Source organism: Oryza sativa, chromosome 11, assembly GCF_034140825.1.
Source record: "Oryza sativa Japonica Group chromosome 11, ASM3414082v1".
Taxonomy (NCBI): domain Eukaryota; kingdom Viridiplantae; phylum Streptophyta; class Magnoliopsida; order Poales; family Poaceae; genus Oryza; species Oryza sativa.
In genome coordinates this window covers 1640433-1885884 of record NC_089045.1, presented here as the reverse complement: position 1 = coordinate 1885884, position 245452 = coordinate 1640433, and the positions used below count along the sequence as shown (strand labels likewise).

The following is a 245452-nucleotide window of genomic DNA, read 5'->3' as shown; positions in this document are numbered from 1 at the left end:
CTCTATTTTCTTTGATGCACTACAGTCTGATTTAGTATTGATATACTTAATAGTAATAAAGACTTAACAGGGTGATGGATATGGAATTAAATTAAATATAGTACACATAGTTCTGACTCTATATAGCTAAAAATATTTTTGGCTTATCCATTCAAATGCAGTTTAATATAATCTTTAAGAGGATGATGCACATGTAATTACATTAAATATTATTAATATGATGACTTGTTCTTATAATGCTCTTTTGTGTGGGGGGCTATACCTTCTGTTTGGGAATCTAATCCGAGCATTTATTTTACAATATGTAACGTCGCCATGATTAATCTAAATTTTGTTGCTTTGCATATTACACTAATATAATTGAGTCGTTGGGTATTAACCATGTCGAATATTCTAAATTATGTGTTGGGAGTATTAACCATGTTGAATGTCCTAAATTCTGAAAACGCACTTGTGCTGAATTTGTATTTCATGTATATCCTGCAAAGAAAATACGGAGGATGATTTCAGTTGTGTTGTGTGATATAGTTTAGCATGAGCCTTTTGCCGATTGTCTTTGTCATGTTACGGTATGGAGTTCCACTTGCTGATGTTTAGAATTTAAGAAGATCGGTTAATCGATGATGATAAGATGATTCCATTCCCAAAAATTGTTTTTTGCTAAATTTATTGGCATGATTAATTTTGTTACTAGTTGCTCTTCACCTAAAAGAATGTTCCAGTTATCCTGAGGTGTTGAACTTAGTTATTTACCTGTTTGGCAAACTAGCATACTAGTGATAGAATTACCTGAACCTAGTGGTAGTTAGCCTATTTTCCTATGCGCATTTGCATTGATAGTCTATTTTAGTGTGATAGTTACAACTGCATTTGCATGTTTATTTTCGTTGGTATAGTCAGCTCCTTCTGCATAGGTTGCTTCTAGCGAATTACTGGTATTTGATTTATGAAGATAGTTGTTTCCTTAACGTTTTGCTTTCCTTGATGTGTTAGATGCTTAGATGGGCTATGGATAGCTAACTCGATCTATTATTGCTCACTAACTTCATAATGCAATCATGGGTGCTCCTACTTTTTTTATTTCACTCGACGTGTTGGGGTGTTATATTTGGGGATAGGGGTGCCTGCCAGTGCCGGTCCCAAGCCCGGATAAAAGTGGAGGGGGCACTAATTTCTTCAAGTTTTTGAGTTGTTTTGTGTGTGTTGGGTGATCTCGGAGATAAGTATCTTATGTTGTGTTGGCTGGTCATTAATATTGGCACAGCGATAATCTTTCGCCCACTGAAAGCTTTAGAAAGAGCAAAATTGCAGAAGCCTTATTGAAGATACTTACTTACCAAAGAGTATAAGGGCGGAAATATGGGCAGTGCCTATAAGTTGAAGAAAGAAAGGCTGTAACAGCAATTGTGGAAAGTTGCTGTGGGATCAGGCACTGGAGTTCACTTGGGAGAATAAATATTGCTCCTAGTTCCCAACCCCTCTTCTTCGTTTTCCGCGCGCACGCTTTTTAAAGGGTTTTTTACAAAAAGTTTATATACGAAAGTTGCTTAAAAAAATCATATTGGTCTTTTTTTTAAAAAAAAAGCAAATACTTAATTAATCACGTGCTAATAGCCTACACCGTTTTCTATGCGCACTGTGCGGGCTGGTAACACAGGTGACAGGCTAATGAACGCAGCCTAAGTTGGTGCAGTTGAAGGCAAAAATCTAATGTGATATTAAATCGACAAAAATCAAGCACTTCGGCACATGAGCTGCAACCTTCGAGGACTCTGAACTTAAGTTAGTGGTTATGTGGTCTGGCCTGTGGTTTTCCACTTATGAAATTGAAAGTTGACTGTATCACATTGCTCCACTGAAGGGGTATATTTCTGTTCCTTCAAACATCAAAGATCCTTTGATTCCTTTTCTTTTAAGTAAGAAGGCAGAGACGTCTATATTCCTACCTATTTGCAATCCTTCCATTTTTCTTTTTGCAGAGATTTGGATCCGCAGTTACAAGTTGCACTAAAAGGATATCTGGTGGCAAGAGGCGTTAACTCCAAACTGGCAAGCTCACTTCACCACCATTTGGTTGAGAAGGAGCGGTGGCAATATATGAACTGGCTGAAAACTTTGGAAGACATGTTCAGCCACCATTTGGTTGAGAAGGAGCGGTGGCAATACATGAACTGGCTGAAAACTTTGGAAGACATGTTCAGCAAAGATCATTGACAAAAATATTTCCAGCACTGAAGACCATTGAAATGTTTCCCGTCAAGGCGTCAAATACGCACAGTTTTTGTTGTGGAAATGCATAGATGCTAGCTTTGTGGAATGCTATTGTGGTGCTTAATTTAGTTCCGTGGAATGGACCACGAAATCACCATATACTTTGGTCGAATCTAATTTTTAAATTTCGGCTCATTCGGTTCACAGGATTTTCAAAACGTAGGAATAGAAAAAACGTAGGAATACTATAGGAATACATGTGCAAACCTATGGATTGAAAAACACAGGAATTTTTCCTATGTTGTTGAGCAAGCCAACCAAAGAAATGCAAACATTAGGTTGGAGTGGATTATTTTTTTCTATTCTTTTCCTTCAGAAATGGAGGAATGGAAAACTTTTCTATAATTTTTCTATGGTACATTCCTATGAAGCGAATGATAGTTTAGAACCTATTCCTATTCCTATGTTTTTTCTTTGCAATTCCTTTGAAGCGAATAAGCCCTCCCTCAAGCTATGGTTGGAACTTGGAACCTTCGGGAACCAGCAACCATCCAAATGTCCATGGTTGATCACGTGTGAACACGGTTTGTTTACAAACTTACAATGGGGGTAATTGGCCAATAATTTATTTTTACTGTGCTCCATGGAAGCATGGAACATGGAGTAAATCACAGTTGCACGACTGGTTGCGGCTAACGACGAATCATCGAGGATTAGGACGGTGGGTGAAGCGTGTCCGCTTCGGCTAAGCGATAAGAACATCCTCTGAAAATAAAAAAAAAAAAAGAAAAAAGCGATAAGAACGTCCCGACCATGACACCGAAAAAAGCGCAAGATAACTCAAAGCCGCACACGGACTCGGCATCCCCGGGCCCACCAACACCGCCTCCGTATCCCGTATCCGTCTCCGACTGCGACCAGAATAGTCGGGCGCCCACCGACTCGGTTTCCTCCTCGGTGCCTCTCCTCTTCGTTCCCTTCCTCTATAAATGCAAGCCCGTTCCTCCCCTCAGACCCTCATCGCTGTGAATTGCGCGATCGATGGCTTCCTTCCTCTTCTCGCGCGGGTTATTTCTTCCTTCCCCTTTCCCCCTCCGCCGCGGGTGGGCTGGGCTGGTAAGTCGGTAGGTAAGGGATCCATCGGTTTCGATCTCACCTGGTTCGCTGCCCTTTTGTTGATTTGATCATCAGGTGGTGCTTTGATCGGTTCGGTCCGGTTTCTAGTTTCGGTGACTGCTTGATCCGTTCGGTTTTGGGGGTCTAGTTTCGGCGATTCGTCTCTTGCTGTTGCGTTAGTTCTCTCAACGGCCCTTCTTTCGATTGGTTTATGGCTAATCGTGATTTGTTGTTCTGGCAATACTGATTGCGAGGTCGGTTGGTTTGCTTCACTTTCTGTTCGGTGAGATGGATTGTCAGCTTAATTAAGCTGTACCGTGGATATTTTGGGTATGATAGATAAAATGAAGTTTGTGCTCTGAAATGGTCAATGGTTAGGATTGCTCACTGGCCTAAGATTATTGTTGATTATTGTTCTGTTCCTTTCAAGTTTGTGCATTTGTGATGCTTGGTAGTTCGAGACAATTCGGCAGCTTACAATTATATACAATTTTTCCTTCAGATCTGGTATTTTTTATGATATAAGGTCAAGTCATATCAGAACATTTAAACATGATCGTGGTGGCTTTCTTAGGTTTGCTCAGAGCTTTCAAATCACCGCTGTTAATTTGTTAAATTCCAGCAAGAAAGAGTGCTAAAGTTTGAGTTAAACTAGGGTGTTGGAAGATTCTTCAGTATTGTTCTTCTGTGTCAGTTCTTAGTTAAAGTTTAACTTCTGGATTTCTTTCACGAGGATTTAAGGAGCTCTTTTTGACTGCCTTCCCTGTGGATTATTTTTATCGTAGTACAGGAACTACAGATTACTTGCTGCTTGACCTGTTCAGTTTGAGGTACAAATCCCGTTATTTTCATGTTCACTGGTGTTAGTTTGTAGGAACCTTAATGCTTTGGTTTAGGGTTATGACTAATTGCAATTAATTGAATTTTCAATATGTTAATATTGTGTAGTTGGTTTGCTTCCATTAGAAGCGATTGTCCGACCACTTAATCTGCATTATGAACATTTTTTGGCATATTGAAACCAGAGAAACTGAAGCCTGTGGTATGAATTGGTCATGGCTAGGATTAGACATTGGTGTATAAGATGGTTTCTCCATTCCATTCAAGACTGGTGCTACTTCTTTTCTCATCAAAACTAACAAGTGAATGATGTTATTTGGAGGAAATTTATCTGCTTGTTACTTTGCTGTTAAGTCAAATCCTGCTATGGTTCATGGATCAGTCAATCTTGTCAGAACATTTAAACATGGTCATAGTTCTCACAGAATTTTGATGTTAACTTGTTTACTTCCGGAAAGCTAATTTATCAGTTAAGATGGAGATGGTTATGTAGTAGCTAAAAGGCCCATCCTAAAGTTTCTATGGTAGATGATTCTTTTGGCAGTTACTTCCTTTGAACAATATACAAGGTTATGAAGGTGATGCTGGAATCTTTTGACTAATGGTGAAAATAATTTGAAGATTTGTTTCAAGAAAATTGATGGAACTGAATTTGCTTTCCTGCTCTGAGAAGTAAATTCGATGGTTGTGTAAAGTGTGCCATTATAAAACCATCTATTAAATGTTCTTGTGAGTAGAAATCTATGCTTTATGAACTGTGGAAGAGTTATCAGTAGCACTATCTGATCTCTAATTAGTTGGCCCAACTTGTTTCTCTAGTAGTATCTTTAACATCTGGGCATGTAATGTTCTATAACTAGCTAGATGGTGGGTTCAGTCCAGTATAGTTTGGCCCTTTGTCTGTTCGTTTGGTGTGTTGTCTTCAATGTGCTCTTTAAGCATCCTAAAGATGTTGGACATTGTAATTATCAAATGATTCGGACTTTCATGTCCTGATTTGGTCTGTAAGGTTGTTGTAATATGATAATTTATTTTGACAATTATGTATTTTATTAACTTATATATTACCATGATCTGTACGGAAAATAAGTTGATGGCATTGTTTTCTCCTGATTTAATTTTGCATATTGAATGTACCACCTCATTCAGGAACTAGGATATTTCAAGTAAATGGCAGGGTCCACTGTTTTGAAAGTTGCTCATCTTCTAACTAAGTTTGTAGATAACTGAAGTTTACAGTCTCAACATTGTTTGCCTAGGCTAAGATAGAAATGTGGATGTTTTCTAAATATTATGCTTTTTATAGGAATTGATAGCGCTTTTGAAATTGACGTAAATCTCTTGAACTTTGTTGCTAATCACCCACAATATTTTTCGAAATATATCATACATACATTTTCACTATGTACACTAAAAATATAATTCTGCTAACTTGTCTGTAGATTATCTCCCCTGACATTAATTATCTTTTATATTTTCTTCTTACAGTTCGTCTGGCACATGCCTTTTTTTAGTGCCCCCACTTTAAGATTTACCGAGAAAGGACCTTAATTAAGGCTAGTATCTCATTCATTGTCGCTTACCAAAGAGATTGTTTGAATGTTGTGTATGTTGTGTAGATAGTTCCATACTCAAAGAGCAACTAATATATACTATCTTTTTTTGCCTGTATGGATGCGCTATATAATGGGTGCCCTCCTCTTCGTATAATATTACGCAGTTCATAAAAATGTCTCACTTGATTAACACTTTCATTTATTTGTTTGACTGTTTGTATGTTGTGTAGGTAGTGCCATACTAACAGAGCTACTAATATATACTATCTTTTTGCCTGTATGGATGAGCTATAATGGGTGCCCTCTTCGTATAATATTATGACATTTATTCAAAATGTATCACTTGATTAACACAGTTTCATTTATTTTATTTATGATGAATATGTACTCCGTATGCATGCTTATTAGTTTTTTCAGGGTAGTGCTTGTTTATTTCAATATCTTCATGCTTTGAAGATAAATTAATTAGTTCAACCTAACCTTGTTTTCTGTAGAATTCTTTCTTTGTATCATATACCTTCATGTGTGGAACTTCCATTTCATTTTAGTATGGTCCTTGCATGTTCTCGTTAGATGGCTAGCACTCTTTTCTTTATTTGATTTGAATTTGGTCCTTAGGTTTGTTTTGTTGCATCATTTTTCTTATGTGAAATGAGCTAGGGCAATCATCAGCTGTTATTTGCCTTCGATTGAAGTGTCATAGGTCGCCGTTTTATTTGTCTTGGGTAGTGGTTCATTCTTGTTTGTACGTTCAGAATTTTAGTTTCAAGAACATTGTTCACCATTCTATTATTATGTCATTTAAGGTGAATTTTCTAAAGCGAACTTGAAGAATACTAATCCTTTATAGTTCAGCTAAACAGCAATATGGTGGTTTTATTTATGCATCAAACTTTGTGTGCATGGTTTCAATTTTTTTTTTAATCTGAACCAGTCTTAATCGCTCCATATTATCTGGTGGTTTTAAATCTATTTTTATTTAATGCTTAAGTGCTTTTAGTTATTTTTTTTATTTTATTGTCTAAAGCTTGATGCTCTCTGTGAGCTAAATATATCCTATGTCCTATATATCCTTAACATTTCATTTCTTCTTGCTAATTATTAATTTCAGCTTTGCTTATTTTCCATCTACATTTTGTTACAAAGGCTATATAATATCAATGTTCTAGGTTGCTTTCCTAATGTTTGTTCGTTTGATGTCAAAATAGGAAGGGATTACTGTGTGAAAACTTGTGTTTTTGTATGTGTTTGTGTCTAGTAATGTATGAGATACTAAGTTCAAATAAATATAGTGTTTTTTTCTGGACATTGTTGAGTTAGTAACTGCCATTTTGTAATGCTATCAAAAGCTCCGATGCCTTTTGAGTTCTAAAGAGAATAATTTGGGTTGAATTGAGCCTTTTATTTTCTTTTACTCTGGCAATAATTTGTTTAATCATAGTTCATGCTGCTCCTTTCTTTTTGGCTACCCGTTGATTCCTTTTAGAGTGCAGAGACTTAAATTTTCTCTGAATTTTTAATCTTCTGTACAACATATTGGCCGTGCATATCAGAAAATTTTTTTAATCAGCATATTTAAAATGTTTTTACTTTTTAGCAACGTGATTTACACCTAAAAATGTTAACATTAATGTCATCTTGAATTCTTGATTATGACTTGATCACTGACCTGGCTTATGCTGATTTCTGTTTTGTGTTTTCTTCATCAGCTGTTATTCTAATTTAGTATTGATATATGTGATCAGCGATGCACCTACAGTTCTGATTTAGTATTGATATGTGATCAGCGATGCACCTACAGTTCTGATTTAGTATTGATATATGTGATAGTAAATACTAGTTTTTATAGTTTACTGAACAGGATGATGAATATGGAATAAAATCACTATAGTGCGCATAGTCCTGAATGTATAATAACTGAAATATTTCGGATTTATACTTTCCACCGTGGTTCAATATGATCTTTAACAAGATGATTAATGTGCAACTAAATTAAACATTGCTTCAAGGATAACTTGTTATTATAATTGTCCTGGCCTATAACCTTCTGTCAGTTTGTGTACATCATTTTATTTAGGAAATGCAATCCTAACATTTTGACTGTGTCAATTAAATTCGGTATGCTCAATCCAAATTATGTGGCTTCATTTCTGTGTGTAGTCTGCACTAATGCTTGAGGCGTACGTGTTGGAGTAGTATTAACCATGTTGGATGTCCTTAGTTCTGAATGCACTTGCGCTGACTTTGTATTTCATGTACATCCTGTGAAGACAATAATCTAAGATCATTTCAGTTGGATGAGATCAATATTTTACATAAGCGTTCTACCAACCGTCCTTTTCATGTTGTTCTAATATTGATTGTTACTGGTTGTCGTTCCTTGAAAGAATGAATGGGATCTTCCATTTATCATGAGGTGTGTTGTACTAGGTGTATTGTTATCTGCCTGCTTTGTAAGCAAGAATGTCTATTTCCTATGCGCATTTGCATTGCCAGTATATTTTACTGTGATTGTTACATTTGCATTTGAATTTTGTCTTTTCGTTGGTATAGCTCCCTCTGATATAGGTTGCTTGTAGAGCTCTGTGAATTACTGATGACTGATTTGTGATTATAGTTGTTTTGTGTTAAACCTTTTGGTTTCCTTGATGTTTGATGGGCTATGGGTAGCTTAACTTGATTCTTTTGCCTTTGAATTAAATTTTTTTTTCACTTGCTTCATATCTGTAGACGGAATGTTGGGGTGTTCTGTTTGGGGTAGGGGGTGCCTAACACTGCCAATGCCGGTCCCAAGCCCGGATAAAAGTGGAGGGGGCACTGTGTCGGGGTGTTTTCGGTGAGAACTGAGAATTGCTAACAGTTATATGCAAAAGTATCTTCTTGCATTTCTGAACGTCAACAGTTGTTCTCTCGTGTGATCTGCATCGAACTTTTGCGCTTGCAGTTCATTAGTCGATGCAGTGGAAGGCAGAGCTCGACAAATATTCTGCACATGAGCTGCAATGACACTGAATTAATAAGCTATCTATGTTTCTGAGCTAGCCTTCATACATGATACATCCCGGTATGACATTAGTGGACAATGAACGCTCGTCCCGAGCTGAAAGGATCATTGCCACTAAACTTGTTTACTCTTGTGAGTTGTGAGCTCTCCAAGTCTCCAACGCTAGTTGCTCCAGGGAAGAAACGCTCCATAGCTTCACTGATCAACGTTACAGAAGCAAACACGCATTCCCATCCCAGAACACACACGAACACCACCACCGGCGCCTGCTGCCTAGTGCGCACCATCCTCTGCCACGACCCACGCCGAGTGAGCGTACAGGATGCGCCCCTTCCACCCCTGCAGCAACCACCCTGCATCCTCCTCGATCACGAACTCCTCGTGATGCCTCCTCCTCACCCTTCTCCTCACCGCCTCCACCACGTCGCCCTCCACCGCCGCCTGCCTCAGCCCCGCCCGCCGATTCCTCGCCTGCCACCGCCTGTACGTCTCCGGCCGCTCCACCCGCTCCGCCCCTTCCCCCGCGATCACCCCCACCGCCGCCCGCCTCAGCACGTCCCTCTCCAGCACCACCCGCAGGTGGCTCCCCTCCTCCGGCGTCGTCGCGCCCAGCATGTCGAACAGCGCCGAGAAGAAGAAGAGCGCCTCCCGGAACCTCGTCGGGAAGAAGGGCGCGCCGTGGGCGCCGTTCACCACGGCCTGGACGAACACCGCCGGGCGCATGTCGCGGATGCTGCCCAGGACCGTGTCCCGCGGGCTCGGGTCGTCGAACACGCCGCTCTCGTCCATCAGGGTGCCCAGGCTGAGCACGTCGTTCACGACGACCGCCGCCTCGTCGTCGGGGTCGACGCCGACGACGTCCTCGGCGGTGACCGTCTCCCACCTCGCCGCCGCCACGGCGCGGAACTTGAACGGGGAGCCCGAACGCGCGCGCGCAGTTGCTGAGCCGGCGCCCCGTCCTCTCGAGCCGTCGGGCTGGCCGGAACCCTGGCTGGGGATGGCCTACGAGCGTCATCCTCACCTCCGGCGGCCCGCCTTCCCTCTCCGCCAGCCGCTGCAGCAAGGATGGCCACTGGAGGCCGTGGTACTGACCACCGTAGTCCACGATGTGCAGCCTGTTCCTCCCTTCCGCCGCGCGGAGGATGGCCATGTTGGCGAACGTGAACGCCACCCACTTGAAGCAGCACGCCGCCATGAACACCTGGTACGCCTCCAGCAACTCCATGGCCGACGCGCGCTCCTCCGCGGACGCGACCAGCCGGCGCTCCAGGCTCGCCGCGCCGGCCAGACGCGCCTCCAGGCCATCGGCGAAGTAATGCGCCAGCCGCTCGGTGGCGTCCCCTGTCGGCGACGAGTGCCGCTTGATCTGCTCCAGGAGTTCGCCGGCGCTCCGGCGGTTGCCCGATGCCACCGCCTGCGCGCACGACATGAGCAGCTCGCGCAGGTCCACCACCTCCCCTTTGGCCTGCCTCCTCCTCCGCCGCGCCGCCTTCCCGCACTTCTTCTCCGCGGGGACGCGCGGCGCGTTCGTCTCCCCGTGGAATGCCTCGTCCTCGTCCCCGTTGAGCATCATCTTCTCCAACATCTCGCCGACGCCATCGTCGTCGTCCTCCTCCTCCTCCGGCGTGGCCATCAGTTTGCTCGCCCTGCCCACCTCGGCCTCCAGCTCGTCCCCGCCATGCTTACTACCCTTCCGTCCCCTACCATTGCCGCTCCCCTGCATCATCAAGGCAGCAGAATCCTCCATGGGTGCACTGTTCACCTCACCGGCGATGCTGGAGGAGGAGGAGAGGATCTGGGCGAACGGCTGCTGCGCCTCGAGGAGAGCGGGGTGGTCGGGGTACAGGCAGAAGAACATGTCGTCGTCGATGTCCTCCTCCATGAGAATACGCGAGATGTACGGGAGCACCACATCGTCGGCCGCCGCGGCGGCTTCGGACGGCGGCGCGGCTGGCCCCATGAACTCCAGCAACGCAGCGCCGCAAGACGAACTCCTCTCATCACTGGAGTGGCATATGATGTATTACTTAGGTGTTTTCCATGCTTACATTGGAGTCATCGATTAGCTCCATGTACGATGTATCGACATGGCTGTGGCTGCTGGCATTAGGCATCAGCTGAACATAGGTATCATCTAAGCTCGTTGTTAAATGCATGCAATGCGACCAACACACACAAGAACTATCCACAAGAACTGACGTTGTCGATCAGATCATCAGTTTTGTTCTCTGAAAAGGAAATTTTGTTACGTTTGTTGTATGGATAGTGAAAGTTACAACTGACAAGTGACAAAAAGGAAGGAACACTAGCATCAGGAACAAAGCCAGCACCTCATCTGCTTGTTGAATTTTTCAGAAGAGTATGCAGCAACAAACCAGCCGTCCAGATCAAACCCAATTCGGACACGATCTCTTGGCGTTGGGAAAGCTCAGGGTCTCGTTTGGCGTATCGTCTTCTCTTCGCGGGAAGAACCAGCCTCGAGCACAAGCCAATTTGGAAGTCTCTAGCGCCCCCGCGCTGTCGGTACTTTCTGTGGCTGGTCGCACTGAATCGTTGTTGGATAGTGGATCGTCTTCGGAGTCGAGGGCTGTCACACCCGGTTCGCTGCACTCTTTGTGATCAATGCGATGAGACGATTGATCACTTATTGGTTGCTTGCTCGGAGTCTCGCCAGCTATGGTGGATTGCTCCTTCAGCTATTGGTCATTCTGAGTGTCTACCTCTCAATGAGCACTCTTTTCACTCTTGGCTGTGTAACAGTCACAAAAGGATGGCCAAGGAACATCGTCGAGGGTTCGACACCATTGCAACTTTGGTGGCGTAGACGATTTGGAAAGAAAGAAACAATCGGGTCTTCAACCAAAAGAGTAGGACATGGGCGGAAATTGCTAGGGCCATGACGGGCGAAGCGGACCTTTGGCAGTTGGCTAGAGCCGCGATACCGGCCATGGAGACCCCTATGTCGGGTGGAAGGTCGCCACATTCGTTGGGAGATTAGGCTTTTATTTTCTTCCTCCTCCCCCCTCCTGTATCTTGTCCCCTTCGTGTTTTTGATTTTTTGGCCCGCTCTGTAAATACTTTTATTCCTTCTTAATACAAAGATGCGCCCCTCGCGTATTTAAAAAAAAAAAAGATCAAACCCAATTCATCCTGGCGAGCAGAACACGATCGAGAGAAATGGACAAACTTGTATTATGCATCTGTGTACTATGTTTACCATGTCAATATGTCATAGAAAATTCCATGAAGCAATTCTATATATATCCTGTCATTTTGAGCGAAATGCTCTAGTGTATCGTCTCAGCTCTGAGATCTGAACTCTGAACAGGTAAGCGAAAGCAGAAAAGATGGAGCACTCTTTTCCCAAGTTGGTCATTGCGCTCGTGCTATTGCTGCCGCTGTGCTCGCCATCGCAGCGTTTGTCTGGAACTGAAACATTGACCTCAGCTGGTTGAGCTCTCTGTTGCTTCTTTCTTTTCGTATAACTAATGAGTGAATCATCTTGGTGATCTCCTTTGCTCTGGATATTTTTGTCAGGGCAGATGTATCTTATATTTTTATGATGTTCTTGTTTGCCTGAGATTTATGAGTTTTTTATGTGTATGCGATGTGAATCGAGTACTTGGTCTTGCATGCCTATGAGTAAAGGTGTGTCGTGTACCTGTTTTTTTGGGTACATGTCTGAAATGAAGTCCGAGTTGCTTGTGTACTTCTGCTGTCAAAGAAATTTGTTCTTGTTGTATTTGAACAGTTTCAGGACCGGTTTGTGCTGCTCATCAGGGATCTCCAGCTGACTGTTGCAGATTTGTGTCCTGATCCAGTTAATGAGTTGGAAAATCATGGGATTTGGCAGGCAGAAAATATTATACAGCCATCGGATTCATGAGTTATGCAGCTCCTAAATATTTTTCCAAAAACAGAACAATCATCTCTACAAAAGAAGTACAAGTGCATAGTTAACAACTCCTAGAGAATATCCCCACACCCAACCACCCATAAAATTGGACAGAGTATCTGCAAAAGAAGGAAATGCTCAGAATTAACAGCTCCTAATAAAACACAAATTCCTAAAACTGAACATTATCTCTGGAAAATAGGGGGGAAATGTGTATTTTACACTGCATAGAAACCAAAGATATTTTACACTAGAAACCAAAAATTTGTATTTGATAACGAACCTGAAAACTAATTACTAACTTCCACTAGATTCCAGGGGTAAAATGCCACCTAAGAAACAACGCATCAACCCTCCAGGCTCCACGGCACTGTAATACTACTGTCTTATCTTCTGATAAAAAGGCTAGAAACAAAATAAACAATATCTACTCATCCTTTGAGGTAGATGAGACCATGAAGCTTCCGATAACATCGCTAGGAATCCGGGCTGATATGGCAATTCATTACAGAAGGTGTACAAATCCGTCTCTCACCCAACTCCGGCTTTCCAGCAAAGCACTGAGCCATTCCATCACAACCCAAAACATTATTAACTCCACATTGTGCTTGGAACGGGTAACTACCCAATGCACCATTGATCCTTGATCGCACATCCACCAGTAACGACCTCAACCATACCACCTCCGCCTCAAGTGCAGCCTGCCCTTGCAGCCTCTTCACCAGCTGCTGGTTAATGGCACGAAGCCTCTTCACTTCCTCTTCCAAGTGTGCTGTATGAGCCTTCTTCTTCTGCCGGTATTTGCGGACAGCCTCACGGTTGCCCAATGGCTTGCGGCCCTTCTTTGGCTTGGCTTTGTCACCTCCACAACTATCATCATCTGAGCTGAAGACATGGGTGTGGGTGTGGTAGCATGTATGCGTGTGCGCTGTTGCCGATGGACCAGGCGGGTTGCAAGTATGAGTGTGTGTGCGTGTTGTCCTGATGCTTGGCAGGAAATCATCAAGGCTGGTTGGAGTCTCTGGATTTGGAAACATCATTTGGCTGGAAAGTTCTATCTCCCCGTCATCCATATTTTTTCAACAACTTAGAAGATGCAGATGACTAAATGATTGGTCAGGTATATAAATTCTTACACCAAATAGGACCTGATAAAGTTCAGAAAATTCACAGAATCAGATAACATTACCAGGTTGGACTGTTCAAAGAATAGAGAACTAAATTCCAAAAAAAAAATGTTTCCTCAAGTAAATGAAATAATCTAGGTTAAACATTGGCATAACTACTGGACAGAGACATGGCAGTTTATGCTGCAAATCAGCAAATGTATATTTGAAGCTAACCTAACAATTGCAACCTTTTGACATTGCCCTGTTCTTCAAAAACCTAAATTTGTACTAGAATTCTTCAGAACAAAAGGATGTATCAACTATCAAGCATGACTTGACCAGATAAAGCATACATAACAGTTCGTATATAAATAAAGATCAGCATCATGAACCTAACATGTTTCATGGAAATCAGACACCTAGCATCATTGATGATCATGTTAACTGTAGCACTTCGCGTACAATATTGGGCAGGCAAAATATCAATGAATATAGAACGGTACAGCATAGCCGGATAGCCCAATCCTGAGTAACTATGACCCTATGAGCAACCTAAAGATAATTAACTAGGAGTTATTTTATTAGAATGAAGTACATGGATAAATATGATCTGTCATTTTTGTCATGCGCGAAAGCATCAGAAATTTAGAAGTTGGCAAATCCGGCGCCTAGAAGTCCAATACAACATGTACAATCACCATATGGCCGGAAATTTTGATGCACAAATTAGAAAAAGAATTGGCAATTTAATCGCAAAGGGAACTAACCAATCATTCTCAGGCGGAGAAAGCACGCACCTTTCACCTGCTGCCAGGACCCAGGAACGCCGGATTGCAGTGTCGTCGCCGTGCGTCCGATGCTTCGTGGACTCGCGGTCGACCGGAATCTGGAGCGGTGGCCCGGCGCCGCCCTGTACGAGGTTCCCCGGAGGCGGCGGCTCGTCGAGAAGCAGCACAGGTCGGAGGCGGCGGCCGCGGCTTAGATTAGAAGCCTAGAAATGGTTGGCGTCGCGGCATGTACCCGTCCGCCTCTCGAGAGAGTCACAAGGCAACACGACGTGTTCAGCTTGGGCAGCGGCAACCGTGTCTCCAGTCTTGAGCACACACGTCGCTGCGCCACCCAGCCAAGCCACACCTCACTGTCTACCTCAGATTCTTGCCCAGAAATCTCATACTCCATGTGGCTTACAGAGGTGAATTGACGGTACTGCAAAAGCGAAAGATAATGTAAAACAAGCTTACAAATAGACCTGAAACTGGCTTATACTGTACCAGTGCCTCTTCAGATTCAGCAATCTGCGATATTGGAAAATACTGGTAAATACGCATGTACAGTCTTGTTTCAGAAACGAATTCTTCTAATAAATCGATGAGTACAAACAGTATAAATTATTTCTACCAGATTTTCTGGTAATTTTCTGCGACGGCACTACATCTTCTAAGTGGTAGCTACAGCTATGCTGATCAGATCAGTACGGGCGGCGCCGGCCTTTGTGGCGGCTACTGCTGTTGTCATCTCCTCTCTGCCGTTTTGCACCGGGCCTGCTACTGCCGGAGCTGCCACCACCACCGCCATAGCGGCTGCCACTGCCGCCATGACGTCCTCCACTGCCGCTACGATGTCCAGCTTGCTGCGGCGGCGGCGAAGCCAGCGGCAACTGTCCACCAGGCTGTTGTCTGCAAAGAAGCAATGAAGATATCATCAGCAATGGAAATGCCAAAATGACGTGTAACTGAACAGAAGTCACTTCATCTCATCTCATGCTGATAAGTGATACTCCTTCAATCCACAAAAGTTACACCTATTTCACATTTGAGTTTTTCCAAATAAGTTGTTCCTATTTGTAGTCTTTATGCATTCAAAACTTAAATGAATAGATAAATTAAATGTTTTATTAGAACCCAAGGAGTCATCTAAATACTCATTGGTTGCATGCTTGCATTCACTCCTTGATTTTGTAACATCCAAGATGATTTAATTTCTCTTTGGTCTTGGTGTCAAAAGTAATATGTGTAACTTTTGTGGATGGAGGGAGTAACATGTTATTAGCTTTTCTTTAGAAAAGATGGTTGGTAGCGCTTACACAACATATACGAGACGACCATCCGGTAACATCATTGGAACCATTGCTGCCCCTGGAGGAGCTCTTGGAGCATACAGCATAGGCTGCAAAAAGCAGAGCATACAATGGTTAGAAGGGCATCAATCATCCTTTTCTACATGTATTTCCTCATTGATCGGACATAGGGGTCTATGATGATGATGTACTCATGTACCTGTGCAGTACTAGCAGGAGCAGCACCATAGGCACCTGGTACTGACATGATACCATATCCAAGTGGAGGATAACTCGGGAGCAATGGAGCTCCATTTGAACTAGGTAGTGGTACTCTATCATCCTTCTTATCAGCAGCAGGAGGTTTCGCAAGTGAGCAATCCAGGACCTGACCTGTTAAGAGAAATATGTGAGACCTTGAATGCACCAGACAAACCAGACTAAGCATAGTGGGTCATTACAGGGCAAGAGGAAAGCTCACCATCAAGCTCATATCTCTCTGTGTTCTGCAGAGCCCTCATGGCCATGGACCTGTCCTTAAAGTGAACAAAACCATACCTATTATCATGACCTCCTCTTGAAGGAGGAAGAACAACCTTTTCAATTTCTCCATGGTGCTCAAACAGTCTTTTCAGCTGTGCTTGAGTAACATTCTTGGGCAGATTTTTCACATATACAGATTTAACCTGAAAACACACGTAAAATAATCAAGTTCATATAAAACATCATGGTATAAGAATTATACACGAAAAGTAAAATTGTTCATGTTATGCTTGAACGAACCTGAGAAGTAGAGACCGAGTCGTTATTCTTAGGATCTGCCCAGCTGACTGTAGGAGCATTTGAATCTAGTTTGAATGTTGGGGAAGACATCTCCTGCCTTGCATACTCTGCACATGCATGGTTGTAGTATTCAACAAAACCATAACCCCGATTGCGATTTGCACTTGAGACCTACAAGTACAAAGAAATTTTTAGGAGAAAGAAGATCGAGAGTGCATAACAAAGTTGTTGAACTACCCGGATACATACCTTCATGAGATCAGCTTTTAATACTCCTGGACCAACTTCCTCCACAGCCTTTCTGAAATCATCATCTGTCCAACTATGGGGTACATTTCCAATAAAAAGCTTGTTCTTAGCCTGCGAGGAAGAAACCCTTATCCGCTTTCCCTGTAACGAGAAGCATAATGAAAAAATTCAGTTGGTATAAAAGATCAAGATAGATCAGTTGTCAGCTATAACAGGGAACCAGGAAATATTCTGCACATGTGTGTCCAGGGCAGCAAAGCTATGTTTTCCAAAACTATTGGTAAGAGAACATAAGCTACCACCACTCCCAATCATGAACAAGTGCTTCCTGTTAATGGCATAATCCAGTAGTTTTAACCAAATATTAGAAGTTACAAAACCATGATATTACTAGAGATCATGTATAGTAGATATGTGTGCCCCTCCCTCTTTCTTCCTACATATCCAGGGAAACAGGGAGAACAGCTGATGTGTGAGATTACTGTGCTATGTCAAAATCAACAGAAGTTAACTGCAGATATAAGTGCAATAAGACTGAAAAAAAAAGGAAAGCTTATTGCATGATAATATCCAAGTGAAATCACTATTTTGTTCTCTACCAGTTCACATTTGGAAACTGAAAAAAGTGTAGTAAAAATGTCCAGAACTTGCTTGATCAATTACCAATCTTAGGATAAAATCTCAATGGCACTGATGGAGCGACAGTATAGACATTGCATATCAGATGGCATGATAATCAACTTTCAAGTTCAACAGAAAACAAACCTTCAGTTTTGCATTGTTCAATTCTTTGACAACCTTTAATGCCAAACCTTTAGTTCTAAAATTAACAAAAGCATATCCCCTGCTATCGTCCTTTCCTCTCATCATTCTTACCTGCATAAAACGGGAGAATATGTAATTCAGAACAAAACAGGCCACATGGAAACATAAAACGAACAATGTAAGCAGTACTTACTTCCACAACTTCTCCAACTGGTTCACATAGTCTCTTCAGATCTTCAGAAGATACATCACTGGAGATGCCTCCAACATATACTTCAGAACCATGGGGAGGAAGAGCAAGAAGCTCAGCATGCTTTCCCTTTTCAGTAACATCCTTCTGGTGAACACCTTTAGTTTTACTTACACCTTCAGTTTCATCAGATTCCTCATCTTCCTCCTCATCTTCCTCCTCATCTACCTCCTCAACTTCCTCCACGACATCTTCATCCTCCTCTACCTCCTCCTCCTCTTCTATCTCCTCCTCGATTTCTTCATATTCAATTTCCTCCTCTTCTACCTCCTCCTCTTCATCATCAAACTCCAAACATTCTTCTGATTTGTCTGGTTCAACTGAATTGGCAGAAGCAGCATTATCTGTCCTTGGCATCTTGAAAAGCTCAAAGTTCCGAGGCAACTTTGGAAAGAGCAAAGGAGCCAACAATATTGGGAGAGCAAAGTGATGATACAAGGATAGGAAGAAAAACAACCGAATAAACAAGAGTACTTGTTATGCAATAATCTCAAACAGGATGCAGCCATGGGTATCCAACTGGATAGAAAGAGAATGTATAAGGAACAAATGAGGAAACAGTGGTACGGTTACAAAGGATTCTATGGGGAGGTTCTCAAGATACAATCCCCGATAAGCATGGACATGAAAAAGAGCAAAGAGCAAAGATGATGCAATGTGAAGTATAATGAACAAGCTGATGATGTGCAATAGAATGATGCCAATATTCCATGAAATGGATGGGAAGGAAAGAAAAAAGGCACAGAAATAAAAAAAAACACGATGAGAACCATAATATATTGTATGTATTATGCTATAAATTAAAATCTAATTCCGGTTAAATAACATGACAGTAGCTGAGAATCTGACTAATGACTCCCGCAAAAAAAAAAAAAGAGAATCTGACTAATGACAAGAAATGGAGAAAACACTAATTGGCACCATTTCGATACCACAAGCAAATCAAATTGGGCCCAACACAGGAAACGTTCCATTGCTTAATTTGTAGGATATTAAAAGATATGGAAACTTTTAAGGTGCGCCTAACTTATTTTGGGCCATCCATTCTATCTAATGGTTAATATGACTATTACTCCGTACCATGTAATTGGTCATCCCTTGGTCGTTGCAAGGGTAATAAAGGCTTTTGGCTACATGATAAGCAAGGAAAAACGCGATAACTAGCTGGAGCAGGTGCAATCACTTAAATAATAGGGTAGTTTAATGTTGGTTTACTTTTACCCTATATTAGGTTAGAGGTAAGTGTGGAGCACCGCAAAAGAGTTTGATATGGGTTACAGAGGATAACACGCCGGCTCCATTTTAATTAAGAAAGAAAAATCGCTGGCACGGTTCAGGACATTACATTTTTCGCACACACTAGAAGAGCTATAATTTGGAACTTAGGGCCTCGATTTGACTGACAAGATGTCTTCAAATCAACATTTATAAATTCTGGTTACAGTTTGGTCATCTACATACAAGGGCCTGCACAAACAAACCAGATCGATGAAATAGCTAAGTCCTCTCGCTCCCGACTAGCACAATAGAGGTATTTAAAAAAAAAAACTTAACGACCTAAATGCCAATCCAGCAATTGCAAAGGTGAAGGAAAATTCTGATAACCAACGCAATCCAACATTTGGAAACGAGAAAATCTTGACGAGCGCCACACTGCTACCGCTCCCAAATAGAACAACAAAGCGCGATCAATAGCGAGGGATAGGACGAACGCAGGGCATCTAAATTCGAATCTGGGATCTGGTTCCTCACCTTGGGGAGCTGAGGCAGGGTGGTCGTCCCGATGGCGGAAATGGGGAACAGCCGAGTCGCCTCGCCACCCGCCAACCCTAGGCTCGAGCTGGAAGAAGACGGCGATCGAATGAGGGAGTTTGCACAGTCTCATCACCGACAAAGTGACGGGGAATACGGTTTAGCCCATCCGCGTCCAGCCCAAATACTTCTGGTTTGTTGGGCCTGGATGGGCCTCCTAAGTGCGGTGAATGAACGATATGGCCCGCCAGGTTCAGCCCATATACAGCCCACGAGACGTAGAGGCACATTTCGGCCCATTTTTACCGGTTTGATTTCAGCAGTGAGAGAAATGGAAAAAAAAGAAAAAAAAAAGAAAAAACCTGGTTGGATACTTGGATAAACGGACTCAAGTGATGGCGATGCAATGTGATTGGACAGGACTTCATATATTGGATTATTTCCTGTGTTAACTTTGAGTGAACATGAAGAAAAGCCTGGATCCTCCGGGCTATTAAATAGCCCTCCGAAATCTTGTTATTTTAGATTATTAAACGTAGATTATTGATAAAACTGATTCCATAACCCCTAGGCTATTTTGCGAGACGAATCTAATGATGTATATTAATCCATAATAAGCAGCTGATTACTGTAGCATCACTGTAGCAAATCATGAATTAATATATCTCGTTAGATTTATCTCGCAAAATAATTTAGGGGTTATGGAATGGGTTTTATCAGTAATCTACATTTAATACTTTTAAATAATGAGATTCGGCTAAAGATTTGAGTGACCAGTGCATGCATTGGATTTAGAAACGTAGTACGAGTAGGAATTAGGATCGAAGTTAGCAGATTCCTGTCTCTAACTAATCAAACCTACTACAGCTAGTCATTCAATCTCAATGTAACCTCTTCACTCATTCACTGTAACACTTGTGTCCTTTTCCTTGCTGGACTTGCTCCTTTCTCGCGGGACTTTTCTTGCTGCACTTTGAGTGAAACTAAAGATATTTAGTAGCCAATGGATTAAGAAGTTTCGAGTTGTTCTCCCGTTACATCATGCATCTACATAACTTGCCCCTTTTGACGAAAAGGGATTGGATAAATCATTCCTGTGTTGCTATCTCCTGCTGAATCACATGCATTGTTCCTCAATCAAATGCATATCTAAAATGATCTGTATTCTCCATGATAATGAATGGTCACAAACTTAAATATGCAGCTTGAAGTTCATCAAGGGTCAATTAAACCACAGTTCAGGCATCCTAAAGATGACAAAGGAATGCCGTTGATTTATCAACCTTCATTAATGTACTATGCTTGGTGTTCGACTTTGATCAGTTCTTCTGCTCACCGGCATCTTTCTCCGGCAGCAGCCGCGCACCGGCTTCTGCGTCGCCGTCCTTCGCCGTCGCCATTGACGCGGCCCTCCTCTCTGCCTCCCTGGCCTTGAGCCCCTGCAGCTTGGCATGGTTGTAGTAGGCGACGCCGAGGAAGGCAATGCCATAGCCGACGAGGTTGACCGGCGTGACGGTGTCCTTGATCACTGTCCAGGAGAAGGCGATGAGCAGCCAGTCCTTGACGACGCCGGCCACGTTCATGGTCAGCGCCGACGTCTTCCCCACCAGCAGGAACACCGCCAGGTTGAGCGCGAACGCGCACAGCGAGTTCGTCCCGAACACGAACACGTCGGGCCGGGCGGCGGCGCCCGCGGCGGCGCGCAGCCGCGGCAGCTCGACGAAGTACCATGGCAGCGTCAAGAACACGAGGCAGCACGGCGCGATGTAGTAGAGCGAGGTGATGGGGTTCAGCGACATGCCCTTGGAGGTGAGCAGTATCTGGATGAGCACGAGCCGCGTGGCCTCGGCGGCGACGGCGGCGAGCTGCAGCATGACGCCGAACGCGTCGAACCGAGCCTCGCCGTAGGCCGCGACGGCGACGCCCGCGGAGATGCCGAGCATGTTGAGCATGGAGGCGCGGCGGAAGGAGTCGGTGCGGAACGCGACGGCGAGGGAGTAGACGGCGACGGGCATGAGCGCCTTGAGCATCTGGATGAAGGAGACGGAAAGGTAGATGTATGCGGAGTTGGAGAACCAGAGCGACAGCGCGTAGAGCGCGCCGATGGGCACGACGGAGGCGGCGTAGAGGCTGGGCGTCATGGGCGGCGACGCCGGCACGGCGACGACGCGGAGGACGCGAACGAGCACCACGGCGAGGGAGGCGCAGAACGCCATGTGGATCATGGTGAGGGAGATGGGGAATGGCCAGTTGTACATCTTGGGATCAAGGATGTACTTGTTGTACACGATCACCGAGAAGCTGAGTGTGATCCACACGCTCACGTACGCGTAGGAGAGCAGCACCGACTTGAGCACCGACGGCGCCGGCGCCGGAGAAGACGACGACGACGACGACACGACGTCCATGGAGGCGGCAGTGCCCTTCCCATTACTGCCGGCTGCGGCTGCAGGGGCCTTGGCTGCGTTGTCGCCGGCGGCGCCCATTTGGGCGAGGTAGGAGAGGAAGCTTTGATGTGGCTGGCGCCTGGCGAGGTGTGACGCCGGCGGTGGTGGGCGCGCGCGCGTAGAGGAAATGCGTCGATCAGTTGGTGGGTAATAAAGTTGGCGGTTGTTGCGGTGACGTGCGTTTCTCTATCGTCATGGACGCTTTACGTGCGGTGTGCTTCAGCGCTCGATCAGTTGCTGAACTGTACTAGCAAATGCTACTACAAATCTACAATTGCTTCATCAGTACTCAGTTACTCGGTTGGTCAACTGCTTGTGCGTGGGATCCGAGAATTAAGAAATTTAGACAGCTAGAAAGAGAATCAACTGCATAACACTTGACAAGAACGTGTGATAAGCTGGCTAGCAGCCTCATTAGCTGCACAGCTGACAATGAAACGGACCATTTCAAACCCGGAGAAACGTTGACAAACAAAAGGCAATTGAATAGGCACTCCAATGATTCGAGCTCACTTAACATGCCTCTTCGATTTCATCACGCATTTCATTCGAGAATGCCGAGCAGAAACTGTTACATTTTTTTTCCAATTTGAAAGATGGGAGATAACTATAGGATTTCACAAAGCCCACCATAAGCCCATAGCTTCACAAGGTCTATGGTCCATTACTCATTTCATCTTGGAATAAGTTCACCGGAGGTCCCTCAACTTAACAGCGAGATTTTTTTTGAGGTCCCTCAACCACAAAACCAGAAATATTCGCCCTTAAACTCATTCAAACCGTTCACCGGAGGTCCCTTAGCAGTATATATGGGTGTTTTTACTGACGTGGCATCCTAGTCAGCAATTTTTTTTAAAAAGTACATGGGCCCATATGTAAGTGGGAGAAAACGATGTGGGCCCCACATCCCTTCTTTCTTCCCCTTTATTCTCTTTTCTCCTTTATTTTCTTCTCTTCTCTCGTCTTCTTCGACGGGCCGAGACCGGCGGGGCGATGGCGGGCAAGAGCGGCGGCGGCAGCCGAAGCAGGTAGGAGCGGCAGGGGTAGGCGAGCGCGGTGGCGGGTGGGCGAAGCAGGCAGGGGCGGCTGTGGCGCTCGCCCCCTACTCCGCTTGGGCAACAGCAGCCGGAGAGACGCCGCCGTCGCCTCGGCCCTCCACCGCTGGCCGCTCCGCCCCTCTCTCGGTCATCCTCTCCCCCATCTAACACCGGCGCAGCTGGTCGCCTCTCCCCTCGTCGGCTGCTCCACGCGCCGCCGCGGCCTCGACCTTGCTAGCGGGACGACGGCGAGCGAGCGCGACAGCGGGCGGCGGGAGACGTGGAGAGGTGGTGGTCGGTACGACGGCGAGCTCGACGAGGGGAGAGCGCGCGGCGTGGTGGCAGAGAGAGGAGAGCAGTGGCGTGTGTGGTGCGTCGACGGGGAAGAGGAGCGGTGCGACGCCCGCCTCCTCCCTCTCCGAGCGCTCGCCGGCATCCCAATCACCTTCCTCTACGCCGGCGCTGACCTCCTCGCAGCCACCGCCGGCCACCACGACAGCTGTGCGTGGGCAAGAGAAATGGGCGGCACACCTCCACCAGCACACTAAGCTACGGCGGGGCGGGCTCGCGTGCAGGCCGGGCGAGCTCGGACGGGCTCGCCGGCCGCCTTCCCCTCCCTCCCAAACCGCTCATCCCGGCACCCGCCGACCACTGCCGCTCTCGCCTGACGCCGCCGCTCTGCTCCCGCGCTCCCGGCGCCTGTCGCCGCGCTCGACCGCCGCCACTCCACTCCCACGCTCGCCCACCGTCGCTCCACCCGCTGCCCACTGCTTCGCTCCCGTGCACTCGGCGCCCGCTCCCACACTCACCCGCCGTCGCGCTCAACCGCCGCTGTTCCGCTCCCACGCTCACCCGCCGTCGCTCCCGTGCTCCCCACGTGCTACCGCGCCCGCTCCATCCCGGCTGCCGCGCCCGCATCTGCCCGCCTGCTCCGCGCCACCCGCCTGCCGCGCTCTTTTGCCGCTCACCGCTGGCCTCCCCTCACCGAAGAAGAGAAGAGAGAAGAGAGAGAAGAGAAGAGGAGAGGAAACGGGGAGAGGGCGGCTGACATGTGGGCCCCACGTATTTTTTTTATTTTTGTTGCTGACTAGGATGCCACGTCAGCAAAACCACCAATGTATACTGCTAAAATGAGTTTAGGGATGAACTTTTGTGGTTGAGGGATCTGAAAAAAATCTCGCTGTTAAGCTGAGGAACCTCCGGGGAACTTATTCCTTTCATCTTTTGAAGTAAACGGCCCAGTTAAAATCCCGTACCATTCTTCTCGGCCCACTTTGATCTGTCACTCTTCCAGCATCTCGCTCGCCGCTCGCGCCGCCTCCCTCGCCGCCGCCGCCATCCCCATCTCCGCCGCAACCAAGGCTTGAGGCTACTGGCCGTGGAGGGGGAACCCAAGAGCGAGCCGCGGGCGGGGAAGAGAGGAGGGATCTAGGCGAGAGAGATGGGGTGGAAGGCTGCCGAGAAGCTCATCAGGCACTGGAAGATCCTCCGCGGTGACAACGTAAAATCTCTTTCCCTCAATCCCTCGTATTCCTCTTCGTCCTCTCCGTATCCTCGCGAAATCTCCAATCTCTCTTTGTTTGCTTCCATTCCAGGTGATGATTATAAGAGGCAAGGACAAGGGGGAGAGCGGGCTCATCAAGCGGGTCATCCGGTCGCAGAACCGTGTCATCGTCGAGGGAAAGAATTTGGTAGGTTATTGCTGTACTAATGCTGTAATGCATCCTCCTCCAGAAATTGTCTAATACTGCGTCAGTTTTGGCTTGATTGGTTGAAAGATTTCAAGGTTTTCCCTCGTCCTGGTTACCTATGACGGACGGCGGCGGCGCTTTTGGCGTCGTTTTCCTTCTTGGAGGCGTTGTTTAGAAGTCCTATTCCTTTGGGGTGTCGTGTGCTGCTTTGTTTTAAGCAGTAGGATCAGACGTAGACGCGTGGCGTGGTTGATTATGCTTGTATTTTATTCCTTCTTTATCAATAGAAACGTCGCACTATCTTGTGCGGGTTGTTTCAAAAAAAGATTTCAAGGTTTTCTGAAAATTTTCGCTTATTATTTAGCCTGATGCGAACGACTGCATTTTTTTTTTCTTTTGGGATAAAAGGTTGTAGCCCAAACCATTGAAAATTTAGAACAGAGGCACAAACGCTTCATTTAATGAGATAAATGAGTGTATAACGCTTTATCTGTCAGATGGACTTGCAGTATGTAACCGAGCATAGAGCACTCGGTTTATTGTCGAAACTCCCAAGTCCTGAGTTCAGACTTCAGATTAGTGGTAGGAGCTGCAAACATAGTTTATGACTGTTGTAAATACTCATAACATAATACTATTCCACAGACCATACATCCATCGTGGCACAAGGATAGCATAATATGAAGAGAGTTTTTATCAAGAAGAATTGGATACTTGTGCATTTTATCGTACCTAAGCTCATCAATTAGCTAAGCATGATCCAACAAAAGCAGTGGTCAAATAATTTGTCATCTACCAGAGCATAGAATAATCAGAATTTGTAGATGCCTGCTGGATCCTTGTGTTCTATGTACTGCATACTGCTAAACGCTCTATCTCTTTTGGATCATATCATGTGTGTATGTGTGATTTGTATGCCATAACAGAGGAGTAAATACTGAATTAGTGCTTCCAGTACCCAGATGGATCATGAGGAATTGATTTTAATGGATGCCATAGAAGAATGGTGAAACTGTAAAACTCTTGTCCTTCTAAAATCTTCACATGTTTGTTGTTACATGTTACTAGTACATTTTTCTTTTTGACCACTGGGCAGATGCAATCAGTAACAACTAACGACTAACAACATTGTCCTATTCTTATGTATGTGAGTGTTCTCTCTTGTACATAAGAGTTTGCATACTTTTAATTGTACCTTAATGTCATTTCAGGTTAAGAAACATATCAAGCAAGGAGAAGGACATACAGGTGGGATTTTCTCAATTGAAGCTCCACTTCATGTTTCAAATGTTCAAGTACTTGATCCAGTCACTGGGTATGATACTTAACCATCCATCTTGTCATCTAGACAGAATCTTATTCTCCCATTTCTACTGCATTTTACTGTTTAAAGGTAAATTTATCCACGGAATGTTGGCAACAGGAAACCATGTAAGATTGGATACAAGTATTTGGAAGATGGGACTAAAGTCAGGTTTGCTAGAGGAATGAATGCATCTGGTGCTGTGATACCCAGGCCAGAAATTTTGAAGGAGCGAAGAAAGCCAAGACCTACATCACGTATGTCTCTGTTCATTGCATGGTTCCCTTTCAAGTGCATATACTTTTTTGGTGTCTATGCTGTTCCTTTCCTGGATCATAAAATTAAGCTGTGCCAATTTGATATTCAACTGAGATCACAATAGTAATAAATTTTGCTCCCACCGTTTCATATTATAAATCGTTTTGACATTTTTTTTGTAGTCAAACTTTTTAAGTTTGACCAAATTTATAGAAAAATATGCATCATTTTCAACACAAAACAAACATATTATCAAAATATATTCAAAATTATATTTAATGAAACTAATTTGGTGTGGTAGACGTTGATACATTTTTCTATAAACTTAGTCAAACTTAAAGAAGTTTAACTAGAAAAAAAAGTCAAAGTGACTATGAAACGGAGGGAGTAATAAAGGAAAGCATCAATTGCTTATAATAATCTTTGGTACTGTAACTCATGCGTAATTACCAGTTTACTACAGTAGATGTTTCTTATGATGTTTGGCTTGTGGTACTATTGTTTGTTTTGTAATTGTTCTGCATTGGAACGATAATAGCAGTTGAGTAATAATACAAACTGAAAAAAAAAATCATGACTCTGATCTGTCCATGACCTTTACATACCTGGAGTCAAAATATTAAATATGTTTGCCTTTGTATTTTGGCTATCTATTATCGAATGACTAATATGTAATTGACATGCAAGCAATTGCGTTCTACTCCTGTCAATATATTAATCTGCATATGATGTAGTATATATTTTCCTTTTTTGTGGGGAAACTAAATTTGGCCATTTTGTTTCATACATGCAGCTGGCCCAAAGGATACACCAATTGAGCATGTGCTGGAGAAAACCTATGATGCCAAGGCTGGAATTGGGATGCCTGATCTATAGGCTAGTTCTGTCTGGGTTGCTACTCAGGGAGAGTTCATTGTATGTGTGACAACACCCCAGTTCAGATAGCAGGAAGTCTGTCCTCAACTTTGCACCTGTATTGCTCTCGAAATAATTTTGTAATGGTCACTGAAAAAGCATCACCCGCATGTTTTTAGTCTCTGTTTTGGTTAGATTCTTTATCCCACTGGAAATGCACATACATTTGGCAAAAAAAGTTCAAATCATATATTCTGTTCTGATGACGCCTAAGCTGCGGCAGGGGCTTCTTCTGCCACATCATCTCTCTTCTTCTTGTCGCACGGCGGCTCGGAAACCTGCGGCGCCGGCTGCTGCTGCACAAAAGCAGCGGATTCCTGGCGCGCCGCGGAATCCGGAGGCGCCCTCGGCGACACATACATCCGGCAGATGACGGGCTCCTCGTCGCCGGCGACGGCTTGCTGCCGGCAGCAGTGGTGCTCCTCCATCAGCCAGTCGGTGTAGCTCCCGTCCTTCTTGAAACGGAAGTTCTGCGTCTCGCCGACCTTGACCCCTGCCTTGTTCTTCACCCCCTTGCTGTTCTGCCTCACCCAGGTGCCATCCCCCGCGGTTCGCTCTTTCCTGGTGCTACTCCCCTTGTGCCGCTTGCAGCTAGTGAAGAAGAGCCTGCCACCTTTCTCGCACCTGGGCACCGGCGCGAACTTTCCGGCGAGGTCACTGGGCTCGCTGCCGTAAACATCGGCGCGGCAGATGAACTTCTCGGTGTCTTTCGTCGGCTTTGCCGGCGATCAGCCGTGGCAGGTAGAAGGTGATGAGATCCTCTGCAGACGGGTTGAAACGAAAGCCTAAAGTGAGCATCTTCTCGACGTATTGCTCCATCAAATCGAAATTTCGTAAGCGGATCGGAGAGACGAAGACACGTATTGGCGGGAAAGTTGTTTAAAAATACAGAGCCATTGTGATGTAGGAGTAGTACGTGACAGGTACAGGATTTCGACACAAATTTAGATGTACAAGCAGACACCGGTACAAACTTGGAATCGGTCGGGGAAAGAAGAGCATTGTTTCAGTGGCTATCGACGAAGCTCTTGACGGCGTCGACGAGCTCCCGCGCCCGCGCCGCCGCGACGGGGTCGGACTCCACGGCGAACCAGTTGAGGTAGAACACGTGGCCGATCCCGCGGCCGCGGCTGACCACCGTCTCCACCGCCTTGCCCGCGCGCGCCATGGCCTCGCCGTACTCCGTCTGCGCGTCCCGGAGCATGTCCTCCTCCGCGACCATCACCAGCATTGGCGGCAGCTGGGCGCCCTCCGCCGCCGTCACCGCCGCCGCCGGAGACGTGTACGGGTGGTGCCTACCGGCAACGCGAGCACGACGAACTTGTCCACCGTCTCCTGCGTCATGAACGGGGTGGGCGGGTTCTCCAGCTCCGACGGGCTCTTCTCCGGCAAGATGAAGCCCGGGTGGAGCTGGACACCACCGGCGAGGCGTATCGGGTCGAGCGCCTCGGCCCCAGCCTCGCCGGCGCGTGCCGCCACGTTGTGCACGAGGACGCCGCCCGCGCTGTCGCCGATGAGGAACACGCGTGAGAAGTCGGCGGCGCCGCAAAGGCGTTCGACCGCAGGATGTGCGATGGTGTCGCTGCCCCCGGACGCGACGTCACGGAGCCAGAGCAGCGCGGCGTGTCCGGCGTCGATGGCGGCGGGTAGGCGGTGCTCCGGCGCGAGCGGGAGGACGACGGAGACGATGCCCGCGACGTCGAGGTCCACGGTGAGGCGGGCGTAGAAGCGGTGGCAGAGCGACCACGCGGCGTGGGACAAGCAGAAGCCGCCGCCGTGGAAATGAACGAGAACAGGGCGGCGCCTGGCCGGCGCCGTCGTCGTCAGGTACAGGCGGACGTCGACGCCATGGTCCGTGGCGACGTCGTGGACGGTGACCCCGTCGCGTGGGTCGTCGTACGGCGGGACGAGGACCATGAACGCGGCGGCTTCCGGCGGGCCGAGGCGGTCGACGGAGCCGTCGGAGTAGACGCGGATCCAGTTGGTGACGGACTCGACCAGCGTCCTGGTCGTCGTGGTCGGGTTAGCCGCCTCTTGACGCTCCTTGGTCGCGGCCATTTGCGGCAATGTTGCCATGGCAGCAGCTGGCCAGATGATCGAGTACGTAGCAGTGAAAATGTGAAATGAACAGGCTATGCTGCGTTTGTGTTTTATAGACGAAGCACGGATTCACGGCGAGCATGGATGACCTGGCCTTGCAAACTCTGCGCGCATACGTACGTCGTGTGGACGCGCTGGCTTGACGCCATCGTTGATTGGCTCAAGTCGTCTTTAATTTGTTGTAGTATGTTAATTTGAGTCTTTCACTTAGTCTTGGTGAGTCGTTTCGTCTCGGTCTAGCTTTAATAAAGCTCGATCGACAGAAAATGGTGGCCTTCTTCGCACCTAACACTTCCGATAAAATGGTGTGTCCTATCAAATCTCTCTGGAATGGAGGATTACTATTTTGCTCCAATAACTTATATGTTGATATATAGTAATGTGGTTGGAATGTCCATGTCCAAAACCAACTAAAGGCCTACAGGCTGCTCAACTTATTAATTAAGTTAATTTGCTTCTTCGTTGGAGTTTCAGTTCGTATTTGCTAAAGTCAGTCAACTGCAATTCCCTAAATCCCATGCAGTTGACTAACAATAGCCGTTGGATAGATCAAATTGCCCTTCAAATATCACTAACACGGAGTCCTTTCCCGGCAAGCCGACGACGGAGCAGTGATGACCAAGCAGCGAAACCACATCGCCAATGCCGCAGTTTTTCAGTGAGTTAGCTGTCATTCGATCAAGGGATGTTCGGGATATGGCACGGTGTGAGAGGAGGAGATAGTTTTTCATAGAGAGAACTGCTCGAGCGGTTTCTAAAACTTATGCGGCCATGATGCAGGTGTGTCATCTAGGTCTCTTAAGATGCATTTTTGGATCTCAAACTTATCTTAGGTGTTATATAGTTCCAAACAAGCTTTAACTTGTTCCATGCGTTGATGTGGCATGTCACGGTAGTGCCTACATGTTAGTCGGACCCATGTGTCAGTCATATAGGAAAAAAAATAAAAAACATATTCTATCCTCTCTACCTTAGATTTTTTTAATCTTTTTTTCTATCTACTTAAGAGGAGAAAATATGGTTTTAAATTTTATTTTTTTATATATGCTTGATATGTGGATTCCATTGACACGTAGGTGCCACCATAGCAATGCCATATCAGCGCATGAAGCGGGTTAGAACTTGTTTGGACCTATATTACACCTATGACTAGTTCAGGGACCTAAAAATGCATTTTTGGAGTTTAGGGAGCTAATCACCTAAATGACCCACCCACACAAGTTTAGGAACCGGCCATGCACTTCATTCTTTTTTTCATACTTTGATGTGCGATTTCCCCTCGTTGATTCATGTCATATTTGTTCTTTCTTTTTCAGATTTTATAGGTCAAATGAATAATCATGCATATTTATGAAATGATATATATCGCATATGAATAATTTAATTATCTTATTATATTTTTTTGTAACTGTTTAGATGTTATGTAAAAATGAGAGGATATTCCCTTAAGAGATAAAAATATTTCTCTACAGGAGAGTTATCTAGTGTCATATTTTTTGTGAGGTAGGCCTGAGAGACAATACTTGTATTTATTTTTAGAACTAGAGAGACTTGTTGGGTTATGATTACTTCCTGGCTATATATTCGAACCTTAGAGTAGTATATGGATCATTCAAAAGTGATATATAGCGTTTGAAAATATCAAGCAACCAACAAATACTATAAGATATCTTAGGGTTTCTTTATTTCCACCCCGACGAAGTTTTTTTCATGTAAACACACAACTAGTACGTGTAGTTCGGTGCACACTAGCATGTAACTATACAAAGGGTTATCATATAAGGGTTTAAAAACCATCATAGTATATGAAAAAAAATGTTTTTGTGTGTCAGTAATATCAATATGTTACTATTGGAACCACATACTTAATGGCTTCCAAAAGAATGATAAGATATCTTTTGAACCATTAAGAACGATAAGAATGGTTTCTTTATTAGTAGAAAAAAACCTATATTGTTAAGCAATCATATTCTTGCGGTGAAATATGTGATTTACCAGTCGAATAAAATGTGCATCTAATCCTAGTGTCCACGAATATTACACACCCAACTATCCCAGTGTGTTGTCTATAGGAATTTATGGGGCCAAGGATATGGCATTGGTCTCATTCTCTAATTTGAATGTAAGTTGAGGGCCACACTTGTGAATATGGTGGTATATGTGCAGTCTTCGGTGTAATCGGGAAAAACGCTGCATGTAATTGGATGCCAATATGCTCATGCATACTGAGTATGCTCTATTTTATTCACGCAGGAAATTTAACAGGGAAGTTTGAACCCAACTAGAAAACATTCACCAAACCGATCAAACTAGGTGTAACAAACATGCAGAAACTGAACACAACATACATCCATGCACGGATGGAGATGGACCAGTGCATGGCTAAAAGATAGCTGCACTCTGCACATGCCAATTATCTCACAGGACATGCATGCATGATCTTCATTGCAAATTGCTATTAGGATTTAGGGAGAATCAGTATCTGTCGATAAATGTCTTGATGGTGTCGATGAGCTCCCTTGTCCGCTCCGCCGTGAGGGGATCGGACTCCACGGCGAAGAAGTTGAGATAGAAGACGTGCGCCACCGCGCCCCGGCTCACCACCGTCTCCACCGTCTTCCCGACGCGCGCCATGGCCTCGCCGTACTCCACCTGGGGGTCATGGAGCAAGTCCTTCTCCGCCACCACCAGCAACATCGGCGGCATATGCAAGCGCGCCACGGCCTCCGCCACCAGCGACGGCGACGTGTACGGGCTGTCCTTGTTCATCCCCAATGGTACACCGAGCGCCAGGAGCTTGTCCACCATGTCCTCCGTCAGGAACAAGCTCGGCGGGTTCTCGAGCTCCGACCGGCTCTTCTCCTCACGAGCGAAGCCCGGATTGAGAAGTACCCCGCCGGCGAGCCTCACCGCGTGGAGATCAGCCCCCGCGCCGTCATCCTTCGCCGCCGCGTGTGCCGCGACGAGGTGCACGAGGTTGCCGCCGGAGCTGTCGCCGATGAGGAACACGCGCGAGAAGTCGGCCTCGTCACGTAGGCGTTCCACCGCCGGATCAAGGTTTCCTTCATCGCCGCAAGCGACGTCCCGCAGCCAGAGAAGCGCGGCATGGCCAGCGTCAATGGCGGCAGGGAGGCGGTACTCCGGCGCGAGTGGGAGGAAGACGGAGACGATGCCGGCGACATCGAGCTTGGCAGCAAGCGGGGCGTAGAAGTTGTGGTAGAGCGCCCACGATGGACGCGATAGACAGAACCCACCACCATGGAGGTGAAGGAGGAGAGGACGACGCCGCCGTGGCCGGGGCGCGGCTGCCGGCGGCTCGGCCGGGAGGTAGAGGCGGACGTCTACACCCCTGGCCGTGGTGACGTCGTGCACGGTGACGCCATTGCGCGGCTCGGTGTAGGGCGGGACGATGACGGTGAAGGGCTCCGCGTCCGGTGGTGTCAGCCGCTCGACTGTGCCGTCGGAGTAGAGGCGGAGCCAGCCGGTGACCTCCTCGACGACGGTCTTGCTAGGATCGGTCTCCGGCGCCGTGGTTGTGGAGGGCATTTCGCTATTTCAGCCGTGGACTCTCTTGCTATCTTGGCTTTCTCTCGAAAGCCGGATCATATATATATTCGGCTTGACTGGGGAGGTTATAGCTGGTGCAGCTTCTTCTCTCAGAATTAAAAACTCTCTCAAACGGTCTGGTTTTTTATTTAAATTTGAAGAAGTTGTAGTTGTAAAATTAAAAAATAAACTAGAAAATAAAAGTTGGAAGATTTTTCATATTTTTAAAAGCTGGTTACCAACCAGTTGCGCTTTTTATAACTCTAAATAGACCCATTAATCTGTATCATTGTTTTTTTTTTTAAAAAAGAAGACCTCAACCGCCTATTTAAAGGTCAGCGAGCTACATCGTTGGTTGTTGGAACAGGGATATGATTAATATCGGCTAACGTGCTGGAGTAGTATAATACACAAAGTCCAGGAACTAATTAAATAATGCGATAGAATCAAAGAATGATTTTTCTAACATACTTTACTAGAAATGCTTACAGCATATAGATTAGCAGACTATAAATCAACTATAAACAGATTTTGAGTAGTAGCAGATTTATAGACAGTTATAGTACGAACTCTAAGATGCATGTGTGTATGACATGTGAGACTAGATATTAATTATATAGTATATGTTTATAAATACCTAATATATGAATTAGCTATTAAGTTTACTATTAGGCGTAACATATATAGCAATTCCGTTACTATAAACAATTTAGAGCCCGCCGTTGGCTATATTATTAAACTGTTCATAGGCCTTATCCGACTAATTAATGAATTAATTAGGTGCTTAAGGTCAACTTTCGGATTAAGCGTGTAGTGCAGTGTCGTTAGTTTAAGATTTGTTCGAAATAGGACCAGACCACGTTATTATCTCTGCCAACTGGCGTGCGGAAGTAAACTCCAAAATTTAAGAGAATTGGCTTTGAAAATTACAAAATTTCTAAGATAAATGTAACTATATAGCACACAGTTATATTTATTTTGAGACGGAGAAAATAAGAAGTTATTACATAAACGACAGCACGTAAAATGAAGCATGCGTTATTACATAATTAATTAAGTATTAGCTATTTTTTTAAAAAAATAGATTAATTTGATTTTTTTTAAGCAACTTTCATATAAAAACTTTTTGAAAAAACGCACCGTTTAGCAGTTTGAAAAACGTGCGCGTGAAAAACGAGGGAGAGGGGCTGGAAACTTGGAGATAATAACAGAGCCATAGACATGTCTTTTGTGTTATCGGTCAAACCGGTAGAAGAGATCTCTACTTAATAAAATCTGTAGAGCTGAGCTAGAAGCATGCAACTCACGTGCACTTGTACTTTTGTAGTTAAAGAGAATAATATACTCCCTCCGTTTTTTAATAGATGACGTCGTTGATTTTTTCTCACATGTTTGACCATTCGTCTTATTCAAAAATTTTATGCAAATATATAAGATATAAATCACACTTAAAGTACTATGAGTGATAAAACAACTCATAACAAAATAAATTATAATTACGTAAATTTTTTAAATAAAACGAATGGTCAAACATGTAATAATAAAAAGTAAATGTCATTATCTATTAAAAATGGAGGTAGTATAACACAAGTTGTTTCGCCAATAGTCACGTATACTTGCTCTCCTCTGCTTTTTTCTTAATATATCTTCTAGATCAGCAAAACGTATTAATATCACTTTATAAACACGTCTAATCACTAGTTCATTGTACTCCCTAATTAGTTTCTCCACCAATCAGACCGGCCGCTTTCGTCACACGTAAAATATCAGGAAAAAGTACACCGGATGTCCCTCAACTTATCATCGAGTTACAAATATCATCCCCAACCACAAAAACCAGATATATAACATCTCTCAACTTTTAAAACCGTTCACTTTAGGTTCTTCAGTGGTTTTGACCCTGTTTTTATACGACGTGGTGGCTGAATTACCATAGGACCCACGTGGGCCTCTCCTATCAGGATGCCACATATCACCCTCTCTCCTTTCCCTTCCTCCTCTCTCTCTCTCTCTCTCACTTTTCTCCTCTAGCAGGCCGGCCGATGGGTTGTGAGGAGGTTGCCGGGGCAAGGAGGGAGAGGAGAAGGTCCAGCGGCTAGCAACAGGCGATGCGGGAGCAGGCCGGTTGGGGAGGAGGCCGGTGGCGCAGAGGCCGTAGGCATGGAGGAGGGTGACGGCGGAGGAGCGAGGGCGGTAGGGATAGGGCCGACAGGCGGTGGCCGCGTGGAGAAAGAGGCCTCCCCGCCTCCTCCCTCCCCGTGCGCGCTCGCCGTTGGACTCCCCACTCCCCTCGCCGGCCGTCCCGCTCGCGACTGGGAGGGCAAGGTGGAGGAGGTCACCGTCGGTCCAAAGGGAGGAGACGGAATCGGTGTACCTCAACCTGCGCGTCGCCGCCGTCTCCAACTTCACCTCCTGGATCGTCGAGACGAAGATGCGGCCGCGCAAATCTGGCAGCTCAGCGACGTCTGCCGGTCTCCATCATGGGAGGAGGCAGGAGGAGGACCCAACGCCAACGAGGGCAGTGGTGGGAGATGGCGGGGCGGTGGCCGTCATCGGGCGACGTCACCTCGGCTTGTTGAGGAGGAGACGATCATGGTTCTTGACGACGAGGTCAGCAAGGGAGATCGGGAAGCCGGTCTGCACGGGGGAGGGCTGGTGCGGGAAGGTGGATAGATGGAGGAAGGTGAGGAGGCGGATGAGAGGATGCGGCGGAGGAGGGAGCGGAGGAAATCGGAGGCAAAGGCCTCGGCGAGGAGGGAGGAATGGACGGCGCCATTGTGGCAGTAGGAGGAGCCGTCGTCTCCCCTTCTTGCGCGTCGGCCATCGTCGGCCGCCGCCGCCCTAGCATCGGCCGCCACCGGCCACCCTCCCTCTCGCCTTCTCCCGCGTTGGCCATCGCCGGCCACCGCCGACCGCCCTCTCTCTCTCCCACCTTGCGCCCATGGGCCGGCCTATCCAAAGAAGAATGAGAGAGAGTAACCGAGTAAGGGAGAAGAGAGGATCAGGAGAGATGGGAAAAAGAGTGAGTGATGTCGTGGACACACTGACATGTGGGGCCCACGCTGACTCAGCTGTCACGTAGAACAAAACCAGAGCCAAAACCACCGAAGAAACTATTGTGACCAGTTTTGATTAGTTAAGATACGCCGGATATCAGTTTTGCGTTTGGGGGACGATTTTGTAACTCGATGACAAGTTGAGGGACCTTCGGTGTACTTTTTCCAAAATATCATGTCTAGGCCAGGCCCATGCACAGGCCCATGAATCGGTCGAGCCCACCTTGTGATAATGTGCAGTGTTGCCTGATGATAACTCCACATGCGTTGCAGCCAGGGTTCTACTTACCGTCGGGGGTACGGTAATATAAATACCGCCGGTAACCTCCTTAAATTCAAATAAATTTAAAAATTAATTTGAATTTTTGATAAATTTTGCACGGTTTTGTACGGTTTTTCACGGTTACCGTGCGGTAACCGTGCTTACCGCCGGGGCACGGTAACCCCGACCTTGGTGGTTTGGGAAACCTTGGTTGCAGCTAGGACGAGCAAGACTTAACGGGAAACTATTTTGATTTGTCGAGAGAATATTTCCTCATTTTCTTAAAAATCATGTTATGAAAAATTCTGGAAAAATTTAATGCTACTCATACAACATATCTATACAACTCCATAAAATCTCAGGTCTGAATTCATCTCACACGTCGAGATATAAAAAAACAAATTCAGCTTATGAATAGTAGCATACTATTCACATATGCATTTTTTCCTCGATATGTAGATTGAATTTGAATTTGATTTTTGGTGAATCGATAGATATCACCGTACAACTATTTGTATCAAATTTAGAAGAAAAATATACATAAGGGATATCCCTCAGTGATTAGAATCCACTCCCGAGTTAACGTGCACACATAATAAGATGCACGTATTGTATTGTCCGTTGCCTGATGAAAACGACCCCACGCTAGCTTTGCTTGTTCCGCAGACATCGTCCTGATGATCTGTGCTATGAAAAATGTAATACTCCATCTATCACTAATCACTTACCCTAATCTATTTCCCAAAGCTTCCAGTGTCAGAAAAGCTATATGGACTCTGGAGTAGTACTATGCGAGTGAGTGTATTGAAATGTATGGAGTACATCAATCACGCTTCGAATGAAGCAAAGAAAATTCGAGAGAGCAAAAATTGTCTACAGAGCAGTAACATATGTGACATGTGAACCTGTGTCATCGAGCGTGCGCGGCGAGGGGCACGGCCTCCGCGAGCGGCGTGGCCATCGGCGACGGCAGCGGCGAGTCGCGGCACACCGGGCAGGTGGCGCTCACCCGCAGCCACCGCTCCGCGCACTCCGCGTGGAACCGGTGCCCGCAGCCGTGCCCTCGCCGGAGCGCGTCGCCTGCTACGAACTCCCCGAGGCAGATGGCGCACTGCGCCCCCGCGCACGCGTCGTCGTCGTCACCGACGCCGACGTGTAGGAGCTTGGGGTAGAGCGCGTCGATGGCCGGGCCGTCGAGGCCTAGCACCACGACGGCGGACGCTGCCGGGGCGCCGCCGCCGTCGTCGTCGGCGAGGAGCACGGCAGCTGCTCCAGCCTTGGCCCGAACGCAGATGTAGGAGGCGAGCATGACGGTGGAGATGAAGACGAGGACGCCGACGGCGATGGCGATGCCGTAGCCGAGGCACACAGCGCCGCCGACGTCCGCTGCGGTGGGCGCGAAGGAGGCGGCGTCGGGCGAAGATGCGGGCGCGAGGGCGAAGGAGATGGACGCGTGCATTCGTAGCAGCAGCGTGGGCAAATCAAATGGGATAGATGGAGACTGCGGCTGCAGTGAAGTGGAGCTTGCAGCTGGATAGTGGCACGAACGAGCTGCGATGCGTGCGGCGTATGAGTTGAAAATGGCGTGACAAAATTTAAGGCGGAGCTGGTAGTAAATGGAGGACGCGCAGAAGAAGAAGCTGATCTGAATTGATTCTGAATTTCAATGGCCAGAGTGTGTACGCCCCCGTAGCAGTGTGAGTAAAGGATTGATGGTGAACTAGGAAGTCGACGAATCATACGAGTTTCAGAATTACTGTGTTACATTACAGTAGTAAGCACTAAACAGTCGATTTGTTCTTGCTCACCGTGCAATCACGTGGGAAAGAAAACTAGTGATCATCACGAATCATGCAGAGCACACAAGCAATTGAAAGAGGACCACATTGCAACATTGAACAATACTATAAATTTATCGCAAATGAATGTAAACACAAGTACTCGCGGGACACTAGTCGACAGTAGGTTGTTGGGCTTGGAATCGCACCAAACCACGGAGAAGTAGACAACAATAAAAATGTCTACTTCTCCGTGACCACAGTCAACAGTCCCCCACAGCCCCCGCGTGCTGATATCCTCTAGAAAAATGCTTCAGAAAATGAATTGCAATCGCTATCAATCGAACAATCACTCGTATACTAGTTTGCTTCTGATAATTTTCGCAAGAAATGTACTCGAATCGAATCCAACTGCGAAAATGCCTATGCTAAATAACAACTGGAGAAATTTTGTGGCAACCAATCAAGTTGCTGTTCAACAAACAATCCCACGATGGCGCCATGTTACTTGACATTGCACCAAGCTGTCCATCCACCAAATAGTACGAATCTCACTGAACTACGGGGACCACATCTACCAACATTCTCAGCACTCGACGCCGGCGCACGCGGCGCGGCGGAACCCGGGCGGCAGGTCCGGCGCGCGGCTCCACTTGCCGCCGGCGATGTCGTAAACCAGCACCATCCCTTCCAACGCGCCGCCGCCGGCATTGTGACCCCTCACGGCCGCGGCGCTCACCACGGCCGCCACCCTGTTGGTTCCTAGGCCAGCCATCGCCACGCGCACCGCCATGCCGAGCCCCACCGACCCCCTCGGCATCGGCGGCGCCTCGAGCGCCACCCACCCGCCCCAGCCTCTGCCGTCACCGCCACGGCCGGTGGCGCCGGACCACCTCCAGAAGGAGAGCTCCACCGCGTGGCTGGCTACTACGTACAGGTGGTCACCGACGCCGCACGCCCCCACGACACAGCCGCCGCCGGGGAGCGCACGGGGGCGCGCCCAGGTGCCGGACGCGACGTGCAGCGCGTCCACCGACCCGGCGCACACGTGCGCCTCGAGCGCCCGCGCGCCCTCGCCGGACACCGCGACGCCCCCGGCGACGTAGAACACGCCTCCCGCACTCGCGCCGGCGCACCCGTACCTCCGCCGCGGGGCCTCGCCGACCACGCGCCACGCGTCGACCTCCGGGTCGTACTCCTCGACCGCCGCGGTGCGCGCGGATCCGCCGGCGACGTAGATCCGATCACCCACGGCGGCCGCGGCGAACTTCTTCCGCGGGAAGAGCGTGGGTGCGCACGCGCGGGCGGCGCCGGTGAGCGCGTCGACGCGCAGCGTCGCCCCGCGGCCGATGAGGAAGACATCCCGTCCCAGCACGACCGCGCGGGCATGCGCGAACACAGAGCCGCCGCAATGCAGCAGGGTCGGGGGCAACGGCAGCGGGGCGACCTCGAGCACGGGCACGGAGGATTCAAACCGGAGCAGCGCCTGCGGGACGCAACCGTTGTCGGAGACGGAGAGGGCGAGGAGGGAGGGGCGGAGGTGGGCGTGGGCGCGGCGGAGGTGGAGGAAGGCGTCGGAGGCGAGGAGCGTGGCGAAGCGGCGGGAGACGGCGGGGAGCGGAGGGAGGGAGGCGCGGGGGACGCGGGCGAGGCACTCGAGGAGGAGGTCGTCGGGGAGGGTGGAGATTGGGGGTGCCGGCGGCGACGAGGGAGGCGGCGGTTGCGGGGTGGGGCAAAGAACGGGGACGGCGATGTGGCGGGCGGGGTCGGCGGGGATGCAGGACTTGACGAGCCACGAGAGGCTGCGGGAGTGGCAGCTCTCGGCGGCGGGCATGGCGGATTGCCGGATTGGGAGCTCAGCTCAGGCGGGCAGCTGCTGCTGCGTGCGGTGGGTTGTGATTGGGCATGGGGAATCGTGGGAGGTGGAGTGGAGGGGAAGTCGTTGGGCGGCTGGGCTCGTGCCCCCCACCTTGTGCGGGCCGCAGCAACGGCGACGGTGGTGGAGCCGTTGCTTTGCTTTGAAATTCGAAGGTTTGGGTTTAAAATTTGAGCGTTTTGAATTGGTTAGATCAGCGTTGGCCTGGAGGAATAACAGTGTACTTTACTTTACAGCCATCTGATTTCATCTAAAAATAGTTTTAATAGACCAAACTAATTTATCTGATCATATTTTAGTTCCCCATCTGAAATGTTTGGCTTGACCAACACGTGAAGAGCTCATACACAAGACTTTATAGGCAGATCAACCTGACCTACAGACGGTACAGTACAAACGATTCACCATCTAGCACACAAAGGTAGTAGCTTCCAAAGTTCCAATGTGAGCCATTCAGCAATTCGCACTCCGTTTTTTTCATGCCCTAAAGTTGAACATGCAAATACACAAGACAAGTTAGTGCTTTATGGTTTATGGAAAGGGAAGGGACATAGAGCGCACCAGTAAACGGTAAAGTGCATTGTCCTGAGCTGGTGGTTAATGGCCATCATCAAAGTTGATGGATGCAAATCACCAAAGTCAGACCAGATTGGCAGTCAATTGTGCCAAGGAAAAAAGGACAACGATTATGGTTAACACGAGTGCAAAGAATAGAAGAATGTAAGACCAAGTGGCATCAGAAAGCATCACATGATTCGTTCAAAAAAAGAAAGCATCACGTGTGTGGTTTCCGGGAAGCTGCAAATCACCTGCAAACTCAACTAGCTGCAGCCTCCTTCAGATACATATATTCTCCTCTCTGTAGTCCGTAGCAGCCTGGCAGATTGCAGATGCCAGTACCAACCACAATGACTCAATGAGCGAGCGGACGATTCCTCCTCCTGTGTCGTCGCATGGCGAGGACTTCGCCGAGGTTGTGGTGGTGCGCCATGGGGAGACATCGGCGAACGCCTTGTGCATCATTCAGGTCGGCGGTCTTGTCTTCCCTTTGTTCCTGTCACCAATAACTTGTCCTTTTCAATTTTTCTTGAGAATTATACTTGGTTGATGGCCTTCTTCAGTCAATAGCTCTTCAGTCCCCTCGTCGTCATTCCATCAATTTTCTCGAGTTGACAGATCATCAGAACAATTTTAACAGGGACAAACGGATATAGAGTTGAATGAGGCTGGCAGACAGCAAGCTGTTATGGTGAGCTTTACCAAAACATTTCAAATAATGAAACAGGATTGTAATTTGGGGTTTTGTCTGAACTTGGAATTCCATTATCGAAAAACCTGAACTTGGAATTGGTGCTAGCGTCTAAGGTTGCTCGTCGGTTGGCTAAAGAAGCTAAGCCAGTTGCCGTGTACTCCTCTGATCTGAAGCGTGCTGCCGAAACGGCTCAAACTATAGCTACAGCTTGCAATGTGTCCAACGTAAGTACATGCATTATATGCTGAAGCTTCCATTTTCCAGTGGTAAACTTGCTATGTTTCTCATTTGATTTGCTTTCAGCTGGTGTTGAGTCCTGCACTGAGAGAAAGGCACATGGGAGATCTCCATGGTTTGAAGTTTGAAGATGCCGTCAGAAGCAAGCCTGACGCTTACAAGGCTTTCTCATCTGAAGACAGAAGCCAAGAAATCCCTGTAACTTTCATCCTTAATTTTCTCACCAACTTCTTAGGCTTGATAATGATTGGCCTAACATTAGTAGATGTGTTTCGAACAATTTTCTGTTTTGACAGGGTGGCGGGGAGAGCCTTGACCAACTATCTGAGCGGTGTGTTTCGTACTTGAACACAATAGCTGGGAAGCACAAGGGTAGGCAGTATTGTAATATTCTCACTCTGAAGTTTTTGTATGGTTGACAGAATAGTGAAATTTGCTTGTTGAGTTAGCTATTTCAAATCTGGTAAGCATGCTATTAGTAAAGTGAAAGCTAGCGGTGCAAAGAAAATTCAGAATGCACCTGCACATTCTTATGCCGAGTCATTCAAGCAGTTGCTCATAATACACAGAAAATGAAGTTATTATGTATGCTGCATTGGCAGGGGAGCGAGTGATTGTGGTCTCCCATGGAGCGAGCATCGAGGAACTCTGCAGACACGCCGATCCAACCAGCTCAGTTCGCAGGAGAATCCCAAACACTTCGATCTGCGTCTTCAACATTTCTGGCTCCACCGGCCATTGGATTCTCGAGAGGTTTGGAGATGTCGCCCATCTCAACGAAGACGACTTCCCGTAGAATGCATTTGGTGGCGATGAGGCCTCTACGTAGTGCCTCCAACCAACCAACCAACCGGCTTCTTGGGCCATTTCATGAATCCGGGCATGAACTGTTATCTGTTTGTCTCTCTTTTCTCTCAATTTGACAATTGTAGAACTTTCGTGCTAACTGAGTCACATCGCATAACTCACGAATTCACAAATTGTAATTGCTTGATTGAAACTAGCTACTGGACTTTTCATATTTAGTACTAGTTAAATAGTCACACATTCGTGTGACTATAACCTCCTGCTCTGCTAGATGATAATCAACCAAACTTTTGGTTTCCAAAGTATGACAATAGAAACACGGTCCCTTGTATATGATTATTCGATTTGCTGGTGGCTTTGATCTGGGGATTAGTCAAGCACCTCAGTTAGTGGAAAAAAAATAATCACGTTCAGAATCCAACCCAGGCAAGGACCGAAGCATTAACTCCGATTGTGGAATCATTCATAAAACTAAAAGTCCTTGAAAAAATTTCAAGCTTAATTAGAACAGAACATGGGATATTTATTTACCAGAGAAGTAAGAGAAAGAAAATTGATAGGGGCTGAAGTAAAAAACAGCAGGAATGCAGACATGAGAAAGAATACTGATAAGGGCCGAAGTACCAAATGCTTTTATTGCTAATTTGGATGTCTTAATACCCTGAATATGTGATGTCACAGCCGCATATCGGCATGAGTTTCAAAAAACATTCTCCTGCATGTGTGCGCCTAAACAGAATTAGCTGCTTAATGAGCTGGGGTTCACCACCCAGGATAACCTTCACTAAGCTCCGCCACTAGACGGAGTTAGTACGAAATGAAGTGGCGGAGTTAGTACAAAATAAAAGGGTATCACTCCTTTGTTTTACTTTAATTTGGATCGAGTTAAGGCTGATGCAAGTATTTAAGTTTGGACTGAGGGTGCAAATAGGATGGAAATATATGAAGTATAGATAAAAAATATTTTGAACCGGGTTGTTAGGCACCCCCTCAGTTCCACTCTACGACCAAGCAACCGTCTGGTCTACTATTCTTGGGCCATTTCGTGAATTCAGACATGATCAAACCATCCGATTATCTTTCTCTTTTGCAGGACAAATATAAATTTGTCTGTACGGCAGCACAGTACTACTGTACTAGCAGAAAATAAAATCAATAGAGTTGCGATTTTGCTATATATTTGTCGACAAATTTTTCCCCCAAAATTTGACAGATGTAATTACAGTACAATCGTAGTGTAATTACACTGTAACTTGCATGTAATTACACTGTAACTATAGTGTAACTTGTATGTAACTTTCAAAAATCTCTCCGTTACATGTTATTTCGGTAAAATGGAGGTCGTGGGAACAAATTCTTTCATATATGTGTGTGCTATGATTTGTTTTCTTCCTCACCAAAACAAATCTTGTAATAGATCCAACGATTCAAAATTATGTGAAACTTACATATAAGTTACACTGTAGTTACATGCAAGTTACAGTGTAATTACATATAAGTTACAGTGTAATTACACTACGATTGTACTATAATTACATCTGTCAAATTTTTAGGGAAAAATTTGTCGACAAATGTATAGGTAGTCCCATAGAGTTGCTATAGACTATTGACCAAGGTCTCTCCCACTCCCCGCTCTATAGATACATGTCCATATCGTCCGAAGCTTCCTACTCAAACATTTCTCAATTAACCTCCATTGGATTAAATAATTGATCTTCGAGTTGGTCTCGTGAAGTCTGCAACGCAAGTCCCTATCTTGGGCAACAAGAACAAACAATTTGGCATACATGTGCCAATCCATGGCCTTACACACTCTTTAGTACAGTTCACAATATTTTAGCATTCATCTCAGAGTAGGACTTTCAATTAAACAATTCAACATCTCTGAACTCTGAAGCGCAGATAGGCAGATAGCTCAACATATAAAAGCAGTAGCAAATGCATGTCCATATATGTCAACCAACAGCGAAAGTAGCAATTAATTCAGTCAGTTGAAATGGAGTTCTACGCCTATTCCATGCTCCTCATCCTGCCTCTGATACTGTACATGTCCTACCACCTCACAAGAACCCTAGCCGAGAAGAAGCCCACCACCCATGGCCTCAAGGCACACCCGCTGCTCGGCCACCTCCCGGCCTTCGTCAGGAACAGCCACCGCTTCCTTGATTGGTCGACGGAGCTCATCGCCGGCAGCCCGGAGATGAGGATTGGATTGTGGATCCCCGGGATGCGGAGCGGCATCGTCACCGGCAACCCGGCCGACGTCGAGCACATCCTGCGCACCAACTTCGCAAACTATCCCAAGGGCCAGCACGCCATTGGCATGCTCGAGGATTTCCTCGGCCATGGCCTCTTCAACTCCGACGGCGAGCAGTGGCTCTGGCAGCGCAAGAACGCCAGCTACGAGTTCAGCAAGCGCTCCCTGCGCAAGTTCGTCGTCGACGTCGTGCAGGCCGAGGTCGCCAACCGCCTGCTCCCGCTGCTCCGCCGCGCTGCCGGTGATGGTGTCGGTGGTGATGCCGTCGTCCTCGACTTGCAGGACGTGCTCCAGCGATTCGGGTTCGACACCATCTGTATGGTGGCGTTCGGGCATGACCCGCGCTGCCTCGCCGACGGCGGGGTCCTGGAGGAGGCCAAGTCGGAGTTCATGCACAACTTCGGCGAGGCGCTGGACCTCGTCATCGGCCGCTTCATGGACCCCATCGAGGTCTCCTGGAAGATCAAGAAGTGGCTCAACATCGGCACCGAGCGCCGCCTGAAGAAAGCCATCGCCGACGTCCATGCCTTCGCCATGGACATTGTCCGCGCCCGGCGCCAGAGCGCGTCCGTGAAAGACAGAGACGACGTCTTGTCAAGGTTCGTGGCGAGCGACGAGTACAGAGACGAGGTCCTCCGCGACATCGTCCTCAGCTTCCTCGTCGCCGGCCGTGAGACGACGTCGTCGGGGCTGACGTGGTTCTTCTGGCTGTTGTCATCCCGGCCCGACGTCGTGGCGCGGATCGCCGACGAGGTCCGCGCGGTGAGGAAGGCGACCGGCACGCGCCCCGGCGAACCATTCGGGTTCGACACGCTCCGGGAGATGCACTACCTCCACGCCGCGCTCACGGAGTCGATGCGGCTGTACCCGCCGGTGCCGACCGACCCGCAGTCGTGCGCGGCGGACGACACACTCCCCGACGGCACGTTCGTCCGCGCCGGCTGGTTCGTGAACTACAGCGCGTACGCCATGGGGAGGCTCGCCGCCATATGGGGCGAGGACTGCATGGAGTACAGGCCGGAGCGATGGCTCGGCGACGACGGCGCGTTCCAGCCGGCGAGCCCGTTCCGGTTCACGGTGTTCCACGCGGGGCCGAGGATGTGCCTCGGGAAGGAGATGGCGTACGTGCAGATGAAGTCCATAGTTGCTAACGTGCTTGAGGAGTTGGTGGTCGACGTCGTCAAGGAGGTCGCCGGCGGGGGCGCGCCGGAGCATGTGTTCTCTATATCGCTGAGGATGAAGGGTGGCTTACCTGTGAAGATAAGGAGAAAGGGTGAATGTGTTTAGGGGATGGTGAATTGGTGATTCTAATTGCCACTGAATTAACAGGAGAACTATCTTATCGTTGTGTTTCTTACTTGAACACTGTTGTTGAAAGATGAACGCTTGTTTTGGTGGATGAAAACAGAAATAGTACTTGTGTACTTGTGTGTATTAATTGTTTTTTTAATACTCTTACAGTGCATCCCTTGAAAACTATTTTTAGGTTACAGCCCTAACAACTAATTTTAGTTTTAGCGTACTTGTAGAGACTTTTGCATTCTTGTCCCCTTGATGGGAACGTTTAAGGTGGTGTTTGGATCTCCTGAAGAAAAGATAAAGATAAAGATTAAGTGTTTTACGTAAAACGAGGTGGTAATAACGTGTGATTAAATGAGGCATATTCCTGTCTTTAGCCCTCCTTACTTGCTCTCATTGGGCCTTAGTGGGCTAGATGCGGGCCACTGGCTGGTTGGCTCCTAGATTTAGTGTCCACATTGTGCATCGTTGCACTTCACCGGACTTGTGATCGGCTTCGTTGTGCTTCGCCACACACCGTTCAGCTTTGCCATGTCGCACCTAGCTTTGCCTGGCTTCGTTGTTGTCAAAGTATGAAACTCCTCCAACGGGGAAGTAAGCACCCCACCCTCCCCCCCTCCTCCTCCTCCCTTGAGATATCTGGTAAGGAACGGAACGCCCTATGTGGAACCGAGCCAACGATTTGGATTAAGGTCCAAGTGAGAGATGAAGTGAGGAAGTGGAGGGAGAGATTTAGATAGTTTCGGGTCGCTTGGAGGCATAATACCCTACTCTTGTGTTCTTTGGTGAATGGTGATGGTGGAAATTATAGTGAGTTCTTCGAGTGTGTTCTAAGTAGGAGAAGATGAGCCATTGTTCCCTATCATGTGGCTAAAATCTAACTTAGCCCCCCTCCTCTTTGGTGGCATGGATCCTTCTTTTATATTTCAAGGGGAGTCCACAGGGACATACATGTAGGAGTGGGACCTACTCCACTATGTTTGGTGTACCTGGTCTTTGTCGATGTCCATCAGTCTAGTCGGAGTTAAGTGTTTCTCCTATTGTTGTTGGAAGGAGGGTGCCCATAGTCAAAAGGGCACCCCTGCCCCTACTATTTGTGGGTCCGTGGGGGGGGAGGTGATGTCCTGCACAGGCACCCCACACCCCCACACTTTTCACGTTCTCGAGGGGATGTGTATAAGACAAGTTGGTATATGTCACTGTAAGATCAAAGTGTGTTTTGATCCTCATTCTGTGATGAACAATTGGCATATGTGATTATTGGTTTTGATATTTGGAGATTATCGTCGAAGTGGTTTTGGAGATAATCAATTTTCAGGTGATGATCGGATTCTGTTATTTTATGTGTCCGGTCCGACCGGGCGGAGGTTGCCGGTCAGACCGGCTCTATGTGTGCGGTCAGACCGGCCAGGCCCGCGGTCTGACCGGTCGACGCTGTGTCGGTTTCGGTTTCGGGTTGTTTCTTTGGATATCCGTGATTGTTTCGTGGTTATGGCTTCTAGATGGATTCTATACGTATGTAATACTGTTGTTTGCTACTAATGAGTCAAATTGGGGATAGCTTGGTCTTGGAATATGATTTCTTTGTTTGTTTCATGTGTAGGTGACTCGATGCCTCGGGAGAGTATTTGCGGTGATGGACCGGGAGTCGGCTTGGTGGTAAGACGATGTCCGTGGTGGTCAGATATCATGCGGGATACTACGGCTAGAGTTGATGCACGTGGTTGGTGAAGATTCCCTATGGCATACGATGAAGGTATTGTGTGCGTATGGGATGCGGAGTCGAATTTGGAAGGAGTCCAAATTTGGTACGATTGGTTATGTAAAGTTTGTTTCTTGTACTAGAGGGTTTCCTAAGGTGTTTAGGACTCTTAGTATGAGTTTGGTTCGTGGCTTTAGGCTGCCTACCTCATGTATAAATAGAGGGGGAGCGTGAGGCTTCCCTGTATCGTTTTTGTATCGCTTTTGAGAGCAATTGAGTTGCTAGTTTAGCTAGGGTTTCGAGTTTAGTCGAGATTTTTGTAAGGAGTGCTGTTGGTGCACTTTGTAAACACAGAGAGAAGCAATAAAGTTGTAATCTACTTTGAGAGTTCTTCGATTTGTGTTTCACCGGGTTTCGGCGGTCTAACCGGCAACTCACCGGCGGTCAGACTGGTGGTATCGCGGCGGTCAGACCGGTGGGTACACGGCGGTCAGAACAGTGGCGACAGGAGTCGGCGGCAGGCAATCTCGGCGGTTCGACCGATCGATCTACATCGGTCAGACCGACGTTCATCAGGCGGTCAGACCAGCGCAACAATGCAACTTCGGTCAGACCGCGATCCATCGATTTCGAGGGTAACTTTTATTTCCGCTAAAAGTTTTCGGTTTTTGGGTATACCAACCATTCACCCCCCTCTGGTTGGCTTAGTTCTTGTGATTCGATCCAACAAGTGGTATCGGAGCCTTGTTTGCTTCTTTGGATTTTTATCGATCTAGAGTTTTTGCCATGGCTACTCCCGCTAGGTTTTCAACTAAGCCTCATGTTTTCGATGGAACGGATTTTTCTCATTGGTGTAGTAGGATGAAATCTTACATTATGGTTGAAGATTATGATATTTGGAGAAAAGTTTCTCATCCTTATGTAATTCCTGAAGCTATTAATACTGCTGCTGAAAAAACTGCTTTGGAACAAAATTGCAAAGCTCGCAATATTCTTTTGAGTGGGATTTCTCGTTCGGATTATGATCGTGTTGCTCATCTTCAAACTGCTCATGAGATTTGGATTGCTTTGAGTAATTTTCATCAAGGAACAAATAATATTAAAGAACTTCGTCGTGATCTTTTCAAAAAGGAGTACATTAAATTTGAGATGAAACCTGGAGAAGCTTTAGATGACTATCTTTCTCGGTTTAATAAAACTTTGAGTAATCTTAGATCTGTTGATTCTTTTTATGATGCTAATTATCCACAATCTGAGATTTCTCGTCACTTTTTGAATGGTCTTGACATGTCTATTTGGGATATGAAAGTTACATCTATTCAGGAGTCTGTTAACATGTCTACTTTGACTTTGGATTCGCTTTACACAAAATTGAAAACTCATGAGATGAATATTCTTGCTCGTAAAGTTGATTCTAAGTCTAGTGCTTTGATTTCTTCCTCGATTTCTTTGGATGTTGGCGCTTCTTCATCGAAGTCATCTGTTCTTGCTTTATTTAATGCCATGTCCGATGATCAACTCGAATAGTTCGAGGAGGAGGACTTGGTTTTGTTATCTAACAAATCTTCTCGAGCTATGAAAAATGTTAGGAACAAGAAAAGAGGAAAACCGAATCGTTGTTTTGAGTGTGGAGCACTTGATCATCTTCGCTCGCATTGTCCTAAGCTTGAGAGAGGAAAGAAGGAAGATGATGGTAGAGTCAAAGATGATGACGTGAACAAAAAGAAGAACATGAAGGAGAAGGAGAAGAAGAATCATTGTATGCAGTGGTTAATCCAAGAAATCATAAAAGCTTTTGATGAATCGGAAGATGAAGATGAGAGCAAAGGTAAGCAAGTTGTTGATACAGCTTTTATTGCTCGTAATGCAAGTTCTGATGTTGATGAATCTGATGATGATAATGAAGAAAAGCTTAGTTATGATCAATTAGAATATGCTGCTTACAAATTTGCTAAGAAACTTCAAACATGTTCTATTGTGCTTGATGAGAAGGATAACACTATTGAGATTCTTAATGCTGAAATTGCTAGATTAAAATCTTTGATTCCTAATGATGATAATTGTCAATCTTGTGAAGTTTTATTTTCTGAAATTAATGCTTTGCGAGATGTCTATTCTGTTAATTGCAAGAAATTGGAATTTGAGATTGAAAAATCTAAAAAGTTGGAATCTTCTTTTGCTCTTGGATTTGCTTTACATGCTCGTGTTGTTGATGAGTTGATTTTGACAAATAACGTTTTGAAAAAAATACAAAGTTGCTTTTTGTGCAAGTTCTTTGGTCAATGCTTCATGTGCAAATAAGGCAAAACAAAACAATGGTGTTTTGATTTCTCAAGATTGTTCAAAGTGTGTTTTGAATGAATTGAAGTTGAAAGATGCTTTAGGGCGTGTTAAACACATGGAAGAAATTGTTAAACAAGATGAGGTGTTTTCTTGCTCAACTTGTAGAAAACAAAATGGTCTTTTGGATGCTTGCAAAAATTGTGCTATTCTTACTCAGGAGGTTTCTTATTTGAAAAGTTCTTTGCAAAGGTTTTCTGAAGGTAAAAAGAATCTCAACATGATTCTTGATCAATCTAAGGTTAGCACACACAATCGTGGTTTAGGTTTTGATCCTTATGTTTATCATACTAGACATCCTCCTACTGTTTTGGGTGTTGCTAGGAGAGGTGAAATTTTGATTGAAACTGAACCTAAGAATATTGTGTTTAAATCTGTTGGCATCATGTCTTCTTTGAATGCATCTTCTTCGAAATCAAATGTTGTGAATGGAAAATCTTCTGTTGGTGCAAAACCATCTACTTCACAAACTTGTCGTGAGATGTACACTTGTTCTTTTTGTGGAAAAGATGGACGTTTGGTTGGTTTTTGTTTTAGACTTGCCCATAAACAGAAAAAGGAAAGAGAAATTACTTTTGCAAAACGACGTTGGCAGAAATCGGGTTTTAATTTGAGGACCACGGTTAGACCGGCACTGACCAGTCGGTCAGACCGGCCAGCCGTCAGACCGCAGTTGAACCGGCGGTCAGACCGGTTGCCAGGCCCGGTCAGACCGCAGGTACAGCAGTGGTCAGACCGGCCTCGGGGCAATTTTTCGCGAAATTCAAATCAGGCTTTTGTGAAGCGACAAGGTAAGTTTTCAGGTAAGTCTGGTTCTGATTTTGTAAGTGCATATGTACCTACTGGTTCTACAGGTCGTGTGACTCAGTGTTGGATTCCAAAATTACTTATTTCTAACCCCAACACGGAGGCCACGACATCTTCTCGTTTGTAGGTATTTTTGGCGGCATACTCCCCATGAGTGTTCAATTTTGAGATGACGATTGCTTTTCAAGGTAACATCAATTTACTTTTGGATTGACATATTTTTGGTTCTACTTTCTTAATTATTAGCTTTTCATATGCTAGTGTTTGAGGTAGTAGTTTTTGTTAATACAAGTGGATACATGTCAATTCATGAGGTCTTTGGTGATATCATTGGCAATTGGATGTCTTTTTCAAAATCTTTGATTTCTTCTTGATTTTTGTTCGGGGAGAATTGTAGGTTATTTTGAGGGGGAGTTAGTGCTTATTCGTGAATCTTTTTGGCATGTTTTGAGGGGGAGTTTGTACCTCATGGTTTTATCAAGCAATAATATGACAATGAAAAAACTGAGAAAAGAGAGCTTTGTTTTATACATATGGTATTTTCTTGTGCATGCTTGCAATACTTTGAAGGTTTATTTGTCTCTAGCATAGCTTGTATGTATTCTAGTTTTTTCATGAGATTTAGATTTTGTTTTTAAGGGAGATGATGCATGACACTAATTCTTTCACTTGAATTAAGAAAATATGCAATGTTGATGCTAGCATATGGTTTGATTTATAAATGCTTTATATATATATATATATATATATATATATATATATATATATATATGCTTTATTGACTTGTTAGTCCTCAAATAGCTTTAATTGCTCATTGTGAAAAAAAGAATAAAAAATATGAAAGAAATGAATACCGAATCCTTGGAAACAGTCTTGACGATAAGGACGTATTCGATGTGAGCAAAATAATGGGTGCCGAATCCCTGGAAATAGTCTTGACGACAGGGACGTACCTGGAATATAAGGGGAAAAAATATGAGCAAAAAGGCTCAAAAAAGGTTGAAAAAAAATTCTCTTGGTTATTTTGTGCTAAAGGTTATTTGAGAAAGAGTGATAAATGCAATAAGTATATGTGTTTAGTGTTTATTCTTCAACCTATGTGCTTGTTAAGATGTTGCATTATAAATCGTATGAAATCATGAATTTTGATTGTTGATTCAAGCTTAATTGTAAAATCTTTGGTTCATGGTTATACTTTAATACATGCTTGTTATATTATAGATGTGTTCATCTTCTTTTTATTGCAACACATGACTTGATATGCTATATGTGTGCTAAGCTCTTGAACATTAATGAACATAATTCCAATGCTCGATGAAATCATTGTCAAAAAGGGGAGAAGTAAGGTAAAAATTTTTGGTTTTTTGGATTTTTAGGACAAGCAAAGGGAGAAGAGAAGAGTTTTTAAGAAGAGCATGTTTTTGACTCAATTGGGAATTTCTTTCTTTTAAGTGTGCTTTTTGTTTTTATTTTTCTAAACACCAAAACATTTTTTGATGAGGTTTGCCAATGTATTCATAAGGGGGAGATTGTAAGATCAAAGTGTGTTTTGATCCTTATTCTGTGATGAACAATTGGCATCTGTGATTATTTGGTTTGATATTTGGAGATTATCGTCGAAGTGGTTTTGGAGATAATCAATTTTCAGGTGATGATCGGATTCTGTTATTTTATGTGTCCGGTCCGACCAGGCAGAGGTTGCCGGTCAGACCGGCGCTATGTGTGCGGTCAGACCGGCCAGGCCCGCGGTCTGACCGGCCGACACTGTGTCGGTTTCGGTTTCGGGTTGTTTCTTTGGATATCCGTGATTGTTTCATGGTTATGGCTTCTCGATGGATTCTATACGTATGTAATACTGTTGTTTGCTACTAATGAGTCAAGTTGGGATAGCTTGGACTCGAAATATGGTTTCTTTGTTTGTTTCATGTGTAGATGACTCGATGCCTCGGGAGAGTATTTGCGGTGATGGACCGGGAGTCGGCTTGGTGGTAAGACAATGTCCATGGTGGTCAGATATCATGTGGGATACTAAGGCTAGAGTTGATGCACGTGGTTGGTGAAGATTCCATATGACATACGATGGAGGTATTGTGTGCGTATGGGATGCAGAGTCGAATTTGGAAGGAGTCCAAATTTTGTACGATTGGTTATGCAAAGTTTGTTTCTTGTACTAGAGGGTTTCCTAAGGTGTTTAGAACTCTTAGTATGAGTTTGGTTCGTGGCTTTAGGCTGCCTACCTCATGTATAAATAGAGGGGGAGCGTGAGGCTTCCTTTGATTGTTTTTGTATCGCTTTTGAGAGCAATTGAGTTGCTAGTTTAGCTAGTGTTTCGAGTTTAGTCGAGATTTTTGTAAGGAGTGCTGTTGGTGCACTTTGTAAACACAGAGAGAAGCAATAAAGTTGTCATCTACTTTGAGAGTTCTTCGATTTGTGTTTCACCGGGTTTTGGCAGTCTAACCGGCAACTCACCGGTGGTCAGACCGGCGGTACCGCGGCGGTCAGACCGGCGGGTACACGGCGGTCAGACCGGCGGCGACAGGAGTCGGCGGCAGGCAATCTCGGCGGTTCGACCGATCGATCTACATCAGTCAGACCGACGTTCATCAAGCGGTCAGACCGGCGCAACAACTTTGGTCAGACCGCGATCTATCGATTTCGAGGGTAACTTTTATTTCCGCTAAAAGTTTTCGGTTTTTGGGTATAACAACCATTCAACCCCCTCTGATTGGCTTAGTTCTTGTGATTCGATCCCAAAGTTACTTTCATATTAAATGCAAAGTTTAGTGGACTTCATTCGTTACTACTTCCCCGAGCACTCGAAGGCCAAGCACGAGAGAGAGGTGCCCCGAGCACCGCTCAGGCTGAATGTGACCTGAGCACTTGCCACAGGGGGTCGCACCCGGGGGCGGATGTGCCTCGAGAACCTCCCATGGGGATCGTGCTCGGGCCTCGATGTGCCCCGAGCACCGCTCGCAGGAGGCTGCACCCAGGGATGGACATACCCCGAGCACCACCCGCGGTGGTTGCGCTCGGGGGCGAATGTGCTCAGGCACAACCTGCGGGAGAGGAGTAATTTTAACGCCGAGGTCTTTGCATGTACGTTAAGCGGGTGATTATGGTCTCCCATGGTGCGAGCATTGACTCATTGAGGAACTCTGTTTTTTTCAGGTAATGAAATAGAAATTCCGACCTTTGTTATTGAGGAACTCTGTTGGCATGCCGATCTAAGTATCCAACTAACTCAGTTTGCAGGATAATCCCTGACACTTCGATCCGCGTCTTCCACATTTCTAGCACCACCGGCCGTTGGATCCTCGAGAGGTTATGTATGCTCCATAATCGCAATAAGAATTTTGAACTTTGTTATATATAACTTTGTTATATATATGCATGCTTCTAATAGTTTGGGAATCATAATGCTTTCATCTCATGCATCACTTCTATCGGTGGCGATCGAACATGCGACGATCTTCTGTGTGGAGTTGGTTTCAGTGGGGCGTTGCGGCCCCTTAAGGTCTGACGGCAATCGGTCACGCTTAGCGACGACTGGTTCGGTGTCAGTTTATTTTCGGTTATATGAGGAGCTAATAGCAGGTAGTGGTGTTGGTTATAATCTCTTAGGGTTGTAACCATGTAATTTTTCGCTACTATATATCAATATAAAATCTTCACACTGTTTTGTGCCGGTACTTTCCAAAAAAAACTTCTATCGGTGGCGTGTTACCACTTTACTTGTACGGTTGTGTTCAGAAGTGGATTTTACCGGGTTTGTGCACGAGGAAAACGTGGTCTCTTGCTTTTCACTCATCAGATTTTGTTTATTCGTACTGCGTCGCCATCCTTGGATAGTGGTTAGTGGTTACAAATACTGAAATGACCCGATAACTGATGTTACGTGTGGTCCGGGAGGACATATGCGAGGCACAGTTCGTCCAAGAATTCAGGCCGCAGGACCTGCTGGTCGCCGGTGGCTGAGGTTAGCAGCCACCCTCCGCCCAATCTCGCCGGCTACGGCGGCTGTCAGGTATCCTCTGTTCCCTCTCGCCTGCGGCCGCGGCGGTCAGGTGCCAGCTGTCACCATGGCGAAGGAGGTCGATCGGTTCGTGGAGCTGGTGGTTGTCCGGCACGGCGAGACGTCGTGGAACGCCTCCCGCATCGTTCAGGTCGGTAGCCAACACCAAGCATCTGTTGCTTTGTCCTTCTGACGATTCTCGTAGTGTTGGAAAACTGAAAATACATACTCCTGATAGAACACTGTACTTCAGCAATAGGGGCAAATGGATCCAGAGCTGAACGAGATTGGAAAACAGCAGGCTGTTGTGGTACGATACACACTGGCTCAAAATTTACTGTTTTTATCAACAAACTTGCTCAAAATTTCAAACCAGAACCGACCAATATGTGGATTTATGATATTATACAGCATTGGTAGTTTAATTTGACATTTTCTGTCTGAATGAATCGATCTGATGCAAACTTATAAGGTGGCTCGTCGTCTGGCAAGAGAAGCTAGGCCAGCTGCTATATACTCGTCTGATCTGAAGCGTGCTGCTGAGACTGCAGAAATCATAGCGAAAGCCTGTGATGTATCAAACGTGAGTTCTTCTAGCCTGCTTTTTCCTGCCTGCTCCTCCATGAGTAACACCAATAATTTGTTTCAGTTAATGTTGACTGAAGCACTAAGAGAAAGGCACATGGGATATCTGCAAGGTTTGATGTGGGATGATGCTGTGAATAAAAGCCCAAGCGTTTTCAAAGGCTTCGCTAATTTTGAAGTCAAAAATGGTTTGGACTTTGATGACAGAAACCACGAATTGCCGGTAAGTTCCAAACTGTATTTTTTCTTTGGAACACTTATAACCCGAGAAATGTAACTTTGTCTAGGTCTGTCAAATCAGAAGTGGAATGAGTGTATACCATTTTGTAGCACTAGGAAGGTGGCCCACGCGATGCGCGGGCATCCGTACTATCATAACGTAATATTATAATTTCTTTAGAAATTATATCTTATAAGGGCAAATCATAGGTTGGATATATCTGAAAACCATATTCATTGACTTAGAAGATAGATCAAGGTCATATGACATTTGAATTTACTTTTGACTGAGTGAGTAAATATCATGTATATGCGTTTGCGAAAAGTAAATATCATGTATACGCGTTTGCGAAAAGTAAATATCATGTATACTATTTGAACACATACCATACAATATTGCTACAAGTAAAAATTGCGATAGCAAGTACTCAAAGTTATTGTGATCGAATCGTCTCATGAAGATGCGTGATTTAGTGACAACCAAATTAAGGATAGATTAACGGTTAGATTGTTTTTCCCTTCGTAGAAGTTCAAAATTTTCATATTCTTTTCTAAAGTTTTAAAGAATTTTTGTTAGGACACAAATCATTTGCAGAATTGCTTGGTTGGGTAGTGCAAAATATCAGCAATTGTTTGAAGCTTTTCTTTTTATTTCTTTTTCTCATGTTTGTTTGTTTTCTTTGGAAAAATATTTGTTTGAAATAAGAGAAAAATTATATAAATTTAATTGGTATGAATAGTGTTTATCGGATCACCTTAGCTGCCTTAGGTACGATGCTTCGTCATACGTGCAGAAAGCAAACATGCACATGTGCGAGGTCTTTAGAAGTTTCATTTTACTTTTATAAAAGATAGATATGGAATGGTTGTTAATAGGTCCTTAATAGGTCTAGTTAATAGGTCCATCAGTTTAACTGAAAACCGATGTCAAAATATTTTTATTAAAAATAATATAAAATAGTGGGCTCAGTAATTAATGTAAAATATTAGTTAATATAGATCATAAATTGGCAATTTACTGGTAGAGAATATTATTGCGTAACATTTATATTGAACAACATGTTTTTAAAATTTTGATATAAAATAATGATTTGATATAATAGATACATCGGTTTAAGTAAAAAATATATTATATTGTTAATATAAAGGGTAAAATAATATAGTTTTATAAAATTTATTTTCAAAAATTTGTGGAGCTAATTTAGACATATATAGATGATATATATAATCTATGTTTATGAAGTTATAATTTCTTCAAATTTATTACCACTCCTAATAATTACAATTTCGTCTATACATGTAGAAGAGAAGGAAGAAGAAGGAAGCAAATGCACGTTTTTAATGACATAATTATATTTTTATGTTTTTCCACTTTATATTTTTAAATGTATGTTACAATTGTATATGTATTTTCGGCTTTTTTACAAGTCGTACGTACGTACATTTCTCTCGTCAGTGCGCTGAGGGAGATTAGGAGAGAGATTATTAATAGGATTTAATCTAATGGTCGGAGATAACAGATCCATCAATTTAAATAAAAATTGATGGCTAGATATTTTAGGTTTTTTTTCTCACATTTTCTAGATGTTTTTCTAATTTATTAGAGTGTATTTTTACAACTTAAAATATATTTAATACGAATATTGATTTTCTATCTCATCTAACCTGAAGGGAAAAAAAGAGGAAAGAAAACAAAGAGGGTAGGTACATATGTACGTGCACGTCCATGGAGAGATAGAGGACTTTTTCTACACGTGATTCTTTTTTCCAGATGAGCGTAATTTCAAAATCTTAAGATAGATCTATGTTAGCTAAATAATAGAAAAAGTTAGCTAAAAATAAGAGAGAAGGGAAGAGTTGGAGGGTGGCTAGGAGGGAGTACGTGCTGGCTACCGGAATTTTGAATTTTAGAGAGATCTAATGGTTAAAATTAATGTGTTCACCGATTTAATGGAAAATCAATAAACTTTTCTAATTTATTATAACGCCATGTGACAACTTAGGAGCGTTTTTAGAGCATTTACATTGTACATGCTCTTAGGAGTCCCACGTGTCGGCTTGAGAGAGTTTGTAGGAAGTTTAGGGGTTAGGTGCCCTCTAATATAGGCCATTCATTTTCTTTGAAATCCATGCAATTTTTTTTAAGGAGGGTAACATATATACACAAGATATTCTTTTTGGCTTTTTTTCTTGTCAGTACTATGTATTCATATGTACAACATATGTACATATGAAATATTTTTAATAGATGTGATCTAATGCTATAAAATAACTGGTTCACCAATTTAAATAAAAATCGAAGGTCGGAATTTCTAGAATCTCCTATTATAATTACATAATTTTAATACGAAGATGAATGATCAAATATACACTCACTCAAACAATGTCAATAGCATAAAAAAGCAGGGTTTTAAATCTCCCGCTATAGTTGTTTGAAAAGGGTTTAGCTATTTGCTCTCATGTACAATTTAGCCACTATAGCTCTATTTAGCCCGCTATAGCTGCCGCTATATCTGTTTGAGAACTAACCGCTAAATGGCTTAGCCCACTATTTATGGCTTAGCCCACTATTTAAAACATCTAAAAAAGTAGAGGTTGTAGGGTAAAAAAGGGGTAAATGGGGGGAGGGAAAGAAATGAGGGCACATACCTTACCTGGGTACAAACGGGATGAAGCAGGTGTACGTACACGCGGGTGAGATGAGAGGGAGGGACTAACTCTTCTTTTAATTTAATCTAAATCTAAAATAATGGACTCACCAATTTATATCTCATATAATAAAAATATTTTTATTCGGTGAATAATATAATGGAGTAAGTATACGTACACAGGAAGATTCTTTTTGGCTTTTTTCACGTGAATAGTGCTATATATTTATACATACATAGGATATTCTTTTTGGTTTGGATGGTTTTTTTTTTATAGATCTAATCTAATGTATAAAATAACTTGTCCATCTGATTTAACATGAAAATCGAGGATCGAATGATTTATTTTGGGACTGTCTATGTAACAACCTGCTGAAATATTTTGTGGTTTCAGCAAATATACGCTCAAAAATACCAATGGCATAAAAATGAGGTGATATAAATATATTGTAAAAGTTTGGGGGGGAGTAAAAAAAAAGGTGGGGCACACTTTCACGTATGTTACATGCGTGCCATTGGGGCGTACATATGCGCTCGTGAGATGAGGGGAGGACTAATTGACTTTTTTTAATCTAAGCTAATCTAATGGTCTAAAATAATGGACCCACCTATTTAAGTGAAAATTAAAGGCTAGATATTTCTAATATATTAGAATGCCATGTGGCGATTTAGGAGCGTTTTTAGGAGTCCCACGTGGCGGTTTAAGAGCGTTTGTAGGAAGTTTAATGGACTTTTAGTATATAATAGATAGATAGATAGATAGACTAGTACTATATAACTTTTGAAAAGTTTATCATTGTTTCAAATGATGTTTAGGGTGGTGGAGAAAGTCTTAATCAGTTAAGTGAGCGGTGCATCTCCTACCTGAACAAAGTTGCTCAGAATCATATCGGTAAGTATCAAACTGTCATAAAAAAAAATCGAACTTTTACTCCATTTCATTTGTGTATGCCATTGTACACCTTATCCTGACAAGCTGCTATCCTGGAACCTTGAAGATGTTTTGCTAATGTTGCATTGACAGGGGAGCGGGTGATTGTTGTCGGCCATGGTGCTGCCATACTAGAACTCTGCCGGCACACTGATCCACCCAACAGGTCGATTCGCAGGAAAATTCCCAATACTTCACTGAACATTTTCCGCATTTCCGGCGTCACCGGCCGGTGGATCCTTGAGAGGTGTGGAGACGTCGGCCATCTCAGCGAAAATGGCTTTCTGGAGAACGTATTTGGCGGCGATGGAGCCTCTGCCTAACATTAGGCATTAGGCGGAAACATTTAACAGCGACTCATCTTGTCAGTGTATTCAGTGATTCAATTACCCATATGACTGGAAATCTGAAACATTTTTCCTTTTTTTTTATTTCTATTTTCTTCGGTTTAATAAGCATGATGAATTGATCATGAACTACTCGTTGTTCGTCGAGTTAGCTGTATATCAATCTGCAAATCAATCACAAAAAAGGGAGAAATGGCTAATTAGGATGTCCCTTAGACTGAGGAGCGGCTCCCTGCCGTTGGATGATCTTTTCGGTACTGTAGCATCGCAATTGAACGGTTGGGATTGCGTTCAGATCGTCAGGTGTCTCGGCTGTTTTAAGGCCGGCCCATCGGTTGCCGGCCGCCGCCGCTCGCCTCCGCTTTTCCTCCTCCTCCCGCCGCCGCCGCCGTCGCCGTCGCCGCCGCGTCGTCTGCGTTTCATGTCCAGGCTCCTGCCCCGCATCACCCCACTCCCGCGCCGCCGCCTCCGCCGCAGCCACAGCCCAAACCCACTAATCTCCCCCGCCGTCGCCGCTTCCCTCGCCGGGGTCCTCGCCACCCGCTCCACGAACCCCACCTGGGCACGGTCCCTCGCGGCGCTGCTCCCCTCCCCGCTCTCCGATGCCCACCTCGCCGCCGCCGTCTCCTCCCTGCCCGACCCCGACCTCGCCCTCGCGCTCCTCTCCTGGTCCCAGTCCCCCGACCACCATGAAGCTCTCCCCGGCCCCGCCACCCCTCTCGCTCACTCCGCCCTGCTCCGCCTCCTCGCCAGCTCCCGCCGCTTCGACGCCGTGGATGACACGCTCCAGTCCATGTCTCTCGCGGGCGCCGCGCCCACGCGCGCCTGCCTTGGCGCGCTCGTCGCCGCCTACGCCGACGCTGGCATGCTTGGAAAGGCCACAGATATGTGCGAGCGCTTAAGGGAGCAGTACGGCTCGCTCCCGGAGGTGACCCATTGCAACCGTCTGCTCAAGCTCCTGGTGGAGCAGCGGCGCTGGGATGACGCCCGTAAGCTGTATGATGAAATGCTTGGCGAGGATAGTGGTGCGGATAACTACAGTACTTGTGTGCTTGTTCGTGGGCTGTGTCTGGAAGGGCGCGTGGAAGAGGGGTTGAAATTGATTGAAGCAAGGTGGGGAGCTGGGTGCATTCCACATGTGGTGTTCTATAACGTCTTGATCGATGGGTATTGCCGGCGTGGGGATATGGGTAGAGGATTGTTGCTCTTGGGAGAGATGGAAGCGAAGGGATTCTTGCCAACCCTTGTGACATATGGTTCTCTTATAAATTGTCTTGGGAAGAAGGGTGATCTAGAGAAGATTGGGAGTTTATTTTTGGAGATGAGGAAAAGGGGATTGTCCCCCAATGTCCAGATTTATAACAGTGTCATAGATGCTTTGTGCAAATGCTGGTCTGCAACACAGGCTATGGTGATCTTGAAGCAGATGTTTGCAAGTGGATGTGACCCAGATATCATCACATTTAATACTTTGATAACTGGGCTTTGCCACGAAGGGCATGTTCGAAAGGCTGAGCATTTTTTGAGGGAGGCTATCAGGAGGGAGTTGAACCCAAATCAGCTTAGCTACACTCCATTGATCCATGGGTTCTGCATGAGAGGGGAGTTGATGGCTGCATCAGATTTGCTTATGGAAATGATGGGCAGAGGGCATACTCCTGATGTTGTCACATTTGGAGCACTAATTCATGGTCTTGTAGTTGCTGGCAAAGTCAGTGAGGCTTTGATTGTTCGTGAGAAGATGACAGAAAGACAGGTATTCCCAGATGTTAACATATACAATGTATTGATTAGTGGTTTGTGCAAGAAACACATGCTTCCTGCGGCTAAGAACATTCTTGAAGAGATGCTTGAGAAAAATGTCCAACCTGATGAGTTTGTTTATGCCACATTAATTGATGGGTTCATTAGGAGTGAGAATCTTGGTGATGCAAGGAAAATATTCGAATTCATGGAACACAAGGGTGTCCGCCCTGACATTGTTAGCTGCAATGCCATGATAAAAGGTTATTGTCAGTTTGGAATGATGAGCGAGGCAATTCTATGCATGAGCAACATGAGAAAGGTTGGGTGCATCCCGGACGAGTTTACATATACCACAGTTATTAGTGGCTATGCTAAACAAGGTAACCTTAATGGAGCTCTAAGGTGGTTATGTGATATGATCAAGCGGAAATGCAAGCCAAATGTTGTTACATACTCTTCATTAATAAATGGATACTGTAAGACAGGTGATACAGACTCTGCAGAAGGCTTGTTTGCAAATATGCAGGCTGAAGCTCTGTCTCCTAATGTGGTAACTTATACCATCCTAATTGGTAGTCTGTTTAAAAAAGACAAAGTACTCAGAGCTGGTTTGTACTTTGAAACCATGTTGCTTAACCATTGTTCTCCTAATGATGTTACCTTACATTATCTAGTCAATGGGCTCACTAGTTGTACCCCTTGTGTCATCAACTCTATTTGCTGCAACACTAGTGAGGTGCATGGCAAGGATGCCCTTTTAGTCGTATTCAAGAAATTGGTTTTTGACATAGGGGATCCAAGGAATTCAGCATACAATGCCATCATCTTCAGCCTGTGTAGACATAATATGCTCAGGGAAGCATTGGATTTTAAAAATAGGATGGCTAAAAAGGGCTATGTGCCGAATCCTATCACCTTCCTTTCACTTCTTTATGGCTTTTGTTCTGTTGGAAAATCAATGAATTGGAGGACCATCCTTCCTAATGAATTTCAGCAAGAGGAGTTCGAGATAATCTTTAGATACAAATTTTTGTTTGACCAATATGCAACTGAGTCAGTTTGCTGTGAAGTCTCCAGGGTTTTACAGCAATATCTCGCAGAGTGTAAATCCTTGCAACGAGTGGAGCAGAAATTTGCTAATTCTTGATGCCTGTCTACCTGGCTCTTGTAAATGAGGGAGATCATTTATTATTTTGTTTGGCCAGAGAAATCACCAGCCAAATTCATTATGAAAGAAAGGGGAGTGTAGGGTACAAAGTTACTCAACAAGGTTGTTGTTACAGCTTATTTGATTTTTTACTTCAGCAACTGGAGGTTGAAAGAGCAGGAACGTTCATAGTACCATCTAACTGGAGAAGTGGTATTAATGTGACCAAATCTCCCGCAGAGATCTCCACCCAAAGGTATTAATCTTGCTATGACTGGTCATATATGATTTTAGATTATGCTTGAATCTTTGATGGTTGAAGGCCTGAAGTTCTCCTGACAACTCAACTACAGTAACATTGAACGTTAGAAATTCTAAAATTCCATGTGCTAGTTCTTTAAATTGTTTACTCAATTGTAGATTTGCTAGAGGAAACAAAAAAACATACTACTGCTGTCCTTTTTCTGTAAACATAATTATCTTCTCATTCACAATTCATTGGCATCATTCGTTTGGAATTACATGTGAAAGGAAAATGTTGCATTAGTTTCTTGTCCATGTTGATGCGGTGTCTGCATTAATATTTTCTGTTGTTCTCTCAAGGTCGTTAGTAACTAAATTATAGTATGTTTTTATCTTGCAGTAATCATTAACATGTAACTGAAGTCATCTGTCGACATTGATTTTTTTTTTTCATCTTATGAATTCTGTTCAATTCTTCAGTAACATATCAATAAATGCAAGACTTATGAAACTTCGAATTGGTACTGGTATAGAGCTTTCGTGCTTGCACTTTAGTTGCCTGTCAGGCAGAAACAATGCTTATGAGATTCTTACTGAAAAATAAATAACTTCTTGCTGCTTTGCAGGTGAATTTATTTAACCCTATGACTTTTCCATGGTTAGTGTCTCCAATGGCCGCTCAACTACAGTTGGTGCTATTGTGACACTGCAAGCAAGATTATTTGGCAGGATGCGCAGGTGTAAATCAGACTGCAATGTCGCTTAAGCGCAGGACCGTTGTAGCAACTGCAGCTAGATCAGTACGTGATTTAGAATTTTCTTGTCCTTCTATCATTCAGTATAGGTGACGGTTGCAGACTTGCAGATCACAACACCCTCCGTCAGACCATCACTCAGTAAGTATGCAGGTAGTTTCTTTTAGCTTTAGGTGTAGGAGTGCAGGACTTTGTATAGCTTACACGTAATTTTACATGTACAAACTCTCGTGGGTACATAGTCATGACAAATCTGGAAATCTTGCCGTTTTGCTCATCTAGAAAAATGCCATGACAAACTTTTTTTTTTATGGCCATGACCGACATTTTGGGTGCTGCATCATCACTATCCACTATAGGAGTCCCATGTCTCAGTATTTTGTGTATTTTCTGCACAAATCTGCTCAAGTGTATCATTAGTTTTCTGCACAAATCTGCTCAAGTGTATCATTAGTTTTCCGCAGAAATCTGCTCAAATGTATCATTAGTTCATCGGTAATGCGCTTACAGTATTCATTTGGCAGTAAGAACAACACCTGAAAGTTGGTCAAATAGTTACTTAAATAGGTCTATTTGTGTCTTACATGGCTGACTTCAACTTGTTAAATTTGTACAATACAGTGATACGCCATCCTTTTATTGATTAACTGGCATCAATTCAACCCAGGGCAAATCATTTTTCTGCCGCTGTAGTCTAGTAGGAAATGGAAAATGGGCAAAACAACCAAATCACAAACGTTATTCTTAACCCATAAGCTCAAAACGAAAAGAGCAAAACTTGAAGCTTAACTAATTATACCATTCAGCGGCAAAGTTCCCTTGTGGCCTTCTCTAGTAAGCTTCAGTCTTTCTCCTAATCTTCACAGGTAGTCCACCCTTCATCCTCAGCGTCACCGAGAGCACGTGCTCCGGCACGCCGCCGCCGGCGACGTCCTTGACCACGTCGACCTCGAACTCCTCAAGCACGTTTGCAACTATGGACTTCATCTGCACGTACGCCATCTCCTTCCCGAGGCACATCCTCGGCCCCGCGTGGAACACCGTGAACCGGAACGGGCTCGCCGGCTGGAACGCGCCGTCGTCGCCGAGCCACCGCTCCGGCCTGTACTCCAAGCAGTCCTCGCCCCAGATGGCGGCGAGACGCCCCATGGCGTACGCGCTGTACGTCACGGACCAGCCGGCGCGGAGGAGCGTGCCGTCGGGGAGCGTGTCGTCCGCCGCGCACGACTGCGAGTCGATCGGCGCCGGCGGGTACAGCCGCATCGACTCGGTGAGCGCGGCGTGGAGGTAGTGCATCTCCCGGAGCGCGTCGAACCGGAACGGCTCGCCGGGGCGCGTGCCGGTCGCCTCCCTCACCGCGCGGACCTCGTCGGCGATGCGCGCCACGACGTCGGGCCGGGACGACAAGAACCAGAAGAACCAGCTCAGCCCCGACGCCGTCGTCTCGCGGCCGGCGATGAGGAAGCTGAGGACGATGTCGCGGAGGACCTCGTCGCTGTGCTCGTCGCTCGCCACGAACCTCGACAGGACGTCGTCTCTGTCGTTCACGGACGCGCTCTGGCGCCGGGCGCGGACGATGTCCATGGCAAAGGCGTGGACGTCGGCGATGGCCTTCCTGAGGCGGCGCTCGGTGTCGACGTTGAGCCACTTCTTGATCTTCCAGGAGACCTCGATGGGATCGAAGAAGCGGCCGACGACGAGGTCCTGCGCCTCGCCGAAGGTGTGCATGAACTCCGACCTGGCATCCTCCATGACCCCGCCGTCGGCGAGGCACCGCGGGTCGTGCCCGAACGCCACCATACAGATGGTATCAAACCCGAATCGCTGGAGCACCTCCTGCAAGTCGAGGACGACGACATCGCCATCGCCACCACCATCACCGGCGGCGCGGCGGAGCAGCGGGAGGAAGCGGTCGGCGATCTCGGCCTGCACGACGTCGACGACGAACCTGCGCAGGGAGCGGTTGCTGAACTCGTAGCTGGCGTTCTTGCGCTGCCAGAGCCACTGCTCGCCGTCGGAGTTGAAGAGGCCGTGGCCGAGGAAGTCCTCGAGCATGCCAATGGCGTGCTCGCCCTTGGGATAGTTGGCGAAGTTGGTGCGCAGGATGTGCTCGACGTCGGCCGGGTTGCCGGTGATGATGCCGGTGCGCATCCCGGGGATCCAGAAGCCCATCCTCATCTCCGGGCTGCCGACGATGAGCTCCGTCGTCCAGTCGAGGAAGCGGTGGCTGTTGTTGACGAACGCCGGGAGGTGGCCGAGCAGCGGGTGCGCCTTGAGGCCATGGGTGGTGGGCTTCTTCTTGTCGGCGAGGATTCTGGTGAGGTGGTAGGACATGTAGAGTATCGGAGGGAGGACGAAGAGCATGGAATAGTAGTAAGTGTCCATTGCCATTGATCGACTTGGTAGCAAGCTGGGTTGCCTGCAGGTTGACCTGTGGATGGAGGCAAGAGGAGTGTTCATCTGGCATTATATACTGGGACACTGGATCTCCAAAGCAATTTATAATTGCAATGTCAAGTCGATTGAACTTCTATCAATCCACTAATTAATTACTTTGAAGATCAAGGCAATTCTTAAATTATATATTGTGAAGAACCGTGTGCCTGGCCATGATAGGGATAGCTAGGCACATGAGTGGCAAGTTGTTTCGGCTTGTTAGCCAAGACAGGGCCTTGCGTTGCAGGCAATACTAGTTAAATCCAGTGGAGGATAAGAAATGTTTTAATTAGGAACCTTCTGATGATGAACTGCCCTGCTATACATCGATGAGAACATGATTCTACTTCTACATCGATGGCAATATGCTTACAAGTTACAAACGGATCTGTTGGTGAACCGAAACATAAATAGCATCATCAGCAGCTTTGAACCTGCTGCTGCTTGGGCAGCGCGTAGCGGCAGAGAGGGCAGAGGCAGCTATCCCTGAGCCAACGGAAGAGGCAGTTCTCGTGGAAGGAGTGGTTACACGGCATCGTCCTCAGCCTGTCTTTCTCCTCGAAGTCGCTGAGGCACACGGCGCACTCCTCCTGCCTCGCGTCGCACGCCTTCGTCAGCGCGAGGCCCAGGAGGACATCGCGCGACACGGCGTGTACTCGAGCGTACTTGCTCGGCGGCTGCATCGGGGCATCCCCGTCGGCGGCGCGGCGACGTCGTCCTATCACGGGCGTTGGCATGGACGAAGGACGAGGCCTGATGACTCGGCCAGCCCAGTACACCTCTCCATGGTACACCACTCGATAGAACTCTTGTAGCATGTCGCGGATGCTCCGGGCATCGCTATTGGGGTCGATTCCTAGGCGTTGGAGCGTGCGGTGGAATCTCACTGGAACTCGTGCTGCTGCCGCTGCCGGATCCATCCATCTCCCGGCGCTACGGACTATGGTGTGGATACTAGGGTCGACTCCCAATTCTCGGAGTAGGTCTTCAAATGTTTCTGCCGAGTATGGATCAGGAAGTGGCGCCGCCAACTGCGCCGCCCGAGAATCCATCAATCTGCGAGCCGGCGGATCCATCGCCTGCAGCAGTCAGACCAGCTTTTGCGTTGTTGCAACAACTGGATGAGTACCAGATTTTTATTATAGTCGACGATGTGAGGGACAACGAGATTGATTAGGACTCGGATTCGATCGGAGTCGGAGTAATCCACGCAATCTTGATCACTGTCTACGTATACCTGCTTCATCTGAACGTATATACGTCCGGTTCCTAGTACTCGTAGTAGGTATTTTTGTCTCCCGTACAACTAAGACCCATCGCACGTATGCACGGTTGAATTCCTGGCAGCCCAACAAATCAAGCATTGCATGCCTCAACGGATTGACACGTACACACTTCAAATGTTAATCGCAAGACAGCTGAGCCAGTGACATACGGGAAACTATCTCGATCCCTCGAGAGAATGTCCGCTCGTCTTTCTTCTATGAGATGTAGAAGTTGAATTTAAAAAAAATAAGAAGATGTGTTATTATGTGATGTATCAAGATAGTTTCCCTCGAGAGAATATTTGTAGAGTGATGTATCACATAATAACACATCTTCTTATTTTTTTAAAACTTTTTTATAACCATTTGAGTAATACGCAAATAACGAGGGCCCCTCGAGCAATCAAAATCCACTCCTAGTGACATACTCTATACAATACATGTACACAAGCGGCACCGGCCATGCTATATATACATGAACCATTGCCACCATCCATTCATCACTCAAGAGCATCGTTTATCTATCTGTCTAACCAGATTGATACAATGGAAGTGCAGGTCAAGAGGACTTTGGTCGTGCCGCCGCCGCCGACATGCGAGACGGAGGAGGTGCCGCTTACCGTGTTCGACCTCGTCGCGCCGACGTACCACGTCACCGTCCTCTTCGCCTTCTCGCCTCCCAACCCGACCACCCGCGCCCTCCTCGACGCTCTCTCCGCCATGCTCCCGCACTTCCCGCTCCTCACCGCGCGCCTCGAGCGCCGCGGCGCCCGTCGCCGCCCGTTCTTCGTCACGGGCAGAGGTGGCGCCGGCGCACTCGTCGTGGAGGCCGAGGTGTCGTCCGAGCTCGCTGACCACCTCCCGCTCGCGCCGTCGCCGGAGCTCGCGCGCCTCCACCCGCCGGTCAACACGGACGCGCCGACGCCGCATGTGCTGCTGGTGCAGATCAACCGGTTCGCGTGCGGCGGCCTCGTGGTCACCTTACATACCAATTAGATATGGTATCGCAATGAATTAACGGGCACATAATTTTCACTTAAAACTAATATTGCTCTTACATGCTCCCACCAAAAATGTTATTGCTAAGCCATTGTTTGATACTGTTGACCGAATACAGTCATATCAAATTTATCATGGCACTACAAAGGAAACTCAGTTTCACACTAGAGTCAATCGAAGTACAAAATACTTAATATTGCCAACCACTGTCAGTAGTATGTAGCCTTCAGGCACATTTGTGGAAAAGATTAGCTGAGGAGTGGAAGGTAACTTATCAGTGGCAGGTAAGAAACTTTTCATTAAATCTATTATTCAAGCCTTGTCTACCTACACGATGAGGATTTTCAAATTGCCAGCATCGTTACAAGAGGAGTTCATGCAAATGACACGATAATATTGGTGGGGAGCAGAACATGGTAAAGATAATATTGGTGGGGAGCAGAAAATGGTAAAATAAGAGCGCACTGGTGCTCTTGGGAGAATATGTTATTGTCCAACGGTGTGGGAGGCTTAAGTTTGAGAGATAGCAGCTTTTCAACCAAACTCTATCCTCTCGGCAAGCATGCCGAGTTTTCTGTCTAGATAGTTTACTGCAATGCTTCTGAAGTGAAATACTTTCCATCAGGTAACCTGTTGATACAGTTTTTGCTGGCAATGCATTCTCACCTAGAGAGCTACTCCCTCCGTTTCACAATGTAAGTCATTCTAGTATTTTCACTAGAAATATTGATGTTAATGAATCTAGATAGATATATATGTCTAGATTCATTAATATCAATATGAATGTGGGAAATACTAGAATGTCTTACATTGTGAAACGGAGGGAGTATTGAACAGTGCAATTGCTTAAAAAGGGCATTATTATGAGGATTGGTTCAGGAGAGATGGTTAGGGTGTGGCTGGATAACTGGATAACACAAGAACACTTCCTGAATTTGATTACTCGCCAGCGGTGTTCAACAGTAAGAATAGTTTCGAATCTTATAGACTCTACTAGTTGTGAATGGCTACCTAATGTAGTTTCGAATCTTATAGACCCTACTAGTTGTGAATGGTTACCTAATGTGATTAATTAGGAGTTCTTGCCAATTGATGCTGAAGAAATTCTTAAGATAAGGATCCACAAGAGGCCAGTCGATGATGTAGTGGCATGGCATTTTGAGAAAACAGGTATCTTTTCAGTCAAAAGTGCATACAGTTAGTAGTTTAAGAAGGGACAGACCTTCCTACAAATATAATTGGCAAGCTGAGGTACCACCGAAGGTTAAAATTTTGCATGGAGGTTGGCTTGTGATGAACACCGTGGCTACTAATACTTTCTCTGGCAGTGTTATGGAGGATGCTATGGAGGATAACTTATCATGCAGTGGTTAATTGTCCCCACTCTAGAACATTTACTACGTGGTATGCGGTAGCACTAGACTTTGCCAAAGGATGAAACCTCTGGTCCAGATTGGTTCTTATTATTAATGGATAGAATATCTGTCGATGAAAAAGCTAATTAATGTTTGTGTTTTGGAAGAATTGGAATGTAAGAAATGATTTTTTTTGCGGGAATGTAAGAAATGATATTACTCATGGAAAAGGGGAATTAATTTAGAGGGTGCTATAAGATTGTTGGAAGCAATGCATAACTTGCTAATGTAAATATGTGAACAAGAAGGGAAAGACAGGAAAGGAAAATTTTGATTTTGGGGAGAATTTAAAACTAAAGGCAAAGATACAGACTCCCAACCCTTCGGAAAGATGGGGACCCCCTGATCCTAGTTATTTGAAGTTAAATGTGAATGGCGGTTTCATGGCTGTCATTGGGCGAGCTGGTGAAGGATTTGTGATTAGAGATAGTGCAGGCAATACTCAGTTATCTTCCTGGCATGGCCAGTAAATTGCTCAATGCTGGAAGAAACCGGATTTGCAGCTTGTGTAGAAGGCACCTTAGCTTATCAGTCGTTGCAAACCAAGTATTTATTGGTCTTGTAATTCTGGCTGCATAAGTGATGCAAATGAGTTGTATTTATTGGTCTTGTAATTCTGGCTGCATAAGTGATGCAAATGAGTTGATGAGTTTACTGGGTGGGGTTTGTGTAGCAAAGGTTAAGAGAGACCAAAATAAGGTAGCACATGAGCTAGCTCAGCATGCTATTATACACTACGGCAGTAGTGCTGTTTGGTTAGCTGAGGCTCCAGACTGTGTCAAGCATCTCTTGCTTGAAGATTGTAATGCTTCTTATGTTTAATCAATAAGTCATGGCACTACAAAGGCAACTCATAGTTTCACACTGCAGTCAATCAAAGCACTAAATAGTTAATATTGCCAAGCACTGTCAGTGCCATGTAGTCTTTGTTTTCTTCTATATGCTTTTCTCCATTTTTGTCGCGAGAATAGATATAGAGGCAGTTGTGACTCTATAAACAGGGCGTAAGTATAAAACCAAATTGGATGATCCTTTGTGAATGGATAATTTCTATTTCAAGCAATCTGTGCATTACTTTTATCTGTCATTTTAACCATTATATGAACAACTGCTAGCCAGCTACTGCTAATTGAGTCATCTTAATGGAACATCCACAGGATCCATTGTGATCGTTCCATATTCTAAATCAACACCTCAGACACTACTTGACTCGACCAACACATCTTGCTGTGCACGACACATGACCCATCAGCCCAGTTCTGACAACTATTAAGTGGTTAACTACAAGGGGAACTAATCTATAAGCAACAAGTCCAAAATCCAAAATCACTTAGCACGGGAAAGGGTTCAAAACAATAAAATTTGAGACTGAGTGCCACTATCCAACCCCATATAGCCAAAAAGAAAAAAAAAAGAAAAAACAAGGAGAGAGTATACCTTTTCCTTTGTGCTTTAATAAGGTGAGTCTTTTAGTGGGTGGACTTCAATAATACAATCTTCTGAAGCACGAATGCAAGTTTTTATCTCTTCAAGTTGCTCCACCAGATCTTCCTCACTGTAGTTTTTGTGATGTGAGAGGACAAATTTAGCCAACCTGGAAGCATGTCTTAAGATCCCACGAGCAATGTCCATCTCAGCTGGCCCACCACGAAAACCTTCTAACTCAAAATACTGTATCCGTGTCTTGACACAAGAGACACTACCAAGACCCACAAAAGAGCTATCGAATAGTACATCAGATCCTTTATCATAGACAATACCATCCATCCTCTGCAAAAAAAAAGGGTAACAAAAACAACCATTAATCTACTACAGATATCCAAATAATTTGGATATACATTGAACAAAAGATTGAACATACCCAAATCACAAGCATTGATAATTCTGGAAAACATTCAAGTATATTGCGAAGACTAGCTCTGTGACTTCGTTCTGCAAAGTTCACACCCACTTGGAGTTGCCTGATAGATGAAACACATCGTATCTCCTGCAACAACAAACAAAATTATGTATGACTAACAATCTAAAGGACACACTGAAAGGCTGTTACAAGATGATTAGTTGAGTTATACCTTTGAGATCATTGTGTCATTTAGGGTGACTCGATGACGGCAGCAGAAGGTAATCAATCTCTCTCAAGGAAGGAGCCCCTTTTAATGTGATCGAGATGAAAGATTTTCCTTTCTTTGGTCTAAGGCCCGTGGTCAACAACTTGAGGTTTGGAGCATATTCCACGGAAAGAAAGCCCCCCCTGCTATTCCATATGTGCAGTTCTTGTAGACTCTGTGAATTAACTGTGAGATCTTCCATTGAATAGCCAATGTTGAGCTCAATTAGTGTATTGCTAGTACTGACAAGATAATTTAGATCAGCTCCTCGATATGAGCAACCAATGAGTTGAAGCACGCTTAACGACGAATACTCAAATGACAGAAGGTCAGAATCGAGAATCTTCATAAAACCAACACGAAGAGTTGTGAGGTTAGGAGACAAGAGCTCACTGATAGGAAGTATTGTGCTAACTGGACAACCAATGTTTAGCAATGTGATCTCTACAACAGACTTGTTGGATAGAGTTTCAAACCATTTGACTAGTTGATTGTCATCAGTCCATGTGGTGGAATCTACTCTGAAGTAAGAAACTGGTCCAGGATGATTATCTAGAACATCAGTTATAGCATCTGCCAAATCAGGAATCTCCCCACCTCTATGAACACCAAGAGAATCACTAGCCAGTAACAGTTTCTTATCATGCAAAACGAGGGGGCCACGCATCCAGACGCTATACCAGAAATCAGGAGCCGGTCGCCCAAATTTGTAGAGATCCACATATGGGTTATAGTCATCCTCATACCTGCCCTCAAACCGCGATGCCTCGTCTGTGGGTGTGGGGAGGCTTCCCACTCCAGCGAGATGGCCTTGGACTGCACCCGCGACGGTGCCCTCGCTGTGGGGCTCGTCGTCCGCAGTACCTCCGCCGTGGCCTCCAGCGATGCTGCTGCCTGCTGCGAGGCTTCCATCTCCACGGCGGCGTCCTGAGATGGCGGTGGCCGTGAGGCCTACATCTCCGCCACCGCGCTCCACCTCGCGCGCAGCGCCGCCTTCCCTGAGCCCGCCGGCAGACGAGGAGGCGCCTCGCTCCTGGTGTCCCCCCGTGCCCGTGGTGATGCTGATCTCGACACGGCTGTCGTTGTCGTAGCCGCCTCCCTCCCGTGCTCCTGCGGGAGGTAACAGGAACACGCTCCAGTCGGGCGGATTGGGAAGTACCCAAATGGCCGCCTCCACCGCATCGTCCGTGCGCTCCATCGGCGACGCCACGGATTAGGGCTGTGTTCGTTTGGACGTTTTCCCAGCGCGCTACAGTAACACGGAAAACGAAACGGTTCATTAACACGTGATTAATTAAGTATTAGCTAATTTTTTTTTCAAAAATGGATTAATTTGATTTTTTTAAGCAACTTTTGTATAGAAACTTTTTGCAAAAAAGTACACCGTGTAGTAGTTTGAAAAGCGTGCGCGGGGGCAAAACACTGTAGCGCGCTGGGAAAACGTCCAAACGAAGTCTCCTCAAGATTTCTTCGATGGATTTGGGGATTTGAGCCTTTGCACAGGCACTTTGCGAACGAAACACGAGTTGGGTTTTGCTGAGTTTTGGGGATTAGGGTTTTCAAGAGTGTTTGATTGCGGCTGTTTCTGGTTTTTTTTTCACTACTACAGTACTTTTGTGGTTATGGCTTGTCTATTACTCTATTGTACTGTACAAGCAGGGTTTACCTTACCAGCTGACCGCTAGAATTCGGGCACCTTTGAATCGCAGGATTGAGAAAACAGAGGAATAGGAAAAACGTAGGAATTAAATGCCACACTTATTGGATTCCTATGGGATTTTGAAACACAGAAAAGTCTTCAAACTATCGTTTGATTAGCATACAGGAAAAATACAGGAACCTTAGACACATAAAGAGAAAAACATGAGGTGAGACCTCATCACCTCATGCTTATTTTCCTCCAAAATTGCTCTAGTAAAGTTCATTCCATAGGAATTTCAAAGGAATTGATAGAAAACAATCCTTTGTTTCAAATGACTCTATAGGATTATTTCCCATAGGATAAAATCCTCTAGAATTCCTATGGTTTTTCATTTGATTCAAAGGGGGCCTTCAAGCTCTATCCGTATCATGATTTTCGACCGCTTTTCGATAAATTCCGCTGAATTTTGATCAATTTTAATGTTTGACATTTTGATTTATCGGAAAGCATTAGAAATTCCAATAAAAATAGCGCCACGTCAGAACGTAAAAAAAAAACACGAAAACCGATGGCTCCTCCCAATCCTAGAATTTTATGAACCTCGGTTACAATACCGTGCCCAACAGCACCTCCCAATCCTAGATTTTGGATTTCTTTTAGTTTTAAAATAAACTCCAACAAGTTCTCCATAAAGATACTCAAAAATTGAAAACCCATCTTCACTGATCTCGTTCTCCACAACTCAGAGCATGCCCAGTATAAATACAAAAATTGTTTCAAAATTTATGTTTTTGAAATTCCTAACTCAATTTTAAGGTGTACACTACTAGAAAAACACCTTTCCCAAGCGGCCCAAACATATATTCGTGCACTCTGTGCAAGTATCGACGGTCGCCTTCAAACTTAAAATCTGAGAAACAACTTGGGTAAAACTGGAGTTTTACAAAAGACTTGGAAAACCCGACACCTGGGTCGGTGCTTGCGAACTAAATGAATTTCCAAAACCGCGGACCGGGGAACGTACCGGGTGTACGGTTTCCCGCTCTCGCACTTAAGGACCGATTCCCTTGGAATTTCATCCAAACATAAGACAAGTACGACCACATGGGTGGAATGGGACACCCCTGGCTGAGTAACTAGCTTATCAGGGGAGTCTTGATGCCGAGAGACATGTGGATTCGCCGGGGTGGTGTCGGGGAGGACCCCTGGGCTTCCTGGCACAGTATGGTCTGGGACCTAACCTGTTGTTGGTCTGGGACCCCTCTCGTCGGCATATGGTAAACCTGTATCGGCTTTCGAAATGCCTTGTCATGAAAGCTTGGAGGTCTCCCGACATGGCTGATCCCCACGGGCTGGGTGATCCGGGTTAGTAATGTCGTGTGGGTAAAGTGTACCCCCTCTGCAGAGGTTAACAAACTGCTCGAACAGCCGTGCCCACGGTCATGGGCGGATGTGAGGTGATTCCTAGCGTAGTTTTGTCTGACTACTGCTTGTGAAATTGCTGTTGTGAAACTGGGTTCGATGTTTGAAAAATCAGCAGCTGACGGGATCAGCTAGGCCCGGGTGGCCGTTTGAAATGTTGTTGGCCCGGGTGGCCGTTTGAAAAGCTGTTGGCCGGGTGCCAACCCTGTTTCAAGATCTAAAGACTGATACATTGCACATACTCCGACCGGACGAGACGCACTGTCTCATCCGTGTCGTTTGAGAAGCACTCACTTAGACCTTTTAGAAAAGAGTTCAAACAAAATCAATTACGAAAACAACAGCCTTTCCTTGAAGCCTGCATTAAACACTTATTTCCCCTGGCTTGCTGAGTACTCCCGTACTCACCCTTGCTCTATATAAATAACCCCCCCCAGTTGCTGAAGAAGATGAAGTGGATCCTGCTGACGAGGAGTTCTTCCAGGAGCAAGTCGGCTACGATGAGTTTTAGGGTTTCGGCCTAGTTCCCAAGTCGCGCCTGTGATGATTGGTCTAAGTCCTGGCTTCCGCTTTCCTTTTGTAATGCAGTTGTGAGCTCGGGATCTGTCCGCAGCCCAACATGACTGTACTTCTACTCTATAATAAAGAGACCTCTGTTGCTGTGATACTCTGTCTCCCTGTGATACCAGCACTGTTTCCTGGGACTGGTATCGATTAACAGGTTAATTTGGAGCGTCACGGGCTAGTTCCGGTCGGGACTAGTTCGGGGCGTGACATCAACGCCTGCAAAAATCAACCATTTTCGCAGGCATACAACAGGTCCACTTGCGAAAATAGCTCCAAACGCTAAAAAAAAAGGCAGACACCGCCATTTCCGGCGGTAGCTTCCCGTTCCCACCCATTCCCCATCTAATCCATTCAATTCATCCAGTTCATCCAAAAATCACCGAATCAATTCATCCAGTTCATCCAAAATCACCGAATCAATTCTAGCAAAGAAAGCAAATAAAAACAATCAAAAAATCACGGCCGCCGCCCAGCCGTCGTCCACCGCTCGCGCCGTCGTCTGCCGCCGCATGGCCGCGGCCCTCCGTCGTCCGCGCCGCCGCCGCACGGCCGCGGCCCGCCCCCCTCCGGCTATATCTGGGAGGGAGGGGCGGCCGGGAGCCGCCGCCGCCGCCTCAACCCCTCCGCCGCCGTGGCCGCGCCGCCTCGACCCTCCTCGCCGCCATTGCTCGCCGCCATGCTCCCCCCGCCACCCTCTGGCCAGATCTGGGAGGGAGGGGCCGGGAGCCACCTGCCACCGCTCTCCCCCCGCCCCCCTTTGGCCAGACCTGGGAGGGAGGGGCCGGGAGCCACGCCACCTTGACCCTCCTCGGAGTAGGTCTTCAAATGTTTCTGCCGAGTATGGATCAGGAAGTGGCGCCGCCAACTGCGCCGCCCGAGAATCCATCAATCCGCAAGCTTTTGCGTTGTTACTGCGACCTTGGTTGGGAGAGATGGGAGGGGATAGATGCGCAACCAAACGATGCAATGAAACAACTTGATCATACCAGATTTATAGTCGACGATGTGGGACGCAACGAAATTGATTAGGACTCCGAATCGTAGTTGGAATCCGACTCTACCCGCAGATCCACCAAGATCCCGGAGGATTGACAGGCAGGACACTGGAGCGAAGCTGCGGAGGAGGGATTTTGACGACGCCAGGGCAAGGGCTTCCTCGTCGCAGTAGAAGCCTAGAAGGAAAGGGGAGTTTGGATCGAAACGCCATAGGCCACGTATATACGGCTTTTTTTTTCAAGAAAATATTCAATTAATTGGTTATCTACCCTACCAATTACCAATTAATTGATAGTGCCAAAATTACCAATTTTTTGGTACGATAAAATTAGCTAGCCTATGTTCGGTTTGATGCCCAATATAAAGCTAAATTTCAGTAAGACGGTGAAGAAAATTTTAAAATATAGCCAAATTAAGTATGGGCACAATTACTATTTAAGTTACTAAAATTTTGGTAGGGCATATTTTGATTTCAATCCAAAACAACCCTTTAATTACAAAATAAATAATTTGCATGCGAAAACGCCTGGCCCTCTATAAAAATTAATTATAATGAATACAATAGTGGAACGAGAAAAGAGAGAGGACAAGCTGGTGATCGTTCAAATAGGCGCGGCTCATGGATGGGGCTCTCCACAAAGGCGGGCGGCACGGCGACGATGTAGGTGGCGTTAGGGGTGAAAACGGTAACGGTAATTACCGGCCGACCGGCGTTCGTTTTTGACTTTCTACCGGCCGAGCCATATGGAAATGGTAATCGACCGAAACAAAAATGGAAATGGTAAAAAATATGGAAATGAAAACGGAAATGGTTTTGCTGTTATACCGATCGTTTCCGTATTTACCGTATTCTTGCGGAAATTACCGTTTCTTATAATATGGTAATTACCGTATTCTAAATATGTCGATATTATAGGACATGTCTATACTTTACCCACAGCTTATAGATTGAATGACTCTTCAATAAAATCTCTAACTTTTGTACATGGTTAAAATGAAGTTAATTTATAATTTATATAGTATAAGCTTGAATTTATGTATATATATAACATACTTATGTAAAGTTAAATATATATTTTTATAGTTTAATGTTTCCGTATTTGTTACCGGTTTCCGATCTGTACCGACATGTTTCCGTCCGTATTGTTCCGTTTCCGGTTTTCCGATATTTCCGATATCGTTTTCGTTTCCGACTTTACCGTTTTCGATTTTGTTTCCGAGAAAAATATGGTTACGGAAATGGTTTTGGCTGTTTTCCGATCGTTTCCGACCGTTTTCATCCTAGGTGGCGTCATGGGCGCGCAGGGCAGCGGTTGCAGGCGTAGGGAGTGGGCAGAGCGGCACGAGGAGTGCGCAGAGTGTGCGGCGACGCGAGCTGGGGATTTGGATCAGGTGCAGTTGGTACTGTGACTACAACTTATGCAGTCCACTGCCACCTGTTAGATCCGAATCTAACGGTCCACATGCACCCGGATACTGTAGATCACTGTAGCAAAAATATTCGGTATTTTGCGTTGACACTGTAGCTGATGATCTGGTCCATTCATCACCAAAATGAACGGCTGTAATCGCGTGCAGTAGTTAACTTGCAGTCGCTGTTCATACTGCAGGTGATCCCAATCCGCGAGCTGGACGTGGCCGGCGAGCCTCCGCTCGAGGCTGTTTGCCTCCTGTGCCTCCCAGGAGATCGGCACAGGAGTCTTTCCTCAGGCGTGAAAATATTCATCTTTCAAACACATGACCAAAAACTGAAAGGGTGGTTGCAATCACGATCTCCCCCATTATCGACGATCAGGGACGAAGCTAGGATAAATGGTCACCGGGGCCAAAGCTAGGATAAATGGTCACCGGGGCCAGTATTAACCAGGGTTTATGTTTTCGATCAAAACTGATCAAAAATCATGTAATTTTGATGTTTCGCCGTGGGACGAAAAGTATATTCTGAGTGAAATTTCGAATTTTTTTGAGACTTCACGGTAAAACTAGATCAAAACTTATTAAAATTAGGTAAAAAAATGTCATATCGCTACATTGGAATCCAATACTAGATCGAAAATATGTCATCTAGTTTGTAATTAATGATCTAAGATTATACATAATACAGGACAAAATTAATGACAATACATTATGATAAAATGAAATGTCTACAAATTTATTAAAAATTATACATTATTAATTTGTAAAAGACACCAAATGCACCAAAGATTATCAAAACCACTAATTTCTTGCCTTCTGTTCTGCTAGAAATAAGATGGTACTTCCTCCGTTTTAGGTTATAAGATGTTTTGACTTTGGTCAAAATTAAACTATTCTAAGTTTGATTAATTTTATAGACAAAAGTAGTAATATTTTTAACCCAAGACAAATATATTATGAAAATTTATTCATATTTTTAACCCAAGACAAATATATTATGAAAATTTATTCAATTATAGATTTAATGAAACTATGGTGATGTTGTAAATATTACTACTTTTTTTTCTACAGAATTAGTTAAACTTAGAGGAGTTTGACTTTGACCAAAGTCAAAACGTCTTGTAACCTGAAATGGAGGGAATATAAGATATCAAGATGCACAATGCCGGTGCAGGACAAAGTGCTCGAAGGAATACGATGACGCAAGAAGAGAAACTCGTGGAGTTGTGGGCTTCCAATGTTATTTTTGGATCCAAATCCCAATCGTATATATGTATATTCGGGTAATGTATAAATTATAAGTGCTAGCTAATTTGCTGTTTGTTAGTACCGTTCCTAGTCGCTAGTTGGATTTTGACGAAAGAATCAACGATATCACCGGGGTCTAGTTTTTCTCTTCACCGAGGTCATAGATGGTAAAATAAAGAGGGGTACCAGAGGTTCGCAAAAGATCGTTGGGGTCAACTGACCTCTATGAATGAGTGTAGCTTCGCCCCTGTCGATGATCCTACGTGCTCTCCCTCAAATTCACGGATTGAGAACCTGAGGATTCCTAAAAGCATTGCCAACAACACTAAAATTGAGATTTTTTTTAAAAAAAATGCTTCTTTAGTTCCCTATAGATGTATTAAAAATTGGAGTCCCTTTCTTCAATGGGGGATTCTAATAGGCGATCAATCGCCCTGGCATTAGGGGTAGCGATCAGATTCCCCCCTCCCTCCCTCCACATAGTTTCCTTTTTTGGCACCGTATTACTTTCCTATTTTAGTAAATTTATACGTCTAAAGTTTGTACACCTCAAGTTTACACATCTAAGTTTAGAGACCAAAAGTTTATATATCTAATTCAAATTTAAATTTGATATTTTTTATATATAGTATTTCTATGCATCTAAAGTTTATACACCTAAAGTTTATAGACCTAAAGTTTATAAGTCAAAAGTTTATATACCCGTTTCAAATTTGAATTTGAATTCAAATATTTTCTATATATAGTATTTCTATACATCTAAAGTTTATAGGCCTAAAGTTTATAAGTCAAAAGTTTACATACCCGATTCAAATTTGAATTTGAATTCAAATATTTTATATATATAGTATTTCTATACATCTAAAGTTTATACACCTAAAGTTTAAAGACCCAAAGTTTATAAGTCAAAAGTTTATATACCCGATTCAAATTTAAATTTTAATTCAAATTTTTTATATATAATATTTCTATACATAATTTTTTTTCTAACTTTTGTTTTTTTAAAAGAAGTTCGTGGTATACTGTAGTAGAAAGAGAAGAAGGGGAGGAGGAAGGGGGAGAAGAGAGAGGAGTATAGGGATCGATCTGATCGCGGTCCGATCCCGCAAGCGATCGATCGCTAATTATCCTTTCCGCCTTTCTTCTCCTTTCTCGCTCTCTATAAGCTGGGAGACGCTATCGCTCCCAATTTTCGCATGACAAGAGGAGAGAGCGACATGTGGGGAGAGATCACGTGTGGGAAGGGGATGGACGAAGTGATTTCTGTATCTGTTGGTAGTAAAGGGTGGATTTGATTTTTATTTCTGGGTGTTAATTTAAGATACTTCTGGGATAGAACAATCTATTTACCACTAGTAGAAAAAGCATTTTTCCCGACATGGGATCTTATTTTCGCAGGTGGACATGACCTTTAGAGCCAAATGACCGCCTACAAAAATATAAATCGGGGGCGGACCACTTAAGCGGCGCCTGCGAAAATAGACTTAATATAAATAGACTTGGGAGAGGAGTAGATTTTTTCTAAGTCCCGCACCTCACCCATCACCTCTCATCCCCTCCCCTCACCTCTCCTTCTCTCCCCTCCCCTCACCTCTCCTCCTCTCCCGGCGGCGGTGGCGGGCGGTGGCGGCGGCGCGGAGGGTCAAGGTGGCGTGGCTCCCGGCCCCTCCCTCCCAGGTCTGGCCAAAGGGGGGCGGGGGGAGAGCGGTGGCAGGCGGCTCCCGGCCCCTCCCTCCCAGATCTGGCCAGAGGGTGGCGGGGGGAGCATGGCGGCGGGCAATGGCGGCGAGGAGGGTCGAGGCGGCGCGGCCACGGCGGCGGAGGGGTTGAGGCGGTGGCGGCGGCTCCCGGCCGCCCCTCCCTCCCAGATCTAGCCGGAGGGGGGCGGGCCACGGCCGTGCGGCGGCGGCGCGGACGACGGAGGGCCGCGGCCATGCGGCGGCAGACGACGGCGCGAGCGGTGGACGACGGCTGGGCGGCGGCCGTGATTTTTTGATTGTTTTTATTTGCTTTCTTTGCTAGAATTGATTCGGTGATTTTGGATGAATTGATTCGGTGATTTTTGGATGAACTGGATGAATTGAATGGATTAGATGGGGAATGGGTGGGAACGGGAAGCTACCGCCGGAAATGGCGGTGTCTGTCTTTTTTTTTAGCGTTTGGAGCTATTTTCGCAAGTGGACCTGTTGTATGCCTGCGAAAATGGTTGATTTTTGCAGGCGTTGAGGTGCTGGCGGATGGCTTGTCCGCCTGCGAAAATATGTTTGGGCCGCTTGGGAAAGGTGTTTTTCTAGTAGTGTACACCTTAAAATTGAGTTAGGAATTTCAAAAACATAAATTTTGAAACAATTTTTGTATTTATACTGGGCATGCTCTGAGTTGTGGAGAACGAGATCAGTGAAGATGGGTTTTCAATTTTTGAGTATCTTTATGGAGAACTTGTTGGAGTTTATTTTAAAACTAAAAGAAATCCAAAATCTAGGATTGGGAGGTGCTGTTGGGCACGGTATTGTAACCGAGGTTCATAAAATTCTAGGATTGGGAGGAGCCATCGGTTTTCGTGTTTTTTTTTTACGTTCTGACGTGGCGCTATTTTTATTGGAATTTCTAATGCTTTCCGATAAATCAAAATGTCAAACATTAAAATTGATCAAAATTCAGCGGAATTTATCGAAAAGCGGTCGAAAATCATGATACGGATAGAGCTTGAAGGCCCCCTTTGAATCAAATGAAAAACCATAGGAATTCTAGAGGATTTTATCCTATGGGAAATAATCCTATAGAGTCATTTGAAACAAAGGATTGTTTTCTATCAATTCCTTTGAAATTCCTATGGAATGAACTTTACTAGAGCAATTTTGGAGGAAAATAAGCATGAGGTGATGAGGTCTCACCTCATGTTTTTCTCTTTATGTGTCTAAGGTTCCTGTATTTTTCCTGTATGCTAATCAAACGATAGTTTGAAGACTTTTCTGTGTTTCAAAATCCCATAGGAATCCAATAAGTGTGGCATTTAATTCCTACGTTTTTCCTATTCCTCTGTTTTCTCAATCCTGCGATTCAAAGGTGCCCGAATTCTAGCGGTCAGCTGGTAAGGTAAACCCTGCTTGTACAGTACAATAGAGTAATAGACAAGCCATAACCACAAAAGTACTGTAGTAGTGAAAAAAAAACCAGAAACAGCCGCAATCAAACACTCTTGAAAACCCTAATCCCCAAAACTCAGCAAAACCCAACTCGTGTTTCGTTCGCAAAGTGCCTGTGCAAAGGCTCAAATCCCCAAATCCATCGAAGAAATCTTGAGGAGACTTCGTTTGGACGTTTTCCCAGCGCGCTACAGTGTTTTGCCCCCGCGCACGCTTTTCAAACTACTACACGGTGTACTTTTTTGCAAAAAGTTTCTATACAAAAGTTGCTTAAAAAAATCAAATTAATCCATTTTTGAAAAAAAAATTAGCTAATACTTAATTAATCACGTGTTAATGAACCGTTTCGTTTTCCGTGTTACTGTAGCGCGCTGGGAAAACGTCCAAACGAACACAGCCCTAATCCGTGGCGTCGCCGATGGAGCGCACGGACGATGCGGTGGAGGCGGCCATTTGGGTACTTCCCAATCCGCCCGACTGGAGCGTGTTCCTGTTACCTCCCGCAGGAGCACGGGAGGGAGGCGGCTACGACAACGACAGCCGTGTCGAGATCAGCATCACCACGGGCACGGGGGGACACCAGGAGCGAGGCGCCTCCTCGTCTGCCGGCGGGCTCAGGGAAGGCGGCGCTGCGCGCGAGGTGGAGCGCGGTGGCGGAGATGTAGGCCTCACGGCCACCGCCATCTCAGGACGCCGCCGTGGAGATGGAAGCCTCGCAGCAGGCAGCAGCATCGCTGGAGGCCACGGCGGAGGTACTGCGGACGACGAGCCCCACAGCGAGGGCACCGTCGCGGGTGCAGTCCAAGGCCATCTCGCTGGAGTGGGAAGCCTCCCCACACCCACAGACGAGGCATCGCGGTTTGAGGGCAGGTATGAGGATGACTATAACCCATATGTGGATCTCTACAAATTTGGGCGACCGGCTCCTGATTTCTGGTATAGCGTCTGGATGCGTGGCCCCCTCGTTTTGCATGATAAGAAACTGTTACTGGCTAGTGATTCTCTTGGTGTTCATAGAGGTGGGGAGATTCCTGATTTGGCAGATGCTATAACTGATGTTCTAGATAATCATCCTGGACCAGTTTCTTACTTCAGAGTAGATTCCACCACATGGACTGATGACAATCAACTAGTCAAATGGTTTGAAACTCTATCCAACAAGTCTGTTGTAGAGATCACATTGCTAAACATTGGTTGTCCAGTTAGCACAATACTTCCTATCAGTGAGCTCTTGTCTCCTAACCTCACAACTCTTCGTGTTGGTTTTATGAAGATTCTCGATTCTGACCTTCTGTCATTTGAGTATTCGTCGTTAAGCGTGCTTCAACTCATTGGTTGCTCATATCGAGGAGCTGATCTAAATTATCTTGTCAGTACTAGCAATACACTAATTGAGCTCAACATTGGCTATTCAATGGAAGATCTCACAGTTAATTCACAGAGTCTACAAGAACTGCACATATGGAATAGCAGGGGGGGCTTTCTTTCCGTGGAATATGCTCCAAACCTCAAGTTGTTGACCACGGGCCTTAGACCAAAGAAAGGAAAATCTTTCATCTCGATCACATTAAAAGGGGCTCCTTCCTTGAGAGAGATTGATTACCTTCTGCTGCCGTCATCGAGTCACCCTAAATGACACAATGATCTCAAAGGTATAACTCAACTAATCATCTTGTAACAGCCTTTCAGTGTGTCCTTTAGATTGTTAGTCATACATAATTTTGTTTGTTGTTGCAGGAGATACGATGTGTTTCATCTATCAGGCAACTCCAAGTGGGTGTGAACTTTGCAGAACGAAGTCACAGAGCTAGTCTTCGCAATATACTTGAATGTTTTCCAGAATTATCAATGCTTGTGATTTGGGTATGTTCAATCTTTTGTTCAATGTATATCCAAATTATTTGGATATCTGTAGTAGATTAATGGTTGTTTTTGTTACCCTTTTTTTTTGCAGAGGATGGATGGTATTGTCTATGATAAAGGATCTGATGTACTATTCGATAGCTCTTTTGTGGGTCTTGGTAGTGTCTCTTGTGTCAAGACACGGATACAGTATTTTGAGTTAGAAGGTTTTCGTGGTGGGCCAGCTGAGATGGACATTGCTCGTGGGATCTTAAGACATGCTTCCAGGTTGGCTAAATTTGTCCTCTCACATCACAAAAACTACAGTGAGGAAGATCTGGTGGAGCAACTTGAAGAGATAAAAACTTGCATTCGTGCTTCAGAAGATTGTATTATTGAAGTCCACCCACTAAAAGACTCACCTTATTAAAGCACAAAGGAAAAGGTATACTCTCTCCTTGTTTTTTCTTTTTTTTTTCTTTTTGGCTATATGGGGTTGGATAGTGGCACTCAGTCTCAAATTTTATTGTTTTGAACCCTTTCCCGTGCTAAGTGATTTTGGATTTTGGACTTGTTGCTTATAGATTAGTTCCCCTTGTAGTTAACCACTTAATAGTTGTCAGAACTGGGCTGATGGGTCATGTGTCGTGCACAGCAAGATGTGTTGGTCGAGTCAAGTAGTGTCTGAGGTGTTGATTTAGAATATGGAACGATCACAATGGATCCTGTGGATGTTCCATTAAGATGACTCAATTAGCAGTAGCTGGCTAGCAGTTGTTCATATAATGGTTAAAATGACAGATAAAAGTAATGCACAGATTGCTTGAAATAGAAATTATCCATTCACAAAGGATCATCCAATTTGGTTTTATACTTACGCCCTGTTTATAGAGTCACAACTGCCTCTATATCTATTCTCGCGACAAAAATGGAGAAAAGCATATAGAAGAAAACAAAGACTACATGGCACTGACAGTGCTTGGCAATATTAACTATTTAGTGCTTTGATTGACTGCAGTGTGAAACTATGAGTTGCCTTTGTAGTGCCATGACTTATTGATTAAACATAAGAAGCATTACAATCTTCAAGCAAGAGATGCTTGACACAGTCTGGAGCCTCAGCTAACCAAACAGCACTACTGCCGTAGTGTATAATAGCATGCTGAGCTAGCTCATGTGCTACCTTATTTTGGTCTCTCTTAACCTTTGCTACACAAACCCCACCCAGTAAACTCATCAACTCATTTGCATCACTTATGCAGCCAGAATTACAAGACCAATAAATACAACTCATTTGCATCACTTATGCAGCCAGAATTACAAGACCAATAAATACTTGGTTTGCAACGACTGATAAGCTAAGGTGCCTTCTACACAAGCTGCAAATCCGGTTTCTTCCAGCATTGAGCAATTTACTGGCCATGCCAGGAAGATAACTGAGTATTGCCTGCACTATCTCTAATCACAAATCCTTCACCAGCTCGCCCAATGACAGCCATGAAACCGCCATTCACATTTAACTTCAAATAACTAGGATCAGGGGGTCCCCATCTTTCCGAAGGGTTGGGAGTCTGTATCTTTGCCTTTAGTTTTAAATTCTCCCCAAAATCAAAATTTTCCTTTCCTGTCTTTCCCTTCTTGTTCACATATTTACATTAGCAAGTTATGCATTGCTTCCAACAATCTTATAGCACCCTCTAAATTAATTCCCCTTTTCCATGAGTAATATCATTTCTTACATTCCCGCAAAAAAAATCATTTCTTACATTCCAATTCTTCCAAAACACAAACATTAATTAGCTTTTTCATCGACAGATATTCTATCCATTAATAATAAGAACCAATCTGGACCAGAGGTTTCATCCTTTGGCAAAGTCTAGTGCTACCGCATACCACGTAGTAAATGTTCTAGAGTGGGGACAATTAACCACTGCATGATAAGTTATCCTCCATAGCATCCTCCATAACACTGCCAGAGAAAGTATTAGTAGCCACGGTGTTCATCACAAGCCAACCTCCATGCAAAATTTTAACCTTCGGTGGTACCTCAGCTTGCCAATTATATTTGTAGGAAGGTCTGTCCCTTCTTAAACTACTAACTGTATGCACTTTTGACTGAAAAGATACCTGTTTTCTCAAAATGCCATGCCACTACATCATCGACTGGCCTCTTGTGGATCCTTATCTTAAGAATTTCTTCAGCATCAATTGGCAAGAACTCCTAATTAATCACATTAGGTAACCATTCACAACTAGTAGGGTCTATAAGATTCGAAACTACATTAGGTAGCCATTCACAACTAGTAGAGTCTATAAGATTCGAAACTATTCTTACTGTTGAACACCGCTGGCGAGTAATCAAATTCAGGAAGTGTTCTTGTGTTATCCAGTTATCCAGCCACACCCTAACCATCTCTCCTGAACCAATCCTCATAATAATGCCCTTTTTAAGCAATTGCACTGTTCAATACTCCCTCCGTTTCACAATGTAAGACATTCTAGTATTTCCCACATTCATATTGATATTAATGAATCTAGACATATATATCTATCTAGATTCATTAACATCAATATTTCTAGTGAAAATACTAGAATGACTTACATTGTGAAACGGAGGGAGTAGCTCTCTAGGTGAGAATGCATTGCCAGCAAAAACTGTATCAACAGGTTACCTGATGGAAAGTATTTCACTTCAGAAGCATTGCAGTAAACTATCTAGACAGAAAACTCGGCATGCTTGCCGAGAGGATAGAGTTTGGTTGAAAAGCTGCTATCTCTCAAACTTAAGCCTCCCACACCGTTGGACAATAACATATTCTCCCAAGAGCACCAGTGCGCTCTTATTTTACCATTTTCTGCTCCCCACCAATATTATCTTTACCATGTTCTGCTCCCCACCAATATTATCGTGTCATTTGCATGAACTCCTCTTGTAACGATGCTGGCAATTTGAAAATCCTCATCGTGTAGGTAGACAAGGCTTGAATAATAGATTTAATGAAAAGTTTCTTACCTGCCACTGATAAGTTACCTTCCACTCCTCAGCTAATCTTTTCCACAAATGTGCCTGAAGGCTACATACTACTGACAGTGGTTGGCAATATTAAGTATTTTGTACTTCGATTGACTCTAGTGTGAAACTGAGTTTCCTTTGTAGTGCCATGATAAATTTGATATGACTGTATTCGGTCAACAGTATCAAACAATGGCTTAGCAATAACATTTTTGGTGGGAGCATGTAAGAGCAATATTAGTTTTAAGTGAAAATTATGTGCCCGTTAATTCATTGCGATACCATATCTAATTGGTATGTAAGGTGACCACGAGGCCGCCGCACGCGAACCGGTTGATCTGCACCAGCAGCACATGCGGCGTCGGCGCGTCCGTGTTGACCGGCGGGTGGAGGCGCGCGAGCTCCGGCGACGGCGCGAGCGGGAGGTGGTCAGCGAGCTCGGACGACACCTCGGCCTCCACGACGAGTGCGCCGGCGCCACCTCTGCCCGTGACGAAGAACGGGCGGCGACGGGCGCCGCGGCGCTCGAGGCGCGCGGTGAGGAGCGGGAAGTGCGGGAGCATGGCGGAGAGAGCGTCGAGGAGGGCGCGGGTGGTCGGGTTGGGAGGCGAGAAGGCGAAGAGGACGGTGACGTGGTACGTCGGCGCGACGAGGTCGAACACGGTAAGCGGCACCTCCTCCGTCTCGCATGTCGGCGGCGGCGGCACGACCAAAGTCCTCTTGACCTGCACTTCCATTGTATCAATCTGGTTAGACAGATAGATAAACGATGCTCTTGAGTGATGAATGGATGGTGGCAATGGTTCATGTATATATAGCATGGCCGGTGCCGCTTGTGTACATGTATTGTATAGAGTATGTCACTAGGAGTGGATTTTGATTGCTCGAGGGGCCCTCGTTATTTGCGTATTACTCAAATGGTTATAAAAAAGTTTTAAAAAAATAAGAAGATGTGTTATTATGTGATACATCACTCTACAAATATTCTCTCGAGGGAAACTATCTTGATACATCACATAATAACACATCTTCTTATTTTTTTTAAATTCAACTTCTACATCTCATAGAAGAAAGACGAGCGGACATTCTCTCGAGGGATCGAGATAGTTTCCCGTATGTCACTGGCTCAGCTGTCTTGCGATTAACATTTGAAGTGTGTACGTGTCAATCCGTTGAGGCATGCAATGCTTGATTTGTTGGGCTGCCAGGAATTCAACCGTGCATACGTGCGATGGGTCTTAGTTGTACGGGAGACAAAAATACCTACTACGAGTACTAGGAACCGGACGTATATACGTTCAGATGAAGCAGGTATACGTAGACAGTGATCAAGATTGCGTGGATTACTCCGACTCCGATCGAATCCGAGTCCTAATCAATCTCGTTGTCCCTCACATCGTCGACTATAATAAAAATCTGGTACTCATCCAGTTGTTGCAACAACGCAAAAGCTGGTCTGACTGCTGCAGGCGATGGATCCGCCGGCTCGCAGATTGATGGATTCTCGGGCGGCGCAGTTGGCGGCGCCACTTCCTGATCCATACTCGGCAGAAACATTTGAAGACCTACTCCGAGAATTGGGAGTCGACCCTAGTATCCACACCATAGTCCGTAGCGCCGGGAGATGGATGGATCCGGCAGCGGCAGCAGCACGAGTTCCAGTGAGATTCCACCGCACGCTCCAACGCCTAGGAATCGACCCCAATAGCGATGCCCGGAGCATCCGCGACATGCTACAAGAGTTCTATCGAGTGGTGTACCATGGAGAGGTGTACTGGGCTGGCCGAGTCATCAGGCCTCGTCCTTCGTCCATGCCAACGCCCGTGATAGGACGACGTCGCCGCGCCGCCGACGGGGATGCCCCGATGCAGCCGCCGAGCAAGTACGCTCGAGTACACGCCGTGTCGCGCGATGTCCTCCTGGGCCTCGCGCTGACGAAGGCGTGCGACGCGAGGCAGGAGGAGTGCGCCGTGTGCCTCAGCGACTTCGAGGAGAAAGACAGGCTGAGGACGATGCCGTGTAACCACTCCTTCCACGAGAACTGCCTCTTCCGTTGGCTCAGGGATAGCTGCCTCTGCCCTCTCTGCCGCTACGCGCTGCCCAAGCAGCAGCAGGTTCAAAGCTGCTGATGATGCTATTTATGTTTCGGTTCACCAACAGATCCGTTGTATTTGCTATCGATGTAAAAGTAGAATCGTATTTCCAGACTCCAGTGGATCTGTTTCAAGACTAGTGCTTATGGAGGCAAAGCTGTTTATTTTAATCTTCAATTACTAGTACAATGCTTATGTTGCTGCGAGGCATATGGAGCCAATGTTTTGTTTGTTTCAGTTGACATCGTGGCTGTTGTTAACCAGCGGCCGTGCCAATAATGCTTATGTTTTGTCCATTGCTACAATAGCTATTTTTGCATGCCGTTGTTTTGATTTTTGTGTGCGGTAGATTCGCCCGTCGTGCGGGTGCGCCACCCGCACGCGAAAATCTTGCGGGTGCTTATGTCGCCAGCAAGGGAAAATAAAAAATCCAAAAAAAAATAAAATTTCAAAAAATGGAAACCCTAACCCTAGATCCGGACACCCCGCCGTCAGATCCGGGCGGTGGGCAGCCGTCGCCGCTCCCAACCGCCTCGCGCGAGTAGAGATGGCAATGGGCCCCGTTCACCGTTTCCCGCGGTGAATTCACCTATTAGGTGACGGGGATGGTTAATATGTATTCACCATGGGGAATAAAATGGTTACAATACTCTCACCATCGGGGATGACGGGGGCGGGGACGGTGAACCATTCCCCGTCCCCGCTCCCCACGGTGACCCGACTTTACTGTATAGAGGACTAATTTTAGACTTTTTACATGTTTTGGCCCATAATACTAAAGCCCATTTAACAGGCATATATAACTTCTAATCCTAAGTCAACCAGTCAACTTCAAATTCTCTACCCAAAATACCAAATCCTCCAGATCCGCACGCAGCCACCAGCCCACCACCGTCGTCCGCTAGTCCGCCGGGAAGCTCGGGAGTCAGGCACGCCACCGTGCACCGTCAATCCGCCGAGAGCTAGGCGCACCGCCGCTCGCTGCCTTCTCTCGCGCGGCGCGGGCGCCCGTCGATGCACCGTCGGGAGCCGCCGTCGGCAGGAGCCTCCGTCCACGCGCCGCCGGGAGCCTCCGTCCACGCGCAGTCAGGCGCGGCGCCTGTAGCCGTCGTCACCGGGAGCCGCCGTCGCCATCAACATCCGCCAGCGCCTTCCGTCGTCACTCGCCCGCACGTCGTCCATCGCCAGCACGCCATCCGCCGACGGCCGACCATGGCTTCGGCCTCCGCCCCCCGGTAAGCGACGATGCAAGGTCAGCTCATGCTACAATCCCTAATCCCTAATTGATACGGGGTCACCACGGGGAAAAAATCACCGCGTGGTGATTGGGGCTGGAGAAAATGTACCCCCGTCGTGGTTGACGGGGGCGGGGATGGTGAAATTTTTAAACCGCGGTGACGGGGACGCGGCGGTGACCCCCGACGGTGAATTCACCATTGCCATCTCTATGCGCGAGCGTGGAGAGGAGGGGAGGAGTGGTCGAGCAGCGGCAATGGCGGCACCACTCCCGGCCGGCGCCTTCTCCTCCTCGTCGTCGGCGGCAGCGGCCGCCGCGTCGCCTCGCCGTGCGGGATGGCCGCCGCGCCGCCCGCCGGGTCTGTGCCACCACCACCACCCCGTGGAGGAGGCCATTGCGTCTCCTTGCTGTGCGGGGATGACCGCCCGCTTGCCGCCGCCCCGCTCGTCGCTAGGGGTGAAAACGGTAACGGTAATTACCGGTCGACCGGCGTTCGTTTTCAACTTTCTACCGGCCGAGCCATATAGAAATGGTAATCGACCGAAACAAAAATGGAAATGGTAAAAAATATGGAAATGAAAATGGAAATAGTTTTGCTGTTATACCTATCATTTCCGTATTTACCGTATTCTTGCGGAAATTACCGTTTCTTATAATATGGTAATTACCGTATTCTAAATATGTCGATATTATAGGACATGTCTATACTTGACCCACAGCTTATAGATTGAATAACTCTTCAATAAATCTCTAACTTTTGTACATGGCTAAAATGAAGTTAATTTATAATTTATATAGTATAAGCTTGAATTTATGTATATATATAACATACTTATGTAAAGTTAAATATATGTTTTTATAGTTTAATGTTTCCGTATTTATTACCGGTTTCCGATCTGTACCGACATGTTTCCGTCCGTATTGTTTCGTTTCCGGTTTTCCGATATTTCCGATATCGTTTTCGTTTCCGACTTTACCGTTTCCGATTTCGTTTCCGAGAAAAATATGGTTACGGAAATGGTTGAGGCTGTTTTCCGATCGTTTCCGACCGTTTTCATCCCTACTCGTCGCCACCCGCTCGCTGCTCGCCGCCTCGCCGCGCATGTGGAAGGGGCCGCCGCGGACGCCTGGTGATGGAGGAGGGGAAGAGGAGGTAGAGAATAGAGATAAGGTGGTGACGGAGGAGGGGAGGAGGAGGTAGAGTATAGAGACAAGGTAGGGAGAGATGAGTGGTTAAGGTAGAATAAAGGGGAAAAAAAGGAAGAGAGAGGATATGTCAAAAATTTGAGGTGGGTGGAAGGGAAAGGAGATAGGTATTTTTCTGTGCGGTCCAGTTAAAAGGCCCGCGCGTGAAAATTGATTTTTCCGTGCGATCCTCTTAAGTCGACCGTACGGGATAATGAGGATTATCCCGTACAGTCGGATTAAGACGCACGCACGGGAAAATGCATTTTCCCGTGCGGGCATTTTCCCGTGCGGGCGATAACCCGGCGCACGGGGAAAATCTATCATGTAGTAGTGGTCACATGAGGATATTAATTAGCCTAAAAGTTTTGTCACGTGGTGGCCGTCGGCACGCAAAACGAAGCATGCATTATTGCACGATTAATTAAGTATTAGCTATTTTTTTCAAAAATGGATTAATTTGATTTTTAAAGCAACTTTCATATAGAAACTTTTTGCAAAAATCGCACCGTTTAGTAGTTTAAAAAGCGTGCACGCGGAAAACGAGGGAGAGGGGTTACACTGACCAAATACCAGAATCCTGAGTATAGCTGTAGTTGCTTATGCAAGAATCTAGTCAGAACTTATTTCAATTTTTGTGTTTCAGTTTGTACATAGCCTTCTAGTAAGGAGGCTCCACCTAATTTCTTGGGGAGTAGGGAGTTCCATGAAACGTACAATATGTATACGGCCGCTCTTAGAGGCACTTGTTTGGAACAAACCTTATTGCAAAACAATCTCAGTGATGGCGATCAAACACATATGTAAGTACAATTTGCCATAACTGGGAAGTCCAGATAACATCATATAGTATTGCTGTGTTAAAACTGGTCAGCAAATCATCATTACAGTCTCACGTCATCATCCATCAACTTGCACGAGCATCCTACAATTACTATGTGCAAGCAACAAAGAACGCGACCATACTTTTCGTTACTGGATGCAGACATGCAGTAATGTTACCTTTACAAATTTGAGCATTTTACGAATGTAAGTTCTTTTATAGACACATAAGGCGAAAACGCAGAAATGGCTTTGTCTCGAAAAAAAAAAGAAAGGCAGAAAGGGCAAAATTCGTATTTACATGATTTACATATCTATATCATCACCATCTATAAAGTCTTCATCACCATCTGATCACGCTTGGGTCTCAAAATTCTAGTCTGCTTGTTCGCATATATAGCACATCTCTCAAGCTTGTTCCCTGTATTAGTTTAAATATGTTAGATCCATGCCCAACACATTTATGATACATCAGTCAAAGGCAACATGTTAAGAACATAAGATATACCCCCATCTATTAAATTTCAGTTACAAACGTTCTATAACTCATCATGGAATTCATACAGATCAGATCATTTCAGTGGCTAACTGAACTGCAAGTAAATATGGTGGTAATATCATTTACAAGACAGGAAAAGTACCAGACCATGTTTCTTTTTCTATTATACTAAGACAAAAGGACATGCAATTAGATAACTAGGAGTTTAGAAACATCAAGAAAGAAGGAGACTACAGCTACAACGTTAAATGTGGAAGTAGATTTAATTTGTATGGTGTATTTATTAATGGACTCATCTCCAGACACAGGTCGGAACAAAGCTTTTGGCTGAACTCAAGTATTTAAGCTCAGTTGAAATACTTGTAAGTGCTACACTAGGTCACTCTCATCAAAGCATACATGCATCATTATCATCCCGTTTCCACTTGGCACCAAATTGCCGCTCATGCTGTGCTTGAGAAGTAAATGGTTGGTCAGAGAAACATGCCTGAATTAATTCTAGCCTTGAAATGAAGAATGCTTAATGGAAACTAGTGGAGAGTAAAAATGGAAAAACAGACCTTGAGATGTTGGTATGGAAAGTTCACTCAATTAGGGGAGACTGACATTGATTAATTCTAGCCTAACTGGTGTCATCATTTGTGCTATCCTTTTAACAAACTGTGCTATCTTTTTAACATGCATTACCTGTATTTGTCATAGCTGCTCTTCCTTATCTTCCGTATGGTTGATATCTTTCCTAATGACAAATGAAGGTATCGGTCTTGCATCTTGCACACGAAATTCAAAAATCTCTTCATCGGCATCAATGCATGATGCACTGCCTTTTTGATGTTCATGTGACTGTTTGTCAAATATACACGCATTATTCAAAATTTAATATAGAAATTAATGTCATTCAAAAAATAGTAAGAATAGAAATATTAGTGCAAATATAATAAATAGTGCAAAAATTAGTCTTATTTGAAAATATAAAAATATTTTGCAATGTTTAACCATTCGTCTTATTTGAAAAATTAATACAAATATAAAAATGATAAGTCATACTTAACTTTTGATAATAAAGCAAGTCACAAACAAAATAAATAATAATTTCACAATCTTTTGAATAAGACGAATGATCAAACGTTACAAACAAAAACTCAAAGCAACTAGTATTGTAGGATGGAGGTAGTAATGTAATTAAACTTTACTCGATAACAGGCTTACCATTACCTCTCCAAGGAAGAGCATTGGTCTGCTGACATCATCACCACCTGCAGGTTCTCTCATATTGCGCTCCCATGTTTCCAAAGCCAGAAACTCTGGAAAATCTAGATCTTTTACCTTGTTCAATTGTGATATTAGGCGCTCCATCTGATGCTGCATCAGTACAGATTCAAATAATATTAAAGAATAGAAATATGTAATACAAATGAAGTGCAAAACACAAGATGATCAAGATTGGAACAAGTATAAACTTGGACATCCAAGAGTAAGAATAGAACTTCCTTTCAGTCTGCACCTTCAGGCAAAAATAATACCGAGCCAATATCTTCAAAATTTCTTAATAGGTATAGAGATGCCCCACTAGTGTTGTCCTTTCTCATATATTCATGTATTAAAAACATTTATTGAAAGTTTATGCACAATTTCCTGCATAACAGAATGATTATTGCTGAATGCAGACATAATAATTTAGTCACTCTCTGAAAAGAGAAGGCCCTTTCATTACAAGGAAACAAACCATTGAAAAACAAGTTCATTTGCTATTCAAGTAATTACAATTTATATTTTTTACTACAAGTTGAACAATTTTGGCATTACATCATTAACATTTGATGTGCAGAAAATCAAATGTTTGTTTCTTGCAAAAAAGGGAGCAACCTCCATTCTTTGCAGAAAATCTTTCAGTTTTGCATGCCTGTCTCTTCTGGCATTATCACCATCACCCCCCCTTCCTCCCCAAGCAAGATCTCCAAAGTCTTGACTCAATTCTTCATTGCAATGCTTGCAGTGAAAATTGTTATCAATATGGCTTACAAGATCCAGTGCATTGAGGGATGAATACCTACAGCTCAACACAGAAATGACAGCTGTGCTAAAATCTTTTAGGTGGTACTATATGTCCATATAACAATCAAAATTAAGCTTTACTACCTCCTCTCACAGTTAGGGCACACATAGTTCTGAATCATGTAGTTTCCATCTAATTCATCCTTTAATTTCTTCTTCATCTCGTGGATCCTATACAGTGTGACATCATACACCTGCATTCAAGAAAAACATACACAATGAAAACAATCTTTACCAGATTAGATTAAAGGGGTTTGGAAAATTGGATAGGACTTTGCTTATAGGTTATAGCCTACATTAAACATGAGCCAGTAGCTGAAAATGAAACTACCAGCACATTACTCAACCTGTTTAGCATTATGCTAAGAGCAGAAAAAGAAAAAAAAAGCAATATTCAAGAAACATGTAGAAAGAAGTCAACCAGCTTCTTCATTTTTGTGAAGTTTTAAAAGAACTTCAGGTTCTTCATAACTACTGCCTGACCTCATTTAGGCAAATGGTTATATCATGAAATTGACTATTCTGTGTTGCCATCACATGGTAACAGAAAAGGATATTCTGGTATCCAGTTGTCTAATTACAGTTCGATAGTATCCCTAAGATGCAATTACTGATTGCCTAAACTTTGATACACTGCATGAGTCCAACTGCTTACAGTGTCAAACAAGTTTATGTTTTCAGAGGTATATAAAGCTCATTGTGTTATCCCATATATAAGGACATGATAAATACTATGTGAAGGTCATCATTAGTTGCAAACACAAAAGTTTTGTACTCTTGTAATGAAGGTCAGCATGCAAAAGACCTTGTATATGCAAAACACATAAATTTTGTTTTTCTCTAGACGAGCAATATCTTTGAAAAAAGATGCGTGTTTGATAAATAACCTGCCCATAGTGTAAGCAACAGTAGGGCTGCATGATCATCTTCAATTTCCCAGCTACATTGGTAGGAACAAGATGGGCATCATGCGAAACATGGGAGGGTGAGGCAGTTGAAATGCTTGCATCATGTATTGCCTGCGCCGAAAACAACACAAGGTCAGAAGGAAAGCAAGGGACTAGTCGATCAAAACTTATACAATTATACATATGGATTGCATCTACCAGACCCACCAACGAAACAAAAGAAGCAAGTTCAGCTCTCCTGAATTCTGATGCTACCATTAATGATTCTGTAAATATATTAAACCCTTTGGATGCTTACCTACATAAATTTAACCTAAAGTTGCTCCTACTTATTTCAATAGTGCTGCATGCACAATGTGCTGTTGATAAATGATCGATTACTGTAAGAAAACCAGTTTAAACAGATGACATTTTTTTAGTACACAGTAAACAGAGCATGCCTCCATATATGAATAAAAAAGACTACATAGGACGAAAGAATGGACTAACTTCCTTCCGATAGTATCTTCTCACTAATTTCTGCTGTTCGAGAAAATGGGTAATCTGACGCAATCGGTTGAATGGAATCATCAGACTTCTTGCTAAATCTTCCTCCCGGACCCACTGTTGCCTGAGGCAAAAAAGAAAAGAAGATAAAAGTTGCACTAAATCAGTACCTAAAGGCTCATAGAACTGCTCATGCACCTTTCACTTAGAGAAGTTGTGAGTACAAGATAATGGAATCACATTAATTATCAATGCTACAAAAACACCACCCTGATAAATACCCTGCAACAGCATCCCATAAATCCAACAATACATAGAGGTCTGCACTGATTATTCCTTATCACTGTTAACCTTTTACAGTAAATCTGAGCAGTGAATTAACCAACTCGGCCACCCATTGTTCTACTAGTGGGACTCCCAAAAAACGTAGCCTAAAAAACCACAAAAGCCAATCCCCCATTGGCACTCGCATCATCATTCATCAATTAGGTAATCGCATCCCCACCAACACCGAAGGGCGGACACACTCACAACAACACAAGCAGCACGGCACACCACCAAGGTCAGGGCTCCGGGTCTGGCTCAGGATTAAGCGATCTCACCTGGTGAGGGCATCGAGGACGACGACGACAATCCCACAGCTGCCGCTGCCGTTGGGTTTGGACTGGTCTTCCTCAAGCGAGACGTCCTCATAGAATCCTCGCGCCACCATCCTCACCAACCTACCAAACCAAGTTGCCAAACCGAAACCCAGTAAACCTCCTAAACCCCTAGAAGCCGAAGTACGAAGCAGGGGAGGGGCATATGGAGAGGAAGGCGAAGGGGAAGGGACCTCACCGATTTAACTGCTCCATGGTGTCCATGGCGGCGGAGGCGGAGGACGACGGCGAGCGGCGAGCGGCGGAGGATTTTAGCCGGCCGCGCAGCGTGGCGCGGAGGCTTGAGTTGAGGAGAGGAGAAACCGAGGAGAAAAATGGCTACCCCGAAATCCGAATCACCCAACTCGACCTGCCCTCTTTGGACTTCGGAGTTCGGACCGTTGGACTCGACCCAAACTTCCTCTCCTCTCCCCCTCCTTGCGCCGGAAGGAACAGGAGAACTCGGTGAGCTGAAAGGCTACGTGAACCGGCGCACGCTCAGCCCACGCGGGCCTTTTCCTTTTTTTTCTTTTTTTTTTCCTCTCCCACGCCGGTTTGTTCGAGGCTCCTGCAAATTGGACGCCTGATTTTTTTAAAAAAAAAATCGAGCGTTATTCCATTATAGACCGGAATTGTTTCACTAAGTAAATCGAAAATGTTTCAATATGGTAAAAAGCTGAAACACAACCAAATCACCTCATGAAACATTTTGCTACAACGTATGAAACAACGGTTTTCAAAAAATGGGCGATGTTTCACCCTCAATGTTTCAGCAATAACGAAAGAACATTTCAATTCTTAAAAAAAGTGAAACATGCTCAGATGGCTACATGAAACAATTTGGTTCAATGTATACAACAAACGATTTAAAGCCATTGCAACACTTAAATCCCGTGTACATCAACAAACCACGTGTCCATCAAGATGGAAAATATTAAACGGTACAAAAATCCACTGCAACATTTCATCCATACATAGTAAAACATCACGAGTATACTTGCTGAAACATTGTTGGTGAAATAAAAAATGAAACGAATTCCCTTAATAGGGCGTTTTCGTTATATCGGGACGACGGTTGCAATGGGGACACGCGTGGTGGGGGACACATGGAGCGTGGTGGAGATGCATGGAGCGCGTGTGGGCGGCGGGAGGCGCGGCGCCCGATTTTTCTCCCACCCATTGGGCGTCCAATGTGCGGCATTTTCGCAGTTTTTTTCTCTTCCACTCCAGGCCGAATAAGGACATTTTCTTTTCAACTCCATTTCCTTTTTTTATATTGTGTGCTTTCAAATAAATTTAAATTTGAAAATTTCGAGTAAAGTTTCTACTAAAATTTGAAACCTCCAATTCAAATTTTTAAAACTTTCAACTCAAAGTTTGGAAGCTCACAAATCAAAATTTGAAATTTTATTTCATATTTCAAAATTGTCAACTTAACTATTTATTTGTTATTTTTATTATAGAAATTATGCTTATCGCGGCATAGTTCTAGCGAATTGAGTTGGTAAGGCCTCTTGTTTCGTAACCTGCCTACCTGAGTTCAAATTGTAAACTTGGCATGTGTATTTAGATTTACGGCTAATTATTCTTTCAATAATAGGCAATGTACCCGTCAACAGCGAGACCACTATTGTGACTTCGTCAATTTTATGATATGCCTGCCTAATCTTCAAATGTACTTATATGAGTAAGGTGTGCGTGCGTGTTTATAGGGGGTGAGTGTGCGCGTGTGTATATGAGCGCCTGCATCTCTACGGTGGGTTTTTTAAAAATTTTTTGTAAGAGTAACCAATTACTGAATCTTTTGCACATAATTGCAAAGATTATTCTATTAAATGCCAATGTGTAATTTAAATGGTTTTGGCATACAAAAGATATAACCCCCATTTCATATCTCTTGCTTGCATTTTTTTTTCAGTCTTAGTTTTAGATAAACCAATAACTTCTGATACGTGGTACAGTGGTAAGCTTAGATAGGTCATAGATGGTCATAGATTTATTCGGTCTTTGTGTATCCATCCTCTTATTTGATCAATCTTCGTTGCTAGGCAACGATGTAGTGCTAGAAGGCATGACGGAGGCAAGATAGGGACGATAGGTAGACAGGGAGCCGGTGAGCGGCCGGCATAATTGTTATGCTGTTTTTTAAAAAAAAAAATTTGGTTAATTGCATCGTGTATAGTATAAACTAACTGAAATTATCCTTTGGACGATATACAATTACAGAGGAAAAAATAGTCTCGTGCCTATGATATGTTAGGTATGATCCACAATGATCTCAATATGAGTTGCACATGCGTGATTACTAGTTGCGAATAAAGGCACGGCCTCCACGGGGCGACAATGAGTATAAACATGCTATCTATGTCAAGTGCCATATCTCTGAAACTACAGCTTGTCAATTGCTATGTCCCAGATCACATCATATATTGTGTTAAAACTGGTAAATGACATCATCATATATTTCTGGTGTCCCTTTTCTAATGGCTACTTATACACAAGCGAAGACCAGTGTATCATTCGCTACTGATCCTCAGAAATTGTAGCATTTGACTACTCAGCAGGAGGTATACAGTTCTTCTCCACAAGCTTGAAAAGCAAAGTGCGGAAGGCAGAATTCATTTTTAGTTGATTTAAGTCAAACTAGTTTCATATACTCACGGTATGAATACTGTGATTAAATGTCCAACCATTGGTAATGTATCAAACTTGAGCCATCAGTCCTACTGTCCCAGTGTTTCAAACTTGGACCACTTAGCACATTCTGACATTAAGGAAGTAAGCAATTCTTCAGCCCTCTTCCCATTCATAATCATTACAACTTACTTCTTGGGTCTCCACATTCAGATCAGCAAACTTATATACCTCTTCTATATTTCCTACAGACACATTAGATCCAAAGTCAACACACTAAAAGATAAGATGAAAGTCGACATGTTAAAAAACATCGCACCAGTGAGCTTTCAGTTCAAAACATTGTATGACTAACATTTTTGACATATATAAATCGGGCCATATAATTAGCTAACTCAACCACAAGTCTGTGAAACAAAAAAAATGGTGGTAATATCATATAAATTCAAAAAATGATAACAAACAATTACCTTTTCATTATAGAAATACAAGGGGTATGTAATTAGATTACTAGAAAATGCTAGACTACAGCTAGAATAGTTGTTGATTAATATTTTACAGAAATTTTTTTGGCTCTTATGTGAAATTATAGATAGGAACACAAGTTTTGATCAAGAAATACCTGTTGATTGCCTCACTTTCAATTCAATGCCATCATCACCAGATTCACCACCATCATCACGTTTTGATTTGGCACCCAACCGCCTCTCAAACTGTGCATCAGAAGCAAATGGCTGGTCAGAAATACATGCTAGGCTTTCTTCTTGTATCGCCCTTTTGCCCTCATCTTCCTGCCTTTTCTGGATAGCCTCATAATAAGCTTTTGCGTATGCCTCCTACAGCATTAAATAAAAGGTGAATTTATATTTAACATTCACTCTACTAGATAGTTCTTGATTGTGAAACTTATAATTGATATTGAAATGCAAATTTTATCAGATCACCTGTATGCTCTTCATCTCATCTTCCTCTGAGAGCTGTTTCTTGTCACTCTTGGCTTCTGAACTTTGATCCAGATTTGCAGTGTTGTTGTTTTCTTCTTTATGTTCCCCCGCGAGGACTGTGCGCTTACGATTCATCCATGAGTGCTGTGGCTTTATACTTTCCATACCAGATTCAACACCTTCCTGTGCACCAGTACTTCCTAAGAAATTAACTTCAACCTGGAAAGGAGAATTGGATTAATCAGGCAGTGCAATATCTAGTTTAAATGAAGTAAATTTCACGATTAGTACTTACAGGGGCAAATCCTAATAATCAAACCATTTTATTCCAATCTAGAAAGCTAGTAGATGTTTCAGGAAGCATAGAAATTCTAGCAGTATTCCCAGCATAACACCATGGTCATGCTATATGCCTCAATCAATGTTGCCTTTATTGGCTCCACATTTATCTAAATTTGCACCTTTAGTTCTAATGAATACAGCTCAATGCATATACCAGGCTTACCTCTGTTTCCCCAAGGAAGGGCATTGGTTTACTGCTGTATCGCCCTTCTGAATTCTGAGATGAACCAACTGCACCATTTGCAGATGCCCCTATAGTTGCTCTTTCCCAATCTTGCAAACTCATAAAAGATGGAAAAGGAAGATCCTTTACCCTGTCAAGTACTGCTATTAGTGGTTTCAATTGCTCCTGCATTCATGCATGTTCAAATGTTAGAGCAGAAATCTATAAAACGCAGCATCACAATCCACACTATCATCAAGATTCTAGAACATGCACTTTGCCATCCATGTTTAAGCTAAAAACTTCCTTGCAGTCAGCATCTTGAGGGACACGCTTAGCCAATATGGGAGAACATACACCGTTGTATTTATTTTATATACGAGAAAAATGCATTAGCTGAATCATAAACATATACAAGTGATCAGCGAAGTGATGCTTCATAGATGACATAACCAATATATATAGAAATATTTTCATCTTTGCTATAGATGTTGAAACTATATATATGGTTCATATCAAAGAAAGTCCTTCTCACAACAATGAAATGCTATATTGTTATCGTGCTATTATCACAAATGCGATAATGGTTAGAGAGATGCTAAACTATGTATTGTCTATGTGCAATGTAAAAATTTATAGAAAGTTTATGCACAATTTACTGGATAGCAATCTGATTATTGGCCAAAATGCAGATTCACTAATTTAGTTTTTCTGACCAATGTAAAACAAATTTAATTATTTTCCGATAGTTATAGTATGTAAGCTGTACTAAAAACTGAACAATTCTAACATCATTTATGTTTGATCTATGCTCCCAAATTTGGTAACAAATTTCTAACTGAATAAAAAGTAATAACCTCCATTCTTTGCTGCATATCCTTCAGTTTATCGTGCGTATGCTTTATTGCATTGCCACCACCACACACAATTTCATCCAAAGTAAGCTTTTCACTTTCTGGACGAAGTTCTCCTTTGCAATGCTCGCAGTGAAAATAGTCATCCATATCGCTGACAAGTTGCAGTGCATCAAATGCTGAATACCTATGGTTCAACAGAGACAATAATGTAAGCTTCATTTTTTTATGTGGTACTATAGATCCAGAATAATCAGAAGTATACTTAGTACCTTCTTTTACAATTAGGACACACATAATGCTGAACTGTATCTCTGTCATCTAAGCCATCTTTCAATTTTTTCCTCATGCGGTGTATCCTATATCTTACAACATCATACACCTGTATTTCAGAAAAATATGCACATTACAATCTATATCAGATTATGACCAGATCAAAAGATGTTTTTGGATCATGGGATGGGTAAGGTACAAGCAGATTTTATTCTAAGACTGAAGATGGATAATGTTATCTCTAACGCTGTGGTGAGAGACAGATTTTATCTCACTTTCTGTTCAACAAATTTTCAGTAGGATTCTGTCCTAATAATTCTAATAAAGCCAAATGACTTAGATTTTGCCAACCTATGGAAGAGAAACCAATTTAATCAAAACACCCACCATGCATGCTGAAAAACTGCAATGTTCAATTGAAGTAATTTATATGAGAAGGTCCGCTTGTGTGATTTTTGGCCCATGCGGTTTTCTAATTATAGTTCAGTTATACCCCTAAGATGTGATTAATGATTTCTTTATTATTCGGTACAAAACATTGCATTAAGTCCAAGTGTTCACATCTTATAATGTTAAACAAGTTTCCATGCACAGAGTCTATATCAAATCTCAGTGAGCTCTACCACACGTAAAAACATAAGAAATAGATATAGTGCTACAATGCTACATGTCCCACACATGTGCTTTGTGGATCAATGTGAAAAGTCAAATATCTTGTTTATGCGAAAGATTTCAGCAAACAAGTTTCTCTTTCATTAGAGAAGTATTTTTTCCCTCAAACACGCAAGAGAATTACGCGTCATTTCGTTAAGAGAGGTGGGGGGGGGGGCGATCCCACCCCAAGAGTCAGAAAAAAACGTCATTAGAGAAGCAATTGTATTGAAGATTATATGTTCAATCGATAAGTAACCTGAGCATAGTCCAAACAACAGTAGGAATGTGTGTGCATCTTTGCTTTCTCTCCTCCCTTAGTAAAAGGATGCACATCACCAGCGGTGGCAGAGACATCGTTATATATGTTTACTCCTTTTGGTTACTGCTATGACATAAAACAACACAAGGTGAGAAGGGGCAAAAAAAAAACTGAGAATCAGATTAACAAACAAAGATGACTCCTGGATGTTCATATTGATTGCACCTCCGACCACACAACCCAGAAAACAAAAGAGTTCAAGCAATGTTCAGGTCACCTCATGCTGTCATTAATGATCCTGTGAATGTTGATTGTCTTAAGCTCTTTGGATGCTTATGTTCATAAAGTGAACCTAAAGTTACTCCTTATTTAGCAATACTGCACACACGAAGTGATTCAGTGTGCCAAGCAAAACAGTGTAAATAGAAGGCTAAATTTTTTAGTACATAGGAAAACAGAGCGGCCTTCATATCTGTAAGAAAATGACTATACAAGAGTGTGTGGCGCAAATGGTATCTAAAGAGCCCTATACAACAACCATCACAAAAAACAACAAAAAATCCATGGCACACATAGATAGTCAGATTTAACGAAATATGCATATTCCGGAAAATGGGAAAATGTTTAATATGGACTATAAAAAAGAGCATAGCACACACATGTTTATGCCTCTGCAGTATCAAAACACAGATGAAATATACATGACATAAAATTTCATTTATTGAAGTCCCACCTAAGTTCTGCTGAACTTTTCTGATTTGTCCATGTAAGATTATACAAGTCATTAATGCACCAAATATAGTTATGCAACTAATTCATTTCCCATGTATTTCCACTAATCACGTACAAGCTTATGTGAAGTAGGTGCTCAAAAACATATTTCTGGCACTCATTCTATAGTCTAAAGAAATAAAATAATAACACCACTGCATATAAATGTGGATAATTTGTAGAATATCTTGACATCTTGACTCGGTTGGAAAGTGGTCGGCAGTTTTTACTTTTTAGGATAAGTGGAAAATGGCTGAGGGCAAAACAGGTAGAGAGAAAATAGAAATGTAAACATTTTGCAAAAAGACCCCAACATGACAAATGCTAGAGATGCGCAATCTTTAATAGTGGCGATTCACTACTCACATTGGGAGTGGGTGGCATATCCTACAGTGCCAAACTGAGAGGCCGCAATCGTTGTCTCACTCTTCTATCAGGTCTTGCTTTCAGAAACTACTAATAAATTAACAACTTCTGTTTTAAGTGGAGTAGATGGCGATTCCATGCTAGAATAAAAAAAAAAGGCTATGCAAAAATGAGAACAACTTTCTCTCAGAAATTTCTAACCTCCTTCCGATGACATCTTCTCACCAGCTTCTCTTCTTCAAAAAACTGGAGAATGCGGCGCAGTTGCTTAGAGGAAATCTTTAATGCTTTAGCCAAATCTTCCTCTCGGACCCACTGGCGCCGCCTGTGGTAAAAAAAAGTATCACAATTGTGCATTGGCACTACATATAAATATATAATTAGTTACACACGAAAGAAGATAATAAATATTGAAATGAGAGAAAAAATGTTTCAGAGAGAGAGACAGAAGAAAGATAATAGATTTACTAAGAAGACTAAACTCTTTGTGATCAGAGTTGGACAATTGAAGCAGCTTCTCCAATTGCTGATTTCCATCTCTAGTAACCAAAATTTTCTTATTTGCGAAAGGGCAGGGGCACTGCCTCATGCATTGAATAAAGGAAGAAGAGTTATAGTAAGAGAGAGTGAGGAGTGGAAGCCGCCTCCTCACACAAGCCCGAAAACATTACACATACACTATAGGAAAATTTTATTAGGCTTGACAGAGGATGTACACTCCGGGGTGCGAAAGATAGGATTAAGGAGGAGAAAAAAAATGAATACAGACGTAAGGGCATAGTAGTCAAAACTGAGCAAGCAGCATTATAAAAAGAAAATGTGGGACATCAACGAGTACCATGTAGCACTACTTATATGGATTAGGAGGGAAAATGTTCTCTCAGCAGTTCCACATGGATAATGAGTCATAAGAAATTATTTGTTTCATAATGTTGTATACAAACTGGATCTAGTTGGTGATAGTGGTGATTAACCATTATTTCAAGTTGCATATTTGGAATGAAGCTATCAATTCTAGATGCCATAGATTTGATAAACGACAAACCATGAGCAGCAGTTACACCAAAACAGTACCTAAGGGATCATAACAAAATCGTTCATCATTCACTCTGAAAAAAATCTTCAAAAACTGGATCTACATTACCAATGCTTGTTTGAGCACTGAACAGGACGTTGTGGCCAACCTGCTTTAAGAAACGAAATAATCAATTTAACCTTGAAAAATAAATCCTGGACCATATGCCATAAATTTGACAATGCACAGGCACAAAAAGTCTGCATTAATTATCTGTTACTGTAAATTCTCCTTGCCTAAAATCGCAAGAGGCCAAGAGTGAAGAGCAGTATTCAACATGAAGGTTTCCTCATTGGCGCTAGCAACTAGCATCATCAATCAATCAGGTAAATGAAACCAACAGAACATGTAAGGAACAGAAACACACGCAACAGGGCACATTGATAAGCGACAGCACCGAGGTCAAAGCTTTGGTTCAGGATTTAGGTTTGATCTCACTCTCACCTGCCGAGGGCTTCGAGGACAACGACGGCAAGCCCACAGTTGTCGCCGCGAGCGGACTTGGGGTCTCTGGCCAGCGAGACGTCGTCGTAGAATGCGCGCGCCACCATCCTCACCATCCTGCCATGCCAGCCAAAAATCCCCAAACCAAAACCAATAAAATTACACCTCCCGCAGATGCCAACTATCATCAATGCAGCATGGATACACGGAGGGGAGCACAGTGGGAGGATCCGCACCGGTTCAAGGGCTCCATGGAGGCCATGGCGGCGACGGCGGCGACGGCGAGCGGCGGTTGGGGTTTCGCGGGTTTTCGCCGCGATCAAGGAGGTTTTAGCCGCTGCAGCGCAGGGCGCAAGGCTTGAGGACGAAGAATGCAGCGACCGCGCCGAGTTGGTTGGGTTGGGTTTCGTTTCGTTTCGTTCTCGAGTGTACCGACTCGTGTGGGTCGGACCCGAGCCCGACACGACTCCCCTCTCGTTTTAAGCGGTTTGGACTCGAACCCGACTCGACCATTTTTCTTCTTCTCACCTTCTTGCGGTGGAAGGAAACACGGGCGACTGAGCAGCTGAGTCCAACATCGCCGGGAGAGAGATGGCGGAGACATCGTCGGCGGCGGCGGCGGCGCAGACCGACGCGGAGAGGGAGGAGGCGCTGGACCGGATGCTGACGCGGCTGGCCCTCGCCGAAGACGCGCGGCTCGCGCCGCTGCTCGCCCGCGTCCTCCCCTACGCCATCACCTCGCTCGCCTCCGCCACCGCATCCGTCCGCAAGCTCGTAAGCATACCACTCCTCTGGTCCTGGGTCGATTGAAATTTGTATGTGAGACATATGTGTAGGTGTGTCATTATTCTCCTTCGGTTGGTTTAGTTGGTCTCTTGGTTGGTGATGTTTACAATGTTCCTGCTTCAATTTGATGAAATTCGAGCAACAGTGCGTATTATAGTGTTTTAGTGATTTGTTCATGTACACATAATCTTCTAAACGACATAATTAGAGAGACTATTGTGCTTTATGTTGCAAGAATTACTTGCATTTGTTACTGTAACCTGAACCTATTCAGAGGTAGCAGAGTGCCAGTCCTGTTTTCCTTCAGTTCTTTGCATGATTCTATAGCATAATTTCCATGTCAATTAGACAATGGCATGTAATGGAAAATAATACCATTTTTGGACTCCATTAGGTTATGGAAATTCTCAGCCACATTAACAAACGGGTGAAGCACAGGCCTGAGATTTCACTGCCCATGCTGGATTTATGGAGGATTTATACTGAATCTACTTCCTCCACAATAGTCCGGAATTTTTGCATTGTTTATATTGAGATGGCATTTGAACGTCTGCTAAGTGAGGTATCCTATTCTGCTTCGTTTGTTTCTCATTTTCTCTAGGCTGTTTTACCTTTTCTGCAAAGCCAACAACATGAAGTTAACATTCTGTAACAGGACAAGGGAAGCATAGCACCTGATCTTTTAATCAACATATCAAATGTTACAGAGCAGCATCAGGGAATCATCTTGAGACTTGTGGTGAAGGTTTGTCACAATTTAATTAAGACTGTTGTCCACCACAGAGTTTACACAATTTAGTCAAGTCTATAATGATTTTTGATAAGTTACTCATAGCTTCCTTTTCTTCCTTTGGTGTATCTGCATCCTAAAAAGCTTGCTAGTTTTTCTCTGTTTTTTTAAATCTTGTTGTCAGGCTATTGGTGAATGTAACACACATAAGGTGGGTGACAATGTTGCTTCAAAATATCAATCCATAAGTGGATCTAATGATGGTCTAGTCTTCGCTGACTTCTGTTTTCACACAGTACTGTATCAAACACCACCTCAAGGGTAGGTTTCCTTGCTAAATTAGGTACAAGTATGAAACTTTTTTTTATTTATGGAGAGTTGACTGCTAGTATTCTTCAGTGTTGGATGCCCGGCAGGACTTTCGGTTGCTCAATCAGATCGTGTTACTGGAAAGCAGCCACTAAAAGGTGACACACTTACATCAAGAAAGGTAATACAGAAATGCATGTATCATTTATTCATGTTATGCCTGTGTATGCAATCATGTCAGCATATACATTCGCACATTTTAAGTCCTTGAGTATAGTAACTGCACCTTCTTACAGTTGAATTTCACTTGTGATATCTTCAGCTAGGAATCTTGAACGTCATTGAAGCTATGCAGTTGGCACCAGAGATTGTTTACCCTCTTTATTTAGCTGCTGCTTCAGATAGGTACTTTTTTGGAATTATGTTTACAATCCGCTGAAATGTTTGTACGGATCATTAATCATGAGGATCACTGTTTCAATGAAGTCAAGAGTCAGTTACTAAGAGAGGAGAGGAGTTATTAAAGCGCAAAGCTTCAGCTGTGAACCTAGAAGATTCCAACCTTATGAAGAAACTGTTCACACTATTCAATGGTATGCATTAAGGATTTTGTAGCATGCTAACTCAAGCAAATTTATATTTCAATATAATACTGTCACTTTGTTCTTATGTATTGTCATTTTTGTTGGGTGGCATATGTTATTCTGTCCTTGAGGTGACTAAAATGCATTGTTGAAATCCAGTTCCTTACATAAAGGGCAAAGCTAAAATTAAAATCATCTAGTATAACTTTGCCTCCACTTCAAATTATATATAGAAGGCTTTATAGTTTTCTCGAGCTTTATTGTTGCATGGTCAAAAGATGGGTGCGGATACCTTTGTTGCCCCTCATCTTCATAACCCTAGCAAGGTCCTTTTGGTACAGCACGTGTCTATTCCATGAACATATTTCCTCCAGCCTAGTCCCGAAGCAGTAGGTCATTGGGGGTACCCCTCCAACAAGTTTCATTTAAAATATATCACTCATGAGGATTTACTGATCCTTTTTACACCATCTTCTCTCACCTTGTAATTATAACTAATGTTCTCACTAACTGTTCTCTTCCGTATTTTTAACTGAGATAACAAGGTCATGTCCTCTCCTTCTCTTGTTTTCATACCCTTCTTAATACTTGTTCCCATCCAAAGTAAGCCTTACATTTTGTAAAGGTTTGTGTATGTTAGCAGGCCAGCATTTGCACATGGCACTCTCCTGTACCAACATGTACACAATGCTTCTCTTTATTTTGTTTTGTAAAAATCTCTTGCTTGTTTTTATCAGTGCAAATCTGAATATTTGTGGTTTCTCATGGTATATGATAGATACTGTTCTCTTTTGCCTCAGGTACTGCAAGTCCAGAAAATATAGCTGCAGAGCTGAAAGTCGCCCCAGCACATAGTTCACTGCGAGTCCGCCTTATGGGTGTTTTCTGCCGATCGATTGCTGCAGCAAACGCATTCCCGTACACACTTCAGTGCATCTTTGGCTGCATCTATGGTATTCTGTTTATATATATTTTTACTTTGTGTATTTATTTTAGTTTTCTTATTTGTTGTCATGACCAATAAAATGAAATTTTAATAAGCTGTGTATTAACAAATGCACTCTTTTACTAGTTTTGATTATTTACATCACCAAACCACATCTTTAAGTAGTACATAGAAACTGATTTGGTATGTTTGTCCTTTTGTACAATAATCTTTCTTTTAAGCATCTTTTAGAGTTTTATGGAATGGTAGGAGCAGCAGAGGATGATCTTCTGAAAAACTATTAATATCAAATTAACAATAATGTACAGCATACATTACAATAGAATGATAAAAGATAAAGGTGGGCCTAGAAATTTATATCTGGAACAAGTGAAAGAGTTAAAAGATATGGGCTAGGGTTCATGGAGGATAAACACCATTAGGAGGATAGCAAGGTGGCAGCGGCTCCCTGGGATGAGAAGTAGGCATAGACTGGGATGCAGAACATTGAGGACAATGGATTGATATTTTTTCTTGCTAACAGTGACATCCTTATATAGAGGTGCTAGAGCCCAAATGATAGAAACTAAATAAAATCATACCTTGGATATAGCCATCTACTTCCATGAAATATCTAACATAGAAACTAATAATCCTTATCCCCAAATCAATTGCGCAGCCCATAACACATATATGCATGACTTCCTTTAAAGAGGGAAATGCAAGATGAGGACTTCATTTGCTTTTTAAGTGTCTATTTCTATGATATGGAACACATTCTATGATATTTCTTGTTATGTTGCATTCAATTCATTGCTAAAACTACTCAATTGACATTTCAGCAAGGCAATAACTCAACTTCAGCATGCCATGTATCGTTACTAAACTCATATTTGTTTCTGCTGTGTTTCTATGCCTGAAGGAAACGGGACTACTTCAAGGCTGAAGCAGTTAGGGATGGAGTTCACTGTCTGGGTTTTCAAACATGTAGGTGCACTTTGTATGTTTTCAGTTCACCAACATTGATTAGCTTCTAGCATTCTTTACTTGTGCTCTTCCAATTTTAGTTTTTTCACTTGGAGCAGTTCTGTTCCTTTCTGTCAACCTTGTTTCATGGTCTCAAACTTTTATCAATTATCATTGTTTCCTTATTGATTTAGGCAGCAAATGACCAGCTAAAGTTAATTGGTCCAGTCATTCTCAGTGGAATATTACGTTCACTTGATGGTTCTTCCACTACTGAAGCAGGTTTTGCACTTGTCATCGACTCTACTTGTTTAGGCATGCATGTGATTTATCTTCACATCCCTTTGCTTTGAATTACTTGGGTTTTAACACTTCTTTGACTTCCTATTTTGCCATGTCAAATAAGTTGAGAAACAGTGAATGATTTATTGATTTCCTTTATGTCCAGATTCTTCCAGTAGGGATATTAAAATATTTGCCTACCAGGCAATTGGTTTGCTTGCCACTCGCATGCCTAATTTATTCAGGTATGCCCTTTTCTTACTCTTCTGCTTTCTTGCCTCGTGATTCATTTCTGTTATGGAGACTGATTTTTTCTACTTTTTATGAACATTGCAGCAACAAAACTGACATGGCTATACGACTCTTTACTGCTTTAAGATTAGAGGAGCAATCTCTTCGTTTGACAATTCAGGAGGCAGCTACTGCCCTTGCTACAGCATACAAGGTACTTACTTGTAGGATATGCTAATTTCCTCCAAAATGGTGCTGTACTGCTGTCCTGACCTGTTAAAAATGTTGGCAAAGATGGTTGTGAAATGTGTTTCGAGGGTGTAGTGATTTCCCTAGGGTGCTGTACTTCTGTCCTTGACATTTCTCATTATTTTGAATGGTCAGATATTTTTACGCTGTAGTTGATTAATGACTTGATGCGGAACAAACTTACTAGTTTTGTTGATGAAGCACATGAATGGATTGTGACGCCCCATGGTCCAAACATGGTACAATCTATCCACTTTGCTGGATTAAACCACATACATTGCAATTCTTTGAAGCTTTTGATCTCGTTTGCTGCAGTTGGGTTAACCTGGAATTGCCTTCATACACCAAGTTTTGTATGCTGCATTGTCACACTCACACCTTTCACATCCAACATAGACTGACTAACCCACCCCCATCCATTCACGCACACATGCATATGGACCTCCAAGTTCTGGCTTGGTTAGATGCTAAAAGATGTCTTGCAAATTGCAATTTTATATTCTTGCTATTATTTTACTGAAAGAAAATCTTAACATGTGACTTGAAATAGTTATTCGTTGAATGTGTTCTTCGTTCTAATTATAACAGCATGTATCTAACTCATTTCCTGACATCAAAGCGAAAAGGGTAATGAGCGAACGTTCGCTATAAGTTGATCCCGCGAATCAGAAGGGGGAAATTGGAGGACACGTATTTTCTTCCTTTTTCAGTTTCCTTTTTCCTTCTTTTACGTGATTTTTCTAATCCGTTGCAAAGTCTCAACCATCTCCTTTTATTTTCTCACTTCGGTTTATTTTCAGATTTCTTTTTTTTCGTTATAGTATTTTTATAGCCTTTTTAATGGAAATTTTTATATAAACAATTTCTGTGAAAACTTTCTATATATAGAATTTTTATATATAGAGACTTTATATATGTAAAATTTATATACATATATATAGACTTTGTATATGTAAAATTTATGTAGAAATTACGTGTGTAGTTAGAAAGTTTAGTGCATATAAATTTTACTAGAAATAATAAAATGCTGACGGAATTTTTTTAAATGTATAATATCCGTGGAAAATTTCTATGTACAGACTTTCTATATAGAGAGACTTTATATATGTAAACTTTATATATATATAGATTTTGTATATGTAGATTTATATATATATAGATTTTGTATATGTAAACTTTATATAGAAATTATATCTATAACTAGAAAGTTTAGTGCATAAATTTTATTAGAAATAAAAAAAAATGCTGATCATCATCACATATTTCTCAAAAAAAATCCAATCCGAACAAACCTCCTAACAGAAAAAAGGATAAAACGAAACATTGATTTTTTTCCCCATCGCGTGAAATGGAAACGGGAAACGTTTTCCTCCTTTTTTGCTGTTTTCTATTCGCCGCTAGCGAATGTTCGTGCATTAGACTTACCCACATCAAAGTTAGTACCGCCTGGAGTGTAACAGATACGTGCTGAGGAAGACCCTTGGCAAGAAGTAGAAATATAGTGCTCACCAGTTCCATGAACTGAGGGAGGGAGGGTGGGCTTTGCATGGTATGGGGTAGTGGTAAGTAGGTACATGCCATGATTGTCTAGCAGTTGAGGGAGGACTGGAGGAGATTACCAGTTCAGCTTGCAACAGAGATCAACAGATAAGTCCTTGGGTTTGGTTAAGAGATAAGTTTAATCAGGAGATAATCATTAGTTGAGGTATTCTTCTTAAATTGTTTGGGATTCTTGCTGTCTGATCTATACATGCAGCCACTAGAGAATGTATTCGGCACAGAGGGAAGATACAAGAAGGCAAATGTTCTGTTGAGTGTTGACATTTTTGGGTTTTACATACTTGTGACTTGTAATATTTATTGCTTTGTCCTGTTACTGCATCATGTCTTCAGTCAGTGTCGTTCATATGCTGTTATGTTACTCCACTTTTTCTGGAAATATATTTGTGATTTCCTTTTTTCTTACCAGGGTGCTTCGGTTGTAATATTGAAGGATATTGAGGCACTTCTTTTGGAAAATTCTCAAATGGTAAGTTCCCATTCTTGTCATTGTAGATTCTTAAATACTCGAGAGCCCACAGCTGCATCAAAATTTTCCTATCTACAGTTGAATTTGTGGGTGTTACTTCTATTATTTTTTCTCAGACTCATCTAGATATATGTGAAAGCAATAGTTTGAAAAGATGGAATATTTAATTGTTTATATGTTGTTGATTGGCCTGATGAGAAGTTCTATTGGAATACAACTATATCTTCTTACTTTTGTGATAGTTGAAAGTTGAACCCTACTGTTCGAGGAATGCAAGTACTTTTAGTCATTTAGATTTTGCATACTTTTGTGATTTTACATTTTTTATCTTATTTTTTCTTCAAGGAGCAAAGTGAGGTCCGATTTTCTGCTGTAAGATGGGCAACAACACTATACGATATGAAGCACTGCCCAAGCCGATACATTTGCATGCTTGGTGCTTCAGATGTAAAACTGGACATAAGGTTTGTTAGAAAAGATCTTGCCGAGTTGTTGACATCTTGTTTCCTTTGGTTTCTATTTATTATTTTTAAAAAAAATATAATTATATGATTATGTTTGTCATCAGGGAAATGGCTTTAACTGGTCTGAATCTGTTAAATGATGAAAGGGAGTCATTTGCAATAGCAACTGATTCCAACTATCCTGATATTGCAGACATGGTAAATTATGTATACAGCCAACAGCCTCAGTTGCTACACTGTGATGAGCAGAGGAACGGAAAATTGCTTTTCCCAACAAAAACATTTCTTGCAATGATAAAGTTTCTAATGAAGTGCTTTCAGAAAAGTGATGGCTCGGATTTTCTTCAAGAAGATCTATCTAATTGTCCAGTATCAAAATTGTGTATCATTTTAGAACATGCCATGTCATATGAAGGATCTAGTGAACTTCATGCATTGGCCTTGAAGTCATTGGTCGATATTTCCTCTCGTCAACCAAAGGTTTCTGTCCTATATTATCTGTTAAAGCAAACTATGCTTTCTTCACATGTTTAAACTTTTCCTTTTTTAATTTTAGTTGGTGTCATCGCGCTATGTGAACCGTTTACTTTGGCTAAGAACTTTACTGGGCCATGTTGATGCTGATGCTCGTGAAGCAACTTCACGTCTGCTTGGTATTACTTCTTCAGCCCTTTCAAGCACTGCTGCACTGGATCTTCTCTCTGAGCTCACTTCAACATTTGATCAAAATCGCCCATCAAGGTATGGAAGAGAAATTTAAAACACAAATCCATTTTCTCTGTACTGTTATGCTACTTCTAATTCACGTGGATATTTGATGAATTGCACCAGATTCGAAAATTACCATGGATTGTTATGTGCAATTGGGTATATAACTGCTGGTTGTTTAAAGGAATCTTATGTAAGTTTATGCTTCTTTCATGATACTATTTTTTTTGCAGTTTGTTTATGTCATTTCTTTGCTACATGTGCTTTACATGAAAGTTTAGTGCATTCGCTGTTCGCTTGACACCATTAAACCTATCTTGAATATAATTTAATGGTGTTATATCAGAACGACTTGATGGGCATCCCATTAGTAATACCATCCATGAGAATCCTTTTTGTTATTCTCTAGTACTAAGAATATGAAATGGACTAGTGTAAGACGGTTCTTGTTTGGAGTGTCATGTGAGGGACAGAATTGCAGGCAGGGAAAGAATGAGAGTAGTACTTCTCTTTCCATAAGTTAAATGTGTTTTGAGATTGGGGATTCTAAGAAAGAAAGGGATGAATTACATTATAATTTACCTATGCCATACAATGTTCAGTTGTTCACAAAACTATAGGACAACACAAGAAACTATGTTGATTTTTATTTTTATTCTTTCTCTCTGTTTTTTTCCTAATATAAATCTTTAGTTAATTTTAGGGTATTCCCGTGCTGGTTTCTTGGGCGGTTAATGTGCCAAAGTGGCTGGGGTGCCCCAGGGAAGAAGGCACAAGGGACAGTCTGTAGCTAGGCAGTTAAGAATTCTAATCCACTGGGTTAAGTTTGGCTTGCATTCCTAACTAGAGATGAACTGACAAAGGCGATCTACCATGCTGGCAAAATAAGTCCATAGCTCAGTAAACCAACGCATTACCTATTTTGTTGTGTCCTTCCTCGTGTTTAGATGGTGGCAAGAATGGTGCTTTTTCATCAGTCTTCGATAATCCTTTGCACTGTAAAAATATATGTAATGAATGCAACTGAGGGCTACTGTGCTGTTATTTTTTATGAATATGTACAGATAACTGAAGAAATAGTGCAGAAATCAATTGATGTTCTTGTAAAAGTTGTCGAGTCTGAGGGTTCAGCATTGGCATCCACTGCGATGGAAGCTCTTGGTCATATTGGTCTCCATTGTTTATTGCCTTCTATTAATCGAAATTCCTCTCAAGGTAAAATGTGTTTCCTCGCACTTCTGATAGACGTGAACTGTGCTACTCACCAGCTTCCTCTACTATGTATTTGTTTAAGCTAATTTCGTTTGTCTTGCAGCTGCACTTTTAACAATCCTGAATGAGAAGCTGGCTAAGCTGCTTTCAGAAAATGATACTAAAGCTATACAAAAGATTTTGATATCGCTGGGACACCTATCTTGGAACGAGTTGTCATTTGCACACCTGAATAATGCATTGGACTTAATTTTTAGTCTTTCACGCTCTAAGGTAGTTCTTTTGATAAATTCAAAATTTGTGGTTGAAAATATTCTGTATTTGACAATATTCTATTCCTAAATATCATTATTCAGGTGGAAGAAGTTCTTTTTGCAGCCGGGGAGGCCCTATCTTTTATATGGGGGGAAGTTCCTGTGACCACAGATGTAATACTAGAAACGAACTTTGTCTCCCTTTCCCAGGCCACAAACTATCTTACTGGTGATGCACCCGTACTTGTCTCGAGTAACTCTAATAAAGGAAGTGATTGTGAAGAAGCACACGCAATGGCTCGAGAAGAAATTATAAAACGGTTATTTGATACATTAATTTATAGCAGTAGAAAAGAGGAAAGGTGCGCAGGTACTGTCTGGTTGGTCTCACTTACAATGTACTGTGGTCAGCATCCAAAGATCCTGGAACTACTTCCACAAATTCAGGTCTGCCAATCAATAATAACATATATTTATCATTGTAGAAGTACTATATCTTAGGACAAACAAGAGTGGTGCACTCCAAAGTTTACATTAGAATTGATACACCATAGGTTGTTGTGTGAATTATTAATCTGTCCTAAAATTAAAACAATGCCAGTATGCTGGACAGGGCACAGAAGCCAACAACTGTTAATAATTGTGTACCTTTCATCTAAAACATGTGCTTGCTTATAGTATAATTCAGAGTTCCTCAGAGGTTTCAGCTGTCAAGCTGTCACTGAAAAATATTAATTTCAGTACTGATACAATCACCTATATTTAGACTTGATCCATGTGCAAGTGCACTTCTTTTTAGGTTTTATCCTCTATGGTGTTTACGCATTTCAGTTGAAGAAAACCAGAAACTTTGAGTATTTGATTCTACAAATCGTGCATGCATATACTGATGTAGTGTAGTGTTTTCAGTTAGTGGAGTCCTTGTCTTGGGGTGAAAGAGTGTCCTTTAATGTTGAGCTATTCTCATATTCAAACTTTGTCTTTTTCTGTCATTATATGTTTCTCTTCTAAATGTCTTCTATCTTGTATCATTATGTTCATTCCAGCGTATAACAGTTTGCTCTAGGTTTCTGCTTACCTTTTGAAGTTCATTCCTTTTATAGGAAGCCCTTACCCACCTTCTTGGTGATCAGAATGATCTTACACAAGATCTGGCATCCCAAGGCATGAGTATTGTATATGAGCTTGGTGATGCATCTATGAAGGAGCAGCTGGTTCATGCTCTTGTGAATACACTGTCTGGCGCAGCAAAAAAGAAAAGGGCCATCAAGGTGCACACTATGTTTCCAGTTTCCATTTTGAGAGAACCTGGAATACCCCCGAACCCGTACCCAAAAAAAAACTGTTAATGATTAATGTTTTCTCTGTCTGCATTAGCTGATGGAGGATTCAGAGGTTTTTCAAGAAGGAACTATTGGCAATAATCCTACTGGAGGAAAGCTTAGCACATACAAGGAACTTTGTAGCCTTGCCAACGAGATGGGCCAACCTGACTTAATATACAAGTTTATGGATCTAGCTAACTATCAGGCTGCTATCAATTCCAAGAGGGGTGCTGCTTTTGGGTTTTCCAAGATAGCCAAGCAAGCTGGTGAGGCACTTCAGCCTCATCTGCATACCTTAATTCCCAGGCTTGTCCGTTACCAATATGATCCTGATAAGAACATCCAGGTATTGAACTATACGCTTACATTATCACATATGCCATGTTTTGTTTTCTGATTTTTGTGTTGGGTTTAAGTTCTTAAAGTGTTTGTATGCTATAACCTTATGATCCTTCATTGCACCAAAGTGAGTATGAATCTTGTTAGCTATGGCCTGCAAAATTTCAGCAACTCCACAGCTGAGGTCGTATGCATGTTTGTAATCTTACCTAGAGAATTATTGGTTTGTTTTTTCCAATAGTGTGTAGATATAAAAGTATAATGCGGTCTTCTTGTTCATATAGAATCCAAGGCAGTCAGGAAGTACTACAGTGCATCAGACAGCTCAGATTATCTGATTTTGATCACTTAACTATTTCAAAAATGGTTCTTCCTAGCTAACTGACACTTTGTATTTCATTCTAGGATTCTATGGCACACATATGGAAATTAATTGTTGCAGATCCAAAAAAAACAATAGATGAACATTATGATCTAATAGTAGAAGATTTATTGGTTCAATCTGGATCGAGGCTTTGGCGTTCACGTGAAGCTTCATGTCTTGCACTTGCAGACATTATTCAAGGTCGAAGATATGGTCAGGTAGATAATTTGTTTTGCTAATTTTGATTTTTTTTAAAAAAAATCATGTAACTATTTTGTTTTGCATAAGCTATGAATAACTGGTTTAGGATTTATTTTGAGAATAAAATATTGCTTATCTTTCCCTTTGTTAAGGTTTCTAAGCATTTGAGAAAAATATGGATTACCACCTTCCGAGCAATGGATGATATTAAGGAAACTGTGCGAAATGCTGGTGACAGTTTGTGCCGAGCTGTAAGCTTGTTGACAGTTAGGCTCTGTGATGTGTCACTTACTACTTCATCTGATGCAAATGAAACAATGAACATTGTACTGCCATACTTGCTTTCTGAAGGCATACTCAGTAAAGTTTCAAGTGTTCAAAAGGCATCTATAAGTTTGGTTATGAAGCTTGCTAAGGTATACTCATTGTCAAATTCAAAAAAAGTTATCTGCATTAACATTTTAGTGGCAATTTTTTGCTCCACTGTAATTTTCTTTATGTATGCTGCTGTCATGAATTGAATTACACGAACTAACTGCCCGATGTTCACAGGGGGCTGGCCCTGCACTTAAGCCACATCTGTCAGAACTTGTCAGCTGTATGCTCGAATGCTTATCAAGTCTGGAGGATCAAAGATTGAACTATGTTGAGGTATGCTACTTTTCTTGGTTTTTGTTAAGCACGGATGGGTAGTGATTTTCCAAGACAATTAACAGTTTCTATACCTCACTCATTTCTGAATTTGGACCAAAGATGCATGCAGGAAATGCTGGCATCCAAACTGAAAAGCTTGAGAGCTTGCGTATAGCTGTGGCTAAAGATTCTCCGATGTGGGAAACCCTTGATATCTGTTTAAAAGTTGTTGACAAAGAATCACTGGATCTTTTAGTTCCTCGTCTGGCTCAAATGGTTAAATCTGCTGTTGGTCTTAATACAAGGTTAGTTTTGATGCTACTATGAACCTTGTAGTATAATTGAAATAATAAATTGTTGCTTTTCATGTACTTCAATCTTGTTGTCATTCATTTTATGTTTGTCTTATTTCAGGGTTGGTGTTGCTAGCTTCATCACCTTGTTAGTACAGAAGGTCATGGTTGAAATCAAGCCATATGCGGCAGCATTGCTGAGGTTACTGTATAGTGCTGTTCTGGAGGAAAAGAGTTCTGCAGCTAAAAGGGCCTTTGCATCATCTTGTGCTGCAGTCTTAAAATATGCCAGCCCTTCTCAGGCTCAGAAACTTATTGAAGATACCACTTCTCTGCATTTAGGTGAAAAAAATGCTCAGTTGTCTGCTGCAATTCTTATTAAATCTTATTTAAGCAATGCAGCAGATATTCTTAGTGGATACAATGCAGTTGTTCTCCCAGTAATTTTTGCTTCAAGGTATGTGAACGCATGTAGTCTTATCTTAGCCTTTTATCTTCTCTACCATTGCTAATGGTATTACAGATATTAATGTGTTTTGAAGTTCACTTTCAGTCTATCACAGTAACTTGAAATGCACATGTTCTTTGAACTGTACATTGCAATAACAAAACTTATTTTCAGATTTGATGATGACAAAGACATCGGTGCATTGTATGGAGAACTTTGGGAGGATATTCCTAGTAGCGAAAGAGTAACCCTACAGTTATACTTACCAGAAATTATCTCTCTTTTGTGTGATTCCATGTCCTCGTCGTCATGGGCTGGGAAGAGAAAGGTGAAGCCTTTATTTCATTATCTTACTGTCCATACACATAAAAGTATCATAGCTTGGAATACACTTACAGTACTGTGTGCTACTTGCAGTCAGCCAAGGCTATAAAAAAACTATGTGATGCTCTAGGAGAATCCCTGTCTGTGCACCACAATAATATTCTTGAATCACTTTTGAAAGAACTACCTGGTCGATTTTGGGAGGTAATTAGTACTATGATTTTTCTATCTGTGGCTTATCAGTGAATCTTTCCTTTTATTCATGGAATAAAACAGGATGGATTGCTTAGAGATTTTCAAGAAACATTATCCATGACTAGGTTCATAATTCATTTTTTCGCCATGAATAACCACAGGGAAAAGATGCTATTCTGGATGCACTCGCTGCACTTTGTTCGAGCTGCCATACTGCTATGAGTGCAGAAGACTCTGGCATGCCTAGTGTTATTCTAAATGCTGTTTGTGCTGCATGCAGTAGGAAGTCAAAATTGTACCGTGAAGCAGCTTTCTCGTGTTTGCAGCAAGTAAGTATCTCTCTTCTCTACCCTGATCTCTATGTGAAACTGAAATTTGTGGCTAGTGGATAATCTAAAGCATTTTACTGTTTGTGGACCAGACTTTTCTTTGATAAAAGGATTTTTAGCTGTTAGATAGCTGTGCTCTTAACCTAGTGCTCAAAAGGTTTATGATCTTAGATGCAACAAAATTGATGAGAAAATTACTTTCATGCTTAATACTCCCTCCGTTTCATATTATAAGTCGTTTTGACTTTTTTCCTAGTCAAATTTATTTGAGTTAGACCAAGTTTATAGAAAAACAATATTAGCATTTTCACCACAAAACAAACATATTACCAAAATATATTCAATGTTAGATTTAATGAAACTGATTTGGTATTTTAGATGTTGCTAAATTTTTCTATAAATTTGGGCAAACTTAATAAAGTTTGAATAGGAAAAAAGTCAAAACAACTTATAATATGAAACGGAGGGAGTGGGTATTTAGTTTGAAGATCTTTCCGAAAATATTGCAAACAGCTCTCTTCTCAAAATATTATGGGGAGCAATCTAGGTTGTCAGTGTTATATTTTCACAAAAGACATTCATCGGGTTTAGGTGTTGCGTTGGGATGGCATTTTGACATTTTCTATATATTAGAATTTACTTAGTTTTCTTTTTCTTTCTTTACCACTTTTCAGGTGATTACAGCATTCAAAGATCCAGGATTCTTCAATATTGTTTTTCCTATGCTGTATGAGGTTTCTAATCGATCTGTCATTTGTAAAACAAGGAACTCATCTTCACTCACTGCATCCTCTAGTGCTGGTCAGTCATTAATTCCAGCCCCTCACTGCATTCAACTAATGTCAATGCTGGATGAAACATCTTGTAAATGAATACTAGAACTTCTATTTTATTATCTCATTCTTTATCACATAAATATGATATAGTACTGATAGTTGCCATCACAACACAATGTTTGAAAACCTTGATGGGATCGGCTTAACAAGAGTACAAGACAACTTTAGAACTATACATTGTTGCCCTTAATGCAGCATACGTGCATGACTTCAAAGCCACTTATCCTCCTTTATTTTTTATGTATTACTGCCTTCTGCAGAGCAAGATGAAACTGAAGGTGTTTCTGTTTCTCTTGATAAGGTGCTCAACTGTGTAGCATCTTTAATCACTGTTGCTTTCCTGCAAGATATTATCAACCAAAGGAAGAATATCCTGGAAATTATTTTAAATTCTCTATCCCCCGAGGAGAGTTGGCAGAGTATGTATCTTGTATGCAAGATCTATTATAATTCTATGCAACTGTTTTTGAATCTCACTTATTTGATACATCACCACTATCATTGATGCTTTTTTTATGGATTTCTATGTGCAGTTAAGTTGTCATCGTTCTTGTGTATCAAAGAGTTGTGCTATAAATTCCAGAATCCAGATGGTAATAACACTTGGCCTGAGGAAACAACTTACTTGGTTGAGGAGGTACATCACATAGTTGTTTAGTCCTACACAACTGTACTCCTTAGTTCAGTATTTGGTTTCTTCATTTTCCTGACAAATTTCTTTTAATTTGACTGTTCAGTTATTTCATTCAACAGCACCAAAAGTTGTGGATGTCATACGCTTAGTTAAGATTGCTCAGGTAATCATCAGTATATCTAGCCCTCACCAATTCATATTATATTGTGTTTGCTCATATTTATTACAATCTCATATAGCACTTTTAAAGTTTCACCATAAGATAATTTGTTGTCTTCCTTCTAATGAATAAACATATTGTAGTTTACTACTTGTATGTTTTATGGCAATGGGAGCATGTGAACTGAAATTGCACTGGACGGAGCTGTTGTGGGTGTTATACTAAATTTGATGATTGCATAACACCATTTGGCACCAATTTTCCATTTGGCACCAGTTTTTTTATAGATTATTTAGAGATGATACAAAATTATTCATCAAATATTCAGGGAAAAATAAGAACTTGTCTTTAGAAAAAAAAAAGGTGGCTGGTCTGGTGGTTTGATGAACCCTGGTGCACATGGTTTACAGATTACTGCTTTGCTTCTTTATGTAACAGTTCATATGCTTGTTTTTGGCTTCACTGATTTTAGAACAAACAGTTACAAGGTTTCTTGCACTGATTGTAACATATAATTTATATCTTGAAAGGACGAGCTATCCAAGATTTATGTAAAATATAATTGTTACATACTGTGCTAGAGTATATTAGATTACTGTATATTGCACAAACCAGCAGTTTCTGGATATGCAATCTGGGTTTGAATTGCCCCCTCATGACTAACTTCTTCTCAGGTTCACACCGCTGCTTCCGAGTGTCTCCTTGAGTTGAGCAAATTGTATAGAGACTTTCCATTGGTTGACAGAAAAGGGCCCAAGTTCTCAGGCGAACTTGCTGAACTTTGTGAGTCGGAAAAAAGCGAGCAAGCAAAGGCATTTTTGAAGCAATGCATGGATATTCTCAAAGACTTCGAAGATGCCACTGGATTAGCCATGGAGATGGATTAAGTGAAGCTCTCAAGGTTAAATCGTCTTAGTAAATGTCAAAAACAAGGCCGCACATGTATAAAGGGCGCGAGCACCAGGGAAGGTGGGTTATTCTCGCAAACTGGAATCACCGTGTAATAGGATGAGCGTTTCATTACTGATTGCATCCGAAGGAAATTCTGAAGCTTTGCATCCGCAACCCACTTGTGCAACATGTCCTGCCGCTGTTACGATTTATTGTTATTCTCCAGAATGGAGTAGCGGTGAGCTACCAGAGATTGGTTTCATGATTCTTTCGAGTCTCAACTTTGAGTGCAAAAGGAACCAAGACCTAATTAGACCCGAGAGTGATACTTATGCTAGGAAACATATACTCAAATCCAAGAACGATTTTTGTATGAAGGGCATTGATTATTCAATCCAAGAAATTAAACACAAATGTGTGTATACATATATGGTTTCTGTTTACTTTCACCCATATTGGGACTAAATTGAGACGGTTTACAAGTTACAATCACATATGATTTGTGTAAAAACATTAAACTGACGCCAACCGATGTATCTTCGGTCTTCTTTTCTGAATCCCTATTATGATCATCAGGGACTTAAGTGGTTAGCTTGCGGAGAGCAGTGGTGGTCTTGGAGCCTGACTGCCTTCCCAGATGCTTGGAGATGTAATCTCCAGCATCCATGAGCTTGTTGAGGTCAACATTGGTCTCTATCCCCAGTCCATGGAGCATGTACACAACGTCCTCCGTCGCGACATTGCCGGTGGCGCCCTTTGCATATGGGCAGCCTCCCAGTCCTGACACTGATGAGTCCACTATGTTGATCCCCAGCTGGTAATACAAAAGGAAATGTTAGGCCAAGCAGAGCATTTCTGATTGTTTTGTGTCTGTTTTTCAGTAAGATGGTTTGTTCATTGGCATTGGCAGGATGTGAAGTGTGGTTGCTTACTTGGAGAGAGACCAGTATGTTGGCAAGGGCTTGGCCGTATGTGTCATGAAAATGGACGGCGAGCTTGTCCACTGGAACAAAAGACATTACAGCTTCAAGCATAGCAAGTATGCTACCTGAAACAAACAATACAAGAGAGCGGAAAATTGCCAATGAGATATGTGGCTCATACTGTCATATAGAAAAATTCGAACAATTGAAATTATATGATTAGCAAGTAATGTGTCAGAATGTTTGTAGATTAGGACTGCAATGCTTTTAAAAAATCGGTATCATCACTTTAAAAGTAGTTTTAAACGGGCAAAAATGTATGAACCAGGAAATGGCATGCTGAAAGCAATAAAGGCAACAAAATCAGTACCTGGTGTACCAACACCAATCGTGTCTCCAAGTGAAATCTCCGAGCAACCCATGTCATAAAGCTCCTTAGCTACGTATGCTACCTTTGATGGATGAATTGTGCCTTCAACAGGGCAACCAACCACACATGAAACATACCTATGACGATCAAATTATGCAAATTCTCAGATCAGATTGCTGTCTGTTCTTTTTAACTTTCAGGCTCGATAGATCATCAAGCTTATGTGACTTACCCACGGATTCGCATTCCATGTTTCTTGGCAGAAGTTACAACATCACGGTACCGAACAAGGCTTTCCTTGATGGTACAATTAAGGTTTGACTTAGAAAAGGATTCAGAGGCAGATGCGAAGACTGCAACTTCTTTTGCACCAGCTGCAAGAGCAGCCTCAAATCCCTAGAGAAGTGGAAACAAAGTTGATTCATCACAAAGATCATAGCCCTTCATAAAACAATAATGTATAGTCTATTGCTGATATAGTGCTATGTGATAGAGTTCCCAAAAAAAATAAAACAGAACTGGACATACTCTGAGGTTAGGAGTTAACACAGGAAACCGCACATCTGGCACATGCCTAATCCCTTGAAGGACATCCTTTGCATCAGCTAGCTGAACTCCGAAATGAGTGATAAGATTAGTTATTTGAAATTTAACTGATACCAAATTTGTCAAATTAACAGTACAAATTTTACAAATTAAGGTCATACAAAAAAATAATAGTAAAAGGAGTTCAATATAATTATCAGAGAAGTAGTGACAACTTCCGATGAGGATTTCCACATAAAAAAATCCGGTTTTGAAGTAAGTGCAATCACATATGCTAGAAAAGGTGGATTTTAAATCAAGAGGTATCTTGACATTGTTCCTTAAATATCTGTTAATTTAAATTAATATATGATACTACATTTATTCACTTAATCTAAGTAATTACCTGCGGCACCCATTTTGGGGAAACAAAACTTGTGGCTTCAACTACTGATAGACCAGAAGCCACCAATTTGTGTATCAGTTCAATCTTTACAGAAGCTGGTACAGTACTCTTCTCATTTTGCAGACCATCCCGTGGTCCGACTTCAACTATCTTCACAAACCTTGGAAGCTCCCACAAAACCTGAAAACCAGTTATTCATCAATTGAGAAAAAAGAGTAATTTGTAGTAATATTTTACAATCACTACACTTTTTCAGCCACCATTTTCACTTATTCAGTTATGAAGGTAAATAGAAAAGACTATGACATGTTGAATTGCCGCAGACATAATGCTACATGTCAGTTCATTCCTCGTATTTGAGGTGGTCTGATGAAGAGATCTAAAAAAAGGAAATGAAATTGAATACACTCATAAGCCATTCCATAACACAGGATCAAAATACCTTCCGTGGAAGAGCTCTGAACTCCATATCCACTCCATTGCAGGAGGAATCAGTATATTGGCCTTGCATATGCCATGAATGAGAACTGCTGTGAAAGATCGTCTGATTGTTGCCACCATTGTGATGCTTGTAACTGAAAGTAGGTCCAGATGGTCAGATCTTACTTTTTTTTTTCAGGGCATCCTTTGGCAGTAAAAATTCTACTGATGATAAAAGAAGGTGAGAAAGGAAAATCTTCGGTGTAAAACAAAATAGGAAAGGAAGAATCTAGCATCTGTATGGTTTGCAAGAGTAAAACTTACTTGCTGGTGCTACGGTCATCAGCACTTGCTCTGCAAGCATTTGGAGAGAACCTTTCAAGTCTGTTAATACTCAACTTTGGAAGGTCCCCAAGACCGAGCGGCTCCTCGAGGCTCGACATTCTGGAATCAGATGTTACAATGTGAAGAAGACTGTTGATATGAACACTTGATATATGTCACTGAATTGAGTTATAATCTCAAAACACATGAAGAACAGGAGGAAAAAACAATGTATCGGGTCGTATTATCTCATTGATCATATGCCAACTGAACAAACATTAGTTTCCGTTTACCAGTTGGGATATATCGCTGCAACAAGCCACTAGAACAGTCAGAAACGGTACACTAATCCGCATGGAAAGGAAAGTTTGAAATCTAATCCAATGGAACTCCAGAAACAATGTCCATTCTCCCGGCATGGTCAATGTGCAATGCCTGCACACCGGACCTCGATCTTGACCAAACTTCTTCTTTACGCATTGAACAGAACAGCATATATACAAAATACTCACCCTAATTATCCATAAAGTGGTTTATTTAAACATTGAATCATGAAATGGTATGCTTAAGCTTCAATGAACTAATGATGCCCATTGCACAGTAATTAGTAATACTAGCAGAAATGGAACGACACCAACGCCGCTGTTAATTCCGCTCTTTTCCCTGTAAGCACTCATAGCAATTCAATCTAGCTACAAAACCTCACTTGAAACTCTCCAAGAAACCAAATCAAGCAGCCAAATTGTCACCAGCTAAGAAGTAGTACAAGGAACAGAAGAGATCAGAAAGGGGAAAAGTGCAAGAAGAAACAAGAAACCATCGCACCTCGATCGATCGACAAATTGGAAGCCAACCCGATCAAATCGCACCCAGGATTGAGTGAGTGATATAGGGCACCGAACTCAACAAGCCTTACTTGAATCCGACGCAAAGGAGGAGAGAGCACCGGAGTCCGAAAATGGAGGTCGCGGCTGCGCCTCCGCGTCTCCGCCAAGGGAAAGGAACGGGTCGGCGAGGCAGCGCGTGGACCAGGTCTCCCGTGGAACGTCTCCGTGGGGCCCACCGTGTCAGTGGCTGTTGGTCCACAAGACCCGGTGTAGGGAGAAGTGCATGCCGGTTTGGCGGGCTGTGTGGAAGCCGTGGTGTTTGGTTGGTTGGTACTCCTTTTCAGGTCTGGTGAGCGACCACCCAACCCCGCGAGTTCTTATCGGATTCGGGCTGTGAAACGTTGTTGTGTTCACCCGTTAATAACAGTGCCTGATAAATATATTACTTCCGGTGATTATGCGAATGCCCTGCTTATAATCTGCTCAATGTAGATTAATGTGGAAATGGATCTTCTGGATTTTAGTGATGGTGATTATGAATATATTCATTACCACCTCTTTAAATATGAGATCATGAATCAACTGATAATATACGGATTGATGATCTTTTGTGTCTTGACAGTAAGGATACCCGATCCGCATAATTTGTATTTAATGATCTTTGAAAGTGTAAACGTGGTCAGCTTAACTCCAGAGAAAAGAATAAATCAGATCCGGAGTTGTGGTGGTGCCCAAAATTCTATTGATGTATACATGCCGTCCTCGTGTTTTATTAGGTGGCTAGGAACCATCTTATTTAATTTAGAGAAAATTGCAAAAACCACCCCAAATGTCACTCTGAGTTTGAGATGTCTCCCCATAAGAAGATTTGTTGCAAATCCCCACATCCTAATTCATCTTGCTTTGATTTAGGCACCTTCTCTTCACACGTGCGTGATTCTTGAAGAATCTCGTGGCGAAATCAACCGAGTCCCACTCGGCGAGAGCAAGAGATTACGTTGTTTGTTCTGTATAAGGCGGTCATTTTGTTGCGTTATCATGGTCATTTCACTGTGTTTTTCATGGTATACTAGCTATATATTCTAAACTGATATCATGTGTATTGAACAACATATCCTTTTTTTTCATGGACATAATGAGCATATAGAAACATTTGAACATGAAGCAATAATCATATAGCCAGATTAAACCTGCATGACTTCATCTATTGCAATTGGTCAGATGACCCAAAATAGCATGTGTTAGTATAGGTTAATCAGAAATTAAGGCCACACAATCTAATGCAAAACGGACATGTTGACAAATCATCACGATGGGCAGGACTTGGCTAATTTCGCCATGAGATGCTCCAGGAATCACGCATGTGTAGAGAGAAGGTGCCTAAATCAAACCAAGGTAAATTAGGAGGTGAGGATTTGCAACAAATCTTCTTATAGAGTTATAGGGGGCATCTCAAACTTAGAGTGATGTTTAGGATGGTTTTTCATTTTTCCCTTTAATTTATAGTATAAATATTTTCTATATGTATTAATGTTACCTTCATTTTTAATAGATAGCACCGACAATTTTTTTAATAACATTTAATTATTCATCTTATTCAAACATGTACTCTAAATATGCTAAAGTATAAGTCATAATCAAAATAATAAATTTTGATGATAAAATAAGTCACAACAAAAGGCCTGTTCACTTTGATGCCATTTTCAACCTTACCAAATTTTGATAATGTTGCTAAAAAAGTGGCTATATTTAGTTTGCTACCAAATTTTGGTAACTATATAAGAAATCCTACAAAAATTTTGGCAAGTATGCTAAAATTTTGGTAATGCTAAAATTTGGTAAGGTTTTTTTTAGCATCAAAGTGAACAGGCCCAAAATAAACACTATTTATATAATATTTTAAATAAGATGAATGATAAAGAAAGTAGAAAAGTTAACAACGTTATTTATTAAAGAAATGGAGAGAGCAATATTTATCGTTCATTAATGAAACGTACTCCTACAACTCTCGTATTTCCAATTTTCCAAACAACTATCAAGTCGTTTCATCTTGTACTTTAGCAAATTTAACCTATCAACTTGTGCAAGAGTCAAACTACATTTTATATGCCTTAGAAAAAAAAATATTCTCTCGTATCAAAATATAATAACTTTTAGTAGCTAAAATTTATTTGAAAATATAACTTCAATTGAACTGCAATAATTATAATTACGATGGTTCGAATCAAAATTTCAAGATAATCATGAATTTAAAAGAGAAACACAAATCATATACCTCCTGATTTCCTCCTTTCAGTGAAGTGTTAAACCCTAGCTAGCCCCTCTTCTCCGCTCTGCCTCCTCTCCTCCCCCATCCCCTCTCCGCCGTCTCAACCTCCGCCGATTCTTCCCACCCAGCAATGGCGATGGATTTGGACGAGCCGCTCGACGCGGAGAAGGGCGAGGCGGCGCTGCGGCGGCTGCGCGACGCCGACCCGGCCCTCTACCTCTCCCCCTCCGCCGACCTCGCCGCCGCCGCCCGTGAGGCCTCCAAGCACCTCTACGCCTCGCTCGTCCCCTTCTCCCCCGCGCAGCCGCCCCCGCTCTCCAACCTCCTCGCAGGCCCCGCCTTCGACGCCGAGCAGATTTGGTCCCAGATTGAGCTGCTCTCCCGCCCTCTCATCCCCCACCTGCGCCGCCAGCTCCGCCGCCTCGAGCAGCAACCCCCGTCTCAGCCGCCGCCTCGTACGGAATCGAAGTCCGCTGATGCCGAAGAGAAGTCAGAGGAGGAGGAGGATGGTGAAGGTGACGAAGAATTGGAGGAGTTGGACGATGTAGATGATGAAGAGGAATCAGAGGAGGAGGAAAAGGAAGAATTAGGATTGGAGGGTGAAGCAGGGAATGAAGTGGAGGACGAGTTCTTCAAGATAAAGGATCTCGATAAGTTCATGGTAAAGGGGGAGGAGGCGGAATATGGTGGGGGTGCCAAGCAAGGGAAGAAGAAGAAGAAAACAGAGAACTGGATGGAAGAAGATAGTGATTCGGAGGACGAGGAGTATCTTGATGAGGATGAAGAAGATGACGATGAGCACTTGGATGTAAGCATTTCGTAATCACATCTCTTGTTAAATTCTGAGACCAGTATTAGCTATCGTAAAGAAGATTGATATATAGAACCACTGATCTAGTAGTATTTCAGGAGTAGACACCAGAATTTCTGTAGTCGCAAAAGAGAAAGTATTTGCATTACCTCAGGAAATTGAGCATATGGAGTAAGTTCTAAAACAGTTTCCTGCTTGAGCTAATAGGCTTATATTGGGAGCTAGCATTGGGTATGGTTTAATGCAAGATGCATGCTTGCTAAATGTGATTCTTAAGTATCGTATTTTGTAATGTAGTTGGAAGACTTCGACGATGAAGAAGAAGAAGAAGAGGGTGCAGTTGGAGATATAATGTAAGCCTTTATGCTATTTTCTGAAAATGCTCATATCATGATTGACAGAATCACAGAATGCTTTCGCACACTATTTTTATCTTTAAGTGATTAAATACTGGGATATCAGATGGTTTTAACTACATTTTAATTGCTTTTGTGAAGATCGGTATGATATTCGTAGAAATGGAAATGGTTGTCATTTATAAATTTGAATTGTAGAATCACTTGAATAATTCTTCACAACCTTTTCCTATTTTATCATTTTCATGCTCGGCACATAATTTGACCTGTTTAAGTTAATTGTCAAACTTACTTATTAGATGATGGCTAGCTTTTCATGAGACCAACAGCTCAGAAAAGGGCATACAGAGGCAAATGGAGTAGGAAAACAATTGGCTCCAAATAATGGCATGGAGTGGACTCAATTAAATTAGCAAACATTAAGTATGTAAGACAAACATATTACATTTTCACGTAAATTGTTAAAAAAATGATGATAGCACAAGAAATTGGATTTATGAATAACAATTAGATTAGGCATAAGTCAAAGAAGAAGTCTGTTGAATATTAAAATATAGGTATAACCACATGTGTGGCCATGTGGGAATAGAATGCTGTGAAAAAAAACTGCCATGTTCACATAACTCATAGAATAATAGCAAAGGATACCTACAAGTTTATATGTCATGTACAAAAAGGTTAAGACACACAATATCACCCTAAAAACACAGCTTTTTAGCATATATATAACCTAGGCAAAACTGAGCCAAGTTCTGTCTACTTCTTAGCCACTGCAAATGCCCCTGGAAGGATAAGTGATCTGATTAGACAATTCCAAGATCTCACCATGCACATAAATGCATTACATCATTCTTTCCTGCCTTGTATTTGTCCAGTGGAGCCTTTACAGAAGTTTCCATATGTTGTATTGACTCAGCAAAGCTTAATCGTTATGCCCAGACTTCGGTTGTATTTAATATTTGTGCATTTATAGTATTATGCTTTGACCAGGAAAGATGATTTTTCCAGGTATAAGGATTTTTTTCAGGAAGCGGATGACCAAAAAGTAAGGAAGAAAGGTGGCTCCAAGAAAGTTCAATTCAAGGATGAACCAGATAAACCAGAAGTTGATGACAAAAATGATGATGGAAATGTTAGTCAAGTACTAGACTTAATTACTTCAATATAAACAAGTGAGGCACATGTATATTATCAACATATTCTTCCAATTCTGCAGGATGAACAGGGTTTGTCAACTCACGAGAAGGCGCGCCTGAAGATGCATGCTAAAATAGAGGAAATGGAGAAAGCTAATCTTGAACCTAGTACGTGGACCATGCAGGGAGAGGTAATATATAATATGTTTATCCATTCATTAGTTTCTAGAACAAAACAAAGTTTTAACTTTGAACTGTTCTGCTATTAAATCATCAGTTCATGGTAAAGAAACCACTTGAAATTTTCTTGTAGGTTAATGCTTCCAGCAGACCCAAAAATAGTGCTCTAGAAGTGGACCTTGATTTTGAGCACAATGTAAGACCTGCCCCAGTAATCACTGAGGAAGTCACTGCTTCTCTTGAAGAGATGATAAAGAAAAGAATAATAGAGGTATGTGTGTTGTTTCCTTTTTCGACATGGCATAATGGGCAGTTTTGCAACTTGGTTAACTTTGTGGCCTTGTGCTACTTATACTGAGGGAGCTTTACTTGTTGATTCCCTGTAGGGTCATTTTGACGATGTTGAAAAGCCTTCTCCCTTGCAATTTAAATCCCCAAAGGAACAAAAGGATCTGGTATACTTTTAATCTTGTCCAATAACATAACTCATTGATGATAACAATAACTAATCATGTATTTGTTGTCTTACCGTTATCAATATTATTTCAACAGGATGAAAGTAAGAGCAAGAAGGGTCTTGCTGAACTATATGAGGTTTGCACTATCAGAATACAGCTTTTATTTTTTTATATTCAAAGAAGTTGCTACTTAAGATCAGTTTAATGATGATTTATTGAGGGCTGGTGTTTGTGTTTGTACAGGATGATTATGCGCAAAAAGCTGGCCTTGCACCTGCACCACTTTCTATTTCAGATGAACTTAAGAACGAGGTGAGTTTAATCGCTTTCTATTATAATATGACTATTGGCTTTCATGGGACTAAGGTTGTACAGTTTCTATTGTTAAGGACATTTTTTTTCTTTTGTTTAATTGCTGTGTGATTGCATGTCATTTGTTTTTTAGTTAAAAGCAAGCTGCAAAAAGAAGAAATCCTACATGTCAAAGAGGAAATCTTGAGTTCTTCTCATTGAATACATGTCATTCTATTATGACCTTCCCCCACCCCACACACACACACACACGCAAAAAAAAAAAAATCTTGTATCAATGCATGTCTTGATTGCTAGTGTTGCTACTTTATTCAATATTTTCCTCTCTGTGTGGTGATGGTGGCAAAGATACTTGCAATGTCTTTGAGAAAGATCTTTTGAAAGGAATTGATAATGCTGTACCTCATGATCATGCAATTGATTAAAGTTTGTTTTTTTTATGGTAGAAGCAGACATCATTTTCTTTTGAAAAATAGATAAGTGATTACTTGTGATCACAATGTTGTTAACTTAGTACTAACTATGTAGCAATAAGCATGCAAATGGGTCATAGCGTCATACTCAGAGATTTTTAAAACTGTAATTTTTTGAGGTACCATTATCAACTTGGTGGTCTTTATAAATTTGTTCCCACCATTTCATTGGTGCTTTATGCATATTTTTTTCCCCTGTGATGATATTAGAGGCTTGCTGCATTGACCTAACTTCTGTTTCCACTTAGGCAAAGACCTTATTTAAGAGAATATGCTTGAAGTTGGATGCACTATCTCATTTCCACTTTGCTCCAAAGCCGGTATGGAATAGTGACCAGATATTTTACTTAAATTTGTAATTTCTTTCAGCGAAGTTAACTAACAAGGTAAATATTCACTTTTCAGGTCATTGAAGATATGTCTATACAAGCAAATGTACCAGCTCTAGCAATGGAGGAGGTAAATAAAATCCTTCATTTCTCCATGATGTTTATACGGTTGAGCATTTCATGTCATGATTTCTCTCTCTTTTTGCAGATTGCACCTGTAGCTGTTTCAGATGCTGCAATGCTTGCTCCTGAAGAAATTTTTGAAGGAAAAGGTGATGTTAAAGAAGAAGCAGAACTTACACAAGCTGAGCGCAAAAGAAGAAGAGCTAACAAGAAAAGGAGATATGCAGGTAAATTCCCTTATGTTTTTTAAGATGCATTCCTTCTAGCTTTTAGTATAAATCTTCTGACCTGACATGGATAATGCTCCTACTTCCTCATTCAAAACATTTCGTTGTTCATTCAAACATGGAAGTAGTTTGAGCAACACAAATTCGATTAGCTAGCAATATTTCCAATTGCAAAGTTGGGTACGATAGTAGATTGAGGCCTGCTCGTTTTTCCTACTTTTGTACCATACAGGATCGCATAAGGAGAGGCCAGCCAAGATGCAGAAAGATTAAGTCAATACTGGGGAAACGCTTACATTATGAACAAGTAGTCAGCCATTTTTACTGTTCAGCATTACCTCTTGACCCAAGGATCCATTCATGATGAGTATTGGTGCAAATGGCAACGCAGCATTGACAGACATGGAGGGAGAGAGCAGGCTAGGAAAGGTAGTGAAGGGTTGGGTTGGAAAGGAAGTGTGAAGGGTTGGGCTCCAATGCGTTTGATCACAGGATCTGTACTCTGGTGGCACAACAGACAGATAGCTGTTCCAGGTCAAAGACCCTGACGTAACCCATCTCCCGTCTCACAAGAAAACGCGAGCGAACGTATTGGAATGTGGGATGGGTAAAAGAAATCTTTTATTTCTCGTTACACTAGTCGTAGCAGTACTTCATTTTTACAGTAATTTTTTTTACACTATAGAAGGAATATCAATGGTTTGCATGTATTAGAGAGGCATATGTTTTGTTTTTGATACGTTATGGAATTGGTTTGCAGATGTCTGAAATTTGCGTGCGGTGTATTAGTATCATTTTGATCCTTTGCTTTTTTGCCGCATTGAGGGATTAGATTGATCTAATAAAGGTGATTTGCAAGAAAGCAAAATAAAAATGGGTTATGGGGGATTGTACTCTCAGCTACAGTGGCAGGTAGAGATGCCTGTACGCAGGTCAAGCTTGGACCCGAGAATGAGGACGTAGAGTTGGGAATCAAATCATGTTGTAGATACTCTGCCATGCGTCGTCATCGTCATGCACGTTACAACGTTGCACACGATCATCATCTTCCAGTGGAGTACGGTACACGTACATGTAGGGGGAGTATACGTTTTCTGCTCGTTCCGCCGACCGCGTACCGTACGAGACAGGGAGGAAGGCAGCACGCAACGCGATGCTGCAAGACTGGAGAGGTAGCTGAACGAGAGTGACGCAATGAGTTGCAATGCACCACAGCAGCAGCACAAACTCTGCACATGTGCTGCTGCGCAATGCAGAGTTGGCCGTAGAGCAATGTTGTGCTGTACTACTAGTCTACTGGAGTACTACTGCAGACTGGACTGGCCGTCGCCATTCTACTAGCAAATATCACATTTGTAACAACGATACACTGGAGTATGCACAGTGGTGTACCGTGAACCAGCATGGACGTGCGAATGCACAGTGTAACAGCAAGTGTGCCCCAGGCAGAGGTAGCAAGCCCGAAAGTCCAACACTACACTGCATAAAGTTATAGGATTCTCCCACACATGATGAGTCGCACGCAGCTACTACTCCTACAGTAGCAGCTAGGGACAATTTCTTCTTCAGCTCAGGCTCAGCTGCTGAGCCGGTCGCGCCTCCCAACGCATAGGCATGCTCCCGCCGGCCCCGTCTTTCTTGTCCGCCATTACGCCAACCGGCCGCAGTAACTCAGCGTACTACTCGTACTCTACTCTACTCCCTCCATTCCAAAATAAATAAATAAATAAATAGATAAATCTAGGGTGTGTTTAGTTCACATCAAAATTAAAAGTTTAGCCCTTGTTTAGTTCCAAACTTTTTCTTCAAACTTTCAACTTTTCTATCACATCAAAACTTTTCTACACACACAAACTTTCAAATTTTCTGTCACGTCGTTCCAATTTCAACCAAACTTCTAATTTTGACGTGAGCTAAACATAGCCTAGCCCTGTTTAGTTCTAAAGTTTTTTTTTCCAAACTTTCAACTTTCCATGACATCAGACCTTTCATACACACACAACTTTTCAGTCACATCGTTCCAATTTCAACCAAACTTCCAAACTTCAGCGTGAACTAAACATAGCCCAAGGCAAAGTTGGAAGTTTGTATGTGTACGGAAGTTTTGATGTGATGAAAAAGTGGATGTTTGAAGAAAAATTTTGAAACTAAACTCGGGCCTAGCACTGAATGTGACAGATTCTAATACAATAAATCTGGACAGAGCTATATCTAAATATATCACATCTAGTACTAAATTGATTTTTTATGAGAAGGAGAGAGTACTCCTTTTCTTTCCCTGCTTTTACGCGCTGCAGCATTGCTCCCTACTGCATGCTCCCTACCCTCTTCGTTAAAAAAAAAAAAATCAAATTCTGGCCGTAAACCTGAACCACGCTATACGTATTTACCATGTTTTGGCTCCCTATGAGTTAACGGTTAGCATGTAATATATATTGGTTTTAAAAAGTAAGAAAGTTATCTTACGTGATGTTGCGATAAACGCACGGTTTTATAAATCTTGTATATGATTTTGTAGTATAACTCATGTATAACTAGATATATATAATTATAGATAATCGAAAAATAACATGTTCATATGTTTATAATCGTTAAAAGTCATAACGTGAGTCAGACTCAAACAGTTAGTAGACCGTATGCATAATATTTTTCTTTTTGGACCGAGGGTTACTCCCAACCGGAAAACAGATCCCTGACTTTGCAGTTTGTAGTTGTACCATGTGGGGGCCACATATCAGTGACACAACTATATGTCGGTGGTCTAACTACAAACTGCACAAAGGCTAAGTTTAGATCCAAACTTCAGTCTTTTTCCATCACATCAAATTGTCATACACATATAACTTTTCAGTCACATCATCTCTAATTTCAACCAAAATTTAAGCTTTACGCTGAGCTGAACAAAGCCAAAGTCAGGACCATCATTCTCCCAACCCAGACGAGCCACCATGCTAGCTGCTGCTGCTGCTAGTGTTGCCCAGTGACCTTGCAGCTCGCCATGCTAGCTCCGCTGCTCGCTGCTGCTGCTTTTGCCCAAAGCTGCACAACCTGCATTGCCTCTCGCCTGACCCTCTTGCCTCATCTGTGTCTCCCCCCTTCTCTTTTTCTTCAACCCCTCTTTATGCTCGTTTCTCCATTGCAGCTCACCTCCATCTCCTATTCTCCTCCTCCTTGTTGAAGGAGTTCGTGTGCCTCTACCAAGAACAAGAAGAAGCCTCTTGCATCGGCAGCCATGATCACGGTGGTGGACCTGTACCACGTCCTGACGGCGGTGGTGCCGCTGTACGTGGCGATGACGCTGGCGTACGCCTCCGTCCGGTGGTGGCGCATCTTCTCCCCGGACCAGTGCTCCGGCATCAACCGCTTCGTCGCGCTCTTCGCCGTCCCGCTCCTCTCCTTCCACTTCATCTCCACCAACAACCCCTTCGCCATGAACCTCCGCTTCCTCGCCGCCGACACGCTCCAGAAGCTCATCGTCCTCGCCCTCCTCGCCCTCTGGTGCCGCCTCTCCGCGCGCGGGTCACTCGACTGGCTCATCACCCTCTTCTCCCTCTCCACCCTCCCCAACACCCTCGTCATGGGCATCCCGCTGCTCAAGGGGATGTACGCCGCCGCCGCCGACGTCGACTCCGGCAGCCTCATGGTGCAGATCGTCGTGCTCCAGTGCATCATCTGGTACACGCTCATGCTGTTCCTCTTCGAGTACCGCGGCGCGCGGCTTCTTGTCATGGAGCAGTTCCCGGACACCGCCGCCTCCATCGTCTCCTTCCGGGTGGATTCCGACGTCGTCTCGCTCGCCGGCGGCGGTGGTGGAGCCGCGGAGCTGCAGGCGGAGGCGGAGGTCGGGGACGATGGCAGGATGCGGGTCACCGTGCGCAAGTCGACGAGCTCGCGCTCCGAGGCGGCGTGCTCGCACGGGACGCAGTCACACTCGCAGTCCATGCAGCCGCGCGTCTCCAACCTCTCCGGCGTCGAGATTTACTCGCTGCAGTCGTCGCGGAACCCGACGCCGCGTGGCTCCAGCTTCAACCACGCCGAGTTCTTCAACATCGTCGGCAACGGCAAGCAGGGCGACGAGGAGAAGGGCGCCGCCGGTGGCGGGGGCCACTCGCCGCAGCCGGTGGTGGGGAAGAGGAAGGACCTGCACATGTTCGTGTGGAGCTCAAGCGCCTCGCCGGTGTCGGAGCGCGCCGCCGCAGCAGCAGCTGGCGCGGTGCACGTCTTCGGCGGTGGTGGCGCCGACCACGGCGACGCCAAAGGTGACGACACCTTTTTGGATCATCTTTTCGTGCACTTTGACTTCCCTTTTTGTTTGCCCGCGTGTATTACACTGTTGTTTGCTTCTGCGCAATTAATCACTCTTGTCTTGTGCTCTTGACCATCCGATCAGTAGAATCAACGGTCCAGATCACACTAGTCTGCTCGTTGTTTGGAGAACTCGACAGCGCATACATATTTAATACTACATTCTTGAAGTGATTTTTTTTTCACAAACTTACTTTCTTGAATTGTTACTTTTCTGATCTTAACAGTGACATTGACTGTTAACTGCTAAGTATAGATGGATATGCAGAGTTGAATTGTACTGTTAAGACAAAATCTTAACAGTAAACTACTGATTTGACAAAAGAGAATGTTCTTTGATGGATGCACAGGAGCTCAGGCCTATGATGAGTACAGTTTCGGGAACAAGAACGAGAAGGACGGGCCGACGCTGTCCAAGCTGGGGTCCAACTCGACGGCGCAGCTCCGGCCAAAGGACGACGGCGAGGGGATGGCGGCGGCGATGCCGCCGGCGAGCGTGATGACGAGGCTCATCCTGATCATGGTTTGGAGGAAGCTGATCAGGAACCCCAACACTTACTCCAGCCTCCTTGGTGTCATCTGGTCCCTCGTCTCCTACAGGTTAATTAAGCAAACATTTTACTCACAATTTTCACATTGACATGTTCATCATTAGCCATCTCTGTTTGCTGCATGTTTGTTGATCTTGTGAACAATGTGATGTAATTCAGGTGGGGGATTGAGATGCCAGCCATCATCGCCCGGTCGATTTCGATCCTGTCAGATGCAGGGCTTGGAATGGCCATGTTCAGCCTAGGTTTGTTTGTTCATCTCTGATACATATGATAAATTGCTGTAATTTTACATGCGTTCCATGTAGGACTGCAAATAACTGAATTGTGTTTTGGTTTTTGCAGGATTGTTCATGGCATTGCAGCCACGGATCATTGCCTGTGGGAACTCCCTTGCTTCGTATGCCATGGCCGTCAGGTTCCTCGTGGGTCCGGCCGTCATGGCTGCCGCCTCCATCGCCGTCGGACTTCGCGGGGTGCTTCTGCACATTGCCATTGTTCAGGTAAGCTGCAAGTTCAGGCTTCTGCACCAAAATGCATCCTTAACTGCAAAAGAATCTATCGTAACTCAACAATTGTCATTGAATTCTCAGGCCGCTCTTCCTCAAGGAATCGTGCCCTTTGTGTTTGCCAAGGAGTACAATGTTCATCCTAACATTCTGAGCACAGCGTATGATCTCTTTACCATCTTTTCTTTTTCAGTATTGGAAAAATGTCCCCATTTTGAGGTTTCTTTTCTTTTATACCCAGAAATCTCTCGCCCTGTTTCCCGGTTCCCTTTTCCATTGTATCACATATGCCATGCACTGAATTTTCTGAAAAGGGGCGCATCTTGCAGCTTTTGATGATTCCTAATCATATTGTTTTAGACTAAGAAAGCCATTTTACTCATGATTTATCATCCACAAAGGCAGAGTCCATAACACTACCATTAACCATAATTGTATGCTCATGATTTTGTATCTGACATGACCATGAACTCTTGTTCTGCAGCGTGATATTCGGGATGCTGATTGCTCTCCCCATCACATTGGTCTACTACATACTGCTGGGGCTCTGAAGAGCTCTCCAAGTCTCAACTCAACTGTGCAAGAACTTGATGTTACTGACAGTTTGATTAGGATTTATGGTTCTGTTTTAGTTGCTCAGATTTTGTTTGGATGATAGGTCAGCTTAGTGATGCTAGTTAGACAATTATCCGAGGACTTTTGGGTTCAAGTGACGGCCAGCCACGGTTTCTGATTGAAGATTAGGAACATAGACATCACATTAGTGACAACAGGCATCTAATTTGTAAGACATTGAGAAGGTCTGTTTCAAATTACTGACAATGTAGTAAGACATTGAACAGTGCTTATAAGCTTATTTAGCATTCCAATAACTGATGGTAATGCACTTAAAGGAGCTACTCTGAAGGACTTTTTTAATCTCTTGAGAGATTAGCTCCGGATTTTTTCCTTTTGGAATGTTTCTTTAGTTTGAGGGCTCTGAAAACACGAAAATAGAAAAATCGTAGGAACATGATGTCATGCTATAACAAATATTATAGGAAATAAATTTATTAATTTATAGGATTTTGCAAAAAAGTATTGTTTATTAGTAGCACCATCGGAAAATCAAAGGAACTTTAAGGCTGCGTTCTTTTTAGTTTTTAGAAACGGCTAATTAGCCGCACTAAAACTTTTGAAACGGCTAATTAACTACACGTAAAACGATAAGTGTGATTAGTATATGATTAATTAAGTACTAATATGTAAAAGAATTGATGAATATATTTATTAGATTTTTTAAACAACTTTATATAAAAAATTTTTACGTAAAATGCACCGTTTAACAGTTTGAAAAACGTGCTAATGAAAATCGAGGAGTAGCATGAGGTCTAGTCTCATGTTTTCTTTCAAAATTCCTACACAATGAGCAATAGGAATTTTAAAGGATTTTGGGGAAGTCATTTCTATGTTCCAAAAGATCATGTTGGGAAATTTTCCAATGGATTTTAAGGGTTGTTTGGTTCCGGTTACACTTTTCATCACTTGCCAACAAAAGTTGTTACACTTTGTTTAAGGTGAGGTGAATAAATTCTTAGTCATAACTTACTAAGCCTAAGCCTAAGGAAACTTTACCATATTTTTTTAAGTTATTGACACGTGAGACCCAATTTGTTAGAAGAGAATTTTATTAACTATGGTTAAACACTTACCAAATTGATTAACTAATCTTAAATATGGTAAACTGTGGTAAAGTGTAGTTTCCAACCAAACATCCTCTAATCTTTTAAATTCCTCTTTTTTTTTCTTTTTATCCACTTTTCCTTTGTTTAAAAGAAGCGGAAAGATGGAATCTTTTTGCCACTTTTTTCAAGTTTCAATGAAGAAAAACATGCGTAGCATTTTGAGCATCTTTTCATACTCCCAAGTATAACAAAAAGTTTGGCCCCAAAATTAAAATGCTAATGGCTGGCCTGTTTGCTCGAAACAACAGGACAGAAAATGATAGTGTTGGGAGTCAGACAAAAGTGTTTGGCTTTAGGCATGCGCACTTGAAGGTTGAAGCAGCATCCGACAATTATACTCCACTCTTCTCGTCTGTATGACAGACTTGACGGTTGGATGTATCTGAAGCGTATAACCAACGGTAATTTTATCATCTTTGCCGAGACATATTTTTATTATAAAATTTGGTAGTATACTAGTATATCGAATATAAAAAATCTTAGTGTAAAATTTAGAGTATCAATGCATGGATCTTCTGAACAAGATTTTTTACTCTTCATCACAGTCTTAGATCATCCGACATAGTACACGGTTACTAATGTTTATTGGACGTATCCACGGACCTGATTTGCAAAATGCCAAAATCATAGAATAAATTGGTTGAGTTTAAGAAAAAGCAAATTCAAAATATGGATAAAATTTCTACGAATTGTCAACGAAATTGCAACAGTTTTTATCATTTTTTGGGTTTAGATCCCAACCTATATATTTTGGATTTCTTGTATATCTCTTCTATATAGCTGGGTATTCGTTTTACATTACTATACCTCCCTCAGTCTCATAGTATAGCAATCTAGGATTACAGATTGAATGTGATATTTCAAACCTGTTTAGATTTGTTGTACTGTGAAATGTTCTATCTGGTCTTAGCTTGGATGGAGGGGGTAGGGTAAAAATGAGATGGATATTTCCCGTATGCCTGCCCGCTCGTATTATTTTGGGACAATTTCGGGTCAAAAATCCGAATAATTGGGTGCTTGTACGGATATCGAAGCCGAATTTTACTTTTTGGTGGATATGAGATCTAGTTTGGAGGGCGGTATTTGATGGATACGGAGTACCCGATAAATAATACGGATATTACCCAGCAAACTATCTGGATATTATCTGGATAGCATCATCTAGCCTAGCCCAATGCAACGCACAAACCAATAATATAGTCCAAAAGCATGGAGTCTAACCTTCGTGTTCGTCCTGCCACCGCACGTTGCATGTTGCCTTGCGCCCGTCATGCCGCCGTCAGCCACTATTGCGAGTTGTCGGGACTGCTATGGTCGTCGCACCACCGACGGCAACCGTCGCGAGTCGCTGCGTTACATCTCCCTTAACTCGGTTCCCCTTCGCTTCGTTGACCCCTTGCCGTGTTTGGCTCCTCGACGTCTCAGTAGTCGAGGCCATCATCCTGCAACATCCTGATCTCCTCTAGAAGTAAGCAACTCGTCACTGGTCAAACGAACATAAATGGTTTTTTTTCTCAGTGATATAATTACAAATGTGATTATGTGAGTTTATGACATATGAGATACTGCTGGCAAGATTTTTACATTGTTAAAAACTGCCAATGATTAACGATGTGGAGTATGTGGATAATATTAGGCAATCTACGCCCTAAGCCCCTAATATAGTCACATTATGGATATATAAAATAGTTGACTGGCTATCTTCTACTCCACTTGGTATATATGGTTGTTGCTTTGACTTAATATCTTAATTGGTATTCGTAACCGGTAGCGTTCATACCCATTTTGATACCTATTCGTCCCGTATTTATGCCCGCTGTGTTTGTATTCATATTCGACACTATCCATATCCGACCCGATTCTAATTATCAATCACCTATCAAGACAAATCGGACGCTACGATGAGACATGAAAACACCCGATCCTATTCTGACCTCGATATATATGTGGAATCGTTTTGCGCCATATGTATTGAAATTGCACGGGAGACACGGTCAAAGCCAAGGTTAAGATAAGGCTAACAAAATATAGGTTAGAATATGAGAAATGCGAGATCTGACCGAAACTAATCCGATTTCATCCCTATGAGGGAGTAGTAGTTGTTTGGTTTTTTTGATTGTGTAGAATTGGATTTTTGTAAAAGATTGTATAAAAACGAAAAAACCCCTTGTCGTCTTCTCCATTGCGACACTGAAACTCAGGCGGCGCCACCAGCCAGAGTCCCACGACGTTGCTCTGCTAGGGTTTTGCTCCACCTTCCTCCCACCTCGCGCCATCGGATTCCACCTTCCCAGGTCTCCCCTCCCCTCCCGTCGCCATGCCTCACCTCGTCCGCGAGCGCCTCTTCTTCGGCGACATCAACGACGCCATCGCCGCGCTCACCACCACCGCCGCGGACACCGGCGGCTTCACCCACCTCCTCTCCGTCGTCAGCTCCGCATCCATCTCCTTCATCACCGACTGCCGCCCGGGCCTCTCCATCCCCACCGAGGAGGTCCGCCGCGTGGTCGCCGGGGAGGAGGGCGCGCCGCCGGTCTCCGCCGTGGCCCCCGGGCGGCTGTTGCGGGTGGTGGAGCGCGCTGGGGTCGGGCTGCGGGTCACGCGGATGGCCGTGCCGCTGCGGGACACCGAGGAGGAGAACCTGCTCGATCACCTCGAGCCGTGTCTTGATTTCATCGATGAGGGCAGGAAGGAGGGGAACGTCCTTGTCCATTGCTTTGCTGGGGTCTCAAGGAGGTACGATTAATATTTACCAACACTAATGTTCCGAGTAATTTGTGCTTTTCTGTCATCTTTAGTGTCGTGTGCTAATCAAAGTGAAGTTCATCTTTAGTGTCGTGTGCTAATCAAAGTGAAGTTCATCAGATATTTTTAGTTCTGGAATGTTACATATATCTGTTAGGCATACTTCCGTTTTAGCCAAATGGACATTGTGAATTTTGTTCCAAGAATTTATCAATTAATCATAAGCATATGATGGAATGTGAATCCCTGTATCATGCTCTGTTTTGACAAGTTGGATATTTTTGCCTGTCCTGATGCATTGGTTATAACAAATATATTGGTTAACAGCGATGTATCTCCTGTTCACTGTTGTTCATTTGTAACAAATAAATTAATACTTGTATATTTATTTGTATCTTGTTGCAGTGCTACCATCATCGTTGCTTATCTTATGAGAACAGAACAAAAATCTCTGGAAGGTTCGACTATTCCAACAAAATGGGTGATTTTTCAGTCGTTGCTTTGGTTATTACTCCAGATGAATACCTGAGTTGTCTTTTTGATACACGCTGGTGACATGCCATGCTTTTTGTCTTGTTTCAGAAGCACTAGAGTCTCTTAAGGAAGTCAATGAGTCAGCCTGCCCAAATGACGGTTTTCTTGAGCAGGTAATCCTTTGTGATCTGTTTGCACCCTATTGCTCTTAGATTTCTTTTATTTATTTGTTGAATGTGTTGTAAATTGCAGTTGAAACTGTTTGAAGAAATGGGCTTCAAAGTTGATACTTCAAGTCCTCTATACAAGCGTTTCCGTTTAAAATTGCTAGGTTAGTCATAATTCATCTTGGATTCTTTGTTACTGTTGGACAGGTTGTGTGGTTATTATGTCAGGGAAACTGTGAAGATTCTGGCCACTGGTTAGCATTTATTTAAAAAATGGAAATGTAAATTCTTTGTTTTAGTAAATTTCAACATTGCATGTCTGTGAATCATGATATATTTGATGTTTTCCTGCTTTTTTTTAATTATCCATGACTAAGAGTGCTATTCATGCAGTCCTGTTGAAAATAAAGCAGTCATACACTTCTCAATATTGCTTACTTTTGTTTCTTACTTATGAAAAATCTTTGACAAATGGTCAGATTTGGGTACTTTACTGTTTCACCTTTGTCCTTTCTCTTATGCATAGTCTCTTACTTTGCCACTTTTCACTAAATCTGTCAATTTTTTTTTTACTTCTCGCAGGCCAATCCTACAAAATTGGAGAGAAAATAGGAAGCTATGTATTTGAAGATGATCCTGGTCTTTCTGGACAGCCTAATTCTTCTACTCAGGATTTACCAAACAAACAAACCCAACAAACAGCATACCGCTGCAAAAAATGCAGGAGAATTGTTGCTGTGCAGGGCAATGTTGTGAGCCATACTCCTGGTGAGGGTGAATCTTGCTTTCAGTGGCAAAACAAAAGAAAGGGAGAGCGATCATATAGCAAAGAACAAGATTGCTCATCGTTGTTTGTTGAGCCTCTGAAGTGGATGACTCCAGGTAATTCACCCTCGTAATTCAGCCCTTTGCAGTTACCTACGGTCACAAATGACTTTTCATGTTGATCTCCTATTGATGTGGTTCATAGCAAACCTGTGTTTACTACTGAGTGCTCGTCCAATCTGTCATGTGATTCTGTAATTGGTCGGCCAACCTTTGGCTGACCCGGCAAAAAAAAAAGAAAAAGAAAAAAGATTCTGTTTGTTTTATCATTTCTAATTGGTGCTTTTGTTAATGATGGAACAGTGGAAGACGGTGCTTTGGAGGGGAAGCTATCGTGTATCCACTGCGGAGCACGGCTAGGATATTTCAACTGGTCAGGAATCCAGTGCAACTGTGGCAGCTGGATCACCCCAGCCTTCCAAATTTCCAAGAGCAAAGTTGATATTAGTACGACTTAGATAGTTTTTTTTTTGTGGGGTGTACGACTTAGATAGTTGTCGGAGGCTAGCAGATTATTTCAGGACCATGTGAGCTGGTGTAAATACCGTTTTATCAGAAGGATTTACGAACTCGAAGGATCTCGACCGAAGATTTTCAGATCCATTGTGCACTAGATAGATATCATGAAGCATTAGCCTCAGAAACCTCCACTGTATTACTACTTGGTGTTAGAAGACTATGCCATCAGTTGCAATTGTTGGTTCTGATGATCTGAGAGGCTATCAACACGAATTTCATTTTGTTTTTTGTTTTTTTGTATTAAATGCATCTGTCTGCAAATTTGTAATGCAGTTTTGTTGTACCTGAGTCCATCCATTGAAAACATTGAAACATACTGTGTTCTAAGCAATGGCATGTCATATTTTCGTGACATATGCCGCTGAGGTGGCGGGGTCGGAGTTTTCGCTCCCGAGCCAGCTAGGCTCTGCTCTAAGATGGGCTTGCTCACCGAGGGGTGGGCTGGACGTCTGCTTACGGGCCATGTATTCGGCCTCAGCCACGTACGTGGGCTTTATATTGGGCCGCATGTTGAGGCCCATGTACACCATCACGTCAGGAGGAGGGAGAAAACCCTTCCACGCCGCACACTCTGTCACACGCCGGCGCGCCGGCCAGCGGCGGAACTCGCGACACCCGCCGGCGAAGGAGCAGCAGCACAGGAGGTGGACGGCGCGCCAGCGAGGTCGCCCAGCCAACCTCTGCGTTTAGTTGTCGACTAATCGGGAAGAAGGCGAGGAGGAGAGGAGAGGAGAGGAGAGGAAAGGAGGAGGGGAGGATGCCGCACCGCGCGCGGCCGATGACGGGGCTGCTGCTGTTCACGGGAGTCAACCTGGTGCTCCTCAACACCATCACCCCCGTCTACGACTTCGTCTGCTTCCACCCCTACTGGGAACGCAGGGTACGCCGCCTCCCTCTTTTCTTCTTCACCCACCTTCATCCCCCACTCCGATCTCCCAAGCCAACGCTTTGATCCTCTTGCCCTACTACAGCTTGGTCAAGCCTTTGCCCGCACCGTTTGATCCGTGCATCTGTTGATTGTTTCTTGTCTCGAGCATGCGCGCCAGCTGTTTGTGGAAATGCCTCGCGGCTGTGCTGCAACTTTCTTCTATTTTATGATTAGCACCATATGCCATTGCCGGGCTTAAGGACTACTAATTCAGTAGTTCGTGTTCGCTGCATTGACCCAACAATTTTCACTTTTGAATATTAGTTTGGGGGAACATCGTATCTGCCATGTAATTATCATGTCATATCAACTACTCTGCCTAGGGCTGTTCAATTTTGGTTGATTAAACCCGTTTAAGAACCGGAGATCAGCATGCTTAGTACAATCATTATCTTACGTGCCGCCGGTGCGGTTAACAGAAAAAAAAAAGACTACCTCCATAGATTTCGGGAACAAACCATCCCTAACTCTTCCTTTCGACAGACAATTTGGTGAAGAAATTCCATATTCCCTACCCACAAATTTTTACAATAAAGAGTGCCCTTCTAGGACCATCTTTGTGCTATTATGATGTTCTTCCTTTCTATACCATGTTCTTGATATATTACATACAATTTGAAGTTTTCTTGATGTGTAATCTCGTGGCCAATTTAGAGAGAACGTCGTCAAAAGGAGCGTGAAGCACTACAAGCCAATGGTTCTCTACAAACTGCTAAATGATTTTATTCCTAGGTATGTGCGTGACACTCCTTGAGAAAAATCTGTTTGATGGAAGTGTTCATTTTTATAACCAGTTTAGGAGTAGCTTCACAATTTGGTGGATGTGAAAGGAAGGTGAGAATCCCCAATTTATCTGGTAAAAAACTTGAGATATATTTTTGTTCACCCTAGTGATAGTGAACTTGCTTTTGGTATGCTTTATTTATGCATGCATTTGTTTAACTTTGAATTGACATTGTATATTTTAAATTTTCAGTTGTTTTATTACTTGGTTAGTTCGATGAAACCCTGGATTCTTCATTGATATGGAGTGAAGAAAATTTTATAGGCAGGTAATATTGTGATGCTCTTCAGATATGAGTAGATCTCCGCACTCCAGGTCTTGCTTCATAATGCTACTCAACTGCATCATCACATCCTTGTAAAATTACCGAGGAAACTAGATCTGATGAATATTGTTTCTTGAAACTACCTTTATGTATCTCTTATCGTCTCATACTCATCTGGCTATAACATAGTAAATGAAAACCACTGTTTGGCTCAAGCCATTTATTCTGATCAGGATCCTATTAACTTAGTTATTTCCTGGGGTGGAAGGAACATATGTTTAACAACTGATCCTGCAGAGTGCTTCATTACGTGTTTGAAAGTTCTGAAAACCTCCAACCATTTTACTGTTCTTCCCTCAATGGTTTATCTGTCAACAAGCAGTAGAGGCATGCTTTCTCTGTTCTTGTTGAATGTACCAGTAATCTTTTGGGCTTTCTAATCAGGTAGGATTCAATCATGTAGTGTACAAGATGACTGAACAGAAAGAAGGAACAAATCCATCTTCCCAACAACTAGCCAGGACAATGTGCAAGACCAAACATGAACCTGAGCCCAACCTGAAATGCAAATATGCAATTGGAAAGAAAATTCCATTGTATACATTACACTCGTGGTAAATGCACATCATGTTTGAAATTGTGCACAAACCAGCCACTATACACACTACCCTGTTTCGCTATAGAACTAGATCTCGCCTCTTCTTCTTTGGGTTTGTTGCTTCTGCACAGCCTGATCCTTTCCTCATCATGGCCACAAACTCTGAATAATCTATCCGCCCATCCTACATGTGAAAAATGCATTCAGCGTCTCTTGATAGGACAAATATTTTCAGCTTTATCGATTTCATCTGTTTTGCATGAACACAATTTAAAGAGCATTTCTTCCTTACATTATTAGAGTCTGCATCTGTGATGACATCCTTGATCTCGTTGGCGTCGTATAACCCTTGTTCCTTCAAGGCTTGCTCGAGCTCTTCCTTTGTGATGTACCTGCAAGAGGGATGGCATAAATGTGTACAAATCCCTGAAGTTCAGAATTCAGTTATATCAGTTTTTGCTATCCTTAACTTACCCACTATTATCCTTGTCAAAGTACTGGAATGCCGTGTAAAGGTGCTCTTCTCGATCCATTTTGTTCATGTGCACTGTCGCGGTGACGAACTCCTCATAGTCGATAATTCCATTGCCATCAGCATCAGCCTGAAAGTTGAAAGGAATTTCCAGGAGTCCTGTCAGTTTTAGCATTTCATCTCGAACTGAACTAAGTTTGTAGCTTCACTATGAGGACTCACTGCTTCCATCAGTTGCTCAATTTCGTTGTCTGAAAACTTGGTGCCCTGCTTTGCTAACCCATTTTTGAGCTCCTCAAGCGTAATGGTCCCACTATTGTCCTTGTCGATGTTCTTGAACATCTCCTTCAGCCCCTTGATCTCCTCCTCTGACAGGCATCCGGCTATAATCTACAGAAGATTCAAAACAACAATTAAGATGCATATATCTACCCTGATGATGTGATTAAGAGTAATATTTACCCTCAGTGCAGCTTTCTTGAACTGGTTCATGGCCCTGAACTGCTTGAGCCTGTTGAGAACAACATTGTCAAGTGGTACATCAGGAGCATCCCCATCTTCTTTGATCCACGGGTGATCTGCAAATCCAAATTGATCCAAATGAATCCAAATTTAATTCTGACACCAATAAAGGGAAAATTAATCCAAACTGTACCTCTATATGAAAAAAAAAGGAGCAGATTTGAGTAATTAATCTGTAACAAATAAACTTACTGAGCACTTGGAATGCTGTAAGCCTCTCCTTGGGGTTGATGTTGAGCATCTTCCTGACGAGGTCCTTGGCTCCAGAGGAGATCTTCGGCCATGGCTCACTGGCGAGGTCGATCTGTCCGCGAAGGATGGCGGTGAAGATGGCGTTCTCCGACTCGGCCCAGAAGGGCGGCACGCCGGCGAGGAAGATGTAGAGCATGACGCCGATGCTCCAGATGTCGGCCTCGGGGCCGTACTTCCTCTTGAGCACCTCCGGCGCGATGTAGTAGGCGCTGCCGACGATGTCGCGGAACACCTCGCCTTCCTTGAAGAAGACGGAGAGGCCGAAGTCGGTGGCCTTGAGCGGCGCGTCGTCCCCCTTGCTCAGCAGCAGGAAGTTCTCCGGCTTGAGGTCCCGGTGGATCACCCCCATGGAGTGGCAGGTGTGCACGATCCCGACGATGGCGCGGAGGAGCGCCGCCGCGGCGCGCTCCGTGTAGTGGCCCCGCGCGATGATGCGGTCGAAGAGCTCGCCGCCGGCGCAGAGCTCCATCACGAGGTGGACGTTGTGCTTGTCCTCGTAGGCGCCGCGGAGGTCGACGATGTTTGGCTGGCCGGAGAGGTGGTGCATGATCTGCACCTCGCGGCGGACGTCGTCGACGTCCTCCTTGTTCGCCAGCTTCCGCTTCGCGATCGTCTTGCACGCCAGCTTCTCGCCGGTGGCCTTGTGGGTGCACAGGTGGGTCACGCCGAACTGCCCGCGCCCGAGCTCCTTGCCGATGGAGTACGTCGTGCGAACCTCCTCCATCGGCCGCTCCAGCACCTCGCCGATGGGGCCTGCCGGCTTCTTGGACGACGACGCCGCCGCCGCCGCTTCCGTCGCCGCCGCCTTGGCCGCCGGCGAGCACGGCTGCTGCTTGGCGGACCCATTTTTGGAGGAGGTGCCGCGGCTCGGCGGCGCCGCCTTGGAGGTCCCCGGCTCTGCCTCGTCGCCGGCGACGGCCTTCCCGCCACCCGTGCAGCACTGGCCCATGGCGTCGGTGGGATTCGCGCGTGCCTGCTCCGGCGACGGAGAGGCACGGATCGGAGAGAGAATTTTTGGTAGAAGGAAGAAATGGGTGTGTGAGTTTGATGGGTTGAGAGGAAATGGCGGGAAGAAGTGAGCGGTAGTTGTTTCCGTTTGGATTTTCAGCGTCTCGTAGGTTTGGTCGCGGGCTATTCTTGGCTGCTAATAATTGTTTCTGGTTAGATTTTCCTGTGACCAATCATCAATTGGCTGCTAATAGTTTTTTTGATTAGATTTTTCCAGTGAACAATCATCAATCTGCCTTTACAATTGCCTAAAAAAATGGGCCTTTGCAAACACTACCAAACTAGTCAAAGCTTACAATATCAAGTGTCTTCTCTGTTATGAAAAAAAAAAACAGGCCCTAACCCCTAAGCTCTCATTTCTGCAGAAGCACCGAGAGCAAATACAAGGATACTTTTCCTAATTTTGGTGTGCTATGTATATATTTTAACTTTCAGGATACACTCACAATTTGTTGATTTTAGTCCTGCATTAATATGTCACCGCAAAATTCAAGAAGACCATTTAATCATGTAACTGTATAAGTTGTTCCACTGTCAATAGAGTGAAAGCTTCTTCTGGAATTTCTATTGCCGTATGCAATTCTCCCTCCTGAATAACCACATCAGATAATGTTCTCCTGAAGCTGTCAATAGCATCCTCTGGATGCCCTTTCGCAATGGATGCCTGCAATGGTGTTGATAATCGTAAGCAAATAACCTATCACAAGACCAAAACTAGAAGTACAAGAGCCAAAGTTTAGGCACTGTAGATGTTGTGAAAAAATTCAGACATACCAAATGCTTTTCATCAATCTTGAAAAGCCAAAACCTCCATTTCCTATCCTCTTCTCCATCAATACGGAGAGAAATATTAGTCCAATTCATATGGTGGAATTCCAAACGTTGCAACCCAAATCCAACGCCAGCACCTGTAGCTTTGACAAATGCTTCTTTAAGACACCAATACCTACAAAAACAGACAATCGTTAAATCTTAAGTAACTCCACAAATTTTGGCTTGTAAACATGATCAGCACCCTGCAGTTGTTCTGAAAATAAAAAAAATTGAACAAGAACAAATTCATATACCTGTAGAACTCAGTTAGCATACCATCATGGCTGCCTGCAGTAACAATGCAGTTCCACTCATGATCAGTGAGATAGGAAGTGAAATTGTTGATGAACTCCAGGGCAGTTTCTCGTTGAGGCTTGGAGATGCACACAATGTCCAGGCCAACGAGGCAGAGAGGCTCAGATGCTATGCCAACGTACTCCCCCTGATGCGACGTGTTGAAGTTGAAGCCAGGAAAGTTGGCATTTTTATTCTGCTGCAACAGCAGACGTGATCAGTTGCAATTTGGGCTTCAGAAACTGACAGACTGTAAACGTGAAACTGAAAGAGATGGATTTGGGATGCAGAGCAGACATGAACTAATTGATGGGAATATCTACTACTACTACCAGGTAGGGCTTCCCTTCAAGCGTGCGGTTGATGCGAATTTGGTGGAATGGGATTCCAAGAGCATGGTGCACGAGCGAGTATTGGAGAAGGCGACTGACGAGCGCCCGTTTCCTGTCATCTTCTCTGACGAACCTGCAGCGGTGAGGTCGTGACTCGTGAGGAGGAGGAGAAAAATCTAGAGGCTGAATTGAATTTCAGTAGTGAGTGGGTGGAATCAATGTGGGGGAAGAGGAATTGGTTGGAAAAACCTGTGGATGGCGGGGCGGTCGTGCGGCGGGAGGAGGGCGGCGGCGGCTTGGAACTCAGCGGGGGAGGGGCGCCACCGGCCGACGTCGACGAGCCACCTACACCGCCACCTCCCCACGCTGCTCTGCTTCTCTTCTTCCTCCACCATCAACAACTCGAGTTACGGCAGAGAAAGCCATAGGCCATGGCCGGCCGCCAAGGAAAGGAAAGGAAAGGAAAGGAAGACGATGACAACAGAGAGGGGATGTTAGGATGGGCCTTTCTCACGAGGCCTGTAAACTTTTGAAGCTAAACTAGGCCCAAATTGCATATGTGCATCTTGCCATGGTGCCATGGCAGAGACATCAGCAAATTAAACAGCAACAGAGACATAACCATAGCCATCAGTCCATCACCATCTGCTAATCTCTCACATTCAAAAACAGTCGCCATTGATACGCTGTGTGCTGTGCACTACATTTATTTTTCGTCGGACTCGCGGTGGAGATGGAGATTAATTGAGCTCGAGTGTGAGACTAACAGCAATGCCACGCAGGCTCAAGATCGCAATAGTAATTAATGGCGAATCGAGCCAACGTCAGTTCGCTATCGACCGACATAATAAATCAGTTTGGTTGTGAACCAAGACATCTCATCATCCCACCCTGGAGTCAGGAGCTCAGGAACAGCAAGCAAGAGGAGAGGAAGAAGCTGAGATGGCTGCAGGCGACGCTGCGACGCCATTGCTGGTGCTGGAGACGGCGTACCAATACCATGAGGGCTGCCCCGCCTGCGCCGTGGAGCGCAGCAAGGCGGTCAACCCGGGCATCCCCTACATGCGCTTCTTCCACATCTGGATCATCATCCTCGTCTCATGTACGTACGCGCCTCCTATCGATCACTGCTTCATTTATACTCCTACGTGTTCATGCATGCTTCGCTTCCTGCTTGACTGCCTCTCCAATCTCCTTATTATTCATGTTATATTCGAAAAAGCTAATGGACGAGCGCTCGCGTTCACCCACCCCCACGCGATCAGTTTACTCTGACCAATCCCATGCCACGCGAAGTATAGGTGGCCAAATGGACCGCCCGGCTCGGCACGGCCCAAGCACGGCCGTACCTCGGCCGAGGTCAGTCGGGCAAGCACGGCCCAACCTATATGTTAGGCCGTGTCGTGCCAGCTCACGGGCTGCACACACGTCCCAGGCACAACCCTATAAGACTCGGGCCATGCCGGTCCAGCCGGAAGGCACGACAAACCATCGTGTTTCTTCATAGAATAAGTCTATTTTTCATCCCTCAACTCTTTGGGTTGTCTTATATGACTAGAAATAAGTCTATTTTGTATTACACCTCTCTTTTGGCATTGCCTTATATTGTTGATTAAGTCTATTTTGGATCCCTATACTATTTTCTTCTATCGTGCCGTGCCGGGCCGGCCCACCGTGCCAAGGCATCGGCCTAGGCATGGCCCAACTATCGGGCCATGCCGACACGGACTTGACACCAGTCAGGCCATGCCGTGCTTAGGCCCAGCAAAATGGCCGTGTCTTCGGCCAGGCCATCGGGCCCCGGGCCATATGGCCATCTATAACGTGAAGCGTGATATTCTCTTTGGCTCTAATACGAATATAGCCACTTCTTCCATTTTAGGCTAGTCCTTTTCCTTTTAGGCTTTACTCTTTCCCATTTAATTTTATTTGACCAAGTTGAATTTTAGGTGAGACCAACCAGTTAGGCCTCACAACCCGCATGCATGATTTTTCTTTTTTTATTCTATGAATTCATTTAAATTTGTATATATGATACAAACTTTATACGTATGAAGTTTCTATACATAAAGTTTCTATGTATAAAATTTACTACATATTATTTTTTGGGACAGATTAACATGTCGTTGAATTCAGTTGAAATCTATGTTTATAAAAAATTACATGCACAAATTTCTATATAAAAAATTTCTCTTTCTATATATGTATATATATTTTAGACATGTAAAGTCTATATATAAATATATTTTCTTTACTGGGCCATGTTGCTTTTGTTGGGCTGAATTCTAGAAAAGAGAGAAAAAGATGCACGTGGAAGCCTACGAGCGTGGAAACATGACCGAGAAATCTGAGTCGTCGCGCTCGCGCCTTAGCAAATCCATCTTAGGTGTGTAAACGTGATCGTGCACACCGTGGACCCATGGTTGCTCAAGTATTAGACGGACCCTATTATGTTTGCATATCCATTTTTTTTCATTTCCTCCAGCATTGCAAAATGTGAATGCTTTATCAGTCATTTCTAGTTCACCTGAATTTATCTTATAGAGGATTATTTTGTACTACCTCTATTTTTTTCTTTTTATATAGATGACTCAGTTGGCTTTTGGCATAATGTTTAATCATTCGTCTTATTCAAGAATTTAGTATAAATATGAAAAAAATATGAGTCATATAAATTTTATTAATAAGAGAAATGGTCAAATGTCACGTTAAAAGTTAAAAAAATAAAGGGAGTATTAGTGTCTAAAATTAAGGGGGCTAAAAGGAAAGTTCTAGCTTGTAACCGTTGGTCGAACTATTGAAGCAAAATTCTAAATTGTTGTTTCTTGCATCTCTTTTGCATCTTTATTTATCTTGTCATTAGCTTAGCTCGTTCCATTGATGCGGGCTTGTGAGCCTTTCATGGTAGATTTTTAACCTTTCATCCTTACAATATTTTTTTTATTGAATTTCATCCTTATAATTGAATTTCAGGTTTGCCAATATCATCGTTATTTCCCTTCTTATACTTCATGGTATGTATTTATGATTGTAAAATTTACAATAGCACCAAAAGATGCTCTACATTGTATAAGTTTCAGTGTAAATTAGCTGTTTCTATTTCTCATTAGCGGAATTTGTACCTTGCATAATTTTATCATTTGGTTTCGTGAAATGATATTCATCATTCATGTAGCAATTCAAATTTCTCTAGTTTCCATTTATATTAACTAGTTTTTGTAGTCTTGGAAACGGAAATAACAGTAAAGTTACCACCTAATTCCTAATTCTTCAAGCTATGTATAGTCATATATATGTTGCTATGTATACTCATACTCATATGTTTTGGCTAATCATTGTTTGAATAAAAGGTAAGCTCATAGTTTAATTCTCTTCTTCACAATAGGTAAGAGATTATAACATTTATTTTTATTGTATATTTCTCTTGTCCACAACAGATAAGAGACTTGCATGTTGCAAAAAGAGTAGAGGACATTGGATTCTATGCAGGTTTTGTAGGTAAGCGATTATAATGTCTGTAATACCAAAGGTCATGCTTTTACTTAGTAGTGACAAATGTTTTTTTACACCCATTTATCTATCGCAAACATGACATATTATAATTCTCAACATATTAGGTGCGTCATATATGTTTGGTAGAGCTTTAACTTCCACTGCTTGGGGGATGGTAGCAGATCGTATTGGGAGGAAGCCTGTTATCATTTTTGGAATTTTTTCAGCTTAAGTACCTTTTAGTTCAGTTCCGATTGAACCAAGTTAGTAATTACTTGTATTACCTTATTTATATCCACCTATGATTACTTTACCTTGTGTTGTGAAATCAGATTTGTATTCAATACTCTCTTTGGACTAAGTACACACTATTGGATGGCGATAACTACACGATTTCTTATAGGTTCATTGAATGGCTTACTTGGACCAATAAGAGTACGGTGATTAAATTATCTAAATTCATATTTGCTATTCACTATTGAAATACTATAACTATCTAGCATACTACAACCGGGCTTTACAGGCTTATGCCGTTGAAGTTTGTCGACCAGAGCATCAATCCATTGGATTGTCATTGGTATACTACAAAGTTCTATAATATTTTTTACTATAGTTATATTGCACTTTACATTATGACACTCTTTTTTTATGATTAGGTTAGCACATCATGGGCAATAGGTCTCATTGTTGGGCCAGCTATCGGTGGATATCTTGCACAGGTATCCTACTAAATTTTAATACCATATGAGTTGGGTGCATGCTTAAACAATGCATTGACGCTATTATGATGCTTTTATTTCATTTGACAGCCATCAGAAAAATATCCAATTCTATTTCCAGCAAACTCATTATTTGGAAGGTATCGTTGTTATAGGAAATATAATTGTTCTAGATGGTATAACTCCTTAAATGACTGATTCTTGAAAATCTTTCCTTAGGTTCCCATATTTTCTACCTTGTTTATGTATATCGATCTTCTGCTTCGTTATTCTCATAAGTTGCATTTGGCTCCCGGTATGTGCACAACTAGCTAATTTTATTCTTATTGATATTAATTTGGGCACACATAATTCTTGTTTTTATGCTTCTCTTAGCTAAAATTTATCTTAACTACTAAAATACAAAAGTTAATTAATATTTTGCTAATACTTTCAGGAAAATAATGTGTTTTCATTTCAAAATAATGTGTTTCATAAAATTTCAGGAAACACTACATAAACATGCAACAGAAAGAAATGGAGATTGTAAAATTGGATCTTTGAGTACACATTTGGTTGACTCCGAAGAGTTTGTCAAGCAACACACTGGACCAGCTAAAGATAAGAGCTTATTTAAAAATTGGCCATTAATGTCATCTATTGTTCTCTTCTGCATTGTCTCCTTTGATGACATGGCTTACACAGAGGTATGTACCAACTATGTCTAGACTAATGGTGTAGTATTTCCTAGCTAAATGAGTCCAGATGTTTGAATAATTGAGGAAAAGTTGCCATGTTTTGGGAAATATCGATTAAACACTTCACCCAATTACAAAACTAGGGTATAGTGTTATCACTATAAATAATGCTTCTATGTTTATGTAAGAGAGACTTAATTTACTTCGAAAGGGCCACATGATTATTTAATCATTATAAAATAATGTTTGAAATATCATAAATATTTAATTGAAATATCTATTTCTCACCATGCATCAACTAGATCCTAATACATTTTTATTATTTATACAATCATTTTTGTGTTATATAGACTTATATGTTGAACAAGTAATAATTTAATTTTGTAGATGTTGTCAAAAAAATTGTTGATGAGACACATCCCATCTTCATCCCCAGCCATGTGTATAACAAGATAATAACATTTAGTTGAAGGACACACACTTATTAGTTCATGGAAAACAATGAAGCACATACAAGTTTTATTATAACATATAAATTTAATCAACAGAGGTAACCTACATGCATAATTGCTATCATTTCTTTCTTTTACTTGCAAGTTGTGAACCTACATATGTTCTACCAATACGCCTTGAGGCCCTTGAACATGCTCGTCCTAGGGGAGTGCCCCCAAAGAACTATTTAGTAACATTAAATATTTTCTATTTATATTGGTGCTTAACATTCAGTCAAACTTTTAAAACTACATCATTGATTTTATTTTATAACAAGTTTATAAAAACTATTAAGTTTATAATACTGTGGAAGTGCTTTTAAAGGCAACTCTACACATACCATATTTGTTTTTTTATAATGAACCATTTGAGAAATTACCAATGGTCATAATTTCACCACATCTTGTTATTAATACGAACATAGACAAATGAATTACTCGATTTCAATTTTGTTCCTCTCCGCCGATGAAATCATAGGGAAATTATATATAAATTGAATGATTAGATTAGGATAGCATGGATATGCTAAGATTTCTCTACTACTATATGTTTTATTATAACTGTATAGATATCTAATATTTTTTATTTGGAATTTTTTCTCCTTTGTCTTGGGAGTTCTCTTCTTACGATGATTAATTTCATAGCATCCTTTCTGTATAAAAATATGGTGCACATGTTATTTTGAATTTATTTTTAGTAAAGTTGTTTTCCAACCTTTGATGATAATTGAAATCAAATTTTAGATATTTTCTCTATGGTCTGAAAGTGACAAACAATTTGGCGGACTAAATTTCTCGTCTGAGGATGTTGGTCAAGTTCTTGCAATTACAGGTACATGTCAAGTTATCAAATTGGTCAATATTCTTGCATTCTATTCAGGGTAGCTAAATACACTATACAAAGCTTTACTGATATGTATTTATATTTAAATGAAGAGCAAGACGTTTTTCTACTGATGCGTGACAATGCATAAATTATAACTTGGTATAACATGGCCAGAAATAAATATTGGCTACATAACATCGCAAAAACTTGGTAATTAGCTGTTGGACACTTAATGTACTATTTTATTATATTTGATGCAAATGGAGAGAGAAGCAACACGGAAAATACAGATTTGCCCTTGTATCGATCGGCTTGTAAGATGACTCGGACTGGTTCGAACTAGATCCAATCCATTCTCACTCCCTCGATGCAGTTCATTCTCACTCCCTAGTCTAGGTTTGGTTCGAAATTGACCTGATGGGGTTAAAAAGAAGCATGCCCTATGGGCAAACTTGTCTTTTCTAAAATATTTATCTCCATTTGGACTAGATATAACAAAAAAACAATGTGTTCAATGTACAACGGCTAATTACTGTGTTTTCACGATGTCCTGTAAGAAATACATTTTCTTTGAGTATCCTACAACAAAGACTATAAATTTTGAGTGCCTTGTAGCAAATTTTGCCAAATTTTTTTATACAATATCAACTTTTCCTATTTTGTTTAAGTTGTAGAAACCATATTTAATGGTATAGTCTCATATCTTCTTTTATATCATAGGTGCTAGCATACTTATATACCAGACATTTATCTACCCACATATTGTGAAAGTTCTAGGAATAATCAACACTTCTCGGGTTGCAGTAGTAAGTACAAGTTCCCTTGATTATTCAGTGAAAGTTTTATCTTTAATTTAATTTTAGTAATGTTTGTCTCTTATTTGTTGCAGATTCTTTCTATGGCAATTCTTTGTAGTTATCCTCCTATGACATATCTCTCAAGACCTTGGTTGTCCATAGTAGTAAATATTGCATCGATGCTTAAAAATAACTTTGTGGTGAGTAAACATAAAACCTAAAGTTTTATTCATCCATGCTCATAACAAACCACACTGATGGATGTTTTTGTACTTCCATTTTCTTTTCTCTATTTGCATATACCACACTTTTTAGTGCAAACTACCGGTGTACATGGTAGTACAAGTAAGTATTGGAATACATCATTAATGCTAAAGTATAATATGTTGCCACAAATCAATAATAAAAGGGTGGTACCTCTCATTATTTCCTCATGCATTGTACAACTACTCTTGCATTAAAGTAACATACTAAACTTTGGTAAGGTACACTTTAATTTGTTTGATTGCTTTTTGGTTGAGCAAGGTTAATTTCATCTAACCAATTTTCTAGGTTCAACAAACAAGTTGAATATTTAGAAGATTTGAAGAATTTTTTTTGTGCAAGTAATTTTCTTGCTCCTGAAGTATTAGGAATTCTGTTACTAGGTAATTTGTCTTTTCTAAAATGTTGCTACACTAGCAATCACACATAGGAAACTATAAACGTGAAATGTAGAATTGCAAAATATAAGTGTAATTTTGGCTTCGCCACTGAGCTCATAATATTAGTGTAACTCATTGCTTTTATATCTTATAAGCAAAACAAATATTTGCATGAATAACATATATCATACAAGTCTTGGCCACTAATGCTTTGTCATTTGCTCCTACATATTTATTAGGTTACTATCAATACATGCTCTTTCATTCTTCAGAACAACTCTGTGGTATGTATCCCGTTATCTAATTAAATTTTATTAACCTTTTCTACATACAATTATTGTTTTAATGCTTATTTCTCTATTGAATAAATAGCCCCAGCATCAAAGAGCAACCGCAAATGGCTTAGCCACCACTTTAATGTCCTTCTTCAAGGCATTTGCTCCAGCAGGAGCAGGCATTCTGTAAGTAAAAAAAAATATTTGCTAGTATTTCTGTGGTAAAAATCTAGAATTAGTCTATAGTTATCAAGCTAAAAGAAAACAAAACCATCCACACATCTAAGCAATGAATTTTAGGATTAGGGCTGTCAACATGTTACGACCAAGTGAGCCCATTCAGGTTTTGCTTGAGATCGATTTACGAGTGGAATTTTAGTGGTCCAAAAAATACACTTAATTGGCTTGTTTATAATATAATAATAAATTTTATTGTTCCATTCATTTCAAATTAGTTATCATTTTAGTATTGTCCTAAGGCAAACGTATCTATCCTTGACAATTAATTTCTAGAAAATCGTATAGGTTAACAACATGTGAATTATATATTATGAAAGTATATATCAAGGCGAATCTACAAACATAAATCTTATGATATTAAACTACATGAATGTCTAGAAGTTGATGGCAAAATATACAAATGTTTAAATTAAAACAAACCTAGAATAAGAAGTAATTTGAAACAGAGGGATTACATCATTAAAATGAATAAATATTTGACTTGAGTGGTTAGTAACTAAGCTGATTACTGCTTATAAAAAAATGCAATGGTTGAATTGATATGTATCATGGGTCTTGTTGGCATATTAATTATGATTGGTTAATGTAGGTTTTCGTGGGCACAAAAACGCCAACATGCATTTTTCTTTCCAGGTAAATTTACGACATCATTATTATGCATAAGTAACAAAAAAATCATCATTGCTTTAATAGACCACGTGGCTGGTTAAATGCACCAAGTCTTGAGCTTTATGATAGTTACCTCGTATTTTGATTTTATCTGGATATTTATTTCTATCCCTTAACGTTAGTGATTTATCAAAAGTAGTGATTATTGGGTGTTGGATGCTCCTTCATAGCTTATACCAATACATGATTAATTGTGAAGGAACCATAACTCTGATCTTTCTATTGTTTGCATCATTGTTGTCTGCCATCTTTTCGATGTGTTCTCATTGTTACATTTTTGTACGCAGGTGACCAAATGGTGTTCTTCATTTTGATTATTATTGAATTTTTGGAACTCATTTGGACCTTCAAACCATTTCTGGCCGTGCCATAGTAATTCTCTTCAACCCCAAGTAATTAAGCTTTCAGATCATCGATAAGTTGGGTGGCATGTCATGTTTATACGGCAGATATGTTTGTTTGGGTATTTGGATGGTAGCTAATAAAGAGTTATGCATATTTGAGGAGCAATACTTATGTATCCTGTCATGTAATTATACATAAGTATTTAAATGACCTTTCTCCTTTGGTTTGTAAAATTTAAATACTCGATTTTTCACGAAGATGAAGCATAATATCACGTAAATTGCAAGTGTGAATAAAAACAAATGGCAAGGTACCATATAATATTATATAGATTTATATTTTTCCATGTTAATTTCTAAGTAGTAATATAGGCATGACACATTTTAAACGATATTACCAGATAAAATCATAAAGCTATGACCTTATTATGCTTTGTATCTGTATATAATGTATGCTTGTTGTTTATCGCAGTGGCTATTGATTAATTGTAGCTTAATCGAATACGTGAAATTTGTATATGTTACATTAAACCATGATTGCTAAAGATGGCTAAAGAAATGTTAGTATACATGAGAACATTCTTCAATGGCTAAAGTGGGCACACTTCACCAAGAATGGAGAAGTTTAAAAAAAATACTTGGAGCTCCTTACATCCTTATGGCAAGCCATTGATTATGCAATTGAAGATCTATCAGGCAGTTTAACTATTCGGATTCCCAGCTAACTGGTTCGATAACCAGTTGAACCGGTCGGATCACCAGTCAGGCTGGTCTGCTACAAGTCAACTTGCTCCGAAATGCTCAAGATGGTGTTGCTCAATGGATACAAGGCGCTTGGGGACTAGCTGTGGAGGGTATAACCCCCGGTACCCACAACAAGGTGCATGGGCCGGCCCACCAGGAATGGCCTGACCCAGTACCTGAAGACCCGTGGCGCACGGCAGCGCTCGGAGGTGCTCGGCGTGCACCGCAAGTCTACCATAAGGCAATTAGCAGATATATAGGGATCTGATCTGATAAGCTAGATATCAGATCCCTTGATTGATGCTTATCATTGTAAACCAACTAGATTAGATCTTAACCGACTTGTAAACCCTATCTCCCGGCTATATAAGGAGGGCATGGTAACCCCTCAAAAACCCGATAACTACACCTCATCTTGTATCAATATACAATCCACCAAAACACATGACGTAGGGTATTACGTCACCATGATGGCCCGAAACCTATCTAAAGCTTCGTGTCCCTGCTCTTCGTGTTCATCATCTAGTTCTGATCATGCACGTCCCTCCACGTAGTTAATCTACCATCGTGGTTATCCCCCTCAGTGGATTGCCGACTATATTTAGTCGAAGTGAACTATAGGAGCCTTTGAGCAAGTTTAATTGCATAGCCAACTACTAACTCCAAATCATCTATAGCTAATCTAATAGCTCATTCATACAATAGTTATCCATAAACCATTAATATATGGTCTCACCTCTCATACACACATAATGTATTGGAGTTTGTGCTACAGCTGGCTACGAATCTGTAGCCCGCTTTCCTTCTCTCTTTTCTCTTCTCTCCTCCACATATACTTACAGTTGACTTGTAGCCTGCTATTGTACTCACTCTTATAGATTACCGTACCCTGCCCTTAACAACTAATTAAGGTGGAATTAAAATTCCACGGTCTCATATAACACAGTAACACATGAGCCAAATTCAAATAGGCCGACTGTCACCTAATTTAAGGTGACTAAATAAAAGGGCTACCATGCCAAAAATAAAATTATAGTTCTTGGACGTGCAAAGCTGTCGAGCTTGTCAACGTCGATTCTTTGGCCTGATCTGTTGTAGTATGTTGTTGCTCTCCGGGGTAGATATGTGTAGATTTCTCAATATCGTCATCAGTGACATCATCAGTCTCATTACCCTCTTTGCTCTTACCCCAGAGCATGGTGTAAAGACTTCCGACCAGCAAAATTCCACCCAAGATGCTGCCAATAAAGGAAGAGCAGAAAAGGAAAGTTTGTTTATTTTAGCGTGTTTTTAGAATATTGCACCTTTGATCAGCTGACAGTGAGTATATATATGATTTAATTTACCTGCCGAGGTGAACAATCTCTCCAAGAAAGAAGGATGAGCAAAATATTGTGAACACGAAGCAGAGTGGCGTCCAGGAGGCAAAGAACATGGGGCCTCTCATCTCTAGGCACCACGTTTGCAGGTAGTAGGACACTCCCGTCACCATAACACCCTGAAGCAAACCACCAGTTGTCTAATAGTCATATGTGTGTGCCGAAGACCATGTCAATAGTGAATACACTAGTGGAAGAGGATGACTGAAAATTTTATGTGCACAACTTACCGAGTATAGGATGGCGAGCAAGCTGATGTCGAATCTTAGCTTCCATCTGGAGAAGTCGCGCTCTGCGACCACCGCGACGACAAACGACTGCACCGTGCTGAACAGGCACTGAGTCACAGTCACAACCATTTTATCTGGATATTCCTTTTGCACCGCAGCCTACACAGTCAATAGACAAGGATTAGAGACCCCGATTTGTCAGCAATTGCAGCTGTGAATCAATGTAGACAAGCATGCAAGAACAGCTCAGATTTTTTTTGGTAAATAGTTAAATATGCATGCATCCGAACCTGAAAAATGATCCACAAAGACCAGCACATGTTGGCGACCACCATAAGGAATGTCCATTTGATCCACACACCCCTCGGAACTACTGTTTTCGAGCTTGTGTCAGAGGCGAAGGCACGGTGATGGTTGATAGGGCTTATGGACGGGCCGGTGAAGAAGGCGATGGTGAAGACTCCAGCCAGACAGATTGCTACACTAGTGACCTTGGTATGCCTGAAGAGCTCCTCAGCTTCACATACTCCGTCCTGTCCTGGCAAGCAACATTTCAATCTTGGTATTATATACTACTCCATCCATTCAAATTATAAGGCGGTTTGGTTTTTCAAGTTACATATTCCTTTTATTATGTGTGTTGATATGGTGTATATCTAAATATCTATATCAAAATTTATGTGTTCAGAAAAGTCAAAACATCTTATAATTAATATTTTCACAACTAACTTGAATCTATTTATGGTACATTCTCAAGTTAGGCTTTGGTGATATCGATGATGATAAACCTCAAAAGCACCGCCAAGAAGAAGGTGATGGCTGGGAGTGAGCTGTTTACTGCAGATGCCACTGTTGCAGAGGTGAACTTGAGACTTACATGGTACAGATTTACCCCAAGCGTAATCCTGAAAAGCAATTTCCACAAGTAAACCAGGGACTAATTAAACTCTTGACATGCCATGAGTATACAATCGATTGTTTTGTTTTGTACCAATAAATTAGAGTTTGCAAAGATGAGCGCATACCCGATTAAGGCACAAAAGAAGAGCTTTATGAGCACCCCAAGTGTCATGGCGGGTCGTGTACTTCTCCTACAAATATAATCAAACGGACCTGTATTTCTCAGCTAATCAAACAATATAGTAAACTAAGCGAAGTGGCAATATAACAATATAGGAAAATGATTCTATACTCCCAGGAGTACGTACTCCAGCTTTCATCCACCATCCATCAGCAAGAGGTCCCGATCAAGATTACTATCGGATCTACACTTTATACCCGTTTTGTGTTTTATTTGAAAAAAATAATACATAATTTTCCCTCATTAATCGGATCAGCAAACGACCCAAATAAATCCCAGAAGACGGCAGATCGCTCTACCCAGTCCCCAACCAATTCGGGATTCGCGAGCGACGGCAAGCCGACGCCAGCGGCAGCGTGAAGTATCAGCGGCAACGGTGCAAAATCATTCATCCAGACCTTGGTGTGTTATGCACCTCGCATGCACCATTTTCTCTTCTATCCTATTTTCTTTGCCTTCTCTTGCCGATCGAGCATATCCTTATTTTTTCCTGTTGGATCTATAAGGGAAGAGCACATATGTTGGATGCATAGATGCCCAGTGATTTTGGTGGTTTGGGAATTGTGATGTATCTTTTTCACGGTAATTCAATTTATTCTTTAATTAGTTACTTGACTGATTAACCCCCTATAATTGGGCATGCAGACGGCTGTCGGCCGGCGGCAATTCATGTCGACTCCGGCGGCAGTTCTGTTATTTTTTTTAATCATGACTAAAAATAAACTTTAGTCCGATCAAAAAGTTTTGAACCAGAACGAAATATCATTTTTAGTCCCGGTTTATAACAGAACCGGAACTATTGTAAAATTTGGCAGATCGATCAAAAGATCGTTCTCCAGTAGTAGCTCTCAACCCAGCGGCCAGTGGCACTGCTATCTGCTGAATGTATTGCATGTTTTGATCGGCGAAAAGATGTACTGATACTCTCCATTCAGAATTTAGTTTGCTGCTACAGCATCAAATATATTTTCTAGTGATTTTGTTTGTGAATCTGTCAGTGGCAGATACTTCTCATGGTGATACTCATGTCCTAATGTATTCTGATTTTTTCTGAGATCTAGTGTGTTCTGTGATTCATATCTAAGGTGGTGTTTGGATCCAGGGACTTAACTTTAGTCCCTGTCTTTAGACACTAATTTAGAGTATTAAATATAGACTACTTACAAAACTAATTACATAAATGAAAGCTAATTCACGAGACAATTTTTTTAAGCCTAATTAATCCATAATTAGAGAATGTTTACTGTAGCATCACATAGGCTAATCATGGATTAGTTAGGCTCAATAGATTCGTCTCGCGAATTAGTCCAAGATTATGGATGGGTTTTATTAATAGTCTACGTTTAATATTTATAATTAATATTCAAACATCCGATATGATAGGGACTTAAAAGTTTTAGTCCCATTTAAACAGGGTCTAAGCAACCCCATACCAATTACTATCTTTAAAAATAGCATATACTATATTTATACTAATAGCATATACTATATTTATACTAACTAAAAATAGATAAAATTAAATTAGTACATACCGCAACTAACCTAAAATGTGGAGTAATATATACTGCTACTTTATAAAAGCATATACTGCTATTAACTTAAAAATTAGTATATAATGCTACAAAGTTGAAAAGCAGTACATACCACTACTACTATTGTAAAAATATGACATATAATGCTACTGGTAGAATTTAGTATATACTACTACTAAGTTAAAAATTAAACAGTATGTACCACTACTACTCTATAAAATAGTACCACCTCCGTTTTTTAAATAGATGACGCTGTTGACTTTTTCTTACATGTTTGACCATTCGTCTTATTCAAAATTTTATGCTAATGTATATGATATAAATCACACTTAAAATACTATGAGTGATAAAACAACTCATAACAAAATAAATTATAATTACGTAAATTTTTTGAATAAGACGAATGGTTAAACATGTGAGAAAAAGTCAACGTCGTCATCTATTAAAAAACAGAGAGAGTATATACTGCTAGTAACTAAATAAACAGTATATACTGCATGCTACTAACATTTAAAAAAAGTATATACTGCTACTAAGTTAAAAATAGTATATACCTACTACATTACAAAATAGTATATACTACTATTAACTTAACAAAAGGTATATACTGTACTAACTCTTCAAAGGAGAAGAATTCAGTACATACTCTTTCGGAGAAGTAATCAGTATAACTGATTAAGAAAATAGTATATGCTGCTCTAATTAAGTGAGTACAATTTATGCTGCTAGTACTTAAAAAAAAGGTATATACTTAAAATATTTATAACCCTTTTTCTAATCAGTTTGAATGGTAGAAGATCCATCTGTTTAGAGGATGGTACGTTCATTATTCAAATTTAAACTAACAGCACACTCCGCGATCCCTACGTTCAATTGTGCACCAAATGCGGTTTGTACCTGTGCATGCATGCACCATGCAGCGATTAGAGAAAAACAATATTTTCATTCTTTTCCCACCAGTTTAATTAGATGCTAATGGTTATCCACTAAGGGGAGAGAGTATGTACTCCCGGGAGTACATAACAATGATCCTATAAATTAAAATGGTTCTATACTACCGTCCATATAAGGCAGCCCCGATGAAGAGCGCTATTGGATTCACATGTGGACCCGTTTTGATTTCTATTCGAGAAAAAAATCCGTAGTACGACATAACTATCCCACATTAATCGACATACCGGGGCGTTCTTGAACGCGCATAAATACCTCTCTCCCAAACCATCCTATTGGTAAATCGAGTCCTCGGCGAGAACGCGATCTACCGGCGGCGATCCGGACGGATCAATGGCACCGATTTTACGGTGACGTCGGTGTCCATCCGATACTAGGTTTTTTTTTTAATTTCACGATCTTGTTTGATTTGATTTCAGATGCATCAAGCAAGAGAGAGAGATGGGTTGTTACATACTCCCTACATCTACTTTTGATAGTCATATTTCATCTTGGCACACAGACCAATGATAAGTAATTCTACTTATCATCCATTTAAACATGCTACTAGTCATTACTCGTAAACAAGCGATTCATTAATATTTACATTTCACGATGCTCAAGTAGCCAATATTGTGTGGAAGAATGGAGAGTCATGCATTAAATCCGAGAAAGTCATGAAGATGATAGGTTGTTGAATTGAAATATGCCTATCAAAAATAAAATTTTCAGATTTAAAAATATGACTATCAAAAGTAGATGGAAGGAGTACCTTTCTAGAAGAAATGTAGGGAGCAAGATGAGGGAGCCAACTGCCTGGCGATAGAAGACGAAGATGTAGATGTTCATCCCGTGGTTGAAAGCAGCCTTGGATATCACAAACATGCCAGTGTAGATCAGTTGGACGACGATGGCGACAAAATAAGGCTTCATACTTGCTTTCACCATCTCGATCGATCCAGCAATGGCAGGCGTGCGTGGTGTTTTGTGCGAGTGTGTTGTCTTCAGTGTGCGGAGTGTGTTGTCTTCAGTGTACGAGAGCGCCCGTTTAGTTTCTCTCCATCAACCTGGCACTACTTCTATATATTTATATAAAAAAAGAAGAAGCAGGCAGTATGCCAAGTGTAAACGCAAGAGCACGGTAGGTAATGTAGCTTTGATTTTGGGTAACTGATCAGCACGCCAGATCCACACAATCTGCTATTTTTAGTCTCCACAAATAGGAGACCCACTTCGAGTGTACATTGACGGATTCGGCGGCGGCCAGCTCGAGAAGACCGATGCTCCATGGCTGACCGTGCCATGCAGATGCCTATTCGTAACTAACCGAGTGGTGCCCTGCGTTTTCTCCTCTCCCGTAACTAATAGAGTGGTGGCATGCATTTTTTCTTCTCCCATAACTAACCAAGTTAGTTTAGAATAATAATGATAATTAAGAAAAAGATTTTGTTTACTTACATATTGAAAAGAAATCTATATGTGAAATAAACTTCCATGTAAAATTTAAAACTTTCTATCGAAAAATTAAGGGAATTGATAGATGTCTATTAGATTAATGGGCTAGGCCAAATTAAATCCCAATAAATTTCAATGGCCTAAATTTAGTGCTATGGGTAATAATATCACCTTGAAAATTTAAGTGAAGAGATCTCAACTTAAATATGGAGCTAGTAGTTAACCGAGCTGTGTATTAACTCGGGTTAATAGTACGGATTGAATTCTCCGAACGTAACTCTCGCATGCGCTACAAATACTCCATGATTAATCGCATTAACTCGGGTTAATCGCGCGGATGCTCTCTCTCTTGTTTTGTAACGGACGATGATTAATTCTGGTGTATTAACTCGGGTTAATCGCGCGGATTGAATTCTCCGAACGTAACTCTCGCATGCGCTACAAATCCTCCGTGATTAATCGCATTAACTCGGGTTAATCGTGTGGATTGAATTCTCCGAACGTAACTCTCGCATGCCTCGCGCCGATTAAATTCTCCGAACGTAACTCTCGCATGCGCTACAAATCATCCGCGATTAATCGCATTAACTCGGGTTAGTCGTGCGGATTGAATTCTCTGAACGTAACTCTCGCATGCGCTACAAATCCTCCGTGATTAATCGCATTATATTCTGGTGTATTAACTCGGGTTAATCGTGCGGATTGAATTCTCCGAATGTAACTCTCGCATGCGCTACAAATCCTCCGCGATTAATCGCATTAACTCGGGTTAATTGTGCGGATTGAATTATCCGAACGTAACTCTCGCATGCGCTACAAATCCTCCGCTAACGGGGTTAATCGCGCGGATTGAATTCTCCGAACGTAACTCTCGCATGCGCTACAAATCCTCTGCTAACGGGGTTAATCGCGCGGATTGAATTCTCCGAATGTAACTCTCGCATGCGCTACAAATCCTCCTCGATTAATCGCATTAACTCGGGTTAATCGCGTGGATTGAATTCTCCGAACTTAACTCTTGCATGCGCTACAAATCCTCCGCTAACGGGATGAACAGACACAATGCTCACACTTATGTTCTTCCTCTCTCGCACTTTCTTCCCGGCTGTTCTCCTGTTCCGGAACTCCGTCTGCTTGCGTACTTGCACGAGTAGGCAGGCAATCAAGTTTTTGGGGAGCGTATTGGCGCAACTGCTCCTGTTCTGCTTCGACTTCTTCCTCTGCATCGCGATGGCTTCCATTGGAGATGGCGCACCAGGAGCTGTAGGGAACGGCAGTGCTCCAGGAGGAGGAGGGAACGGCAGTGCTCCAGGAGACAATACCAACGAAGGCAATACAAATGCCTCAACCTCCTCTGCACTGTTTTCTGGGTATATGGTTCTATCTCTAATTGATGTTCTTCATGTTACTTATATATTAATCATGCTATCCTTAGGATTACAATCCTATGTGAATGTTGATGATGCTTATGCTTATGTTATGAAAAGCATGCCCATATTTCTATTTAGTCACACCACTAGATTACTTACTATTGTGAATGTTATGTTTATTATCTTGTTATTTTAGATTAAAATATACCGAATTATGATCAAATTTACAACAATGCCAGCCTGAGAGATCGACATCTCAGCGAGCGAGATTGGTGAATTGAAAAGTGGGGAGGAAGCTGATCATGGACGTCGGCGGCAGGCAGAGGCGCCGCTGCTAGAGAAGAAGGGCAGCACCGGCATCGGCAATGGGTACTGCATTGAGAGGTGCCCAGGTGCGGCGTCGACCGGCGTAAGGCCGCGAGCTCCGGCATCCCCTACAGGAGCTTCCTCTTCGTCTGGATCATCACGCTCTGCACAGGTAACCCCCACTTCATTCTTCTCTCTTCCACTCACCCACATGCATCATCAATCGCGCGCATCTGCACCTGATTCGATTCCCCCTCCCCTCAATTGATGTCCACATTTTTATCGAGTTATATCATGAGTTTGTGTTTAATTTCTCCTATATATGTTCTCCATTGATCATACCACCTTGGAGTGCTATATAGAAGTATATACATAGAGGAAATCCCCTATGTACCCATGAAAGTTCACCTAATCCCTTCTATACCCCTGAATTTTGCTCAACCCCTTACATACCCCTGAATTTTAGTTAGGATCCTTTCCATGCCCTTTCCACTAGTTGACCGTTAGTTGACCGTTAAATTCTTTTGAAAAAGTCCATTTTGCCCTTTGCTATGAAGAAACATAATAAATTAATGAAGTATATTGTTGGAATGTAAAAATTTATTGGATGAGACTATTATATTTATGAGTATGTGATGCACCATATTATTTGTGACAAATTTACTTTCACATATAATATAAAAAGTTGATACTTATTTATTAGTTATTAAAAGTTCTTTTATGTAGCATATGTGTTTTCATAGTAATACAACAGATTTGTTTATTACTTCAGAACACATATGCTAAAAAAAATCTTTTAATAACTAATAAATAAGTATTAATTTTTTATGTCATATCTAAAAGTATATTTATCGCAAATAATATGGTGCATAACTATCTCATAAACATAATAGTCTCATATAACAAATTTCTATGCTCTAACAATATACTCTATTAATTTATATGCTTCTTTATACCAAAGGGCAAAATGGACTTTTTCATAAGAATTTAACGGTTAACTAGCGGAAAGGGCATGGAAGGAATCCAAACTAAAATTCAAGGGTATATAAGGGATTGAGCACAATTCAGGGGTACAGAAGGGATTAGGTGAACTTCCAAGGGTACACAGGGGATTTTCTCATATACATACTAATGCAGGCCCTTCAATTAATCAAAATATTTAAATTAACAATTACTACTAATTTTATGAATTGCTTTGAGATTCGTGAACCTCAACCAACTATTGAATTTGGGCATGACACTGAGGGCTTTTTTGGAGAGATTCTGAATAACTATAGCTTCTCTCATAATCAGAAGCTCTCCAAATAATTTAGTTTTTCATTCAGATTCTAATAAGTTGTAGTTGTATAATCTTACGCAATAAAATAGAAGTCAGAAGCTAGAAAATCTAACTTTTTTAGATTCTAAAAAGACTCTTCAAATTTATCTCTGGCCAGATCTAGGAGCGGGGAGGGAGAGAGGGTGAGCCGCCGCCGCCGCCGCCCCGTCCGCGCTGGCGCCGTCGCACCCCCTCCTCCGGCCAGATCTAGGACTGGGGAAGGAGAGGGGGGAGCCGCCGCCACCATCGCCCCGTCCGTGCCAACGTCGTCATCCACACCGCCACCACCGCGTCTGCACCGCCGACGTCGCTCCCCTCCTCCGGTCGGATTAGGAGGGAGAGAGGGAGGAAGGGGATGGGAGGAGAGAGACGGGCCGGTGAGAGAGAGAGAGAGAGAGAGTTGAGAGGGAAATGAGTGGTGGCCCGTGGGGAGGGGTGGAGGAGAAGATAAGAAAGACTTAAAAAGATATTTTTGGGGCAGGTATGATTTTTGCAGGCGAACCACATAAGGTTCCGCCTGCGAAAATCAATTTTTCCAAGCGGACCACTTAAGAGGTCCGCCTGTGAAAATAAAGTTATTTTTCGCAGGCAGACCTCTGCCTGGAGGACTTTCGCAGGTGGATGACGAAATCCACCCCGTTTTATATTTTCATAGGCGGATATTTAGCTTCGAGGGTCATACCCGTTTTGGAAAATAAAAGGCCAACGTCGATAAAAATCGTTTTTCTAGTAGTGGTGGCTATTGATTAATTGTAGCTTAATCGAATACGTGAAATTTGTATATGTTACGTTAAACCATGATTGCTAAAGATGGCTATAAAGAAATGTTAGTATACATGAGAACATTCTTCAATTAATCAGCATACAAAGTGATCTACTGCTAACTGATGAAAACGAGGCAACATCTAAGCCACTAATTAAACATTATTACTTTTGACCAAGGTAAAATAATGAGTATAGTACTGGTTTTGTTTACACAAAGATCGAGGGTTGCACTCTACGCACATGTTTGTTAAGTAGTTAATCATGAGTGATGGAGAAGCTGGGAGTTAATCATATTTGCCACACAAAATCAATATGCAATTATTGAATTCATATGGACAAGCTGACGATGTAGACTGATAAATAAAATCCTGTATGCATGCATGTGCCATTTTGTACTCCAGTAATCTTTTGTTTGGCATGCATGTCAGCATGTGTGCGTGGTTCAGGCAATGTGAAAGTAGTGAATTGATTGGCAATGTGAGAGTGAGTTGATTGAAGTAGCAACGACCTGTCGGGCCTAGCGGCCGGCCGGCCTGACTGACTGACGTAGGAGCTGACGATGCCAAGTTAGTTGCACATTGTTGGTGCTACTGATGCTCAACCAGGGCTCTGTTTAGTTCACATCAAACGTCCCCTAAACTTTCAACTTTTCATCACATCATATCACATCCAAAACTTTTTTACTCACATAAACTCCTAACCTTTTTTCTAAACTATCAACTTTCCCCCGAACTTCTCCCCAATTTCAGAAACTAAACACATATATCCTCATTAATAATAAGCTACTAGTAGTGTTTTACTGTTTGATGATAACTTATTTCTAGCAGTACTGGGCTAACATGTATGGTAATACTGAAATTAAGGAACTGCTGGATTCAAGCAGCAGCTGATTGACTTTGGTTACCAGCACACAATTAACCTAAAATTTAATGAACTGTTGGGTCTGGCCGATTAACTAGTTATCTTACGGTTGCAGCAGCAATGGTGTTACCATTAAATTTTTTAATTTCTACGTAATCTATCGATGGGATGTACGATGGATTAATAAACTTCAACTACCTTTTAAAAAAATAAACTTCAACTACATAATTGTTATTATTGTCATATACTCTGACTAGGAGCAGTACATACCGTACTGTTTAAGAAGATTGGCAGCAACTGCAGAGCAGGTGGCAATTCCGACTTGGATTAGTGCAGCTATGGCTGTGTTTAGTTCAGCGTAAAGTTTAGATTTTGGTTGAAATTGGAGATGATGTGACTGAAAAGTTATGTGTATGACAGGTTGATGTGATAGAAAAAGACTGAAATTTGGATCCAAACTTTGGATCTAAACACAGCCTATACATGATGTAACGTGAGAAAGTTTATTCGTCTCTCAAGGAAACACTCCTTTATTTTTTTATACGGTTTGAAAAATCACAAAAATATTAATAAAAAGTAGATCAATAATACAATATATAAATAAAATACAAGCTCAAATTCAGCTAGAAATGAAAATAATAAATTGACTCCGAATAAAATGTGTCATTCATAGTTAAATTTATTTTTTAATTATATATATCAAATTGAAATTACATAATTGTCGAGTGACACCCCCACATATTTAATTAATCTTAATATTTTTTATTAAAATTATTAATGATTTTTTAAAATGGCATACACCGACATACACAAGTAAAGAAACGTAGCCTCGAACAACAAAAGTCCATCTTACAATCATATACTATTTGGACAACGGAAAGCCTGTTTCGTCTTCTACTCTTCTTCCCGTGGCTTTTCTGTTCCATGCGTTTTCTGCTCTGCTCCTAGAGGTAAGACCGCCAGCCTCTCTACTTGATCGCCACGGAAACGGAAGGGAATCCACATCAGCTAGTTGCGAGCATCACGTGCCCCATTCACTCTCTTTATTTATTGCTGATTCCCGATCGATCGATCGATCAGCAGGCAATATATAGGCGTAGTTAATCGATCTCAACAACTACCCATCAGTTATTCAATACAATACAGCCATTCAGACAGAGCCAAGGTCTATCGAGTCAGAGAGATCGACACAGCGAGCGAGATTGGTGAATTGATGGGCGACCATGGACGCCGGCGGCAGGCGGAGGCGGCGGCTCCGCTGCTGGAGAAGAAGGGCAGCACCGGCACCGGCGAGGGCGATGGGTCCTGCATTGAGGGGTGCCCCGGGTGCGTCGTCGACCGGCGGAAGGCCGCGAGCTCCGGCATCCCATACGGGAGCTTCCTCTTCGTCTGGATCGTCACACTCTGCACAGGTAATTAACCACCCTTCATTTACTCTCTCATCCACCCACCACATGCATCATCAATCGCGCTCTCATCTCATCGATCTGCACCTGATTCTGTTCCTCTTCTCAGTTGATCTCCATATTTATCGAGTCTTATCATAATGAGTCTGTTTAATTAGTTTCTCCTATATATACATATATTCTCCATTGATCATGCAGCCACATTGGAGTGCCAATATATACATACAGTCCCTTCAATTAATCAAAATCATTAAATTGATAATTACTAATTTTATGATTTGTTTTAAGATTTGTGCACCTCAACCAACCGTTGAATTTTAGCAATGGCTTATTTGAGGTGTTTCTGAATAGCTGTAGGTTCTTCTGATAATTAGAAGCTCTCCAAGCGGTTTAACTTTTCGTTCATATTCTAATAAGTTATAGTTGTTGAATTCACAAAATAAAATAGAAGTAGAAAGCCAGAAAACCAATTTTTTAGCTCTAAGAAATAACTACCCAGGCTGTGTGTTTAGTTACCTTCACATCAAATGTTTAAACACATGCATGGAGCATTAAATATGGAAGAAAAAAACCAATTGTACAGTTTGCATGTAAATTGTGAGACGAATATTTTGAGCCTAATTACGCCATGATTTAACAATGTGGTGCTATAGTAAATATTTACTAATAACATATTAATTAGGCTTAATAGATTCGTCTCGCAGTTTACAGACGGAATCTGTAATTTGTTTTTGTTATTAGTGTATACTTAAAAAAATTTTGGACGGGAAACTAAACACGGCCCAAATTAGCTGATTATTACTACTCTGTCCCAAAATATAAATTTTGGTTGTCCAGATTTATAACTAAAAAATACATATATTTTGGGACGGAGGGTACAATTTTAAGCTTTTTTTTGCAGTCCATAGATTAGATTTTTAGAGGTTGAAACTTGAAACTGCCAATGGCCGGGTGCGTGTGCATGTGTAGCAGACGGTCGCACACTCGCACATGACCTGACCTGCTGAGATTAAATTCGTGAGCTTAATGGTTCATTCATTGCTTTTGTACTACCTATATTCTCGTTTCTTGATTAGCACAAGCCAACCATTGCTCCATGCATGATTAGCGCTTACTCAGACTTCACTTCATCCACGTTACCTTCTGTAAATTTGTTTTTTACTTTATTAACCTGGCCGTATGGTTTTTCATAATGTCTCCCATATTTTGAAAGAAAAACAAGATAGCGGCTCATACGATATTTCAATTTGTATTATACTCGTATAAGTAGCTAACGGTAATAGAGACAGTAGCGGTGGAGTTCACGCGGCCGCCCAACCCGTTCGGGAAGTGCCTCCGCCGTTGGCTGCATGTGTGCAACAATAAAATGAGTTGTTTAATAAACTTGCTATATATTAAGGGAATTGTATACTAGTTTATATAACCGTCTCATGCTCGAATTGAGAACAAAAACATATCCAGTGGAGTTAAAATTTTTAAGTAGACCATTAAGTTTTAAGTGAAGTCTACCGTAAGATGATATCTCTGCTACTTAAAAAGCGAACCCGTTCGTTTGTACTCTTTCCGTACGTCCTTACATGTGTATAAGCACCATCTCTTTAAGAAAAACCCACTAACATGTGATTTCTCACTGCCTACACCCTGAAGCCCTGTTCGCCCATAATTTCAATCATGTTCTATGATAAAGGTGCACTTTCCGATCAGTTAAACACCATGACTTTTACAAAAGTCTCCTATATAGAAATTCCGTGATATACTTTCTATAATTTGTTTTATCACTTTTTAACATCTAATTATTGGTTTGTGCCCTTAAATAATTATTTTCACTTTTCGTGGTATACTGTGAGTTTATAGCATTGCATGCTAATTCCAAATATGCATGGAGCTATATGTGACGTGGAGCTCCAACCACCCAAGTCGGATAGAGTTTTTGTCACTCTGTCCAACTGTTGGTAGCTCATGTGAACTTTGGCGTGTATCACGTACAATATACGAACCCATATGTACATGCATGCATGTGTTAAGTTCGCTTTCATCAAATATTTAATATTACTCGATCTCTGAATATTCTGAGTCTTGAAATCCACAGAAAATATTTGAAGATGAATGTGACAGTACTGTTTGTACATGTCTGGGAGACGTAAGGATCTGAATGTGTTCGTGAAAAAGTTGAAGGAAAATAAAAGAATTCAAGTCTAAAATATATGTTCAAAATTCGAACATACAATAGAACATATACAGATTTGAGTATAGTGTGCATATATAGGCATAAGTAGTACAAACTGAAACACAAAAATGTCAAGTCCAGAAAAAAAATTAAATTTGAATATTTAGAAAGTTTCAGAACGAGTATAAAGTTCGGAATACTAGATATCTTAAACGTGCTAGTATATATGAAAATGCACAAATTCCACATAGAAGCCAGGAAGTCCCACACAAATTTGAGCAGTGCAAAAATTGGAAGTTTCTATGACGGCCACATAAAAAAATGCCAGGTAGGCAGAAAGGTAGTGACCGTAGGCCGCCGTCTATTGTGTGTGTGAGGTTGCAAATCTTTTGTTTTCTTTGTGCTGATGTGCTAGTAATCCTAAATTTCGCCTACTAATAAATGACTTCCACTACCACCCACCTCCATGGAGCTAAACATATGATGGTATATTCTACCCATTCTTGTTTGTGGCAATGCGCGGGGTGGAATGTTAAAGCGACGACCACGGCTCGCTCACTCCGTTTTGGCTTCCTCTTCCTCGTCTTCTTGTCGTTGTTGGCTTTCCTTGTTGGGAATTCCACGTACGGAACGGAGCTTGGATTTGGAGAGGAGAGGAGACTGCCTCTGCCTGGCTCTCCCTCGCCGCCGGCGCACGCCATTCTGGGCCTCTCCTCTTTGCCGATTGATAAGAGGAGAAGCCGAGGAGCCTCCCTGTTTCAATTCGTTCCGGCGGGTCGCTGCAATCCGGCAGCGAAGTTGAGGTACAGGTACGCGCGTGCCGTGTAGCAGTCGATTGATTCATCTCCTCTCCTCGCCGGAGATCTCTCGGGCGCATTGCCCATTTGCCTTGCCTGGCGGCGGTGGGAGGGATGGAAGAGGAGGCGGGGGCGGAGGTGCCGTTGCTCAAGATCAAGGGGGACTACCACCAAGGTTGCCCTGGCTGTGCCTATGACCGCAAGAAGGAGGTCTACAGGGGATTGCCTTACAAGGAGTTCCTCTATCTCTGGATGATCTGCCTCACCGCCGGTATGCATGGAACATTCCCTCCCTTTTTCGCAACCTTTTGACTAGCTCTGGAGATTCATTCTGGGGTAAAGTTCTTCAACTTTTTAACCCATGGTGCTCTAGGAATTTCCCTTTTCTAGTGTAGTACGAATGAATATCTCCAACAAAGAGAATCTTGGTACCACGTAGGAACATGACAACATAGGGAATCTTGGTACCTGCAGGAACATGTCTTCTTTCTTGCAAATGCTACATGTTACTGCAATGTCCATGTGCAGTTCCATATGGGTTTGGTCGGTGTTCAGTCATGTCGATGATTCCTGTTCCTGTGGGGAAATCGCTGATTCTCTATAATAGATTAACAGGACCAAGTTAGTTAAGCCAATTGCCTCAACAAGATTTCCATAATGGGGGGGGGGGGGGGATGTTGACATGCTGTTGCTGTTTTTACCACGCACTTCTCCATATTTGCTTTCAGTGCTGCTTACAACCGTTAATTACAATGTGATGTGATGCTCCGACTCATACTACACACGACGACCGTTTACACCGGTCATAACGTTGTCCATGGTGTTACAGTTGCAAACTTGCAATGCCACGTCCTGGTTCATGTGATGTGGGTTAGCTGGGGGGTCTATTATGTTAACTAGAAAATTTATTGTTTGAGGGACATCACTGTGCGAACAATATTAGATGCACAATTAATTCCTGTTATGTCATAGTGCCAGTCATCCAAACCTTATTGGGCACATAATTAATTCCTGTAATCTTTCATCGCACCAATAGTCCAACCCAACTTCATTGATAGGATATCCAATAATGGGACTGTAGGTGATGCTGATTCAGACCTTGCAGATCTTTAGGTTCTTCATTGTGTTTGTGATCTTTTTTACCTACCTCGGTTGCTGAAATTTTTACAACACTACATGGCATCTATGTCAACAGTCAGCAGAAGCATACACTAAAATGTCCTACTCCGTGTTAGATTAGATAGCATACAGTCTGCAATGCAATATTGATTTGCGAAAATGCCTTTAACTGATTTTCCTTAATGATGTTTTTTAACATATTTTTTTATACCGCTCCAAATCGTGATAAAGGTCATTGTGTAAACTGTAAACTTGGAACTGATGCATGACTTGTTTCCCACGTGTCCTATATAAGCATATGTAATTGTGCATATTTTTTAGGGGTGAAGTTCCATGTGCTGTTCTGGTGTTCTGCATAAGCTCCATCATGGTTTTTAGATGAAAAGCTCCATCATGGTTGCATTGAACAGTAGTCTTTCTCTTTTACAATAGTGGAACATGAAATTAATTTTTCTACTTGAACATCGTTTCCTATCTGCTGTTGAGGATATTGAGTGCTATCTTGTTTCCTTCAGAGTATTGCTTAAAAAAATGTGCGTGGAACAGTCAAAATCTGAGAAGCATCTAGCACTTCAAATTTTCTTCATTTCAAGTACAACTAGCCATAATACCTTGTTTTATTATCCCTGTTCTCACCAGCATCATTTAGTTGTTTGTAGAGAAGTTCTCAAGTAGTCCCCTGATATCACCATCTAAGTAATAATATAATAAATATTGTTATCACCACTTGCATCTACAAAAGTTTTAAATGTATTTATCGTAACCACATATCCCATCTATTCTTTTTTTACATAAATTTTCAGTGCATACTCAAGATTTCTAATTCTGTCCCTGCCCTTTTCAGCTTTACCAATATCATCATTGTTCCCCTTCTTGTACTTCATGGTATGTCTATCTTCAGGGGCTTTTAACTATTTGCCACTCTTACGAGTGGTGCTTAACGATTTGCCACTAGGCCCATATGTCATAGACACATGAGGGCCCACATGTCATAGACACGGTGTGGCAAATCGTTAATTGCCATGTCACAAGAGTGGCAAATAGTTAAATTTCCCCTATCTTCATGTCTTCTTTTGATGGCTAAAACTAGATTTTTTTTTCTTGTTGGTAGTTTATCTCCTTTTTTGACAACTATCTTTACTCTAGCAATTAAGTCTTCAAGACGTGTCTTATTACACAGATAAGAGACTTGCATGTTGCAAAAAGGACAGAAGATATTGGGTTCTATGCCGGCTTTGTGGGTAAATTTCTCATGAATTGCTTGTTCAAATTTAAGATTAACTCTGGCTCTCACCTTGACTGATTCCTTATTTACCTGCCTTATAGGTGCTTCGTTTATGTTCGGTCGATGTTTGACTTCAACTATTTGGGGAATAGCAGCAGATCGTATTGGGAGGAAACCAGTTGTTGTGTTTGGCATTTTCGCGGTGTTAGTGATATTTTTCCTCCTCTATATGAAATAATAGTTGATATCTGGCACAACCTAGTTTACTCCGGTATAGCAGTTCCTTTTCTTTTTATTGGTGTTTGTCTAACTAAGTTCTTGGTATAATGGTACCAGGGTCATATTTAATACGCTATTTGGGCTTAGTTTCACCTATTGGATGGCAATAGCTACAAGATTCCTTCTTGGTGCTTTAAATGGTTTACTTGGGCCAATAAAGGTACAATAAAGTTGAAACTTTCCTTTGTTGTACTTGTACCTGGTCATGTTTTTTTTTCCTCCAATGCTTGTACCTGGTCATGTTGATCTTGATCAATTTATATTTGTCCTTTCAGGCCTATGCTATTGAAGTTTGCCGACCTGAACATGAAGCTCTTGCATTGTCACTTGTAAATACATGCCATACTGTTCTGTTATTAATTTTTTTCTGTTTAAATTGTGTTGATTTTGATTTTTTTTAATATTAGGTTAGTACGGCATGGGGAATAGGTCTTATAATTGGTCCAGCTATTGGAGGCTACCTTTCACAGGTATGTCACAGAGAATTGAACAGTGTTAGGGATTTTTTTTTAACAATGTGGCTACATTTAATACGATTTCTTTTATGGCAGCCTGCAGAGAAATTTCCCAATGTCTTTTCCCCTGACTCACTGTTTGCAAGGTATTCTATCTTGTGTACCAACGCCCAACAAAATGTTTTTTATGATTCATCTACAGAATACTTACTTTTGTTGGAAAATTTTCAGGTTCCCATATTTCTTACCCTGCTTGTGCATATCAGTCTTTGCTGCTGTTGTTCTCATAGGCTGCATATGGATGCCGGTAAGTCAGATTCCATAATTGCTAGCTTCACAAAATATGCAATCAGTGTAATTTGACATATATTTAGTTGTATTTGATATATTTGCACTGTGGAAGATCTTATGACATGGATCTGAAAAAAGAAATCAAAAGTTTTGCTGCATGCTTAGCAACCAAAATCAGTTACTAGTAATTATAACGGAGATAATATGCATTTTATCCTAATGTGGTTGTTCCATTTCATCAGGAATTAATAGTCTCTTTTGTTACTTTTTTAAGTCAAATTTATATTTCCTTTCTCTTAAAAACTTGTGCATTAGCAGAAATATCAATATTTAGCATGACTCATAGTGAGAAAGGATAATTCTTTGGTACTTTGTATTAATTCTTTTTGTATGGTTGTAAAGTATCTTGAAATGTATTTTAGGAGACATTACACAAGCATAAAGCTGATGCAAATAGATCTCAAACTGTTGAAGCTTTGGAGAGCCATTTGATTGATCCAGAAGAAAAGGCTGACCAAAATGGTAGTTTGGACTGCAAGAAGAGCTTATTGAGCAATTGGCCCTTGATGTCCTCCATAATTCTTTATTGTGTCTTCTCCTTTCATGATATGGCTTATACAGAGGTATTGTTCTTGCTATTGTCTACGGATGGTTTGCTACTGCTTTGCATATAAATTGTTAGCTCATGTGGTTTACACTCAGTTAATCACTAGAAATAATATGCATTTCAGCAGACAACGTGTGATATTCAGCATGATTTTATATTGAAATATATGCCAAAATATACAAGCTTATAATGATAATAATAAAGTGTATGATGATTACACGGGATTAATATATTATTTAGTTACAGATGATGCAATATTAAAGACTGGTGCAAAATAATTTGTACTTCAAAATGCCTTTAGCATAAAAATATTCAACTTGTACCAATCACTGGTGAACTAGGATTGGGCATTTTCTCTAAGACTTGCTACAGTTATAAGTAGCTTCTACGGTTCTATTGGTTTTAGATTCACTTAATGCAGATATCTGCTAGATTTTTGGAATTTGGATTACTTGTTTAAAACACACTTTAGCATGTGTTTCTTTTAGCTGGGCTGGCTGAAGATAAGCCAACCATAGCCTGTGTTTTTAGTACTAATGCTATTTGGGATCAACTTCAGATATTCTCTCTATGGGCAGAAAGTGACAGGAAGTACGGTGGGCTGAGTTTGTCATCTGAGGATGTGGGTCAAGTGCTTGCAATCACAGGTAGCATTTTTTTGTGCTTTTATCAGTGCTATTGATGATAGTATCCTGCAGAAAATGATGCATGTATTTTCTTGTACTTTCTTCCTAGACGACCAAATCTTGTTTGCTGGTTAAAATAGAGTGCCAAGAACTGAAAAGGCTTGAGCTTAGACAAAAACCAACCAGAAACTGAGTTTGAACGATTCTAAGGTTTCTATCTGAATTTCACATTCTTCCGTGCTAAAAATGCTTATATATTACTATGGAAAATTTAACTTGAGTTCTGTGGATTGGGAGTAGTCTGCTGAAAAGTGTTATTAGCCAGTGCTTGCAAGCCAGATAGAACATCCAAGTTCTATACTTCATCTAGTACTGCTTTTGTGGCTCAACTTTCTGTTATTTGTAATGGCAATTTCTTTTCAGGTGCCAGTCTTCTTGTGTATCAACTCTTCATTTATCCTCGTATCAACAAGGTTATAGGCCATATTAAGGCTTCTCGAATTGCAGCTGTGAGTAAAGAGTTTCCATTATGTTGTTGGGGAAGTGTATCTCTTCTTTCTGAATGTCTTACCTACTGTTCTTTATCTTGCAGATTCTGTGCATACCTATTCTCTTTGCATATCCATATATGACATACCTATCGGGACCTGGATTAACGATCATACTGAACATTGCGTCAGTTATAAAAAATAATCTTGGTGTGAGTATATTTCCATGTCAAATTTTAGGAATCTATGTATGCAATTTTCAGGGCCAATTTGTGCAAGAAAAAGGTAGCATTGATATTTAAGGCCTGCAGTTTGCCAAGTTACAGACATTAACTCAGAAAGTTTTATACGATATTAGGATAAGATAAATATGATATACAATTATTATTATCCAATCTGACCTTTTTGTGGTGAAAATGGAGTTGATTATACAAGACGAGAGCACATATAGAATTATTTTCTCATCTTATGTATTTGCAACTTTAATGAAAATTTATCACTGTTAATGTATAAATAGGTTCTTGTTACACTCTGTTCTAATTTATGCTATACTATGTTAGGTTACCATCATTACAGGCTGTTTCATCCTACAAAATAATGCTGTGGTATGTACCCAAGATAATGGTTAATTTCGACAACATTTTATACAAAATTGCTTCTGATTGATGACTGTAAAACTGCTTACAGCCTCAAGACCAACGAGGGGCTGCTAATGGCTTGGCAATGACAGGAATGTCCTTTTTTAAGGCAGTGGCTCCAGCAGGGGCGGGCATTGTGTGAGTATACTTTATTTAGTGTAACCATGTAAAATGTTTTATGAGTATACTTTCATTTTTAAAACTTTTGACTAGTATATTTAAAGGAAATGCGTTTGAAGCTATGAAGCTCCTAAAGTATGTTGGATTTACTAGTGCTCCCTTGCTACTGGATGTAATGGACCATGTCAAGCATCTACATGGTCTTTTCTGAAGCACTTTATAACCAACGCCAGGCATTATGTTCCATAAAAAAAAAGAGTTTTATGCATTGTACTGCTATTGTTATAGTATGGTCCAGGAGTGTCATGATTCATGAACGACAACTTTGAATACAGTCGCATGTTATTTTAGTGAGATGGTCTATCAAATCAGCCTCTGAACTATGATACATTCCAAGAAATTTTAAAATTGCGAGACATTTTAAAAAATATAGCACTAGGAATTTTGTGGCTCCATCTCAATAAATTTCCGTTAATGCAGGTTCTCGTGGGCACAAAAACGCCAGCAGGCTTCCTTCCTTCCAGGTAAAATTTGTTGTATTGTGAAAACTTTGCATGGCATATGCCTTTGTTGTCAAAATCTGAATGGGATGATGTGTAATATTCTAAATTTCAGAATAGTACAGATCTTGTAAGAATTTATCCTTGTCTAAATTAATTTCTTCCACTCATACAGGTGATCAGATGGTGTTCTTTCTTTTGAATCTCTTCGAGTTGCTTGGACTTATCCTCACTTTCAAACCCTTTCTGGCCGTGCCACAGCAGCATGATACAAATTAGACTGTTCAGGTATACTACAGATCTAGATTCTTCAGAACTTCAGATGTTGGCAATTTCATGAGCCCTGCAGCCGGCTGTGAAGCGAAGGCATATAACATGATGCTCATCTGGATGTCCCAGGAGCAATAGATAGAAGTGAGGGTTGGTACCTCCTTATGCTTGTATAGTAGGTGCCAGATATGCAATTGCAGCATTTCAGCGAAAGGAATATATATAGTTGGGGGTAAATGGTGGCCAAATTGATGGCTAGGTTTTTCATGGCCAGCCTACATGTAATACCGAGTAGCATTCTACTAGTATAATGTATAGAGTACTACATTGTAACTAGTAAAACTCTGTAAGTGACATCAGCTTGGGAATGAAATTATTGCCGGAATCGAGATCAGTATATTGCTAATATTATTTTGTTCCCTTTTCAATTGGAAATTCATCATTTTTAATAAGTCCACATGCGAGCCGTGGAGGGTGGATCCCCTACATGGTTGGAGAGCTGCTCTTCGGTGGTAGTTTGAAACCGATGAAGATAATGCTAAACGATAAAACAGTTAGTGCATGATTAATTGAATTTTAATTATTACAAACTGAAAAAATAAATTTATATTATATTTTGGAGCAACTTCTATATAGAACACGCTGGCGAAAACTATATGCATTCTTAATACCTAGATGATGTCTCGCGCTTTGTTGCGGGATATATATTAGATATTTTAGAAAGTATGAAATAATTTGGATTAAAATATTATAAAAATAATTTGAGAATAATGATTTAGCACGTGTATGTTTAGTTTAGAGTGAAATAAATTGTAAATATAATTACTATATGCTTACATGTTGAGCTTTGTGTACTTAATGGGTTGACGTGGCATGTTTGTATGTAGGAGTGCTAATAAATACTATGCTCGCATGTTAAGCTTTAGGTGTTTAGTGGACACTAGCTTTATACCCCCTCTGGTTCATGTTATAAAACGTTTTAACTTTAGGCCTGGTTTAGTTCCCAACTTTTTCTTCAAACTTCCAACTTTTCCATCACATCAAAACTTTTCTACACACATAAACTTCCAACTTTTTTCTTCAAACTTCCAATTTTAGTCAAACTTCCAATTTTTGTGTGGAACTAAACACAACCTTAGTTAAAGTCAAACTGCCTTAAGTTTCACTAAATTTGTAGAAAAAAGTAGTAACATTTTCAACCCAAGACAAATTTATTATGAAAATATATTCAATTATTGATTAGATGAAATTAATTTAGTATTATAAATATTATTATATTTGTTTATAAATTTAGTCAAACTTAAAACAATTTAACTTTGACCAAAATCAAAACATCTTATAATTGAATATATAAACATCTTACAATTTGACTCTCTACAACGGAGTGTAACACCCTGAAAATTCGACCGACAAAATCAAGACTCTAAAAATACGGTTTTTCAAAAACTTTTTTTTAAACTAATTGCATCATGCCGATCTTATTCGTCTATTTTATCGGGATTTGATCTCGAAGATTATTAATCGTGAGTAAAGAATAGTTAATTAGGAATAAACCTTAGAAACAAATTGGTAAAACAAATACAAATTAAAATAAAGATTAGGTGGGGATAGAAATAAATAAAATATTATCGCGACCATATTTGGATCAATTAAATTTAAATACGATGGAATAAGAATTAACCCTAATTAAAACTCAAATAAATTATATAAAAATAAAATATGAGTAATATTAATCTAGGGTGAATTCATTAGTTAAGATAACACAAATATTGAGTAAAATGCATATATGCAAAATTAGGAATTGTGGAATCAAATTTATATGGAAAATACACTAAAATCGGGTTAATTAGAAAACGGCACTGTTCATTGCACCTAAGGTGTTCGACGTGGTCCCCTAACCCAGCTCCTCCTCTTTCCCCCTCTCTCTGTCGCCACCGTCACCACGTGTCGCCGCCTCGCGCACCGAGCCGCCGCGCGCCGTCGCCATCGTCGCCAGCCGCCGCGCGCCGTCGCCATCGTCGCCTGCCGCCGCGCCACCGTCGCCATCGCCGCCTGTCGCCGTCGCCATCTCATCGCCGCGGCCGCGCCGTCGCCGTCGCGTCCCGCCTCGCGCCGCGCGTGCGTCCCATCGTCGCCTCGCGCTGCGTGCCACCACTGCCGCGCCGTCGCCGTCGCCATCCCGTCGCCGCGTGCGCGTTCCATCGCCGCCTCGAGCCGTGCCGCTGCCGTGCCGCGCGCCGTCCCATTGCCTCGCGCCGCGCGCCCGCTGCTTCGCGCCCCGCGCCGCTGCCACGTGCCGCGCCGCCTTACGCCCCGAGCCGCGCCGCGCCGTCGTCATCTCCGCCCGCGCGCCGCGCGCCGTCACATTGCCTCCGTGCGCCGCCGTCCCATTGCCGCTGCCGCACCGCGTTGCCGTCGCATCCTGTCGCCCTTGAACCCCGCGCCGCGCCGCGCCGTCCCGTCGTCGCCCCGCCTGTCACGCCGCTCCCACGCCACCCGTCGCGTCGCCTGTCTCGAGCCCCGCACCGCAGCCCGTCGCATCGCCGCTCCGAGCCCCGCGCCGCCATAGCGTCGCCGCCCGCGTGTCGTCATCGTCCCGTCCCGAGCGCCGCCGTCGTGTCACGCCGCCGCCCCTCCCCCTCTCCTTTCCCCCCCCTCTCTACAAATACCCCCCCTCTCTCCATTTTCCCCCACCCCATCTCACCCTTCCTCCCTTCTTCCCTCTCCACTGCGCCGCCGCTCTCGTGCCACCGAGCCACCGTTCCCGTGCTGCCGCGCCGTCGCTCTCGTGCTGCCGCGCCGCCGTTTCCGCGCCGCCGTTCCCGTGCCGCCGTGTCGCCGCTCCCGCGCCGCCGTGCGCCACCGTCGCCGCCGCCGTCGTCGCCGCTGCCGCCGCCGGTGAGCCGCCCTCCTTTCCCCTTGCGTCCACCGCCACCGCTCGGGTGGGATAGAGCCGAGAGAGGGAGGGAGAGGAAAAGAGAGGCCGGCAGAGAAAAAGAAAGAGAGGGAGAGAAAAGAGAGAAAAGAGAGAAAAAGAAAGAGAGGGAGAGAAAAAGAGGGAAAATAGAAAAGAAGAAAAGGAGAAAATAGAAGGGAAATTGGGGGAGAAATTAGGAGGATTTAGGAAATAAAAATGGTCGGGGTTAATCATAGATTATTTTTGGAAATTCCTTGAGCGTAATAGTATTTCGGTCGAAATTCCGAGTTAATTATAAAAATATGTTTCTTGATCAGATTAGATTAAAATTGGTAGTAATTTAGATATAATTAATAACTAAACAATTATATGAATTCTTATAGATTATTATAGATTATTTTTGGTAATCTCTATAAGTCATCGGTTCACGGTAGAAATTCGGATTTAATTACTAGGAATTTTACCCGTGTATTATATTTAATCATTTAGTCATAGACTAAATTAAATCGTATAATAATTCTAGGATTCCGTCCGATATTTAGCTCGCGATAGAAATTTCTAACCTATTATATGGATATAATGCTCGGGTAGATTAAATTAAAAACTTATGAGAACAAAACATTTATACCCGCAAAATAGTTTGAATCGAAATTGGGTTTGCCCTAGTACGCGAATAGTAAAGTTAATATAAAAGAATCGACTTTCGCGTTCGACTTCCATTTGGATTTATTTGGATTTTTATTTGAATTCTAATCGAATTCAAATCAATTTTTGCACGTAACTATAGAGCCCGAGGGAGTTGCGGATCCAAGCGAAGGCCAAGACCCGCAAGACTTTGAGCAAGGCAAGTCATCACTATTCCTCGAACATGTTGATCCTAATTGCGAAATTGTTTTGTTTACAAATAAAAATTGCATGCAATGATGAACATCCTACTTGTGATTATGCCATGCCTTGATTATTGTTTACCCTTAAATCTTTGTAACCATGTTTACGTATGAGTCCCTAGTCAACTATGACAATTGCTTAGAAATGCTATTCTAGAATCATGCATACTCATATTTATCAAATGCTATATGCTTGGGCAATTACCTTCGGGAAGGTAATTGAGATGCGGCATGTGGAGACATGAGCGCCACATTGCCATGATGTTGATGACATGATTTGTGAAAGGAGAAATAAAATTAAAACAACTGTTTTCGACTGGGGCGGACGGAGGATTTGGGTGGTATCTGGAAAAGGCTAGTACCGTCCCCAGTCAATTAAGGACCGAGCCATGAAGTTAAGCATGAAACGACCCCCGTACAACCGTACTTCTCGAATGGGTATAGACCTAGCAGATTAGATAGCCGAGCGGAGGCAGTATCCCTGCATAGATGGTTCACCCCTGAGTGAGGCAGGTGTGCTACGATGGGACAGCCGTTGAGGTAGGGCCGAGAGGCGTGCCCTACATCGGTGTTGCCATTGGTAGGACTGCCATGAGTGTGTGTGAGAGAGAACTTAACTTGAACCATAATTTAATATGCGTGTGAGACTTCTCTTTCCCCGGGAGCGCCAGAACTCCTCTCACTGCTAGAAACATGGACGCCTAGAGTGCATGAGGATTTAAGTTCATGGAGCGGGTACTGCCAATGCGAGGTTATCGAAAAGCTTTGCCGTGACGCGTCTCATGTGTTGGGACGAGGCTCATGTGTTGGGCAGTCGCGGAGTGCGGGTAAAGTGTACATCCACTGCAGTGTGAGTAAACCAAATCTATTCGAATAGCCGTGCTCGTGGTTATTGAGCACCGGGACATGTATTACACTTGGCTAGACTCTAAATTCTTTAACTTGTGTGGGATGGGATATTGCATGATGATTTTTATGCTGATGGAGCCACTTCCTGAGAGGCGGGAATGTGGATGTCCTCAGAAAACCATAACGACTCAATGACGGGAAGCTATCCTTGGGATCACAATGGATGGTGGACAGAACCGTCATTGTTTAATATGAACACTGGTATTAAAAACTTGATCAGTCTATGTTAGGTCTTAGGCTTGTGAAAAGAATTGCAAAACTTGCTTTGCGCGAAAGAACCATAGCCATCCTTTGAATTCCTCTGTCATGTGCATCATTGCTGTGATGGCTTGCTGAGTACGGTTGGTACTCACCCTTGCAAATATAAAATTAATCAGAAGCGGGAGATGAAGCCTCGGAGGATCCCTATGCCTACTACCAGGAGGGAGATGAAGACGATGGCACTCAGTAGGTCTTAGTACGGTCGTTGCCTGTGGCAATGGCATGCCGCTGCCTGAATTCCGCTGCCTTATCTATTTCTGCTTTTGGATGTATTCCGGACCGCTCGGTCCGATGATTTAAGACTATGCCTACGGGCTTATGATGTAATAATTCGTATTAGACACTCGTGTATGTGCACTTGGTATCTCAGCTATGAATTCGTGTGTACCAGACTACTTGATCCAGGGAAATGATACTGTTTACACGATTGATTCCTGTTATAAAAACGGGGGTCTACACGGAGGGAGTAGAAAGAAGAGATCACGAAAGAACAGCGGGGTCGTCGTAGCCGAAACCACATGTGGCGCTCGTATTAGGCCAGGCCTCTGGTTAGAGGTGGCCAAACGGGCCGGGCCAAACGGGCGGCCCGGGGCACGGCCGAACCTGTAGCAGGCACGGCCCGGCACGGCCTGCTACAGTAACGGGCCGTGCCGGCACGGCACGAGTAGCCATGCCGTGCTTGGGCCGCTGGCCGAGCCCGCGGGCCGGCACGGCACGGCACGGCTACTGTAGCGGCACGGCACGGCACGGCCCGCGGCACGGCACGACCCGTTTCGCCGGCGGCCCGTCAGGCCGAAAGCGGGCCAGCGGCGCACGCGCCAGGCCGAAAGCAGGGACAGGGCGGGCGGCGGTCGAATGGGAAGGCGCCACGTGGCACTAACGGCTATTTGACCGTTCAAATTTGAAAATAACCGTTGGGAGGCTAAAAAATTCATAAAAATTTCGAAAAAATTCCAAAAAATCTCAAATTTCGCCCTATAAATAGGGCATGAACCCCAGCCATTTCTCCTCATCCCACACTCCTCATCTTGTGCTCTCAAGTGTTTTAAGTGCTCTCTTTGTTCTCAAATGTGCATTTTTTTTTATTTTGACAAAATTTGCTCAAATTTTGTCAAAAATCAAAATTAGTTTCGTAGTTCAACAGTTTGATCGCAGAGGTTTGAAGAGCTCGCGGTTGGAAAGATGTAAGTAATATTCAAATTTGTGTATTATTTGTATTGTGTTTGTGAATTCAATAAATATTCGAAAATTTGTTTATGTCGGTTTAAATTTTCAGAATGGATCCGAACTTTCCATACCAGTCGCCGTCGTTCACCTTGGGTGATTTCGACCCCAACTACATGTCGAGGTTTGACGATACCTCCGGATCGGCTCCAACTCCACCATCTGTGGAGGAGGTACCGGTTCATACGGCTGTCGTTGAGGAGGTACCGGTTCAGGCGGCGACAGCTTCGGAAGGATTTTCCGGAACCGCGAGCGGAAGTGTTTCGACACACACCGGCTCGAAGAGATCGAGAACCTCTGGTGTGTGGCAAAACTTCGACGAGATAAAGGAAACATGCCCCGACGGAAGGGAGGTATCGAAAGCCCGTTGTAGAATATGTAGGCAAATTTTATCTGCTCGTTCTTCTGGTGGTACAGGTCACCTCAAGCGCCATGCGGAGTCGTGTGCCAAGAAGCAAGGAATACAACTCCGGCAGCAGCAACTTATGGTAAACCCAGACGGTACGGTACGCAGTTGGGAGTACGATCCCATGGTTGCTCGGGAATCTCTTGTCCGGTTAATCGCCAGGCAAGATTTACCCCTGAACTTTGGGGAGTCCCCTGCTTTTGAACATTACATTCAGCAATCTCATAACCCTAGGTTTAAAGCTGTGAGTAGGCAAACATCAACTAGAGATTTAGAGAATGTTTATCACAAGGAAGCAACTGCACTTAAGGAACTGTTTAGTACATGTACTTTCTCTGTTAGTGTTACTTCAGATATATGGAGTAGTAGAGCTAGAGAGGATTATCTTAGCGTAGTTGTTCATTTTGTTTATGATGATTGGCAATTACAAAAGAGAGTTTTAGGGCTTAGGTTAATAGATGTCTCACATACAGGAGAAAACATAGCTGAAAGAATTAGGGAAGTAATTAATGAATTTAATCTTGCTGATAAAATATTTGCTGTCACCCTAGATAATGCATCTGCTAATTCTAGGGCTATTGAAATATTGCAACCTTTATTTTGTGTGTATGCTCAATCTTTTCTACTCCATCAGCGTTGTGCATGTCATATAATTAATTTGATTGTTAAGACTGGCATGAAGAGGGTAGGTGACCACATCGATGCTGTTCGTCAAGCAATCGCGTGGTTAACTGCTTCTAACCCGCGGATTGCTGCATGGAAGAGGTTTTGCAATGCGGCCGGTGTGAAAGCTCGTAAGTTTGCCACCGATGCAGAGCATCGGTGGAATGCAACGTATTTAATGTTAAAAGTTGTTTTACCTTATAGTAGTTTACTTTCTGATTTTGTTCAGTCACGTGGTGGCCCAAGAAACAGTGACGGGTCTTCAGTACTGAACGAGCATGTTTGGGCAATTGTCCAAAAATTTCACCAATTTCTAGAAACTTTTTATGATTGTACTCTAACTTTGTCACAAGTTTATTATCCAACTGCTAATATAATTTTGCACAACCTTATTGAAATTGCTACTTTATTTAAAGAATACGAAAATGATGACGTTCTAACTGAACCTGTCTTTCACATGAAACAAAAATATTTGAAATATTGGAAAAATATACCTATATTGTATGCTTTTGCTTTTGTTTTAGATCCTAGGTGTAAATTAAGGGGATTGTCTGCTATTTTATCACTTGTTGGAGATACTATAGGTGTAGATTATAGTTCTTTTTATACTGAGGTTAGACGTAAATTATATGAGGTTTTTGGAAGATATGAAGTAAAGTTTCAGGAAGTTCGCCAGCAGAGACCCCCTCCTATCCCCACTACAGGTAAGAAGAAGATACAGTGGGGTAGGATTTGGGGTGGATCGTCTTCAATCCAAGGTGGTGGCAGTTCGTCGGCTACAAGTGGAGACGCCTCTTCGCATGTTGTGGCCGAAGAGTTGTCCGGTTATTTGGACAGCGACGCCATCCACCACGAAGCACAAGATTTCAACGTCCTCGGGTGGTGGAATGACCACAAGATAACATATCCTGTGCTTTCAAAACTAGCACGGGATGTGTTGACGGTGCCCGTGTCGACGGTGTCCTCCGAATCGGCCTTCAGTCTATGCGGCCGAATCATCGAAGACCGGAGGACGACTCTGCGCAGCGACCACGTCGAAATGCTACTAAGCGTTAAAGACTGGGAGCTTGCTCGACAACATGCCCAATACACTGCGGACAACCAAGAATTGGCCGCCCAGTTCGAGCAACTCTACCTGGATCCAGACCAACCCCAGTAGAATTTTGTTAGAAGTAGTTCTGACCTTTGAGCTGTACTCTTTTCTTTGTCATGGTTTTCTCATTTTCCCCTATGAGTTTTTACATGACAAAGTTTTTAACGAGGCAGCATGTATCATTGTATCCTGTAATGATATAAACATCAATAAAGGTCATTACTATTTTTAACAAATTCTTTTGCAATATTTTCGCAAGTGTGGATTTATCTTTAAATTATTTCAAAATAATGAATCACAATCTATATTTTTAAATTTTTCAACACAACAAAAAAATACCATTTTTTCTTTTTTTTAACATTAGCAAATCATTACTTTTTTAAAAAACTTTTATTTCCATTTTTTAAATACCATTTTTTCATTTTTTAACATTAGTAAATCATTACTTTTTTTTAAACATTTTATTTCCATTTTTAATTTTTTTTCCTTATACATTTCCTTTGCTTTTTTTTAAAAAAAACACTGTGCACTGGCGGCCTGGCGGCTGGCGGCCTGGCGGCCAGTGCAGCTCAGCTGCCGGCCTGCCTTCACGGGCCGCCGTGCCCCGAACGGCCCGTGGGCCGCAGGCGTGCCGTGCCGGCACGGGCACGGCCCGGCCATCCACGGGCCGTGCTTGGGCCGGCGGCTCGGCACGTGGGCCGGCACGGCACGGCCCGTTTCATCAGCCGTGCCTAACGGGCCGTGCCGAAACGGTCCGTGCCGGACCCGTGCCCGTGCCGGGCCGGGCCGTGCCGCCCGTTTGGACACCTATACCTCTGGTATTCCCTTGCGTTTTGATCGTGTAGCCCAATACGACGGCCCAAACCCAAACTCCAATCCCAGCGGGCCCACCAAGTCAGCCTCACACCTTCTTCTTCTTCTTCTCCCTGTCTGTCTCTGTCTCTAACCTAAACCCACACCTCGCGCGCCGCCGCCGCCGCAAGCCGTTCCGCCGCCTTGCTCTCCTCCTCCCCGACGCCGAGTCCTCTTCGTGTGAGCTCGCACTCGCAGCGCAGCAATGGCGATCAAGCGGACCAAGGCGGAGAAGAAGGTGGCGTACGACAAGAAGCTGTGCCAGCTTCTGGACGAGTACACCAAGGTGCTCATCGCCGTCGCCGACAACGTGGGATCCAACCAGCTGCAGGAGATCCGCAAGGGGCTCAGGGGCGACTCCATCGTCCTCATGGGCAAGAACACCCTCATCCGCCGCTGCATCAAGGTGCACGCCGACAACACCGGCAACAAGGACTTCCTCGAGCTCATGCCCCTCCTCGTCGTAAGTTCACCTTCTTCTTCTTTCTTTTTTTTTTCTTTCCCATGTACATGCCTCGACTCGACTCCACGGTTTTTCTTGACCTGTTTTTCTTGTTGTTTGTAGGGAAACGTTGGTCTCATCTTCACCAAGGGTGACCTCAAGGAGGTCCGCGAAGAGGTCGCCAAGTACAAGGTTGGCTTTCAATCTGTGTTCAATACACTGCAAGAATAGATTAGTGTTTTCAATACACTGCAAGAATAGGATAGTTTAGTTATGGTGATTGTGTAGTACTAGTTTTTATTGAAAGGGATGCATTGGGTTTCAAGGGCATAATTTGATCTGTGAGTGAAATTGGTGGAGAGTTATGAAAATAATAAATATGCCAATTTGACGCTTGATGGAGTCCTGCTAGTTTATGTGAGCCTGTTACTTAAATATAGTGTAAAATGTTTATCACTTTGAATTTAGCTCTGTGTGGCATTTTATCCATATGGATCGTATATATTCTGTGTGTGTGTGGTATTATTAGATGTTCTGTGAGATGTGAAATTACAATTTTCAACCTTATGTAACTTCTCCAATGCTATTTATGTCTCAAGTATTCCATTGGTTATATCATGATGTGATGCCATAGATAACAGTACATATAGCTATTGGGTCATGATGTGAAAAGTTGACTTAGGTGCGAGTTGATGTTCAAGTCTCTAGCTGGTTTATCCTTCTATTGTCACTGCAATCTTTTTCCTACTACAATGTAGCTTGTACTGGACTGATCTCTGTGAGAATTCTAACTAGGTCATTATGTTGTGATGAACTTGTGATGCTATCAATGAGCAAATAACCCTGATCTTGTTTTCGTTATAAAACAGGTTGGAGCTCCTGCTCGTGTTGGTCTGGTTGCTCCTGTTGATGTGGTGGTTCCCCCTGGAAACACTGGTCTGGATCCCTCCCAGACTTCTTTCTTTCAGGTGATCATTTGTAGATGTGTTAACCATAGTTTATCTTCGCAGTCAAATACAAGTTCTCACTGTTCTCTCTTGTTACAGGTGCTTAACATCCCCACCAAGATTAACAAGGGTACCGTGGAAATTATCACCCCTGTGGAGCTCATTAAGAAGGGTGACAAGGTTGGCTCCTCTGAGTCTGCCCTGCTTGCCAAGCTTGGTATCCGCCCCTTCTCATATGGGCTGGTGATCACCAATGTGTACGACAGTGGGTCAGTCTTCAGCCCTGAGGTGCTCGACCTCACTGAAGAGGACCTGATGGAGAAGTTTGCATCTGGTGTTTCGATGGTTGCCTCAGTGTCCCTGGCAATCTCATACCCAACTATTGCTGCTGCGCCACACATGTTCCTCAATGGGTACAAGAATGTGCTTGCTGTTGCTGTGGAGACCGAATACTCATACCCACATGCTGATAAGATCAAGGAGTATTTGAAGGTAACCTAGTTTCTATTTCATAATTTCCCTTTTTGATGTCTAAATGCGTAAGAATTGTCTAAGGTAGTCTGATAATTAGATTGCGGTACTAAGCTGTAGCATGCCCATGTCTTGGCACAAACTTATTTGTTCTGGTCTTAACAATCAATCAATCTATCATTGAGAATTTCATGGTTGAGTAAGAAACTGAATTATTAATGATAGCTATTTCACTTAGTTTGATATGCCTTTAGTGCTTTTAGCTCTTTCTTGAGAATACAGTTTACTTTTCTTATTCACGATGCAGACTCAGTTAAATATTGATACTGGAAGCTAAGTTAATGCTGATTTTTAAGAACTTGGGTATTTCACCACCACAGTTTCTTACATATTTGTCTTGCCTATTCTTCTCAGGACCCCAGCAAGTTTGCTGTTGCTGCCGCTGTTGCTGCTGCTGACAGTGGCGCTGCTGCTCCAGCTGCTTCCAAGGAGGAAGAGAAGAAGGAAGAGCCCGAGGAGGAGTCTGACGGTGACCTGGGCATGAGCCTCTTCGACTAAGCCCCTGCTGCCAAGTCAAAAGTTTTGTTTCAGTTCTGAATATCAAATTTTGTTTATAATCTTTAGCGTATTAAGCTTGTGCTAGTCAAGAACCATGTTGGACTTAGCGTGTATATTCAACAATGTTATCTTTATTATGCAATTCGGTTGTGCCCGTATTCCTCTCGTGTTCATGGTGTGCTTGTGCGATGGTTATCTTTCTGTTCATCCTTTTGTGCAATTGTTACTAGATTTTTTTTTATTTTTATAACCTTTTTAATTTTAAATTTTAAAAATAAACCATTCCAAAATCTTAACCTTTTGATAACGCACAGCCTGTCTGACGTTGCAAAACAATACTAACACGTCATTGTTGGCCCGGCCGGTGGTCTCTTACGAATAGTTCTGATTAGTATTATGGCGTCCCAGAACTAAACTGTCTCAGTAAGATGCAGATACGTGCATCAAGCTAGACTTCCAATCCTGACCGTCGATTTTAGATTGGACGGCAGGTAAAGCGGCATGTGCTCGGCGTAGAGTATATATGAAGCAGAGGCAGCCATAGGTTCAGGTTCAGCACTTGTGCTCGAGTGGGCAGTTTTGCAGTAGCAGAGGAGATCGATCAATCAATCGAGGATCAGCGGCGAGGAGGAGGCGGCGGCGCCGCTGCTGCTGCTGCCGGCGGCGGCGGCGGCGGCGGAGGAGAGGTGCCCGGGGTGCGTGCAGGAGCAGAGGAAGGCGAGGCGCGGAGGGCGGATCCCCTACACGGAGCTCTTCTTCGTCGCCGTTACCACACTCGCTTCGTGTAATTCATTCCTTCTCTATTTCTACCTGCATTATCGAACGTTGCACTTCTTGTTAGTTCTTAATTACATCAACATCCATCCTTAAATCTCACTCTTTCTACTGCATGCGCAACATCAATATATGCTAGAAACGCAAAGCTAGCCTATATATTAACCCATGTTATCATCATGTTTTCGGCTCATTCATGTTCGTCATCTGACATGCATCAATGTAAGAACATATAATCGAAAACAAAATGTAAGAACATATAGATAGCTACCTGTTGGATTGATGCATTTGATCATAAACATATAGTTTTATCGCCGGAGAGATGGACGAGATGAAGGGTATCGATCACGAACATGGTATCCAACAAAGACTGGCAAAAAAAAAAAAGGTTGCAACTTGGATCTCCAACTATAAGTTGACAAAAAGTAAACTGGGATATATTCCCTCCTTCCCCTACGTGACAAAATGACAGCTTAATTAGCTCCCTTCACTATCCCGGCGAGAAAGAACAAATATATACTAATAATGTTGCATGCTAGGCTAACTAAATTATAAAATCATACATAACGCTTGACTTGAAGATCAAACATGTATATTCAGGACAACAGTTAAGTTCTTTGATACATTCTAGCACCATGAATCTATGTGATTATGTACGTACATCATAAAGCCTAACCACCCACCAACAGCAGCATAAGTAAGCACATGTTGCTTGTCCTGAACATTCTTCAGATTAAAGTTAAACAATACCAACAGCCCGGATTTATATGTTTGTTCCATTCATGGTGCTAGCTGCAACTCGTTTCTGATCTATTGCTTTCTCTGTCTTATAATTGCAGCTTTACCAATCACGTGCCTCTTCCCTTTCCTCTACTTCATGGTAAGTACGTAGTATTATACTTCTCGTCTTCTCCACATAATTATCTGATCACGCACTTTCATCTACAGTTATATCAGTACCACCAGCTACACTGCTTTGCCTCATTCCTAATTTCACTCTGAACCCTTGATAATTTAGAACATTTCACACACATTTCCCTCTTAACCATACCATTTGGTTGCAGAACTTCTCTCATAAGACATTCCAACGGATATCCTTCACAGTTTTGCTTTCAGTAAAACTTGAATTGGATAGTCCTTTGTCTAAATGAAAAACTCAAAGCCTTCACTGAATTTCTGACACTTTCACTTCGTGCATCAAACCATCATCTTCAAATCTATGTAGCATATATAACAGGAGTGCCTGTGCCGTAGTTCTCTTGATCAAGATCTATGCTGGTTCACTCAAGTAGCATCTCAATGACCCACTTTTGACATATTAAATAGGCTAGCTTATTCTGTCCTCTGTTTTCATAGGTAAGGGACCTGCAAGTAGCACAAACAGAGGAGGACATTGGGAATTATGCTGGATTTCTCGGTATAGTTTCTCACATCAATTCACAATTATTTATTTAAAAAATAGCTATAGTGACCTGTGAGAAATGCAATTTAAATATGTGTATACATTCATTTATTGGTGGTTTGAAATGAAGGTGCTTCATACATGGTCGGTAGATCCTTTGCCGCGATCTTTTGGGGTGTTGTGGCAGATCGTATAGGAAGGAAACCTGTCATTATGTTTTCAATATTGTCTGTGTAAGTCACAATTGAGTATAACAACAAATCTATCAGTCACTTCAGGGTCATACTTAGCTTTCCATTTGTGTACTGTAGGGTCATATTTAACACACTATTTGGACTAAGTACAAAGTATTGGATGGCACTTACTACAAGATTTGTTCTAGGTGCTCTAAATGGTTTACTTGCGCCAATAAAGGTACTTAAAAGTCTTCCAAGTGATAATATCAACATTATTCATGTGCCTAGGAGGGAGCTTTGCTGACAGTGTTTATCAACCATTACAGGCTTATTCTATTGAAGTTTGCCAAACTGAACATCAAGCTCTTGGACTCTCCATTGTAATCTCACAAGCAACTATTTTGTTTTCCCCATTGTGTTCCACAATCCTTTCAATATGCACCATTATAAAGCTGTTATGATTTGCTTTGATCATAGGTTAACACAGCATGGGGTTTGGGTCTGGTTGTTGGTCCAGCTCTTGGAGGCTACCTTGCACAGGTACTAATTTCAAAAAAAAAAAAAAAAGGAAAAGGAAAAGGAACTAATATTTGGTTTCTTACATCGTCTGCTTCCTTCTCAGCCTGTTGAAAAATATCCACATATATTTTCTAAGGAGTCAGTTTTTGGTAGGTACGTCATACACTGATACAAGAGCAAGATATAAGCCCAAACTGCTTGCAGTTAGTGTTGTAACTACTAACTACCCATATCTAATTTCATTACATTTTGCAGATTTCCATATCTCTTACCTTGCCTTGGTGTATCATTGTTTGCTGCTATTGTTCTAATAAGTTGTATTTGGCTTCCGGTATGTAAAGTTTCACTTAAATGCCATTTCCCCAATGTTTTTTAAGCAAATTCTAGCACCAAATGTTCGTTACTTGGCCCGTTTCTGTGGTCTAGTTAATTTCACAAAAAAAAATATTGGATTAAGATGCACCTCTTTTCAGAAACTGTCCCTCTGTTACTTATATTTACTAATACTGAAAATGCCATGCATTGGCTTTAAATAACTTCAGCCCCAACTGCCAAACATCTCCTGTATATCCGAGAAGAAAAAAAACTGCCAAACACAAGTTTGTAAACTGTTTTTCTAGTGTTACTATTAATGTGGTTTTGTTTGAAAAATGTATCTGGCAGGAGACTATACATAAACATAAATCTCCTGAAAAGGACATCAAAAGAATCAAAGAATTGCCATTACAGCAGGCTTATTGGGATTCACCTCGCAAGAAAAGCTTGTTGCAGAATTGGCCATGGATGTCTACTATGATTTCATATTGTTTTTTTGGTCTTCATGACACAGCATATAGTGAGGTAAAGAAGCATACTGTCTTCTCTTTTGTTTGTTACTACAGATTCGCAGAAGGTCATGTTAATCTTTCTAGATGCCACTCAGTTTATTTCTCATGCGTCAAAAATTATTATCTACACACGTGACAAACTATTCACGCACAGCTTTGATATTCATATAACTTAAGGGTTCTAAAAAAAATTAACGCCATTAACATATTTAATGCTAGATACTATCCTTGTGGGCTGTGAGTGATAGAAAATATGGTGGCCTTAGCTTTTCATCTGAGGATATTGGTCAAGTTCTTGCTGCTGCAGGTATATTGCCATCTCCCTCCCACCATACAGATTTATATATATATATTCTGAACTATTCATGAGACTTTAAATATTTGTGTTCTCACATAGTTGCATAAATTTGTTGTTAAATAATTATACTTCATGTCTCTTCGTTTCAGGTGCCAGTCTCCTAGCATATCAGCTTATTTTTTACCACTGGGTTCATAAATTTCTTGGACCAATCATTTCATTACGGATTGCTTCTGTGAGTAGTCTCCTATCATGACTTCAAAACAAATACAAATAATCGTTTCTTTTGACATAACCATTTCATCTTCATCACTCATATTTACTGAAATTGCAGGCTCTATCTATACTTATTCTTTCTACTTATCCTTTTATGACATACCTTTCTGGCACGGGACTTTCGTTTGCTCTTTATTCAGCGGCAATGATGAAAAGTGCTCTTGCAGTAAGCATTTTCAAAGTTCTTCCTTAAAAGTTTAAGTATCTACAAGTGTATCCAATCACACCATTTGTGAGCTAATAGGTACAGAAGTAATATTTCAAAAGTAATGTACAAAAATAAAAAGATCTGTTGCACTGCAGAATGCAGATTATGAAAATCCACAGTATGACAAATTCAACTGTAGCTACTTGGGGAAGACGGGCCTGGGTTCTTGCGTAGAGTACTATTTTCAGGGCTTTAAGAGTAATGAATAAAATAGGGGATTTATTATACTTCCACTAGTATCCAAGTCTCTATCTCTAATCTTCATTTTGTACAACTTGTGCAGATTACTATAAGCACAGGAATTAGTCTTTTACAGAACAATGCTGTGGTATGCATAAAAATCAAGTGAATCCATGTGTTCTGATACAGTTCATGTAAATAGGTTAAATTATTTATTGACTTTGAAATTCAATATCAGCTTCAAGAACATAGAGGCACTGCAAATGGTGTATCAACAACAGCTATGTCATTTTTCAAGGCAATTGCTCCAGTAGGGGGAGGAGTTCTGTGAGTACCACCTCTTATCACTTTTTCAATAAATACAATTCATGATCGAGAAATAATGTTTCTTAAATGATTTAGCACCTAGCGATCAATGCTCAATTTTCAATTCAGATTCTCATGGGCGCAAAAACGTCAGGATGCCTTCTTCTTTCCAGGTGAGCTATCTATTTGAACTGCACTGCGCTATAATACCATATCTTTCAGTGCTCCGGAGAAATAGTTTGAGGGAGTAAAATGAACTCCCTTTTTTTCATTATGTTAATGAGAGATTTGCTTGGACTAACTGTAGTGAAAGAACTTGTAATCAGGAAAAAAAAAAGAGAAACATGATCCAGTTTGGCTTTCTTGAAACCTGTAGGTGATCAAGTGGTGTTCTTGATGCTCAACGTTGTGGAGCTCATTGGACTTATATTTACTTTTGAGCCTTTTATGGTGTTACCTGCGGCATCAGATGAGTGTAGTTAGCCAAGTGCAGAGGGATTGCTGCTTATTAATAAATTTGTAACAGTAACAATATTTGACACTTGCTAATGGACCGATCAGCGATGAAGCGTAGCCGCCAAGGTAGGTGGCATGCTTGTCTACCTAAGATTGGATTTGTCATCATGGTGTACTGATTGCATCTGGACACTGTGATTAGTTTGTGAACAAAACAAAAGTTTAAAGTAGTTTATATAAGGAAAAAGTACGAATTACCCTCTTGAACTATCGCGGTAGTCCGAATTACCCCCCTGAACGATAAAACCGGATATTCTTCACCCCCAACTATACAAACCGGACGAATTACCCTCCTCGACCTAATCCGCGGTGGTTTTGGTCTACGTGTCGTACATATGGCAGTTCAGTCAGCATTATATATATATATAACAATTGTGGGACCCACCTGTCATACACCCTTCCCCTCTCTCTCATTCTTCGCCTCTCTCTCACACACGGTCATCGGCAGGCGGGGGCGGCGGCCTCGGCGCGGAGCTGCGGCCGCGTCGGACGGTGACGCGGAGGCGGCGGCTGAGGGCGGCAGCCTCAGCGCGGAGCTGCGGCGGCGGCGGACGGCGACGCGGAGGCGGAGGCGGCGGCTGAGGGCGGCGGCCTCGGCGCGGAGCTGCGCGTTGGCGAGGCGGACGAGGCCCGCGTGGCCGCGGGCGGCGTGCCGTCCTCAGCCTCGGCGCGGAGCTGCGCGTTGGCGAGCTCGCGGTTGTAGCGCTTCCTGCCGTCCTCAGCCGCCCTCAGCCGCCGCCCCCACCGCCCTCTCTCTCCTCCCTCCCTCTCTCTCCTCCCTTTGGCGCGCCCTCTCTCTCTCCTCCCTCCCCTTGCTGCAGTTGTAGGGGTTGGCCGGGAACCGGGGAACCTTGAAGAGGTCCTCGTCTTTCTCTGCTTGTGTTGTGAAGAAGAAAGGCAACGAAATGCAAAGCATATCTCCATGGCTCACCTCCATAACACGGTGACAGAAAAGAATCAGATCGCGAGGAGACGAAGAAGACGATTGATGACTCCCAACTATTTGTCCATTTCAGGAGACAGGTGAACAGCAACGGCTCAGTGGTCAAAGCTGTAGTGGAGCTTGCTAGCTGGGCATTGGTCAGTAGCAACACGGCCGCATGCAGATGAGCAAGGGAGCTGGTGGCTGTGTGCATGTATACATAGCCACGCGAAAAAGCTTGGGCAGCAATGGCGGCGGTGAGGATCCTCGCCGGTTTCCGCCAGTTCGCCCTCCCCGTCGTGCTCGCCATCGCTCGCCGCCGGCCGAAGCCACCCAGCCGTGCTCGCCGCCGCTCGCTGCAGCAAGGGGAGGGAGGAGAGAGAGGGCGGCGGGGGCGGCGGCTGAGGACGGCAGGAAGCGCTGCAACCGCGAGCTCGCCAACGCGCAGCTCCGCGCCGAGGCCGCCGCCCTCAGCCGCCGCCCCCGCCGCCTCCGCGCCGAGGCTGCCGCCCTCAGCCGCCGCCTCCGCGTCACCGTCCGAGCTCCGCGCCGAGGCCGCCGCCCCCGCCTGCCGATGACCGTGTGAGAGAGAGAGAGAGAGGCGAAGAGTGAGAGAGAGAGGAAGGGTGTATGACAGGTGGGTCCCACAATTGTTATATATATAGAATGCTGACTGAACTGCCACGTGTACGCCACGTAGACCAAAACCACAGCGGATTGGGTCGAGGGGGTAATTCGTCTGATTTGTATAATTGAGGGTGAAGAATATCCGGTTTTATAGTTCAGGGGGATAATTCGGATGACCGCAATAGTTAGGGGGGTAATTCGTACTTTTTCTTTTATATAACCAACCAGGTAATTTCTGTCCGCAGATATCACTACTTGACTAGGCTGAGAGATTAGTTAAGTTTAGTAGAAGTCAGAAAGAACTGAACACAATCTGAGCCAATTCTTAGGTAAAAGAAATGTAGACAGGTAACCAAGGGAATAATCTACTATTAGGAAAAAAAAAAGGCCGATTCTTAGGTACTTTCGTTTTATATTATAAGACTTTCTACATTGCCTACATTTATATATATGTTAATGAATCTAGATATATATATGTGTGACTAGATTCATTAACATTTATATGAATATAGACAATGCTAGAAAATTTTGTAACCTCAAACGGAGGTAGTAAAAGAATTGTAGGCAGGTAACCATGGGAATAATCTACTATTAGAAAAAAAAAAAAGGAAGGTTGATGGAACAATAGGCTTGCTCACCATATTCAGATTTGAGTCGCGGCCGCCCGGACATGGCGGTGTATTAAAAGTACAGCAGCCAGCTTCCCGGCTTCGAGTGCTCGCCGCGCCATCGGCATCGCCTGCTCGTAGCCGTGGAGCTCGCCGGGATCGGGAGCCTTCCCTAGCTCCCTCCCCGCTCCGGGCGGCGCCGGCAATGATGCGGGGAAGCTTGGATATTGACTGGCTTCCTATTCGCACGGAGGAGCGGGATTGAGGAGGAAATCGAGGTGGATGCGGGCTCCGATCCAACGTCGACGGCGGCGGCGGCGGACGGCCGGACGGGAGGCCGGAGCGCCGGAGGGGAGAGCAAAACGCGAAGAGGCACTCAAAAGAGGGGCTAAAATGCAAATAATCAGGATCCTTGTTTGTTTGCATTCTGGCCCCTGCTTTGGATCGGATGTGTGGGCCTAGTATCGACCGGCCCACGCTAACCTTGGGTCGGGCCGCTGAGACAGTTAGGGAGCGACAGAAAGTTCATTTTACATCCCTAGACATTACGCTGAGTTTGATAAACGTCCTTCAACCACAAAACAGCGTACAGAGGATTCAATAAGACACGTAGGTGCCATGTCAACTCAAAATACCACCATTAATCCGAGGGACTCAGTTCACACTAGTATTAAAAATCGAGGAATGTACGGTACCAGTTCTGAATGAATCTCGACGCATAGTACTCGAGGGATGCAGACTTCCTCCGTCTTATATTATAAAACTTTCTAATATTGTCCATATTAATATAGTTATTAATTGCTAAAAATTCTTATAATTTGAAACGGATGGAGTAATTAGCTTCGTGGGATCCGCGCATCTGCAGCCTGACCGCCTCAACATCAAAAGCGAACAAGAAGTGTCTACCCAGTGCACGCGAGGCTGATGCAAAGCCTCAACTGGCGCTGCAGTTTTAGCATCCTGATTATTGTAATCAGATATTCAGAAAAAAGGGAAACTTGATCCAGTTTTGGGTTTTCTTGAAACCTGCTGGTGATCAACTAGTGGTGTTCTTGATGCTAAATTTGATTAAGCTAATTGGACCCATATTTACTTTTTGACTTTTTTATGATGTTACCTGCAGCACTACCAGATAAGTGTAATTAGTCAGGGGTAACTGTAATAATAATATTTAACACCTGCTGGTGGACTGAATGATTTGGCATAACAGTCTAGGTAGATGCCATGCTTGTGACCTTGTGTACCCATGAAAATGGAAGTCGGAAAGTGATCGGATTACTCTGGCTGCAGTCAGCATGACATGCTCAATTATTAGTCATCATCGCGTACTAATTGTATCTTGAGACAATGATCTAACAAAACAGAAATTTAAGGTAGTATAGCTAAGGTAATTCCTGCCTCACATATCTCTGTAACGAATGACTAGGCTGACAGTTTAGTTGCCCTAACTCCTAACTAAAGCCTGAAAGGAACTGAAGAATGAAGATAAGCTGATCCAATCGTTGGGTCAAAAGAAAAGGCTAGGCGTGTCGAGATGAGAATGATTGATTAGACAAAGGAAGGTGGTATTCAGCCTTGTGCACCTCTGTAAAATACCAGACGCCATCTTCAGATTGCATCGCATATTCCTCGTAAGATCACCGTCTTCAGATTGCATGGCTCATATTCGCATGGATGGGAATTATAACTCTCTCTCCTTTGATGAAAAGGTGAGAACTAGTGGACAGTGATCAGGCACACACTGACATTGTCGCCGTCGCATACTATGTTTATTCCTGATTCCTGCGTATGGTCCAAAGAAGAAGAGACTGATTGGCTTTTTGCAGATTGCAAGTGCACTCTGGCTACCTTAACAAGTTTTTTTGACTAACTCACCGGGGGGGAGAGGTTCCCCACCTGAATTGTCATTGCATTAATTAAGGAAGAAATGTCTTATTACATCGGATGAAGAGTCTGTAGACTAGAAGAGAAAACACCTTTCCAAACATCTATTACAAATATATCATCAGGTGTAAAAGTTTCAGCCCATAGGGAGGATTCCGAAATTCCGCGTTGCAAGCATGAAGCAATTGAAGGTGGTCTTCCTCAGAATACAACATCATGCCTGTGGTTCCACAGGACCCAAAAGCAGAGCATGAAGAAACTCTGAAAATGTCTTGTTGGGATAGTTGCTGGTGCCTTTAGTTGGGACAGGTACTTAGTCTCATTGATGATCGGTTGGATATGAAGTGCTTGCCAGAAACTGATAGCAAAAGGGCAGCTGAAGCTGAGGTGATCTGCTGTTTCATCAGTGGTGCTGCATATGTCACAGGTTGCTGTCTGTACTATTTTCTTTTTCAAGAGATTCAATTTTGTGGACAGTCGATCTCTGACTAGAAGCCAAGCAAAGAGCTTGATCTTTAATGGCGTTCTGCAGTCCCAAATGAATTTCCAATTTGGTGAAGGAAAGCCAGGCGGAGACCTTAAATCATAGATTGTCTTGGTTGTTAAATTGCCAAGGCGATTGTTGAGCCGAGTATCCGATTCATTTGTCAAGGAAAAATTCTGAAGAATGGTTTGCAGTTCTTGTAGGTCGTTTTGCGCTGCAGATGAAAGCCTAGGGGTGAGAATATCGTAAATTCCGAAGGATAAAATTTGCTCAACAGTGGCTAAGTCGTCAGTTGAATGCGAGAAGAGAGATTCAAACTGTGCTGCAAGAGTCATATTGCCAGTCCAGCGATCATGCCAAAAGGATGTTCTCGAGCCGTCCCCAATGTGCACCGTAGTTATCTTGAAAAGCTCTGGCAGCAGTTTCTGAAAGACACTCCAGTGTTGACCTAACGGTAGAGATTTTAATAGTGATCTTCCATCAAATTCTTTCCAAATCCAATTAGTCCAGGAGGAATTGCCTGAGAAAAGGTTGAAAAGTCTTTTGAGAAGAAGAGCTTCATTTTGAGTCTTTAAACTTTTGATTCCTAGTCCTCCCTTTTCTTTTGCGGTACAAACCTCATCCCAGGCCACTAAACACTTTGCTCCGGAGCAGGTGTCATCACCGGTCCAAAAAAAGGCTCGTCGCCGTTTATCAATTGCTTCTATTACCTTTGGTGGGAGTTTGAACGCGGACATTGCATAAACTGGAACACTGCTTAGCACTGCATTAACTAGGATTAGGCGTTCGGCCTGTGAAAGTAGAGATGCCTCCCAGCCTGTAAGAAAACTATCCACTTTGACCACAATTGGTTGTAGATCATTGTTGGTGAGTTTATGCAAGGATAGAGGTAGGCCCAAGTAAGACATTGGAAGCGATTCCAGCTTGCACTGTAGCAATTCCGACAATGACGATTCCTTTGAACGGTCGATATGAAGGGAGATCATTGTACTTTTGGCAAAGTTGATTTGTAATCCTGTGGCTTTGGAGAATTGCAGCAAGGTTGATCTAAGAGCAAGAACATCATCCTCCTCTGCTCGGCATATCACCAGCGTGTCATCGGCGTACTGAATGGTCGCACATGGTCTGTCCTGATAGATAGGGTGCCGAATCTGAAAGTTTTTCTCCAGCAGTCGTTGCAGCACATCTGCCACTAGAATAAATAAATAAGGAGATAAGGGGTCTCCCTGGCGAAGCCCTTTTTTGCAGTTAATCCATTTTCCTGGAATTCCATTAAGAAGCACTGCCGACTTTGATGTTTGAAGTAGGCTTTTGATCCAAGAAATCCAATTGTTTGGAAACCCCCGGACAGCCAAGATTTGGAACAGGCTCGTCCAGAGAACTGAATCGAAAGCTTTAGCAAAATCTAGCTTGATAATGAGGGTCTTGCATTTCCTTGCATGGCACGCTTGTATCAGTTCAGTGGCATAAATTAAATTTTCAGAGATGCATCTACCTTTAAGGAAGCCTGTCTGGTCCAGATGAATCATTCTTGTCAGAACTTTTTGAAGCCTATTTGCCAAAACCTTTGAAAGAATTTTTACTGAGCAGTTTTGAAGGGAGATTGGTCGAAAGCCATCTACCTTTACAAGTGAGTAGTCGTTTGTAGTTGATAGTGAAACAGTGATTGAACTAACTTTCAAAAAGAAAAAAAAAACAGTGAGCAAACTGATTGTTTTGTTTCGTAGCTAGACTAACACTGGGATCTACTACTGACAAAGAGAGAAGAGAAAGATAAGGAGAACTCTCCTAGCTAGCTGCTGCTTGTTGGTGTAATAATCACCAGACTAGCTTGCAATGGTGTACTTAATAATCAAATCAGTGAAAAACATATAAGAACGAGGAGGAAGGAGAACATGGAACAGCCACTGCTATTGAAGATCGTCATAGACACTCTTCATCAGGGATAAGGGAGGTTATCTCACTGACTGTTTTGAACGGCATGTTGACAGATATGTGAAAAAATCGCTGTCTCAAATTGCTTGGAACTAGTAGAATTATCTGTGGTAGCTAGGATTCTGAGTCAGCAAACTATTTGTGATAGGTACACCAGAGAAATAGCAGATGATTAAACTTTAATTTACTGTACGAATCTCTAAGCACAAGAGAATAGATTTTACTATAAGATTGGAGAAGAAAATTTTGTGACCTTAGCTATATTAACACCAAAAAGTTTTGGCCATTAAAGTCATAGAAAAAGAACATACGGTAAAAAAACTTTCATTATAAATATTTAACATTTAGAACAAAATTTGGTCCGACTCTTGAAACATTAAGCATCATTTTTATATTGAAATAAGTTTATAAAATGTAACAAGTTTATGATATGTAGCACCTTTTGACACAAAATTACTGTACCAATTATTTTACAAAAAACTAAGCATTTGAAAAAAAAAATTGCTATGACCAAAGTTTCAAAATTTTGGCTAAATCTTGTTCTGAACTTTCAAATATTTTTTTACGAGAGGAAGCACATATTAGCATGCTGCATGCATCGAAATGGAGATGGAATACATATGATCCAGCTAATTCCATACAAATCAATCGTTCAGTCATATAATCGTCGCATGGATGAGAGAATAAGCTGCATGGACGAACCTTACTTAAGTGGCCAAGTAGTGGGCAACGCTTGCACGGCAGAAGCAGGCAAATTAACAATCAATCGTCAGCAACAGGCAGCCGGTTCGATCCTGTGCAAGACAAGAAGGCCTTTGTCCACGATGGATAGATACATGTTGGACACTGCAGCTGCACATTGCACCACACGCATGAACAAGATCGTCTCTCGTGTTCTCTTCTGTGCAGCCCCTAGGGCATTCTCAATGTGTATAAAACTAAGAGCAGGTACAATAGCATGCTTTAAGCCAACTATAAACACACATGTCAAGAAGACAAAAGAGGAGAGAAAGAGCAGCGGGTTACATATCTGTAGCCAGCTGTAGCACGGACTCCAAAATGTTGTTATGTGTGTATGAGAGGTGGGACCATATATTAATAGTAAAATTAAGTAGTATATGTTTATAAGTAACTATTGTATAAATGAGTTATTAGGTTGGGTATAGATGATTTGTAACTAGTAGTTCGCTATACTATTAAACTTGCTCTTATAGCTAGTGCAAGCATTAAGGTATGGCCCACTGATTGCTTCTCTCTCCTAGCTTTGTTAAATTTTCATCCTGTATAACTGTTTCATTGTATTATTTTATTGCTTATGTTTGAGCCTAAGCCTAAAGTCACTCCTTGCATTTATTATCTTATATCATATTACCACAATGTATGCAGTCAGTCATAGAGAATATTTTGAGCCTTATGGCTCTCCTTGTTGTCACATTGTGGCTGCTTAGGCTGTTACTGATGTGGCATGCGTGCCAAGAAACAAAACCACCAGTAGCAGCCATCCATTAATATGGCTTGACCCACTCGCCTCGTCTCCCCTGGATATCTCTCTCTCTCTCTCTCCACCTTTTGCCTTCACCAATCTCCACCACCACATCGTCTTCTTCCTCCTCTTACCTCGCCCTAAGCGCTCATGGCTACAGTTGCCTAGTAAAGTTGCATTATTTCTTTAAAAAAAAGTCATCGGGGTCACCATCTCCGGCCACCACGAAGTGCTGACGACCACGGGCACCGCCCTTAGAGTCATCGTGACGTTACGCGTGAGGGGTTCGAATGAGATGGGAGCGACGGGTGTGGGTTGGACTGAGGGCTTCAGTGGTTATTTAGGGGAGAAGTGGGTTGATCAGGTGTGGAGGGAGCAAACTGCAAAGTTGTGGACACGCTGGATGGCCACGTCGACGGTCGACCTAGTCATGTCGGACTTACAATATCATGGATCTAGCTAACATTACGTCCCAATTTTAAGAACCGACGGTGTATTTTACTCATGAACAAATATAAGAGGTTTATAGCTCCATTCCACTGAAATGAACATGAACCTCTTGTAATAGCTGTTCTTGGGCAAATTATCACTAGACCAGTTTCAAATGGTGTGATAATATTCAAGTAAGTCAAAAAACGGATAGGATTAAGGAAGAATAAGTACAGCAACTACCATAATGAAGATCGTGATAGACACTCTCTTCATCAGAGACAAGGAAAGGAGATAGATATAGAGGTAGTGGGTATGATCACTGACTGTTTTGAACCATATGTTGACAAATATGAAAAAGAAAATCGCTATCTCAAATGGTTAATTTGGAACTGCAATAATCCATCGTACCTAAGATTCTGAGTCAGCAAACTGTTTGTGATAGGTACACCAGAGAAATAATAACAGACGAGTGAATTTTACCGTACAACAGTGCGAGTCTCTAAGCATGAGAGAATTTCTAAGCTTACATTTTACAATAAGGTTGGAGAAGAAAAAAATGGTGACCCTAGCTATAGTAACACCAAAAAGTTTTGGCCATCAAAGTCATAGAAAAAACAACTTAAAAAAATAATCCCTCCAATCATAAATATTTGACGTTTATAACAAGATTTGGTTAAAATTTTAAAACATTAACGATCGATTTTATATTGGAATAAATTTATAAATATTTCAAATTTTATGATATTATGATAATTTTTTTCAATACGTTTTTACCGTACCAATTATTTTTTAAAAAATCTAAGCATTTGAAAAATTACTATGCCCAAAGTTTTAAAAGTTTGACTAAATCTTATCTTTAAAGGGTAAAAATTTGTTACCGGAGGAAGTACATGTTCTGCAATGCGTCGAAATGGAGATGGAATACGTATGATCCAGCTAATTCCATACAAATCAATCGTTCAGTCATATAATCGTCGCATGGATGAGAATAAGTTGCATTGACGTACCTTACTTCAAGACTTGAAGTGGCCACGCAGTGGACGAGGACGACGCTTGCACGGCAGAAGCTGGCAAATAATCAATCGTCAGCAACAGGTAGACCGTCGCGTCCACCTGCATGGCAGCCCGCTCAATCCTGTAGCAGCAACAAGAATTGACTTTGTGGCCTTTGTCCACGAACCACGATGGATAGATGCATGCATATCTTGGCCGCTGCAGCAGCAAAACACATCACACCGCATCAACAAGATCGTCTCTTGTGTTTGTGTTGTGTTCCCTCTACTGATGTGGCACGCGTACCAAGAGACAAAACCACCAGCAGCCATCCATTTATATGGCTTGACCCACTCGACTCCTCTCCCCTCTCGCCACCGTTGTTTGCCTTTGTCAATCTCCACCACATCATCTCCTACCTCGTCCTGCCTGCGGTGGCCTTCTCCTGCCTCTGCCTGCTTCACAAGTCCTTCTCTGACTCTGTCTTGGCCATCCTATTCCTAGCTCATCATCACACTCTTGCATACGTGCTTGTTGTCAACTCCATTGAGAGCGTCGCCGTTGATGGCTGAGCCGCCGGCGACCAAGGTATACCACGATGGCTGCCCCGGCTGCGCCATGGAGCAGAGGAAGGAGGAGCACAAGGGCATTCCCTACAAGGAGTTCCTCTTCGTTGCCATCACCACCCTCGCCTCCTGTATGAATATATAATATAGAATTAGCACGCATACATGCACAGTCAACTTAGTTTGATTTGATGTTTGTTTATCTCTTCTTGGTCTTATCTTATTTTACTTAGTACGTAGTAACATGCATCCTTCTCTGTCTCTCCCCTTGATTTTCAGCTCTGCCAATCTCTTCCTTGTTCCCCTTCTTGTACTTCATGGTAAGTTTAATCTCCATGCATTCCATTCAATTTCATGAAACATATATTTTGCAAAAGATACTAAATGCATTCCCTTCTTTACAACAGATAAGGGAATTGCATATTTCTCGGACAGAGGAAGATATTGGATTCTATGCTGGATTTCTTGGTATTAACATTTCTGAAAAATAATTAGTCACTGAGTAACAAAATTCACGAACACTTCTTTCACAACTACGTCAAAAATCCACTAATGTTTACATGATGAGAAATTTTATAATCCTTGAAAAAGTATCTCGATATACCTAAATTTTACACTCAAACACTGTAAAAGTTCTCTTTTTTCTTTTTGTTTTGGTACATCGAGGTACTTAGTACTAGAGGTACCAAATTTTACACTAGAAAATGTGGTATTTCCCGGTACTTTTTCAAGGATGATAAAATTACCCTTACATGATACTCCATATTTCTGCTGCAGGCGCATCATATATGATCGGTCGAGGTTTTGCATCAATCTTGTGGGGTATGGTAGCGGATCGTATTGGCCGAAAGCCTGTCATTATCTTTTCCATTTTTGCAGTGTAAGCACTATAGTACCTTTCCAAAAATATTGACAGGAATGTGTCCATGGCCTATTGGCATTTACTTTGTAGTCTGTTCCATCTGCTAAACAATTTTTAACTCGTCTTCGAATCTATACTTTCAGCATTGTGCTCAATACTTTGTTTGGATTAAGTGTGAAGTACTGGATGGCTGTTACCACGAGATTCCTTCTTGGTGCTCTGAATGGATTGCTTGCACCAATAAAGGTACCTTTTTAGGAAACATTAAGATACTTTGAAATGTGAAAGAAGTCTGTTGAGAACAAATAAGGGATGGTGTCAGTATCAATTGGTATTCTTATTCCATCAACAATCTACTTAATTATGTTTTATATTACTTGTGGCTGCAGGCTTACTCTATCGAAGTTTGCCGAGCTGAACATCAAGCTCTGGGCCTATCAATTGTAAAATACAAATCTATATATAGCACTTCACATCTATATATATGATGGCATAACTTTGTTTCATGTCATGGACTAAGTTTCATCCATGTCATCAAAATTTTAGGTGAGCACAGCATGGGGAATAGGTCTTGTAGTTGGTCCAGCAATTGGAGGCTACCTCGCGCAGGTAATATTAGATAAGCATATTCGGGTTCATAAATATCCTTTTCTTCTTTTGTGAATGATCGATGACAATGAGTATTTATCTTTACCTTGGTCTATTTCTTGATATCAGCCTGTCAAACAATATCCTCATCTTTTTCATGAAAAGTCAATATTTGGGAGGTATTTTTCCTATTGAAAACCGGTTCTTCAGATTTAATGAGAAATATTATGCAATTGTAAATGTGTGATTGCAAATTGTGCAGATTTCCATACCTTCTACCCTGTCTTTGTATATCACTTTTTGCTCTCTTGGTCCTCATAAGCTGTATATGGCTACCGGTATGTATTACTATTTGTTAAGTTGCATTATTAAGATTATATATTCTATTTCCATGATTCCAACTGCAAGAATTTTGTGTATCTCTTTTATGATCAGTTTCTAAATAAGACTGCCTTGTTGGATAACCAAAAGAACCAAGACAGATACCCAAACTAACCGCATGAACCATGTGCCTGACTGCCTGGTCTACCAACCCTTTGTAAACCTTGCGCATGACTTAATCTCTATTATCATTTTTTATGACTGCATATTTCTTTGATCAACTAAATAGGAGACCCTACATAAGCATAAAGGCCTTGAAACAGGAGTGGAGGCAGCTGAAGCTTCTACTACTCAAGGAAGTGCAGAATCACATAAGAAAAGTTTATTCAGAAATTGGCCATTGATGTCATCTATCATCACATATTGTGTCTTCTCCCTTCACGACACCGCATATAGCGAGGTAGTAACAGTTATTAATGTGATATGAAATTGTTATTATGTAACCTCTCTATGTCAAATAATTATCTTGCCTTTCTCCATAAAGAGCATGTTTCTTGCTCTATAAATAAGCTGACAATGCATTTGCGGTAATAAACCTTTCATATTTATCCATGGCAATATTTTTCTTTCAGTTAATCATATATCTCTAAGTTATGTGTTGTCATACCCAAGTATTAGCAAATTCTTCCATTTTAGTCTATGAATATTGATCTATCAAAAATCAAATATGCTATGTGAAAAATGTAATTTTCTAAACATTATTTTTTTTAACATCAGATATTTTCTCTGTGGACTGTAAGTGATAGAAAATATGGTGGACTCAGCTTTTCATCTAAAGATGTTGGGCAAGTTCTTGCAGTGGCAGGTAAGTCAAATTCAATCAATTTCTTTCCTACAAATTTTAAACATAGGAAACTCTTTAATCACAGGGTGTTTGCATTAATGTTGAGCTGTGACATGTTGGTTTGGAAAGGTGAACATGTTTTTGTTACACTGTAGGTGCCAGCCTTCTTGTATATCAACTTTTTATCTACCGTTGGGTTGATAAAATTCTTGGACCTATCAACTCAACCCGCATTGCGTCGGTGAGTTACTAATTTCAATGTTTCATAGTTTCTCATATACTTGGTACAGTTTACTTATTATTGGTTACCGAGAGGTTTAAGAGAAAAGAGTTCAAAGAATTATTGGTTAATGCCTGCTTTTATCAGCTGACCTTTAGCATTGCAGGTACTATCTATACCGATTATTGCTGCTTATCCCTTTATGACGCACTTATCAGGAATAAGACTTGGTGTGGCCCTCTATAGTGCAGCAATGATCAAAAGTGTTCTTGCTGTAAGTACTTTATGAACCTATGATTTATATTTTTAAAAAAAAATAATTCTAAAAGTATAAACTCTCATATATATTTTTTAGTAAACCTGTTGGCTACTCCACTCAAGGAAGCATGGTAAACAAATACTTAGCAAAGGCATTATTGCACCTTTGGTCGTGGAGCCTGTGGGTGGTCTGACCAAAAGGTTCAGATGTGAAAATAAAAAAAATGTTAATATTTAAAAAAGTGGTTGAAAAATCCACGAGCTTGCAGTTCTGAAATTTAGCTAGCACTTCAACTGCACAAAGTTATATGCTAAAATGTATGCTAGGTAATTTAGTTTATTTGCACATTTGAAGATACTAATATTTCGTAATGTTGATCAGATAACTATAATTACGGGCACTTCTCTTCTACAAAACAAAGCAGTGGTACTTGTCCCACTTATCTGATCTCACTTGACTATTGTCTGACAGCCTCACAAAAGAAAAGAAATTTTTCTGACATTTTTTTTTTGAAAAATGCATTATTTTGACAGCCACAAGGGCAACGGGGTGCTGCAAACGGAATAGCTACAACGGCCATGTCCTTGTTCAAGGCTGTTGCACCAGCTGGCGCAGGTGTTCTGTAAGTACAAATCTAATTGTCTACAACTCTTGATTATAAACTAACAGTTGAACAGAACTACTAGATATATGGACAACATTTTTTAGAAAATGGATTAAACTGGCCTCTACATCCAAAATACATGTACACGGCAAAAGATATATGGACAACATAATTGTCGCTTTTCACAAATACTACAGGAGTATGACCATCAGTGGTGTTTACCATTTGGGCTGTGTACATCCATTGTGGATGTAGAGGCCGGATTTTAATCCATTTTCTAAAAAAAAAAGTGGTACTTACCATTTGTTTGACACAAACTGTGGTCATGAAAAATGTTAGTGGCTAGTTTGTCCTTCCAAGTTTAGTGAATAGTTGTTGCCTGAAGCCTGAAGATAGATATGAAAGGATGAGCCTGTTCTAACAGAACTGTAAACCTGTTTTGAAGAAGAAAAGGACTGACTGTTGAAAATCTGTGGCTGCAGATTCTCTTGGGCACAAAAGCGACAGCATGCAGCATTTTTTCCAGGTAAATACTCCTATGCATTTTTATGAACCATGTTGCAGCCATTACTACAGTACTTTATATAAGTGAAGTAAACAAATCGGTGTTGTGAATTACTAGCACATACAAGAAATAGAAACTTGTGTTATGTTGATTTGATCATAAAATGGAAATTCAATGTTGTGCAGGTGATCAGATGGTGTTTCTTTTACTGAACCTGACTGAGGTCATTGGACTCATGTTGACCTTCAAACCTTTCTTGGCGGTTCCTCAACAATACAAATAGAACATTCAGATACTGTCAGCTGGTGTGGCAAACACCATAGAGAGATAGTTGTAGCTAGTACTATGTTTTAGTATTAAAACATGGTTTAGATATGGTTGTAGCAGAGTGTTAGAAACATGCACCATTCCAGGTGCAGAGCCTCTGTTAGGTTGTTCTTCTTTTTGTTCTGCTTTGGGTCTGTGAGATAAATAATCTTGCAAAAGCTATGACATTTTTTATTGCAGCTTTGGAGTACAACACATCAGATTTGCGCGACTTGTTAAGTTACAAGCTAGTGGGATGGGATTAGATCATTTTAACTGATTATTAATCAAGAACGAGAAAAATAAACTAAAAATCAGAGTGCTATCCGACACAGAAAAGGGGAAGCGATTGGTACCAGGGGGGGAATTGGCGGGCGCTTCAGGATGACGACGCCGGCCTGGGCCTCATCGGGTGCAGGTAGTCAGCGGCGAGTCAGCAAGTCAGGTAGTGCGATGGGAACGCTAATCCTCTCTCTCAGCAAGTCAGCGGCGGGCAGTCGCCGTACGCCGCCGCCGCCATCGCCGAGGCAAAAAAAAATGACGGGCCCGGCGAGCCGTACGCCTCCGTCCGTACACGTGCCGGCGTGCTTGCTACTGAGTTGAGCTTTAGCAGATCAGCCCATAGTTGGCCCCAATCTGAGCCCATACACTGTTTTTCGTACGGTCAATTTCCTCCTTTCAAAAGTTATATAAGCAAGTTAGCATTAAAAATTGTACCAAAAAGTATAATTATTTTATTTTTATTTTTTTAATAATGGATTTTCATTAATCCAGTCTCTATATCCACGAGGGATATACACAGCCAAAAGGATACAAGAGCACTTAGACTCACACCTCAACAAAGAGGAGAACACACAAACCAAAAAAGGAAAAACCTACAACCTCGGCAAATCCGTGCATCCCGACATCCTCTACTGAAACGGACAAAATCGACAAGTGGAAGTCGTCTAATCGCCACCGCCCCTATTGCGTTGTCGCTGCGATTCTCTACTGATGCCATCTTCATCCACTTCAAGTGAACCGATGCCACGGCCACCGGGTAGCCCACCCTCATCCATTGTCCTCCGTTTAGAACTAGCTGACCAGACACTAGTTGAAAGCGTCTGCATTTGCTTCGCCGGATTCCTAAGCCTCCGCTGCCCATAGGGCCGCCGTCGACATCAGAATCCTCCTATGCTCTCGGACTCCCAGCCCGCCGCCACCTTTGCCGGAGTTAGAGGACTAGCCTCTGTCTCTACCCAACGCCCATGTCGCCAAGGGGATAAAATTAATTTATTTTTATACCGCACAGATGCAGGCACTTATATAGACCACGCATACTCACCTCTATAAATACACATACGTACACCCTATCTCTATAAACATTTTCGAAGACCGGATCCGACATATTTTAAGATTGATAAAATCACCATACACATCGTTGTTGAGGGTACGTCGTCAACGATTATTTCTATGATATTACTACTCTTAATTATCACTGCCTATTTAAATTTCTCAATATCTTACACCCCGACCATCAGACCATCCTCATGTTTTGAACTACATACCATTTAATCATTTATTAAAGGTGCTATAGCCTCTTTTTTTTTAATCTTGACCTTAAATCTCTACCGAACAATTTAACAATACTTATATTTTGGAGCAGCGATTAGTAGCTAGTAACTGTCAATGCAGGCCAGCTTAATTTGTCCTGTGGCGTGTTCATTGATCCAAGAATTAATGCATATCTCTGTTTCAGAATCAGCTGATATGGAACCATGCGAGCCACACACATATCAATCAATCATGATGTGAATTACACCATTGTGTCTAGAGAAAATTAAATAATATACGGATTAATTACATAGCTAGGAGGCAGAACTGGGTGGCACACTTCATGCATGCTTCTGAACACAAGAGCAAGATGATGATGCATCGATGGTGCTGTATACATCAGCAGGTAGGCAGGCGCAGCTTGGTGCAGCTACCAACTGTCATGGCCATGCGTGTAGTCCTAGCATTGATCAATCGATCGATGCAGAGAGAGAGGGAGAGAGAGATCACATGCAAGCATATCTTCTGTTTTGACGTCAAGTAATACAGACAGCCGTCGCATATTTTCTTCTCCCCGACTATGATATGATCCTCTCATTTGTTAATTTCATTAATTAATCCCTTCATGATTGCGAGCATATATGCTATCTGAATCTCTCTGTCTCTGCCACTATAGCGCTGATGAACAAAGCCAAATTAAGATTTAAGCAGGGAAAGTCTGTATCACTGAATGTGCTAGAAGATGAGTTTATTTAATTCCACGGCTTCAATTGATCACTGAGAATACTTGGTTTGGTTTCATTATGTATATACATTGTCACCTAGTTAATTAGCATTTAACTCAATCATGGTTTCATTATTAGCCAATTGCAAAAAAAAAAAAAAGAAACATGTATCAGCCTCATCTCACACGCATACATACTGAAGAGGCCGGCAAGCTTGATGCATGCTGCCATGGTGCTGACTATAGCTAGCAGCAGCATGGATGCACCCAGAAGCAACTGCATGGATCCATGGCTATATAATATCACTGGATGTGTCTTGCCTACCCATCCCAGTCTCTGAACATCGATCGATCGAGTTGACCGCTGTCGTTTCACTTTCAATCGGTATCTGAACTTTGTGTGTTCTCATGATACAATTTCTCCAATTTGAGTGTAGTGCATAGCTGTATACTTAACCTGACTGTCACAACTAATCTGCTGGACTTTTCAGGTCAGCTAGCTACTGCAAATAGTCAATGAGTGAGGAGGCACCGCCATCGCCGGTGATGAGGCCGGTGTTCTACGATGGCTGCCCCGGCTGCGCCATGGAACGGAAGCTGGAGAGCAGCCAAGGCATCCCCTACAAGGAGTTCTTCTTTGTTGGGATCACCACCATTGCCTCTTGTATGTTCTTCTTAATTAATCATGAACTAACTATGGTTGTGATGTCTTGAAATTTTTACTATGAGCCCATGCATGCATGGTATACTTGTTTTGATGATACAACTAGCTTGCACTGTCCATATGTTGATAATCTTATTTTCTGATGATTGGCTTTACTGTTTCCCTTTTCAGCTTTACCAATATCCTCGTTGTTCCCATTCCTCTACTTCATGGTACGTTAATCTCAATGAGATCTAATCCATGTCATATATCTTCTCTATAGGAGCAAAAACGCATGCCATGTTTCACTAAGTCACATTTTATAATCCTACAATTATTTACTTTTCTTCACACTAGATAGAAGATCTGCATGTGGCAAAAAAGGAACAAGATATTGGATTATACGCTGGATTTCTTGGTAAGAATCATGAAAGTTATGGTTTTCAATCAGTCTAGCCTGGGTCTGGATCCCCTGGAGTTGAGTATAACTCTACCGGGTGAAGTTGGCTAAATCCGTGCCATCCATTGTTTCCTACAGCTGAGATCATTCCTCATCAATTTCACCTAATAAATTAACTCCTTAAATTAATGGTTATGACTTCCGAGGAAACTTAATTTTTTTATGCATTTCCTCTATAATAGCGATTTGATTAAATTCTCACAAAAAAAATAATAGACCAGTGTTTTGTTATTCCCCAAATAACAGATATAGTCGATTAACTCTAAAGCTTCAAGCACTGTATACCGACATATATAGTGCTTTCACATACAATGAACCATATCAATATTAATGTGTGTGATTTTTTATATAATAGATGAAGCATGAAATTTTTGTGCTAATTATACAGTAAAAATGATCTCATGACAAATTCTTGATGCAAGTTTATTTGTTGCATGGTCAGTTACTGGTTTTTAAGTACAAATTAATGTGGCTTAATCTCAGCCCTTGATGTATACGGAATGACACATATTTAGCCAACTCCACCTTGTAGAGTTATATCTAACTCTAGGGGATCTGGACCCGTCTAGCCTACTTTAAATACCAAAGTTCCTTTCTCTTTCCTATTTCATAAAAATTATATGCTCATGCAGGAGTAGAATGTGACAATATTATGTTTTGTAGGTGCATCATATATGATCGGTAGATGTTTTGCCTCACTCTTTTGGGGTGTAGTTGCAGATCGTATAGGGAGGAAGCCTATCATTAAATTTTCTATTTTATCAGTGTGAGTATTCATTGTCTCAGAATCTTCACTTTTAGGTGAAAATTTTGAAAAGCTCAATATATGATCCTCTTTTTTTAAGGGTCATATTCAACACTCTGTTCGGATTAAGTGTGAAGTATTGGATGGCAATCGCCACAAGATTCCTTCTTGGTGCTCTAAATGGCATGCTGGCCCCAATAAAGGTGTGCTACAAAGCATAATCATTAATCAAATGAAATTATTCTATCATTCATGTGAACAAATATGTATGTATATATGCTTACTGTTTGAATTATTGTAGGCTTATTCCATTGAAGTTTGTCGACCTGAACATCAAGCTCTAGGATTATCAATAGTAAATAAATTTATACTCATCTCATCACAAGTACAAAATTCAGACAATTGTATCTCTAATCCATTTCATTACTTATATATAGGTAAGCACTGGTTGGGGCGTAGGGCTTGTTGTGGGTCCAGCCATTGGAGGCTACTTTGCACAGGTAATTGTTTTGCTATAAATTGTAACCATTTTTTCACAGAATATTACAACGGTATTATAACTTATTTTGTCTCTCATTTCTCTCAGCCTGCTAAGCAATATCCAAATGTATTTTCCGAGAAGTCAATATTTGGGAGGTATATATACACAAATGGTTTGTCTCAAGATATATTTTATGAAAATTTCATGAATAGTTTATCATTTATCAAAAAGTATATGTGTATTTTTTACAGGTTCCCATACTTCTTGCCATGCCTTTGTATCTCACTCATTGCTCTTGTTGTTCTTATAAGCTGCATATGGCTACCGGTGAGTGATACTCCTGTATATACTACTTTTATGTGTTTTACAAGACTCTACTTAAAATCACTATCAAGTTTCTCACCTCTTAGGCTAGCTCCCAAATAGCTCTGTTAACTCTTTCAATGCTATGCATAACTTTACATAGCCAACCATGAATAGAAGTGATATATGTCAATTGGTCACATAGTTAGTCAGAAAACTAGCTTATAATTGAAACATGAACTCAATAGTTGACAAGTTGGAGGTTTTAAATAAGCATATGATACAATTTTTTTAAGAACATGAAACACTTCCACTAATTAAAAAAATATTTTCTTGATTTCCATTATGTCTAAAAGAAAATATGATTAAAGGATGAACAAACTAATTTGTGTTTATTCTTTTGCTCAATTGTTGCATGACTACTGCCCAAAAACTGTGACTTGTGTACTTGAAGCTTTTAAGTGAGATTATAATTATTAAGACATGACCGCGAGGAAAAATATTTATCAAATTGACAATCTTGATTACCAGGAGACACTTCATAAGCATAAAGATACTGAAGGTGAAATTGAAATGATTGACAACTCAAGAAGTACACTTGAAGAAGATTCACATAAACAGAAGAGTCTCTACAAGAACTGGCCATTGATATCCTCTATTATTGCATATTGTGTTTTCACCCTTCATGATACAGCATATAGTGAGGTAATAAATTTAACTGTATCCCTTTTCATTCGAATATGCAGATTGGTTAATATATAAAAGAAATATGTTTTTCATATATATGAAGGACTAATTAATTTTTTTATATATACTAGATATTTTCCTTATGGGCTGTAAGTGAGAAAAGATATGGTGGGTTAAGTTTTTCGTCTAAAGAAGTTGGTCAAGTTCTTGCAGTTGCAGGTACTTCATTAACTGTTATGGAGTAACTTATTATGACCATCATTTCCACCTCTCATAAACCTTATGTAGCACTTTATGCATTTGGGTTAACTATTCATTCAAAGTCGGTATATACAGATGTTCGCACACTATATATTGTTATACTGCATGTATGTGTTTCTTCCTCGACATCTAGTCAACACTTCACAATTTTCAACACTTCACAATTTCAAGATGAGATTCTCTAAAATTTTCAGAATTCTATAATGTTTTGTCTTTTGGCAATTAATGTGCGAAGTAAATATGAAACAATTTACCAATAAGGGAACATGGTACTAGAAGGAATGTATAATGCTCATCTCAACTAGTGTATATGATTTTTACGGTTGTTGTATTGAAGGGCATAAGTCCTAACTCCTATATTACTCATTTTACCAAAATTTCTTGAGTAGTATAATTATGCAAACCCCAAAAATATTAATCCTATGTGCCATTTTAGGTGCTGGTCTACTTGTGTATCAGCTTTTCATCTATAGATCGGTCCATAAATTTCTTGGATCCATCAATTCATCTCGTATTGCATCAGTGAGTATTTAAACCATATGCTCAAAACACATACACATGTTTCTTAGCCAAGCCAAATATCTGATACAATTTTTGTGTGTATATTACAGGCTTTATCTGTACCAATTCTCGCTACTTATCCCTTTATGACACACTTGTCAGGGTTTAGACTTGGAATAGCTCTTTACCTTGGAACCATTTTAAAGGGTGTTTTATCAGTAAGTTTCAAATATTGTTTGTCATGTTCCAAACAACATGATTCAAGGAAAAATTAGATATGATGTACCTATCATATAAGACATAATAGCATAATATACATTATGAAAATAAATTTCATTTTATATTACAAGCCAAAGAATAAACTTTTTTATTCTAAAATTGGCAATCGTTTGATCACTCATCTTATTGTGCATATAAGGACTAGTCAACTAATTATATCTTGGCTAGGAGGGCGCTCATATATACTCTGCAATTCAATTGACCTTTATAACATGTGTATATTACATAAGTTTGATTCTTATTTTTAAAATGATTACGTTTGATTTATCTTTGTTGGTGATGTAATATTTAGTTATATATATACTATACATGACTTATGATATGCATCAATTTCATGCATAATAATCTTTTTTAAAAAAATTGTCATGTGGAAGCTATTATAGAATTGATCATGGAAAATAAATAGTCATTTCTAGTTTTATGTCAATTATCATTCTTATTAACATTACAACGTTGTCAAATCAGATAACTATCATAACGGGCACTTCCCTACTCCAAAATAATGCGGTTGTAAGTATCAAGTCCACCTACCAATTTATTTTCTCAATATTAACAATGTTATCTAATTCAGTTCATTCCAAACAATAGTCACAAAGTCAAAGAGGTGCTGCAAATGGCATATCTACGACGGCAATGTCATTCTTCAAGGCAATTGCTCCAGCAGGAGCAGGAGCTCTGTGAGTATCACTACAACATACCCAATTTTTCTTAAAGACAAAAGGTTTTAGCATGAAAATATCATGAAAAAAATACCAATCTTATCATATTAGAGACCTAATAACTACTAAGTCCAACAACAGAGTTGAACTAGAAAAGTTTGTGGACTATCAAATTCACAAGTAAAGGAATAATTTTACATTTATTCTATACTAAAATTGGTATAGAATTCGCAAGTGTGTTATGCTTATTTTATTTATGAATTGTATAGGTTCTCTTGGGCCCAAGAACGCCAAAATGAAGCCTTCTTCCCAGGTATATAATTGATTTACAAGTTAGAAACCAACTCCTGTTGATAACTATTCATTTCATAGTGCAAGTATAATAAATGTACTGCATCCTTGAAGGTACTAATATCAGATATATTCCATTGATGTTGCAGGGGATCAAATGATATTCTTTATTCTGAATGTGATTGAATTAATTGGACTTGCGTTGACCTTCAAGCCGTTCCTGGCAATACCAAATTAAACAATTATCAGTTGAAGTAGAAGCTGGAATAGCACCCCCAAGCAATGAAGAATTATTATGCAAGACTACACTGTGTTGTGGTTTACTGAATTGATGTTTGGCTTAAGTGATGTACATAGAAATATATGGCCCATCTTCAGAATCATAAAATTAATGTACAAGAGACTGTTTATCTGAAAATGTTCTTCTTTCCATGAAGACCCTATGTATGGTGATGGATTAGAGTTTACATTGCGTGGATGCAAGCATAGACTTGAAGGCAGTGCAATGACTACTAATTTTAGCTTCCACATTTCTTGTACGCAAGCCTGTCTCTCTCCCCAGCTTCAAAGGAATGGGGAGATCTTGTTTCATGCGTACAGTGTTGGATGTTTACTACTCCGAATCAATCAATTACCCAGGAATTCAGGAATGTTTAATTTGTTCAGGACTGAAATAATCACCAATTGATCACCGTGTATGATTGATCGATCTGATTCAGGACTGAAATAGTTCGTCGCAAATATGGCTCATTTGTTGCTTTACTCAACCACAAAAATGTTTCTTGTAACCACAAGCAACAATTAAACCACGCATCTATATATATCTCTCATATCTATGTGAAGATTTTGCACTGCGAACTCACTGCCAATCTCTTCATCCAGCTCACTGCATAATCACACACTAATTAACAAGCTAATTAGCTGCAGTAATTAGCTGCATTGAATTCATGGAGAGGGGTCAGAAGAAGAAGCTGGCGACGTTGGTCGGGTGCAACTACGCCGGCACGCCCAACGAGCTGCAGGGCTGCATCAACGACGTCGCCGCGATGCGCGACGCCCTCGTCGCCCGCTTCGGCTTCGCGCCGGCCGACGTCACCGTGCTCACCGACGACCGCGGCTCGCCGGTGCTCCCCACCGGCGCCAACATCAAGCGCGCGCTGGCCGACATGGTCGCCCGCGCGGCGCCCGGCGACGTTCTCTTCTTCCACTACAGCGGCCACGGCACGCTCGTCCCGCCGGTGAAGGGGCGCCGCCACGGCCACGGCGAGTGCGACGAGGCCATCGTGCCCTGCGACTTCAACCTCATCACCGACGTCGACTTCCGCCGGCTCGTGGACCGCGTGCCGCGCGGCGCGAGCTTCACCATGGTGTCCGACTCGTGCCACAGCGGCGGGCTCATCGACCTCGAGAAGGAGCAGATCGGCCCCTCCGTCCTCGCCGCCGGCGCCGCACCGGCCGCTGCTGCTGCTTCCACGACGGCCACGCGCGCCACCGCCGCGCGGTTCCTGCCGTACGCCGCCGTTGTCGAACACCTCTCCGGCGTCTCGGGCGTCGACGCCGCCCACCACGTCGCCGACCACCTCCTCGCGCTCTTCGGCGCGGACGCCAGCGCCAAGTTCCACCGCGACGCCGAACAGCCGGTGCGCACCGACGACGACGGCATCCTGCTGAGCGGGTGCCAGACGGACGAGACGTCGGCGGACGTGCCGGGGGACGACGAGGTGGCGGCGGGCGGCAAGGCGTGCGGCGCGTTCAGCAACGCGATACAGACCGTGCTGGCGTCGCACCCGGCGCCGGTGAGCAACCGGCAGCTGGTGAGCATGGCCAGGGCGGTGCTGAGCGATCAGGGGTTCGAGCAGCACCCGTGCCTCTACTGCAGCGACGGCAACGCCGAGACGCCATTCCTGTGGCAAGAGGAGGACAAGAAGAAGACGGTTACCGCGGCGGCGGAGCAGGCCATGACGGCGCTCTGAATGTGTTCGACAGAGGAAGATTGATTGGTCAATACCGATCATTGGGAAAAAAATAAGATTATAATTTTAATCGTCTTATTCAATGCCACAACAAGTTACCATTGCAAATTTGTATGCCATCATGCTGAAGGAACATGTTTATTGATTTTTACAATGATGAATATATCATCAGTTCAGTATTGTTACAAATGTAACCACACACTTTACTGCCTATGGTGCGACACTATGGATGGTTCGGACGAGGGCGGGGATAATCCTCGGTAGTGAATTGTTCATTGGACAGTGTTACACCAGGGTGGTTTGGACGGGGACGAGGATAGTCCTCGGTAGTGAATTCTTCATTAGATAGTGCTATACTAGGATGGTTTGGGCGCGGACGGGGATAATCCTCGGTAGTGAGCTCCTCGTCGGGGTTTATATGTGCCTTTGCCCTAACATGGATTGTCTCCATTTTGCTTGCAGTCAAGCTTTGATGCTTTGGGGTGAGATCAACATTGTTGTCCGCAGTAGTGGAATCTTCTCTTGATGCTAATTCACCGAGTTCCGTCAAAATTCTTGGTATAGCATGCTTGTAAAGATTCTTTCTTGAGTTCACAAATCCATGATTTATCCCTGTTAAAGTTAAGAAAAATCAAATATCTCAATGTTAGAATTAGAAATAATTCCTAAATGTTTCTTTAACACATACCTCTCAATTTTTATTTGTCAAATTTTGTAAGGCATGGAGACATTTAAGTATATTTGAAAGTGATCATTTCTTGTAAGTTTGTAACAAGCAGCTATGATTGTGTGAACAAATTCCAAATACAAATTCAATTTAATGGTACCACCTTTATTAAAAAAAATACGATATATTTTGTGAAATCATGAGTTTAAGTGAGGGAGGTTACTACTTACCACACCAATTAGATATAGAGTTACATATACCATGAGTTTACTTGGTTAGACAAAATGCATGCAATAAGAAAAATACTTGTATCCGTTCACTCGAATAAATCATATAAGAAGATACCAAGTGGAGTTAGATAAGAAATACTTACTCCCTCCATCCCAGGATATAAGAAGTAGGTAAAATTAAAGAGAGATGTTGTAATTGGTTGAGAAGGAAATGTTGGTGAAGAAGTTGTTATATTTTAGGATAAATTTTTAATGCTAAAAGTTGTTATATTTTGGGACGGATGGAGTATCATTTTGTCTATTCTATTTAGACACAACATGTTAACATGCTAATTTTGTTGGTAAACAAGAATATAAAATACCTGATTGAAATTCATAATTCTGACCAGCTACCAAACGATGGGAAATTTGTAGTATGGCTAAAAAGAAAACGAAGTAGCTCAAGATTGTCTTCATATTCCTGCCTTCTTTGTATACAAACTTGTCTTTGTAGATGTAAAAGTGTACCTTGTACATCTAGGCTTTATAGCACAGATGGATGATCTTACATAGGTACGAAATTTATTGAACATTTTTTAAATAGGCATTTAATACTCATGTTGGATTCCTTTTTTGTGTAGCATTTAATACTACTATATGATATAGCTATCTTGATAATATATTTATCAACAATATTAAATTCGGCAGTATTTGTTTTTGCATGAAAGATAGCATATCTTGAAGATATATGCGTTGAATCTCGTCAAATATGCATTTATATGGTATCGATCTTAGAAGATTTGCATCCACGTCATCCATGACATGGCCTCAATGTTTTCACACATTGTACTTACATAGAGCTATTTCCTAAATGCAATCCTGACAAAATAAATTCAAGGTGTCAATTGGGAGCGGATTAAGACGGCCCATTTTGTTTGGGCTGGAGAGTCCGTTACTACTCATGACGGCCCAGTGGGCCACTCTTTATCCAAGTATTCGGCCTTGGCCCAGCTAAGCTAGCGCCTATTAGGGCTTGCCCCGGCTGCCCGTGCGCGCCGCCACTTCCAACCTCCGCCCTCTCTTCTCTTCTCCTCTTCCTCCTCTCTCCTTCTCCCCGAGCTGCCCCTCTTCTCTTCCTCCGATGGGTCGCAAGATCAAAGTCAAGAAGAAGAAGGCATCGAGCAAGGTGAGCGATTGGTGCTGACTGTCTCGCGATATTTTATTCTATTTTATTTTCATCATGGCTTAATTCGAGCCTAACTCTGCCTCTACTCTTTCTTCAATCTTTATGGGTGGGTGGATTGAAGAAAGCCGAAGCTTCATCGTCTAGGGTGCCTTCTGCCCCAGCCAAGGTGAGAGGGCATTTACATGCCAATTATTACAAGCAAATGCACACATAGTTTTTTTAGTCGCAGTGAGAGGGAAAGGTTCGATGTGTGATTAGTTTTTTTTCTCCTTTTGGTCTATAATTTCCTAAGCTAAGGCAAATTGCTCCTGTCACTGCCCTTCGAAAGAAACACTGACCTGATTAGTATTTCTTGTCAGGTATGGCAACCTGGCGTGGATACACTGGAAGAGGGGGAGGAGCTCCAGTTCGATCCTCAGGCTTACAATTATCTCCGAGGGTTTAACATTGGCTGGCCATGCTTGAGGTAAAAATTCTCCACGGCAGCCATTTGGGCGCTTCTTATTTGAAGGCCAATATGAGCATCGTTGTATGGTCTATTTTATCCTCATTGATTTATTATCTGTTGCAGTTTTGATGTTGTGCGGGATCAACTTGGCCTTGTGCGATCTGAATTCCCACATACATTATATGGCGTTGCTGGAACTCAGGTCGCATTCTCTCTTTACTCCTTTTCCTTCAAAATTTGCATTACGACTACGTATATTTATGTATTTGATTAATAACTTCTGTTAACAACAAAATTAGGATTCCAGTTCGTTTCCGAGTGAACTTTGCTCTGTCATAATTCATGGGTGCATGCGATTTTTTTTTTGTATTAACATTCCTTTTCAATCAGTGGTTTTGCCTCCTGAACCCAGAGTGATGGAATCAATCTTTTGTCAACATAGTTTTTTACTTATGAGCGATGCCTGTGTTTTCAGGCCGAGAGGGCTACATGGAATTATATCGGCATTTTCAAGATTTGCAACATAAACGGGAAGAAGCGGGAACCTATACCAGCATCAGCAATTGATGGCGACAGTGATATGGATAGTGAAAGTAGTAGTGATGAAGAAGATGAAGCAGTTAATGAAGATACAATGCCCATTTTACATGTAAGTTCTTTCTCCAAGTGCACAGCTGTGAATTTAGCTATGAATTTTACTTGTTTTGCATCCCAGTTTGCTCATCTGATACATTACTCTAACATGCTTTGTATCTGTTTATGTACAGCTAAAAAAGGTGGCTCATGCGGGGTGTGTAAATCGTATTCGCTCTATGAATCAGGAACCACATATATGTGCAACATGGGGAGACACAGGTCATGTTCAGGTATTTTACTTTGTCTTGCAATACTCCTTTTTTTTCACTCTTTTTGATCGAAGAAGTCTATTTTTGGTCCCTGAGTTCTTTGCGAGGTCTGATCTCCCCTTAAACTTAATACGGATACCGTTAATTGGCATGCTCCAATTTGTCATACAAAATCAGAAAAGCCCCTGCGTTCAATCTATCTGGTTTTGAGTTCTAGCTTTGCAGTCAGCTTGGCACTGGGCTCATGTATCGATGACCAAAAAAGGATTGTTCGTCCTCCTAGTCACCCATCCACTGCACTGCTGCTACCTTCTGTACATAACCACTGAACACCCCTGAATCAAGTTAGCGGATATTAGCATGCCATGTTAGACAAAACTAGGTATAAGATATTATGATTATTCTGTACAGGTTTTGATTTTTGATAGCCGAGGCACTGAAAGTAAATTGTATCAACGTTTAGAGTGGACTTGTGAGGTAGTCGAGGGATGAAAGCCCTGTTGTTTAGTGGTGGTTCCACTCAATCTGTACATTGGTACCCTGTCCTGTTTTCGTGAACATGACATATTGTTATCTATTATATTGCACCCTGAAAACATGCCCAGGAATAGAATCTACCATACCTACTACTTTGTGCATAATCAAACTGTGTTATGTTGCTGCATTTGTAGGTGTGGGACTTCAGCTCCTTCCTTAATTCGTTAGCAGAGTCTGGAGCAGTTGCACACAACGAAGACGACAGAATCCATAATCACGTACCTGTGAAAATATTTGGTAGCCATAAAGATGAAGGCTATGCAATTGATTGGAGTCCGCTTGTTACTGGAAGACTTGTTTCTGGTGCGTGATCTTGTCGTCACGTCCTATGATGTTTTGCTTAGAAAACTATGGCCTGTCCTGCGTTCATAAAACATCCATATGCTTTCATTTCATACATGGGCATTGAGTATATCAATTTAATGATTTGTGCAGGTGATTGCAATAAATGCATCCACCTCTGGGAGCCAACTTCAAACAGTTGGAATGTCGATACAAATCCATTTGTAGGACACACTGCAAGTGTTGAAGATTTGCAGGCATGCCACTGAAAGCATATATACTTCTTGGTGCTCTCTAGAACACTGAACATTTGATTATCTCAAACATCTTGACTATATTTTTGCAGTGGAGTCCCACAGAAGCCGACATATTTGCCTCTTGTTCAGCCGACAGAACAATATCTATCTGGGATATACGGACAGGGAAGAAACCTTGTATTTCTGTTAGGGCTCACAATGCTGACGTGAATGTCATCTCATGGAACCGGTATGATATGTTCACTTGAAAATTCGATTATCTTCATGAAAAATTCTTCTAATATTTCATGAATATACTGACTACCGTTACCAGGCTTGCTAGCTGTATGATAGCTTCAGGATGCGATGATGGAAGTTTCTCAATTCGTGATCTTAGATTAATCAAGGTACTTCATATTGTTAAGCCACACTATTCTGTGCTTGTCAGTTGCAAATAACACACTGAAATGACATATTCCCTCCATCGCTGTTTTTATGGTTTATTTTCAGTTTGGATTTCTGTTTATGCATTTAGAAAAATGTGGGCTATTGGGTCTTTTGATGGTAATATTGATACAAGATGATTGAACCATTTCATGGATGATATTTTGCATTTTCTTGCTACTAGATTTATCAAGCCAGAGACACTATGGTAGACAATTTGTTGCTTCTGATGTCTATATTTAATATACAGACTCCTATAGAATACATGCTCTTGTGCAAAAATCAGTGCACCTAGATAGTTACATGATAATGTTAATTCTTTGTTATTTGAACACCTTTTACAACTATAATAATTTATTCTGTTCATATAGTCTCATCTTGCTGTTGAACGACAGTATTCACATCAAAATCATATCTTTTTCTTTCTGTTCTACTTCTAGGATGACTCCTTGGTCGCCCATTTTGAATACCACAAGCACCCAATTACATCTGTGGAATGGAGCCCACATGAACCGTCAACACTAGCTGTATCATCAGCTGACCATCAACTGACGTAAGTCTCCTCATTCCAAGTTTTATACCTTTATGTTTAAAGTGTGCTGAAATGCCCCAAAAAAAATGTTTTCTTTACTATTTTCTGACTTGCATTTTTCAATCCTGAATTGTTTGTGTACAGAATTTGGGATCTTTCATTGGAAAAAGATGCTGAAGAGGAGGCAGAGTTCAGGGCAAGGATGAGAGAACAGGCTGATGCCCCTGAAGATTTACCCCCACAACTTCTCTTTGTTCATCAGGTACTGTTACCACACTTGTTTTATGTTTACTTCCTCTCATTTTCATATCATTGTGTGCACCATTCCTTGTGTAATTAAAATACATGTTTGTGGACCTCGAGATGTATTTCAAAAGTACAGACACTGTTACTGAGTGAAATCATAAATGTGATGTTGATTGTTTTATGTGCAGGGCCAGAAAGACTTGAAAGAATTGCACTGGCACCCACAGATACCTAGTATGATCATATCTACGGCAGCTGATGGATTCAATATGTTGATGCCCAGCAACATCGATACAACCATTCGAGAAGCTGACGCATAGATTTCTACAGAAGCACTGTTCATCTGAATCAAGGTTTCATGGATTAATTTTTTTGAGGTGGGAGAGTGTAATGATACTGCATGTCTGCAGGTATCAGTTTTTGATAGCTTGTATCCTATTCGTTGTCATTCATAGTGGTAGGTTCTCAGTTTTGCACTGATGTCGCCCGAATGAGGATAATCAAAAGTATCTCGATCAACTGAGATGATATGTTATATTCTGTACAAGATAAGATTAATGATTGTGTATCTCTGTGCTTGCATTAGTTAATATTCACCTCGACCGTTTGTATATTTTTGCCTGATAATTAAGTTGGATATTAGGTCCATCGGCCAGAAATCTGGGTCTTGCAGCAAAATAAGTTGGCCAAGCATCATTCTTGCTGTAAATCTATCTTGTTCTTAGAAACCTAGCAGCATCTACCAGGTGGTGTTAATGAAAGAGACCAAAGGTGCCAATATAAGTTGTTTATTTTATAATGCCCTTTATCGATTGCTCGCAGAATGTAATCATGTATGTACTCCTATTATAGCTTAGATTAGATGCGCCACTTTCGGCACTTGACAATCAACTACTATCTGATGCTCCTATTAATCAGCAAAGTTTCCGAGACTAATAATCAGAATATTTGTTACTGTCATGGCATCAGAATATATGTGCAATTCGCTGACTAGAATCAGGACGGATATGTTGTGTGTGAAGCTCTGGTTGGCCATTTGATATCTTTGGCAAACTTTATTCGTTTCCGAAAATTTGGCAGCCGCCCATGCTGCCTTTGTGAAGATGCTTATGCTGTTGGTTTGTGCTGTGAAAGAATCAGAATGTCACCGGTCTCCCTGTAGCTAGAAAAGAGCAGCAGCAACGATCGATCACGATCAGTGCAACTTCCATGCTCCAGCAATGGCATTCAGCAAGTGAACCGTGCCCTCCTTATTAATGGCTTATTATAGCCAATAGCAAGAACAAGGCAGAGATTAGAATGCAGGGGAATCATTAGCAGCATTACATGTTGGCAACTTAATCCTCTCGTCGTCGTCTTCATCAATCATCATTACATATTCTGTCAGTAATAATCCGAGGGGAGGCAATTAAATGGACCATCTGACAAAGGAGCAGATCGCTGAGTTCCGGGAGGCATTCAACCTGTTCGACAAAGATGGAGACGGTAATCCAATCAATCAATCAATCAATTGCATGTGTTCTTGGACGACGATCAATCAATGAATCCAGAAGAAAATGCAATGCAGGGACGATCACGAGCAAGGAGCTAGGGACGGTGATGGGGTCGCTGGGGCAGTCGCCGACGGAGGCGGAGCTGAAGAAGATGGTGGAGGAGGTGGACGCGGATGGCAGCGGCAGCATCGAGTTCGAGGAGTTCCTGGGCCTCCTCGCCCGCAAGCTCCGCGACACCGGCGCCGAGGACGACATCCGCGAGGCCTTCCGCGTCTTCGACAAGGACCAGAACGGCTTCATCACCCCCGACGAGCTCCGCCACGTCATGGCCAACCTCGGCGACCCCCTCTCCGACGACGAGCTCGCCGACATGCTCCACGAGGCCGACTCCGACGGCGACGGCCAGATCAACTACAACGAGTTCCTCAAGGTCATGATGGCAAAGTCAGTCTCTCTCTTCTTTCTTCCTCCCATTTCATTTCTTTTCTGCTTTCTTCATTTCTTTTTCTTTTCTCCATGTAGATTATTATTACTAGCACTAGAATATTAGTATTATATTTCTTCCTATTTAATCTGCAAATTAATGTTGCTTCTGCTGAACTGTAGCATTCATCATCAGATAATCATATTTATCTGAACAACTTTGGTGCTATCATATGCAGGCGAAGGCAGAATATGATGGAGGGACATGGAAGTGGAGGCCATCGGTCAAGTAACTCCCACAAGAAATCCGGCTGCTGCGGCCCGAATTCCTCATGTACCATCCTCTGAAAAAGATGTAGGTTTCAGGTTTGCAACTGTTCTGATGAGGATTGTATAGTTCAGAGTTTTTTTTGTCACCTCAATTTCTGGTTACAGTTGTTCTGGGGCTATGCAAACAAAGAAAACCAAACAACTTCATAGTGTAAATGAAAATGAATAATGCTAACCAATTAATATACTTGTTCCTCACAAGATTCTGATTTACATACAAAACTTGACACACAAAACCCATTGAGTGATCAGCTTCACTTGAGCTATCACAAGGGTTCTCTGACAAATAAGAGCAGCATTTACAACACTAGTGGAGACCAAACATAGTTTACAGGGCCACTCACATCTAATTACAGATGCAATAAACATGCTTTCTGCTTTTCCAGCCTCTAGAAATGGGAATGCTGATTCAAAAGAATGGGATGCTAAAATAGTTCACCCATTCCTCCTCTCCCAAGTTACTCTAGGAAAGTTGATTTTGAAGATCATCTGATTTCCAAACAACATCCTTTAAGGTTCTGGAGAGGTTCTTGTAGAACTGCAACACATTACAAGTTTGAAGTGATTCAGTACAAGCCATTCAACCAAATGTTGCAAAAGAAAAATAAAACATAAGTCATAATTCTGTGAGTAGTTGATCCAATCATCAAAGCACTGACTCAATTTTTCAATGATAATTCATGAATATCAGCTTTTAATTTGCACGATCTACCTTGTGAAATTCGAGGGTGTCGCCTTTTGCTTTTCGTACTTCAACCATATGAAGAGAGGGTGCAACCTGCAGTATCTGAATAATAGTGCACAATAAATGTTAGATTGAAGAAGCTTACACAAACCAGATTTCAGTATAGCAGTTTTTCATATTACCTCAGTAGCAACATTGAGATTTCCTTTTCTCCCTGCTTTTACTTTTTCTAGCCTTAACTGGTCAATCAATCAAAAAAAATTCAGCACTCAGAAAATATATATTTGAATTTGCTATAAATTATCCCTAGAACCCATTACTTTAAAAGGGATATTCATGCAGATAGTTGTTAGGCAAGGGGAGCAGATCTTGTAATTTTTCTTCTGAACATCAAATCCTAGAGGTTTTGCGGCTTCCTCAATCTTGCGGACAATTTCTTTTGGTGGACATTTTGATGTGAACCTTGTTTCCCTTTTGAATTCCTGAAATAGTGTGAACAAAATTAAAGTACAGCAGAATAAGTTGCAAAACTATAACAAAATTATGGGAGAATTATGAGGTGCAAAAATCAAAAAAATTCTGGCCAATGAACTACTACATATATTTTGGGACTTGTGACATGCAGCATTCTCCAACCATATGATTGAGTAAATTGACAAAGTGCCAGTGAGCCAGTTTACATGTTTCCAGTTAGGGGAGGTATAAGTTGAACCAAAAACGATGACGCTTAACTTTAAGTTACAGGTTCATTCATAAAAACGATACAGGGAGAATAGGTTCAAAGGGTTGTTGGTCAATATTGTGAAATAGGGAGATCACTTACCTGCTCTGAGTCAAACAAATTTCCAAGATTGAGGCCTGCTGACATTGAAATCAGTTCAAATGCATTGAGAGCTTCTGGTTCTTCTTTCTTTTCTGTCACATGGTGCTCCTGGAGGAGGTCAAATCACAGTGGTCAAACCATTTAGCAACTGGCATGCTTTTATCTTCATGTCATGTGAAACAGAAATTCAAGTGCATATTGTAGTTTACTCACTTCAGAGTCATTGAAGACAGCATCAACATCATCCAATGTCGTGTCATATTTTTCGTCAAACTCTGGGCGTTTGTAGCCCTTTTTGAACCATTCATCCTCTAATATTTCTGGAATTGTTATTCTCTACAATAGTAGCTCAAGAAGTTAGCTTAAGAAATCATCCAATGTTGTGTCACGAAGAAAGGTGGTATTATTTTATTATTTATTACTATCTGTTTGAATGATTATTATTAAGCATAGAAGAGCCTTATAAAAGGAAACTCAAAAAAAGAGCCTTATAAAAGGAGTGCTAGCCCCTGTAGAATTGAGTATTATCCGGAATGCTATGGGCATTACAAGATCTACTGTGTTATTAGAGGACACATTACAGTGCCTTCAGTGATGCATTATACCTAATTATCTACTATGTTATTCAGTTGTTCTAGCATACCGTCATTGGGTTTGGATCAAGGATTCTTGTTAACAACCTCTTGGCAGGAAAAGACGTCCAAGGTGGAAACGTAAACTCTGCATTTGATATCTGCCAGGAAGTGCAGAGAAGAATCAAATAAGCATGAACAATTAATACAACAACAATGATCTAAAAGTGGTACAATTCTCACTTTCTTATACAACGTCATAAGATTAGAGTCCTCAAAAGGCAAATACCCTGCTAGCAGAACGAACAGGATAACTCCACATGACCACAAATCTGCCATTGCTCCATCATATCCTTGATCTTCAAGGACCTATCACAAAGGTGGTTGAAATGTATGAATTATTAATGGCTTCTGGTGAAAAATAGTTCCAAATAAACTAATGGTAGGTTAAAATTCTATAATTTTTCTTTCTGACATTACCTCCGGTGCAACATAATTTGGTGTCCCACAGGTTGTGTGCAGCAAACCATCATCCTGAACAAGACCACAGAGAAAAAAGAAATATTAAATGAAGAGACATATAATGATTATCTAATGATTTCTGAACTGTAATATTTGTAGCCTGTTGGTAGTAGACCAGTGGCGGAGCCAGAATAAAATTATAGCGGGGGCTAAAACAAAATGACCAAGAGCAACTAAGAGAGATTTAGGGTTGGGTTAGGATTTTTTGGGCCTTCTTAGCCTTTTGGGCCTTCTAACAACCTTAAACAAAGTCTATATTAGCCCCTCATCTATAAATATATGGATTAGAATTTTAGGGGGGTATTATGGGGGCTCTAATGGTATATTAGGGGGTAGGGGGGGTCTAAAGACCCCCCCCCCTTCACCCCACCCCCATGCTGTCTCCGCCCCTGGTTGGTACATACTTGGATGATACAGTATAAAGCAATAAACTTTTACCTTAATTTGCTGAGATAGTGCACTCAGCCCAAAATCAGAGACCTTCAGATTCCCATATGAATCTAGTAGTAAATTTTCTGGCTGCAAGTATTGTAGTTTAGATTGTTTCTTTTGGAAGGAAGCTTAGATTCTGAAATATATTTCTTGTTGACAAAAGAGGCAGCAGAGGAAAGGGAGATGAACTCACTTTTAAGTCCCTGTGGTACACACCCCTGCTATGACAATAATCAACAGCATTAATTAATTGTTGGAAGTACCTTCTTGCCTCATCTTCCCTCATACGACCATGGTTAACCTTAAAAATACAAAAGGGAATTCAAGTAAATGTCAGTACAAATTAAAAAAGGTATTTTTTACATTTGTTTTGAAAAGAAGATATAACGATTTAAATTGGAAATGGACAACATAGCAGAAGCACTTACAATTGTATCAAAGAGCTCACCACCGGTAACATATTCTAAAACAATGTAGATATTTGTCTTGCTTCCCATCACCTGAAATCAGAGAGAACATTGATTTGACAATTAGCAGTGTCACCTAATAAAAAGATTCTGACTAATTGCATCTGGAATTTCCGTAAACAAAATTATGATTAATGATAGATACTTTGAGGTTCTGGCATGGACCCTAGACGTGCTTTAAAAACCTTTTTCTCTCCCTATCTATTTTCTGCTGAACAAATATAAGATTAACTGAGATACCAACACAAAAGGAAGAGAATAGTTTTAATTACCTCATATATACGGACAACATTTGGGTGCTTAATCAACTTCATCGTCGAAATTTCCCTTTTAATCTGCATTCCAAAAACAGTTACCCATCAGCAAAAGGTATTGCTTCCATAAACAGCTACTAAACCCTGAACAAAGTGCCAAGTTTTTTGTCCCATGAAAGTAATTAACAGGCAAAAAGAATCGGAAGGACAGTCAAATAAAGGGAAATCTGAAGGACAGGATCATAATATTCCAGATGTGAAATATCACCAAACAATTAAAGGTGCTACAATAATTCAGATTCAGAACTTGGTCGTTAGCTGGTGTTTGACAGTGACCTGTTCGACCATCTTATGCTTGAGAACTTTCTCCTTGTCTAGGATCTTGATGGCTACTGGATCACCGGTCTCGGTATCCCTCGCGAACTTGACCTTCGCGAATGTGCCCTCTCCGATTGTTCTTCCTAGCTCATACTTTCCCACACGTCTCTTCACTTTGGTTGTACTCATCCCCTGCCTTGTGACCCTTTGGAATCTCAGAGAGCTTCCACGCCCTTGAAGATGCTTTCACTTCACTGTCCTGTGGAAAACGTTTGCTCAGTTACTGTTGATACATGGAAAAAGATGAATAGATGATACATGATAAAGATGTTTTGAGTATCTGTGATTGTGTGAACAAATTTCATCCGGAGCCTATTCATTAGCTGAAAAAGATCGGAAGCCTATTACAAACTTGTCTAGTACAGGAGCACAATGACATGTATGCTGTATTTCTCATCTTATTTCTTCCCCAAAATGATATATGCACTAGTCAAATTTTAGTCTTTGAAAACATATAATAGTATCTTCTGCTACAGAGACACACATGCAAAGCTGTTGAACAATCAATTCTCCAAGATTTTACAAAGTGTAAGATACCATATGATTTGTGGACTATCAATTAAATTAATTGGTAACTATAGAAGATCATGTGAATCCATTAATTTATTTTTCCGAAAACTTGACCGATCAATTTGCAGTAAAAAAAAGGAAAGAGAGCATCATTTGGATCTGGACAGCATATTTAGTCAATGAGACACGAGGAAGCTGCAAAGAAGCTATTGAATATTCATCAAAGGTTAAGAGGGCAGGGCATATTTCCAGAAACAGTACAAATCAAGAATATTTCTTTTTGAAAGAACACAAATCAAGATCATTAAACGGGTAGAACTCTCAAACAGGAAAGGCAGGAACTTTTTTTATGTATGGATCGAGGAGCAGCAAGACGAAGAAGGTTCGAGAATGAACACATATTCAGATATTCTCAGTCGTCAGGAACTGAACTACTCCACCAAAGTAACCCTGGAAGCAGTTTCCATAGGATTACTGGTAGGGTAGAAATAATCACATCCCAGCAGCTTGTAGTTAGCAGTGATGAACCCACAGGAGTAAACGGGGACAGAAAATTTCAAGAAAGCCGAGAAAATCTCCAATGGAGACAGAAACGACAAGCTAAATTCAGCAACCTTATTCTCTCAGCACACAGCACCCAACAACATCTACAGAGATTGAAAAGGAAACAACGCACACAATGCAAAGAAAGTTGCAGAGATAGCTAGAGAGGGGATGAAAGCAATTTGGTAGGTTGGAGAAATCAAGAAGAGAAGAGGCATCAGAACAACTCACCGGCAATTAAGCTGAAATCTGCAAAGACTGCAATGCAATTCGATCTGCGGCTGCTCTTATGGCGATGGAAGAAAAGGAATAGAAGAGGAGATCCCGGGGAAGGGAAAAATGGCTGCTGAGATGCGAAGAAGAGCATGAAAGGAGAGGTTGAAGAAGAAGAAGAGGAGACGAGAGTGAGTTGGAATGAATGACCCGGGTCCGGGGTGCTTCACATGGACAAAGCTCCAAGCTGACAGACAGTGGGGCCCATGAAATGGAACGGCTGTCAGAAATGGGACCCACTGCCACACAGGAAGGAGAGAGAGAAAAGTAGGTAGTAGAGACAGCAGAGTGGAGTGATGATTCCGATGGAGATGGGTGCGCATCACAAAACATGGCTGCTTTCAGTTCCACGTGTAGATTCACCACGCCTCATTTTTTTTTATTCGATCTACTGCCTGCCATTTTCGACCTCATCTCGATCACTACTCACTTGTACCACTGTCAGGAAGTGTTTTGGTTGATTGCTTCACTTTACCTATTTTTTTCATTATCACAATTGTATCATGTCACAAATTTTTTAGACATAGGACTCATATATCATATTCTAAATGTTAGCCATATCACACTTATTTTTTTATTTTTCTTTGACAAGGGTATTTTTACCCGGTCTCTACATCCAATTGGATATATACGGCCTTCAATGGAACTTAGCCCCGCAAACAAACCAATCTGAAATTCACTCCTATGGAGATTTGAACTTAGGACCTTGGGGTACTACTCAGGCCACTGCAACCACTAGGCTACATGCCATGTCACACTTATGACCAACTATTTTCTATTTATTCTTGCCCCATATCACAACTTACCTAACCTTAGTTATGACAAGTTTAAGCATCAACCAAACATCACCTTGGTAGGGATTAGAGGTTTTCTCCCAAAAATAAAATATTGGATCCTCGTGAGAATCAACTAAGTTCCCCTCCCAAAAAAAAAAAAAGAGAATCAACTACATTCCACTGTTAGAATCTATGTTTCATAATTAAGGAGGGTTTAAAAGACTGTGTCGATAGTTTATCATGAAAGAATGAATTTACAAAGTTGTTTATGTTTTCTACATGTGTATTGTGTAGTTGAGGCTATAGCCATCTATGATGGATGACTATTTTGAAATAGCCGAAGTTAACATGAGTAGAGATGAACATAGGAAAAATTGGTTGGAGCGAAGCTACCTATTTAGTCATTAACAATTCACGAGCTCTAAAAGAAAAAAAATACAAGGTACGATTAGCGATGCAGCCTAAAGCTTTAATGAGTGGTCTCAAAAGTTAGGTAGACTAAAGTTTGAGTTTTTTAGCACAATGCAAAGTAGCCTTAGAGATAACTTCAATATTTCATTTTTACTTTACCCTATGATACTTTTTATTTTAGTCCTCGTTTTCTTAACTTCATGAAAATCCAAACTTTTACAGCTTCCTAAAATCTCTCTCCCACCCCTTCCTCTCCCCATCACCCACTATTTCTCTCCATTACTTCCTCTCTCTCTCTCTCCCTCCCTCCCATCTACGTCATCGGCACCCAACTATTGTCCTCTACACCGCTCCCGCATGCCGTCATCGTCCTCTCCTCCCACCGATCACCACTAGCATCCTCTCCTCGTTCTCGGATTGGGAGGGGAGCTCAGTGAGAGAAGCTCGATGGTGGTAATGAGTTCAACCTTAGTAGATCGGGCAACGGTGTCGACTTCTGTGACGGACGAAGCTAGCACAGATCGAGGCGGCCCTTCTTCTCCTTCCTCTAATGAGTGCAAATCGAGACAGTGTGAGCCGATGATGTAGTGTATGGAGCAACAAAGGCGGAGGTTGGACCACAGCTTTTTCTCTCTCAAATCACCATGTCCTCTATAGGCTACGTAGCCTCTTTGCAAGCCACACTCTGTTTCTACTCTCTGTATCTCTCTCTGTTTCATAGTAGCTCGGCACCAGTGTGGATTGGTGAAACTGTGCTCCAAATGTTGGGCATGGCCTAAAGAAATGGCCACGAGCCTAAGTGCAGTGAGATGAGATGTTAGATAACACTAATTAGTACTTTCTCTATTTCGTTTTCTAATAGATGACGCTGTTGATTTTTTGATACATATTTGATTATTCATCTTAATCAAAATTTTTGTGCAAATCATAATATATAAATTATACTCAAAATAAATTCAATGACAAAACAACTCACAACAAAATAAATGATAATTATGTAAACATTTTAAATAAGACAAACGGTTAAACTTGTGCCAAAAATCAACGCCATCGTGCATTAAAAAACAGAAAACATGATATTTATATGATATGTTAGTTTGTTTTAACTGATATGGACATATATCGAAGATTATAGTTTCTTCTAGCTCATTGACCTTGCGCTTAGTATTTGCAACATCCGTCGATGCGTATCTGGATATGCACGACGTCGCGAGACGCCCGTTTTTTTTGACAAATTGACCCTTTTCAAAAACTTAATTCGAAACTAACCCCTGCCAAAAACTTCAACCAAAACTAGGCCGTCGGCTCAGCGCCAAGCGTATTGGCGCTGAGGTTGGCCGTGTCAGCGCCAACGGGACTGGCGCTGACATTGTGCCACCGTGGCGGCCGGGCCGATCCCCTAGCTGACGTGGCAGCTACCTCAGCGCCAACCGCTTTGGCGCTGAGGTGCCCAACCTAAGCGCCAAGTAAGTTGGCGCTGACCTTGGCTACTTAGAGCCCGGCCGAGGCCGCTCCAGCCAGTTCTTCCTCCGTTTTTTCCCCAGCCGCCCGCCTAGGGTTCGGTCGCCACCGCGTTCTCCTCGCCCAATCTCCCCCAAAAACCTCTCTAATCGAAGGTGATTTGTGCGGCATTGAGTTTGGGATCGGAAGAGAAGGTAAACCCCTCTATAAACCCTAAGTTCCCCAAAGTTTTATTGGATATTTTGCATTGTTTTGGTTGTAGACGTGGTTTGATAATAGTTGGCTAAGGATGGATTATTAGATGGATAATATGGGTGGGGATGAAGTGTGGAGGTGGCATATCTTTATCCATTTGGTTGTTATTGATACATTTGACAAAATATATTTGGGATGGATGTTTGGTGATGCACTAGGGTTTGATGGGAGATGGATGTGTGGTGATGGCCTAGGATGTGGGATGGATTTGTGGTGATTGAGAGGGTTTGAAAGGGGTTGATGTGTGGTGAAGGGTAGGTAATTTGTAGGAGTAGAGTTTTTTTTTATCAATAATGTGTAGTATTTGAGTAATGTACTTATTTATTGGAAAAATTAGACATGTTGTTAGCTTTTGAAGTATTGGTATTGCAATGGTAATTACATATTATTTTCAAGTAATTAATGTTTATGCATGGGTTAAAAATTGTAGATGGATAGATTGGTCCGGCTTCATTATGGTGGTTGTGTGGTAGATGAAAGTACACATGGAAGCCAATTTGAGGGAATGACAGTTAGACAATTAGTGTTTTTTGCGAAGCCTACCTTTGAGGAGTTAATGTCTCGCATCAAGCATGAATTGGATTGGAATGATGAGTCGGTTGGTATGCAAGGGAGATACGATGTGGGCGGCGGTGTCATGTCACATAAATTTATGTTAGACTTGAATGGAGAGATCGAATGGCAAACATATATAGATATAGTATTGGGGTCACATTTCAAATCTCTTGAGGTGTTTGCATGGAAGAAAGATGGTAGGATAGGGAAGAAAGAACTTATAGACCTTAATGAAAGTCAACTCATAGAATCACCCATTAGCTGTCACGAACTGTCGGAGAGGTGTAGTAGGAAGGAAGAATTGATTGAGGAAGACGTGGAGGGGGGCGAGGGAGTAAATGATATGGCGGATGTGGAGGTCAGGGAAGAGAATGACCCGGTAAGGGAGGAAGTACATGCAGAGGAGAATGTGCCGTTAAGGGAAGAAGTACATGCAGAGGACAATGTGCCGTTAAGGGAGGAAGTTAATGTGGAGGAGAATGTGCCGTCACCAGAGTCGTCACAGAGTCGTCACAGAGTCGTCACAGCCGGATATCTCGCAGCCCGGCCCGTCTCGACCACGACGCCGGCGGGCTCCTTCGCAGGACTGGAGGTACACCCCCGACGTGCCTCGTCCTCGCACTAGAGGTAGGAGGAGGTGAGTGCATGGTTCAATGGATGGATGGATAGATGGATGGACTTGATGCATGGTTCGATGGATGTATGGACTGGATGTATGGACTCGACTGGATGTATAGACGAGGATCGATGGGATGTTTTTATTTCTTATATATATGGACTTCATATATGGATGTATTGATGGATTCTATGGATGTATGGAATGATGTTGGGATTGATGGATGGATGTATGTTTTGTATGGTTCTCTGGATATATTACTGCCTGTAAATTTCTGTGATTTGATGTTTGCCTGTGTTGTGTGTAAAGTTTTGCTAAAGTTTAGCAGGGCTGGGACGTCAGCGCCATGCTAAATGGCGCTGACATGTCCAAACTCAGCGCCAGTGCACCTGGCGCTGAGGTCCCAGCCCAGCCATCCAGAAGGCTTGCTGGGCTGGGCCACGGCCGAAACGGCCAAGTCCAACCTCAGCGCCAGGTGGGCTGGCGCTGAGTTTCCCACAGTCAGCGCCATTATGGATGGCGCTGAGGTCCCAGCCCGCAAGCCATCCAGAAGGCTCGAAACGGCCAAGGCCCACCTCAGCGCCAGGTGGACTGGCGCTGAGTGTCCCACGGTCAGCGCCATTATGGCTGGCGCTGAGGTCCCAGCCCGCAAGCCATCCAGCAGGCTTGCTGGTCTGGGCCTTGGGGGTTGCGGCCAAGTCCCACCCTCAGCGCCAGGTGGGCTGGCGCTGAGTGTCCCACGGTCAGCGCCATTATGGCTGGCGCTGAGGTCCAAGCCCGCAAGCCATCCAGAAGCCTTGCTGGTCTGGGCCTTGGGGGTTGCGGCCAAGTCCCACCTCAGCGCCAGTCCGGTTGGCGCTGAGGTAGCTGCCACGTCAGCTGGGGATCGGCCCGGCCGCCACGGTGGCACAATGTCAGCGCCAGTCCCGTTGGCGCTGACACGGCCAACATCAGCGCCAATGTGTTTGGCGCTGAGCCGACGGCCTATTTTTGGTTGAAGTTTTTGGCAGGGGTTAGTTTCGAAATAAGTTTTCCAAAAGGGTCAATTTGTCAAAAAAACGGGCGAGACGCGAGCTAGTTTGTACGTACGAATGTCGATTGAGGGTGGGGGATAGGGTATCCATCGGTTGATCGATCTGATCTTTGACCGATGTACGTACGTACGTAGGTACGATCCAATCATTCAAAGCTAGGTGTGATCCAATTATGTGGCCGGCCATGTGTCGTTTGCATTGTGATCGGAGAGGCTCCAGTTTATTAATAAAGGGATTTGCAAATCAATTCTCTAATCCTTGCTAGCTACTGCTTCCTCCGTCCCAAAATATAAGTATTTTTTAGGTTGGCACGGGTATTAAGAAAATAGATTAGAATGATTGAAGAAGGTGTATGATTGGTTGAAAAGAGAAAGTAGGTGAAAAAGAATGGTTGTGATTGGTTGAGAGGAGAAGGTAGGTAGAAAAATAGTTTTATTTTGGGACAAAGTACTGTGCTAGAAATAGCTATATTTTGGAACGGAGGTAGTACTAGTTTGTTCCCAATTATTATATTATGTGCAAGATCACAATCTTCCAGCAGGGCGGAAAACGTACGCTAAGGTACGAATGTGAATTGAACGAATTAATACCCCTCCGTTTCGTATTACATATTTAATTATAAGACGCTTTAAAAATTTCTAATTAAAATTATTTAAGTTTGATTAAATTTATAGAAAAATTTAGTAATTAACGTGCATCTATAACGATAACTAAGTGTTATTAAATCTAACATTATATAATAGTGTTATCTCCATCCCAAAATATTGCTATTTAGTATATATAGGATGTGACAATAACTGTCCATATTCGCCATATTCGTAGTCTTAGAAAACACTGGTGGAGAAACCATCTTTCGTCGGTCGGCCGATTTCCACAATAGTCCCGGATGCAATAAAAACCGGGGCTAAAGATGATCTTTAGTCCCGGTTCAAAAGGGTAACGGGCATATTTGATCTTTAGTCCCGGTTTGTGTTACCAACCGGGACTAAAGATCATCTTTAGTCCCGGTTCGAATGCTGTCAGGACCTGTCAGGCCCCCCCGGGATCTTTAGTCCCGGTTGGTTAACTTTAGTCCCGGTTGGTAATACCAACCGGGACTAAAGATCCCGGTGATCTTTAGCCCCGGTTGGTGCTACCAACCGAGACTAAAGATCTTAACTTTAGTCCCGGTTGGTAATACCAACCGGGACTAATGATCCCGGTGATCTTTAGCCCCGGTTGGTGCTACCAACCGGGACTAAAGTCCCACCCCTATATATATGTCTTCTTCCTCCTCCAGCTGCCCGAGCAAGCTTCAAAATTTCTTCAAAAAAGAGGGGAGGTCATGCCAAAATTTCTATTGAATTTATTTTGGTGATTACATACAAATCGGAGGTGCCTAAAAGGTTTGCAACTTCATCCTCCAATGTTTTTTTTTGTCATACTACATTTGCACCTATGTTTTGCACACTTTTTTTGTCTCCAAAATTTAGTTGTAAGTTGATGAGAGAGAAAATGTGTGTGGGGAAGAAAGAATATATAGAAATTTAGTTCATTTGCTAAACAAGGTTTTATAAAATAGTTGAGAAGGAAAACTCTAGTGAAAGTTAATATTAAATAATAGAAAACAAACTAAAATAAAAATTAAAAGAAGTAAAACACATTAAAATTAGTTTAAAACTTTACAAATAGTTTTTAAGAATTATTTGGTGTAATATTTTATGATTTTTGTATGAATAAAGATATCTTATAATTATTGTATGACTGTCATTATTGTAAGAATAATTATTTGTGTGCGGTTTTTTTGACTCATGTAGATGGATCGGCAATGGATGTACGCTGACCGGCGGTCCAAAGAGTTTATTGACGGCGTGCACTATTTTTTGAGAGTGGCCGAAGCTAACAGGCAAAGGGGTTTTATTTGTTGTCCATGCAATAAGTGTAAGAATCAGAAGGAGTATTCTGCATCCAGGACTATTCATTTCCACTTGTTTGAGTCGGGGTTCATGCCAAGCTATAATTGTTGGACATCCCACGGAGAGCAAGGTGTTGAAATGGAAGAAGATGAAGTGGAAGACGACAATATTCCGGACTTTGCTCAGTATGTTGGATTTGAAGGAAATCAAACGGGCGAGGAGGAAATAGCTGCTGATGGTAACGACGTTGCGGATGATCTTGGTCAGATGTTGCAGGACGCCAGGGAAGACTGCGAAAGTGAAAAGGAGGCCCATAAATTGGACAAGATGTTGGAGGACCACAGAACTTCGTTGTACCCAGGTTGCGAGCAGGGGCACAAAAAGTTGGATACCACTCTGGAGTTGTTGCAATGGAAGGCAAAAAATGGGGTTAGTGACAAGGCATTTGGCGATTTATTGAAACTCGTCAAGAACATTCTTCCGGGGGGAAACAAATTGCCCGAGACAACGTACGAGGCTAAGAAGATAGTCTGCCCGTTAGGACTGGAAGTTCATAAGATTCACGCATGTCTGAACGATTGTATCCTATATCGCGGTGAGGAGTATGAAAACCTAGAAGCATGCCCTGTTTGCAAAGCACTACGATACAAGATTAGACGGGACGATCCAGGAGAAGTTGACGGGCAGCTAACAAAGAAGAGAATTCCTGCTAAGGTGATGTGGTATTTCCCTATAATACCACGGCTAAGGCGTTTGTTCAGGAACAAGGGGAATGCTAGAATGTTGCGATGGCACGCTGAAGAGCGTCAACAGGACGGGATACTGAGACACCCCGCCGATGGTTCGCAGTGGCGAAACATCGACAGAAAATTTAAAGAATTTGGAAAGGACGCACGAAACATACGGTTTGGTTTGAGTACGGATGGCATGAATCCTTTTGGAGAGATGAGCAGCGGCCATAGCACTTGGCCCGTTACGATGTGTATCTACAACCTCCCCCCCTGGCTATGCATGAAGAGGAAGTACATAATGATGCCGATTATTATTCAAGGCCCCAAGCAACCTGGTAACGACATCGACGTGTACCTAAGACCACTGGTCGAAGATCTTAAACAGTTGTGGAAGAAGGAAGGTGTCCCCGTGTGGGACAAGGACAAACAGGAGGAGTTTAACCTACGAGCGCTGCTGTTCGTAACCATCAACGATTGGCCTGCACTTAGC

The 245452-nt window shown here is 42.3% G+C and overlaps 37 protein-coding genes, 3 long non-coding RNA genes and 2 pseudogenes across 70 annotated transcripts; 22 read left to right on the top strand and 20 right to left on the bottom strand.

The window, feature by feature from the left end:
* Positions 1-8599: 8599 nt before the first annotated feature.
* LOC4349729 (scarecrow-like protein 30) lies at positions 8600-11853 on the bottom strand. The gene is given in 2 exon segments (XM_066305360.1): positions 8600-9642; positions 9644-11853. Coding segments are annotated over 2 exon segments (1686 nt in total). The 5' UTR covers positions 10688-11853; the 3' UTR covers positions 8600-9000.
* Positions 11854-12780: 927 nt separating this feature from the next.
* Positions 12781-14764, bottom strand: LOC107278706 (basic leucine zipper 19). The gene is made up of 2 exons (XM_066305359.1): positions 14529-14764; positions 12781-13770 (listed from the first exon to the last, which is right to left on the bottom strand). The coding sequence occupies exon 2, from the start codon at positions 13693-13695 to the stop codon at positions 13099-13101; it is 597 nt and encodes a 198-aa protein (XP_066161456.1). The 5' UTR covers positions 13696-13770; positions 14529-14764; the 3' UTR covers positions 12781-13098.
* A 211-nt stretch (positions 14765-14975) lies between these two features.
* On the bottom strand, positions 14976-19743 carry LOC4349728 (heterogeneous nuclear ribonucleoprotein Q). Of its 3 annotated transcripts, none has more exons than XM_015762079.3 (9): positions 19587-19743; positions 17778-18154; positions 17585-17695; positions 16820-16960; positions 16571-16741; positions 16269-16473; positions 16008-16180; positions 15815-15897; positions 14976-15407 (listed from the first exon to the last, which is right to left on the bottom strand). In XM_015762079.3, the coding sequence occupies exons 1-9, from the start codon at positions 19717-19719 to the stop codon at positions 15200-15202; spliced, it is 1602 nt and encodes a 533-aa protein (XP_015617565.1). In that variant the 5' UTR covers positions 19720-19743; the 3' UTR covers positions 14976-15199. The 3 variants fall into 3 exon arrangements, with proteins under 3 accessions (XP_015617565.1, XP_066161455.1, XP_066161454.1); XM_066305358.1 differs by having other exon boundaries at positions 17778-18510; positions 19587-19697; XM_066305357.1 differs by having other exon boundaries at positions 17778-18218; positions 19587-19697.
* A 989-nt stretch (positions 19744-20732) lies between these two features.
* On the bottom strand, positions 20733-22181 carry LOC4349727 (probable sugar phosphate/phosphate translocator At4g32390). The gene has a single exon (XM_015759675.3). The coding sequence runs from the start codon at positions 22070-22072 to the stop codon at positions 20906-20908; it is 1167 nt and encodes a 388-aa protein (XP_015615161.1). The 5' UTR covers positions 22073-22181; the 3' UTR covers positions 20733-20905.
* A 2165-nt stretch (positions 22182-24346) lies between these two features.
* On the top strand, positions 24347-27371 carry LOC4349726 (uncharacterized). The gene is made up of 5 exons (XM_015759676.3): positions 24347-24571; positions 24666-24761; positions 25973-26076; positions 26185-26321; positions 27116-27371. Exons 1-5 carry the CDS (start codon positions 24512-24514, stop codon positions 27196-27198), a joined length of 480 nt encoding a protein of 159 aa, XP_015615162.1. The 5' UTR covers positions 24347-24511; the 3' UTR covers positions 27199-27371.
* Positions 27372-27446: 75 nt separating this feature from the next.
* On the bottom strand, positions 27447-28056 carry LOC107278013 (uncharacterized). The gene is made up of 2 exons (XM_066305407.1): positions 28007-28056; positions 27447-27903 (listed from the first exon to the last, which is right to left on the bottom strand). Exons 1-2 carry the CDS (start codon positions 28054-28056, stop codon positions 27447-27449), a joined length of 507 nt encoding a protein of 168 aa, XP_066161504.1.
* Positions 28057-28100: 44 nt separating this feature from the next.
* On the bottom strand, positions 28101-29370 carry LOC9266354 (probable carboxylesterase 17; annotated as a pseudogene).
* A 2167-nt stretch (positions 29371-31537) lies between these two features.
* On the bottom strand, positions 31538-32942 carry LOC4349725 (probable carboxylesterase 17). Its single transcript, XM_015760327.3, has one exon. The coding sequence runs from the start codon at positions 32881-32883 to the stop codon at positions 31813-31815; it is 1071 nt and encodes a 356-aa protein (XP_015615813.1). The 5' UTR covers positions 32884-32942; the 3' UTR covers positions 31538-31812.
* A 3667-nt stretch (positions 32943-36609) lies between these two features.
* On the bottom strand, positions 36610-39886 carry LOC4349724 (F-box/kelch-repeat protein At5g26960). Its single transcript, XM_066305406.1, is given in 4 exon segments — positions 36610-37673; positions 37675-37781; positions 37783-37957; positions 38567-39886. Coding segments are annotated over 4 exon segments (2091 nt in total). The 5' UTR covers positions 39814-39886; the 3' UTR covers positions 36610-37111.
* An 847-nt stretch (positions 39887-40733) lies between these two features.
* On the top strand, positions 40734-42387 carry LOC4349723 (phosphoglycerate mutase-like protein 4). Of its 2 annotated transcripts, none has more exons than XM_015760357.3 (6): positions 40734-40882; positions 41054-41104; positions 41221-41331; positions 41411-41542; positions 41641-41716; positions 41947-42387. In XM_015760357.3, exons 1-6 carry the CDS (start codon positions 40772-40774, stop codon positions 42138-42140), a joined length of 675 nt encoding a protein of 224 aa, XP_015615843.1. In that variant the 5' UTR covers positions 40734-40771; the 3' UTR covers positions 42141-42387. The 2 variants fall into 2 exon arrangements, with proteins under 2 accessions (XP_015615843.1, XP_025877103.1); XM_026021318.2 differs by having other exon boundaries at positions 41641-41728.
* A 1701-nt stretch (positions 42388-44088) lies between these two features.
* On the top strand, positions 44089-45695 carry LOC107279326 (cytochrome P450 CYP94D108-like). The gene has a single exon (XM_015760613.3). It carries the CDS (start codon positions 44148-44150, stop codon positions 45693-45695), a length of 1548 nt encoding a protein of 515 aa, XP_015616099.1. The 5' UTR covers positions 44089-44147.
* Positions 45696-54426: 8731 nt separating this feature from the next.
* LOC9270331 (phosphoglycerate mutase-like protein 4) lies at positions 54427-59511 on the top strand. Its single transcript, XM_015761784.3, has 6 exons — positions 54427-54719; positions 54828-54878; positions 55041-55151; positions 55218-55376; positions 58837-58912; positions 59045-59511. Exons 1-6 carry the CDS (start codon positions 54471-54473, stop codon positions 59272-59274), a joined length of 876 nt encoding a protein of 291 aa, XP_015617270.1. The 5' UTR covers positions 54427-54470; the 3' UTR covers positions 59275-59511.
* Positions 59512-59614: 103 nt separating this feature from the next.
* On the top strand, positions 59615-65977 carry LOC9267287 (pentatricopeptide repeat-containing protein At1g52620). Of its 3 annotated transcripts, none has more exons than XM_015761782.3 (3): positions 59615-62447; positions 63061-63330; positions 64056-65977. In XM_015761782.3, exon 1 carries the CDS (start codon positions 59720-59722, stop codon positions 62189-62191), a length of 2472 nt encoding a protein of 823 aa, XP_015617268.1. In that variant the 5' UTR covers positions 59615-59719; the 3' UTR covers positions 62192-62447; positions 63061-63330; positions 64056-65977. The 3 variants fall into 3 exon arrangements, with proteins under 3 accessions (XP_015617268.1, XP_025877131.1, XP_015617265.1); XM_026021346.2 differs by having other exon boundaries at positions 63061-63342; XM_015761779.3 differs by lacking the exon at positions 64056-65977 and having other exon boundaries at positions 63061-63500.
* LOC4349721 (cytochrome P450 CYP94D108) lies at positions 63733-65649 on the bottom strand. The gene has a single exon (XM_015761783.3). The coding sequence runs from the start codon at positions 65647-65649 to the stop codon at positions 64021-64023; it is 1629 nt and encodes a 542-aa protein (XP_015617269.1). The 3' UTR covers positions 63733-64020.
* On the bottom strand, positions 65907-66701 carry LOC136354084 (uncharacterized). Its single transcript, XM_066305716.1, has one exon. The coding sequence runs from the start codon at positions 66699-66701 to the stop codon at positions 66045-66047; it is 657 nt and encodes a 218-aa protein (XP_066161813.1). The 3' UTR covers positions 65907-66044.
* A 735-nt stretch (positions 66702-67436) lies between these two features.
* On the top strand, positions 67437-67886 carry LOC107279325 (putrescine hydroxycinnamoyltransferase 3-like). The gene has a single exon (XM_015760612.1). It carries the CDS (start codon positions 67437-67439, stop codon positions 67884-67886), a length of 450 nt encoding a protein of 149 aa, XP_015616098.1.
* A 7503-nt stretch (positions 67887-75389) lies between these two features.
* On the bottom strand, positions 75390-76223 carry LOC136354062 (uncharacterized). Its single transcript, XR_010737785.1, has 2 exons — positions 76030-76223; positions 75390-75908 (listed from the first exon to the last, which is right to left on the bottom strand). It is a non-coding gene; the product is annotated as an uncharacterized lncRNA (long non-coding RNA).
* A 10768-nt stretch (positions 76224-86991) lies between these two features.
* On the bottom strand, positions 86992-87441 carry LOC107279324 (putrescine hydroxycinnamoyltransferase 3-like). Its single transcript, XM_015760610.1, has one exon. It carries the CDS (start codon positions 87439-87441, stop codon positions 86992-86994), a length of 450 nt encoding a protein of 149 aa, XP_015616096.1.
* A 681-nt stretch (positions 87442-88122) lies between these two features.
* On the top strand, positions 88123-88852 carry LOC136354249 (uncharacterized). Its single transcript, XM_066305945.1, has one exon. It carries the CDS (start codon positions 88177-88179, stop codon positions 88831-88833), a length of 657 nt encoding a protein of 218 aa, XP_066162042.1. The 5' UTR covers positions 88123-88176; the 3' UTR covers positions 88834-88852.
* A 3313-nt stretch (positions 88853-92165) lies between these two features.
* LOC4349720 (transcription initiation factor IIE subunit alpha) lies at positions 92166-96980 on the bottom strand. 2 transcript variants are annotated; one of them, XM_015761015.3, is made up of 9 exons: positions 96827-96980; positions 96592-96711; positions 95993-96113; positions 95483-95614; positions 94680-94789; positions 94407-94590; positions 93750-93902; positions 93228-93383; positions 92166-92462 (listed from the first exon to the last, which is right to left on the bottom strand). In XM_015761015.3, exons 1-8 carry the CDS (start codon positions 96850-96852, stop codon positions 93237-93239), a joined length of 993 nt encoding a protein of 330 aa, XP_015616501.1. In that variant the 5' UTR covers positions 96853-96980; the 3' UTR covers positions 92166-92462; positions 93228-93236. The 2 variants fall into 2 exon arrangements, with proteins under 2 accessions (XP_015616501.1, XP_025876957.1); XM_026021172.2 differs by having other exon boundaries at positions 93756-93902.
* Positions 96981-98943: 1963 nt separating this feature from the next.
* On the bottom strand, positions 98944-105790 carry LOC107277854 (uncharacterized). Of its 4 annotated transcripts, XM_015761059.3 has the most exons (9): positions 105643-105790; positions 105407-105523; positions 104089-104212; positions 101837-101946; positions 101568-101751; positions 100711-100896; positions 100206-100424; positions 99884-100097; positions 98944-99506 (listed from the first exon to the last, which is right to left on the bottom strand). In XM_015761059.3, the coding sequence occupies exons 1-9, from the start codon at positions 105666-105668 to the stop codon at positions 99418-99420; spliced, it is 1269 nt and encodes a 422-aa protein (XP_015616545.1). In that variant the 5' UTR covers positions 105669-105790; the 3' UTR covers positions 98944-99417. The 4 variants fall into 4 exon arrangements, with proteins under 4 accessions (XP_015616545.1, XP_025876838.1, XP_025876840.1 ...); XM_026021053.2 differs by lacking the exons at positions 105407-105523; positions 105643-105790 and adding an exon at positions 105032-105284; XM_026021055.2 differs by lacking the exons at positions 105407-105523; positions 105643-105790 and adding an exon at positions 102748-102873.
* A 123-nt stretch (positions 105791-105913) lies between these two features.
* LOC4349719 (uncharacterized) lies at positions 105914-122521 on the top strand. The gene is made up of 35 exons (XM_015761587.3): positions 105914-106180; positions 106587-106754; positions 106848-106937; positions 107107-107243; positions 107322-107412; positions 107554-107636; positions 107718-107824; positions 108616-108768; positions 109663-109727; positions 109901-109988; positions 110155-110233; positions 110325-110433; positions 112438-112497; positions 112843-112961; positions 113066-113441; positions 113518-113702; positions 113793-113862; positions 114734-114884; positions 114985-115154; positions 115238-115582; positions 116239-116406; positions 116513-116806; positions 117205-117381; positions 117517-117780; positions 117917-118015; positions 118118-118302; positions 118412-118747; positions 118913-119066; positions 119156-119266; positions 119419-119586; positions 120261-120387; positions 120683-120841; positions 120956-121059; positions 121160-121219; positions 121891-122521. Exons 1-35 carry the CDS (start codon positions 105998-106000, stop codon positions 122101-122103), a joined length of 5448 nt encoding a protein of 1815 aa, XP_015617073.1. The 5' UTR covers positions 105914-105997; the 3' UTR covers positions 122104-122521.
* LOC4349718 (uncharacterized) lies at positions 122473-126044 on the bottom strand. 2 transcript variants are annotated; one of them, XM_015761588.3, is made up of 9 exons: positions 125901-126044; positions 125076-125195; positions 124774-124906; positions 124332-124511; positions 123929-124009; positions 123633-123796; positions 123401-123537; positions 123040-123155; positions 122473-122921 (listed from the first exon to the last, which is right to left on the bottom strand). In XM_015761588.3, the coding sequence occupies exons 2-9, from the start codon at positions 125192-125194 to the stop codon at positions 122688-122690; spliced, it is 1164 nt and encodes a 387-aa protein (XP_015617074.1). In that variant the 5' UTR covers position 125195; positions 125901-126044; the 3' UTR covers positions 122473-122687. The 2 variants fall into 2 exon arrangements, with proteins under 2 accessions (XP_015617074.1, XP_066161428.1); XM_066305331.1 differs by having other exon boundaries at positions 125992-126044.
* A 2138-nt stretch (positions 126045-128182) lies between these two features.
* On the top strand, positions 128183-133339 carry LOC4349717 (U3 small nucleolar ribonucleoprotein protein MPP10). Its single transcript, NM_001423149.1, has 12 exons — positions 128183-128979; positions 129280-129335; positions 130347-130470; positions 130555-130665; positions 130788-130925; positions 131041-131109; positions 131207-131248; positions 131356-131424; positions 132146-132217; positions 132303-132356; positions 132435-132576; positions 132809-133339. The coding sequence occupies exons 1-12, from the start codon at positions 128302-128304 to the stop codon at positions 132847-132849; spliced, it is 1596 nt and encodes a 531-aa protein (NP_001410078.1). The 5' UTR covers positions 128183-128301; the 3' UTR covers positions 132850-133339.
* A 2250-nt stretch (positions 133340-135589) lies between these two features.
* On the top strand, positions 135590-138889 carry LOC4349716 (probable auxin efflux carrier component 1b). The gene is made up of 6 exons (NM_001423148.1): positions 135590-136835; positions 137232-137481; positions 137592-137677; positions 137778-137935; positions 138026-138102; positions 138426-138889. Exons 1-6 carry the CDS (start codon positions 135809-135811, stop codon positions 138490-138492), a joined length of 1665 nt encoding a protein of 554 aa, NP_001410077.1. The 5' UTR covers positions 135590-135808; the 3' UTR covers positions 138493-138889.
* Positions 138890-141834: 2945 nt separating this feature from the next.
* Positions 141835-144681, top strand: LOC4349715 (dual specificity protein phosphatase 12). The gene is made up of 6 exons (NM_001423145.1): positions 141835-142401; positions 142816-142868; positions 142993-143057; positions 143137-143215; positions 143634-143933; positions 144180-144681. Exons 1-6 carry the CDS (start codon positions 141983-141985, stop codon positions 144332-144334), a joined length of 1071 nt encoding a protein of 356 aa, NP_001410074.1. The 5' UTR covers positions 141835-141982; the 3' UTR covers positions 144335-144681.
* A 275-nt stretch (positions 144682-144956) lies between these two features.
* On the top strand, positions 144957-146595 carry LOC9272420 (uncharacterized). Its single transcript, XM_015762265.3, has 3 exons — positions 144957-145275; positions 145978-146055; positions 146300-146595. Exons 1-2 carry the CDS (start codon positions 145153-145155, stop codon positions 146041-146043), a joined length of 189 nt encoding a protein of 62 aa, XP_015617751.1. The 5' UTR covers positions 144957-145152; the 3' UTR covers positions 146044-146055; positions 146300-146595.
* A 181-nt stretch (positions 146596-146776) lies between these two features.
* On the bottom strand, positions 146777-149237 carry LOC4349714 (calcium-dependent protein kinase 25-like). The gene is made up of 6 exons (NM_001423147.1): positions 148157-149237; positions 147905-148020; positions 147665-147832; positions 147445-147572; positions 147263-147362; positions 146777-147154 (listed from the first exon to the last, which is right to left on the bottom strand). Exons 1-6 carry the CDS (start codon positions 149163-149165, stop codon positions 147050-147052), a joined length of 1626 nt encoding a protein of 541 aa, NP_001410076.1. The 5' UTR covers positions 149166-149237; the 3' UTR covers positions 146777-147049.
* Positions 149238-149404: 167 nt separating this feature from the next.
* On the bottom strand, positions 149405-151204 carry LOC4349713 (L-aminoadipate-semialdehyde dehydrogenase-phosphopantetheinyl transferase). Of its 3 annotated transcripts, none has more exons than NM_001423146.1 (5): positions 150913-151204; positions 150664-150796; positions 150292-150527; positions 149999-150170; positions 149405-149888 (listed from the first exon to the last, which is right to left on the bottom strand). In NM_001423146.1, the coding sequence occupies exons 1-5, from the start codon at positions 151056-151058 to the stop codon at positions 149727-149729; spliced, it is 849 nt and encodes a 282-aa protein (NP_001410075.1). In that variant the 5' UTR covers positions 151059-151204; the 3' UTR covers positions 149405-149726. The 3 variants fall into 3 exon arrangements, 2 of the variants coding, with proteins under 2 accessions (NP_001410075.1, XP_015617749.1); XM_015762263.3 differs by having other exon boundaries at positions 150292-150530; positions 150913-151107; NR_186753.1 differs by having other exon boundaries at positions 150664-151204.
* Positions 151205-151524: 320 nt separating this feature from the next.
* On the top strand, positions 151525-160166 carry LOC4349712 (protein ZINC INDUCED FACILITATOR-LIKE 1). 5 transcript variants are annotated; one of them, XM_066305252.1, is made up of 17 exons: positions 151525-151765; positions 153637-153677; positions 154101-154161; positions 154281-154383; positions 154488-154590; positions 154679-154732; positions 154812-154874; positions 154965-155014; positions 155094-155169; positions 155360-155560; positions 156787-156874; positions 157589-157674; positions 157758-157865; positions 158549-158593; positions 158682-158770; positions 159414-159457; positions 159781-160159. In XM_066305252.1, the coding sequence occupies exons 1-17, from the start codon at positions 151606-151608 to the stop codon at positions 159864-159866; spliced, it is 1458 nt and encodes a 485-aa protein (XP_066161349.1). In that variant the 5' UTR covers positions 151525-151605; the 3' UTR covers positions 159867-160159. The 5 variants fall into 5 exon arrangements, with proteins under 5 accessions (XP_066161349.1, XP_015617739.1, XP_066161348.1 ...); XM_015762255.3 differs by lacking the exon at positions 154281-154383 and having other exon boundaries at positions 151551-151765; positions 159781-160166; XM_015762253.3 differs by lacking the exons at positions 153637-153677; positions 154281-154383 and having other exon boundaries at positions 159781-160166.
* Positions 160167-161286: 1120 nt separating this feature from the next.
* Positions 161287-166831, bottom strand: LOC4349711 (WAT1-related protein At5g64700-like; annotated as a pseudogene).
* Positions 166832-168168: 1337 nt separating this feature from the next.
* Positions 168169-171015, top strand: LOC136353921 (uncharacterized). The gene is made up of 3 exons (XR_010737437.1): positions 168169-168558; positions 168798-169036; positions 170301-171015. It is a non-coding gene; the product is annotated as an uncharacterized lncRNA (long non-coding RNA).
* Positions 171016-172923: 1908 nt separating this feature from the next.
* LOC4349708 (protein ZINC INDUCED FACILITATOR-LIKE 1) lies at positions 172924-183202 on the top strand. 4 transcript variants are annotated; one of them, XM_015761871.3, is made up of 17 exons: positions 172924-173220; positions 178142-178182; positions 178478-178538; positions 178624-178726; positions 178859-178961; positions 179077-179130; positions 179209-179271; positions 179353-179402; positions 179488-179563; positions 179970-180170; positions 180714-180801; positions 181204-181289; positions 181373-181480; positions 181829-181873; positions 181956-182044; positions 182507-182550; positions 182791-183202. In XM_015761871.3, exons 1-17 carry the CDS (start codon positions 173022-173024, stop codon positions 182793-182795), a joined length of 1416 nt encoding a protein of 471 aa, XP_015617357.1. In that variant the 5' UTR covers positions 172924-173021; the 3' UTR covers positions 182796-183202. The 4 variants fall into 4 exon arrangements, with proteins under 4 accessions (XP_015617357.1, XP_015617356.1, XP_066161346.1 ...); XM_015761870.3 differs by having other exon boundaries at positions 182702-183202; XM_066305249.1 differs by lacking the exon at positions 172924-173220 and adding an exon at positions 175944-176449.
* Positions 183203-192094: 8892 nt separating this feature from the next.
* On the top strand, positions 192095-194584 carry LOC9266027 (large ribosomal subunit protein uL10-like). Its single transcript, XM_015760079.3, has 5 exons — positions 192095-192471; positions 192574-192642; positions 193320-193418; positions 193497-193889; positions 194283-194584. Exons 1-5 carry the CDS (start codon positions 192214-192216, stop codon positions 194424-194426), a joined length of 963 nt encoding a protein of 320 aa, XP_015615565.1. The 5' UTR covers positions 192095-192213; the 3' UTR covers positions 194427-194584.
* Positions 194585-194974: 390 nt separating this feature from the next.
* On the top strand, positions 194975-200013 carry LOC107275645 (protein ZINC INDUCED FACILITATOR-LIKE 1). Of its 3 annotated transcripts, none has more exons than XR_001540890.3 (17): positions 194975-195210; positions 196040-196080; positions 196557-196617; positions 196733-196835; positions 196914-197016; positions 197105-197158; positions 197256-197318; positions 197401-197450; positions 197553-197628; positions 197961-198137; positions 198344-198431; positions 198572-198657; positions 198757-198864; positions 199190-199234; positions 199325-199413; positions 199489-199565; positions 199769-200013. XR_001540890.3 is itself a non-coding variant. In XM_015759629.3 (17 exons), exons 2-17 carry the CDS (start codon positions 196078-196080, stop codon positions 199873-199875), a joined length of 1257 nt encoding a protein of 418 aa, XP_015615115.1. In that variant the 5' UTR covers positions 194975-195210; positions 196040-196077; the 3' UTR covers positions 199876-200013. The 3 variants fall into 3 exon arrangements, 2 of the variants coding, with proteins under 2 accessions (XP_015615115.1, XP_015615116.1); XM_015759629.3 differs by having other exon boundaries at positions 199522-199565; XM_015759630.3 differs by having other exon boundaries at positions 199496-199565.
* An 8741-nt stretch (positions 200014-208754) lies between these two features.
* LOC136354092 (uncharacterized) lies at positions 208755-209461 on the bottom strand. The gene is made up of 2 exons (XR_010737836.1): positions 209291-209461; positions 208755-209219 (listed from the first exon to the last, which is right to left on the bottom strand). It is a non-coding gene; the product is annotated as an uncharacterized lncRNA (long non-coding RNA).
* Positions 209462-209644: 183 nt separating this feature from the next.
* Positions 209645-214551, top strand: LOC4349705 (protein ZINC INDUCED FACILITATOR-LIKE 1). 6 transcript variants are annotated; one of them, XM_015759627.3, is made up of 17 exons: positions 209645-209973; positions 210122-210162; positions 210250-210310; positions 210620-210722; positions 210848-210950; positions 211094-211147; positions 211251-211313; positions 211422-211471; positions 211555-211630; positions 211903-212073; positions 212391-212478; positions 212613-212698; positions 212844-212951; positions 213318-213362; positions 213470-213558; positions 214023-214066; positions 214231-214551. In XM_015759627.3, the coding sequence occupies exons 1-17, from the start codon at positions 209841-209843 to the stop codon at positions 214326-214328; spliced, it is 1413 nt and encodes a 470-aa protein (XP_015615113.1). In that variant the 5' UTR covers positions 209645-209840; the 3' UTR covers positions 214329-214551. The 6 variants fall into 6 exon arrangements, with proteins under 6 accessions (XP_015615113.1, XP_025877153.1, XP_025877155.1 ...); XM_026021368.2 differs by having other exon boundaries at positions 210122-210310; XM_026021370.2 differs by lacking the exons at positions 210122-210162; positions 210250-210310.
* Positions 214552-216390: 1839 nt separating this feature from the next.
* LOC4349704 (protein ZINC INDUCED FACILITATOR 1) lies at positions 216391-222457 on the top strand. 2 transcript variants are annotated; one of them, XM_015760609.3, is made up of 18 exons: positions 216391-216993; positions 217100-217272; positions 217444-217484; positions 217609-217669; positions 218375-218477; positions 218557-218659; positions 218758-218811; positions 218894-218956; positions 219043-219092; positions 219189-219264; positions 219772-219945; positions 220059-220146; positions 220625-220710; positions 220800-220907; positions 221434-221478; positions 221557-221645; positions 221897-221940; positions 222068-222457. In XM_015760609.3, exons 2-18 carry the CDS (start codon positions 217125-217127, stop codon positions 222154-222156), a joined length of 1422 nt encoding a protein of 473 aa, XP_015616095.2. In that variant the 5' UTR covers positions 216391-216993; positions 217100-217124; the 3' UTR covers positions 222157-222457. The 2 variants fall into 2 exon arrangements, 1 of the variants encoding a protein (XP_015616095.2); XR_010737835.1 differs by lacking the exon at positions 221434-221478 and having other exon boundaries at positions 220800-220923; positions 221540-221645.
* Positions 222458-222753: 296 nt separating this feature from the next.
* On the top strand, positions 222754-224080 carry LOC136354091 (metacaspase-9). The gene has a single exon (XM_066305726.1). The coding sequence runs from the start codon at positions 222866-222868 to the stop codon at positions 223889-223891; it is 1026 nt and encodes a 341-aa protein (XP_066161823.1). The 5' UTR covers positions 222754-222865; the 3' UTR covers positions 223892-224080.
* Positions 224081-225824: 1744 nt separating this feature from the next.
* Positions 225825-230090, top strand: LOC4349700 (glutamate-rich WD repeat-containing protein 1). The gene is made up of 13 exons (NM_001423143.1): positions 225825-225953; positions 226075-226119; positions 226313-226419; positions 226525-226603; positions 226877-227050; positions 227169-227267; positions 227918-228086; positions 228219-228322; positions 228412-228551; positions 228636-228708; positions 229186-229298; positions 229422-229539; positions 229712-230090. Exons 1-13 carry the CDS (start codon positions 225909-225911, stop codon positions 229841-229843), a joined length of 1398 nt encoding a protein of 465 aa, NP_001410072.1. The 5' UTR covers positions 225825-225908; the 3' UTR covers positions 229844-230090.
* A 190-nt stretch (positions 230091-230280) lies between these two features.
* Positions 230281-232045, top strand: LOC4349699 (putative calmodulin-like protein 2). Of its 2 annotated transcripts, none has more exons than XM_015761668.3 (3): positions 230281-231008; positions 231091-231446; positions 231679-232045. In XM_015761668.3, exons 1-3 carry the CDS (start codon positions 230936-230938, stop codon positions 231730-231732), a joined length of 483 nt encoding a protein of 160 aa, XP_015617154.1. In that variant the 5' UTR covers positions 230281-230935; the 3' UTR covers positions 231733-232045. The 2 variants fall into 2 exon arrangements, with proteins under 2 accessions (XP_015617154.1, NP_001410073.1); NM_001423144.1 differs by having other exon boundaries at positions 230301-231008; positions 231091-231460; positions 231679-231821.
* Positions 231917-237371, bottom strand: LOC4349698 (CBL-interacting protein kinase 33-like). 3 transcript variants are annotated; one of them, NM_001423142.1, is made up of 15 exons: positions 237187-237371; positions 235861-236101; positions 235543-235605; positions 235232-235303; positions 234997-235104; positions 234810-234890; positions 234330-234383; positions 234093-234218; positions 233921-234010; positions 233491-233613; positions 233278-233385; positions 232775-232936; positions 232637-232693; positions 232482-232556; positions 231917-232307 (listed from the first exon to the last, which is right to left on the bottom strand). In NM_001423142.1, the coding sequence occupies exons 2-15, from the start codon at positions 236029-236031 to the stop codon at positions 232233-232235; spliced, it is 1365 nt and encodes a 454-aa protein (NP_001410071.1). In that variant the 5' UTR covers positions 236032-236101; positions 237187-237371; the 3' UTR covers positions 231917-232232. The 3 variants fall into 3 exon arrangements, with proteins under 3 accessions (NP_001410071.1, XP_066161149.1, XP_066161148.1); XM_066305052.1 differs by having other exon boundaries at positions 231922-232307; positions 232637-232695; positions 232825-232936; positions 237187-237361; XM_066305051.1 differs by having other exon boundaries at positions 231922-232307; positions 235861-236096; positions 237187-237361.
* Between the last annotated feature and the right edge of the window lie 8081 nt (positions 237372-245452).

Coding starts and splice junctions, on each gene's coding strand:
- LOC107278706 (XM_066305359.1), bottom strand. CDS start 13,695: ATGGATGACGGGGAGATAGAACTTTCCAGCCAAATGATGTTTCCAAAT.
- LOC4349728 (XM_015762079.3), bottom strand. CDS start 19,719: ATGAGACTGTGCAAACTCCCTCATTCGATCGCCGTCTTCTTCCAGCTC. Junction 16,961..17,584: donor TGAACAATGCAAAACTGAAG/GTTTGTTTTCTG, acceptor TTCTCGTTACAG/GGAAAGCGGATAAGGGTTTC. Junction 16,474..16,570: donor ACTCGGTCTCTACTTCTCAG/GTTCGTTCAAGC, acceptor GTGTGTTTTCAG/GTTAAATCTGTATATGTGAA.
- LOC4349727 (XM_015759675.3), bottom strand. CDS start 22,072: ATGGGCGCCGCCGGCGACAACGCAGCCAAGGCCCCTGCAGCCGCAGCC.
- LOC4349726 (XM_015759676.3), top strand. CDS start 24,512: ATGGGGTGGAAGGCTGCCGAGAAGCTCATCAGGCACTGGAAGATCCTC. Junction 24,762..25,972: donor TCGTCGAGGGAAAGAATTTG/GTAGGTTATTGC, acceptor ATGTCATTTCAG/GTTAAGAAACATATCAAGCA. Junction 26,077..26,184: donor GTACTTGATCCAGTCACTGG/GTATGATACTTA, acceptor TGTTGGCAACAG/GAAACCATGTAAGATTGGAT.
- LOC107278013 (XM_066305407.1), bottom strand. CDS start 28,056: ATGGAGCAATACGTCGAGAAGATGCTCACTTTAGGCTTTCGTTTCAAC. Junction 27,904..28,006: donor TTAGGCTTTCGTTTCAACCC/GTCTGCAGAGGA, acceptor TGTTTACGGCAG/CGAGCCCAGTGACCTCGCCG.
- LOC4349725 (XM_015760327.3), bottom strand. CDS start 32,883: ATGCCCTCCACAACCACGGCGCCGGAGACCGATCCTAGCAAGACCGTC.
- LOC4349723 (XM_026021318.2), top strand. CDS start 40,772: ATGAGCGAGCGGACGATTCCTCCTCCTGTGTCGTCGCATGGCGAGGAC. Junction 41,332..41,410: donor CAGCTTGCAATGTGTCCAAC/GTAAGTACATGC, acceptor ATTTGCTTTCAG/CTGGTGTTGAGTCCTGCACT. Junction 41,729..41,946: donor GCACAAGGGTAGGCAGTATT/GTAATATTCTCA, acceptor CTGCATTGGCAG/GGGAGCGAGTGATTGTGGTC.
- LOC107279326 (XM_015760613.3), top strand. CDS start 44,148: ATGGAGTTCTACGCCTATTCCATGCTCCTCATCCTGCCTCTGATACTG.
- LOC9270331 (XM_015761784.3), top strand. CDS start 54,471: ATGCGAGGCACAGTTCGTCCAAGAATTCAGGCCGCAGGACCTGCTGGT. Junction 55,377..58,836: donor ACAGAAACCACGAATTGCCG/GTAAGTTCCAAA, acceptor AATGATGTTTAG/GGTGGTGGAGAAAGTCTTAA. Junction 58,913..59,044: donor AGTTGCTCAGAATCATATCG/GTAAGTATCAAA, acceptor TTGCATTGACAG/GGGAGCGGGTGATTGTTGTC.
- LOC9267287 (XM_015761782.3), top strand. CDS start 59,720: ATGTCCAGGCTCCTGCCCCGCATCACCCCACTCCCGCGCCGCCGCCTC.
- LOC4349721 (XM_015761783.3), bottom strand. CDS start 65,649: ATGAACACTCCTCTTGCCTCCATCCACAGGTCAACCTGCAGGCAACCC.
- LOC136354084 (XM_066305716.1), bottom strand. CDS start 66,701: ATGGATCCGCCGGCTCGCAGATTGATGGATTCTCGGGCGGCGCAGTTG.
- LOC107279325 (XM_015760612.1), top strand. CDS start 67,437: ATGGAAGTGCAGGTCAAGAGGACTTTGGTCGTGCCGCCGCCGCCGACA.
- LOC107279324 (XM_015760610.1), bottom strand. CDS start 87,441: ATGGAAGTGCAGGTCAAGAGGACTTTGGTCGTGCCGCCGCCGCCGACA.
- LOC136354249 (XM_066305945.1), top strand. CDS start 88,177: ATGGATCCGCCGGCTCGCAGATTGATGGATTCTCGGGCGGCGCAGTTG.
- LOC4349720 (XM_015761015.3), bottom strand. CDS start 96,852: ATGGACACCATGGAGCAGTTAAATCG. Junction 96,712..96,826: donor ACCATGGAGCAGTTAAATCG/GTGAGGTCCCTT, acceptor TTGGTTTGGTAG/GTTGGTGAGGATGGTGGCGC. Junction 95,615..95,992: donor GAAGATACTATCGGAAGGAA/GTTAGTCCATTC, acceptor TTTTCGGCGCAG/GCAATACATGATGCAAGCAT.
- LOC107277854 (XM_015761059.3), bottom strand. CDS start 105,668: ATGGCCTCCATGGAGCCCTTGAACCG. Junction 100,425..100,710: donor CCTTCCTTGGGGAAACAGAG/GTAAGCCTGGTA, acceptor TCTCCTTTCCAG/GTTGAAGTTAATTTCTTAGG. Junction 99,507..99,883: donor GAAAGTGAGGCAATCAACAG/GTATTTCTTGAT, acceptor ATGTGTCTGTAG/GAAATATAGAAGAGGTATAT.
- LOC4349719 (XM_015761587.3), top strand. CDS start 105,998: ATGGCGGAGACATCGTCGGCGGCGGCGGCGGCGCAGACCGACGCGGAG. Junction 107,244..107,321: donor TATCAAACACCACCTCAAGG/GTAGGTTTCCTT, acceptor AGTATTCTTCAG/TGTTGGATGCCCGGCAGGAC. Junction 118,303..118,411: donor GCTGTTGGTCTTAATACAAG/GTTAGTTTTGAT, acceptor GTCTTATTTCAG/GGTTGGTGTTGCTAGCTTCA.
- LOC4349718 (XM_015761588.3), bottom strand. CDS start 125,194: ATGTCGAGCCTCGAGGAGCCGCTCGGTCTTGGGGACCTTCCAAAGTTG. Junction 124,512..124,773: donor TCAGAGCTCTTCCACGGAAG/GTATTTTGATCC, acceptor ACTGGTTTTCAG/GTTTTGTGGGAGCTTCCAAG. Junction 123,538..123,632: donor CATGGAATGCGAATCCGTGG/GTAAGTCACATA, acceptor TGATCGTCATAG/GTATGTTTCATGTGTGGTTG.
- LOC4349717 (NM_001423149.1), top strand. CDS start 128,302: ATGGCGATGGATTTGGACGAGCCGCTCGACGCGGAGAAGGGCGAGGCG. Junction 132,218..132,302: donor TCCACTTTGCTCCAAAGCCG/GTATGGAATAGT, acceptor TTCACTTTTCAG/GTCATTGAAGATATGTCTAT. Junction 132,357..132,434: donor CAGCTCTAGCAATGGAGGAG/GTAAATAAAATC, acceptor CTCTTTTTGCAG/ATTGCACCTGTAGCTGTTTC.
- LOC4349716 (NM_001423148.1), top strand. CDS start 135,809: ATGATCACGGTGGTGGACCTGTACCACGTCCTGACGGCGGTGGTGCCG. Junction 136,836..137,231: donor CGACCACGGCGACGCCAAAG/GTGACGACACCT, acceptor ATGGATGCACAG/GAGCTCAGGCCTATGATGAG. Junction 137,678..137,777: donor AATGGCCATGTTCAGCCTAG/GTTTGTTTGTTC, acceptor TGGTTTTTGCAG/GATTGTTCATGGCATTGCAG.
- LOC4349715 (NM_001423145.1), top strand. CDS start 141,983: ATGCCTCACCTCGTCCGCGAGCGCCTCTTCTTCGGCGACATCAACGAC. Junction 142,869..142,992: donor AGAACAAAAATCTCTGGAAG/GTTCGACTATTC, acceptor GTCTTGTTTCAG/AAGCACTAGAGTCTCTTAAG. Junction 143,934..144,179: donor TCTGAAGTGGATGACTCCAG/GTAATTCACCCT, acceptor ATGATGGAACAG/TGGAAGACGGTGCTTTGGAG.
- LOC9272420 (XM_015762265.3), top strand. CDS start 145,153: ATGCCGCACCGCGCGCGGCCGATGACGGGGCTGCTGCTGTTCACGGGA. Junction 145,276..145,977: donor ACCCCTACTGGGAACGCAGG/GTACGCCGCCTC, acceptor TGGCCAATTTAG/AGAGAACGTCGTCAAAAGGA.
- LOC4349714 (NM_001423147.1), bottom strand. CDS start 149,165: ATGGGCCAGTGCTGCACGGGTGGCGGGAAGGCCGTCGCCGGCGACGAG. Junction 147,833..147,904: donor TCAAGAAAGCTGCACTGAGG/GTAAATATTACT, acceptor AATCTTCTGTAG/ATTATAGCCGGATGCCTGTC. Junction 147,573..147,664: donor TTGAGCAACTGATGGAAGCA/GTGAGTCCTCAT, acceptor TTCAACTTTCAG/GCTGATGCTGATGGCAATGG.
- LOC4349713 (XM_015762263.3), bottom strand. CDS start 151,058: ATGGTGGAGGAAGAAGAGAAGCAGAGCAGCGTGGGGAGGTGGCGGTGT. Junction 150,797..150,912: donor GACCGCCCCGCCATCCACAG/GTTTTTCCAACC, acceptor TCACCGCTGCAG/GTTCGTCAGAGAAGATGACA. Junction 150,531..150,663: donor TTGAAGGGAAGCCCTACCTG/GTAGTAGTAGTA, acceptor CTGCTGTTGCAG/CAGAATAAAAATGCCAACTT.
- LOC4349712 (XM_066305252.1), top strand. CDS start 151,606: ATGGCTGCAGGCGACGCTGCGACGCCATTGCTGGTGCTGGAGACGGCG. Junction 151,766..153,636: donor GATCATCATCCTCGTCTCAT/GTACGTACGCGC, acceptor ATTGAATTTCAG/GTTTGCCAATATCATCGTTA. Junction 155,015..155,093: donor GCAAACTCATTATTTGGAAG/GTATCGTTGTTA, acceptor ATCTTTCCTTAG/GTTCCCATATTTTCTACCTT.
- LOC4349708 (XM_015761870.3), top strand. CDS start 173,022: ATGGGCGACCATGGACGCCGGCGGCAGGCGGAGGCGGCGGCTCCGCTG. Junction 178,183..178,477: donor TCCCCTTCTTGTACTTCATG/GTATGTCTATCT, acceptor CTTATTACACAG/ATAAGAGACTTGCATGTTGC. Junction 180,171..180,713: donor ATGATATGGCTTATACAGAG/GTATTGTTCTTG, acceptor GATCAACTTCAG/ATATTCTCTCTATGGGCAGA.
- LOC9266027 (XM_015760079.3), top strand. CDS start 192,214: ATGGCGATCAAGCGGACCAAGGCGGAGAAGAAGGTGGCGTACGACAAG. Junction 193,419..193,496: donor CCCAGACTTCTTTCTTTCAG/GTGATCATTTGT, acceptor CTCTTGTTACAG/GTGCTTAACATCCCCACCAA. Junction 193,890..194,282: donor AGATCAAGGAGTATTTGAAG/GTAACCTAGTTT, acceptor TATTCTTCTCAG/GACCCCAGCAAGTTTGCTGT.
- LOC107275645 (XM_015759629.3), top strand. Junction 196,836..196,913: donor ATGTTTTCAATATTGTCTGT/GTAAGTCACAAT, acceptor TGTGTACTGTAG/GGTCATATTTAACACACTAT. Junction 197,017..197,104: donor GTTTACTTGCGCCAATAAAG/GTACTTAAAAGT, acceptor CAACCATTACAG/GCTTATTCTATTGAAGTTTG.
- LOC4349705 (XM_026021368.2), top strand. CDS start 209,841: ATGGCTGAGCCGCCGGCGACCAAGGTATACCACGATGGCTGCCCCGGC. Junction 210,723..210,847: donor ATCTTTTCCATTTTTGCAGT/GTAAGCACTATA, acceptor CTATACTTTCAG/CATTGTGCTCAATACTTTGT. Junction 211,631..211,902: donor TAAGCTGTATATGGCTACCG/GTATGTATTACT, acceptor TCAACTAAATAG/GAGACCCTACATAAGCATAA.
- LOC4349704 (XM_015760609.3), top strand. CDS start 217,125: ATGAGTGAGGAGGCACCGCCATCGCCGGTGATGAGGCCGGTGTTCTAC. Junction 219,265..219,771: donor TAAGCTGCATATGGCTACCG/GTGAGTGATACT, acceptor CTTGATTACCAG/GAGACACTTCATAAGCATAA. Junction 219,946..220,058: donor ATGATACAGCATATAGTGAG/GTAATAAATTTA, acceptor TATATATACTAG/ATATTTTCCTTATGGGCTGT.
- LOC136354091 (XM_066305726.1), top strand. CDS start 222,866: ATGGAGAGGGGTCAGAAGAAGAAGCTGGCGACGTTGGTCGGGTGCAAC.
- LOC4349700 (NM_001423143.1), top strand. CDS start 225,909: ATGGGTCGCAAGATCAAAGTCAAGAAGAAGAAGGCATCGAGCAAG. Junction 228,323..228,411: donor CAAGTGTTGAAGATTTGCAG/GCATGCCACTGA, acceptor ATATTTTTGCAG/TGGAGTCCCACAGAAGCCGA. Junction 229,540..229,711: donor AACTTCTCTTTGTTCATCAG/GTACTGTTACCA, acceptor TTTTATGTGCAG/GGCCAGAAAGACTTGAAAGA.
- LOC4349699 (NM_001423144.1), top strand. CDS start 230,936: ATGGACCATCTGACAAAGGAGCAGATCGCTGAGTTCCGGGAGGCATTC. Junction 231,009..231,090: donor GTTCGACAAAGATGGAGACG/GTAATCCAATCA, acceptor AATGCAATGCAG/GGACGATCACGAGCAAGGAG. Junction 231,461..231,678: donor CTCAAGGTCATGATGGCAAA/GTCAGTCTCTCT, acceptor TATCATATGCAG/GCGAAGGCAGAATATGATGG.
- LOC4349698 (NM_001423142.1), bottom strand. CDS start 236,031: ATGAGTACAACCAAAGTGAAGAGACGTGTGGGAAAGTATGAGCTAGGA. Junction 235,105..235,231: donor GTGAGCTCTTTGATACAATT/GTAAGTGCTTCT, acceptor TGTATTTTTAAG/GTTAACCATGGTCGTATGAG. Junction 232,937..233,277: donor ATTTGTTTGACTCAGAGCAG/GTAAGTGATCTC, acceptor ACACTATTTCAG/GAATTCAAAAGGGAAACAAG.